Here is a 288358-nt window from a genome sequence, read left to right as displayed (position 1 = left end):
AGAGAGTGCCACCCCAGTGCCACACCTAGAAAGTCACATCAGACCTGATTCACAGGTAGTTTTGCTGGTAATCAAGTGACCCCTTTGTTGGACTTTCGAGGGCCCTCATCAGAAGTCAACAACAGGCCTCCCTGGTTATTGAGCCCTATGGATTTTCCCAAACCTCGTGCCAGGGAGCGTGTTAACACACAGTCCCTGAGAAGAGGCACCCTGGCATGTTCAGCATGCATGGGGCAACATGATAGTGCCTTGCGTCCCTCGCCAAGAGGTGCTGACCCACAGACTCTTAAAGACCCTAAGAACCTCAGGAAGATCAGCCTCACATGATCCATCACTTCCCAGATAAATTTGTCAAGCCACAGAACACGTGTGCTGTTGCTGTCCACAGACTGAGAATGATTTGGGGAAATATGGATGTAGATAGATTACCCATCACTGTCACGGCCACCACCTGGGGACCAGTACACGGCCCCTTGTAGAGACCTGTGCTGTCAGACCATCACCACCACCAACACCTTACCTGTCTGCAGCCGGTGGTGTGTCAGACACTGCTGAGCACCTGCAGAACCCTCAGGAGCCCTGGGGTGCACTGAGTGAACCCCCATGGAGCCCTGGGGTATCTGAGTGAACCCCCAAGAGCCCTAGGGTGTCCCACGAGAACCCCCAGAGACCCTGGGGTACCCCAAGGAAACCCACCACAGAGCCCTGGGGTGCCCCGAGTGAACTGGCTCATGGGGGCCTCAGCAATGGCCCATGGACTGGTCCTCTGACTCACTCGCTCTCCAGGATGAAATGGAGGCAGAGGCGGTGACCTTCCCCGGGTCACCCAGAGGGGCTCACGGTGGTCCTAACGGCAGAGCCTTGGGTCGGCTCTCTGAATCTATCTCCCGCACGGTGCTGCCCTGTCGGATCAACTGTCCCCACCAATGCTGCTACAGCAAAAAAAGCCACGTGCTCTTGTGTGCAAAGTCTGATGTTAGGTTTTTGTTTTTATTTTGCTTTACAATTATATGGCTAGACTTCTTAAAATAGAATAAGAAAACTAAGGAATGAAATCCAGACCAAAATATTTATTTTCCAGAAATCACGCCACCTGCTTGATTAAGGAGACTTCATAGGAACAGCCACAAGGGCTCCACCTACTGGTCAGAATGTGTCTGACCCCAGCCCTCCCGGCCGCCCCCTGAGGACGAGCTACCAGCCTGTGGGTTTCCCACAGTGGGGCTGAGCGCCGTGGCTTTCTGTGTTAAAAGGGGCCCAGCAGCTTCCTCTCAGGGAAATGTCCACTGAAGGGCCTGCCCCACCTCCTGATCTAAACGCCGGCCTTTGTTTTGGGATCTGGGCACTCCCTACTGCCCCTGCTTGCTGGCACTGGGCTGGCAGAGGTCAGTGTGGGGAAAGGGACTGCTGGCTGGGCCCTTCCACTGCTTGGCCACTTGGGGAGACAGCTGGTCTGTCACCAGGAGGCCACTCACTGCCCTGGACACCACCTTTCAGCCCACTAGGCACTCAGCGTCCACACGGAGATGCCACCGAGGAAGACGGCGACACCTGGGACTCTCCCGCGTGGTGACAACCACAGGCACATGAAGAGGTCAGGAAGCAACCCATCTTTATTAAGACTCCCAGAGAGTGCAAACCCCAGCCAGGTCCTGGAGGGCGGCGGCGAGTTGATGGTGCTGTTAGCACTGAGTGTCCTCTGGGAGGGAGACTATCGGCCAGTTTGCACCCCCAGAGAGCTGAGTTCTGTGAGAGGACATCCACATCACTATTTTTAAAAACAGAGATTCAAATGAGAGTGGAATTAAGTTACAAGGAGGCAAAGCAATCTCACAGAGCAGAAAACGAGTCCCCGAGGTCGGGGTTTCAGAGTCCAGGTGCTTCCACGGAGAACTTGGCGGCTCCAGGCGCGCTGAGGCCGACCACCGGAACCCCGCCCTGCGGCCCCCTGGCGTCACAGCCTCTCATACTCAGCCAGGAAACTCACAGGAAACTGCAGTTGAAACCTGCCCACAGGTGGCCCTTGTGAAGCCACCCAGGACAGGACAGGCACACCTGTGTGCCCACACCGCAGCAGCAGCCCAGAGCCCTTGGGGAAGTCCAGGGAAATGCACGCTGGGTTTTTAATGAAGAAGCTTAAACTTCAGATCACCTGCCTGACGGTTGCATGAGAAGCCACCTGGGCCTCTTGGGGGGCCACGCCACTCACCTGTCTGCTTGTTGGGAAACTGCACAACTTCCACACCGTTGGGGTAGGTCGTGTGTGTCGTCTGAGCTTCCGCGTAGTAATAGATCTGTAAGCACCAGAGAGACCTGCGTTGGGAGGAAGTGTGCACTCACTGCGCCCCTGGATTTCAGCGGGAGGGTGGCCGAGGTTGCCCCCCCCACAGTTGCAAGGCCCAGCACAATGCACAGATCCACACAGCCATGAGTAGAAAGAGGAGCTGTCACCAAGGCCCCAGAAATGGTGACAGTGCCACAGGTTATGGGATGGGGGTAGCTCTCACTCCTGCCCCTCAGAGCTGAAGCCTGTGGCCTCCAGGCCCCAGCACCTGTGGGTGACAGGAGCCACGAGCCACATGCCCCGCGTGGTGAGCTCCCCAGCTCAGGCCAGGGCTGACGCAGCTGGAGGGGCAGATTCGCCCCTGTGTGTTAGATGTCCCCACCCTGTGCCCTGAACTGCCACAGATGGCGAGGTTTCAACAGTCCCGATGCCTGGTGGTTCCAGAGGAGGAGATAGAGCAGAGGGAGCGGGAAGGGCCTCCCACCCCAAAGCAGGGGCCCTAAGCCTTGGTGACGTGGAGGGCCAGAGACAAACAGCAGCCAACTCAGTCACCAGCCTTCACAGCCAGGAGGCAGGAGGAGGACATTTCCCTGCTGGCCCGGGAGTGCAGCAGCCACCTCACCTTGGTCACCTGCGGTAGCAGAGGGGGCACAGGACAGGGCGTTGCCACCCGCTGGAAAATGCAGTGCTGAGACCCCAGGGTGGCTTTGCCCCTAACTTTGGTGGCGTTCTTCTCCTGCGGATGCTGCGTCCAAACGCCAGGCAGGGTCAGGGAACGCTCCTTTCTCCACACTGCTCTAAGTCTCCCCTGTTCCCTGGAAGACGTGGCTGGGGACATGGAGCCCAGAGGCTCCCTGGTGAGTGGAAGCCCAGGCGCCTCCTTCCCAGGCCTGCTCTGGGGTCCCGCTGTCTCCTGCAATCCTGTCCTCATCTCAGGGACCTTAGATTGGTCACCCTCTCTGCACGTCTCCACCCCAAGTCTGCTACCTGTTACTCTAGGGCAAGGGGAACCCGGGGCTGTGGTCGGTGAGGACAGGGACGCCACCTCCCGCTGCTCCTGGCCAGGACGTGACAGAAACCCCCCTCGGTGCCTCTCCAGGCCCACATTTCCCAGCACAAACAGGGGACATAGGCTCACAGCAGGACAATGCGGGGGCTGGCAGAAGACAGTCCACACCCAGGGGCTGACACCCCCCCAGGAAGAGCCAGAAGCCTCAACAGGGGCCAAATTCAAGCAGCACAAGCAACTTGCTTCTCATAAAAATGTGAAGCAGGGACAGTGGCCCAGAGGAGGCTGCGTCACTAGCCTGAAGCCTGGTGGAATGGGAGCTGGCCGTCCAGACCAGTTTAGCAACAATGGTCGCCTGTTCTCCGCCTGCAGACCCTCCCCTGGTCCCCAGCCTGACTCTCCAGGACAGAGCGCCAGCTTCCCGGGTTGCTCAGCCTGCTCCTCCTGGCGGTCTCCACCCTGGAGACCCTTCTCCACACCTGCCGGCCCGGCTTCCCCACCCAGGCTCCGCGGACAGAGCTGACCCAGGGTTTCAAGGCTCCCCAGCCCAGGCAGGGCCCAGGTCTGTGATCTCCTGCTTTCCTCCACATTCAGTCACGGCCGTCACCACTCAGAGCCATGGTGACCGGATGTCAGGGACGGAGCCCTGGAGAAGCACAAGAGCCGGCGGGGGTCTCCCCACCTCACCTCTGCCGACAGTGCGGCTGGGTGATTCTCCTGGGCTCTGGGGAGGTCCAGCAGCATCCCTGGCCCCCACCGCTAGATGCCAGCAGCATCCCTGCCACCCCCAGTATTGACAGCCAAAAGGTCCCCAGACACAGCACGTGTGGAGGGTCACCCCACTTGAGAACCGATGCAGAAAGGGAAAGCTGCCCAGAAGGCACGGCTGGTCTGACAGGGCTTCCTGCCCCCCAGTGGGGTGGCTGCAGCCCAGCACCTCTTCCTCAGCTGTGTGAGAGCTGGGCCAGGGGGAGGACCGAGCCAGCCCTCTGGCCACCTGACCTCTAGCCTGCACTGGCCCTGCTCCTGCCTACCTGAGGGTGTGCTGAGGTGACACTCCAGCTCCAACTCACTCACCAGCGTCTGTGCCCTTGTGTTTCCAGACAGTACCGTGGGGGCCGCTGAGGAACACTTTTGTCTATTTAATCTTCAAAACCATCTAAGTTAGGTCTTAATTAGAAGCCACGTTGACAGAGCCTTAAAAACACCGCTAAATGAGCACTGGGAACGGGGTGGGTGCTGGTGAGCAGCACCCAGGTGGAAATAAGAGGTCTCAGATCATGGGGGCTCTCACTGGTCAGGTGCCCACAGCTGCAGAGCAGCCCACAGCTGCGGAGCAGCGGGTCTGACTGCAGAGCCGTGGCCTGCCCTTTCCTTCTCTCGTCCCCCAACACCCAGGGAATAAAGGGCACCCATGTCCAAAACGCTTGCTAATAATCGGGCTGATTTGAGTTAAGAAAGCACAAGACACACACCACTGTCTGATCTGGCTTCACCTTCTTCACATCACCATTATAAAACCTGGTGGTGATGGTCTTCCTGTCTGCGCTGATCTCCTTCTTGGTGCCATTGGGGAAGGTGACGATTGTGCGGCCGTCACTGAGTGTCTGTTCCACCTTCACAGAAGCACAGCAGTTCCAGAATTAGAACCTGCAGTCACCATCAGGTGGCCCCATCACTTTTCCTTCCATTCAAAACCCCCACACATTCACTGCCCACTGGGCATTTCCCCAACACTCGCCCAAACCCCCTCCCTGAATCGGGCTGTGAATAATAAATACTAGGGCTTGCTCTGCGGCCTGCTCTCATGAGGTCACGTGCCTTGCCTTCCACCCACATGGTGTGACACTGTGCTTGGTGGGGCTCAGGGCCGTGCCAACTGCGGGATGGCCACGTAACACACTCTCCACACAAGTGAGTTTCCTTCCCATGCCATCCTGCCGACCCCCATGCTGATTCCAAAGAAGAATCGGTAAATCGGTAGTTTCCTAGGCATGGTACTAGGCTACTGTCTCTAAGTGTTGAAATTCAGGCACGAGTATCTTTGTCCTCAGATGGAAACTCCTACTCACTGGATGATCAGAATGAGGGAGAAGGCCACCCAATAGGGCCTGCAGACTTGACTCATGGCATTTCTGCTCATGCCGCTTGGTAACCCTCAGTATAGCTCAACTACCTCTGAAAGGCCTCCTGGGACCCCCAGGAAACCTGCTGCGGGGCTCCACCCCGTGGGAGGCGTGAACCAGGACCCTGGGTGCCCAGGGCAGCCCGGAGGGAGTGGAGCAGGAGGGCACGGTTCAGAACTAGAAGGCCAGCTCTCCACCAGCAGGGCAACCACAGCAACGTCAAAGGGCCAGCTGCCTCCAGGTACAGAGAAGCCTGTGTGATTCCGAGGTCTCCATGCGTCAGCGACAGGCACGGCAGCCCCTCAGCCCGCAGGGTTTCGGTCAGTGCTAGACACAGGCACAGCAGCCGAGAGGACTGATGGAGCTGGAGAAGGCCCCTGCCCTGGTGGCCTTGTGCTCATGACACTGCATGTGAGGACGGTGGCACTGGCCTGTGTGGTTGCTGTGCTGGACGTTGCCTCACTGTTGTCGAAGGGTCTCCTTGCACTTAGAGAAGAGCCCACTGTCACACACCTGCTGTCCCCAGGTCCTGACGGCATCAGGTGCTAGACGGAGCCCAGTGGGTGGGTGTGCGCTGCCATGAGCACCCTGAGGATAAGGACTGGCCAAGCGGCCCGGAGAAGACGTCACTGCCACCAAGTGATACGTGATTGTGTAGTTCTTTGTATTATACAAAAAATCAACTAAACAGAAGAATTGAGCACCTCCAGTGTAGGACGCACAGGACACAGTGGCAGAGATCAGAAGTAGCAAGCACGGGACAGCAGCAGGTGGTGGGGAGCCAGGGACCAGACAGCAGTCACCCAGTGTAGGGAGGAGTGGTGCGTGCTGGGCTGGAGGGGTGGCCCTGCCTCTTGCATGTCCGCCTTTATGTTTCCTAGTGCTGAGTCACGCACACCAGCCATGTCACCCTCTTGGGGCCTGAGCTACTGAGATGGGAGGACGAGGCACGCCAGTGGACTCTGGTCCCTGAGGCCCCCGAGCGAGCACGGTGCCAGAGAGGGGCTCTCAGTGACTCAGGCTCATGGCACCAGCACTCCCTGACCAGCCCACCAAACATTGTGTCCACTTGCAAGAACAAATTCCACGTTTCTTTAGGCCAGAAAACATTCAAAGAAGTCAGAAGGAGGAAGACCCTGCTCCTAACAGGACCAGGAGAGAGGCTCCTACCGCGTGGTACTGGGCTGACCAAGGAGCGGGTGGGCACCACTCCAAGGCTCTCTGCAGAGCCTACAGACTGCCATGCGGCCACACAGCTCTCTCCTCTTGTGGCCCTTCTGGGGTCAACAACAATGTCCCTGAAAATGAATCCTTCTGGAATACAGGCAGCCCCCAAGGTGAGGATGTGGGCGCAGGAGAGAAGTCTGCTCTCAAGCACATGTGGAGAGCCACTGGCTGTCAGCCTTGCCTGACGCTGCCTGGTGGCCCTCGGGTCAGCCACAGGCCACGGGGATCAGAGCACGGGGTGTGGTTGGGAGCCTGGTGCTGGGACACCCACCTTGCCGTCTGGGTACTGCTTCTCCTCCACTTCCTGCTCTCCTCTCGTGGTGTTCGTGAGGTGTGCTGCTTCTCCAAAAGGTGCAGAGCCAATGTCTCCAGAGCGGCCCAGAAAACCGCAGGGCACCAGCTCGGGGCTGGGACTACACCTGCCTTCAGGACGGGTGTCCCCTGGGGCTTCTCAGCTGAGGGCCAGGACCACCATGGTGGCAGCTGCCACATCCCACAGCCGATCCTGGAAGGCAGGTCGCCGAGGCCTGGAGCCCAGCCACCCGAACCCTGGACACTGAGACCCAGAGGAAAGCACCGCCCACTGGCTGGACCAAGGCCTCAGAAAGGGGGCTGGAGTGTGGGTTCCGGGCCCCACTCCCGTGCTTCCTCTCCAGGCTCCTACTTCAACCTCGCAAGCTCACAGTCTGGATTTGCTCCCTTGGAGAGACTGTTTCATTCTTTTGACATTTCTTATTAAATAAAGCGGAGTGGACCACTAGCTACAGCTCACTGGTAATTTCGCTCTATTTACCTTTGATTCCATTTATTTCCATTGAGAATAGTAGAAAATAATGTAATGAAACTTTGTGTTGGGGAACAACTAAGTCATAAGAACATGGCTCGGGTTCGGACTGTGCTCCCTCCCTTGGGGTCCCTTGTTGGCAAGGCAGGGCCAGCTGGCCTAGGAGGCGTTGGCACGCCGGGCTCCTGCACTCCTGGGGAAGCTGGGACAGCCTCTGGCCACCACCTTCAAGTCCCTGGGACCCAGCGGCTGACTTCAGAGCTGGACTCAACCCACCTACCTGCGGCCCCTGGATGAAAGGCCAAGGATGAGGGAGGCCGCCAGCGTGGCCCGCGATGGGGAGCCCAACTTCCGGAGTATCTGCAGTGAGCAAGGGCACTTCTGAAAGAGCAGAGAAGGTGGGTTTCCAGCCCAGGAGCAGCACTGACCCAGCCTGACTTCACATCCTGCTGAGCAGAGAGCGCTCTCTTCTCTCCAGAGTGCCACGGTCAGGTCAGGGAGGAGTGGCTGGTCCTGGGAGGTGTGCAGGCTGAGTGCGTTCAGAGCTCAGCCACTGGACACGTGCATCCAGTGCAGCACTGACCAGATAAACCCGAGAGAACCAGCATCTGCCCTGAAGCTGCCTGTGACCAACAAGGAGGTGGACACAGGAAAACTGGCCTGCTGGATACGTGGAAAGAGACCAGGCAGTGGGGAGGAGCTCTGCGGGCTTCCAGGAGAGCAGGGGGCTGTCCAGGAAGGCCCCATTGGCTGAGGCCAGCCTGCAGGTTGAGGGCAGCCTTCACAAGGGTGGAGGGATTCCACAGAAAGAGCAAAGGCACAAACAGTAAGTGGAAGTGGAAGGAGAGCCCCTCGGAGAGCCAGGAGGCCAGGCCTGCCTGGACCAGAAGGCAGGAGTCTGTGCTGCCACCCCGGGGGGCCGAGGTGTCAGCCTTGTTCCTGGAGGAACCTGTGGAGGACCAGCAGTGGGCTGTGTGGGGGGAGACGAGGAGGGGGCCAGAGGCATGCAAAGGACCCTGCACAGGGTCAGATGAGCCGTGGCCAGGAGTCAGGGAGCTCCAAGTGCCCTGCATGGCCACGGTGCTTACCCTGGTCCTCTCCGGCCACTGCCTTGGGGCCCTGGAACCCGACAGCAGAGGCGGGCGCTGGTAACTGCCTGCCCCTGGATTTTTGCAGAAGGTGGTGCATATCCTGGGCATGAAGACACAAAGCTGCGAGTCATTCCCCTAGTGCTGGCAGGAGCCCTGGTCCTGCACGCAGCCGTCTCCAGCTGCCAGGGCTCTCCAGCCACAGCCCAACACCCTAAGCATGGCACTGAGCACTGAGAGGGTTTTTTAAATATGGGAAGAAAATACCAGCTACAGAGAATGGTAGAGAATTTTTTTTTAACTCTATTGACTTAGTTCATCTTTCAAGCATGAAGACATGGTTGGAGAAATTCAAGGTTTTTTCTATGAAAAACATAATTATTTTAAATAAAATCACCAGGTCTATGAGTGACCCACAGGTGGAGAACTCCTTCCATCTACCTGGAGGCTCATCTACATCTGAGCTGTGAACACGGCCCCTGTAAAGCAGTGCGGGTTCTCAGGGTCACCTTCCCCACCTGCGGGGGTGCCTCTTCCAGGGGACCAGCGGCAGTCCTGTCTTGCAGACTCCCGTGAGGAGCTCTGGGTCTGTCTTCCTGTGTTGCTGTTTTCTCTGGGTTGGTTCTTCCTAGTTTTATGCTTATTGGCTAAAAGTAAAGGTGGGTATTTTGTGTTAATAGCAATCAGATCATCTGAAAATCTGAGTCAGTTCACGGTGCTGGCTCTCGCAGAATCCAGACGATGACAACCCTGTCTTCATGCCTGCACAGTGTACCTCCCCCTCCCACCTTACAGCTGCCCGTGTGACCCTGGAACTTGGGGCCACTGTGGTCCATAGTGTAGGGAAGGGTCGGCACCACAGTGAAAGAAAAGGCTTAGCACTGAGTTCACCAAGGACAAGGTCAGCGAGTGTCGGCCTCTGTGCTGTTCAAAGCTGCGGGCCGTGGGGAGTGTCAGGCACAGGGGTGTGCTGTTCCCACTCAGTGGCCGGTTACCTCCGACACATGCTTGCACACTCGTAGGTAGCCAGCTCAGTGCTCCCGTCTTCCATTCAGTGTGGAAGCACAAGAATCTACGACAGCAGAAGCCAGGAACCCCATGGGGCCCCTCCTCGGCCTCAGACACGCAAACCCCGCCAGGAACACGCCCTTCCCTGCTTCAACAGACACTTGAGAGGAGATTTCAGGCCCTTCTTCAAGGAGGGGTGTCTTCTGTTCCACGCTCACCCTGGGGGGCATCGCAGGAGCACAGGGTCCTGGCCAGCCCCCACAGCCCACAATCAGGGCCTGGATGGGGACACAGAGATGTGCCCCCGAGGGTGAGGATGGCCCTGGGAAAGGGGAGCGCACGTGCTGGCCACAGACGGTCCCAGGAGCTCTTCAGGTACTTGGATGGTGGTGACTCCGAGCACAGAACCTCGGTGCTGTGTGGGATGAGACGGGGCGGGAGGGATGGAGAGCAGGCCCAGGGTCAGCTCACTCTGGACAGCCGTTCCCTCAGCTCACGAAAGTCTCCTGAGGACAGAGCTCTTGACCAAGATCCCTGGGCTCCTTTCCCCCGCAGGGAGCAAATGCCTCCTGATGGAGGGTCTCCTGTTCCATTAACGGGTCCCCACAGGAGACCTGTGGCCATGGTCAGGATGTCCCCACCTAAATTAGTCCTAGGAGAAAACCATAAGGTCCTCAGCCGCCCAGGTTGGCAGGGCCCATGGCGACGGTGAGGCTCTCCAGCCCACGCCGGGCTTGGCCTCTGCACTCCCCTCTGGTTCTCACGCTGCTCTGCAGGCACCATGGCTGCCCACCCAGCCAGCCCGGGCCCTGCCCCGAGGGGACAGACAGCACAGCCAGCGGCCTCTGTGCTCCCCACCCTGAGACTCGACTTTTGTCTCTATTTCCTTGTGTTGTCCTTTTGTGTCCTAAAACCAGGGATGAACCATGATGTAGCAACCCCACCAAGCCGGGTGCTTTAGTGTCTTCAAACTGGTATTCCTTAAATCTTTGTCAAACTCACGTGTCTACCAATTTACTTGGACTAAGTACTTCTGGGTACATGCTGCCAAGTCCTTCCGTATTTTCTGTCATTGGCCACCTGTCCTGGGACACATGCCCTTTGCATAATGTTGTGCTGCAGTGACAGGCCCTGGAGATCAGACTTCCCAGCCTGTGCCTGTGTGTGAGGGGAGGGAAGCTATGCACGTGCCCTCAGGGATCCCCCAGGGCACAGGCGTCCATCCTTCCCCATCTCCTCGGCTGAGCAGAACAGGGCCCTGGGAATAGCATCAGGCCCCACCACAGACACACACCAAGAGCTGCCTCACCAATGCTGAGCTTAGTTCTTGGGGTCCAGCTTTGGGGGAGTCTCGGTGTCCGTAGACACTGCTCAGCTGTGGGTTGCAGAAGAGCTCAGAGATGAGGTGGACAGTGCCCATCCAGGTGGAGAAGCAGATCAGAACCTCCAGGGTGAGGGGAGTGCGGGTCTGAGCCCCCAGGCACGGCCAGCTGCAGCTGGGAGCCACAGGACTGCTGGCTGGAGCGTGAGACTCCTCACTTCCTTTGGAGGCTGAGGGCTGAGAAGGCCTGCAGAGGGGATTTCCTCCGGGGGAGCGTCTGCCCTCTGCCTGCTCGGTCCTCCTGCTCCTCCTTCACTGTGAAGGACCTGTGCAGGCAGCCTCTCGGCATCTGTACCCAGACCACCAAGCCATCTGGACCACCGGAGCAGACGGCGTGGAGGGCTCAAATCCTTAGAGAATTGACTAGAGATGGGCAACAGGCCTGACCGGTCAGTTCATGCAAATGGCCAACAGGCATACAAATGCTCCACACCACCAGTCGGGGAAACGCGAGTCAGAACCACCGTGAGCCCTCACCAGGCTCCAGTGAGAATGGCCATTGCCAAGAAGACTGAAGGTGACCGCTGGCGAGGAGGTGGAGGAAAGGGGCCCTTGCACTGTTGTGGGAGTGTAATCAGCACAGCCAGCGTGGAAAACCACACGGAGATTCCCTGAAACACCAGCAGTAGAACCAGCACGTGACCCAGCAATCCCACTGCCAGGCCCACGTCCAGAGGAGAGGATCAGTGTGCTGAGGGACACCGGCTCTCCCTGGGTCATCGCAGCTCTAGTCACAGAAGGTCTGAGTGTCCGTCAGCTGAGGGTGGACAGAGAAGGGGCGGGCCATGTGCACTATGGAGCACGCGAGTCGGCCACAGAAGGACGATCCTGTCGTGTACAAGAAGATGGACCTGGAGACACTGTGCCAGGAGAACTAAGCCCAGCTCAGAAGGACAGCCACCGCGAGATCGTAGTCCAAGTGTAAACTGATGAGGTTGATCTCTCGGAGCTGAGACCCCAGCTGGTCACCTCAGACGAGCTCTAGACATTGTTCAGCCAGACGTGGGGGTGAGTCGGGGGGGGCGGTCCTGCTGAATGACTGGCACTCTCCTTCCCGTGATCCGAGAGGCTCTGTGGGTCCCTTTTGTAGTTACCTGGATATTGCCCGGATCCTGGAAGTAGCAGAATATGTCCTCAGACATAGGCGCGCCGTCCTGCAGCCCCAGGGTCGAATCACTGTCACCTGTCCTTGTAACCCTGCCCCTCCTGGTCTTTTTTGATGGAACTTTCTAAGGACGAGGGTCCCCCCAATAAAAGCCCACTTCCAAACGTGCTCACTCACTCTTGCCAGCCTCTCGTGACTTTCCTCGCTCCCATTTGGGGAGCTTGAGGTCGAGAGCGGAGGAGCCGTCCTGGAGCTTGATTTAAAGGTAAAGTGTGTGTCTGTGTTTTATTTGGGGTCCCAGGAAATTCACACGAGTGACCTTAAGTTCAGCTGCCCGCACTGGTCGGGGGCAGCATGGGTGTGCCGGAGTTAACATGTGCTCTGTCCTCCCGCCAAAAGACAAACTTACAACACGGGGCCGCGTATCAGGGAGTGTCTGAGGACCCTTCACCCTAAAACAGGGTCCTGCCAGAGTGCACTTACCAGAGAAGCCATTGCTGCCTTTTGAAGTGAGATTCGGGGACTCTGTTCTGCATCTCCCCGCTCCTTCTAAGCTTCTGTTGACACCGCCTCCCGGGCCGGGTCTCTGCTCACCCTCATGCTTTCCCCAACACCGTCAGAGGCACGGAGAACGTGAGGTGAGTGTGATGACTTCAGCCCTCAAGAAGCCTAGAGTGGAAAGAGACCGTGGGTGGCAGCAGGAGGACGTGGGCAGGACCACTGGACAGGACACAGAGCAGCCGAGGGCACGCAGGAGGGAAAGGGGTCTCTGCGGGGCCTGCCCATGTAACCCAGGAGCCTGGGCTGGGGTCGCCTGGGCTGACCACAGGACACTGCTCTCCGTGACGACCGCATATCTTGCCCGAGAAACTTAGCTGCTTAAAGGCTGAAAGAGAAGATGCAGTTTCCGACCACTTCTGGAATCCAGAGGACGAGTCGATGAGCATTTTAAATGAACTCTGGGGAATTCTGTGGATGAGAAGCACCTGCTTCGGGGCCCATGACCCTGAAACACTTGGCCCCTGCCAGGAAAGGCCACGTCTGCATCGGCCAGGTCCACCCAGCTGCCGGCTTAGTGAGCTCCTCTGGCATCTTCCAGACCCTGTTCCTGGCACGGTCCCCACAGACTCCAGTGTGCGCACGGCTGGCGTCTGGACCCTTGCCTCCTCTTCACCTTTGCTCTGTTGCCTAGGTCTGTTGTTTGCCATGAGAAGACATCGATTGCTTGTTTTACCCACAACTGTCTCTAGATCTGGACTAACGACTCCTTCTGGCAAAGCTCGGACGGGAAAATCTCACAGGACTTGCCTCAAGCCCACCGTCAATGCCCTCCCTGGGCCTGTCCTCCTGGGCGAGAGCAATGCAGGATGGGGATCAGCTGACCCAACTGTGCTGTGTCAGGGAGGCGGGAATCTGGACCATGAAGCAGCTTCATTTGTCCTTTGGCCTGGGACAGGTCAGGGGGCAGAGCAGGATCAGGAGGGATGTAGGAGGGCGGGCAGTGGTGGGGTGGGCTCCCCGCTAGGTGAGCAGCCCCCTTAGTTCCAGTTCTCCAGTGGTCAGCACACCACACTTTAAAAGCTGAAGCATTGTGAGACTCGTGGTGGTGTTTGAGAGCTGAGTGGGCGTGCAGGAGGCCAGGGGACATTGGCTGGACCTCATGAGTGGATTGGCCTCCATGCCGCTGACCAAGCCTCCCTGAAGCAGGGGGTTCAGACAAAGGAGCCCTGGGGTCTACAGCTTGCCCCAGGCTCGTGCCCCAGGGTGAGCTGGCTGCGGGTCTCTGCTCCTGGTTGTGAATCCTTCCTTCTTCTCCACCTGGGCCACCGGGCCTGAGGGTAGGGCTGTGCAGCAGCTGATTTAAGCAAGACTCCCATGAAGCCACTTTGTCCCCAGGCACGATTCTCCCTCCAGGTTAGATGGGACTCCCTTCGCAGTGACCTGGGTGCTGTGAGACCTGCCCTGCACCCTGCTGCAGGATTCCTGCTGAGTATCTGTGGCTGCGGCCATCTGCCATGGGGCCGGGCTGTCCTCTGTTGGTTAATCCCGTGTGTGCTTCCCCAGGCTCATTTCAGAAAGTCCACCGAGAAGCCCCACGGCTGAGGTGTCCATAGTGGAGATTTACAATAACGACATTTTTGATCTCCTGACCAAAGAGGGTTCTGGAGCAGTGGTTGGGGTCAAGCGTGACGTCGTGACAACCCAGGAAGGATGCACAGAGGTCCCGGGTCTGATCTGCACGTGAGTTCAGGACAGAGGTCCCCTGGCCCCCGAGGGACAGTTACCGCCCAGGTGCTGACCGGCCATGGCCCAAGCAGAGCCAGCTGTGCAGAAGGATCAGGCTGGTGGTCAGCGGGACGGCCACATAGGGTTCAGGGTTCAGTGCATGTCGCCCAATTTTTAGTTTAAGAATGTTTCTTCCTTCCCTCCCTCCCTCCTCCTTTCCTCCCTCTCTCCCCCTTCCCTCCCTTCCCTCCTTCCTTTATCCCTCCCTCCCTCCCTCCCTCCTTCCTTCCTTCCTCCCTCCCTCTCTCCCTTCCTTCCTTCCCTCCTTCCTTCCTCCTTCCCTCCTTCCTCCCTCCCTCTCTTCCTTCCTCCCTCCCTCCCTCCTTCCTTCCTCCCTCCCTCCCTTCCCTCCTTCCTACCTCCCTCCCTCCCTCCCTCCTCCCTTCCTCCCTCCCTCCCTCCCTCCCTCCCTCCTTCCTTCCTTCCTTCTTTCTCTCTCATGGTGCTGGGGATCAAGCAGGCCCAGGGCCTTATGTGTGCCAGGCAAGCGCTCCACCACTGAGGTACACCCCCAGCCCAAAGTGGCCTTTTTTACTGGGAACTGTGCAGTGGTGACAGATACGTTAATCAGCTGGAATGCTGTGACTGTGTCACAGTGTGTGAGTCTGTCAAAACATCAAGGTGTTCAATAATTTTATATGTTGATAATATGTTAATAAAGCTGTTGAAAATAAAAAAGGGGTAGAGCCGGGTGGTGGAATGCCAGCCTGTGCATGTAGGGCCCTGGGTTCAGTCCTCAGCCCAAGAGAAAGAAATAGAAAAGGCTTTTTAAAAGGTATATAATAAATGTCTCTTTAAAAGTCTTCATCAGAGTCCATGGGAGGGTGTCATCCTGTCACCAAAGGGGTCAGGAGGGGACAGGGACCTAACTCAGCTTTTGTTGGCTCTTGACATTTGTTGCAGAAAAATAATTTGGGGACCTGTCGGGAAGAGGCATAGCAGAGATTCATTTAGGAAGGCAAGGGGCACTCAGCGGAGGGACAGAGCGCAGGCCATCTCAAGAATGAAACGGGCCTAGGGCTCTTCTCTTAAAGGAGACTGTAAACAGGGAGCCCAGGCTCCTTTAATCTCGGAGCTCAGGGCGGGGGCCTGGTTCTCTTCGGGATCTCCAGGCTGACATTGTTGGGCGTTTATGGATGACTTTTGCAACATTCCCCCCTCATAAGTCACTAGCAACATTTTTTCCCTTGGCTTTACTTAGTCTAAAGAAAATAGGTTGTGCAAGGTAGCAATGTGTTGGGGCGCCGGCTCACTGGGCCCGACACTCTGAGGCCCTGGGCTGCTTAAGACTCAGACCTGGGGGCACAGGCTGGGGAGTGCAGGGCTGCTCGTGGGGCATCTTGGGGTGAAGTCACAGCCCGATCCTGCTGTACTCCCCTGTCCACTGTGCTTGTGTCTTCCATCCTCCTCAGCCCCACCTTGAAGGAGAGGAAAAGCAGATGAAGGGACCTCACTGCCCACGGTCAGTCGAGGACAGTGAACTTCCTCACACTTGAACATCAGCATGTTGTAGAGCGCAGGGACGCAGCGTCTTGTGAAGGTGCACTCCTCACATGGCCTGGGTTCTCCAGTTATTGTGAAATCCCTGTGTGGGTCAGCACCTGCCCCACCACCAGGGAGTGACAGGAGGAATTCCCACCTGAGGCCACGGCGGGGCTGCCCAGCCGGGGAGGACTCAGACTCAGCAAGAGAAGGCTGTGCCGGCGGCTGGTCCTGTTTCCAGAAGCCTGAGGTGCCAGGCATTTGGTGGTGACATGTTTGCAGAAGTAACCCAGACTCTCAGCTGTTGGCTGACGGACTGTGATCCAAATGCAGCCTTCCCTGCGGAGCCTGAGCAACAGCCCCATCCACGGACATGGGCTCTTATCATCTCCTGAATTTAATTTGATAGAATATTCTAAAAGCGTGGGTCCGTGAGGGTGAAATGGATGGAGGAAGATGGGAACTGGGGGTTACTGACCTTGGATTTGGTGAAACCACTGGTTATTTGTAATTGCTTATGTTCTGTTTTGCCTAAATCAGCTTCAGTCTCCTCTGGAATTGCCGTACCCATGTCTGGGAGCGGTGTCTGTTAGCGGTGGTCCGCTGTGTTGGCCTGGGGACAGCTGGTGGTGTTTGCTACCTGCCATTGGGTGCCCTCTAACACCTCTCCCCTGCCAGGGCCGTCGCCAGCGCCGCAGAGCTGGTGGCACTTGTCCACGGAGGTCTGCAGCTCAGAGCGAGGCACCCCACCTTGGTGCACATGGCTTCTTCCAGATCTCACCTGGTGGTGACGGTGACTCTGACCGTGGTGTCCCCCTCAGACAGCACTGGAGAGCTGCTATTGGCGCCGGGTCAGTTCAAGTAACAGAAATCCACCAAGAGGAAAAATCCCGGGGTCACCCGGGGTCTGCAGCAGGAATTGCAGCCACACCCTCCAAGGACCTGGCATCTGGGACCTGAACACAGGAGGCCCTAGGGCACAGGCTGGGGAGAGAGAGGGAGGTGGGCGGGAGGAAGCATCTGCTAGGGACATGGGCAACAGGGCATGCGGCACCTGGGGGCGCGGGACAGTGTCCTGAGGGGACTGCACAGTGGGAGAGAGATCAACTCCCGGCTTGTCAGAAAGACCATGTCATGCCACAGAGGCCCACGGCGTCCAGAGCAGCAGCTCCTGGACTCCAGTCACAGAGGCCCACACGTGCCTGTGCACGGGTGCACGGCAGGGCGCCAGGGGGCAAGGAAAGGCTAGGCCCCGCATGGCGTGTGGAAGTCCATGGTGCAGAGGGTGTGTCCTGCAGAGCCCGCTCTGGCCCCGCCCCCCATGCAGCCCCAGGGAAGCCCTGCATCCTGCTCCAGCTCATTTCCTTCTTGCCTGGAAGGCCAGTATAGACAGATGTGGTGCATCCCGAAGGCCAGTGTAGACAGATGTGGTGCATCTTGTCACAAGGACACTCCACACTGTGGTCCCCGGACAAGGGAGGGCGGGGGGCAGCATACTCACTCCTCGAGCCACTCCACCAGCCAGCACACTACTGCCCGGCACAGGACTGGGCACAGGTAGGGCCCAGGTAGCGCCAGGCACTCTGCTGATCCTGTGAGTGCTGCCACAAGACACAGACACAGAGGTGGCCTCTGTGCAGGGGTTCTGGGCTCTCCTTCGAAAATCTCTGTGTTTTCTGTTTTGGGGGATGAGCATAAGCTCTTGAGGTCTCGTGGGTCTGTTCTGGAACTTCGCAGGGCGAGACTTCAGACCCATGGACACAGCACTTCTTCGGGCTTCTGTGAAGCTGATGGATGGATTTCCAGGAGGGCATGGGTTTTCCCAGGGTTCCAGTCACCGTCGTCACCCGGACTACTAGGAAGCATTATTTAGTTTTCTTGGGATGGACTGGGCGTTCGTTAGACTTCCCAATGTGAAGCATGCTACCCGCCTCCTTTTCTTGTTATAGTCCCCTACAGAACCCACCGACTGTCCCTCTGCCCAGTTTGTTTCTAAGAGGAAGAGAGAGGCAGAACCAGCTTCTCGCTGGTGGGTGAGGCCTGGAGGGTGGAGCTGCAAGAGGCCTCCGCACTGACTCCCTGCCCTCTGTCCTCTGTCCTCCCCTCCCACCAGGCCAGCAGCACCATCCAGCCCCCCTGCGGGGTCACGCTGGGGCAGGGAAGAGGTGGAGCACCTCTCCCCAGGCTCCGCCTCTCCAGCCCCTTCCTGTGGACCACACGGGTTCTGCGAGGCAAGCGCGGGCCAAGCTGCAGCTGGTGGACCTGGCCGGCAGTGAGTGTGCAGGTGAGCAGGAGCTGGCCCTCACCTGGGGGTGCCCACAGCCAGGCTTGACCGGCCACCAGGAAGCTCTGAGCCTGGCACCTCTGCTCAGGTGACTCGAAGCCCTGTCACATCGGGCCATCAGAGGTCTCCCCAGGGCAATCAGAGGTCACGTTCTTCCTCCTCGGTTTCCAGGAGCAGCTCTGGCCCCTGGAGGAGCCATGCTGGCGCGATGGCAGAGTCCACTGTAAGGACTCCCAGGAGGTGCCTCCCCACCAGCTGCCGAGAGGCCCTCCGCCCAGAGCCTCCTTACTCCTGGGCGCTTGGAAGTGCAGGGTGGCTGAGGGGGCTTCTGTGCCTTGCAGGTGCATCTGGGGTGACTGGCCTGGCACTAAGGGAGACCTCGTTCATCAACCGGAGCCTCGCAGCCCTGGCAGATGTCCTGGGTGCCCTGTCGGAGCGCCGTGGCCACGTGCCTTATCGGAACAGCAAGCTTACCCACCTGCTCCAGGACACCATCGGTTCGTCCCCCTCAGATGAACCCAGAATAGAGAACACTGTGAGCTCCGCCTGGGGGAGCTGTCCCTGGTCCAGATTGTCCTTGGGGCCTACCCAAGTCTGCTGGGCTTCTGGGAGGTCCCCTCTCCAACGTCCCTGGCACTTGGTGACAACTGCACTTGTGCCCTCCACAGTCTTGGGTAGGGCTGGCTGGTGTGTGCCTTCAGGGGTGCACCCCTGGCCATCCAGCTAGGCTCAGGGCTCCCTCCACCACGCTGGACTCAGCAGCAGCCAGGGTCACCTGCTCCATGGGTCCCCAAGCTGTGGGAGCTGCAGCTCTGCTGAGTGGGGTGAGGGCACTTGGTGCAGCCTCAGAGCCTGTATCACCCACCTTTTTGGGGACCACACTCTGCTCCAAGTGCCAGTGGACTTTGTGTAGGCAGCTGGACCCCGTCCAGTGCTTTGGGACATGTAGATGCCATTTGTCATGACTCCTACTCAGCTCACATCTTATTCCTTTTATTTAAGGGGGTGATGCGAAGCTCCTGGTGATCCTCTGTGTGTCCCCGGGGCAGAAGCACGTGGCAGAGACACTGCAGGGCCTGGGGTTTGGGGCCCGAGCTCGGCAGGCTGAGCGGGGACAGGCTGGGAAGAGGCCTTCCTGCGCCCAGGTGAGGAAGTCGTGCGTGGGCTCAGCATCTCGATGAGTCCTCTTCCCCGGAAGTGTGCTCTCTGTCCCTGTTTTCTAGGGTGGGTGCCTGAGGAATAAATGTGTTTGGATTTGATGAGCCTGTGGTGCCCCAGGGACCTGTGGCTGGCTGGCCGGGAGATCCCCACACAGCTCAGGCCAAATCACCCGGCACAGGAGGCCCAGAGAGAGGACGGCTCGTCCAAGGAGCCTCCTCCCGGAGCAGATGGGCAGCAGGTGCTCAGGTAGGTGAGGAGCTGTGCTGACTGTGCGGCAGGCCCGCGGCCCCCCAGGAGGCCCAGCTCTGCGTGCTGTGCCTCCTTAGACACAAACGAGGCCACAGACCCAGGAGCTCTGCGCACAGGCTTCGGAACTAGACAGACTTGGGCTCTGCCTCCTGCCGGCTTTGTGTCCCGGAGAGGGAAGGCCCCATTTCCTTGTCTGTGAGCTGGTGAAGATCAGGGTGGACAGTAGGGGCAGTGAGGCTTGGTGGAGCAGAACAGGTGCATTACTCACAGCACACTGCCCCGAGGTATCTGTACGTTGCTTCTCTGGCCAAGTGAGGGCCCAGGCTGGGCACAGTGGCAGGGGAGGTAACGAGACCTCCAGCTCTTGGCCAGGGGTCTATGAGTAGTCAGGGCTCTGGGCACCGAGGAGGAAACAGCCCATTTCATGTCCACCAGCCTCTGAACTCACGCAGCTCCATGTGTGGGAAACCAACCAGAGCATCTGGGGACTTGATGCCAGGGCAGTAGTAGGGCCTGGGGGGCTGGGGATCTGCCCGCTGCTGGTGTCCACGTGTGCTGGGAGCCACGTCGCAGGACCCAGTTGCAACCTGAGAGCTGCATTCCTTGTTTCTGACCTTCTGGGCAGAGCTCCGCTGTACCAGGCCGACAGAGAAGTGCAGGAGACCCTGCCCGCAGGCCTGTGGGGAATGGCTAGACCCGGAGGCCCATAGAGCAGTGGTCGGAAGAGCAGTTTGAAGTCACCTTGTGTTTTCCCCAACCCCTGGTGCTGGGGCTTAGGGCTCTGTGGGACAGGAGGGGGCAAGGGGGGCCCACCTGGTTCCTGATTGAACTTTCCACCCAAGTATGTGGAGAGTAGAGGCTAGCTGGGGCAGGAGGGTGGGCCACCATCTGGCCATCCATCGGGGGAGGCCCCTGCCCAGGAGGGACTCCTGCTGGGGAAGGCTGTGAGCAGGAACTGTATGCTCCACGGGGGAGGCTGCGGGGAGATTGGTAAAGGGGAGTGAGTCTCATAGTTCCCAGGACCCTCAAGTACCCCCCACACATGAAAGAACCAGGTCTGGTGGTGTCGGGAGTAGGCTGGCCCTCACTCAGCCAGGGTGGGAGGAGGTGTGACCTGAGACAGTGACAGCCCCCTGTGCCTCCCTTGACCCTGGACAGGCCTGACCTCAGGTGAGAAGCTCTCAGGACTGGTGCAAGGCTGAACTGGATCTGGGTCAGTGCAGACCCTGCTTAACACTGAATATGGAGTGTGGACAGGATGTGGGTGTCAGTCCTCGGACAGGGAGGCTCAGGCCTCTCTGGATCTGCTGCCCATAGGTGACTCAGTGCCCAGCAGTGACTCGGGCAGCCCAGGAAAGCGGGGGTACAGTGTGTATCCCCAGCTTCAGCCCCTGACGCCCAGCAGCGGGCAGCTGCAGTGTGTCCCCAAACATCTCCGGGAGGGCAAGGAGCCCCTATTCTGGGTGGCGACAGAGTGGCACACATCCCAAAGATAGCCTGCCCAGGGGAATGTAACATGGCCAGAGGCTGACCCCCAGCTCTGAAACCCTGTGGTCCCTCCGGGAGCTCCTTCATGCAAGGCCGGAGTTGCATCCCCCTCTCTTCAAACCTGTAGGAGGTCTAAGGTCCCTGGTTTTAAAGATGCTTTGTGCTGATTTGTTGGAAGAAAAGGATTCAGCAGCAGCTTAAGAAGCACGTAATGGCTGCGTTGAGGGATGGACCATGAGGGGAGGCAGAGACTTCCTGACCACTGAGTGACAGCGAGGACAGGACGTGGGTGTCAGGGCGTAGAGGGGTCCAGTGCCTCTGCTGGGGAGGTTCCCTGAGGACCTGGCTCCGAGCAGAGCGTGGAGGAGGTCAGCGACACTGGGGAGGACACGGGGGCTGAGTGGTGTGGGTGCTGTGCTGTCCCCTGGTGGTCACCCCATCCTATCTCATGCCCAAACCTGTGAGGGATGATTTCCCATACACAGAGTGTGTGGGCCACAGGCCTCAGAGCCAGAGGGAAACTGCTAACCTGGAGGGTGGACAGGGCTTTGTCAGCACAGGGTTGAAGCCAGGGGCCAGTGACCCTCAAAGGGGCCGTGTGCCTGTGTGTTCTGCGACTGGCAGGGTAAGACAGAGCCAGGCTCCAGCCCTGGTTTGTCAGCAGAAAGGGACGCGCTGCCTTGGGGAGAAAGAGGAAATGGATTCTGGCCCCCCCCCCCATGTCACTGGGGGTGCCAGCAAGCTGTCTGCTCAGGACGAGGCCCAGCTGACCACTGCCTCATTGTGTCCCCTTGCTCCAGGACACGTGGCGTCTGCTGCAGTATCCAGTGAGCTGGGTGAGACGGCCTTAGTGAGCGCGGCCCTGGGGGGAGCGAGAGTGGGCATGTGGTGGGGCGAGTTGGCGTTGGACTGCAGCTGTGCCTTGGCAGGGCTTTGTCCCACTGCCAGCCTCCAGCTCGGCCCCAGCTCTGGTGTGTAAAGAGCCACACGGTCAGCACACATCCATTTCCTGGATGCCTACTTCATGTCCAGCTGTGTTCTGGGCACTGGAGATGCCACAGAGGACACACGAAGCTCCTGCCCTGGGAGATTGCAGAACTGGGCGGGAGAGCCACGTTCCCCCAGGCGTGTCCTGCCCCCAAGTGTAAAAATAGTCGATTATTCCACAAGCTGCAGATAAAATGTGTCCCCAAAGCTCTTCTTGCCAAGGTGACGAGGGCTGGGAGGCTGGGGTTTGGCAGGTGATTGGTTAGGAGGTGGAGGGCCACGACAGGATTAATGATGTTATTAGAGATCCCAGGGGTCCTACCCCTTCTACTGTGTGAGGCCCTTGACCAGAGTCCAGTTGGCCTGGGCCTTGGGCCTGGGTGTCCAGTCCCCAGACGTGTCTCTGCCTGAACAATTTCTGTGCCCGTGATTTGCTGCAGGAGCCAAGCGAAGACTGCATGACAGCTGCCTCCCCAGAGACCAGGTGCCTGCAGGCCACCTCTCATGAGAAGCCATGTGCAAGGCAAGGCTGCAGCCGGGTGGCCACCGACCTCCAGGGCCCTGTCTCTGGGCCAGGGGCATCACTTCATGGACCTGTCACCACAATGGGGATTGGTCTGGTCACAACCCCATCACACCTCCCAGAGTGGTGCCCATCCTGAGTCCCTTGTGGGTGGCCGAGGTCCGCCTGGGAGTCAGCTGGCCCTGCATGCTGGGTGATGCCCCGCCCTGCTCCAGATGGCCTCTTCCTCCTGCTCCAGCACCACTCAGGCCTCGCGGCCTCTGGCACCCAGAAGACCAGGCCCCAGCACCAGGGAAATCATACCGTTCAGGACACTGCCCGTGGTCCCAGATGCTCTGTGATGGTGACTCCAGTTTCTACGGAGCCTGAACCCTTGGCTGCCTACTTCAGGTGCACATGGTGACAGCAGCAAAGGGCAGATGGGAGAAGCCACATGCTGCCAGCAGCCCCAGCAGGTCCACAGGAGTCGGGCACGTGCAGTGTTAGGTGCAGGCCAACACCCAGGCCAAGGGCTGCTGGGGGCGCTGGGGACACTGGGGAAGTGGCAAGCCATGGGGGCCATGGAGGCTTAGGCAGGTGAGGAGCCCAAAGGAGCTCCAGTCTGAGGCCTGTCCTGCAGCCAGGGGCCTCCATTCTCCAGCAGGAGGGCTGTGAGCTGAGAGCTGGGCATGACACATGTCCCTGGGAGTCAGCCCTGTGACCAGAGGGCCTGACATCAGCATCCCCAGCTTGAGCCTGACTCTGAGGCCGGAAACCTCCAGGTGGTCATGGGCACCCTCTGCCAGGAGGGTGGGATTAAGGCTGGGAAATCTGAAGTAGGTCTGAAGGAAGTTCAGAGAAAAATTAAAAACCATCAAATCCCAACTTTCAAAAGCTGGAAAATAACACTAATAATCCCAAGATTTCGAGGCAGCACTTTTATGAACTGGTTGCCTGAGTAACGAGCCACACACAACCTGGGGCCTTTGCAGACGGTCCTGTGAACCACTCTCTGAACCACGTGGCTCTCCTGGCTTGGCAGGCCAGCTCCCAGCAGTGAGCCTGAGGCATGTCCCCTGCGCCGGGTAACTGGTGACATGATGAGGACCCAGGGCTGAGAAAGGGGCTGCGGGATTGGGAGGTGTTTCTGCTGCCCCCTGGTACTCTGCTTTGGGGAGGACACGCCCACCCTGTGACATGGCCTCTGCCCTGTGCTGTCCAGTCCCAGAAGTTTACCACCCCTGCAACCTGGCCTGAGCCCTGGATGCCTCCGGCCAGGCCCGAGTTAGATGGTCTGCAGCTGTGGCCCCAGGGTTGCACGAGTCCCCTGCATGCCTCAGGCTCCATGTGGTCAGCCATGATGAGGAGGGCGGTGGTGCCCAGTGGAAAAGGATGGGGTCCCAGCCCCCTACAGCTGCAAAGTCGCCTGCACATTTATGAAGCTGTAACTGCATGCGCACATTGCTGAGCCCACAGCTTAACCTGCTTCTGGGGCTGCTGCACGGGCTGCTGCCTGAGCCCTGCTGCTTGGCGTGGAGGACCCTCTCTGGACCCTGGAAGGCACTGGAGGCCCAACTCCTCCTGTCTCCAGCCACAGAGCAGCCGTCCAGGCCGCATTGTCATGGAGCTGTGCAGGCTGTCCCAGAAGGCTGGACTCCAGCTGGCAGTCTCCATCCTCCAGTGGGGGTGCTGACCAGGGCACAGAGGACGGGAACACAAGAGCAGGCTCTGCTCCCCAAGAAGCAGCATTTACAAAGTGAGTGTGCTAGCTAGGAGTCAGAGTGTGGAGCGTCCATGCTGCATCTGGGTGAGGCAAGAAGTGAGACCCTGGCCTGGGGCTGACCCGTCGACCTCTAAGTGTCCTCTCCACCCACCTCGCAGACCAGAGATTGCAGCCGCAGCAGGGCTGCCTGGTGGTTGAGGTCACTTGGCTCAACTCTCCATGGGCCCCAGGCCCAGAGGAAGGACAGAAATAGAAGGCAGCCCCCTCTGCCTCCCATCGGGAAGGACCTAGGGTGCAGGTCCCAGCCTCCCTGTGACCTTCTGCTGCTGCCCACAGCTCTGCTGAGAAGCAGGACACACAGGGCAGGACCAAGGGGACTGGCAGGGGACGTCTTGAAGAGAGGCTGTGACCGGCTCTGGGAGGGCTGGCAGAGATCAGCTAGGGCTCCCGGCCCATCCCAGACATGAGAAGTAGCCAGAACAAAAAGGTAACCCCACCGTGGGTGGGCGCTGGACAGGTCACCCTGGCTACTCAGGGAGGACTCACTGTGTGAGGCCCTGGTCCTGGCCACTGTCCTCACAGCAGGCACTGGGTCCCCACCCTCAGCCATGGCCTCATGGCCCATGGTGCCTGCTCACCCTCAGCAGAGGACTCAGGGACCCATGGGAGCCCTGGTGGTGACGATGACACTGATGATGCTGAGAGACCCCGGCCTGACAGGTCAACCCTCGACCCCCAGCAGCCAGGGAAGAAGAGGAGACGCAGTGGCCGTGCCGTCCCTGTCGGTGAACGGGAACCCAAGCCCCGGCTGCCTCCACCTCGGCTGTGGGTGCTGTGCCGGGAGGGCCGGCCCCGGGCCCTTTCTCCAGGAACACTTGCAGTGCCGGGAAGTCGAGGCCGGTGGCTGGGAGCTCGCCTGACCCCATGAGAGCCTCGCTGGCCTCGTCCTCCGCATTCCTGCGCCTGCCGTGGGGTGTGACTGCATGTGGGGTGCGCAGGCACATGTGAGGACATCTCTGTGTGGGCAGGATCCTGTCCAGGCCCTCACCACGCCTGCTCCCTCAGTGGGCACGTTCCTGCCCTACGTGGGCTGGGCTTTTGCTCCTCGAGCTGAAGGGAGCTGGTCTGACCCTCCCCAGGCCAGGTGAACCCCTTCTCTACCCCTTCTTTCCCTGTCTTGGGGAAGGCAGCCTGTGCCAGCTGTGTGAGGCCTGGGGCAGGAGGGGCCTCAGCCTCAGGGCAGGGGTCTGTGCAGGGAGCCACCCTCTACCTGGTGGTGTGTCTGTGCAGGAGGTGACAGGGTCTCTGGGTGGGCCTGGGAGACAGCTGGGCCCAGAGTGCAGGAGAGGCCTGCATCTGCAGGACCCTGAACTTCTGAGCAGAATCACAAAAAGCAAGGTCCAGGAGAGGTCATGGCGCAGTGGTGCAGCGGTGAGCTGCAGCCTTGGGTTTAGGGCCCATGCGGGAGTGTAAGTGCAGGAGGCCAGGCTCCCCCAGGGCCTGAGGCTGGCCAGACACCCTTCACATAGGCTGCTGTGCTGCCCCAGGGTCAACACCACTGACTCCTGGCTCTCCTGGACGCTGGATGTCCAGGCCCTGACTTATCATTCGGGGAAGGAGCTTATGGGCCACAGACAGGCACAAGGAGGACCCCCGTCACCCTGGGCTGACGTCCGAGCTGGCTGCACACCTCCCACAGGGGGAGACCGTTGGAAGCTGGCCAGGAAGTGGGGGTTGGAAGATAGAAGAGGCAAGGGCCAAGACCGCCCTGCCCCGGGCTGGCCACGGGGCAGTGGTGTGGGGTGAGCCACCCTCAGGCTGGCAGGCACAGACGGAGGCACCTGTGGACAGTGTCTACACCACAAACTCCTGCAAGGACGCGCCCTCCCTGAGCAGGTCCAGGGAGAGACAGTTCATGGACCTCTTGCCACAGAGGGCAGCCCTGGCCTCCTGGGGCACCAGCAGCCCTGCCAGGGAGCAGCTGAAGGCACAGGTGTGAGAGGCAGGTGCAGGGCGAGGGGCTGGCTGGAGCTGATGCGTGTGGTCCAGGCTGTGGCTGTGCAGGGCCTCCCTGCCGCTGGGCTCCGCCTCCCGGACCTGCAGGGAGAAGCCACCCATGGCTCTTTACTCAGCAGCGGGCGCCAGGCCAGCTGCTGTCACAAGCCTGTGCTCCCTGCTGGGTGTGCTCTGCCTCTGGCAGGAGGACTGGACCCCTGCAGGGCTCCCACTGTCTGGCATGGCCTGAGGCCCACCTGCCCCCGCCCAGGGTGCTCTGCTCCAGGCGCTCGAGGCCCCTGACTCCAGCAGCAGCAGTTCTGCTTCAACCCTGCTGCGCCTCCCCACCCCACCACCCTCCGCCACCAGGTCCTCTGCTACCATCACACAGCCCCTGGCTGGCCTCTGCTGCGGCAATCAGGGGTGTGGGCCCAACCGACGGCTGTCCCACAGAGATCCCACTCGTGGCAGAGGGGGATGGAGGGAAGAATGGGGACAGTCACATTGATGCCCACCTGTGGGCCACACGTGGGTCACATGCAGGTCACACTGCCCAACCTGGACCTAGGGGGCCCTACCTTGTGTAGGACCTCGGTGCTCTGGCCTCTGGTCCTGGCCAGCGGGACCTGCACCACTGTGAAGGGCCCCGAGCAGGAGGCTGAGGAGGAGGAAGGGGCCTGAGCGGGGGTTGGCAGGGCCCGTCCTGCACCTGCAGCTGGGCTGCAGCTGCCCGCCCCAGTGCTGTGTCCTGGAGCCCCGACTCCTCGTGGCCCGCAGGCGAGGTGGTCTGTGACCTCACACAGTGTCCACTGCGAGGTGGTCCTGTGTGCCCCAGAGAGCCCAGGGCATCGGGTTCCACCTGACACAGGGCCCCTCTCCCTGCCCACCTGGCTCCATCAGGGGAGGAAGGTGAGCTGCCCCAGGAGGCCCAGGACCTCCCCACAGAGCTGGGGCCACAGCCTGCCCAGCGCACGTCTGTGTTGAGGCTGGGAGAAGCCAGGCCTGGGCCGTGGTGGCCACTTTTCCCCAGCAGCCCTCCCTGTCCTGTGGCCGAGACACCCTGTCTGCTCCAATGTCAGAACAGACTTCTCCAGGCCAGCGGGGTGCTGTGGTCATTTCTACTGGGTCTAGACCAAAACTTGTCCAGACATCAGAGGTGAAGGCCAGCAGTGGACACTGGTTAGTGACAGATCTGCCAACCCTGGGCAACCCCAGATGACTCTGGCTGGCCTTAGGTGACACCAGGTGGACCTGGGTGGTACATTCGGGCATGTTCCCAGAGAGGCACTGTGACACGCAGCCTGGCCTCTCCCAGCAGTCTGGCACTTGGGGCAGGCCAGGCTCTTTGCTACCTCATTCTTCTCCGCCCACCTTTGCTGCCCCCGCTGTCCCTGAAGCTGATGGACGGCATCTTCCTGCAGAGGCCCTCAGCCTCTACGGGCTCATCCACAGACACCTCCCCAGATTCTGCATGCTGAGAGTCGGCCTCTGTGCCCAGTGTGTGGGCACTGCCGTGGCTGTCAGCAGAGCTGAGCGAGAGGCGGTGGTGGTGGTGCGGGCCAGTGTCTCTCTTGTGCCTGCTGGCCAGCTCTGGGTCCAGCTCCAGCGGGTCGCTGATGTAGGCCTCCTGGTAGTGCTTCTTCTCTGCAGGGCGTGGGGGACAGATGCAGAGCTGGGTTTGGAGGCAGGCGGAGCCCAGGCGTGGAGGAAGGCCTGGCCCCAGGGACATGGCCCATAAGGCTATTCCTGGGGCTTCCTCGCTGTCTCAGGCTACAGGCTCATCCTGAGCATCCCTGATGTCACGGCCACCCAGGACAGGGCTGGGTGGGAGAGAACAGACTGTCAGCCTGTTCTGAGGGCAGGTGTTCCCTAGGGCTGCCTCGTTACACAGGGACAAACACATCTGTGCAAGCTCACCCCCCTATGCAGACACACATGTGCTCACACACGTGCTCACACACACGCCCACCCGTGCTCTGTGACTGCAGTGTGCACACGTGGCTGTCTCCAGGTGCTCTCTAAGGACACAGTGAGAACAGCCCCCAGGTGAAGACTGGGAGAGTGAGACCAGGCCTGGCACAGCACTGCAGCCAGGTCTTCACGTGGCCTTGATTCTGCACAAGCGACGATGTGAGGAGTCGGAAAGGGGGCTTCCGGAGCCCGGACAGAGCTGAGCAGCCCTCACCTTGACTGCACCCCGCCCCCATCTCTAGGCTTCTGCTCAGGTCACCACCACACTTCACCCGGAGCGCCTGGGGGACAGGAGCTGAAAGGCCACTGTCCATTACGGGAGAACCCTTTTGCTGAGCCCAGAGTGGGTGGCCCAGGTCCTGGGCAAGTTCTAGGGGCAATCTGCTTCATCGCCACCCCTCAGAGGGGGTGAGCAGCTATCTGCTAGGTGCCCAGACCCCGGCCGGGAGGTGCCTACCTTCAGCCTCATCCAGCAGCTGCAGCCGCTGCAGCAGGGGCTTCACACTGAGGTAGAACTGGTGGCTGGAGCGGAGCAGCCGGAGCAGGTGCCGGGAGCGCCAGGGAAAACCCGTGTAGAAAACCAGCTTCCGGGATGGGGGCAGCCCAGCGGGATGGATCTCCAGCTTCTTTCCCTGAGTAGACAGAAGGGACAATAGATGTGGCTTTATACATTGAAAAACCCTTCCAGCAATAGGAAACACATCACATGGCCCTCTAACTGGGCGATGGCCAAGGTCCCCTTTAAAGATTTGACTTCCGTGAGCAAACGGATCTCTTGGTCACTGTGATCAGGAGGCTGTCTGACCTTAGCCATGAGAAGGCAGCCCTCTATGCAGACCCCTGCCTTGGCTGGGTGAGGGTGCAAGTGTCCAGGGTGGGACCTAAAGGGCTGAGTCTCCCTGTCCATTCTACCCAGTGGCCCTCACTCTCAGTCACAGGGGGCCCAGGGTGACAGCTCTGGAGCCGGATGAGAGGGGCACAGATGTGCCTCTAGGACCCACTCGGGAGCCAGGAGTCACATGGAATGAGAAGGGCATCAGGACCTCCCTTCACATCTCGGCTACTCGCCCCGTCCCGGCAGGGCCTTGCCAGCACAGCTGCGAGGGTGAGCATGTCCAGAGCCTCCAGGGCTGTCGGGAGCCAGCAGGAAGGGAGCCTGCACGTGCCCCGAAGGACGGAGATGCATCTGCCCCGGGGCTCTAGAGTGTTGAGGGCCCTTGCAGACACCCACCAGAAAGGCCAGCTTCCTGATGCAGGGCCAGGGCAAGTCATGCAGCAGCTGCGGAGCGTGGCTCACCTCCTGCAAGACAGAGGCACTGTGTCCAGGAGGGCAGCCAGGGCGAGTCTCAGGGAGGGGCGAGTCCCTCTCTCACCTGATAGATATGCATTCCCTTGAGGGTGAGTCCCAGGAGGAAAGTGGGGTGCTCAGGCTTCTTATCCTGAAAGGTGCAAGAGGTGGAGGCCCTGGGCCTGGGGTGGCCAGAGACCACCATGCCCCACCCAGCTCTGTCCTGGACCCTCCCCTGGCCCTCTGTGTGCTGGAGCTGTCCCTGCCAATTGCCTCAGTCTCCATTCCCCAAACGTGCCTGAACCCCTTAACCTGCCCCAAGAAACCTCCACCCAGTCCTCTCCGCAAAGACTGAGCGCTGTGTCACCTGTGTGCCTGGCCGGGTGGACACAGAGTCCAGGCCCGAGGCCCCAGCACTAGACCCAAGTCAGAACAACCGTGGCTGAGCCAGCAGGCTCGGGTCCCCAGTCCCTCGGGGTTCGCTGGAACCCTGTGGAAGCGCTGCACACCACCTCTGGACAGCCACCAGGGAACACATTCCCTCCCTCACCACACCAGCCTGTCCTGAGGACCTCCGTCCCCAGGATGGTTGGTCACACCGTCACCTGTGGGGACTTGGTCCAGCTCTGCTCTGGGATCCAGGTTACAGTGTCCTCTGCAGGGGACTCTGCCTGCCCTGTCCTAGGGTCCCAGCACGCTGTCAGCACGGGGGCTCTGTCCCTCCCCTGTCCTGGGCCCCAGCGCTCTGGGCTCAACCTTGTACAGCCTGAAGAAGTGGACAGGCACGTCCTCGAGCTGACAGGCGTCCCTGAGGAACCTCAGCACAGCTGCCTGGGGGCTCAGCTCCTGCTGCTCGCGGTGCACGGTGGGCACATGCCGGAGGATATAGTCGACACCCCTCTTGGCAATGACCTGAGGACGGGCCCAGGTCAGCTCCACCCTCCTTCCCTCCCCTCCCCTGAGTTGGCCTCCTTCTTGGGAAGCCTCCCAGCCTCCTGCCATTGCAGGGGACCTCCCCAGCTGCAGCTGTCCAGCGGAAGGACTGGGCCTACTGTCCAAGCTGGGGACACAGAGATGAGTGTGTGGAGTTCCCCAAAGCACCCAAGGAAAGCCCCTCTCTTTCTGGGCCCCCCAGTGCCCACCACAGAGACCCAGAAACAAGCTGATTCCAGGTGGCAGTGTGCGCCCAACAAGCCACGACTCCCCGTACGGCTCCCAGCAGCCCAGGAGGAGGCTACGTCTGTGCATGGGGTGAAACCTGAGGGACGTGCATCTGAGGAGGGCCAGCCATGTCCAGAGGGACGGGGTACCTGGAGGACTGGACCCAGCCCTGGGCACAGTGACCAATGTGCAGAGCGGACAGTTTCCAGCTGCTTGGGGCAGACAAGGAACAAGGAGACGCCCACAGGGAGGGAAACTAGGACTCTGCCCAGGGCAGGGGCCACTGTCCCTGGAGGGACAACCCAGTGCTCAGTGCCCCCACGAAGCCAGGCACAGTGCCCGGGGCTGGGAACACAAGGTGGACTCCTCTGCTCCCTGACCCCCCCTCCCAGGGCACTGAAGGGCTGAAGCACGGACGTGAGTGGCCCCTAAAGGGCCCTGGGATACCTGGAGAGAAGGGGCAGGTGGGCTGTTCTTCACAGCTGGGCAGGTCCAGAGGCTCAGAGGAGGAGAGCCCCTGGCTCCAGGTCGCACAGCTGGCCAAGTGTGCGCAGGAGCACCGGAGTCGGCCCTGGGTACTGGTCCACGCGGCCACACGCCTGCCTTGGGCTCCCCCAGGTTCCCCCCCCTGCCCCTCCCAGCTCTGCAGCCTCCCCTCTGCATGGACCCCGTAGAGTCCTGTTGGGGACAGTGTCAGTGACCCCCCAGGAGGGTGCCAAGGGGTCCTTACCCACTGTGGGAAATAGGCCTGCGGCTCGAAGTACCGCCCGACGTGCGGCGGCTTGCGGTGGCTGCCCAGGTCGGCCTGCAGCGCGAGCGCGGCCAGCAGGAAGTAGGCCTCCTCCCTGTGTGCGCACTGGGACTGCAGCACCCGCTCCTTCAGGCTGCAGTAGTACAGGTGCCGGGCCACCTGGTCGCTGGAAGGCAGCAGAGCTGGGTGGGGTCCAGTGGCTGGACCTGGGTGGGGTCTGCACAGCCGCCCGCCCCAGCCTGGTCCAGGGCACCCAGCCTCCCCTGTTCACAGCCTGATCTGACCCAGGGCAGTGCCGGGCGCACCCTTCTCCGTGAGCAGAGAGCTGCTGCCCCCAGCGGGGCCCAGCCAGGCCTGGCTGCAGCCTTCAGCAGCCTGGACCCCGGAGGGAAGGGCCTGCCCAAGGGCTCAGGCACAGCGGCACTGAACCCGGTTCCCTGAGCCCACTGCCCAATGCCGTCAGCCACACACAGCTCCAGGACAAGGCGGGCTGCCCAGGGGGCCTCCCCTAGATCTTCTAATACAGTTGGGCACTGCCCTCAGCCCACCTCCCGGTTCCCCAAAACCTGCACCCTCCCCTCCCCCTCTGGGATCAGCGACCACCTGCCTTCTCAGGGTCCCCAGCCCTCTCTCTGTCTTGCTGAACATCAGGGTTCCTGGTTGTCCTGCCAGCTCCGAGGTGGCCATCTGAGGGAGGCCACCGCCCCTGTCCCGGGAACCCCTCCTGCCACGTCTGCACAGATGCTTCAGGTAAAGGCCCAGTCAGGCCCCACACTGCGCCAACATGGCTGTTCTGAGGCACAGGCAGATGGCTTGGCTCCTGGACTTGGGTGTCCTTCCAGGCAAGGTCCTGGACACCAGGAGCAGTTACCTCATGACCCTCCCGTGCTCCACGTAGTACTGCACTCTGAGGGAGGTGACGAAGGGCGCGCGGGGCCTCCAGCCTCCCTGTTGGGAGAGGGTGAGGAAGAGCGGGCCTGGGGCACCTCCCGGCGCCCGGCCTTCGCCAGGATCTTAGGAGCCGCGACACTCAGTATTTCATCCTACTTTTACGGGGAGAAGGGCCAAGTGGGGTGTGGCACCGAGGATGTGGGGACAGCAGTGTGCCTGCCAGACAAGCCCAGATGAGGCGGGGCCCCAGCAGGGAGCCGCAGGCCCACACGGGCTCAGCCTGGCCTGCAGCCCACTTACTTGAGTTCCTCTCTTCCAGTCCTCTGAGAAGTACTTGCTGAGCCTGAGCTCCAAGTCCATGAACACGTGCTCATTGTCTAGAAAGGACGGGCTTCGTCAGCAACTCACCTTCACTCCCGAGGGCCTCGAGCCAGGCAGCTTCTTCTCTAGCTGACCTGGTGCGGGCTGCTCCCTTGGGCTGGCTGCGGGGACAGCCCTGTCAACCGCTGCTGGTTACCTGCATGGCCTTCCCAGGGAGGGCTGGCGCACTCTCAGCCTTCTGGGAGGCATGAGGATGAGCAGCGGGGCCCGCAGACCTTCCCTGCACCCCAGGCTCCCTGGCCCAGCCACAGAACAAGAGGGACCCTATAGCCTGCCCACGCCAACAGACGCCGACCACCAAGTGCACCGTGGGCCCAGTGGCTGGGAGGGTGCTGGGGACGCTTTTGCTGAGGGAAGCCTTGCTGTGACACTGGGGCAGGACAGTGGTTTCCTGTGGAAGCTGGAGGGGAGAGGCTGGGGGCTCCCTCGGCAGTTCTGCTGCAAGGCCTCGACTTGGGCTGAGCCTGGCTGAGGGCCTCCCATGACTCATCCCCGCTCACCCCACTCGTCCACCTCACAGGTGTGTGCTCCATGGTACACACACATGCTGAAGACCTGTGAGCTGGTCCCTAAGGTGTGGGCAGCTCACGGTATGGACCTTGAGCCTCAATCAGAAGGACAAAGGTCCTGAGCTGCTGGCTGTGTTCACACTGCGGGCTCTGGCCCCCTGCAGGGGCGGCCTCCGGGGCCTAGCGCGGTATCACCAGGGCTTTGATTCACTCTTCGCTTTGAGGCCTGGGGAGTCCCTAACCAGCAGGAAGCCGAGCACCTCTGGGCCACCAGGGAGAAGCACCCCGTCCTACAGCATGTGCGGGTTCCCCTGCCCACTGTGACTGGCCACCTCCTTCCTGGGGGGCCGCCCCGGCACTCCAGGCCCTACCCTCAGGTCCTTGAAATCAGGCTGCATCTGCACAGGCACCCGCCTTGGCCCCGTAACTGTCACACTCCCCACATGACAGAGGCCAACAAGCTGAGCGGGCAGCTCTGTGTGTCATCTGAATGTGCGGGTGCACAGAAATGTACACCTCACACACGCATGTGAGCACCACCCACCTTAGACCACAGGCTCACACGTCACACATGCACATACCTCAGGCCACACACGACCACACCACACGAGCACACACCACAGGCCACGCATGGACACACCACATGTACACATGCCACACGCCACAGGCATCCCACAGGCACACCTCACACGGCACACTCAGCACACTGCACACTACTGACCACCCACTTTGCAGCACACGTGCACACACCACACACACTGACACACCCAACACCCTGTCTGTGGTTGTCCGCCCAGAGCCTGACCCCAGAAGCCCAGCAACAACGGGGTGGGGTGGAAGGAGCAGGGGGGCCTGAAGGTGGGACGGCAGCACTGCTCACCTCTGACCACGCTGAGGCCGGAGAAGCGGGCCTCCCGGAGGCCCAGCACGCTGCACACCTGCTGGAACAGCTCCCGCGCCCTGGCCCTCACCTGCAACAGGGGCGGTGCTCAGGGCGTCCAGGACTGCCCTGGACAGGCTCAGGGGACCCCGCTTCAGGACGTGAGCAGTGGCTTGTGCTCAGGGCCAGGGTCATTCCCAACCCCACAGAGCTGCTTGGGAGAGGGAGGTGGAGGGGTGCGCCTGGATTGGACAGAGCACCCTCCACCCTCCCCATAATGTGCACCCCCTGGGGGCCGCCTGCTAGATCCTCCTTACCCCAGAAAGCATGGCCCTGACCACCCGGGAATGGGCATCTGTAGGTGGGGAAGACACCTGATGTTCAGGGGAGGGGGCCGAGGAGGGGCTGACAACACTCAGGAACACACTGCCTGCCCAGCGCTCTGCAGATCTAACTAGCAGTCCCCGTGCACAGTCTGAGCCGGGCCCTGGGCCCCTGAGGACATGTTTCACTGTGCAGTCTGTGCCTCGGCCAGCTTATCCATTGGGCACACGACTCCTACAGCTGGCCCTGGGGGATCCTACACTGCACCCCCAGACACCACTGGGCAGGCCTCACGCCCAGGGCCAGTGTCCATGCTGCTGCCCAGGAGGGTGCTTTCCTCTGCGCGCAGGTGAGGCCTCTCTTTATGGCACGTCCTGCGGTCTGCTTCATGTGGTCCCAGCATGGCTCCCTGACGGACACTTCACAGCGATCTCCTCAAACCCCTGGTCCCGTGCCAACCCCTTATGCCTATTTATTGACTCCAAGCCTACAGAAGCTCCCGTGCTGGCCTGGGTGACGTCCCTGCTCCAATCCGACCTTGAGCTTCCTGCGTGGAATCCCCTCAGATGCCACCGTGTACGCGGGCGGACAACACCGTGGCACCTCAGCCACTGCTTCTGCTCAACTTCCTGACAGACTCGGCTCCAGGCTGGCAGTGCTGTCCTCACCCCTGCGCCTCTCGGCCAGGGGACAGCCACACATCTCCTGCTGGTGACTCAGAGACACCGTGTGTGCCAGCTGGCTATGGTAGAGGTGTGTGGCGGTGGCCCCGGGCCCCTGTGAGGCCCCTGACCTGGCCTCCACTAGAAACCCAGAGCCCCGTGGCCTGGCCGTCTGCTACCTGTGCCTCTGTGTCACCGGAGCGGCACGGCCTGTTCCTGCTTTTCGATGACAAGTTACCGAAAGGTTGGCTCATTAGCATCAGTTAACGTGGTGAGGGCCACCGGGACTGGGACGTGCACTGGGAAGGTCTTCTCAGCCCACGCTCTTCTGATGACTGCAGTGGAGCCACACACAGGGGGACATGGACGCCCACGATGGCTCCCATGGTCCACAGTGCCTGGCTCGCACCTGAGGGCTGGCCAGCTGTGTCCTTACCAAGCAGAGGGCCCGACTGGGGAGGTAGGAGCAGGAGACACCCCTCTGGGGCCAGAGGGTGGTAGGGAGGGGAGGTAGGAGCAGGAGACACCCCTCCGGGGCTCCATGAAGCCCCGAGCGTGACCTCACACTGTGTTCTGGGTGCAACCTCCGGCTGAATCTCACAGTACAGCTCAGGGAGGGAAACAGGTAGAAGACGCCCTGGTCACACAGGAGGAGGCCCCAGCACGTCCACTGCAGGCCTCAGAGGGCCCCAGGACCCTGACATCCCCTCCTCAGGTGGGAACTCCAGTGCTTGGGGCACTGCCACAAACCTAAGTGCCAGCACTTCCTACGGAAACGCAGCCCCAGGCAGACACCAGGTTCCCAGGGGACCCGAACCGTGATGTCACAGCCCGTCACTGCCTCAGAGAGCACCAAGCTGTCCACAAGGAGCCTCAACAAATTCCCCCTGGAGGGACCTGTCACTCTGTCAGACACCTGCATTTCAATCCCCATTTTCACCATTCACACTTACAAAGGTGGAAGGACTGCTCCTGGTCCAGCTAAAAGCTGGGAACTGACAGCTTCTTCCTGCTCAGACGGCCTGAGGAAGAGCCTCCCCTAGGCCGCCGCGGCTCGCCCAGAGGGCCCCAGAAGGAAGCCAACCGCAGGGACCCTGGACCTGGACCAGTGAGTGTCTGGATTAGTTCAGGGCCCGAGCCCGGACACTTCCCTTCCTCCCCAGGGCAGGGAGTGGGGAAGGGCCGGGTCTGCAGCAAACTGCATGACCCTGCTGTCCCTCAGGTCACAGTGACCTGAGGACCATGACCTGGCCACACTGCCCCGTGATGGGCCGCAGGGGGGAGCTGCAGGCGTCGAGACTGCATCCACCCAGGATGCCAAAGTCCTCACAGAAGGGTCACGCGCTGGCTGGAGGTCATCTGTGCCAAGGAGACGGCCTGCTTCTTAGTGTCCCTCTCAGACCCTAAATGCCGGGACGTGACCAGGTTGTGCAGAGCTACAGGGTCCCCAGTGACTTCTGGCAGCCTTCCGCTCCTCTGTGTGGTTTCACAACCTGAAGTTTGATCCAAAGCCGTCTGTGGAGGCTGTGTCCGGGGTCCCTGGACCACGCCGGCTCTGTCCTGCGGGCCAGGCCTCCTCTGGGGCCGGCAAGCGCTGCTCCTAGCTTAGTTCTCTCACCAGACGCTCTCTTGAGGGGAATCTGGTAACTCTGGTGACTTTGGGCACAGCCCTCGGCGCTGTCCTCAGATGGAAGGGGAGGGGCTTTCTATCAGCCAGTGAGGGCGTCCCCACTTCTGAGGGTGACAATGTGATCCATCATCCCCAGGGGGATGGTCCAGCCATGAGGGTCCTCACCAAGTGGAGGGGGAGGCCGAAGGGTGGGGCAGAGGTTGCAGAATGGGAAGAGAGGCAGGGGTCCCGGGGGAAGAGGCCCTGCCCGTGACAGTCACAGCCGGATGACGATGCAGGGATTTCAGAGGGGCCCTGGAGTGAAAACTCGGAGAAGCCAACATTTCACTAAAGCCCAGTGTGGAGGACAGGGCAGGACCGGAGGGCGGCAGGGCGGGGGGGCACGCAGAGCCACCCAGGGCCTCCAGAGGGAGGCCGCTTCCCGGGTGAACTGTGCCACCAGTTTCCTGCTCCCGAGGCACCGTTTCTTCATCAGCCTTTCCAGTCCAGCTTCTCCCACAGGAGGGACACCCAGGGATCAGACAGGTACCCTGGGACAAAGTCAACCCAGGGAGGCATGGACGCTGTGGGAGGGCCAGGCAGCCCAGGACTCTGGACGCTAAAGGGGACTGGGCAGCTCTCAGCCCCAGCATGCTACTTTGGCCCGCATCATAGTGAAGTGGTCATTTGATGTCTCCCCTAGTCCAGGTGCCCCCAGTGCATAGCTCCTTCTGTCCCCATATCACTCTCTGGACATGTGGTCCCCACTGTCCCCCAGTCACCCTCTGGACACACAACCCAACTGTTCTCCTGGCCACCCCCTGGGCACATGCCCTGCTCACCCCTACTGCCAGCCGCAGCTGCTTCTGGGCGGGCAGCAGCACGAGGACATCCCTGTGCTCTGAGGTCATCTTGCTGTCCCCAGGGTTGGCTCCACTGGGCTGCATACAAGCCTCTCTCAGGACCAGCCTCTGCCGGCCAAGCTCCTGTAGGGGAGAGGAGTCAGGGTTGTCCAGGGGGAGTGAGCGGCTGGAGCCCCGCCTCCTCTGGGTGGCATCTCCGCACCACCGTCTCTGGTCTCCCCTGGTCATCAGCTCAGGTGGACACTGGCCCTCCCACTCCCAGCTGTGCCTTCTGTGCTGGTGTCTCTGGCACTCGCCATAAAGGGCCAGGAACTTGGTGGCTGTGCAGGACAAGGGTCAGGCTGTGAGCTGGGCGTGTGGAGGATGACTGGATGCACGGTCCTGTGGCCACCTCACTGTACCTGGGCAGGGGCAGCTCCACTCCAGGCCATAGACAGGGACCACTGTGTGGCCCCTATAGGAAGGGCCAGGACCCCTGCACCACAAGATGTCTCCTGCAGCTCTCAGAGGACAGAGGGGCCACACAGACCCCTGGACATAGACTCCAGAACCAGGGTGGCCCCTGGTCACTGGAGCAGCAGGAGGGCCAGGAGGACAAGAGGCAATGGGAGAGGAACGTGCCCCAGTCCCAAGACAACACCTCCTGCTTGTACTGGCCCCAGAGCCAGGAACGTGCTGGAGTCACAGCTCCTGGAGGGACCTTGCCGCGGGGCCCTTTCTGTTCCGCTAGCTGGGAGCTGAGGACTCCTCCGGCCAGAGCCAGCTCATCGGCCCCCTGCAGCAGGCCGGGACAGCTAGAAGTGGGCCATGGCAGGCACATTGAGGGTGTGGACTCTCAGAAGCCAGCAGTGGGACCTCTGCCATCAGTCTGAGGCACCGTGGACTCTCCAGGCACTAGCAGAGGCCCCGGAGGCCACTGGCCGGGGCAGCCAACCCTGGGGGCATTTCAGGTCCAGGAGATTTTGGACCCATGGGCCTGGCTTGTGGACCTCTGTCCTCAGCCAGGGTTGGGGGGCCTCTTTCCCGTCCCTGAGTCTCAGGACCTCCTTGGAGAAGTCCCTCTTACTGATCCCGAGAGGCTGCTGGTGGAGGAACCCAGGAGGGTCCTAAGGGGCAGCTGGCTGGTCTCAGGAGGTCCACACTCCAGCACCCTCAGGGCTATCCAGGGCTTTGGAAGATTAGCAGGCCCAGGGACAGGGGGCTCCACCTCATGTCTGCCCACCGCCCCCTGCACTCAGGCTGAGCCCTCCCGCCCGGGCCTGCTTTCTCTGCAGGGTAATGCGAGGCTCCTTGTCACAGGAGAGCACGCGTCCCTTCAGCCAAGGCCAACTGCTCCGGAAGGTGGACACTGGGTTCTGATCCTCACTTCAGGCTAACTGCTGGCTGGATGCTGGTCAGGAGGTGGACGGACGCCTGCCGCAGCATCACAGAGGAAGCAGCTACTGTCTTCCTGCAGTGTCTGAGCACAGGAGGCCCCCGAGGCTGTGGGAACACAGGAGGTAGTGATGGGGAGAGAGCCAGGACGGCTGGGCGGGGGTGGTCGACGGCCACAGAGCCCTGTGGTGGGTGTGGGTGCCCATGTGTCATAGGTGGTGTCTTCTCCGAGCCAAAAGGAAGAGAAACGTGTGTCGTCACTGATAAACAATCCATGGACCCCAGCACAGTGGCATGTCTCAGGCCCAGAACCCAGAGCTGCACGGGCTACCCAGAATGCCCTACAGCCCAGCAACACCTCTGAGGGACAGTCAGGGGACACTTCATCAAGAAGACAACAGCTTTCTGTCCTTTGAGAAAACAGAAACATGGCAAGATACCCCAAATCCACAGCACTTGTAGGTACAGTTAGTTGGCCTTGCTATCTGCAGGAACGGGTTCCACACACTGCCCAGAGCCCCAAGTTGGTGACAGTCAAGCTCCTTGCTTAAAATGGCACTCATTTTGTGAATAACTAATCACTTTGAGGTGACTTATAAAGCCTGATGCAGAGTGACTGTGCCGATAGCTGGGACCGCAGGGCTAGGAAGAGAGGCCAGGAAGCCTCCACCTCCCGGCCAAACGCAGTGCTTCCCAAATATCCTTGATCCAAACTTGGCTGGTGCACAGATGTGGGGACACAGGAGCCCTGTGCTGACGGGGTGCACTGTCCCCTGGACTCTTGTTCAGTTACTGGCCACGGCTGGGATTTCAGGTGTGAGGGGCTCCACATGGAGATGCCAAGGCAGATGCCAGGCCTCTTTCCAGACGGGCACTCAGTCCTCCTCCACCCAGTTCTCCCTTCTTCTGGACAGTGGTGTCATCTTGTAGATGGGCTTGCTGAGAATGTTCTAGAACTCAAGCTTCTCAGTTCTTTACGCCCATGAGGGATAGGCTTTGAAAAAGCAACACGGGAATACCTTTCAGAAAGACAAAGGAAGGGGGTGCTCTGAACTCCCGTGGCGGACTGAGACTGCCATGCCAAGAGGGCAGCAGCCAACAGGACAGGTCACATGTGGGGACTGCACTAACCAGGTGCCCTAACCTGAGCTGGACAACCTCGCAGGTCCACAAGGCTCCATGGGGGCATCCGCGGGTGGGCTCCGACTCCCACGCGCCTCCCTTGGACCCTCCGGGCTGGGCAGGACCTTCCAGAAGGGTGCAGGAGCCCCGGGCTGGGGAGTCCTCAATCTTCAGTCCTGAGTCGCGGCTCACGTTTGGGGCTGGGGACGAGGTTGCCCGCAGGAAAGAGCCACCCAGGGACTGTGCCGGCGCCATGGGCAGGGCCCGGTGTTTGTCTCCTGCCTACACAGACCTGATCAGGCCCCTCGGCCCCAGTGACAACCCAAGGTCCCACGAGCAGGATGGGCCCCCCACAGCCCTGGCTGTCCTGCCCCTGGAGCTGCCTCTGCCTTTCTAACTGACCGCAGTGGCAGGGCTGGGAGAGGTCCCACAGGGGTCAGCCCTGCTGTGGACAGAGGTCAGCAGGTGTGACATTCACATCCCTGTTCACCTGGCTGGCCACCCTCCTTCCCTGCAGGTGGGAGTGCCGTGGGCAGGACCTGCCCCCACAGGACAGGGACTGCAGAGCCGCTGAGGGGCCAGTGTCGGGGACAGTTCCTGTGGCCTAGGGCTGTCCCCTGTCCAAGGAAAGATGGGGCTTGGTTTTGGGCCAAATCAGCCGCCTTTGGCGTAAACAAGTTTGTGCCTGTACCAGGAAGTCCACCCCATTGGCCGGTAGAAACCACAAGAGCTCGGGCCCAGTAAATGCTTCCTGTCTTTCCTATTATGTGTCCACAAGGTTGAGATGTGACCTCCTCTGTGATTGGCTCCTATGTCCTATATATACTACGCACTTTCTTGGTACCAGGTTCCTCTTGTTGCGCCTTCAATAAAACCTGACACAGTTCCATCGGGTCCTTGTCTTTCTTTTGTTCGACTCTGCTGGACGGAGTCGACAGGCCAGCTCCTCTCCTGGACCTACAGAAGACAGGGTCTGCCTCCAGGAACCATGCCAAGTGACAGAGAGCCCAGGTCACCTGCCCCTCGGGTGGCACTTAAGTGTCCAGGCATCTGGACCCATCACTAGGGGTGGAATGGGTGCCTGGTCAGAGGGCAGCATTTTCTAAGGGGTGGAGGAAGGCAGCAGCTGCCTGCTACAGGCACCAGGGCAGCCATGTCTGAGAGAGGCGGGCGGCTGTGAGGCTGAGCACATCGGAGTGTCCGAGAGGCCAAGGGAGGAGGACGAGAACCCCCGCTTGCTGCCATGTCCTTGCTTACAGAGACAGGGCACGGGGACTCTGGGACTGGCATTCAAGACCTGAGGACAGGGTGTGGGGTCCCTGGGCAGCATGGGGACCTGAGGACCAGGGTGGACTCTGGCCTGGACTGGCCCTCCTGACCCTCTCCCCTGGAGTCATGCTCAGGGCTGTGTCATCTACGCGGGTGGAGCAGGACCTGTCCCAGTCCCACAGGCTTTCGGGGGGGCACCCGGAGTGCAGGCTTTGGGAGGGATAGCGAAGGACTTACAGATGGGCCTTTAAACCCCGCTGTCATCCAGCTGTATTCCATTATCTCTAAGTTGGCACTGTCCCCAGCAATGGCTGCTGGCCGCATGTTGCTCTTGAACATTTGCAACTGGTCCAAGTTGAGATGCATGTAAATGGAACAGATTTTGAAGATTCAGTATGAAAACAGATCGTAGAATGTTGTTGTTTATGTTAAGATATTGCTACGTGTTGAATGGTAGTATACTGTATTTCTATTGAACTGTGTCCTAAAAGCAGAGAGACACTCAAACCAACCTGAACACTGGGGGCCAGGGCCATGTGGTGGCAGCAGAGACTGCAGTGACCTGTTTACAAGCCAAGGGCTTTCAGGAAGAGCCGGTGGCCATCCGAAGCCATGAAACAAGGAAGGGAGTCCACCTAGGGACAGACGGGTCCATCTCCCTCAGTATTTTAAAGGTTTATTGACCAGGCTTCTGGGTTTTAATAAAACAGGATTTCACAAACTCTTAATTTAGAATAGTAAGTGGAAAATAGTAAAAATAGATTTCTACTAGAGAAAACTTCTGAGTCTGCAAACAATGTTTTGAAAAGAGGGAGACACTGATGGGGGTTGTGGGGGGGTAGAGAGAAACAGAGGGAGAGGGAGGGAGGGAGAGAGAGAGAGAGAGAGAGGGAGAGAACGAGAACACTCTGCAAGGTCAGGTGGCCTCGATGGTCAAGACTAGTTCTCATGGACTGGGCGCCTGGGGTGGAGCAGTGGAGACTGTGGCCATTCTGACAGGTCTGAGGATGCAGGCCCAAGGTCCAGGTCCTCTGTGCGCAGTGCGGAAGTGGGCAGCTTGGCCAAGCTGCAGGGATGGTGAGGGCACTGCTCAAATTGGGAAGGGAGGTGGTCACCCTTCAGATTCTGGGAAACCAGCCACAGTTTCCGGTTCTTTAAGTTACTGTCCTGGGAGAAGCCTTGCTTTGACCTCACAGATGCAAACTATAATTGGTGGCACATGGCATTAGTCTCCTGTGGCTGCTGTGACAAAGGACCCCAAATCAGGTGGCTTAAAGCAGCGGGAGTACACACCCCTGTGTGCTGCAGGCAGGAGTGGGGTCAGGCTGTGGTGAGGCGCGCTCCCTGCCAGGTCCTCAGGAGGATGCTCCTCACCGCCTCGGGTGTCTTGATCGTAGTCTCCTCCCTCATCCCAGGACCAAGGCCTTCTGTGTCTCTTTCCCCCCGACAGGGATGCTGTCGCACTGGACAAAAGGCCACCCTGGGTCAGTGCCCTCACCCTAAGTGATCGCGTCCCGGAAGGGCCTGTTCTGAAGTCCTGGGATGGCTTGTTGGTACAGGGTCAAGAGTCGGCGGGGGGCAGGCTAGAGGGGAAAGGCCCATTTTTGATTTCCCTCATTTTCAGGCTCACAGCAGAAATTTGTCAGCAGTACCACAAGTCAGGTGCCCCCATATCTCCCAGGCCAAGTGGACGTTTGACAGGATTTTCTAGGAATGGACCTGGCTTCTGGCCAGCTGAGCTGAGCGGTCAGCTGTCAGAGGATTCCATGGCTAGTGGATGGCTCCGGAGCTGGCGGCTCCTTGGTTGTGATAGGGGTACCGCCTTCACCTCTTCAGTTGGCCCATAGGATAGGTGGCATAGGGTGACACTGCCAGCTGAGAATGACGTCATCAACACCATCAGATCCCAGCAAGTGCCCAGGTGCAAAGGCAAGGTTCCAAGTGAAACTCCAGTTCTGCGCTCAGGGGCCGAGGTGGGCTCCAGAGTGGCCGTGTGGGGAAGGCAGCCTCATTGTCCTGCCACAGAGAGGAGCGTCAGGCTGAGGCCGGGTCTGAGCTTCCGTGGGACTCAGAAACAAGCCAGATGGAGCTCACCTCCAGCCTCGTGTCCAGAGCAGAAAGCTTGTCTCAGGCGTCCCCAGGAGACTGACCGACTCCTCCACCAGGACACGGAGTCTCACAGGCTCAGGACTTAACCGCCACTGTCCGTGAGAGACGGCAGGAGTGGGCCCACAATCCCCCTGGCTGCAACCAGGGTCCAGGTTCCTTCCCGCAGGCCTCTGGCAGACACACACAGGTACTTGGTATCAACCCTTTCATTAATTGGGCTAATTTTCACAAGTTTGCTCCGAGGCCTTCAGAGGTTAGCAGGGTGTCTTGCACAGAACGTGCTCGCCCAAATGGCCCCAGGAGGCTCTTGCTTCTTAAAAATATTCTTTTTGCCCTAGCTGTCTTTCCCCCACTGTTAGCCTGTGGGTAATCAGCACCTCTCCTCTCCCCTCTTCACCTGCCCTTCTACTCTGCTGCCGCCTGGCAAATCAACCCAGGAAGGCCATCGAGCTGGACCTGAGGTGGGGTTTGGCTCTGAGCAAACGACCAGCTGCGTTTGGCTGTGTGAAATGAACACCCTTCATGTTAAAAAGGCTTCTGGACTATGTCTTATTCTCGGCTGAGTGCTGGGGGCTGCGCTTGCCCAAGGGCAGAGGGCATGATGTTGGCCGGCATTGGGCTCCCCCAGCCCATGCCAGCCCGTGCTCTTTCCAGGCCAGCAGCAATGTTTTCAGTGCGACCATTTGCTCTGCTGCACCCAGCAAAGGGGCACCGTCCCAATCCCAGGGGCTCGATCGTTTCAACACAAGAATCTTGGCAAGAAATAACGCAGTGCTGGGCTCTTGGTTCATTGTACTATCAGGGAGAAATCTGGAGGAAGCGAGATGGAAAGTAGCAGGGGAACCTACCTAGATTTGTCACAGAAAATGAAACTTGGCCCCTGGTCTGTAAATGAGTCCCCAGTCTTGTTCATCAATGTAGAAATCACACAGACAGCTGTTAGGGGCTGCAACAGGGTCCAGTTCCTTCCCGCAGGCCTCTGGCAGACACAAACAACCTGGGCGTTGGTCAGCTTCACGTGGCCACACAGGCACCTGAGACAATCACTTACTTTGGCTCAGCTCTGGAAGTTGCGGTCATGACCAGTGGGCCCCACGGCTCTGTCCCTGTGGCCAGGCAACCCTTCCCCCATAAGCTCAGGGCAGAGCAAAACTGCTGGCCTCACACAAAACAGCAGAGCAGGGGCAGGGCCCCAGATCCCCCAGGGACCTAAAGACCTGCCAACTGGCCCCCTAAATGTCCCCCACCTCCAGACACCATGCTGGGGACCAAGCCTTTAACACTAGATTTCTTGGGGGACACAGGATCCAGACAATGGCACCCAGAAAGGGCTCCTCACAGGACTCAGTCAGGGATAGTCACCGGGGCGCCTGGGCGGGGTGGAGGGGGCACATCGCCAGCTGGGTGGCTGCAGACCCTGGACATCCATCAGGATTTGAGCTGACCTCCCCAGGCCTTGCTTTCGGGCTCTGGCAAGACAGCTATGGACTTGTGTGGCGATGCACACATGCTCCTCTGGAGACTGAGGACAGGAGGCTGCAGGCTCCACATGGCCCAGATTACACCTCCACCCACCTTCAGCGTTTTCTGTTCAGCTCTAATCTGGCACGCTGCTTCCAATAGAACGAACATTATACAAAGTTCAGCAAGAAGCAGACTTCAACATCCACAGTGCCCTGAGAATCAAGGAAAGATTATGAAATTATTTTAAGAAAAGGAAAGGACTATGTTTAAAAATATTATTAATATTAATAACATTATTGCTATTATTATTATTTTGAGCAACTTGTAAAATGTCATATTGAAGCCAGTAAACCAAGAAGTGAATTTAAAGAACGCTAATGAAAGCAAGACATTTTTATAACATATTATAAAATATGACTTTGAGTTTATTACCGTGACTAAAATTAAAATTTTCTATTTTCCTAAGTTTAGTGATCTAGCCTGCATACTTCATGCAGAAAGACTTTGTATGTCGTAATAATGGGGCCAGCGGTCACCACCCTGAAATAGACAGCCTTCTAATCTGAAGCAGAATCATCAAAATAAATCGGCCAATAATCTAAGATAATCATAAAATATCAAATCAGCTAAAAAGACATTACGACTGCGAAATAAAAACAGGAAACCACAGGAGAGAGCCAGTTGTGGGGCATGAACTCTCAGGAGCGGAGGAGAAGAGCTGGGAGGCACGTGGTTGGAGGAGGAGTGAAAGCCCCCTCTGAGGCAGCAGGAAGGAGCAGAGACAGAAAGTCACCTGAGAAAACCAAGACCAAGGGCGGATGGGAGAGCTCACGGCGAGGGCCCCGCAGGGCCAGGTTCCAGGACTCCCCAGAAGAATGACTTAAAGAGTGACATAGGTGGACTATTTTGGAATCAAACATCTTGAGGCCTCTGGTTGACAGTAGGGGTGGGCCAGAGAGAGCAGTGAGGTCACACCGGCTGTCACCGTGGAACAAGAGCATGTCACAGGCCTGGGGAGGCCACAGCTTCCTGGAGGAGGTTTTCCTTCAGGGATAGCCCCGGCAGCTGTGGGGGCTCCCCCGTGGGTGTCCACCGCCTGTGGCAGCCTCCCAGGAGCCCAAGGAGGACGGGAGTCTGCGCTGGGGAGGTGCCTCATGGCCCGCGTCTGTCCAGCCTGCTGGCCTCCTTGTCCTGGCACCCCACCCCCCTGTGATGTGGCCTCAGAGTGACCTTGGCATGCAGGGTCTGGCTCAGGCTCAAGCCCCCAGTGCTACCTGGAGCGTGGCTGCCACGTGGCCAGGGGCAGGTGGAGAGTGGCCTGCGGGTTACAGCCTCTGCTCCCGTTATTCCACCAACATCAGCCTCACAGTCCCGGCTGGTTGCCGGGGCAGGATGTTGTGGTCCCCCATGTGCTCTGGGTGACAGCTGGGTGCCAGGGGCAGCATGAGGGACACCCACAAGAGGCCCCGTGTGTGCTGCCCTTGTCTGCACCACAGAGAGGGGCCCCACCTCAGTGGCCCTGACTCAGGGGTGCTCTTTGGAAAGCTGGACAATTCAGAGGGGTGGGATGGCATCCAAAGGACCAAGGTCCCCCTCACGTCCAACGTGTGGACGTGCCTGCTGACCCTGGGCCTGGCAAGAGAGGCTCCTAGACCAGTTGGACCTGCGGGGAGAGCGGTGGAAGACCCGGCCAGTGAGTCCGATGCTTTCCACGATGACACGGTCATCAGGCTCCGCGAACTCCGGAAGCACTGGGTCCCCCCTTGCATAGCCCACGTGGGCCCCTCTCCCCCCAGCGCTTGAGTGCAGCTCAGTGACCCAGAGAAATCCCTGCAGTTGGCTGAAGTCAAGTCAGAGCAATGTGATGAGGTCAAGGGCAGGGCAGGGCAGAACAGAGGCTCCACCACTCTGGAGGAGACCGTCCCTGACTGAGGACAGTGACATCCGTGCCCTCCCCCTCAGTGGCTGATTCCTGACTCCACAGGCTCTGCAGGGGGCTTTGGCCAAACAAACAAAAACCTCTCAGCCTTTGCTGGGAGTCCACCTGGGTCTGGGCGTGATGGGCCGGGAAGCTGTGGGTCTGGGAAGGACACCTGTGCTCGGCGCTTTGGTGTCCTGAGGTTCCTTTCAGGTGCCCTCGCCTGGCTGGGCTCCTGCTTGCGCCTCCTTGGCCCTTCTTACGTCTATCCTGCAGCCTGGTGGCTCGGGGATCATGGCCCTGCAGCCCCAGTTCCCAGGTGGAGGCTGGGGTCACTCTACCCCAGAGTGGGCTGCAAGGCCAGCAGAGGCTCGTCCTCCTCCAGTCTCCCCTCATGAAGTGAGAGGGGCAAGCAGAGCCTGAGGAGGCTGGACGTTGCTGCCGGGCCTCCACTCCCTGCCTCCACTCCCAGCCCAGGTGGTCTGCCCTCTGCCATGTGGGGACACACCACACCTCCTGGGAGTATCTGCCGCAGGATTCATATGGAAGTTTCTGGGGAGAAAGAATGGCACCTTTGTTACCCCAGGACTGTCCCCTGCCCAGGGGACCCCAACACTACCTGTATGACGCACAGACTCAGCACAGGGATGCTCCCAAGGGAACCGACGAGGGTGAGGGTAGGAACAGGGAAGCTTCTGGAAAGTGAGCTTCAGGCTCTCGGACTGGGCCCCAAGGAGGTGAGGAGAAGGCAGGTGTCTCGTTCCCAGACACAGGGGCCTGGGGCAGGTGCCTCGGGAGCTGCAGTTGCTGGGGCCCCACTGCCGAGGGCCCTTGCTCTGCGTGGGGTTGGTGGCCTTTCCCCAAATCTGGACTAAAAGGAAGGGGGCTGATGGGAAGGAACATTCTACTGTTTATTCTACTGCTGCATTGAACCCCCTAGCTCTGACCAGGCCCTGCAGAAGAGGTGCGTTGGTGGAAGTCAGAGGCGAGATGACCAGTGCGCAGTACTGGTCACATGCTGAATCCTGTCCCCGGATTCATGTGCTGAAGTCCCAGTCCAGAGCTCCTCGGAATGTAGCCTTGCAAGGCAAATTAGGCAAAAAGGGTCATTAGGTAAAATGAGGTCACTTGAGTGGCCTTGAACCAGCGGCTGGTGTCCTCATGGAAGGGTGACTTACGGTCGTCCACGGCCCAGAGGCCCTCAGAAGGAACCAGCCCTATTGGCACCTTGGTCTCCACTTCCAGCCTCCGGGACCTTGAGGAATGGTTTCTATGACTGGAAACACTGTCTGTTGGTGTTCTGTTAGGGACACCTAGTGGACCAGCACAGTCCTATTTGGGGACAAGCTGGCAATTGCAAAGAGCCATTAAAATGTCCACACTCTGACACACCAATCCACTTCTGGATATTTATCCTCAGCAAATAACATAACGAAACCTTTAAAAAATTACATACACAAAGATGCTCATGAAATTGAAGTTTCTAAGGCAGTAATAAACTTGCTAACAGTGGGAACATTATGTAGTTACAGTATAAAATAGCAATGGAACATCATGCAGTGTTTAGAATTAAAATATGAGGACAATGGCTCACGATGAAGGTTGAAAGTCATGCATAACAATTGCAAGGGAAAGGGGCACAGCTGGATTCTGCACACGCCTAGCTGTCGTTAAAGTTATGTGAAAATGTGTTCACAGAGAGTGAAGAGCTGACAGACCCAGGCCAAATAATGTTGGGAAAAAATGTGGTAGTTTTATTTCCCTAAAAACTTCTTATTTTATAGAAGTTTCTCATATACAAAACTGTTTTTATAAAGTGAAATAAAAACTGAGTCAAACCAGGTGCAGTGTCGACGCCTGTGATCCCAGCAGCCCGGGGGGCAGAGGCAGGAGGCTTGTGAATTCAAAGCCCTGTTGGCAAAAGCAAGTTGCTAAGCAACTCAGTGAGACCCTGTCTCTACATAAATACAAAAAAAAAAAAAAAAATAGGTTTGGCGGTGTGGCTCAGTGGTTGAGTGCCCCTGAGTTCAATCCCCAGTACCAAAAAAATAAAAATAAAAAACCTGAGTCAAGAGGATTCCAGAACTGTCTATGGAGCTGTGTCCTGTTGGCTTGTGTGCACATGTGCTTGCAGAATAGATAAGCCCCTGTGAACAGAGCACACACGAGCACATGCACACCCATCATGAGTATATGTGCATGCATTCTTGCACAGGGACACACACATGCACATGTAACACACTCACTCACATGCACATGACTGTATGTGCATGCACTCCCATGCATGCACCCACATGCACTTGATTCCTGCACAGGTGCATGCACATGCATGGACACATACACACATGTATGCCCTGTACACATGCCTGCTGTAGACTGTACATTTGTGTACAGTAATGTGCTTTTAAAACCCTTCAGTGTATTCAAAGAACAATCTACTATGACTCTGTCCAGATTATGAGTGCGGCTCATTGTGGGACAGTGCTTTAATCCAGTAACTTAGAGTAACAGGACAAGGCTTGACATTGTGTGGTTATTTGTCACCTGTTCTACGGCTACTTGTGAAGGTTTCAAATGTTTTCTGATACAAGCCTCTGGCAGAGTTGGAAGAGAAGGACACTCTCCTCAACAGAAGACTCTTTTAGCCAGGTGACATCATCTGGAGAGTGAGGTACCTGCTATGGACACTTTGAAGTTCAGGAGGAACTGTGTTTATGACCGTGACCGACCAGCCGTCACCCGGTCCTGGAGCTTCTAGAAAGGCCATCAAATGTGAGAAAGAAGTCCTGGCACCACCACTGGGAGGAAGAACCCAGACTGTAGACGGTTGCAGGCAACATGATCACTCCGTCACTCAGCTGGGCAGGGAGCTCCAGGGTCTACCTCTTCACACAAACAGCCTGGAGGTGCACAGAGTTTCTGATTTTAAAAATCAATTTTAAAAAATGTTGCAAGAAACAAGCAGATAAAAACAACCCTGGGAAGGCTGGAGGAGACAGGGACAGGGACGGGCCACGGTCGCTGTGGGAGGACCCTGCAGCTGCAGCCCGTGGAAGGCTGAAGAGGTCTCTGGCACGTGCTCCTGCCCCCTGTGGAGAAGCAGGTCCCAGATGCAGACCAGACTGACCCCTGAGGACACAGAACCTTTGGAGCATATGAAAGGTAGGTTCTTCCTTCACACTCTCCACCAGAACAAATGCCACAAAGTACAGAATGCAAAGCTGCATAGCAGTGGCCCAGTGGTTGACAGTGCTACCCACATCTCAAGTCTCAACACCTGCTTACCCAGATTATTACACAGAAGAATGCACGCTGCACTGTGATTTGAAGACTATGAGATTAAGAATTTGGAAAACCATTTATGGCTGACAATGTAGAATTGGTTTGAAAACGTTGCTTTGCATCAAGACAACAGACTATTTTTGAAGATCGTAAAAACTATTTTAGAATGTTTTTTTCCACATGTGAGTTTTTTTGTTATGTAAAAGTACAGGATACAAAACTATATAATATTGTCCAAACTTTATCTTTGGTAAGTGGAAAGAAATACATTAAGATGTTAACAATAAAAATTAGAACTAAAAATTCTGTTTTCTGCATTACATTTTTAATAAAAAGTTGTGACTGCCAAACAAGTTCTCTTTCCGGTGAATGGCTTGCTGTTTAGAAAATAATTAATTCCTTTGGGCTTAAACACGTGATGGCCTTCCATCTAAAATTCTCTGAGTTTGTTAGAGCAAGCAAGTTGCTCTCAAATGGAAATGTGGCGTGTTGACTCGAAGTCCTCCTGCTTGACTCCTGCAGACCCACAGCCACGGCCAGCGCATGGCAGCACACGCCTCATCACGCTTGAGGCTGGCAGCTCAGGTTGGAGAAATCCGCCGGGCACAGTCCCAGCCTGGCGCTCAAGGGGGCTGTCTCTGCAATGTGCCAGAATGTGCTCCTGCAAGTATTTGCTGGTGAGAAATGGATGGGGGATCATCAGGTCTTTCCTGCAATCCCAGGTTGGCAGAGGCGTGGTTGGTGTGATTTGTATTTACCAGGGCCGGATTTCCCACGTCTCAGAATTTTGTATTTATGCAGATACAAGCTTTGACACAAAATGCTGAATCTGCTTTGATTCTGTGACTGTTGGTGTTTCTTGGGTGTGATCTGAGGCCTGCAGACCTAAAAAGTGGGGTGGGGTGGGGGGCTGCAAGGGGCCCCTGCCCCAGCCCCAGCCTCTGGGGGTTGGCTGGCCTCCTGGGTGACCTTGGTCTCTAGAAGTGTCCCTCGAGCTCGGCGTCCACCTGCACATGGTGTGTGTGTGTCCATTCTTCCTTCCTCTTTCCATAAGGACACAGGCCAGGTTGGTTGGGACCCACACTCCGGAAGTGTGACCCCAGCTTAACTAGTTACATTTGCACTGAAGCTGTTTCCAAATAAGGTCACGTTCTGAGGTACTGGAGGTCAGAACCTCAACGTTTGAATGTTGGGAGGACCCAATTTCATCCAGAATAGTGGTTTTTCAAAAGTTTTTGGTAAAATTAGATTAAATAAATGAGAAATGAGTAAAAATGTTTACTTTAAAAGACTATCCTTCAGACTGAGATGATGTCTTTTCTTGCAATTTGTTCTAAGGAGATGGATGCTGTGGCACACACCTATAATCCCAGTGACTCAGGAGGCTGAGGCAGGAGGATCACAAGTTCAAAGCCAGCCTCAGCAATTTAGCAAGACCCTGTCTCAAAATTTAAAAGATAAAAAGTACTGGGGGTGTGGCTCAGTGGTAAAGTGTGCCTGGGTTCAATCCCCAGTATCTATAAATAAATAAATTTAATTTAACTTAATTTCAAAACTTTCTCTAAGGTGCTTACGTTGGCAGTAATACCTTCTAAAGCTCTAATGTCCCTCTTTGGTAAAGTGAAAGCTGCCAGGTTTATGCCCCCTCCCGAGGGGGACAAAGGACAGTCAGTGTAGGTGGTGAATGGTTGGGTCAGGAAGATGGGGGTGGGGATGAGTCAAGAGGACATAAAATGCTGAAACCAGCAGAGCTGCCCCCCCCCCCCTTTGCAAGGTGACTGCTCCAGGGAGTGGCCCTCCCCAGGAGCTGTTCAGGAAGCACCTCCTGTGGCCCCTGCCAGCCTCTGGGCAGATGAGCAGCACCTGGGAGGCTTTTCCCTTCTGACCTCCCAGGCAAGGAAAGGGGAGGAGGGGCTCAAGAAGAGAGGCTAAAGGGGCAGGAGGCCCACTCCCCAGCACCAGCCTGGTCCCCTCCTCTGCAGGGGGTCTCCGTCCCTCCCTGCTCTCTCCTGCTATCCTAACCCTCTGCTCTCGCCTCCGTGTTTCTCCAGTGTTCAATCTCCAACTGGGGGAACGGTCCGGACCCTGATTTATCCTCAACACTGTACCATCCCTGGTTTCACTCCCCTCTTCTTATTTTGTGGCCCTTGGTTTTACGTAGTCTGGGAGCCTGAGTTAGGGACTGAGGGCCTTGGGCAGCACAGCCACCAGAGCCAGGCAGGACGGCAAAGGTTTTGGTTCAGGGCTGTGCTGGGTAGGCGACCTGTCCCCTCCCCCAGAGTTCAGACCTTAATAGTTTGCAAACCTCCATTCCATTACCGCGGAAGCACACTGCAGCCCTGCACGCGCAGGCTGTCTGGTTTTGCCATCACATCCCACCCCCTGATTTTGAGACCCTTTTATACCCTTTTAAGGACGTCACTTTTGTCCATGTCCTCCTGGTTACACCACTGGTGACTCTGGAGGACCACGTGCAATTTCATGGCCTCTAAGCAGGAGACAAGTCAGGTCAGTATGTTAGCAAACAGGAGTGCCTGGGGGTACCCCAGGAAATAGACCAATATGGGGAGTAGGAGAAGCCCATTCATCGGGCTAGCAGTCAGACTTCTGCCCTCCATAGTCAGTGTCCAGAGTGACTGGAGGGCTCTTGTCCTGGGGCCTCTTGGGGTGCAGCTCCTCTATCTTGGGTGGTCAGTTCGCTGGGTGTTTCAGGAGTGCACTCCCAACCATCAGAGGCTGGTTTTACCCTGCCGTGATGAGCCCAGGGGCCGCCTGTCCCTCTTCATTGCTGCAGGGTGGACAGAAAGACAGTGAACGGACCCCTCCACAGAAGCTTCAGGAGTTGGACATTCTATTTTATTTTTTTACCTAATTAGCATCTCCTGGTTTAAAGGGGTGACATGATGTTTATTTTTGGATCTTTTTACTTCTTGTAAGGAGAGGAGCCCTCCCACAGAGGATCTCCCGGGGAGGGTCCTGTCTGATTATGCACAGAGCAACTGGCAACACTGGTCCAGGGCAGGTGGGTTACAGTCTGTTTAGTTGTAACTTCCTGGTGATCTCTAATGTCTTTGCCACCAATTGTGCCACCGGAGCTATGAACGCTGTCCCATGTACAGCTGTGCTTTGTAAACCTTCCGCCAGGTGTTCTAGACCAACTTGGTGAAAATTGCTAAGAATCAGCTGAAATTCCTTAGGGGGTCAGTCCTGGGAACTTGTGAGAAGCCTCTTACTTCCCTAGGGCCATCTGCTAGGATAGGTCAAGGTCTTTCTGACCACATGTGGCTTCCTTTGGAAGCGCTAGGGACATTCATTTCCCTTCCCAGTGACCCTTCTCTTTGCAGAATGTGTCTTGGTTGGCTCCCTATTCTCTAGGGTCTGACTCATTGACCCTCCTGATGAAGAGGTCATGTGGCCCAGACTTGTAAAGCCCTTAGAGAAGTCCCCATCGTTCCCTGGGTTCAAGCTGACCTCAGAGGACAAGCGCCAAATATTGGCTATGCTCCTTGACCCTTTTTATCTTTAATCTCTAAGTTTTGGCTTTAATTATCTAGCAGACCAGTTTTGCCAGTCCTAAGTAGAAGTACTGGGTTTTAACTTTAACGTCTATGATTTTACAGTTATTTAGTCTTCATTTTATTGGGGTCAGAATCACACTGGAAGTCAGTCTTATGTTTTGTCTAGCCTAGAGGTGATGGTGCATTATCTCAAATCATCTCAAGATATTGCATCAGAGGTTATAATTCTGTAAGCACTCACAGACAACAGTATCAAGTTGACAAGGAAAATACCAAATGACCTGAATTCCAGAGAGAGAGCAGCTCCCCGCCCTCTCTGCTGGCCTCGTCAGCTTTTCCCCGTGGCACACTCACCACCCGAAGCTGCCGTAGAGTGGTGCATCAGCTTCTGTGTCTGTCCCAGTAAATGTCCCTGAGGGGGCAGTTCCTGTGTCTACGGGTACAGAGCAGTGCTTGGCATGTTGAACGCTCTGGAGGAGATGGGTTGAGCGAGTGGGTGGGTGGGTGGGTGAGTAGGAGGATGAGTAGATGTGTGAGTGGGTAGGTGAGTAGCTGGATGTGTGGGTGGGTGAGTGGATAAGTGAGTGGATGGGTGGGTAGGTCAGTGGGTGAGTGGATGTGTGGATGTATGTGTAGATGAGTAGGTAAATGTGTGAGTGGGTGGGTGAGTGGGTGAATGGGTGAATGGATGGATGAGTAAATGGGTGGGTGGGTGGGTGGAAGTGTGAGTGGGTAGGTGAATGGGTGGGTGAGTGGATGAGTGAGTGAGTGGGTGAGTGGGTGGGTGGGTGAGTGGGTGGATGGGTGAGTGGGGGGTGGGTGAGTGGGGGGTGGGTGAGTGGGTGGGTGGGTGGTTGGATGACTAGATGGGTGGTGGATGGTTGGATGTGTGGATGGATGTGTAGGCGGATGTGTGAGTGGGTGGGTGAGTGGGTGGGTGGGTGAGTGGGGGTGGGTGAGTGGGTGGGTAAGTGGACGGATGGATGTGTAGGTGGATGTGTGAGTGGGTGGGTGATTGGGTGGGTGGATAAGTGGTGGGTGGGTGAGTGGTGGGTGGGTGAGTGGTGGGTGGGTAAGTGGATGGATGACTAGATGGGTGGGTGGATGGGTGGATGTGTGAGTGGGTAAGTGAGTGGGTGGGTGAGTGGATGTGTGAATGGGTAAGTGGATGAGTGAGTTGATGGGTGGGTGGGTGAGTGGATAGGTGAGTGAATGGGTGGATGGATGAGTGGATGGGTGGGTGGTTGGGTGGATGTGTGAGTGGGTAGGTGAGTTGGTGAATGAGTGGATGGGTGAATGAGTGGGTGAGTAGATGTGGGGATGGATGAGTAGATGGGTGGGTGAGTGAGTGGATATGTGAGTGGGTAGGTGAATGGATGGGTGAGTAGATGGGTGAATGGGTGGGTGAGTGGGTGGATGAGTGGGTGGGTGAATGGGTGGGTGAGTGGATATGGGGATGCATGACTAGATGGGTGGGTGGATGGGTGGAAGTGTGAGTGGGTGAATGGGTAAGTAGATGGATGACTAGATGGTTGGGTGGATGGTTGGATGTGTGGATGGATGTGTAGGTGGATGTGTGAGTGGGTGGGTGAGTGGGTGGGTGGATAAGTGGTGGGTGGGTGAGTGGTGGGTGGGTGAGTGGAAGAATGACTAGATGGGTGGGTGAATAGGTGGATATGTGAGTGGGGGTGGATGAGTGGGTGGATATGTGAGTGGGTGGATGGGTGAGTGGGGGGTGGGTGAGTGGATGAATGACTAGATGGGTGGGTGGATGGTTGGATGTGTGGATGGATGTGTAGGTGGATGTGTGAGTGGATGAGTGGGTGGATGTGTGAGTGGGGGGTGGGTGAGTGGTGGGTGGGTGAGTGGGTGGAGGACTAGATGGGGGGGTGGATGGGTGGATGTGTGAGTGGGTGGATGAGTGGTGGGTGGATGAGTGGTGGGTGGGTGAGTGGATGTGTGAATGGGTGAGTGGATGAGTGAGTCGATGGGTGGGTGGGTGAGTGGTGGGTGAGTGGGGGTGAGTGGGTGAGTGGGTGGATGACTAGATGGGTGGGTGGGGGGTGGATGTGTGAGTGGGTGGGTGGGTGAGTGGGGGTGGGTGGTGAACAGGCAAGTGAATGACCGACAACAGACACTTTCACGAGGAGGGAGGGCTGGCCAAGCAGCCCCACCTTTGTCCTCTGGGCTTCACCTTCAGTGAGGGGCTTTCTCTTTGTCCTGCTGTGGCCCCCTCCAGGTCTCGAGCCTGCGGCTTTCCTTTGAGACCTTCGCCTAAGGGTTGGCAAAGCTGTCGTGGACATCAGAGTCTTTCAGAAGGAGTTGCCGAGGTCCAGGTGAGGGGGGGCCAGGCTCAGCTGCTGGAGACCGTCTCTTCTCCTGGGCTTCACAGCACCAGGTCCCTCAGCCAGGCCAGCAGCTGCCCCTTTTCACAGGCCCTGGTGAGGTGGCCCCTCTCCCGCCCACTGGCCACACAGGTAGGAGGTGCTGCTGACCTGGGCAGCTGTCCTGGGCCAGGCACACAGGGACGACGCGCCTTCCCTGCGGCGGAAGCTGGAGCAGGGTCTCCTCTCCAAGGCCTCTGAGGGAGCTGAGCAGCGATTGTTCCTTTATTATGGAAAATGTTTCTAACTTTACTCCAATTTTTGGATCATCTAAACCTAATCAAGACTCGGATGGGCCTGAAAGGCCCCTGGAGAGGTGGGAGTCCTCAGGAGAGGAGTTTCAGCCCCCTGATGTTCATCGTCCCTCCCTTGGGGCTTTGGGTGCTCGCTCTCAAGGGTGCCGAGCCCGGACTCCACCCCAAGCATTCTGGTTTAACTCACCTGGGGTGGCTTAGGCCTATGGTGTTTTCCAAAACTCCCTGAATGATTCTATTTTTCTTTCTTTCTTTCTTTCTTTTTTTTTTTTATACTAGGGATTGAATCCAAGGGTGCTTAACCACTGAGCCGCGTCCTCAACCCCTTTTATTTTCTATGTAGAGACAGGGTCTCAGGAGGTTGCCTACAGGCTTGCTAAGTTGCTGAGGCTGGCTAGGATCCTGCTGTCCTCCTGCCTCAGCCCCCTGAGCCGCTGGGATTACAGGTGTGCACCACTGTGCCCAGCCTCCGTGAATTATTCTAATAGCTTCCAAGATTTCCAGGCACTGCTGCAGACCCAGGCTGGACGGTCACAGTGAAGACAGCACACAGCATGGCCAGGTGTGCGCTGATCTGAAGGTAGGTTGTTCAGAGAGGTGGTCGAGTTGGAGCTCACCACCTAGGCCGTAATCTCCATGACTAGTATTCTTATTAAAAGGAGAACCATGAACAGAGGTACAGAGGAAGATGGTGTGAAGAGACCCAGGGAGAACTAGAGAGAGAAGCCCAGGAGGAACCAGCCTTCCGGACATGTGATGGTGGACTTCCAGGCTGAATGAATTTTGCTGCTTAACCTCCAGGTCCCTGGTGTTTGTTACAGCATCGCCAGCAGACCCATACACACTTCCACTAGCGCAAAATCACGCATTCCAGGTCTGAGGGTCCATCAGAGGAACCTGTGGCCAAGAGAACACCTGGTCTTCCCCTTGCAGTGGGATGTCATTATTGTCCTCATTTTTGGGTGTTGAGACCCAGTACCCAGGTCACCTGGGAGTTAGTGTCAGGGTTGGACGTGAGCCCAGGCCTTCCCACTCCAAGTTCCGGGTGTCTTAGATGTGGAGGACAGAGGGCTCCAGAGATGGGAAGAGACACAGCAGCCAGCCCTCCTCTGCTCCCCTGCTGCTGTGTCCCTCCCCTCCCCTGTGTCCGTCCCCTCCCCTGCAGGTCTGCCAGCCCCCTGGTGGGCACTGCTAGATTTGGGGCCATGCACTGAGAAGCGGGGTCCTGCACCCATCTCTATGGGCTGCTTCCTGTCCTTCCTGGCTTAGTTCTTCATCTTTCCTTTGGTCCCATGGGCTCCTGTGTGGTGGGCAGGGTCTGCTGTCGTTGAGGTTGAAGAACCTCATGTGGTCCACGGCCTCAGTGCTTCCAACTGAGCTGGGGAAGGTGGTTCAGTTAAACAGCACCTTGCCCCCCAGTTTCCCATTTGCACGACGCAGAGTCAGGGTGGTCTCACGGGCACTTGCAGACAGGTGACATAAACACTCAGCACACAGATCAACACAGGAAAGCGCTTTGTGAGCTGGAAGTCACTCTGCAGTGGCAGCCCCTGGTATTTGCATTTTTACAATCCCCTTGACTTGGCTTCTTCTGCCTACACAGCAGTAAGGTGGCTCAGGCAGAGTGGGCCAACCTGGAGCCTGAATCAAGCATGGCTGCCCTCCAGGGGCTTTGAGGAGATTGCTTCCTGGCCTCTCGAGATCACCTGCAGGAAGGGTCTGCAGGAGGAAGTGGGTTCATGGGAGTCTCTGGGCCCCTGGGGTGCCCGGTGCACCCTGTGAAACAGGACGTTTTTGTAACTTCAGTCTCAGAGGCAAAGCCCCGGAGCATGCAGAGCACCCAAGGCTGTGCAGGTGGCCCACACCTGGGGCAGATCTGGGCAGGACTTCTGCACCAGGCTCTGGTGCAGAACTGGCAGCAGGTGCCGCCCCCTGGTGGCTGCTGCAGGCATGCCCAGCAGTAGGAGCTCACAGCTGACCAGGGCTCCCAGGGAATCCTGGAGATTTCATCTGGACTCAGTGGCCGGTGGGCAGGAAGCCAGCACTGACTGGAGATGTGGTGCCCTGTGGCCACAGTGCCAATGACCATGTCCCAGGGAAGCCTGGCACACAGATGCCAAGCCAGCAGTCATGTGGGGTCTCATGGAGCCCTCCCCCCAGCATCCTCATCTCCAGCCCTTTATTGCCAGAAGGTGCTCCCTGCCTCTGAAAGGGACCTTCACAGAAGGCTCTCCTCAAAGCAGCCCTGTGGGCCGGGGAGGGGCAGAAGTGCAGGGCCCTGCCTGGGTGGCTGAGCTCCCTCAGCAGGATCGCTGCCCTCCGCCTGTTCCTGCGACAGCCCTTCGCTTTCCCTGGCTCAATTGACAGTGGGACTCCACGCGGCCAGTGCACAAAGTCCTGCCGTGGCACAGACTCAAGTCCCAGGGACTTCAAGGCCCTAGGCATCCCCCCAACACTGAGGGCCCTGGGGAGCCACCTTGGACCCCAGGAGTGAAGCCTCCCGCAGGGAAGGGCCGTGCAGCTTCAGGAAAGAGCCTGTGGTGCGTCTGCCAGGGGCTGCCACCACTGAGACTCCCATGAGGCATGATGCCCTGCTGAGTCGCTCCTGGACCAGGACTGAGCAGGCAGCAGGAGTCCTGGTGTGGACTCTCCCACACTCGGGCAGAGCCGCCCCATCCCCTCCCCGCTGGGTCTCCCATTAGAAGCTGGGTGGTGTGTTTCTGAAGAACCCAAGAATTCCTGGATGCCCACGGCCTCCCTGGGGGAGGTTTCCTTACTGTCCTCCTGAAGACCGAAGGCTGGCCTTGTGATACACTCCAGGTGGACATGGGCTCCATCTGGGCTGCAGACACCATGTGGTGTCCCTGAAGAGCCCCGAGTGCTGGTGGTGGAGCCGAGCAGCATACATGACCCCCTCCATCCCAGGTCGGATGTGATCCTGCAGAGCCACGGGGGCGTGAGTCTGGCTGCACCACCTGCCCTGTGCCATGAGCAGCGCTGGGCCTTCTCTTACCTGCTCTTTTCTCCTGTGAATGTACACTGACATGCATGTGTGCATGTGTGTACATGTGTGCGCATACAGATGCTTTCACAGCTATGAGTGTGCATATTATGTGTACTGACATGAATGTGCATTGTGCAGATCCACCTCCTGGAGTATGTGTGTGCTTGTATACGTGCACAGCAACAAGTGTGTGCCTGTATATACATTAGGTCTGCCAGTCCGCTCTCACAGTCCCAACAAGAAGTGACAAGTTTGCATTCCTTGACTTCAGCGTGGAACCTGGCATCTGTAGACAATTGCCAAGTATCATTCACAGTAGGTCACATTATATGGGTTTGTCTCGATCCTCGACAACCTGCATCAGGGTTCAGCTCTTCAATTTCATGGCGTGTCTATCTGTTGAGATCAGCAAGGACCAACCAGCTGTGATCAAAGCAGGTGCCAGGTCTCCTTCAGCTCACAGCCTGTTGGGGGACACATCCCTCTGCCGCTTTCCCTTGGAGAGCTCCGCCCCTTTGCCTCACCCCACAGTGTCACCCTTTGGTCAGAAGCAGCAGAGACCAGGACACAGTGGAAAGAGGATATGGCGGACCTGCACCCACACAATTTCCCTTCAGTGCCAGGTGTGCTGGGGCCGTGGCAGCTTCCTGGGCCAGTGGGGCCTGCTGGGAGGACCTGGCAGCCACGGGGAACTGGCGGCCATGGGCTGGGGCTCACAGGATGCTTCCCTCCCAAGGCCAACGTAAGCAGTGTCTCCCCAGAGTGCCTGTCCCTCCTGCACCCTGGCTCTTGTCACCAACCACAGCGAGGAGGTAGGTTGCCCTGCCTCGTGGGGAGGCATTGAGAACACGGGAATGCCCGTGAGGTGCAGAGGCACTGCGTGACTGGACGCCTTACATGAGGAGGCACAGGACCGTCCTCAGTGAAGGAGCTCTGAGCCGCGTGTCCTCGCAGAGACTGCTCAGAGGGCGGTCCACAGGATGCAGGAAGCAGCACTCTGTGGTGGTTAGCCGGGGAAACTGGTGATGTGGTTGAGACCAAAGCCAGGAGCACCCAGAAGGCAGGCTGACACCTTCCATCTCAAGTGGTGAGAGGCACCGAGCCTCAAAAGCCGACAGAGGTCCAGCCATGCTGTGTGGCCTGGGGGAGGCACAAAAGTACCAGGCAGGCCTGGCCCAGTCCTGAGGATGGGAAGCTCAGCACCCCCCTTTACTAAGCCCAGCTGGTGCAGCTTCTGCCCAGGCTCCTGTGAGACGCTGGCCTTCACAGCCTTGCTCTGCCCTGACTCAGAGCCAGGAGAGGGTGGAAACTGGGTGCAGTGAGAGGCTGCTCTGTGCAGGGGGGAGACCAGGTGCTGAGCCAGGGCAGGGCGGCAAGGGCTGGGCAGAGCTCCGGAGGGTCCTGCAGGCTGGAGACACCTGGAGAAGAGCACCCTAGGAGAGGGCCTTCCCTGCAGGTGAATGCACACACTACCTTCCCCCAGGAAGGCGGGCGCTCCCGGAGCATGACTGACAGGCGGGGCGGGCTCTGCTCCCTGCTTAGCTGCACAAGGCCACTCCTACAAGAGGAATTGCAAGACCTTCTCTCAGTGTCTCTCGTCAAGAGACAGAGGGCCATGGAGTTGAAGAGCTGAACCTTACACAGATTGACAGGGATTGAGATAAACCTGTTAGCGATAGACTTGCTGCTGATGAAAGTTGGTGACTGTCTACAAATGCCAAGCTCCTCACAGTGATGTCAAGGAGCACAAGCTTGTCACTTCTGGTGGGACTTTGAGAGCAGATTGGCAGGCCTGAGAGGACCATCTGATCAGTGTGGCACTCAGGATGCCCTTGGTGTCCCCACCAGCTCATCTCCATCTACCCCTTGCCTGTGCTTGAGCCTTGATCCAGACGGGAACGCTTATTCACTCGGCAAACACGGCCGTGAGTGGTGGGAGCACCAGGGGCTGGAGAAGCTGTGGTCTGTCCTGAGTAGCTGGAGTGGGACGTGGCTGGAGGGACCACCATCCAGAAGACCAAGGGCACAAAAATGTAACTTCTTCTGTAGGCTACCTACAGAATTATTTCCCTTGCACCTCCAGGCCTTGCAAATCCGGGACAGGGCTTGTTTTCCAATCTGCTCTTTCCTGTCAAGGACAGCCTTGCATTCTGACCCAGAGACCATCTCCGGGAATGCAGCCACCAGGGTGGCATCCTGCCCCTATGTACCAAGTGGTGGTGCCCAACACAGGGAGGACCCCGCCAGCCCACGGTGAGCCAGAGGCTGACAGATACGACAGCTCAATTATTTTTATTTAAATTTCAGCAAATTATCAACCTTTGAAAGGAACCCAGTGAATGCTGAATGTTTTACCTCTTTGACATTTGTCTCCAGTTTGTACATATTATTATTTAGGTGTGCCCAAGTGTCCGCGTCGACATTTTCCCATTTACCTTGCGTAGGACTTGGTTTCTGAGTGTGTCTGCCGGCCTGTCAGTGTGAATGACTTTACTGCTGTGTCATGCAGAGCCGGCTGAGGCGCAGTGACTCGGGTTTTGAAATGAAGTCCATCATCATTCAGGAAGTGTTTGGAGGGGCCTGGGCGGCCCTGTGCTGGGGCCTTCCTGCATCTTTCTCTGCCATCAGCCACGCAGTCCTGTAGGACGGCCTCTGCACTGGGCTCTTTAACTTGTCTGTTTTCTTGCATCCAATCCATCTTTTGTGGTATCGTGTTTTCTCGTTGCCTAGGAAGCTAAAGGGGCATTGTTTCAGGGAACCGAGTAGATGTGGGCTGTTGTCCCCTCCGTGTCCCCTGCCAGGTGGAAGGGGGCTGCCTCTATCTGAGGAGACCCTCTGCAGCAGCGGGCGGGCTCATTAAGGGTTTTCCCAGGCCACACCACAAAAGATGGCTGGGGAGACAAAGGCGAGCTGCAGGCCTTTGTCCCAGGGAGCCCGGCTGGGCTGGGAGCCTCCTGGCTGCCTCAGCAGAGCCCCTGAAGTCTATTGTGCTGGGAGTCAGGGAAGGACAGCCCGGGAGGAGAGGGCTCCCAGGTTCAAGTTTGTCCAATTAGGAATGTCCAGTGGGCCCTCGTATTTACACAATGAGAGTTAAATTTTTCTTGGATTGGCAAGAAGGAGGGAAAGCAAAAGTTTAATCTTTGGGGAGAGGGCGTGAGAGGAAGTGGAGAGTGGCACCTTTGACAGTCCTTTGTCTGCAAAAGCAGGAGGGTGGCCAGGGGCTGGGCAGTGGCTCCTTGGAGCCCTTGTGGTGCAGGCTGGTTGGCCTCTCGACTCCCTGTGTCCAGGGCAATCTGGTCCTAATCCTGCGTTTGCCAGTCCAGGCTGGGGCTTGCTCATCAGGCAGCCCAGGGGCTGGCCCAGAGCCTCTTGGGCCTGCATGACTTGCGGACGCATAGACGGTGTCCCTGGGAGAGCATGGCCACCCAACAGTCCTGACGGATCCAACCCGCACACTTGGTACTTGTCACTTATTAGGTCCTCTGTGACCTCGTACAGCGGTGCCCTGGGCCTGCTGTGTACTTTTCAGGTCTTGCTCTTATTTTATTAAAATCTTTCTTAAGCATGTTTTTATGCCATTGTGAGGGTTTTCTTAACATTTCTTTTGCATTTCTGGCACTGCAGGGTACAGCGACACAACAGAGGTTTGCTATTTTGGCCTCATATCCTGCAGCTTTGCTCAGTGTTACTGACCTTGGGTTCTTGTGGAAAGAAGCCTTCAACCCAGCACCTTTACTGAGGGTCCAGCTCAGGGCAGAAGGGGTCAGCCTTGGGGGGCAGAGACCGCAGCCTGGCTCAGGCCGAGGGAGGTGTGCAGTTTGCGGCATCTAGGCAGACAGGAGCTCATCCCTGGAGGTCGTCACACTCCCGGGCTCCAGCTGCCCTGCCTCTTCCTGCTCCTGGGCCTCACCAGTCAGGGGTGCTGCTGTGTACTGCTGGGTGACGGTGCCACGCCCACGTTGGCCCCTTGCCACCTGGTGCTGCCCTCAGTCTGGGAATCCCTGACATTGCTGCCTTCAGAGCTGGCACTTCTGTGGACCACACGGTGGCAGAAGGATGAGTGACCTTCCCAGCCGCCCGTCTCCCAGGGCCTCACTCCAGGAGCCTCACTCCCAGAGGCCTGGGGGCCCGGAACCTTCCGACACCCCGTGCTCTGGTGTGGCTGGGAGCCGACTTGCTCTTTCTCTGCCCTGAGGTGTTCACCCCTCTGTCCCCAGGGGCCGTTTGTCATGGGGGTCCCCGAATGTGCTGAAGTTACCTGATAGCTCCAGGAGCTTTGGCCCTTCCTTAGGATGTTCTAACCTTCCTTCAAGACGTTTGCAAGGAGACAGCTGTCCTTCTGACCCGGGGCTTTCCTCGCTCCTCTTGTGGCTTGCGTGGCTGCCTGCAGGCGGTGAGGACAGCACCTGCTTGTCCAGGCTCCGGGAAAGCTGCTCCTGGAGACAGCTCTGTCTGCAAGCTGCTTACAGACGCCCCTTCCAGGCGCCTTTGATCCCTGGTGAGCTGAGAGGTGCCGTTGGCATACTCACCCACCGTGTCAGACGTGTTTTCCTGGATCTGCTGGGGGCGCACATTTTCTCTTACTCTCTTATTACGGAGAGGTGTATTATTTGCTCTTCATACATCAAACCAAATGTGGAATCAACACCACGGACCACTGCTCTGGTTTCCGGAGTCTTCTGTGATGAGGGTTAGGAATGGACCCAGCAGAAGCATGGTCTGGAGACAGGAATTTCAAGGTGCCGGGGTCCCCTCCCTGTGTCCTTGCTCCTGGCGGCTGCCAGCGGTCCTCGTCCTCGGCTTCCTTGTCTCCCAGACACAGGGCTGTGTCTCTACCTCTGCCCTGAGTGGCCCTCACAGGGGTCTCTGTCTTCCATGATGTCCTCTGCATCTCTCCGCCTCTTACAGGGACACCAGGTGTCCTGGATTTAGGTCCCACCTCCCTCCAGAGTGACCCAATCACATAGGTAAAAACCCACAGTCCCCAATCCTGGGGATTACAACGTATCTGTCTTGGGGACACAATACAGCCCACAACAGCCAAGACACAGTGCCTTTTTTGCATGGTTTGGGGTCCAGTTTTCAAACAGCTGGTTGACAATTTATGCATTTGTGTTCACAGGGATGTGGGTTTCTGATTTTGCTGTCTTGTAACGTGGATGGGGCTGGTCCAGACACATGGCCAGCTTCAATACTGCTCCGTTTATACCCAAAGAACTTCAGGGATGCAATCACATCAATGTTTACAGCAGCCCAATTCACAACAGCTAAACTATGGAACCAACCTAGGTGCCCTTCAGTGGATGAATGGATAAGGAAACTGTGGCATATATACACAATGGCATATTACTCAGTAATAAAAGAGAATAAAACCATGGCATTTGCAGGTAAATGGATGGAATTGGAGCATATAATGCTAAGTAAAGGAAGCCAGTCCCAAAAAACCAAATGCCAAATGTTTTCTCTGATATGTGGATGCTGATCCATAATGGGGACACGGTGAGGGTAGGGGGGAGCATGGGAGGAATGGAGGAACTCTAGATAGGGCCAAGGGGAGGGAGAGGAATGGAGGGGAAAGGGGGTAGGAAAGACGGTGGAGTGAGGTGGACATCATTGCCCTGGGTACATGTATGAAGACACGAACGGTGTGACTCTGTGTCCAACCAGAGACATGGACATTGTGCTCTGTGTGTGTACTATGAACTGAAATGCCTTCTGCTGTCATGTATAACAAATTAGAATAAATAAAATTTAAAAAAAGAAAGAAAGAAAAAAGGAACCACTGTGTGAGGCTCATGCCGTTCAGGGCATGTTTTGAAAACACTGAGAAGTGAAAAAGAATGGAATTTGCAGCTGGATTCCAATTCTATCTACATCTCTGGGAGTTTTATTTTTCATGTGGGTGGTAGATTTCATTGAGTAATCATTTTTGTTTTTGGAAAAAGTGCCTGGGCGGTAAGCTGTTTTTCTTTGCTCTCAATGTCAAACAATAATTTGGCTGAGTGTAAAATTCTCGTATTGCCATTCTTTCCCTCGAAATCTCTCTAATCACAGTTTCCGAATTGAGTGCTGCCCTTGGGACTTCTGATTCTCTCTCCTCTCCTGGTCACCCCTCCCTCACAGGAGGACCACAGCCTTACCTTCTACCTGGACTGAAGACGATTTTCCAGTTGGATCTGTGTGTGTGTCTCTCTGCAGTGCTCTGCCTCGGCCATCCACAGGAGGACCCAGCCTCTGCTGGCGTTAGGGACTCCCCAGCCATCCACAGGAGGACCCGGCCTCTGCTGGCGTTAGGGACCCCCCAGCCATCCACAGGAGGACCCAGTCTCTGCTGGCGTTAGGGACCCCCCAGCCATCCACAGGAGGACCCAGCCTCTGCTGGTGTTAGGGACCCCCAGCCATCCACAGGAGGACCCGGCCTCTGCTGGCATTAGGGACCCCCCAGCCATCCACAGGAGGACCCGGCCTCTGCTGGCATTAGGGACCCCCACCCCCAGCCGCAGGAGGACCCAGCCTCTGCTGGCCTTAGGGACCCCCCCAGCCATCCACAGGAGGACCCGGCCTCTGCTGGCATTAGGGACCCCCCAGCCATCCACAGGAGGACCCAGCCTCTGCTGGCATTAGGGACCCCCACCCCCAGCCACAGGAGGACCCGGCCTCTGCTGGCGTTAGGGACCCCCACCCCCATCCACACCTGGCCTGCCCTCTCCAAGCTCTGTCTGCTCTGCCTTGCCAAGTATGGCCACACTCGTGCTTTGTGACAAGCCACCCCAGCCTCTGGCATGACCAAAAGCATGAGCTGCCTGGTCCCCTCGGGCCATGGGCTTGGGTTGGTGACTCCCTGCTCCTCAGTGTCTCCAGCTGCTGCCGGCAGGGACGGTGGCCAGGTCCTCCTCGAGGCATTCAAAGCGGAGGAGAGACCAAGACATCCTTTAAGCCCAGTCTGGAGCACACTGGCCCCCACCCTGTCCACCCTTCTCACAGGGCCAAGATCAGCAAGGATGGGAGCAGGAATTACACTCTGGCTCCAGTTAGGGAGCCAAAGTCACCCGGCCCAGGGTGTGGGGCAGGGAGGGCCTGGAGCCAGATGTGTCTACCCATGCGCAAGATGGACAGTGGGCTTCCTGGTTGATCCCCCACTCTCTCCCATCATTGTATCTGGCCGTTTTCTAATTCACCAATTTGATTTTCACAGACAAGAATAAAAATAACCTTTAAACCGGGAACAACTGTTGAGCTCACTAATAATTAAAAATACAAATCACAACATGCAAAATCTGACTGTCGACCCCATGCAGAGCATGGGGAGGGGACCCGTCCTGACTGCTGGGGACGCTGAGCAGGTGCATCTTGGCAGGGTGCCGCTGAGTCAGCCTGAGGGTCACAGTGTCCCCATCCCTCCCACCAATGGGTGCCCACTGGCCCATGCCATGGCTCAGCACTGGAATTTTTCAGAGCAGCAGGCTGGCCTGACCCTCGGCTGGCAGGCTAGAGCTGAGCTGCCCGCAGGGAGACCCAGTCAGCCTCAGTGCCATGGGCACTCGACAGTGTCAAGCCCAGGTCAAGCATGAGGTACAACAGGTCCTGGCTCTGGAGGAATCCAGAAACGTAGGATGCAGCCTCTCGCTCATGTTTGCAACGAGTCGTATCAGGGTGGCAATAGTTGGATAAATTGGGCTACATAAAATGTGCCGTTGAGTTAACTTCTGCTGTTTCTTCTTGCTTTCCCCAAGGTGCCTTCTAGAAGAAGCCCGTGTGCAATCCCGTGTGCAAACATGGCTGGCGTGAGCTCTGCTGGCCACGGCTGACCTGAGCCGCAGCCCCTGCAGTGCTCCGGTGCAGACCAAGCCATTCCTGGGGTTTGGGTTCTAACCAACGAGGCCACCACATGGCACTTACTCGCCCGACCCCTTATCGTGTTTCTTGTTCATGTTTACAATGACGCGTGGACTTCCATCTGTTGTTGAGTGGAGAGAGAAGGTGACAGTGTGAGCACTCACTCCCTGGAGAGCTCCGAGCTCTCCTGCAAGGACTTCCTGCAGCACCTGCCGGGCAGGGACGCCCAAGGCCAGGAGGGCTCCCCTTCCTTCTCGGGTGCCAAGGGCTCCCAAAGCCAGTGCATCCCAGGAAGATCCAAGCCACATCCCAGACCCTCTGAGACCCCTTTATGACTGCAGTGTGTCTGACTCTCAGCCTCACTAACGTGAAGCCGTTTTCTGGGGCAGGGTCAGGTGGGGAAGACGCTGAGCCCCCTGGGCTTGGTGAGTCAGAGCAGGCTGCCCTGCTGCTCCCCAGGACAGAGCTGTGGCCAGCACTTGCCTCCTGCGCCTCCCCAGCTGGCTCGTCATCTCCAGAGTTCTCAGAGACTCACGTCCTGCTGAAACTGTCACATTCCCGCACTGATAGTGGGCATTCCAGTGACCAGCAATGGCAGCAGCCTCCAGACCACCCCATGTGGGCCAGCGTGGGGTGACCATTCTTGTTCATGGCATGGGCTGCCCCTGGACTCTACCCTCTGAGCACCTGCCCCTTGCATAGATGCCTGGGAGCGCCATGGCTGTGCTGCCCAGCCACTTGGTCTGGACATGGAGCGGGACAGGATGACATCAGCTTTGACTTCCAAAGGCCCAGGGCACCCATTCTGACCCTGCTGGTATTAGGGCACATTCTTCACGACCCAAACTCCCTCCTGGGACGTGACTGAAAGGAGGAAACCACTTACAGGATGCTGAGAGCCATGGCTCTCAGCAACAGGAACAGAAAAATCAAATGACTTATCCATAGAAATGGATGCTCGGTCTTGCCTGTAATTAAAAAAAATGTGAAGTAAGCAAGCGGCTACCTCTTTTCATGTAGTGGAGTGGCTGTCTTGAAGATGCTGCTGATGGGCGTCACCCAGCCCAGCCCCATTGACCTGGAGTAAGTCAGGGTGACCTTCAGAGGATGACTGGTCACTGGTCCAAGTCCAGTGTTGACACGAGCCTGCTCAGCAACCCATGCACTCCTGTGATTTCTTCTGTGGCACCTGCACACGTTTTCAAAACTGCTGTGGGGTGGTATATGCTCACATTTTGTTTAGATTTGCTGGAAACAATTCACCTGCTGATAAGAGAGGGCGGGGACCAGGTAAATTGCTACTGCCTTACAATGAGGTGAATCTGCCTGTAATCGTGTTGACAAGTGGCCAAGACTCTTATTTAATTCACACCATGAATACCAGGGGAAAACGTGTTGGGTAATTCCACTGGTGTCCGAGACTCTGCTTCTGAGTTAAGACAGACACAACCAGAGACAGAGGAAGGGCCAGGGATCGGGTCTTGGCACCCCCTCTGCTCAGGAACCAGCAGGGCTCAAGGTCTTCCCAGGCTTCCAGGGGCTTCTGTGACAAACCTGTCGTGAACCTGAAAGCGCTGTCATTCACCTGGACGGAGCACCTCGGCGTCCCTCCAAGTGTCAGGTCTTACTACTAACACCTGTTTAGTAGCTGTTCCACATGCCATGGAGTCCATCAGGGCAGGCACAGCCTGAGAGCTGCTGTTCTACACACCATGGAGTCACTAGGGCAGGCACAGCCTGAGAGCTGCTGTTCTACACACCATGGAGTCACTAGGGCAGGCACAGCCTGAGGACTGCTGTCCTACACACCATGGAGTCACCAGGGCAGGCACAGCCTGAGGACTGCTGTCCTACACACCATGGAGTCACTAGGGCAGGCACAGCCTGAGGACAGCTGTTCTACACCATGGAGTCCCCAGGGCAGGCACAGCCTGAGGACTGCTGTTCCACACACCATGGAGTCACCAGGGCAGGCACAGCCTGAGGACTGCTGTGCTACACACCATGGAGTCACTAGGGTAGGCGCAGCCTGAGGACTGCTGTTCTACACACCATGGAGTCACCAGGGCAGGCACAGCCTGAGGACTGCTGTGCTACACACCATGGAGTCACTAGGGTAGGCGCAGCCTGAGGACTGCTGTTCTACACACCATGGAGTCACCAGGGCAGGCACAGCCTGAGGACTGCTGTCCTGCACACCATGGAGTCCCTCAGGTTCGGGCACGGCCTGCTCTCCACACCCCTGCTTACCTCTCCAGTCCCCAATCTGTCTTCCTACCCCGACTCCCATCCCTGCCTTGCAACCTGCTGTGCTGACTGTGTCATGTGCTCTGGGAGCTGTGCCTCTCTGGCCCCTCTGCTGTCCCCTACCTTTCTCTGCTGGGGATACCCTCTCATTCCAGCCAGCATTCCTCAGCTTTATGCAGGTTTTTCTCCCAGGTGCTGCCCCCACATCTCCTCTCACATCCTTCTGGCCGACACAGTTGCACCTGTACACGCTCTGTCAAGGTGTCTGTGCCATGACACAAAACCCCGTTAACCATCCAAATCTCTCCGTCAACTGTGAGCCAAGAGGCCAGGACCATGCCTGTTCACAGCTTTGTCTCTGGTTCTGGTCACCTCCCAGCACCACGGGCACCTGATACCTAATTGCTCCAAGAACCAATAACAGCACTCAGGAAGCAGGTCCGAGGCCGCCAAGGTTCCCACAGAAAGGCCCAGGGGGTCCAGAGTCAGGGTCCACAGCAGTTCCTGTCCAGCGTCCCTGGGGGAAGCCCAGCAAGGACAGCACTGCCGTGTTCTGCCTCACCTCGAGCCCCGAGGAAGGGAGCCAGCCTTCTATGAACCGAGACCTCTGAAACGGTGAGCCCCCAAGTGAACTTTTCCTCCTGTGAGATTGTTTTTCTCAGGTCTTTCCGTCACAGCAGCAAAAACTGGCTAAAGCACCCTCCGTGCTGACCCACACCCCGCCTCCGCGGGCCGGTCCTGGGCTGGGCTGCTGACCTCGGTCAGCCCTCTGCGGTCCTTGGGCTCCCACTGCGCCTTCCCCCCAGCAGATGTGGGGTGCTCCTGGTTTAGAGAAAGGCTGGAGCAGCCCCCAGAGGAGAAACGGCTTCGCCCCAGCGGCACTGACGGGCGGAGGCTGCTGTCCTCCCCTGTGAAAGGAGACCGAGGCCTTGGTGGCCTCTCCCTGGGAGTCCTGCACAAGGGCAGAGGGGCCAGGAGACTTTGATGGGGACGGCCCTTGATGGGAGCATCCACTTTGCTTAAACCTCTCGGGTAGGGCTGGCGTGATTCAGAGGGTGATCTAGAGTCCAGGGGCGGGAAGGCCCAGGGCACCAGCTGTGAGGACGTGGTTTCCTCTGGTCCTGCCAGTTTCAGGAGGTCAAATGCTCTAGTCCCCACCAGCTGACCATGAGACAAGGGACGGGACCTGGAGGGCCTGGGTCTAGCCTCGACCCAAGGGGTCACCCGAGTGTCCACTGGGGGCAGGAGAGCCTCAGTGAGCAGCTTGGGGAGGCCGTTTCTTGGGGTGAGTCTTTCCTGGAACACAGAAGCGGGTGTGAGACTGGGAAATGAGTGGTGGGGGGATCTCACGATGGCCACGTTTCTTAGAGCAAGACGTCAACATGGCCGGCGAGCAGCAACGCAGGTCACGGTACACGTTCAGGGACGGGGGCTTGAGCGTTGGTTTTCTTGCTCCCCACATGTCAGCAGAAGTGGGCGCCACACATGAAAGTGGGGGGGTGAGGGGGCCAGGTGTGTTGGAGGCTTGCCAGGAGGGTACTGTGCCACAATCCCAGCCCTGAACTTCCCCCTCACTCCCGAGCACTGCCGGGCAGCTAGAGAGGGCCGCGGAACACGCCAGAATGGAGACGGGCCTGCACGCGTGTATGCCACACACACACACACGCACACACACACATACATACACACACACACACATACACATACACACATACACATACACACACACACATACACACGTGCACACACACACATACACACACACATACACACACGCACACACACATACACACACGCACACACACACATACACATACACACACATACACACACACGCACACACGCACACGCACACACACATACACACACGCACACACACACATACACACATACACATACACACACATGCACACACACGCACACACACACACACGCACACACACATACACACATACACACATGGACACACACACACATACACACGCACACACACATACACACATACACACACGGACACACACATACACACACACGCACACACACCTACACACCTACACACACACGCACGCACACACATGCACACACACACATACACACACGCACATACACACACGCACACACATACACACACACATACACACACACAGACATACACACACGCACACACATACACGCACACACACGCACACCCCTTGGTGTTCCTTCGTTGCTGGTGGGTTTGCAGGATCACAGAGTCTAGGTAACAGACCCCTCGTGATGCTCAAAGAGAAATGATACCCTCCCAGCTATCGAAAGAGGTTAGTCATGAGAAAGAACTTTCCAAAGCAAAATCCATAAAAGGTGCTGGAAGGACAGTCATTTAGAAAATTTTCAAAGATGAATTGACTCCTTGTCTCAGCAAATGATTTCACAGAATCTCACAGAATGTCAACTGCCCGGGGAACCAGAAGCTCGCAGATGCAGGCGTCTGTGCTTCCACTACCAGCAACGAGCAATTGCCGCATCCCAGCGAGTGCAGGCTCAGGGCAGCGCTGAGGTCCCAGGCGCCTGGCTGCCCGCCCTGGATCACACCCTCCCTGGCCTGCGGTCCTGCCGAGCAGCCCTCCAGGCTCCCCAGACCTGCAGACGGAGGGGGTTTCAAGAGAAGAGCAGGGACCGCCTCTGACTCTCACAGAGCTGCCCTGGAGGCACTCGGATGTGAACTGATGTTACGGAACAGGCCTTTCCATGGGCCATGAAGAGTCTCGAGCTCCCCAGAGACTGTACAGCAGTCAGTGACACACAGCAGGCTCTCAGTGAAGACCTGATGCGTCAACAAGTCCAGATGTCAGACCCACAAAATGAAAGTCAGCCTGAATGCAGGGGAAGGTTATTTGGAAACGACTTTAAAATGCCTTGCAGGATGGGGAGGGGCGCCTAAGGGGAGGAGTGCAGTGGGAAGGCTGGAGTGTCCACCTGCCCGCTGGGCCCTTGCTGCCCTTCTGTTTCACACAGCAGAGCTCAGTCTGCCCAGTCGAGGGGTCAGAAGCTCTTGGGCCTCAACACCATCTCAGCAACTGAACACAGTGGGCAGGAGGAACACGGGTCTGGGGATTGCACCCCAGCCACGCCCCCAGGCTGAGTGCTCGGTGCAGGTGGGCCCATGAGGTGCTGCCCAGCTCAGTGGGCGAGAACACCTGGGCCTGGCTACGCGGCTCTGGCCCTGTCTTGGCGAGCACAGCCTGGGCTGGCGTAACCCAGGACGAAGGCAAACACCACCCCCCTCACCTCCCGAGCACAGGACTCCCTTCCTCCTGGGAGTCACACTCCTGCCGGTTCTCAGGCACCGGTCAGCCTGATCTTCTCCACAGCTGACGGCCCCTTCCCTGGCCAGTGTGTGGGAAGGTCAGGTGTCGGGTTGCCTGTTCCTAAGAAGGGCAGCTGGTAGCAGCCTGGAAGCCCTGCAGGCTCAGGTTGAGGGCAGGGCCACAGCTTGCTCTTGTCACAGGCCACCAGTGTCTAGGGCACAGAGTTCCGGTCCTGTGCACCCTTGGTCTGCCCAGGTCTCTGCTGGGGCTTGTCCAGGGTCCCAGGACCTTCTTTCCAGCTTCTCAGAAACAGACCAGGTCAAACAGAGTTGCCCATCCAGAGGGGAAGCTGGCCTGAGCCCCAGTGAGTACTGACCAGTGTCGCGGCTGCAGAACCCCCTGCCCCAAAGGCACGGCTAACAAGGCCTGCGAGGGGGAGAGCGGGGTTGGGGGCCACCCACCCAGAGCACAGGCCAGTGCCCAAGCTGTAGGGCTGCTCTTCCCATTCCCATTTGCTGAGAAAGCCCAGGCAGAATCAGGGTAACCAGAAGTAAGTCGGTGTTTTTCTTTGAGTTTTAGAGTTCTACATAAGAGAATTTCTTTATAAAAGTTTCTTCTCAATTTTTGTTTCTTCTTAAGATTAGATGTTCTTCTTAGAAGTGTAGAAATCACATACAGGTGTAACAAATACAAAGTACACATGCCCCTTTCCTGTCATCCCGAGGAGGGCCTGGTGTGAGTCCACTGAGAGTCATGTGTGTAGGTGTCCACCCATTGTGTGCTCACTCACGTCCTCCCATGCACACTGTCTACAATTAGTGCATCACGTGTGTGCACGAATTGAATTACAGCACATCACTTTACATTATGCATATGATTCTTCATGAAAGTGGGAAGGTCCTACATTTTATTTAATAGAAGCCTTTCTAAAACTTCTGCCTAGGTTAGTTACATGAAGCCCTTTCCCAGACTACCTTTCTGCAACCTGCCCCAATCCCTCCCCAGGGAGAGTTCTGGGCTTCCAGTCCAAGGGCACCCCACAGAGCTGCACTCAACAAACAGGCCTGGCCGCTTGCTGACACAAGCAGGTCTCTGGCACAGTGTGGGAAGAGCCGGTCATTCCAGTAGTGCATCAGGCTCAAGCCTAGAAGACACCTCGCTGTCCTTCTCCAAGACTCAAGAGCTGAGCACCCCAAGAGTGACCCTGAGGAAGGAAGGTGGCAACTCAGCCAGGTAAGTAACACAGGGCACACCAACCCGTGTGCGTACAGAGCGCAAGGCCAATGGTATTTGGCTTTCCTCCTGCAAAGCACAAGATCATCTCTGGAGCTTTGACAACACCACTTAACCTCACTGCAGCTTGATGGGAAGCACCTGGAAGACTCCCTCCTGTGCCCTGTCCAGGCAGATCAGAAAGGTAGCAGCCCTTGGCTGAGCCTCAGCTCCAGCTTCTTGCTGGTGGACTGCACCTTATTCAAAACAGAGCCTCCCCTCCTGTTAGCAGCATGAGCTCTGCTGGTGCAGAACAGGCTTTCAGTTCCCGTTGGTGGAAAAGCAGTCCTCCTGCGTCCACCCTGGACAAGCTCTGCGTTGCAGAGCTGCTCTCCGTGGCTGGGTGGTGGTCTGCCCACTGTGTGGATGGAGAAGTGTCCATTGTGCCCACTGTGTGGATTGGGGAGTGTCCATTGTGCCCACTGTGTGGATGGGCGTGTGCACCCTGGTGGTGTTGCCTGTTTTGTTCTTGGTCTAGCACTTGCCGTCTTCTCAGTTTGTGTGGCTTCTGTTGCTCATTTGTTTACAGCCTGTTCTCTCCCCTAGAATTCAGCCACGTGAGACGGGGGCCCTGGCCATCCTGTGGGTGGGTCCACTACCATAGGTGGGCAGCAGTACCCGGCCCAGGCAGGCCCTGTGAATACGGCGGGCACTGCAGGAGTCAGTTCCACATCTAAGGCAGTGGGGGGCTCATTGGAAAGGGGAAAGGAGCCATGCACTGGGAGAGCAGAGTGTGTGTGTGTGTATGAGTGTGTGCGTGTGTAAGAGTCTGTGTGTATGAGTGTGTGTGTATGAGTGTGTGTATGAGTGTGTGCGTGTTTGTGTGTGCGTGTGCATGTGTTTGTGTGTGCGCGCGCACGCGTGTGTGTGTGTGTGTGTGAGTGTGTGTGTGGGTATGAGTGTGTGTGTGAATGAGTGTCCCAATCCAGGGCCCTCCGTCACCCCTGGAGTGAGAGTGAAGCAGTTACGGTTTCCTGAACTGTGGCTGCTGCGCTGGGGGAGAGGAGGCAGGGTTCAGACGCCCCCCACTCTGGAACCCAGAGGTGCCTCAGCAGGTGGGATGCTGTGCCGGGGGCTGGGCAGCCTGGCTGGTGGTTAGTGGGGACTCAAATGTCCCCAGAGGAGGTGTGTGCTAAGGACCCGTCAGAGAAAGGAAGCTCCAGAATCCCAGGACAAGAGAGCTCTGAGGTTGTGGGCCGGGAGCTGCCCCTAAGAGTGGAGAGGGTCAGCAGCTTCTGCTCTTGTCCTGAGCGGTCCCTGCCCTCTGCGGGATGTGGAATTAGGGGCTTCAGAGATCAACACAGCCTTCTTGTCCCAAACCCCTTCCCCAGTTGGAGGCTTTGCCTCACTGAGGACAAACGCTGGTCCCGTGAACCCTCCACCCACTCAGGAGGTATCTGAACAGTTGGGTGCCAGCTGTCACGGCCACACATGCCCATGGGGGTCCAGTCTGGCACCGACCTGTCCTGGGATCATGGGTGCTTTGGAATAACAGCTAAGAGAAAACCTTTCTGCTCACCATGGCTGTGCTAGTACCCGTGGCTCTTCCCAAGGTTGCCCAGGCCCTGAGTGCAGCCCTCTCCCAGTGCGACAGCTGCTCAGGACACAGCCATCGCCCCTCCCTGTGCTTGCAAGTGCCATCCTCTGCAGGTCAGAGTCAGATGAGGGCTAGGGGACTTCAGAGGTACATGTCAGGAACACTGAGGCTGATCGGCTTCTGTGCACGCTCTCCTGGGCAGAGCTGGTCACTCACGGCACTTCCCTGAAATTCAGAGCTCTCCCCAGCTTCTTGGCAGGAAGCCTGCTGAGTTAAGCAGAGATCTCTACCACTGGACTCCTGGGAGCAGCCGGCTACCAGTGGTGGCAAACAGTGGCACCTAGCCGTGAAGTTGGTACCAGTCTTGGAAACTGGGGTGGGTCCTCATTCCCCCCAGTGTTGAAGATAGACCCCCAAGAATCACAGGGGCGAGCATGGAAAGCCAGTTTTATTTAAGAAACAGACAAACCAGAGATAGAGAGCAGGAGAGAAGTGAGGGCCCAGCTGGCTGCCCCTGAGAGGAGTCTGACTTGCCCCTTTGTGGGTCCCAGATTTCCGGTCCACCCTCCTCCTCTTTCTGTCTGCCTGTGTGCCCAAGACAGGGGAAGAAGAGCCAGGGGGAATCATCAGCCACTCCTTGTGCTGGGAGGTGCGGCTGGATCTCCAGGGGGTCAGCAGCTGTTGGGGTGGGGGAGTGGATCCCGAGGTTAGTGGTTAGCAACCCATTTCCTTTCTTTGGGATGAGCTACCTGTCCTTTGATCTGTTATCCAACATTCAAGGCCTCGGAAGTCCTTTCTGTTCCATCCCAGGTACTGGAACTCCCCTGGATGCCAGTTTCCAGGAGTGGGGTGATTGTGGGTACCTTGGGTCATCTGTGTCAATCTCTTCGGTCTTGTGTAGGGTAGCCCTGGTGCAGGGTCCCAGCTCCTGGGCACACTCTGCCCATAATGCTGGAGTGGCATGGAAGCCAAGACAGCTTCTAGGTGCCCAGGTCTGCCATTCCCTTCCCTGTTCAAGCACATGTCTGTGGGGCTGCTGCTGCAGATGAGGGCCGTTGTCAGGGTCTGGGAAGACACGAGGAAGCCAGTGGGTGACCATGTCTAAACCTGCCTCGGGGATCTGGGGTGCTGGAGGCTTCTGTGGTAAGGAGCCTCCCAGAAGGTAAAGACGCTGCACACTCTTAAAATCCCCCCAAACCGAAAACACAGCCTCTTCAACAAATGGTGCTGGGAACAGTGGAAATCCATCTGCAACAAAACGAAATTAAACCCCTATCTCTCAGCATGCACAGAACTCAACTCAAAATGGATCAGGGACCTAGGAAAAAAACCAGAGACTCTTCGTCTATTAAAAGAAAAAGTAGTACTCATGTGGCATTAGGCCCCAACTTCCTTAATACGACTCCTTTGGCACAAGAATTAAAAATCAAGAGGCAATAAATGGGATGGACTCAAACTAAAAAGTTTCTTCTCAGCCAAAGAAACAATCTGTGAGGTGAATACAGAGCCTACATCTTGGGAGAAAAATCTTTACCCCTCACACATCAGATAGACCACTAAACTCTAGGGTATATAAAGAACTCAAAAAGCTAAACATCAAAAAAACAAATAACCCAATCAATAAATGGGCCAAGGACCTGAACAGACACTTCTTAGAAGATGATGTATAATCAAGCAATAAACATATGAAAAAATGTTTAACATCTCTAGCAATTAGAGAAATGCAAATCAAAACCACTCTAAGATACCATCTCCAGTCAGAATGGCAGCTATTATGAAGACAAACAACAATAAGTGTTGGCAAGGATGTGGGGAAAAGGCACACTCATACACTGCTGGTGGAACTGCAAATTGGTGCAGCCAATATGGACAGCAGTATGGAGGAGATTCCTTGGAAAACTGGGATTGGAACCACCATTTGACCCAGCTATCCCTCTCCTCAGTCTATACCCAAAGGACTTAAAAACAGCATAATACAGGGACACAGCCACATCAATGTTTATAGCAGCACAATTCACAATAGCTAAACTGTGGAACCAACCTAGATGCCCTTCAGTAGATGAATGGATAAAAAGTGACATATATACACAATGGAATGTTACTCAGCAATAAAAGAGAATAAAATCATGGCATTTGCAGGTCAATGGATGGATGGAGTTAGAGAAGATAATGCTAAATGGAGTTAGCCAATCCCCAAAAAACCAAACGCCGAATGCTTTCTCTGATATAAGGAGGCTGATGAATAGTGAGGTAGGAGAGGGAGCATGAGAGGAATAGACAAACTATAGATAGGGCAGAGGGTGGGAGGGGAAGGGACGGAGCATAGAGTTAGAAATGATGGTGGAATGAGATGGACATTATTATCCAAAGTACATGTATAAAGACATGAATTGGTGTGAATATACGTTGTATACAACCTGAGATATGAAAAATTGTGCTCTATATGTGCAGTAAGAATTGCAATGCACTCTGCTGTTACATATGAATAAAAAATAATCTTAAAAGTCTCTCCAAACCTCCATGAAGCAGGGCCTGGGGTGAGGTGGTGAAGAGGCTCATGTGACCAAAGTAGTGATGTCGGAAGTGAGTTCCCAGCTAGGGGACAGGACAGGGAGGGGGAAGGTTGCAAAGACCGAAACAGGAGGCCAAGGGGATTCTGCATGGCGTAAAATGCGTCAGGAGTCCCAGGTCCTCCGTGGGGAGCTGGGAAGCAGCTGCTGAAGATGCTCCCAGGGCTGGTGGCCCATCCAGAAGATGGTCGAGGTCAACCTGAGCAGCCAGGCCAGAGAGCAGCAGTAGCAGAAGACAAGGTCAGAAGTCGTCCAGTACCAAGGACAAGTGCCCTGTGCATAAGATACACAGGCCAGAGTCGAAGTCACTGAGGTGGCTTGCAAAACTGAAAAGAAGGTCAAAGTTCATTAACTGATTACAAGGCTGAGGTGGAAAGTCCATGTGATGCTGAGTATTGTTACTTTTTCCAGAACTAGGGCCTGAACCAAAGGTGCCTTACCACTGAACCACATCCCAGCTCTTTTTAATGTTTTTCTCTTTGAGACAAGTTCTCACTAATGGCTGAGGGCCTCGCTAAGTTGCTGAGTCTGGCTTTGACCTGGTGATCCTCCTGCCTCCGCTTCCCGAGCCGCTGGGATTGCAGGTGTGCCACGGCGCCCAGCTGCTGCGGGGACTTTCTGAATTTCTGCAGCCTCCCTTTTCAAGGGAGGTGGAGGTGCAGAGAGGACATGGCCACCTGAGAACGCCCACCAGGGGGAACGGTTGAGCCTTTCCAGGGTCAGGCCCTGTGCACCATGCTGCTCTCAGTTCTGCACGAGCAGCGTCACCCACATGTGCTCCACATACTTATTATCTCATCAAACTTTCATTGTCATCAGACTAAGCTTCCAGCACCTCATCCCCTTGACTGAGGGTCATAGTTTTCAGATGGTGGCTTCCCTCAACAGTTGCCACCACATGTCCCTGACCAACGCTGGAAGGCTCACTTCATAGATCCACACTAGGTAGAGGTGACCAGGGTCACAGAGCTTTGGGAACAGTCCGCAAGCATCTAGCTTTACTAACAAATGAGTAGCAAAGGGATTTTTCCAGCTTTGGCTCTGAGGTTTGGGGCAGACTTGCCCTCTCCAATTCAGTAACTGCTGTTTGAATTTTAATTAACTAAATAAAATGCAGCTCTGAGTTCCGTGTCACAGCTCCACCTGCTGCAGGTCAGGAGCTCAGCTGTTGCATGTGGCCAGTGACTGCTGACCCAACCAGCACTGCTCGAGAAGGGACATGTCCAACCCCTTGGCTGAAGCTGTGTCCTGTGTGTAACAGGTCTTAGATTTCTTAGATAGTTAGAAGAGTGCTGTGTGGATGAAATGGGCCCATTGGGGTGCTCTGCATGTTGTAAAGAGTCCTACTCATGGAATCTTCTTAAATGGCCTCAACAGTGTAAGATCATCGGGTCTTTGCAATGCCAAGGCTGGGCCTGGGGTGTCCTCATATTAGCTCCTTTTCAGAAGTTGAACTCGGTGCCTTGGGGTTGACATTTATGCTTTGCTTTTTAGGACAGAAGAACCTTCCACATTCAGCACTGTTGACAACTTCTTTCCAGGTAGAAGGTAGGTAACATGCACATGTAAAATAGGAAGTGTATCACTTTGCCATAAGATCACACCTATCCAAAGTAATGTGAAAGTGCCATCGTTTACTGGCTGAGAAGAGCCACCCGCACTGCCTCAGAGGAAGGGGTCGAGGTGAGATGCAGGAAGGTAAATGAGTAACACACCCTGGTGCTCCGGGGCCCAGTGTGACCAAGTTCATTAACTAGTAGCAGCCTTGACAGCTAGCACACTGTGACTCAGAGGGAGGACGGCACCCTGGCTCAGGTGGCTTCCCTGTGCCGACTTGCTTCTTGCAGGGAGCTCCACCTCTATGTGCCCACTGCCAGTGGACCCTGAGCTGGCACCATGGAGAGAAGCCTGAGGAACGTCCTCGTGGTCTCCTTTGGATTCCTCCTCCTCTTCACAGCCTACGGAGGTCTGCAGAACCTGCAGGTAGGTGTGGGCCTTGGAACATGACCTTGACCTCTAAGCTTGTCCTGCCTCCAGAGCCACAGGCAACAGATAGTGCAAGGCCGTTTCTTTTGTCAATGCACCCTAGACTCTCTTCGCCCCGTGCCTCTGAATTCTCCAGAACAGACTGTGTTTTAATACAAACCTGACAGCGTCAGTCCTACTTACATTTCCACGGGCTGTACACTGTGTGACCCTTGGACAAGCAGAGCCAGTGTCTCAAGAGAGTGCTTTAGAGGATGATTTGCCTTTGGTGGTCAGAAGGAGACACAAGAAAAATCCTGAATTCCATGGCTCCCTGCCCCTGGCTTTGTGCTCTGTGCAGAAATAACAATCTATCAAACCTTGCTAGACCTCATCGATCCCATGCTGCCTTTAAGCAAAAGTGTGAACCTGGGCAGAACAGTCTTCCTTCTGAACTACTGATGGACTGCTTCCTCCTGAGTCCGAGTCGTACAAAACCCCATGGTTTCCAGAAGGCTCTGGTGCTGGTGCCATGGACCTGGGTTGAGTCGACATGACTTCAAGTCTGATCTTTCACTGGCAGTTAGACCTTCAGAGAGTTCCATGGACTGGCAGGAGGCAGGCCATCGCTGTCCCTGAGAGCAGTTTGCTCAGTGTTGCACCTTGTGGCCAGGGCTGTCATACAATGACACCGTTTTGGAACTTCTGGTGATGACCACAGTCTCCCATGGTTTGTCAACCAGGTCAAGAAGTGGCCTCCTACTGCATGCCCAGTATTGAACCAGAGTTCAGTACTGCTCCAGCACTGCAGGAGGATCGGGAGAAGGGCCCTCTGCTTCCACGCAGAGGGAGGCCTTCCAGCAGCTTCTCTTGGTCCTCCTCCCAGGTGCTGAGGCCGGCGGGTGTCCCCACCTCCACACTTACAGGGAGCAGGGTGCCCGTCCCTGCTGTTGACAGGCTGCTGGCCTTATGCCACTTACCTGCAGTGTCCTTAGCACAAGAGGGCCTGTTGCTAGGTTGGGGACCTGAGGTGGCCTTGAGCCCACAGGTCCTCGCACCCACACCCCTCCCCTGCCTATTCCTCCCCCTCCTTGACAGGCCAGTCTTGTTTCCACAGAGCAGCCTCTACAGCGAGGACGGCATGGGGGTGGCGACGCTTGGCACGCTCTACGGCGCTGTCCTCCTGTCCTCCATGTTCCTTCCACCCATTCTCATCAAGAGATGTGGCTGCAAGTGGACCATTGTTGGCTCCACGTGCTGCTATGTGGCCTTCTCCCTGGGCAACTTCTACGCCAGCTGGTACCCGCCCTCCCGCCCCCCCCACCTTCTGGTTTGCAGGACTCTGGTGGCACCTGACTGCGCTCCTCTGTGCTGGTCCCTTCAGGTTCTGCGGAAGGCTGACTGGCAGCCCCCTCCCCACTTTCCCACCAGGACTTCCCTGCCTTCCCAATGGCTCCCTCTCTTCCTCCTGACCTCCAGTGCTGACCTCTTCCTGGGATCTGTCCACGGCCCTCAGCTTCCCTTGCACCCCACGGGCTCCATGGCCCCAGTAATGGCAGGAAGAACCTAATTCAGTTGAGGAGGGTGAGTCTGGGAGGCGTGGCCAGCATCAAGGGCAGGGATGCAGGGGCCACCCATTGCCCTTTCTGCAGGTTCACCTTGATCCCCACCTCCATCTTGCTGGGGCTGGGAGCGGCCCCCCTGTGGTCTGCTCAGTGCACCTACCTCACGGTCCTGGGGAACACGCATGCACAGGAAGTGGGCGAGCTCGGCGAGGACGTGGTGAACCAGTACTTCGGCATCTTCTTCCTCATCTTCCAGTCCTCTGGGGTGTGGGGCAACTTGATCTCCTCTCTGGTGTTTGGGCAGACTCCCACTCAAGGTAAGGGAAGAACAGGGTGTCCCTGGTGACCTCCAAGAGGGCGGACAGCACGTAGGCACTTGCCCTTGTTCCCAGAGGAGGCCCTCAGCTGGCCCCAGCTGCAGAGTCACATGCGGACCCTGCTCCTCCAAGGACAGTCAGGGTCTGAAGATCCATCTCCACACGTTGCCCCCTCCCAGGGAGCAAGGGTCCATGGAGTCATGGCTTCCTTGGGGGCAAAGAACAGGTTTGCCTGACTATTTCCTATGGAATTAATCCATGGGCAGCTTTTTAAAGTTCTGTGGCCAGTCCTTCCTGTAACAAGAGGTGCACTCATGGCGGAGCCCTGCGTCACCTGCCTTAAGTGTCCCTTGCCCAGCCGTGATGTGGAACGTGACTTGCACACCACCGTGTGGAGGATCTGAGTCTGGCCAGAGGAGTTGGGCAGGAGCCGGCCCTGGGGGAAAGGCTCTGGCCTCTTGCTGCTGTCGGGTTGACCCTGTCCTGCAGCCTGGCCCAGCTCCTGCTCTCCCAGGTAGAGCCCAGCTTTGGGAAGCTGTAGCCAAACCTCCTGCTCTTTCCAGAGCACCATCATCACTGGCTACTGGCATCCCCACAGGGAAACCACAGGGGCTTGGTTCTTGCTGTCCCCCAGCAGGGAGGGCTACGTCTGGGCCCTGGCGAGTGCAGCAGCAGGCTCACTGGACATTCAGGCCTGGGAGCTGAGGGCAGGAACCCAGGGCACACATCCTCAGGGCCAGCGGGGTTTCCGCACCCACTGCCTGGTGCCCTCAGCTCTCACGGCCTTCCGTCCCTGTGCTGCACGTCTCGCCAGACAGTGCTGCGAGGTCACTGTCACGAGGCTGTGCCATGCAGACCCTGGACACCGACTGCGGTGCGTTAGGAGAGGGCACGAAGTAGCCAGGCCCACGCTGCGTGTGCTCTTCCCTGTCTCGGCAGAAAGCGGATTTGACCCTCTCCCTCCCTGATGAGGGGTCTTGAGATCAGGGTGTGCCTAAGGGTGAACGTGCCCTGGTCCTTGTCAAACATCTGGGTCCTTCCACGTCCTGCCTCAGAGGCTCCACCACCCTGCGCCCTGTTCCCATTCCGACGCCCAGGACTCTCTATCACCAGGACTCTCATAGGCTGTTTGCTCCTTGCCGCAGTCCGGCTGCAGCAGAATAAGCGGGCGGGGGGGTGGGGGGGGGTGGTGGTGACGAATGACTTGTGTATGTTGATGCAGCAGGAATAGGAGCCGTTTATTGTAGGATAACAGAGGTATTTATACATTTTACACAGCTTATCTTAATTAGCATAAACTAGATACAGCAGTCAACCAATCAGGAATCTCCACACTTAATGGCTCGCTCTTGTTACTTTACAAACCACTCCCTCTGGCATTTGGCCAGGCGCCATCCAGACTTGTTTACAGACTTTAACATTTCTCTCGCAAAATAACAGGTGCCAATCTGACTTGTTTACAGACCTTAACACTCCTGACCCCACAGAGGCCACCCCAGAGGAGCACCCCGAGTCTTGTGGGGCCAACGACTGCCTGATGGCCACAGCACCCACCAACAGCACCCACCGCCCCTCCCAGGAGCTGATCTACACACTGCTGGGCATCTACATCGGTACGTGTCCTGAGCCCAAGAGAGTCCCACGAAGGCCAAGCCCAGCCTCTTCCTGGGTTGAAGAGCACCTTCCCAGCTCCTAAGTGGTCCGTCTCCGTTCAGCACCCCTGCCCTGTGTGGTCTGGAGGTCTTCAGGGGCTTCTCTTTGGAAAGCAGGCCTGTGGGCCAGCGCTACCCTACAGGGTGCCCGTGACATTTAAATCTCTTCTCATCCCCAGAGCCCCATGGACTGGCCATCAGCCACATTCCAACCAATTAAATCCCAAAGTCTGTTTCTAAGGCTCCCTAGCCACACTTGGCCAGCTCACTGGCCACAGCTAGCTCACTAGGCGAGCAGCTACCACAGACCCCATCCAGGGGACCAAGGCATTGAGGACCAACTCCATCCAGGTGACCCTGAAAGGCCAGGAAGGGTTGATGGAGGTGCGACTGGGGGGACACTGTGGGCTGTCTGAGACAGGTGGTCAGACTGGTCAAGGCTACTGTGAAAGACCCAAGGACAAGGGCAGATCTGTTTCCTGGGCAGATTTTCATATCCACCTGATGTGGGGATGCAGGAAAGCTGGGTGGTGACCAGCCAGCAGGGAGCCACAACCCAGAGGAGCAGCGAGGGGCACAGGCAGCATCTGGACAGTGAGGACAAGACCAGTGGGTGTGTGTGCAGACACAGGGAGAAGTGGCTGAGGCCAACCAGCCTGCAGGCATTTGGCTTGATGGGGCAGGTGACCCTTCAGAGTGTACAGGGGACCAGATACAGGAGAGGGTCTGGGGGCATCTAGGGGCCAAGTTTGAGATCTCAGGAGGAGATGAGTTTTTAGGGAGGAAGAAGCAGGAAGGGCTTCAGGGAGGACGGTCCATAGCCTGGGCGACTCAGTGCTCACAGGCTGGCCAGGGCATGGGAGCCCTGCAGAAGACGGAAGAGCAAACGGGGAGTCAGAGCACACAAGAGAGCAGAAGCAGCAGGGAGTGGGTGTGAGAGGGTCAGAGGGACCAAGAGCCTGGAGGTTCAGGAGCATGGCTGGACAGCAGAGACTGGTGACCCTCCAAGGTGTCTGAGGCCCGATGAGTGGCTGGGAAGGAGAGTGGAGGGTGTGGAGGGAGTCGGTGAGGAGCGGGCTGTGGCCTGTGCTTTCCCGTGGGTTCCCAGGTTCTGTGGGTCTGGTGCTGGGGACAGGGGTAGAGGTCAGCCAGGCCTGAGCTTTCCGCTTTCCCTGCATTTCCTTCCCTGTCCCCCACGGGAGCAGGTAGGCCCAGCTCACGGCAGTGTCCAGGCTGAGCTGAGATCACGTCCCTGCTCTGCACTCTCTAGTTGGACAACCAAGAGCAGAGACCATGGCTCCAGGACTCCAGACCTGGGGTGACCACCCTGAGAGATGGATCTGGGAGTGGACATTAGGCTCCTGGCATCCCCTGGTCTCAAGAAACTGCTCGTTCTGTCTTCACCCGGGGAAGGCCAGAGATGTGGGTCAGTCAACGGTAACGGCAGCAGGTGGTAGCAGGATGTGGTCACAGGCCGAGTGCTGACCCAGATCTAGAGGAGTGGCACAGACCACAGGAGAGCCCCTCGGCGCGTCCGTGGCTCGCGGGCCCTCCTTCCCTCCTGCCCTGCACGGGTGGCACCCTCAGGCCATCCTTCAAGTCCTCCTTTGCCTTAGCCCCAGGTGCTGCTCATTAGATACTTGGCACCTGCAGAGCACGGTGACTTAGTGACCTCAGGCTCCCTGACCTTGTACTCATGAAGAAGTTTCTGGCAGCCAGTTTCTTTAGGGCGAGAGCGTTACCTGCACAACATCCCCCACCGCCTTGAGGGAACTGGGTCACATGGTGTCTGCACACACCTGGCTCCTAGCAAAGGTGTGTGGCTTCTGCATGCTGACCTGCCTCTCCCAAGCTCCCTTCTCCGCAGAGGAGAGGAAACCATGATTTCCCCCTGATTCACACGCAGCCAGACTCCAGACTTCCTCTGGAGGGGCCTGTTCAGCTGGGGATGCCAGGGAGCTCCTGTGCCCCACACCCAGCTGTCGGTTGTGCGAGTGGTGAAGGCCCTGACGTGGCTGGTGAGGGCTGGTCAGCTGCAGAGCTCGGTGAGCCTCCCCAGTGCCCCTTGGTCATGAAAGGGGAGGGGTGGCGAGGTCAGAGAGACGGAGACGAATCCTTCACACCAACTTCAAGGAGGGCAGGTCTGAGATACTCGCCCTGGGAAGGAGTCCTTGCAAAGTGTTCTGAGGGCCAGTGGTGCCAGGAGGAAGGGAAAGACCAGACTCCCTCCGTCTAGCCTGTGTCACCCACACGGGGTCATCCCTGTTGCCAGAAAGCCGAGAACCGGCTGGGAGTGAAAGGGACTCTGTGGAGAGACACCACCTGCAGCAGCTTGGCCCCACCCAGAGCAGGGCTGAGGCACAGGAGGGCGTGCCAGGGGCAGGCGGGGAGGAGGGGACTCATTGGCTCCTGAGGCCTGGCACCTGGGGGTCCAGGATGCTCCCTCGGAGCGGATCCCATCACTGTTAGAAACAGCAGTTTACACAGCAGCCCGTTGACGTGGTTCAGATAAAAGGCTGTGCAGCCCCTCAGCACTGTCCCTCCGCCCCAGTCTGCTTCTCTCCAGTCCTTCAGGGCACATAGGAACTAAATCCCCATGTCCCCCTTGCTGAGCACGGGTGGCACATGGTCAGCACCTGGCTCAGCACTTGCTTTGTCTCTTCTTTACTGATCTTGGTGGCCTCTTCCACCTGGGTAATAGAGTTCTGTCCTTATCCCCTGCAGCGAACGTGACCCACTGTGATGGCATCCACTCCATTTAACCAGTTCCCACCAAAGTATTTTAGGTAAAAGATTCAAAATAAACACGAGTGTAGCACATGGTACCCTGATGGGACTTGTTTTCCTAAAAAGTCTGCTGTCGGTAGACATTGCTGCAGGAATTCAGACAGACGGTGGCCTGGGGTCTCTCCAGCTGTTGTGTCTCCTGTGCCCGTGAAGATAGTGTGGGTCCATGGCAGGTTCCCCGTGGAAGCCTGGAGGCCCCACGTTGACCACGAGCAACATGTGTGTCTGTGTGGCTAGGCACGTGGGGTCCCAGGCTTGGCTGAGGTCTGGTGTGTCTGACGGCACCTGCATCTGGACTGGGAGAGCCTGTGGGAAGGCAGGAAGCAGTTGGGTGAGTCCTGTCCACACTGAAGCTCCCTGCCCCTCTGCCCCTTTCAGCGATTGGCGTCCTGGCCATCCTGCTGACAGCCGTGTTTCTGGAAGCCACAGAGGACAGTGAATCCCAGAACGAGGCCGAGACGAAGCCACCACGCCTTGGGTCCACCTTACTGTCAACCTTCAAGCTCTTCAGGGACAAGCGCCTGTGCCTCCTGACCCTGCTGCCGATGTACAGTGGACTGCAGCAGGGGTTCCTCTCTGGAGAGTACACCAGGGTAGGCCCTGCAGCAGCTCATGCAGTCACCGCCCGACTGGTGCCCCTGCCCCATCTGCACCTGAAGGGACACAGGGTCCCAGGGCCACCTACCCAGGTCCAGGGTGGGAACAGCCCACAGAGGTCCTGGCCCTGGCAGGGCTGAGTGTGTGACTCAGCCCCAAGTACCTTCAGACCCACAGGCCCTCTCAGGTCCTGGGTGGGAGTTGACATCCCTGTCCCCACCACACTCTGGGCATTATGTAACCTTAAGAGGGCCACAATCAAGGCTGGACTGGCTAGTCTGGGTCACCTAGGCCTGCCCTCCAGGGCTTGGTCCTCCTGCCTCATTCCCACCACCCCGCCTCCCTGGTCGAGCTGCCTACCAGCACCATTGGGGCAGCTGCCCATTCAGACTGAATTTCAGATCAAGGACAAGCATCCTTGAGGGACGAGTGTGCCCCAGGACTGTCTGGTGTGGTGAATTGCGTGTGTCAGTGCTATACGGAGGGCAGTCTCCGGTGTGGAGGGAGGGTCTCGAAGGTTCCAAAGAGGCAAACAGGACAACCCAAAGTCCACTTGGCCTTTGGACACCCCAAAGCCATCAGGGCTGTCTGTGCCCCAGCCCAGGTGAGCAGTCTCCATGTGGGCTGCCGTCAGCCCGGCCCTTCTCCTGGGTGTCTGCCTTGGTCCTGCCCAGGATGGCAGTGTGTGCTGAGGGTGCCCAGGGACTTCCTGTGACTGGCAGGGCAGCATCTCAGCTCCTGGCCTCTCCTGCTAGACCCCCATTTTCAAACCATCTTCTTCTGTCTTTAGGGCCAGTAGGAAGTGATGGGGTTGGTGGACGATTGTCCCTCCCAGTGCCGTGGGTCGATGCCTAGACGGTGACACCGGGCACAGAACGGGGAGGACTCCACGTAGAAGTCTGTCCACTCGCTCTCTTTTCAGCTGTGACCCTGGGGGGGATGTCCCTACGGTCACGAGTGTCGTCCCCTGTGCTGGGCCTGCAGATAGGAGTGTGCCTGCTGTCCCAGGGCCAGTGGTTCTCAGCAGCACAGGGAGTTGGGGCTGGAGCCACAGAGGAGCGTGGGCCCTGCTGACGGCCCCCTGTGCTTCCTGCAGTCCTTCGTCACCTGCGTCCTGGGCATCCAGTTTGTGGGCTACGTGATGATCTGCTTCTCTGCGTCCACTGCGCTCTGCTCTCTGTTGTTTGGGAGGCTCTCCCACTACACGGGCAGGAGAGCCATCTACGTGCTGGGTAGGTGGCCCCCTCCCAGTTCGGCAGTGGAAGGGGGGGACTGCTCAGACAGGGGGTGGGGACTGATGGCACAGGTGCCACCCAGTAGCTCGGAGGCCCAGGAGCTCCGTAGAAACATTTGACCAGGGCCCTAGGCTCACCCTCATGAGAAGCCCCTCTGCAGTCACTGAGTCTAAGTCCCCTCAGCTTAGGAGCCACCTGAGGTCCAGAGAAGACAGCCTATAACCCCCCAGGCTGAGGCAGCTGCAGTCCACGGGACAGGTTCTCTGAGGCAGGTTTGGAGCCCAGAGGTCCACCCGGATCAGGTGGCACAATGCCCCAGCTTGCTCAAGAGACCTGCGGTCCCCTCACACTGTGGTGACGGCTAGGCAGGGGGCAGAGGAGGAAATGTGGCTCCTCTGCTGGGGTCTAAGCACTGCGTGTCCTGGCCCCTCCCTCTGTCCCAGGTACAGCCACCCACCTCTCCTGCATCGTGGCCCTCCTGCTGTGGCGTCCACGCTCCTCCCAGATGGCAGTGTTCTTCCTGCTCCCCGGCCTCTGGGGCATGGGGGACGCTGTCTGGCAGACGCAGAACAATGTTGAGTGAGCAGAGCCCAGCCCCTTGGCCCCCTTGCTCAGTCACTGGGCAGATGGCAGGGGAGTGGACAGCCGCTGGTGTGGCCGCCAGACCCCAGCCAGCCCAAGGCTCCGTCAGAGGCCAGGTGCTTGCGTGGGGGAAGGGAGAGGGAGCCCGGACTGTGAGGGCTTCTCACCGAGCTCTGGGTCTGCAGTATGTCTCTGAGTGTCTGTTCAGCTCCAGCTGTGCAGGGTGAGCCACCTGCATGGCCTGGTGGTCCCTGGGTGACCAGAAGCTGAGCAGAGGGGGAGGAGGAGAGAGGCCTGCAGGGTTCAGAGAGTGGGCCACATACAGGCACCAGATCACAGGATGGGTGACCTTGACGCCAGGCCATGGGAAATGGTGAGGCAGACACTGGTGGTCCCGCCCCCCACCCCAGCACAGATGTGGGACAGGACCAGAATGCCAAGGAGAGGTGACAGGGTCCAGGTGCAGCCCCACAGAGCTGTCCCCAGGGACCCCTGATGTACTTGGGGGACTGGTGACTGGGAGGAAGTAGAACACCCATGATGATGGCAGGAGTCACAGGCCTAAGTCCTCATCCAGTTCGGTGGCAGGACTGGGGTCGGGGGAAGCAGCGTGGAGAGTGGAAATTTAACTCGGTCCCCACCCCCATGGTTATGGAGAGAGCCCTGACCCAGACAGTGGTGTCCTGACCCAGATAGTGGAGCCCTGACCCAGACAGTGGTGTGCTGACCCAGACAGTGGAGCCCTGACCCAGACAGTGGTGTCCTGACCCAGACAGTGGTGTGCTGACCCAGACAGTGGAGCCCTGACCCAGACAGTGGTGTGCTGACCCAGACAGTGGAGCCCTGACCCAGACAGTGGAGCCCTGACCCAGACAGTGGAGCCCTGACCCAGACAGTGGTGTGCTGACCCAGGCAGTGGTGTGCTGACCCAGACAGTGGTGTGCTGACCCAGGCAGTGGTGCGCTGACCCAGACAGTGGTGTCCTGACCCAGACAGTGGTGTCCTGACCCAGACAGTGGAGCCCTGACCCAGACAGTGGAGCCCTGACCCAGACAGTGGTGTCCTGACTCAGACAGTGGAGCCCTGACGCAGACAGTGGTGTCCTGACCCAGACAGTGGAGCCCTGACGCAGACAGTGGTGTCCTGACCCAGACAGTGGTGTCCTGACCCAGACAGTGGAGCCCTGACGCAGACAGTGGTGTCCTGACCCAGACAGTGGAGCCCTGACCCAGACAGTGGAGCCCTGACCCAGACAGTGGTGTCCTGACCCAGACAGTGGTGTGCTGACCCAGACAGTGGTGTCCTGACCCAGACAGTGGTGTCCTGACCCAGACAGTGGTGTCCTGACCCAGACAGTGGTGTGCTGACCCAGACAGTGGAGCCCTGACCCAGACAGTGGTGTCCTGACCCAGACAGTGGTGTGCTGACCCAGACAGTGGTGTGCTGACCCAGACAGTGGAGCCCTGACGCAGACAGTGGTGTCCTGACCCAGACAGTGGTGTCCTGACCCAGACAGTGGAGCCCTGACGCAGACAGTGGTGTCCTGACCCAGACAGTGGAGCCCTGACCCAGACAGTGGAGCCCTGACCCAGACAGTGGTGTCCTGACCCAGACAGTGGAGCCCTGACGCAGACAGTGGTGTCCTGACCCAGACAGTGGAGCCCTGACGCAGACAGTGGTGTCCTGACCCAGACAGTGGAGCCCTGACCCAGACAGTGGTGTCCTGACCCAGGCAGTAGTGCTGGCGAGGCTCCCGGGGAAGTGGCAGCTGAGGTCAGGGGTGTGGGCCTCTGTGCAGTTGGATGACTCTGCTTCCTGCAGAGAGAGTGAGCAGGTTTGCAGGGAGGGCACTCGGGAGAGCAGGAAGCAGATGTTCTTGGGCGATAGGGGTGGGAGCAGGGGTGTATGTCTGGCTGGTGGTTGAAAAGGGCAGGGAGCCCTCTCGCCTGCATTTCCACCTCAGGGAAGGAGGGTGCCCCAAGCAGACAGCACTGTGTCTGGCAGATCTTGCAGTGACGGGATCACAGGGCCCCTTGGAGGGACATGGCTCAGAAAAGCCCTGTCAAGGGAAGACCTTGAGACGGCACTGTTCCACCCTTACCCAGGAGACACTGGGGCATTAGAAATTCAATAAAGAAAATCTGCAAACCAGCTACACCCCAGTGTGCCAGGTAGGGGACGGCTTTCCCCTGACACTTGGTATAAAAGTACACAGTCCCCTCAGATCCTGGACTGGACCCCAGGACAGGTCCTTTCCCATGACCCGAATGTTCTTCCTGTTCACGGAGCAGCTTCAATGCCAGCCCTGGGCTTCGGAGCTGGTCTCCTGACCCTCCCTACGACCTCAGTGGAGGCAGTGACTTTGGTGAAACCAGCACCACAGAGACAAATGTGATTTACTGAGTGACATAATCATGTCACATCTAAATTTTTAAATTTTTACTTTGAGACAGGGTCTCAGTAGGTTGCTCACAGCCTCTCTAAGTGGCCAAGGCTGGCTGTGAACCTACAATCCCCCTGTTTCAGCCTCCTGAGCCACTGGGATTACAGGCATGTGCCGCCACACCTGGCAGGAGCATCCTCTAAAATACTTCTGCACTCCAAGTCAAGGAAGGAACTGGCTAAACAGCTCCACAGCTTCCATACTGTCACTCCCTAGATGTTTAACAGGATTGTAGTGAGAATGTTTGCATTTTTCCTCCCTGAGGCACACAAACAATTGTGTTAATTCCTTTCTTTATATTGACATAGAACATACTTTCAGGCAAAAAAAAAAAAAAAAAGTCAAAATTGGGCAAAGTTACTAAGAGCCCAGGCATAACAAATGCTGACGTCCAGTGAATGACTAGAACAAGGGACCCTTGGATAAGGGGTAGTTTCAGGTGGAATGACTTCTGTATTTTGTAGTAGGGTACATTGTTTTCTTTTCCCAAGACGTAACTCCTAGGGGAGAACAGTTATTCTCATGTACTTGGTGATGTCTCCCGGAGTGTGTTTGCAGGTAGCCGTCATGGCCAGGAGAGGCATTTTAACTCTGGATCTCTGTTGCTGGCTCCCCTGAGCTCCCCTGAGCTCCCCAGACCTTGCCCTGCTCTAGAAGGCACAGCCCCCCATCCAAGGTGGTGCACAGCTATATTCCCAGCATCTCAGGAGGCTGAGGCAGGAGGATCACCAGCTCAAGGCAGCCTCAGCATCTCAGCAACACCCTGTCACAGGGCTTGGGAAGACCCAACTTCTCCATGCGGGTGGGGACTCCCATCTGCGTGGGAATATCAGGAGAGGGGGAGGAGCAGGGGGAGGGGGAGGGCTGGCAGAGAGACTAGAATGTGTCTAGGCAGGAGGAGGAGGGAGGTGTCGAGGCTGTCAGGATGGCCTCGTGCATACTGGGAAGGCTCTGCAGTGGCAGCTCAGGGGCTAAGGGTGGTCTTTGTGAAGAGGGTGGGAGAAGCATCAGGCTGGGCAGAGCTGGACAGTGACCTGGAGACACTGGGGCAGGTCCTCATGTCATCTTATAAGCTGGCCTCCCAGAGGCACCTGCTCCTCTGTCCTGTCCAGAGATGGGATTCTAGCAGACCTCATGTAGGTGTGTCCAAAATCACACCCAGAGGGACAGGAAGCTGAGTGGCTGACTTTCATCTGCAAGCTTTTATCAGACTGCGTGAGTTTGCAGCAGCTGCCAGTCCCACCGTAGCCAGGGGACTTGACAGCACTCACGTTTGTGGGGGCCTGAGTTGGACAGCCAGTGTGGTCAGGGCTGCTGCCCGCTGAGGCCCATCTCTGAGCTTGCAGATGGCCTCCCTCCCCATGTCCTCAAAGTGATACTTCTGGGAGTCTGTGGCCTGATTTCCTCTGCTGTAAGGACACTGCCCATGTCTGATTAGGGCCACCTAGGTGGTCTCATTGAACTTAGTAATCTCTGCCAAGACCCTGTCTCCAAATAGGAGCACACTCTGAGCTACTTGGGTTAGGACTTCAAAATAAGGATCCAGGGAGAGGTTAAGTGGTCCCAGCCTGGGAAGACAACGTAGTCTCCATCCACCTAGTCAGGCCCTTCTGATCTATACCAGCCCCGTGGGGCCCTTAATCAGCACCGGTCCTGTGAGGCCACTTTAATGAGGCTTTCCTGGATTCGTATTGATCAATCTACCCCCATCCTACCAGGACACCGTGACCTATCCCCATCCAGGGAGCCACGTTACCCCATCCCGATCCTCGGCAGCCTTTCTCATCAGCACCGTCCTGTGAGGACCTCCTATCCACACGAGCTCCTTCACCAGGCCAGGGGCCTTCCACCCCGGATCTGTTGGTGGAATTCTTCTGCTCTAAGTTCTCAGGATAACCCCCAAACATGTCTACTTCTGTGTGACCATTAAGAATGAGATCATGCCAGGCGGGGTGGCGCACCTCTGTGATCCCAGTGGCTTGAGAGGCTGAGGCAGGAGGATCGCAAGTTCAAAGCCAGCCTCAGCAGAAGTGAGGTGTTTAGCAACTCAGTGAGACCCTGTCTCTAAATAAGATCAAAATAGGGCTGGGAAGTGGCTCAGGGGTTGAGTGTCCGAGAGTTCAATCCCTGGTTACCTCCCTCCAAAAAAATAAAATAAAACTTTCATAGAATAAATTAAAAAAAACACTTAAGATGTTAAGAAAAAGAGTGACTTAAAGGGAAAAATCCTCCAAGGATTGGAATGAAAATCCCAGATGTAGGAGTCGCCTTACTGCTGCCCTCTGAAAACTCAGCGCTTCGGTCCTGGCTTGGCCAGCTCCTCAGCAGCTTCCCAGAAGGTCCCTGAGTGAAGCAGCCAGGCTGGGCCCGGCCTCGCTGGCTCCTGGCTGGGGAGGGTGCTGTCCCTGGCCAGGCCTGGCTGTGCAGCCCCCTCTGTCGGCTGGGGTTCCTGGTCTGTAGGGAGGGCTGGTCGGAAAGTCCAGTTCTGAGGGGACTGGGCAGCGGCAGAGCGCTCTGTCGCCGACGTCCTCCGGGCGCTGGGTCGGCGCAGGTTTTCACGCCGCCTCCCCTTGCAGCTCTCTTTGGCACCCTGTTCGAGAGGAACAAGGAAGCGGCTTTCGCCAGTTATCGCATGTGGGAGGCCCTGGGCTTCGTCGCCGCCTTCGGCTACAGCTCCTTTCTCTGTGTCAGTGTCAAGCTCTACATCCTGCTGGGCGTCCTGGCAGTGGCCATGGTCTCCTACGGGACTGTTGAGTACCTGGAATCCAGGAGCCCGGTCAAGACCCTCACGGCCACACAGACCAGCCAAGCAGTGGAGGAAGAGACGGGGACAGCGATGTGACAGCAGTGGGCCATGGTGAGGGACTTCCACCACCCGAGTTCCAAAGGGGTGCGGCGAGCCAGCTGAACGCAGGGAGGCAGCCTCCTGAGCCCACAGAGGGTCTCCACATTCACATGGCAGATTCAGCACTTGCTTCCTGTCCGATGCTTATCTCCCAGAGGCTCGCACACCATCAGGAACCGGGCCGCCCTGAACAGGGCCATGCACACACCTGGACCTCCTGGGTAAAGAGGTGCTGGACTGCATTGCACCTGCAGTGCAAGGGGTTTTGACCTCCGCCTGGATAGAAAGGTGCAGCTCTGGGGGTGGGCGTCACCCGATGGGGTTGAATCACACCCCCTGTGGGTTGTCAGCCTATCCTTTGCCCTTTTGTGGATAGAATGTTCCATGGGTTAGCCCCCCCATTAATAAAACCCGGGTTTGAGGCAGGCTCCCCCTCTGTCTTGCCTGTCTTGCCTCCTTGGTGGGAGCTGGGTCAGAGAGGCCATCGCTGAACCCAAAGAAAGAGATTTCTCTGTCATTGCGTCGTGCCAGCCCAGTTCACCTGCAGGACCCTGAATGTTTAGTCGTGTGTTGTGACAATCGGGGAAGTGACTGGGCGTGCTGCAGACCAGCGGAATCATCCAGAATGCCTCCAACTGGGCAGGGACAGAGGACCTTGCCATGCCTGAGCTGGGCACACAGGTGTCTGTCACTCCTTCCTGGGTGCACTGTCCCTTACGTGTCTCCTCCTTGCCGCGGGCAATGCTGTCCACACTCTCTCCACACTGTCCTTCTTGGTCCCAGTAGTCCTGTGTCCTTTCACCTTTGCCCAGGCCCCGCCCCCTGCCCCCTTGAATTTGTGCCCGGGCTCCAGGTGCCCTCTGTGCAGACGGCTCACCACGCCATCACACACGGTTGGCAGGAGCGTCTCCAGTGGAACTCGGCGTCCCAGCGTGTAGTGTGCCCTCCAGCAGCTGCCACGCCATGGCAAGTGGAGAGAAGGCCATCCCAAGAGCCCTGATGCGTTCCAGCCACGGGCTCCCTGCATCCATGGTCCCCTCCCCAGTGCTCCCTGAGCCCCGTGACAGATGGTGGCCTCTGTCTGCAGATGAAACAAGGGCAGATGCTGGGGTGGACCTTCCTTCTCCAGCCAGCACTGGCCAAGAGGGCACAGGCAAATAAATACATCCTGCACTGCCACACGGGACGTTCATGGCCCCTGGAGTGTCACTTTTCCCCAAGCTGAGCTTGGCACCCCCCCCTGCAGAATTCCCCGTGTCCCTCGTGTCCGGGAGGCAGAGCTCTTCCTGCTGTCTCCAGGCTCAGCCTGGCTGTGCCACCTGCCGTGAGCTGTGGTTCCCTCTCCTCCGGCCCGTGGGGTGGCCTCGGGCTCCCTGCTCCCTGCAGGGCCCCTCTGCTCACTTCCTGCCCGCCTGCCCTCTCACTGGTCTTACACCTACCATTTTCCCTGCAACCTGGGCTACTAAACAAGAGGATCGTGCTACAGCCCAAGCCCACAGAGGGCTCTCCTGTCCACCGCTCACCGTCTGGACTCCTGCCCAGGAAGCACCAGGTCTGAGTGATCAGATGCCCCCTTAGGCCAAACCCGGCCAAACCTCATCCTCAGAATTTCTCTTAGACGTTTCTTCCTTCCCTCCCAGCACCTCTGCTCTCCCCTTTCAGCCATCCCTTGCAGGCCCCCCCACGCACCCTCGTTTGTAAGGTCCCTGACTGACCGTGGCTCCTACACGTGGAGCTTGGTCGGGAGGAGCCGAATCTGGCAGCCTGACTTGTCAATCCTCGCCTAAGGGACGCTCGGGGAGCCCACAGACACGTCTGATGCTCTGGGCGGCCTGTCGTGAGCTGAGTGAGCCTCATGGGTGGACGGACATGGCCTGGAGGATGAAGCCGAGAGGGGTCAGTCCTGCTGCTGGAGGCCACCCCCTACTCTCCCTGAGCCTAGGATAGTGCTGGACAGTGCTCCCTCCCACACACTTCACTCAATGACCCAGAGTGGATATTGGAAAATCAGGAGGAGATATGCAGAGAAGCCCAGTCTCCAACAGCAACTTAAAATTATAAATAACATAGCTAACATATATAAAATTAACATCATAGCTCCTCTTGCCTTAGCCTCCCACATTGCTGGGATTACAGGCAAGCACCACCATGCCCAGAGAGGTAAGCAGCTTTTCTTTGCCATGTGTACCCCACCATGAAGTACAGCCTCACCACAGGTACAAAAGCAATTGAGCCAATCTTTACTCTGTATAAAGTTATTACCTCAGGTATTTAAATAACGACTGAGAACTAACATTACTGGCAATCAAAGTATGCGCTAACAGGATGAATGGCAGGAATAAAACAAAAATAAACAGACTTAGAGGTCATTTCTAGGTTTCTTTCCTGGAAAGTCCAAAGGTATAGAAACAAACTATGAAGGGAGAGAAGAAGAAAAACCAAAAAGTGAAAAATGATAATACTGTCATTTTGAACTATTTGAATGCTTCAATTTTGCATATATTGTAATCTACGGTAAGAGCATTTGTATCTTCTTTTTTAAAAATATTCTTTATATGCTTCAATGGTTTTCTTAGTGATAGGTAACTATGAGGCACACAATATTTGGTGAATAAATGAGCAATGTCAATTTTTCACTGACTTATCATTTTATTAATATCTCTTTTATTTAAAAATGTCTATAAATCTTGACACTTATAATATAACCTAACTCAATTAGCAAAAGTTGAGAAGACTAACAATATCAAATATTGGAGAGGAGAAGGATCAACTGCAATGCATACATGACAGAAAGAGTAAATCAAAATGACCACTTTGGAAAAGAGTATGGTCAACTGCAATGATAAGTTTTTGATGTGCATTATGTGGTATATGTTTTATATCTTAAATATATGTTACTCCTAGTCTTATGTAGCAATTATTATTTTTAGTGATTATAAAGCAAAAATGTTCAAAAAAATTTGTAGGCTGATTCTTAAGTGTGTTACAGCATGGGATTCAGATTTTTGCTTTTTATCCTATTATACAGCCTACAAATAACTTTTTAAGGGGAAAAAACACTGAGTTATACATAGACAAAATTTGTAGGTCCTACCCTAGAGAAATGGCAATGTTAATAACAACTAATAGCATCATATGACAGTGGGACATTCAAGATTATAACGACTTTGCTGGATTCATTTCTTGTTTTTACTTCATTAACTTTTTTTCCTCATCAAAGTACTCTGAACAATGACTTAGTTTGTCCAGCATATGGGAAGAATTAGACAAAAAATCTTTTATTTCACATTGTCATGCCCCAAACAATCTTTTTGTTTAGCCAGAATACTGGCTTTGTCCTCAAATTTACCAGGGACAAGCAGAGGGGGTGGTTTGTGACAAATATCAATTCAAGTGTTTTTGTTTAGTTTTTCTATGTAATTTTGCAGCATTTTTCTTTCTCTTTTTTTAGCAATTTCATTACAAAGAACTTTTCTAGAACTTTATGTGGTCTGCTTGTGACACAAAACATTTGCTCTTTGACTCAGTGTGATCAGCCGAAACTATTGACCTAGATATTGAGCCAATTATTTCTCATCTCCTTTTAAGAGGTTTTGTCACTAAGCTATAAGGTCCATCTAATTCACCTTCCTGGAGTGTCCTAGCCCATGAGCCATTATACCTGCCAAGCTTTCTTTGTATATCCATCTGTCTCCCTTAGGAAATCACTCAATGATAACATTTCACTATCATATCACATGAAAAGCAAAGCTGTTTTTAACAATGTAACACTTTTAGTGGCAATGATCGTCACATCCATGAACTTTAAATATCCATTTTTCTCTTATAAATGTAAGTTTTGTGTCCTCACATTCTTTGGGTGATATCTGAAGATTTTTATCTTCCTAAAATCAGTGAATAGCTGAGAAAAACATTTTCCAACAATACAAATCTGCCATAGTTACTTAGGAATTAAAAGAAATTCAGAGAAATTTCTACTTTATTAACATATCAAAAAAAATTTTTATTCACTGTAGGAAAGAAATCAATACAAGAATTGCAAAGAAATCTAGCAAGTAGAAGTTTACCTAGAAATGTAAATATTCTAAATGTCTTAGAGAGTCCTGTTTCTTATAATTTCTATGCCCTGCTCCCACCATCATCTCTCGCTTTGTCTCATTCAAATGACAGAAGTAAAGTGAAGATATTAATTCTACAAGTTAACAAATGAAAAGTCAATAAATGTTTCCTGAATAATATAGTAGAATAAAAAAAAAACAAAAATCTGAATCCCATGAAGGAACATGCTTAAGAATCATAATTTTCTTTAAGAAATCCTGCCATGAAGATTCCTATCTCTAGCATCTCTGTAACCAATGATCATTTAGCCTCCAAAAATAGAAAATGCATCACCACCAAGGGAGGCCTATTCCATCATTAGTCAGCTCTACTGGTTAGAAAATTATGTTAGAATTCAATTTACTACTTTGTAGCTTTCCTACATTTGCTCTGTGTCTATTAGAACAACAAGCCCATCCTTAGATTTACTTAAGGATTTTTATTGCCTGTTTAAAATATCCCCTTAGGGGATGGGGATACAGTTCAGTGGTAAAGCATTTGCTTAACATGTGCTAGGCCCTGAATACCATCTCCAGCACTGCAAAAAATTAAAATATCCCCTTTTACTTTTTTACTTCACTAAAACATTTCCCAGAAGATAATTTTCAGTTTTTTTTCTCCAAAGAGGTTTCCAAGTTTTCCTACAGCATAGCATTTTGTCAGTGTAACACTAAAAATATGATACTCAGAAGCAGATGTAATATTTTGGATGTTAGCCATTTTATATACCATAGACTTTAAATTTCTATTACTGCAACCAAACACAATTCTAACGCTTGTATAATTCAAGGATTGTTCATTTAGCAAATATTTATCACTGGGCATGGTGGTGCATGCCGGTAATCTCAGAAACTCAGGAGGCTGAGGTAGGAGGATCACAAGTTTGAGGGCAACCTCATCAACTTAGTGAAGCCCAAAGCAACTTAACAAGACTCCATCTCAAAATTAAAAGGGCTGTGGTATAGCTCCATAGTTATAAAACCCCTGGGTTCAATGCACAGTATAAAAAAATGATTCACCAAGTACCTACTAAATGCTAAGTTTTAGCTAGGCCTTGGGAATTTAAAATCAAAGAAGGCTTCCTTCCTTCCCTCCTACAGCTGCATTGCCCTATTAACTCATGAGAGTTTATGATTAGTACTTCTGCATATGTATTTCTGCAAGCTGATCACTACCTCTATACATTGCTATGCAGAGAAATTTACTCCCAAACTGTGAAGTTCACTGACTTTAATCACAATGTTCCTTTTTTAATGGGAAATTTATTCTCCTTTTCCAAACTATATAGTCTGCTTGTTATCCCTTTCAACTTGTATGAGGATGAGAAAAAAAGTTCTATTTTTTTTTTCTTGAATGGCCTTTGCAAATAGGACATTTGGGACAGACACCTCTCTGCTCTCCTTAAGTCATGGTGGGCACAATGGTTATTACCAGATCAGAACACATCACTGCTGTCACTCACCCAACATAGTATCAGTTGCTTCACAAATCATATCAAGGGCTTCACCAAGCATACCAAGAGCTTTACTCAGGATACACTGTGAGCATATTTTTCTGATTTACCACGTTAAAGATTCCATTATGAATGAATATAAGGTTTCTTACGTCTTGTTCTCAGTAAACTCATATTGTGATGTCAAGTTCTCCAAAGTTCTTCTAAATACTCACAAATGTTTTATTACTTCACTCTATAATTTTTCTAGGTATTGAGATTATGTTTTCAGGTCTATTGTTTCCAAGTTCCCTCTTTTTATCTTCTGGAAATTAAGCCATTGATTCACAGATTTCTGTCACTTTTCATCCCCCATCCTTCCCCTTTCTCCCAATTAGCAAGAAAATAATGATTCTTCCTATGGAACTAGGCACTTACTAATGCTAAAAATGAAGACAGGCTCACAGTGAGAACAGAAATGGCTGAAAGGAGATGCTTCTGCATGGTCACACCTGAGGTTTTCAGATTCCTTTCAGTTCCCTTATGATTCTTCAAATGAAAGACTACTTACTAGTACTTAATGGTAGTCCAATGACTGAAGAAGACAAGATTGAAGTGCCTCTGGTTGCATAAAAGGAATACATCACAGCATGGTGGTGAATGTCTGTAATCCCATACGTTTGGGAATCTGAGGCAGGGAGATCACAAGTTCAAAGTCAGCCTCTGCAACTTAATGAAGCCCTAAGCAACCTATCAAGACTTTGTCTCAAAATAAAAATAAAAAGGGCTAGGAATGTGACTCAGTGGGTAAATACACCTGGATTGAAAGAAAGAAAGAAAGAAAGAAAGAAAGAAAGAAAGAAAGAAAGAAAGAAGGAAAGAAAGAAGGAAGGAAGGAAGAGATTGATTTTCTACATACTTTTAATATGTGCATGAATCTCACCTGAGGATCCTGTTTAAACTGCAGATCCTAGATCAGTGGGTATGTGATAAGCCCAAGAATCTGCCTTTCTGATGATCTTGTAAGTTGATGCCCAGATTTTTACCCACAGACTACACAATGGAGTAGTTCTGGGATATGGACAGCCTCTCAAAGCTGGAAAACATGAGGACCGAGTATTTATTTATTTATTTATTTATTTATTTATTTATTTTGATACTGGGGATTAAACCCAAAGGTGCTTAACCACTGAACCACATCCACAGCCCTTATTTATATTTTATTTAGAGACAGGGTCTAGCTAAATTGCTAAGCTGGCTTGGAACCTGCAATCTTCCTTCTTCATCCTCCTGAGCTGCTGGGACTACAAGCAGAACCCAGTTTTCTTCCACAGCCTACACAAAGGAATGCAGTCCTACTTATATCTTCATTTTAGCTCAATGAGACTCATTTCATACTTCTACTGAATTGTAAAATAACATATTTGAGTTGTTTTAATCCAATATATGTGGTAATTTGTTATAGAAGCAATAGAAAACTAATAGATTCTCCATACCACATGTTTTTACTGAATAAAGAGCTAACTCAAATTGTCTACATAATATCATGAGTTTCTCTTTTTAAAAATTAGATAAGATTTGAGTGAAACTTTTGTCCTCTGAATTGCTACTTTATTTTCAAGCTTCAAAACTATAAGGAAACTCATTTTATGTAAGAGTCAGTCGTGCATGTGTATGACAATATAATATACTTTATTGCACTAACTGAGCATCTGGAATTTGTTTAAAAAGTACTCAAAATTAGTGATTTTCATTTTTATTTTAGAGTAAGATTTACTACTTAAACTAATTAAGTAGAGTCGACTTTTAAGTGTGAAATTTTGTTGGTTTTTTATGTGTTCAGAATGTGTCACCATTAGTGCTTTTAAAAAAAACTAATTGAAAACCTATAAAATGATTTTTTTTTGTTAAAATTTTTCTCCTTGTGGTATTTAAAGAAAGTTCTGCCACATTTACCACCAAAATAAGTTTAAATGTCAGCATAATAACTTTTTAATAAACTCTAAATTAGTTATAATCTTGGTTGGAAGGAATCAGTACAAATATTGCAATGAAAAACATCAGGAATTGGGCCCCATACATGCACAATCTTTAAACTCTCAGAGAAGGGGGAAGGGATGTCAATAAAAGTATTCTGAAATTTTATGTTTCTAAATAATGGAAGTTTCATTATGCAACAAAGTGAAAATTACCTAAAAATAAGTGCACATAATTTAATGACAAAATCTCTGCATCTCAAGTATGAAGTTGCTAAAGAATATAAAAATATGTTGATATAAAGATAAAGACTTATAAATGAGCTTAATCTATTCAGATATAGTGGCCTCTTCTTTCTACAACATTCAACAACCTCTGTTCTAGAAAGTTGACTCCAGGAAGCAACAGGACTAATTTCCAATGTAAAATGTTCAACAATAAAGAATATCACACTGTTTTCATCTTCCAGTGGGAGAGGAGATCAGAAAAAAAATGTGAGATCAGAATGAGAAGAGCCTCAGTAGATACCTAAATGGAAAGAAAATCAGGGAAGGGTTAAAGTATCACAATAAAACAATAGTTAAAGCAGCATGGAACTTTCATCATCAGAAGGTTTGAAGTTGCAAACAACAGAAACCAACACCGACTTTGCGAAAATGGGTATTATTTGAGAACTTACAATGTTGTTCACAATTCTTTGCATTGGAGAGCAGGAGGAAATGAGGGCAACAAAGCAAGGCCAACTTCCAGAACCAGTCCATAAAAGTCACCACTGCTTCTGTCACTAAAGGTTGGAGACAGGTCTGCCATAGCTTTTGGCACTGAACATCGAAAGCCATAGTAATACTGCTATAGTAATATTGTAGTAAAACCATAGTAACACTGCTAGAAACAGTATTACTGCCACTTCTGCTGACACTATTCATCTCCAAAATGGATTTTCTCCAAATCTTACTCCTTTGAATCAGTAACTTCTTATTCAAAGTCAAAAGAGGTTATCATTCCAACCAGACTGGCAGTCATCAAAAACACAAATAATAATTAATGTTGACAAGGATAGGGGGGGAAATGAACTCTTAAACATAGTTGGTAGGAATACAAATTAGAACAAGTATGGAGGTTCCTCAAAAAACTAAAAATAAAATTACCATGTGATCCAGTTATACCAATCCAGACATTTACACAAAAGAATCAAAGTTAGCATACTTTACAGATACATGCATACCTATGTTTATAGTGGTACAATTCAGAATAACCATGATATGAAATTAGTCTAGATATCTGTGAAGAAATGAATATATAAAGAAAATATGATGTATATATACATAATGGTGTTTAATTCAACTGTAAAGAAGAATTAAATCCTGTCATTTACAAGAAAATGGATGGATATGAAGACCATCGTGCTAAGCAAAATGTCAGATTCAAAAGTATTATATATTTTCTCCCATATGAGAAATTTAAAGGAAGAGGTGAAGGGGGACATCATGAATGTAAAAGGGAAACTAACTGTAGAGAAAGGGGAGGTATAAGAGAGAGTAAAAGGTGGTAGTAGGAAATTAATCTGAGCAAACCATGTTATAAGCATTATGAATATGCCACAATGAAATGCAATATTCTGAATAATTAATATGAAACATGAAAAAAGTTAGAAGAGGTTCTGTATTTGTCTAGGTTGTAGAATAAAGGTTATGTGCTCACATCATATATCTCTGGGGATACAAATATCAAGTATGAGAATATCTATTATACAAGACAGATTCTATCTGTCACCAGCACTATAGTTATCCCCTTGTTATCCACAGGGTTGGCTTCCAGGACACCTCTATACACACAATCCCACCTTCATGCCCCCTGCGGAGCCCAAAATTTGTAGATGCTCAAGGCCCTTATATAACATGGCATAATATTTGCATATAACCTATGCACATCCTCCTGGACATTTAAATCATCTTTAGATTATTCATAGTACTTAATGCAATGAAAATGCTATCAAAGTAGCTGTTATTCTGTGTTGTATGGGAAATAATAACAAGGAAAAATGTCATTATATATTTGGTATAGATACAATTTTCCTTTTTCCGAATATTTTCTATGTGTAGTTGATTGAATCCACCGATGTGAAAGGCCTACTGTAAGATATGGAGGGCCTACTGCAATTATGTGTGGAATCCCAGAAATATAAAGGGACTTAAAGTGTTGGTCAACCCTAGCCTCTCAAGAAAGGTATTATCCATTACAAGCAATCTGAATTAAATGAAAAGAAGCATGGGATTCAGTTAGTGTTGCTTTCCTTCAAATTAGCTACAAGTTTTTGGAGTAAGAGATGGTGAAAAGACTCCTTCTACTTTTCCACTGACTCATTCTTACACTCACTACCTGAAGTACAAGAACATCAGATTGTACCTATGTGTCAACCCCCGTGATGATTCTGAGTACAAGATTAAGTATAATAACAATTACGGATTTACTGAATATTAGTAGTTTTTTTTTTTATTTTTAAGAGCACAAATAAAAATTTTACTATCTATCTTTATGGTAAAAAATAACAAAAAAAGGGCTGGGGTTGTGGCTCAGTGGTAGAGCACTTGCCTAGCATGTGTGAGGCACTGGGTTCAATCCTCAGCACCACATAAAAATAAACAAATAAAATAAAGGCATTGTGTCCATCTACAACTCAAAAAAATTTTTTTCAAATAACAAAAATTTATAAATTAATTATGACAGTATCTTTAGCATACAATTTTGGTGCATTGTCTTCTCCATTTAATGGTTTATGAAAATATTGAAAAACACTGTTAGTTGCTTATAAAATTCTTTTATTCCATCTTCATAAACAACTTTATGAGGAAAATGGAACAGACTTGTTGCAGTTAGAGACTTGCTGAGGATTACACAAACATAGCAGAACTAAGGCCTCACCCAATTATATCTTAATTTCAAGTTCCAACTCCTAATTCCAACGTTCAGCACTGATTAAAACTCGCTATAGGGAAGCCCAGCAAAGTTTATCTTTCCCATTTTGTTTGATTCATTATTCTCTCCTAAGTATTAAAATTAATTATATCAAAACTTTAGGGGGAAAAAAGTCTGAAATTGCAACTGGAAGTACTTACATAATTGTAAACCCCTGTGAGCTTTTTGAGACCTTGGAAAATATTTTTGTAGAATTCCTATCTAAATAATTTGACTTCAAATAAATTATAGAGGGCTGGGGATGTGGTTTAGTTGTCAAGCGCTCCTGGGCTCAGTCTTCAGCATCAAATTAATTAATTAATTAATTGCAGATCTAATAGGTCACTGTAAAATTAGCAAGGTATTGATGAAGATTATAATAATGGGTAGAAAAGAAGTATTTGTGTGTTTATTATCTAGTCATGTGAAGTCTCACATTGTCCAGATGTCACCTCTTACTGTTCAGAGCTATGAACCATCCTCTTATGTTCTTTGTTCTCAACTGTGCTAATTTCACTATCTCCTACTGTGAGACTGTTATTATCCAATGTCATGGCTCATCAGAACCTGTTTGTGTTGAAACAATGCACATCTTACCTATGCAGCTCCCTAATACCATTTGCTGAATGCTGGTTACATCATTACTGATGATTCCGAAATATCCCTCATACTGCCCATGGATATTTTCATCCAGCTGCTGATTTTTCTTCTCAAAGAATAATGATGATTAACAAATATTGTCTTATACAGAGGAGGAAGGAAATCTGGACAATACTTCATTTATGGGCCACATTAAATTAATCTTTCAGAATCTTACAAAATATATGCAGAACAGCACATCGTCTAGTAACGTTGACTGCATGGTGCCCTCCTCATACCACCTCACCAAGAAAGACAAGGAAGGGACCCATGGGTGAAATGAGAAGAATGTTCATATTTAAACAGGAATATGAATCTATATCCCTCATGGCTTAAGACCAACCCAAGAGAGCATATTCTGGCAGCACTAACATTGCATAAAGATCTCAGAATCCCTGAAGATTGCACAATGCATAGTTATAAGCCTGAAAAGGAGTGGGGTTGGCCACCTGGGTGCCATTGATGGGGATGGGGAAGTTCGGGGAAGGAAGCCTGCAAACCCACCCTACTACTAGTTGTTTACTTTTGTACTTTTTTTGCCTTGTTGCTGCCTCATCTATGTCATTATACCTGACTTAAACTCTAAAGAGAATTTATATGTGTGAGGAGTCCTGAAAGTCACGAATTCTCTGTAAATCCATCTACTCTGGTCTTGGTAAATTTGAGGATATTATGTGACAATTTTTCCTAGTTCTTTTGACCCTCAGTTTAAATATCTGTTCCTCTGGTTGAATCACATCTAAAATTTAGCAACTGGTTAATATCTTGCAATGGTCAATGTTTTGACAAATGCCTGTATGATGCTGCCTCAAAAGCAAATTACTAGTTAAACAAAGTATTCGATAAAATACAAAAATAAAGAAACACAATCTACTAAGTATTTGCTGAGTAATCTTGCGGTAGGTAGCCGGGCCTGCCAGCCTAGCTGAGCGCCCCGCGGGGCTGGGTGGGGGGCGGGCCGAGAGCTACTGCGCCTGCGTGGAGGGCGGTCTCGGGAGCAACCGCCGCCTGCACCGCCTGCGCCGGGCACCGCCTCGGACCGGCACCGCCTCCTACCGGCACTGCCTCCGACCCGCACCGCCTCCGACCGGCACCGCCTCCGACCCGCACCGCCTGCGCCCGGCACCGCCTCCAACCGGCACCGCCTCCGACCGGCATCGCCTCCGACCGGCACCGCCTGCACCGGCACCGCCTCCAACCGCCACCGCCTGCACCGGTACCGCCTCCGACCGGCACCGCCTCCGACCCGCAACGCCTCCGACCCGCACCGCCTGCGCCCGGCACCGCCTCCAACCGGCACCGCCTCCGACCGGCACCGCCTGCGCCCGGCACCGCCTCCGACCGGCACCGCCTCCGACCGGCACCGCCTGCCCCGGCACCGCGCTGCGTTCTGCCTCCGGTTAACATGGAGGCAGAGCTGGAACGTGCGGCTTTCCTCAGCCAGCTGTGGAGGAAGCCCACAGCCAGGAGTTCATCACCTGGAGCCAGGTATGGTCGGGGCACCGCGGCCTCCGAACCGCCTCCCCCGCTCCCTCCCCCGGGGTTGTCTCTAGTGGCCTGCGGCGCTCGGCGGCTGTGAGGCACCGCGTGGCCTTGGCGCCACCTCTGGAGGAGCCTGGTGTCGCTCACGAGGGGCCTGGGCCCAGCCGCACTGTGCGCTCAGCGCGGGCCGCGGTGGGGGAGGGGCGGCCCGTAACGGTCCCGCCGGGTCGCGTTCGGAACCGGCCCCGCGCAGCCTAGGCAGAGGAGGTACCTAGGGCGCGGGGGCCACGTTATTGCCCACTCGTCCTCCATGGGCTCGGGGAGGGATGGGAACCGGAGATCCCGCCGGGCTCTGGGCGCGGGGTTGGCTGGGGCAATCTGAACCCTAGGACCTGACCCCGCACACACCCCGCGCTTTGCATCTGGGATCTTTATGAGGAGAGCTGTCGGGGGAGTAGGTAGATGGTCAAACGCAGGCTGTGGCTTATCAATGGCTTTTTCAAACATTAAATAGAAAATGGCAACGTGTTCTTTGGAATCGGGCCATTTGTGTAATGTAGATGGGTATCGAAGTGTGTTTCAGGTTTTTTATTTATTTATTTATTTATTTATTTATTTATTTGCCATGAATAGCAGATAATACATTTAAGAAGGGATGATTCTGGAGTTGTGTTGATAGTTGTCATTCCTGTATTATTGAACCAGCTTTCTGGTCTCATAAAAATACTTATCATACTGAAAACAAACACAGTTAAGTTCTCTAGGTTTGTGTTTTTTAATTCTCTAGTATTCTTAATTAAAGATACTGGGGTTTGGTTTTCTGACTAAATCTTTTTTATTTATTTTATTTTTTTTTAAATTATAGTAGTGAGAATGAGTCCCTTTGGAAGGAGGTGTCTGAATTAAGAGCAAAGCATGCAAAGCAGCAACAAGTTATTTGAAAGGTAAGAAGCTCTTTTCCTTGTGACTATCATTTGCATTTGTTTAATGAGTAATGTGTGTAACACAAAAAAACCTCTGTTGAGTAGTTAGTAATTGATCTTAGTTTTTTATGTATTAAGTACACAAAAGTAAAATTTTGAAGACAACCAAATTAAGCCAAGTGTTATATATCCTTTTTAACAACAGCAGAAACATTTCTCATAGATAATGATGGTTGTTCTATACTCTCATATAATATCTCATTAGCTTTTACCTGGCATAACAATTTTGAGATACTTTATTCTTGGGAGCTTAATTAATACACTAGCCAATTTCTTAGCTCTTTTTATTATTATTATTATAATTATTATTATTATTATTATAAAACAGTCTTACTGTGTTTTGTGGGAGATTTCCCCTTACTTTTTACTATAATATTCATAGTTAATTTTTAAATAATTTGACCCAATTAAGAATTCAAAAGGATTTTTCAGTGGATGCCATTATTAGTTTCTGCATAAAATCGTAATATAATGATTACCATAGTAAAATAAAATCATTAACATAATGCTGTAAAATGACTCTTAGATTTTATATTGAACCTAAAATGTGTTCTTCTGATTTAATGTTTGCATATCAACTTTCATTTGTTAATAAGAGATGAAATATAAAAATAATTAAGGCAGCTATTTTTTACTTATGAGTAAATGGACTCTAAGCTGCAGGTTTTTTAATGGGAAGATGGGGGAGAACTTCAGCTTGTTCCTACTTGGAAGGCCCTTGAACTAAAAATAGGTCTGTGACTGACAGGATCTGGGTCTAGTGGAGCAAACTTAGAGCAGAAATAAATAATAATTGCAGCCTTTGGTCTGTAGTCAAAATAGATTCTTCTTTTTTTTTTTTAATCAGTGTGCAAATGAAGGTTGAATATAGGAGAATTCAAATCTAAGTGTTTAGTTTAAATATGTGTTTTAAACATTTTTATTGGGGTCTCTAATGCATACCCCTTTTAAGAATATCTGATATAAAAGAAGACATGTATTTTAATATGTACTTTAATATTTTTCAGAAAACACAATTTTGATTAAATGTTAACTTAAAATACACCTTCATCTGTAGGGTTTTTTTTTTTTTTTAAACAAGAATTATTAGTATAATAGTTACATTGAATTTCAGTTTTTCATGAACACTAATATTTTTTCATCAAATTTATATTTAAATATATGTGTATTGGTGAGTGGATTTGCCTAATGACCTCCAGGCGATGAATTTCCCTCTTAAAACTGCTTTCATTGTGTCCCATAGATTCCGATAAGTTGTGTCTGTATTTTCATTTATCTCTAAGAATTTTTTGATTTCCTCCTTTATGTCTTCTGTAACCCCTTGATCATTCAGTAACATATTGTTCATTTTCCATGTGATATAGGATTTTCCCTTCCTTCTTTTATCATTGATTTCCAGTTTCATTCCATTATGATCAGATAAAATGCATGGTATTATCTCCACCCCTTTATATTTACTGAGGGTTGCCCTATGGCATAATATATGGTCTCTTTTTGAGAAGGATCCATGTGCTGCTGAGAAAAAAGTATATCCACTTGATGATGGTTGATATATTCTATATATGTCAGTTAAGTTTAGGTTATTGATTGTGATATTGAGATCTATAGTTTCTTTATTCAACTTTTGTTTGGAGGATCTGTCCAATGGTGAGAGAGGTGTGTTGAAGTCACCCATAATTATTGTGTTGTGGTCTATTTGATTCTTGAACTTGAGGAGAATTTGTTTTATGAACCTCACAGCACCATTATTTGGTGCATAAATATTGATAATTGTTACATCTTGTTGGTGAATGGTTCCTTTTAACAGTATATAATGTCCTTCCTTATCCCTTTGGATTAACTTAGTCTTGAAGTCGATTTTATTCTATATGAGGATGGTCACCCCTGCTTGCTTGCGAGGACCCTGTGCGTGGTATATTTTTTTCCCAGCCTTTCACCTTCAGCCTGTGTATGTCTTTTCCAGTCAGATGTGTCTCCTGGAGGCAGCATATTGTTGGATTTGTTTTTTTACTCCATGTTACCAGCCTACGTCACTTTATTGGAGAGTTTAAACCATTAATGTTCAGAGTTTCTATTGATATATGGTTTGTACTTCCAGTCATGTTTGATTATTTATCTCTCTCTCTCTCTTTTTTTTTTTTTAATTTAGTTTGTTTCTCCATGATTAGCTTTCCCCTCTCCGTCTGTCTTTACTGAGGTACTTCCCACTGTTGGCTTTGGTTATTGTTTTTCATTTCTTTCTCGTGTAGTGTTTTGCTCAAGATGCTTTGCAATGCTGGTTTTCTGGCTGCAAATTCTTTTAGCTTTTGTGTATCATGAAAGATTTTTCTTTCGTTGTCATACCTGAAGCTTAATTTTGCTGGATACAGAATACTTGGTTGGCAACCATTGTCTTTCAGTGTTTGAAATACGTTGTTCCAGGATCTTCTCGCTTTCAGCGTCTGTGATGAAGAATCCGTTCTTAACCTTATTGGTTTACCCCTGAATATAATCTGCCTCCTTTCTCTTGTAGCTTTTAATATTTTCTCTTTGTTCTGTATATTGGATATCTTCATAACAATGTGTCTTGGCGTTGGTCTACTGTGATTTTGTATGGTCGGTGTCCTGTATGCATCTACAATTTGTATATCTGTTTCCTTTTTTATTTCTGGAAAGTTTTCTGTAATTATTTCATGTAGCAGGTTACTCATTCCCTTGGTTTGAATTTCTATTCCTTCCTCTATCCCAATGACTCTTAAATTTGGTTTTTTTATGTTATCCCATATCTCTTGGATGTTTCTCTCGTGATTTTTAACCAGCCTATCTGAGTTGGCTAGACTCTTTTCAAGATGATATATTTTGTCTTCATTATCTGATGTTCTGGCTTCTACTTGCTTCACTCTATTAGTGATACTCTCATTTGAGTTTTTAATTTGGTTTATAATTTCCTTCATTTGTAAGATTATTGTTTGATTCTTTTTTATAATCTCTATCTTCTGATAAAGATGCTTAACTTCTTCTTTTATCTGTTTATGTAATTCATTCTCAATGTGTTCTTTCGCTGCTTGAATTTGCTGTCTCGTATCCTCGTTAAGGTTCCATTCCATCTGTCTAGGGTATTCCTTGAGTTCTTTATATGACCATTTTTTTCTGATGACTCTATATCCTCCTGAATATTTAGGCTGTCCTGCATTGTTTGTACTCCTTTTCTTCCTTGCTTTTTCATGCTGCTCATGTTGCTTCTTGTTCTGTTTGACTGCTGAGTTACTGTTTACTCCTATTAATTTATTTGATGTAATTCCCGGCAGGTCTCCTTTCAGCGAAATTTTGCCAGAAGTTTCTCAGCAGGTCACATGTAGGTGTATGAATGGGTTTCTCTGATCCCGTTACTGCGGAGGCATTGAAAGTGCTGCCTCCTTGCCGGCCGCCATGTTGGGTCCTCACATACCAATACTTATTTGTTTCATGTGATATTATGGACATTTTTATATTACTTATTCAATTCTTCTATGTGGACCAATCTCATTTTAATTGTGGTATAGAATTTCAAAATACAGGCAAACACTAATCTATGCTCTTCCTATTAATAGCTTTAAGTTTTTTTGCACTGAAAATAATGCTACAATGAATGTTTTTATAAACAGAACTTTCTGTATAAATAGTATGGCTTCCTAGAGATATTATTGTTAGATCAAAGAGTCTATGCTTTCATACTTTTTATTAATTATGTCAAATTTTCCTCCAAAGAACTTGTATCAGTTTGTCAACCCACCATCAATTAGTAAGTGCTACTTTCCACATTTGCACTTTCAGTGAATATTATTAGTTTTTTATAAAGTGATACATGAAAACATCACATTCTTTATATATTTTTATAAGTACATTATAGTTATACATAGTATTGTGGTTCATTTTTATAATTATACATGCATGGAATATAATTTGCTTCATTTAAGTCCCCAGTGCTTACCCCTCTCTTTTCTTTGTCCCACTATCCCCTTCCTCTACTCCACTGATCTCCCTTCTATTTTTATTGTATTCTTCATATCCACTTTTTTCCCCTTATTTTAACTTCCCCATATGAGAGAAAACATTCAACCCTTGACTTTTTGAGTCTGGTTTATTTCACTTAGTGTGTTGTTCTCCAGTTTTATCTATTTACCAGAGAATGCTACAATTTCATTCTTTTTTATGGCTAAATAGGACTTCATTGTATATAGATGCCACATTTTCTTCATCCATTCATCTGCAGACAGGCACCTGGGCCGGTTTCATAACTTGACTACTGTGAACTGCACTGTTGCAAATATTGAAGTTTGGCTTGAAACACTAGAGTATACTGATTTCAGTTCTTTAGAAATATTAAGGAGTAAGATAGCTGGGTCTTGTGGTGGTTCCATTGCTAGTTCTTTGAAAATCTCCATACTTCTTTCCGGAGTAGTTGTAGTTATTTGAAGTCCCACCAACAGTGCATAAGTGTACCTTTTCCCCACATTTTCACCAGCATTTATTATTATTTGTATTTATGATGACATTCTGACTGGAGTGAGATGAAATCTCAATGAAGTTTTGATTTGTATTTTTCTGATTTCTAGAGATGTTGAACATCTTTTTCATATATTTGTTAGCCATTTGTATTTCTTATTTTGTAAAGTACCTGTTTAGTTCTTTTGGCCATTTGTTAATTGATTGTTTTTTGGTGTTTTTTTTTTTTTGAGTTCTTCATATATTCAGATTATTAATCCCCTATTAGAGGAGCAGCTGGCAGAGATTTCCCATTCAGCAGGCTCTCTCTTCATGCTCTTAATTGTTTCCTTTGATGTGCAGAAGCTTTAGTTTGTATCTATTTGATTAATAGTTAAGTTGAAGGAGCTATAAAGAATTAATTTAGGAACAGTAAGGGGAAGGGGGCATGGGGCAACAGCAACATTCAGTTTTCAAAGTATAGTAGTTAAGGTAATGTTTAGCTGGAAAAGGCGACCCCCAAATACAAAAGCTTAAATAGTTTGTAAGCTCTCTGTCTCAGCCCCTCCCCCCTCCCTCCTTCAACCCTTCTCCCTCCCCTCCCTTCTTCAACCCCTCTCCTTTTTTTCTCTCCTTCCCTCTGTCCCCCCTCCCCTACTCCCTGCCCCCCCCCCCCCCCACATCTCTATCTCTATTTCTATCTCTTCTTTCATGAAACCTTGACCAGTCTGGACTGGTAGGCCAGCTGTATTCCAGTGGCTATGTAGGGACTCACATAGCATTTGTAACCTCTTGTGTATTACCCTTATCTGCAGGGTGGAAGATGGGTTTCTGCATAGCTATACAAGTTTGTCTGTAGGATAGACCTACCTAAAAGAGAAAATGATAAGTATGATTTCCAGCTAGATGTCTATAAATAGATTTTAGTGATGGAGTTTAGGATACACTACCCCAAAACACAGCTTTTGGCATTTGAGAAAACAGCAGAACCAGGCAAGCCAGTCTGGCTTCCTTCCACCTTTCCTTCTGAAGCAGTTTATAAAAGAATTCTCTGCTCTTCCTCTAAAATAGATCATAAGAACCTCAATCTAGAGTGGTCTTTCCTATGCCTAAAAGAGAGGAAGGTCATAGAAAAAAATCTCAACAAAAGTGCAGGCCTTCGTAAGGTTTCCCCCAAGTTGTCTTACCATTAGATCATACCATTTTTGCTTTCAATCGTATTTCTGTACAATTGTCCATAAAAATCACTTTTCCTTTATCTTTGGGTCTTAATTTCTGAAGGGGCTCATGAAAAATAAAACTATATTAAATAAATATTTAAGTTTTTCTCTTGTTAATCTTTTTTTTTTCAGGGGTCTTGGCAAAAAATTTTGCAATGAAAAAGGAAACAAATCTTTTCTCCATGCATTAACAACTTTCTATAGTGAAAACAATGCTCCAGAAATCTGCTTCTCAAACGGAGATGGTTTCTTGTCCCCAAATTCAATGGCTTCATATAGCATCTCCAGAGACTGAGAAAAAAACATTTTGTCATGTTAATAGTTTCTATGCTAGGAAACTGAGGCTATGATAATTTTCACCAGTCAATATATTCCAATATATTTGGAATAGTTGCTACAATTATTGAAAGTTTTGGGTAATTCATAATAATTCTGTAAGATCCATATAAACTTATTACTAGGGGCTGACTTGCATAGTCCTTCTTCAGGAAATTCCTAGGTCTGCAAACTTGAGTGGGAGGCTACAAATTGTGAACTCTCCCTTTGGTGATTCCAGTTATATTTCTGTTAACCTGACATATATTTTTTTCCAATTACACAGACCAAGTAATAGTTGTCAGCTGCCCATCTACTCTTATTCTGTAGAATTGTCATTAAACAACCAGATGTCTGCAGGTCAAAACATTGACTGCCATCCACCTCTATGGCTAATTATGGTAATTGCAACCACCTTTGCTTTGAAGGTTAAGCATTACCACATGGCCTTTCCCACTCCAAAATTATTCCCATTAAAATGAGAGATCCTAATAAAAAGTTAGCATCCCACTTTTATTTTCAATTCACTGAAGAAAGCTAACATAGATAGAGCTTTTCTAGGATAGTGTCTCCTATATTACCCTGAGAGATTGTCTGTTTTTTGGCAATTCCTGATGGACATGTTGTCTATAATAAATCTACCTGGAGGTTCTCAATTCTCTAAGCTACTGGATACCTTCTTTCACATAAGAACAAGGAAGTTTTAGCATCTTCACATCATGAAATATTGGTTTTCTTTGAATCCAGGATTGAGTAACCAACAAAGGAAAACACTAGAGATGCTTAAAACTGTTTGGGATGGTACACTAAATTCAGAATACTGGGTAAGTATATCTCCATGGAAAATTTGGCTCAGTTCTTCAATATGTTTTATCTATTCCAGTTTAACTCTTTTAGAAAACATTCCTACACAATTCATCAGGTTCCTGATGATGCAATTTTGAAAGATTTTTTCAATCCTAATAGGCATACTTTGTTTCCTCTGGAAATAGGCTTAGTAATTTTCCAACTGATGGATGCTGGGATCTAGCTTTCTTGAGAGCTGATGGAGATGTGTCTTCAGAAGATCTGGTATTTCTTTGTGAGTCAGAATACCAAATGAGGTCATTGAAGCATCTTTATGTATATAAAGGTTATTTTTTTATTTTAATTTTTTTTAGTTGTAAATGGATCTTTTATTTTATTTTATTTTATTTATGTATTTATAATGAGGTGCTGAGGATGGAACCCAGGGCCTCACACCAGGCAAGAGTTGTGGCTCTACCACTGAACCACAACTCCAGCCTCTAAGATTATTTTTCTTATACAGGGAAGAGAGGCTACTTCTTCTGCAAAATGATCTTGGGTTGATGTGGGAAATTAAAGTTCACATTTTCAAATCAACCCAGATATCTTCATCACAAGTCTCACAGTGCAACCTCTCAACCAATGCTCTGACTTTATTAAAAGGGCCTTGTTAGTGTTGTGTGTTTACCAAATGTAGCAATTCTACCACTGGCACAATTATATTTTTGGCAAATTCTCAGTCATGTCTGTCCTGTAGTTATTAATATAAATGGATTCTTTTGAGGTCATTATAGGAGTTTTATAGTTTTCTACTAAAGCTTTGGTTTTTAAAGTAAGTTCTTCCACTTATCCTTTTTGTTTTTTACTTCCTCTTTTTTAGGTTAAGGTCTCCAGAATAGTCATAAACAGTCACGCCTACAGTCTTTTTATTTAAAGTCAAAATTTTTTTATATTGTTTAAAAGTCAATGGATATTTATTTTATTTATTTATATGTGGTGCTGAGAATTAAAACCAGTACCTCACACATGCTAGGCAAGCATTCTACCCCTGAGCCATAATCCCAACACTACTCCTACAGTCTTTTAAATTCTTATATTGCCATAGAAACCAAATGCAAAATGTATGATATCTGGCCTTCTGTGCCATGTGGACACTGGTAATATCTGAGTAATTCTTACATCATGGCATAGCATTTTCTTTGAAGAAGAGCATGCATTTATCAAATAATTTAACAAACACAGTCTCAGAATACCAAATTGAGGATCTACTTTGTGTGGTTATTTTTGGTATTAAGTCCTTTATCAGTCAGAATCCCTATGGGAAACAGAATTTTACTCAGATGGTTTAAATGAAGAAGCTTTAATAATGGATTACTTATGAATATGTGTATAGGGTGTCAGGATAGTAAGTCATCCATAGACAAAGGTCAGTAGGAATGCATACCACTTACCAAAGAGTGACCTTTTGATCCAGAAGAGCCCAATGAGAACTATAATTATAAAGAGGAGGCTGCCTTGTGGAAGGCTTGGTTTTGAAAGGTTGGAGCTATTACTAATACACCTGCCAAGGCATGTACTCAACAGGGAACAAATACCCTGACCTCTCTCCTCACATATCCCAATCTTTTGTGAGTGATTCCTCAACTAAGCTGAAGTGAATGTTAACCAATAAGGGAAAACAGGAGATGTGCTCCCTGGGGGTCAGCCTTCTGTTGACAGAAAGAGGCAAGAGAAGGGAAAGATGGAGGGACATGGGGTGGGGAGAACTACAGTAAAATAGCTATCAACAAAGGTAGCTATCTCACATGTCATCTCATTTTATCCTTGTATGACTGGTATCAGTTTCCCCACATTTTATACAGAAAATTCATTAGTCAACTTCTTTTTACTATAACAAAATACCTGAAACAGCATACAGGATTTATTATGGCTCATGGTTCTGGAGGTTCATATCCAAAATTGATCAGTTCCTAATGTGAAAATTTTTAATTTCTGGAGAAAATGGCACATAATGATGTAAGCATATGCTGAAGTAAGTGTTAATATCTCAAGGTGAGAAGCAGAAGGAAAGATGACAGGTTGAGGTCAGAACAGTGACTCAAATGGCTCCCATGAAACATTACTTCTTGAAGATCCATATCCCCTCCCAACACTATCGCTCTGGAAACCAAGCTTTGACCCCTTGGGGACCTTCATCATCCAAACTATAGCAAAAAGTGAGGGTTAAACTGGCTAAGTTATTTAAGATCACATACCTAGTAAATGGTCAAGTCAAGAAGGAAACCAGATTTGTCTAGTACATAGTTATATATCTTTCTCTGCTTTACCATATCATGACTTCAATATTTGGTTTTGACCATGGAAATTAAGGATAATGGAAATTGATGAAGTTGGAGATAGAAAGGCAAAAACAAAACTTATACTTTTAACATTCTTGAAACAAATAATTTTAAATTTTTCTGTGTGTGTGGTGGTGCTGGGGATTGAACCCAGTACCTCAAGCATACTAGGTTAGCACTCTACTGCTGAGTTATATTCCCAGTCCAACACTTATTTTCTTAATAGAACTTATCACAACCTGAAATTGTTGACAAATTTATCATCTTTTTTCTTCACTAGAATGTAAGGTTCATGAAGGTTTTGTTTTTCTCCATTTTTGCTATAATAAAAAACGCTTGCTAAACTAAAAAGAAAATGAATAAGTAAATGAAAGGGTAAAAACATATGCATCTTTCTTTAGACACGTTAGAGCATAGAATTATATCCTAATATTTTAATTTGCAAATAAGCTTGAAAACCATCCAACTTTTCCTGAGTATTTCCTGGAAAAGAGATATCAAGTATATAGGTATCTATTCCCTTGTTAAACCATCAGTAATAATAGTTATACCTATACAAAAGACAGTTGATTCTGGTTTTGTTCCAACTTTTGGCCTCAATAATAGCAAAGATAATAACCGGACTGCAGTTATCTTTTAAAAACTTACTAAGAAACATCAAATAATCATTATCTCTATTATTTAAGATAGAAACCTTTTATTTTTTTTTCAATTTTTCTTCATATAAACAAGTTTCCAATTAAGTCATCTTTTTGAATGTCTTTTTTCTGTGTATAGTTCAAATTTTTAATAGTTTTCTTAAATTGTTAAAAGTTGAGGACATAACCTTAATGTAGTACTTCACACTGACTTATCAAGAACAAATTAGGATAATTGTTTCCTTTATTTGAGGAAACAGCTTTTTATTAATAAATGTTTCAGTAAAAATAATTATCTATTCATAGTCATATTCTGTTGTTGATTCAAATTGAAAAGAGAACTAAACAGGCCTGTAGGTCTTAAGAGGAATCATAGATTTGTGCTTGCTTTCATGAATTCCTCTAAGCCACCTTGAGAATGTGCTTTGTGTAGCTTCTGGATTTAGGAGTATGTGTATTCATACAGAGTCCACTTGAAACGATATAAGGCTGGGACCAAGCACAGCCCAACTTCAGCTTGCAGCAGTCACCCCAGACAAACCACAGACACAAGGAAGGAAAAGCAAATACTTTGGGCTACAATGCATTAAACTTCCGTATAGTTTGTTCTAGTCACTATAGCTGATTATGGAGTTACCTTGGATTTGGGGAACAAAATACATGCCAAAAGAAGAGATAAGAAAATACAAAGTTTAGAGTGATGTCAGGATAGATGCACAGGAAAAAACCTCTCTTTTTAAAAGTTGAGGGAGGATGAAAGTCATTAATAGAAACCAGTGTTCCCTTTGCCTTCAGTTCCTGGAAATCTCTCAAACACTGGATTAAATTCATAGTTATCTACCCATACTAAAATTTTAGTGTTTAGGGTGTCCATTAATGTGACTAGGAAATAAAAGCTATCTAGAGGCAGAGGAATAGTCTATTTTTCCTAAAGAACATTTGAGAGATGAAGGGTGGGAATGCATGGGCTGTGATTCAGTCCGCATGAATCACTACTTCTGGTGAAAGTCTGTGTGCCCCTCAATCAGGTTTCCATGTTAGAGATCCATTTACAGAGTATAGTGTATCTGGTTTTTATATTCCAATCACGTGCCATGGAAAAATAATATAAACTTGGAAAAGAAATAAAAGGAAAAGATCTTGTCTTGGGAAAAAAAAAAGTTTTCTGCACTGTACTGTGAGAAACCTTCACTGTGAGTTATCTATTTGTTCCCATCCTGACAGGAGAAGCTGAATGGAAGATCTAATCCACTATTTTTAAAACTGGGAAATTAGAAAGTTACTGGTCAATGCTTTCATGGATGTATAGCTAAGGAGAAATAAATTCAGTTATATTCTTTAACTCCTGCCTCCCCCCAAGAGTGATGGCTCTAATTTAGTGTGACCTGCTGTCAGCTCAGGAAATTTCCACCTTGAGATTTTCCTAGCAGAGTCAAAATCAGTCACAGTCAGAAAAAGAAAAAGATTGTTTTTATGAGAGTGCCTGAAACTGCATTTAAATTCTGTCTTAAAAAGTTGCAAAGTGCTTGGCTAATGATTTTCCATAGTGTCATTTTTAAACTATTTTGGCATGCTCTATGAATAGTACATACATTTACTGTTCAAAAACTAATAAAAAAGCATTATAATTCTTGGAATAGAGTGTCTTTGAGAAAGCAAAAATCTATCCCAGGATGCAGACATTATCCAGCTTATTAGGGTGACAGATAGGCCTGTATAGACCCTGGCAGGGCAATAGATTAGGAATAAAACAGGAAACAGGCTGGTCTCTCAGGCAAAATAATGATATGGGTTCCAGGTGGAAGGAACACTGGGTGGGTTTTAGAAATGTCTCCACACCTTTCCCCAGCTGAGTTAATAATACATTCTCCAAAGATGTTCTTTCTATACAATTCTGGGGCTAATATAAGAAGAGTCTCAGGATCCATCTATTCTCTTTTTATTTATTCCCCCTGGTTCTGGAAGACTGTCCAAGGAAGCCCTGTAAAGTAGCAAAGACAACCATTTTGGTGAAGGAGTTGTAAAGGAGATATGAATTCATTATTAATTACATGGTGGTATGATTTGGATCTGGAATGTCCCCCAAGGCTCACATGTTAAGGGCTTATTCCCCCACTGCAGCAATATTTGGGGTAGAGATTTGGGAAAGTGACTGGATCATAATGGTTTTGACCTCATCAGTGAATTAATCTAATGCAAGATTCACATTTGATGGCATTATTGGGAGGTGGTAGAAACTGTAGGAGGTAGGACCTAGTTGGAAGATGTAGGTCACTGAGGATATGCCCTGGAATGGTATATCTTGTTTCTGGCCCTTACTCTTTCTCTCTCTCTCAAATTTTTTTTTTTAATATATAAAGACAAGAGCTAATGGTCTTTGGTGGTAATGTGTGTGTTTGTGTGTGTGTGTGTGTGTGTGCGCATGAGGATCAAGAGTAGTGGTGGTGGAGAGATGTGGAATGTGCATTCAGTAGGTTACTTACTTTTTGAGTCATTATACATAATTAAACTTGCAGTTTTTGCAATTTATGCAGCTATATGCAACCTGAAACTCTCTCATTGTTGGGCATGGGCATTAAGATACAGCTCCCAGCTACTTGTATCATCACAAGGGCAAACAACCAATACTCTGTAGTGTATTGTGTTGCTAAGCTTGACTGTTGGTAGATGCATTGTATTAAATACTTTGTCTTATGATGAGAAGATTTTAAACTTATGATGGATTTCTCAGGAAGCGATTTCATTGTAAATCAGGGGGCCTTTGTACATGGAAAATTATATGAGGAATTGGGAAGTGTAAGGGAAGGTACCAAAATGATATATCCTGATGGTACTCTACAGTGTAAAGATTTCAGGAAGGAGCAACTGAAGGAAGGAGATCAACAAGGAATCTGATAAAGAAATTCAGTAAGAAAAAAAATGAGGATTTGAACCAAGTCAGTAGAAATGAACATTAAGATGTTGCCAATGAGATGAGATGACAATGAGATAGGAAGGACTCTTGGGCTTCTTGTTGGAATATCAAGGGAAACACAGAACACAGGAGGAAGAACAGACTGTGAGAATGAGGGTATTGGAGGAGCTCAAGAGATATCTTTGTACAGTGTAGTTTCATGTGTCTATGGCATAGCCAACTGGAATTATTTATAGGAAATGAAATGTATGACATTGGAATTTAGGGAAGTGATAGGATATGGCCAAAAAGAAATGCATGCCTCTTTGAATTGATCATCAGGTAATTAAGAAGGAAATGGCTTGTTAAGGATATTTACCTTCTTAGGAAATATAAAATAACTAATATTAGGGCCCAAGCATCATATATGGAATGAGCTAGTAAAGAGGAGACTGGGGAAAATGTCAGGGAAGGAGAATTTTAAGGTGAAGCCAATTTCAGAGAAGATGGGAAGACATCTGTTTTATATCAGGAAACAGGAGGTCATCCAAAAGATCTGCTAAGAACAATACAATTTTGTTTTTCTTTGATGAGCAAGGAGATCAAGTGTCGGTGTAAGATCTATGTCATGCTTTTATTCACTGAACTTCCCAGACTAGTAGTTATAATTCCAAACTTCCCATTTCAAATCTGTTCATTCCAAGAACATAAAATAAGAAGTGTGTCAAAAAAGAATGTAAGAGACTAGGGAAGCTTGGTGGCACACACCTGTAATCCCAGCAGCTCAGGAGGCTAAGGCAGGAGGATGGTGAGTTCAAAGCCAGACTCAGCAAAAGTAAAGTGCTAAGCAATTCAGTAAGACCCTCTCTCTAAATAAAATACAAAATAGGGCTGGGAATGTGACTCAGTGTTTGGGGGGGGGTATTATTGCCTTAAGATTAAATAAACAGCATTAAAGAGATTCCGTGTGTGTGTGTGTGTGTGTGTGTGTGTGTGTGTGTGTGTGTGAAGACAAAGAAAACATTTTATATTAGACAAAGATTATTCACAAATATCCTAAAGAAATTTACTAGCAGCTTGGAAAAAAAATTTTAACTCTTAACCTTATATATTATGTCCACATTAATTTAGATGATTAGAAACCTTAAATTTCTTTTAAAGTATAGAAATTAGAAAAAAGTATAAAGGTAAATAAATGATTGGCTAATTTTAGAATTTTTAAGTATATCCAAAGGTCAAAATCAGTGAAAGAAGCCAAATGAAAAAAAATACTTTTAAACAAATAACTTCATGAAATGTATATCAAAAGAGTTAGTTAACATTTTCAAACAAATTTTGAAAAAATAACATATTAGAAAAAAATCTAAGAAATAGTACAAATGGAGTTAAAACATCATCAATAGAAGAGGATTTGTAGAAGATGGTGGAATAAGACATCTGAATTATATCACCCTCTAAATTCATACACCGAAGCCCTAAGCCTCAGTGTGATACATTGGAGATATATTTGGATATATAGTTTAGAAGAGATCATTATGAGATTAGTATTCTTATTTACAAAAAAAAAAAAAAATAGACACTAGAGAGCTTGCTCTTTTCCTTCATCACATGAGAGAATAATCTGTAAGCCAGAAGGAGTCCTCAAGAGTGCTTGACTGTACTGGCACCCTTATCTCAAACTTCCAGTCTCCCGACTACATGAAAATTTGTTTATTAAGCCACACAGTTTAGGCATTTTAGTATAGCAGACCAAGCAGCTAATACAGAAGAAATTTAAAACAGCCCTCTGTGCTGTATTAGTGAAATCATGAATTTGTTTGTTACTGTGCAACATACGAATACATTTTAAAACAATTTATTGAACACTTTATTTTATATTTTCTTCAAAAAGCAAAGCAGAGTATGTCACCAGGGTATTCTGGAGACCATCCACTTTAAGGAGATTATTTCCATGTTATATTTATAAAGGCTTTAAAAACCACAAATTGTCATTTTGAAAGATTTTCACTCCTCAACTTTCTAAATTGTACCTGATGTGAAGATAAACAATCACTCCCAGGATTGCTTCAAAAAGAAAAATATTGGAAAGTAGTGAAACCAGTCACTATATTGGGGGTTTCTATTTCTTGATCATTTTAGCATGGTATATGTTAAAATAAAAATATTTCATTTATCTATAGAGCATGTTCAGTAGAAGGCCAAACTATTGTAATCTGAGATTCTGTGGTGATAGTCTGACTTGTAGTGTGTCACAAAGAATTACTTTAAAAAATTCTAATAGCTATATTACTTACTTATTTTTAGACATGACAAAATAGATACTTCAAACGAGACTTCATTTGTATGAAAATGTAAAATACATAAGATATTTACCATTAAATAAAGTCAAGCATATTGTGAGGAGGGAAATGAACATTCTTTTTTTTTTTTTTTTTAAGTTTGCAAAGTTGATTCAGAAGAAATTTTTGTCCTTCTAAGAGATGTTTTTGGTAAGAAAACTGGGTTATCACCAAACATTGAAATAATATTATGAAAAGGGTTGACAGCTCTGATAATTCAGAAAAAGATAAATTCCTTAAAAATATTCAGTACTCTGTTGAGATGCTGGTTCTTGTGGATGAGAATCCTAGGTTACTCAAGTGTGGCACCCTAGCCTATCAGTGCTAATTCATCTCTTCAATCAGTATGTATTTTTTGAATGATTAACAGGTGTTTTGGTACTACTAAGACAGAAGAAGTAGGCTGGGAAAAGTAAAAAAGCCCCAGATAGCTTAAAAGAAGGCGTTTAAATTGACAGAGGAGACTAGAATTTTATTCCCTACCCTGGTAGAAAACTATTATCTATTTGGGGACTGTGTGGTTTGAATGATCATTGTGTAATTGAATTCAAGTGTATTAACTGATTTCTTATTTCTAATACTGAAATCAAATAACTGTTTAAGAGATAAATATATTCAAAGTACACTGAAAATGCCATTTGCTGATTTTATTTTTTATTGACATTGTTACCTAAATATTCTGCACTTGGTCTACTTTATAAAATTTCTCCTCAAAAATTAAGGTAATCTCAGATTTACCTCTGAGTCACCCTACCTTTTACATAAAATTTATCCTAAATTTTGGTAGAAGAGGTCTTGAATTATGCATCCTACCCATAGAAAAAGGATCTCAAAGTCCTCTTTTACTTTTGTATTCTCCCAGATTCTTTTAGTCCAAGCTGGTGTGGTTCTTTTAGAAAACTTCAAAAGTTTTGTATGTCAGTTTGTAATAGAATCCTTTATTTAATTCACCCAGAAAACTCTTTAAAATAAATCCTTGTTTCTTGCAATCTTTGTAAGCCTGCAGAAGGAACATCACCTCTAAGATTCTCAGATATCCTACTGTGTAGTCACAGAGGTAGGATAGACATGACCTTAAGATCCTTACAGGGGCTTTTGCCTCTGAAAGGATCTGTGAGATGTCCTTTTTAGTTATTTGGGAGTCTTCATATGAACTTCATCTTTTTTTTCTGTTTGATTATTTATTTATTCTAATTTGTTATACATGATAGCAGAATGCAATTCATTTCATATTACACATACAGAGCACAATTTTTCAAGTCATTGATTGTACACAAAGTATTTTCACACCATTCGTGTCTTCATACATGTGCTTCAGGTAATGATGTCTAACTCATTCCACCATCATTCCTACTACCTTCTCCCCTCCATTTCCCTTCCTCCCCTTTGCCTTATGTAAAGTTCCTCCATTTCTCCCATGCTCCCCCCACATCGTCATTATGAGTTTCATATCAAAGAAATCATTAGGTCTTTGGTTTGGGGGATTGGCTTGCTTCACTTTGCATTATATTTTCCAACTTCATCCATTTATTGGCAAATGCCATTATTTTATATTCAATGTTGAGTAATGTTTATTGTGTGTAATAAACCAATGTTTCCTTATCCATTAATCTCCTGAAGGGCATCTAGGTTGATTCCAGAGCTATTGTGACTTGTGCTGCTATAAATATTGATGTGGCTGTGTCCCTGTAGTATTTTGTTTTTAAGTCCTTTGGGTATAAAGCAAGGAGTGAGATAGCTGGGTTGAATGGTGCACATAAACTTAATCTTTAAACTATGTTTTCCTTCACTATCTGAATTTGATCTTTGTCCAAAGCCATTTCTTAATTTTAGAATCATTTGCTCTCAGAGAAAAAAACCTGAAAAAATTAAAAGTTATTAATTTATTTTAAAACTTACAAGACTTGGCATCTTTAGGTTAAATGGTTTATTCCTTATCTTCTTTTTTTCTACAACATAATTATTGTAGACAGCAAGAAGTCAGATGATATTTTCGATACTCCTCCTGTTACTATGATATTCTCATTTATAATGTTAAATTGCATAAGCATGATTCATTTTTTATATTGATCTTTTTGAAAGCACAAAATTTTGATGTTGTTGAACAAGCCTACTTTGTTTTGATTTAATAACATTAATAACCATTTTACTTTTAATTTATCTTGAACTATATCTTATTGTCTTTTTTTCTGAGTTATCTCCCTCAGAGCATTTAGTTAAAAAATTTCAGTGGGAAACCATTTTGTCACACTACTTATTTATTTTAATAGTTTATAAATATAATTCTCCAATTTTGAGATTACCAAAAGAAATTTGTAACTTTTAATTTTTATTGCACTGTTGAGAATGTGATATTTATCAAATGTTTCTTACAAAGAAAACTTCTAGGTACATAAAATACATTTAATAAATTGAAAAACATGCAGATAAATTACACTGTATTATATTCTAGTCCATATCTTTTTTTAAAGCATTCAAATTTGGCAGCTCAGCCAATAATGTTTAATTCTCATTTGAACTTTTTAAAATTGATTTTTAATTAATATATAACAGCAGAATGAATTAGAATTTATATTATACATATAGAGCATAAATTTTTCATATCTATGGTTCTATGCAAAGTTTATTCACTCCAATTCATATTTTCATACATGTACTTTGAAAAATAATTACCATCACCTTAATTTCCGTAAAAAAATTACTTGTAAAACTTGTAAAAATATTAATAGTATTTCTTAGGTCAACAAATGTTGCATACAATACAGGATAGTAGTGCAAAGAAAAGGGAGGTCTTAGAAACAAACCGTCTAGTTTTGAATCTTAACTAAGTTATTATTCATAACTTGATCTTGGGTAGATTTCTTGATTTTCCTAATCTGAAGTTAATTCATCTGTAGAGCTCAGTGTCATTGTAAAAATTAACTATAGTGAATATAAAATGCCTGGCACTTTATAGCTTGTAGCTCTTATGCTTTTTCTAAGTTCTCACAATAGGTACAGCACTTTAAAATCATGTGTTATATTTACCTGGAATTTAAGCCTCTGGTTCTTTTGCTCTCGTAATGTAGACATAGAATGTGCAACTATATAGGGCCAATATTATTACCTTACTCCAAAAGTATACTTTTAACACTGACAACATTCTTGGTACTATCTTAGCAAAGGACATCGTGAGGAACAAACAGACATAAGTTCTGTCCAATTAGAAAACTAATTTAGAAGAAAGAAAAATAAGTGAATAACTAGATGAATAAGTACATATTATAAAATACACTCTACTCAAAATGTACAATTACTGCAAGAAAGCAGAACTGAAATGCCTGTGTTGCAATAGATTGTCCAAGAAGAGTCTGAGTCAATGAAATATAATCTGTTTCTTGAAGCATAAGTATGCTTAACACGTACATTAGAAATTATATTAGAATTAGAAATTATATTTTATGTCTGTCTTACTGTAAATCAAGTTCAAAGCAAGAAGTGTCACTTTGATATCCGTAAAACAAATTACTTGTAAAACTTGTAAAAATATTAATAGTATTTCTTAGATCAACAGATGTTGCATACAATACAGGATAGTAGTGCAAAGAAAAGGGAGGTCTTAGAAATAAAACGTCTAGTTTTGAATCTTGACTAAGTTATTATTCATAACTTGATCTTGGGTAGATTTCTTGACTTCCCTAATCTGGAGTTAATTCATCTGTAGAGCTCAGTGTCATTGTAAAAATTAACTATAGTAAATATAAAATGCCTGGCACTTTATAGCTTGTAGCTCTTATGCTTTTTCTAAGTTCTCACAATAGGTACAGTGCTTTAAAATCATGTGTTATATTTATCTGGAAAATAAGCCTCATAGTGTTCCTTTGCTCTTCTAAAGTATACATAGAATGTGCAACTATATCGGGCATCTGCTCTCTTATCTATTATGTAAATGCTTAGTATAGTGACATAAATGTTATCTGTTGTTGTTTAAACAGTATAAAGGATACATAAATATTGGATTCTATCTCAGAGCTGAGAGTGTTAATCTGTAATCCAAATAGAAAGGTGGACAAAAGACAGGTGAAGGGTAACTTGCAGTTGGTGGCCCAGGTGGCTCCACAGAAAGGTGAATTGGATCATGAGGTCAAACCTCATCAGTGGATCAATCCACTGATGGGTTTATAATTTGACAGGATTATTGGGAGTTGGTAAAAACTGTAGGCAGTAGGGCATACATTTGTTACCAACTCCCAATGGGAGGGTAGGTCATTGGATTTGATTCCCTAGAAGGGGACATCTCATTGCTCAGATCTTTCTTTCCCTCACTGTTTTTTTTTTTTTTTTTATCTCTATGAGGTAAGCAGCTCTGTTTTGAAGCCAGGCTCCCTGGCTTGTTGATGTTCATTTTCTCCTGGTGTCTTTAAATATTCTTTCCCTTATACACATCTATATTCAAATTTCACCTTATAAGATTTCCAATCCTAGCAAATTAGAAGTCATCCTAATAATCTCGTGTTAATTTAATCCTCTCTTTAAAATGTTCTCTCCAAATACAGATACCTTCAGAGGCACTGGGGATTAGAACCCCAACATATTAATTTGGGGCAGGGACACTCTTCAGCTTATCCCAGAAGAATTTTTCTGATTATCAAATCTCAAATGGGAAATGAAAAAAAAAAAGTACTCTAAAGGTAACTGATAAAACCATTATGTGCAATGTGTGGGGCTGGTTAGTTATTAAGTAACAAAGACATGCAAACACATGCATACAGTACACAATAGATACAACCATTTTCATTAGCCAAAAGCACATCGCCTTATTTAGAGAAAATGATAGAGCAAATGAACAAAATGTCCTGAGTAACTTTTATGTATAGACCATTGCTTTCAACTACTATCTCTCCGTCTTTCTCTTGCTTTCTCTTTTCTAGTCACGAATTTGAATTATCAAGAAAATATTTAAAATAGTTCAGAGAGTTAACCCTTCTGAACCACAGAGATCATTTCTTTTTTTTTTAATTTTTAAGGAAACATTAAGCATTTTACAATTTTGTCTCTGTCTACTCTATTTTAAGTCTCTTAAGAGCATCAAATATATTTTATGTGTCATGGACTCCAAGAGTCTTACACAGTGCTAGCTTAGTAAAGACACATGAGTGCTAGTAAATATTGGTTGGATAAAATGATGAATAATTTCAGATAAGTTAAGTGAGTCATTCAGGAGAATTATCAGGAGATTTCAAAACACAATTTTGATTGCTTTCAGGTGAGCATTTGATTCCCCTACACTGTTTACTTACATTGAATTTTTGAGTCAGTCGTTTTCTTTGTGTTATGAACTAAAAGTGAAAAGGAGAATAAAGAGAAGTCACTTGAACAATTAATCCTATATAAAGACATGTGCTTAGTCATCTTTTCTTACTTTCCGACTATGATTATTATGATATTATTATTATTATTATTATTATTATTATTATTATTATTATTATTATTACTGGTGCTGGGCATTGAACCCAGGGCCTTGTGCATGATAGGCAAGCACTGTACCAGCTGAGCTATATCCCCAGCCACTTTCTGATTATTATAACCATATTCATTACATGATATTATTCTATACAGATTTACCCAGAAAAAAAATTATAATCCTTTCCATTGTATTCTACTACAACTATAATCTTACCTATTATTTTAAAATTTGAAAAATGTTATGTAATTGTCTGTTTCACTTTGTTTGAGAAATTTACATTATTTGTATCTTTGGCAATTTGAAAGTGATTCTTAAATTTTACTCATAATCATTAACTATAGAATGGTATAAATACATTGTAATTTTATTCTATACACTTCCTAGGGTATCTTGCTAAAGGGTCCTCTGTAGGAAAACTAACATTTAATTTAAAAATGCTCTTACTACTTGAAGAAATCACTTGGTGCTTGGCAATAGCACTCGGTACCTATGAATATAGTTAAAATAAGAAGACATATAGTTTTTTTGAAGACGATATAAAGATGACTATAACGATCTGAAAAGATGTTGGAAATCATTAGCATTAGGGAGATGCAATCTGAGACCATCTTGAGGCATCATCACACTTCATAGGTTAAACAAAGAAAACCAAAGTGGTAATACCAGATACAGATGATACAGGACGCAGAGAAACTGGATCTCTCATACCTTGCTGGTGAATACTGAGAATGGTACAGCCACTCTGAAAACAGGTCACTAGTTTCTTAAACAAGTAAACCTACCCTTATCACAGGGCCCAGCTCTGACTCTGGTGGATGTTTATTCCAATAAAAAGGAATGAAATGTTCACCCATGCAGCAACTCAGGTGAATCCCAAGGATATCATGCTGCATGGAAAAAGGCCAATCTCAAAAAGTCATATAGTGCATGATTCCATTCATAAAACATTCTTGAGATGACAAAATTATGGAGAGGGAGAAAAAGTTAGTGGATAGTGATGGGGGTGGTGTTGGCAGTGATGTTGTAAAAGGGTAGCAAGAGGGAAGAGAACTGGAGGACATTATATTAAGCAAAACAAGTGAGGCACAGAAAGACAAATACTGCCTGTTCACACTTACATGTGGAAACTAAAGGTGATCTCAAAGAAGTACAAGAAAGAATAGTGGTAACAGAGCCTGGGAGAGGTGTGTGTGGGTGTGTAGGCAGAGAATGATTAATAGGTGCAGGGGTGCAGATGGATGGAATGACTCCTTATTTTGTGTAACATGTAGGATAACTATGGCTCGCAATAAGTAATATTTCAGAACAGCTAATAATGAGAATTTTGAATGTTCCCCACACAAAGAATTGGCATGTCCTCTGTGAGAGATATGCCCATGACATGATTATTATACATTGTATTTATATATTGAAATGCCACTGTATACATATATTACATGCTATGATTACCATATGTAAACTCTACACATACACACAGACATACACACAACAGAAAATAGAAAGTGGAAAGAGAAATTTTAGTGGTAATGGAATAGTTCTCTATCTGGTTTGTATTGGTCACTACACAGATGATACAATGTCATAGAACTACAACACATTGTTCTAACATTGGTTGGTCTTCCTAGTTTTGATATTGCACTACAGTTGTATAAGAAGAAACCATTGGGGAAACCGAGTGGAAGGTACATACTACTGTTCTATACTTCCTTGAACACTTTCTGTGACTCTATAATTTTTCAAAACAACAAAATCCCTTCACTTATTTCTTCCCATCTTGAATTGAGTTCTAAAAGAGGCAATACACTATTTTCTCTTTCTTTCCTCAATGCAATTTTCCATTATTTTATGTTACCATTGTTACCTTCTGGTGGGTTTCAAAACTCACTAGGATTGAGCTTTCTCAGCAATGTTTTCTGCTTTTGTAACAGTAAATACAATGTTATGAAGAAAAAGTTTTGCAATCTCTGTACTCAAGCATAAGGCTAATTAATACACAGAACATTGTATGTTTATTCAGGAAACAGATATGCTTACATAGAAGGAAAATTTATTTTTAAGATAAACATTCAAAATATTGTATCAAATAGCTGAAGTAGTGATAGCTATCTATTTTTAGAAATATATAAATCCTCGCTTTTGACAAGTTGGTTATACTCAAGACATTACCAAATTGTAACTTGCTTTCATATTCTATATCACATATTTAATGTGAACAGAAAAATAAACAGGAATAAATTTTCAATTTATTCCCCAATCAAATGAAACACTATACAATGAAATGCTTTGCATTTTCATTTGTTGCACAGATGTGTCTGGAAGAAACTTGACTTGAAATCTGGGATATCTAGCCATCAATTATTCTCAGTGTGATACAGAGGATATACTTTTTAACTACTATTTTTAGTGCTAAAGGATCCTTGAAAGCACTATTCAGGGATGATTGGGAAAATTTTTGAAATAAACAGATATTTATCCACTAGAGATACTTGGCTTAGGTCACAAGTTTAGAGAATAAACTGTCAACTGTATACCAAGAAATCTAATTAATTTATGATTTTTCCTTATAAAGCCTAAGGGATCACCTTATTTGTCAAAATTCTTTCAGTCTCTCACAAAATTAAAAAATCAACATCCCAAGGAGAATTCTGATAGAACACTTAAATTGTTAAACATTTCTGCATATGAACATTTGCTCTAAAAAGATTTTTATACTTCTCTCTCTGTATAGATTTGTTAAATGTCTTTATGAGATAAAATATAAAAAGTGTTCCTGTAAGAAACTTTTTAAAACTTATTAAGGCCCCTTTCTATATAATAAAGCAACATTTATAGTATTACTTTTATCATCTTCAATTCTTGGCTATTCTTATGTGCAGAAGTGTATATTTTAGCAAAACTATTTCAACAAATACTTTTCCTTTTAGCTTCAAGGTTATTATATACTTTACATGGAGCTTAAAGTGCTGTATTGTTCTTGGAACTGTTTTTCAGTCTTTCTTTTCATGATATGATATGCCCCTTAATAAATTCCATGAGAACAAAGCTCCAGAGTCCATAATCCTGAGGATGAAGTGGCCTGTATGGGGGATATTCAAGATGAAGTTGCTATTACTTCTGTACCCAAACCATCAAATTCCTTTAGAAGCATTAATCCTGAATATGAAAGGAGAAGAAATGTGTTGCCATGTGACAATACTATTCTTGTAGCCAAGGTGAGCTAAGGTCCTAGGCCAAAGACTACTGTGGTTTAGCCTTCCTTAGTGTGGCTCAGCCTTGCTCACTGTAAGTGCCACCTCCAGCTTCATATGCTCCCTGTGCTCAGCACTGGCCTACTCTTGTATAAAAAAATAAAAGCTGCATTTAGCCCTAAGCCTTACATAAAATAGAAAATGTATTTCTTAACTTAGTGACCCAGATTTCCTTCCAATGGGAAGGAGAATATCATCCCTTTCTTACTGGTTAATGGAAATTGCCAGGTAAAGCATGTATAATCACTCAAAAATCCTGAAGTAATTAAACTACTGAATGGACATTCCACATCTCTCCACCACCACTACTCTTAATCCTCATGCACACACACACATTACCGCCAAAGACCATTAGCTCATGTCTTTATGTAACCAGCCCTAGCTAAGAGCTGAGATTGGCACTGTGAAATAGATAGAAATATTGGTTTGAAGTCCTGTTGCTTTGGCATTTTCCAGAACATCTTAAAATGTCAGTGGTGAATATATGTTCAAATATTGTTGTCTGGCAAGTTGCCCAGAGCTCCAAAAATAAGATAGAATAAGTCCACATTTCATTAGTTACTGTGAAAGTTCCATCAAGCTTATCAGTTGGTTCTTAAGTCCCATTAGTTAAAGTCACCTGACTAGTTTTTCAGTTGTCAACTCTATCATTGTCCTTGCCTGAAGACCACAAGGTGTGTGTCAACACAGATGGACCCAAGGATTCAATGAAGCACTCCCTCTGCTTGTCAATGAGAGGAACTCTCTGTGGCTCCCACACACATCCTCAGGTGGATGGGCACTCCAGGATTCCATACCCTCATTTGCTTATTCATCTTGATCTGATTTTGTTCTGTATACACATAAATGACTTGGAAACTCTCAGCGTGGCTGCTAGAGAAGTAAATCAAAGGGCTTCCTAAGCCTGAATCCAACTTAGGTCTTTAGAAGCAACAATTGAACCTCTTTCTCTTGCTCTACCAGGATAGGAAGGATACAGCACTATTTCCAACCAGTTCCCTAATTAAAATACCTTCAGAGTTGTCATTGTTTTTTAAAGTAGTTACTAAGCTGACTAAATAAGATTACATAGACTCAGCATCTCTAGGAAACCATAACAGGTAGAATATGGAGTTAGAAATGTTATTTTTAGCCCATATATTACAGCAAGAGATTAGCACTTGTGAAATTAGATTGTTGAAAAACTGCCTTATGAGGTTACTGAATTTCTTTATAGACCCGAAGATACATGAATCTCTGCACATACACAGATGAAAGTCCACACATTTTTTGTCAGGACAGTCATTTTGCGTAAGATTCATTGGTATCTAAAACTCAAATTCAAATTCATTATGTGTTTGTGCCACTGGTGATTTGAATGACTTTGTGATCAATCTCAATTGCATAGGTTTAAAAAAAGATTGTTTATATGATTTTTGTTTGTTTGTTTAGGTATGGGATTAAACCCAGGGATGCTTAAACACTGAGCCACATTCCCAGTTGTATTTATTTTATTTTGTTACAGAGTGTCTGTAAATTGCTGAGGCTGGCTTGGAACCCCTGGAATTAAAGGAATCTGTCACCACACCCTGCTAAGTTTACAAGATTTTTTTTTTTTTTAAATCCATGTCCTCATAAGACTAAGCCTTGATAAACAGGTAAAAAGTCCTATAGATAGGCACAAACTATTTTTAAAATAGTTTTCCTAAAGATCAGATTATTTTGAAGTTATAGAAATCATATTATTCTTTTTGTTTCTTTTAGTAACATCATTGTTTGGTGCATTACAATTGTTCAAAATAACGGCCTTTGTTATTACACATTGGTACCTTCACATAACCTAATTTGGGTTATTAGATGTCCCAGTACCTTCTCTTACTCCTCCCTCTCCTCATGTCTGGAAATCACTTATTATCATCCCTGAGAAGGACATGAAAAAAGGAAATAAATTGCTGGATGACAGTTCCTCAGTGCCAAGGATCATTCAAAGTATCTCCTACAGTGCATTGCTCCAAAATTGGGGGCAGAGAAGAGGAAGCTACTCTGGTTAACTGTTGCAGGGTTTGATCAGTTCAATGGATTTTGGTCTTTGTTATATTTTGCCTGTCCCAGATAAAAGTTTTTCAAATGGACAAGCTAACCAGAAAAGCTGCTCCAGTCCCTTCTGTCCAGTCTAGTCTTTCTTACTCTAAGCAAATCATCCTAATGTTCCTCCCCAGCAACTGAGGAAACAAAGACTTATGATAGACATGAAAGGAAACTCCATTTTTTATATCATTTGATATTCACTCCATGTCCATAAACTACTAAAGTGTTAGGGTCTGTAAACAAGTCAGGATGGCGCCTGGCATTTTGCCAGAGGGAGTGGTTTGTGAAGGAACGCCAGGGAGCCTTTAAGTGTGGAGATTCCTTATTGGTTGACTGCTGTATCTAGTTTATGTTGATTAAGATAAGCTGTGTGGAATGTATATATACCCCTCCTGTCCTACAATAAACAGCTCCCACTCCTGCTGTATCAATGTACACAAGTTGCTCCTCACACCCCGGTTATTTTGCTGCAGCCGGACTGTGGCACTAAAGGTTTGCAATAAATCATCTCAAATACTATTTCATCTGTGCTCATAAAAAGTAGACACATTTTAATTGTTGGAACCTTTTACCTCTCTTGGGACCGAGGCCATTATTGGTTGGTGGCTGAGGTGGCCTCATGGGTTCTTCCAGAGCATTTCCGTATATATGACCTGGCTGGATTGGTGTTCGCAGGCTTTTAGCCTCTGCATGGGCTTTTGACCTTCGTGCTGCCTAATGGTTGAATCTGAAATCTTCCTAGGCCCCTTAGTGATAGTGACGTACCTGCCCCTTCTTTGTTCTTCCTACTGTCTCTTCCTACTCCCTCCTTCTATCACTATATAAACTTGTCCCTGACAAAATAAAGTTGAGACTGTTGCACCTTCTTGGTTGTCTCCTCTCCCGACTCAGTGTGATTGTGGGCCAGGTTGGGTGGCAGGCCAGGTTGAGATACTTACCCTCTAGCTCAGCCCAGGAGAAGCTAGTGTGCTTCACTACCTCTGTCAGAGGGTGGTTCCCACAGCTGGTGCCTTGGAGAGGACAGGCTGATCCTGCCTGCCTCCCGTGTACCCTTTGTCACAGGGAGCGACATTAATGTGAGACCAAATCAAATCCAGGGATAGACATTAATAGAATATCTCAAATAAGTATTTAATAAAAAGGCTAGCAAATTCAGGGTCTTTAATGAAACTTTAATAAAATTTATGAGACAAGGAAACTGAAAGCACAATATTTTCTTAGGAACTTTTCTGTTTGGTGTTATCTTCTTTACAACATAGAAGCTTTTCCTAAGAATGCAGGGAGTATGAAATTTCTAAGGCTCTCTTGCTGTTTTCTCCATTAAACCCCTGTCTTAAAAATCTTGAATCTATATTAATCTTTGTAATTTTCTGGCTACCTATATAACATGTTTTTCTCAAGCATGCAGTGAGGTCGCTGTTTCCAAGAGCTCTTCAATTCTGAAATATAAGAAGTGTGTTTCCAGGCATTGAAACCCAAAGGCTCACCTAGACACAATGGAGTGAGCAGAATACATAAAAATCTCTCCTGACAAATCTGAACTCTGCTTTTCCCAACCATGTGAAGTCTATTGGAAGAAGATTCCAAGTAATTTGGCACGTCGAAGCAAAATATATACTTTGATATTCTTCTCGGGAGTTAGCCATGTTATGTTGCAGGAAGGCAGATTTTAGTGCTGAATTTCTGATTGTATCCCCCCAAAAGTTGTTCCAGGCATATCATGCAAGAATGTAACCTCCAAAAAATAAATTATAAAGGGAGAAAATTGGACTTCAGAAGGCTGGATAATATTTGCATGTTCATGCATTTTACCACACATCAGACCTTCTTCCTTCTTCCTTGCTCTGATGTGAAGCATGTGCTTCCATTTTTCATTTTGGCTTAACATGTTATCATTTAATAATAATTCAGTAAATATACTTAGAACAAGAAAGTCACCTAATGACTCATGTCTTAGGGATGGTTTCAAAAAAAATTAATTGTGCATTTTGTACCATAGAGTATTCCCAGTGTTTTTTCTAGAATTGTTGCAACTGATGCTGGAAGCTTCGAAATAGAGCAGAAGGCATAAGGTCTGTGGCTTGTGACCCTTCCCAAAGTATGTAAGATCGGTAGACATTGAATGCAAACAAAAAACTATGCATCATTGAAGTTTTTCCTGTCACTAAAATGCTAGCAGAGCTCAAGGAATTGTGAGTCCCTTTTTCTATAGTACAGGAAAAATAAGAAATTTCAAGACTTGAGTTACCTACAATTTCTGAGAACGTACCTTGGTACTTAGAAGGTTCTCAACTTAAAAACACAAAAAAAAGAAATGTCATCATTTTCCATAGCATTTGGAAACTTTCCATAGGTTGGAAACTTTACTCTCAGAGGTCATCAGTTCTCAGATATTTATATGTTTTGAATACTTAGCCAATCTGACTTTGGGATGCATCTTCCAGTTGTTGTCTCAGTGATTTTGTTCATGCCTAACAACTGATGGCATCTTAATTTTGGTAAAATAATGTAAATGTTAAGGTGAAATTTAGAAATAAGAAAGGAAAAGCTGATATGGGTAGCTACTGGGTGTTTTGTCTTCCTTTTTTTTATTTTTGTAAAGTGAAACAAAAGATAAACCAAAAGTTTCTATCTTAAGTTAGGTAAAATCAAAGAGGAGAAAAAAGAAGATAATATAGCTAATACTTCACTGCCACCTGTAATTTCTAAAACAACTAAGAGCATTTTTATTAAAATTAACTTTGTTGACATGTATATTAAATTATAGAGTAAATATTAAATAATTCAATCTATATTATATTATTTAAATTTACTTTGTTAAATTGTATTAATTTAAATGAAATTTAATGAATTTTTAAATATAAATCATACTATAATTCAAGTTAATAAACAATATCAGTTAATAAAATAAATGTAAATCAAACAATAGTATTAATAAAAGAAATTTAAACAATACTAATTAATAAAGTAAATTTAAATTCGATTAATTTATATTAAATGATAATATAATTTATATTTAAAAATATATTAAATTTAATTTAAATTAATTTTAATAAAAATGTTCTGAGTGGTTTTAGAGACGACAGGTGTCAGAGAAGTATGTGCTATGCAATCTGCTTTTTCTCTTCTCTGATTTCACCTACTTAAGATAGAAACTTTTGATTCATCTTTTACCTTAATTTATCAAAAGTTTGTAACTACTACTATTTTAAGCTTTTCATCTTTCAAAAACTGTTGTTAGCTTCTTTCTCTCCCCAACTTGTTTTGATCTACTGTTGTATAAAATGTGTTTATAAGAATTATTGTAGAGCCCCCAATAGTATGTAGATAAACAGTCCAGATATTTAATGATGCATTCTTACTAATTAACTTTTGCATTGGCAATGGATCATGTGATCCCACTTTGGGGTTGACTCATAAAAATACTCTTCCTTCTGGACATATTTAACATCTGGAAAACTGGATTAATGTGAAGTGACTTTTCTGTAGAAGTGGAAATAAGCAAAATGGATAGGGGTCATAGAATTGGGATTCAAAGCATCTTAGAATTTATCCACTAAGCTTCATGTTTAGGTCCTCCCCGTTGGAATTTTCCCTTGGTAGTTGTACAATGTTATCTTGGATAAAATAAATATTCTCAACTTTTTGCAACATTATATTTGGTTTTCATGTACTCTAAATCTGAGACCTCCTTCTTATGGGTTGGATTGTTCTTGTTTCCTGTAATTACATGTATCATTTTTATCTTAATGCCATTAAATTTAAGAAATATTATTCTTTTTTTAAAAAAAGAGGTTGGAACTAATGGTTCAAGAATGCTGCTCTGTACAGTTGCTCACAAAATTACATCAGAATTGATGACTGGTGATGATTAACTGCTACATTGGAACAAAATTCTATAAACAAAAAGTGCTACAAAAAACAAAACAAATTTTTAAAAAAGTACTATGGCAAAAAATCACAACAACAAGAACTCAAAAAATAAAATAAAATGCCTAGTACCTATACACTTACATACACCCGCTTTTTTGCTTTCTCTTACTGACACCACCATGATCTTTATGCAACAACTGCTCCATTTTGTCCTTTGGAATGTCCAGAATGCTCCCCATCAACTGCAATACTTCAAGACGTTTGCCTTTTGGTGCCTTGAAATGACCGATCAAAAGGTTTCTCATGAGGACCTTGTCTAGTTTTCCTTCTGTGCTGTTGACCAAAGTGGACAATTTCTGTTGTGCATGGTCCAACATTTCTTTTCGGAGCTCGTTTTGTTTTTTCAGTTCTTCCATCTCTTCTTCCTTGAGATCTAAGTCTTCTCTCAGTTTGGAAGCAGAATCCAACATAGCATTTGCTTCATGCAAACGTTCCTGCAATGATGATACTTCTCCTTCTAGCTTTTCGGCCTTGTTCTTCCATTCAGCTACCAACTGTTTTTCTTTGGCTAGTTCAGCAGAATGCATAGCTTTCTCTTCTTCTTGGGAGTGCTCTAGGTTACTTGATGACAGGGCACACTGCCTTACTCGTTCCTGGCAGAGCGAAAGCTGCAGTGCATTCTCATCCCTCTGTTGAGAGACCAGACTCAACTGTTCCTGCAGGGACTCTATCTGCACCCTGGCTTGATGACTTGCCTTAGAAGATGTAGCTAGCTTCTCCTCCAAGAGTGTGACTTTCTGTCTCAGTTGAATCTCTTTGTCTTCCGCAGCCAATATTTCCTGGGCGTAAGACTCTTCTGATTCCAAGAGCTGGCTGCGTAGCCTTTCTAGCTCCCGGTTTAGGCGTAATTCTTGGTCCTGTAAGTGTTGAACCTCTTTTGTTCTTAGGATTTTTACTTTGGTCTCTTGAAAAATATCAGAATTCAATGTTTGAGCATCTCCTCTTTCTCCAGGCAACTGGGCTTTTATTTTTTCAATAGTTGTCTGCAAGTTCTTAATCTCCTCCTCTTTGTCTAAAAGTAACTGGCTATGCGCAGCATTCATCTGCTCATATTGGTACTTCAATTCATCCATTTCCTCCTTCTGCTCCTGTAAAGACTGAAGTAGTTGCATTTTACGCTGGTTTTGATTTTCAATTATATTCAGATGGTCTTCAATTTCATCTTCCAGATGATTTTTGACTATATTCAGTTGAGATACCTCCAATTCTAGTTCTGTGATAGCATCAAGAGCTTTAGGCTCAGCCACTGGTACAGCTTGATTTTGCTGTTCCCTAAGTGTTTCCAGTTCGAATTGCAGATAGTTGTTTTCTGCTTTCATGTAGGTAAGATTTCTGTCCTTTCTTTCAATGACTTGCCTTAAAGTTTCATTTTCTCTTAAGGCCTGAGAACACTTATCTAAATCCTTTTGTAGTTCTGAATTTTTTTCTTCGAGTTTTTCAATAAAAACTTCTTTCTCATTTAGGACTTGTTTCAATTGCTCCTCGTCTTCTATATAAGATGCCAAAATTTCCTCCATTTCTTTTTCATCAGCAGTCATTTGCTCAATATTCTTTTTGAGTCCTGCTATTTCAAAGTCCTTCTCTTGATTGAGTTGCACTACACACTCGTGTTTCAGCTGTAAGGCAGAGGTATTCAAATGATGTGCATTGGAGAGTTCCTGAATAGTCTGCCTGTGATTATTTGCTTCTTCCAACAGTCTTTTTTCTGCCTGGTGAAATTTGGCTTCTATCTCTTCTTTGTCTCTTTTTAGAGTCTCCATGATAGTGTCTTTTTCTTGAGAGATTTGATTGTTAGCAGCAATAGATTCTTCCAACTTACGCCTTACATCTTCACGTGCTAAAATCAACATTTCATTTTCTGTTTTGAGATCAATAGCAACTTTCTTTAAATTTTCATTGAGCTGTTCTACTTCAGAAAGATTTTGCCTTAAGTTGCCAATTTCAGCTTCCCGTTCTTTAAGCATGTCATCCTTACAATGACTGTTAGAGTCTTCATTCAGAGAACTTCGGTACTTACTCTTAAATCCAGACAGCTCATCTTCAATTTGTCTAATGGGATCCTTAAGCCCAAGGTTTTCCTGCTGGATGTTTAAACTATTTTTTTGTGACTGATTTAGCTGATCTACTAAATCTTCTACTTTACCTTCAAGCTTCTGCTTGGTTAAATGCAAATCACTGAGGCTCTGTGCATTCCCAGTCAACTTCTCCTTCTGCACATGCAACTCTTGGGATATGTTCATTTGATCATCCTCAAGTTGATGAACTCTCTTTTTTTCATCATCTAGTTCTTGTTCCAACTTCTTGATGACAAGGTCTCCTTCATTTTGTTGTTTGGATAGCTCATCTTTTATCAAAATCATGTGCTTTGTAGCTTCCTGATTCGGATGATCCAGTTCTTCTAACTCAGCTATCAGCATTTTCTCTTCATTGATAGTCTCATTCAGTTCTTCCTCCTTTGCCTTCAAGTGAACTTGTAAGTCTAGTAATCGTACATTCAAATTCATGTCTGTTGAAGCTCTGTTTTTCATGACTTGATGGTCACAGCTCAATTTTGACAGTGACATCTGAAGTTCCTCTTTTTCTTGACTCAATGATGACTTCTCTTTTTCTAAAGCTTCAACATGCATTTTAAGTTTCAGATTGTCTTCAGCAAGACGGTTATCCTGGTTTAAGCCATTTAGTCTCATGATTTCCTTCTCAGCATCAGCCAGGGCTTGTTTTAGCCTGAACACTTCTTCCACTGCTGAACTCTGAGGAAGGATTTTTCCCTTTTCTGCCACAGTAGAACTCTGCTCCAAAACTGACATTTCATGCTGATGATCATCTATGTCTGGACTTTGGTTTGGTTGAAGAGTCTTGATAGCATTTTGTACTTTGCAGATTTCACTTGTGTCAGAATGATATTTTCCCTGAGCCTCAGCAATCTGCCTCGAGTGACCAACTTCAGGTTCATATCTTGCAACTTTAATTGACAATCTGCTTGTTTCTTGTCGTGATAAAATTATGTCACTAAAATCCATGTCATCATCACGGAAGGCGGAAAAATGACTACTGATCCCGGAACCGAATGGAGCCAGAGCAGTTGTTGTTGGTACGCCACCAGCTCCTGAAGGTACCCATTGAGCAGCTGCCTGTAGTTGAAACACTTGATTTTGCAGTACAATCTGTCTTGCTTTAAGATGGCGGCTGATCTCTACCTCTTTCTGTTGCAGTTGATATTGGTAACTTACAGACTGATGGTTTATTTGCAGCTCTGATGCTTCATGCTTTTCTTCCAGATCAGTACAATCCTTTTTCAGTCTTTCATTCTCACATCTTAGTGTGGAATCAGTAGTTTCCATTTCCTCTTCCCAGCAATGATGTAATGCTGCTTCTGGGTCTCCTAAGTCATCCAGAAGTATTTCCCTGGTGAAGCTGGAGATATGGCCAGTGAGGGAAGCCAAGCTGCTCCCCACCTGACCCAAGAAGTGGCCCAAGCCTGAGACCAGGCCTCCAAACCAGGACGACATCGCCGCCACTTCAGTGATCCATCGGACCAGCTCCAAACACCGCGTCCATCACCGTCCACTTCTCTGCCCCGAACGTCCTCCAGCGTTGCTAGGGTCAATTATGACCCAAGCGCTCAGAATTCCTCACAGCGCGAGGTTCCTGGGGCTCCACCAATACCAACCATCCCTCCCTGCCTCTAAACTCAGAAGCCGGTCCTGGGCTTTGACCGGGGGCTGGCAGCCAGTAGCACACTCACCCCCTGCAGGGCCTCTGCTTCTTCCCTGCACTTGCCTGTCAGCTATTGGCTCACAGGATTGGGCAGGGTTGGCTGGGAGGAGCTAGAGATACAGGAAAGTGTCCTAGTTTGAGTCCAAAGGCACTCCCACGAAGAATCAATGTTGTAGTTGAAATCCAAAGGTAGTTCACTGGACAGTTCCCTCTTGTCTGGGAGAGGTGGATTTTTTGTTGCTTTCAGTTGCATTCAGTTGACAAGGTGAGGTCTCGCTCCATTACAGAACGCAATCTATTTAATTAAAAGTCCCCGATTCAAAAGTAAATCTCACCCCAAAACACCAGAGTAATTACCAGAGTAATATTTGGCCAAATATGTGAGCATCATAGCTCAGATGGTTAATTTTATTTAACATATAAAATTAACCATCACAAAGTCTTAATCATTCTCAGAATTCAGATTATAATATGGATTAAATGTCACTAAAGAACCATCTTTACCCTTTCCAAAAATAATTTTTTGCTCTTAATCTATAAATGTTTGAGTTCATTTTAACATTATATGGTCCTTGTAAGTTCTGATTGAAGTTCATTTAAGTGCTCAAAAATTCCACTTCAATTGCACTTAAGAAACTTTGTTTTTGAGCCAAAAGGTTGATGTTCACTTAACCTATTGTTGTTTATCAATGCCAAATATAATCCAGGTTTGAACAGTGCAGAGTGAAATAAAAAGTTGAGAAATTTTCTACTATGCAGGAACAATCCTAAATTTAAATCCCATACCTAAAATTAAGGATCAGAAGGAGTTAAGATAAGGCCCTGCTTTCCAAGGTGTTTAAATTCCAACAAGTTAATGAAGAGGCAGTTTTGTAGAGTTGGGGACAAAGCAAAGAGATGAAGCACATGGGATGTAACAGGCATACCAATTGGGACCAAAGCAATTTTGGAGCTAAACTGACAGAATGCATTTATAAAACCTCTCTCACTTGCAAGAGTTGAAGAGTAAATGAGAACATAGTGTGTAGTTCTCACCTGATGGCTGGTGCAGAGAAAGTGGCCAACAAATAGAGCCTGCTGCCATTTTGTTCATATTTGCTTTTTGTTTTGTTTAGGATCATTTTCCTTATTACCCTTTAGAAGGGGTTTGGGTTTGCTCCCATTACTCACTTCCCAGAGCCCATATTCAGGAGACTCTTTTCCTTGAGCTCTTCTTTCTATATGTGTATTCAGGGAGCAAATACTCAAGGTGGCAGAAATAAAATTTTAAGAATGAAGAATTTTAGGAAAATTAATGGTTAAATAGATTCTAAGGATTATATTAATCACCTCATAATGTCTCTTGCCTTCAAGATAGAGCAAGTAGACATAATTCCTCAGATTGCTATCAGAAACTAGTGACTGCATTTGTGTCTTGTGCTAGAAAAGGAAATCTTCTTTGTCTTTCTTATTCATCTCCAAATCTGAGAGAGAAATCAGGCCTGTATTAGTCAATCTTTCTTCATAAAAGACTAATATAAAAATTTAAGCCCCTTTCAGCATCTGCTGAAGTTGAGAATCCATGCTATATCCTAGCTGTGTCTACTGTTGAAGAAGCCATCAACAATACCAAGTATCCTTTTCTCCCTTTTGACCATTCCTCCTGTGTGTGTGTGTGTGTGGTGGGGGGGGGTTGTGTTTGGGTGTCGGTGTGTGTGTGTGCGTTTTAGAAGGCACTACATAAAAAAAAATAAAGATGTTGTGTCCAATAAAGGCTAAATAATAAATATTTTTTAAAAAAGAATTTAAAATGTCCATAAATGTTATACAAACTGTGAAATTAGATGCTTTCGCATCTAGTGACTTTTATAACTAGGACAAAGAATTAAATGTAGTTCTGCTGTGTATAAAATGATCAAAATAAATCACCAATATCATAAAGAAAGTTAAGTCTTGCCTATGTGGAAGCGATTGTTAAAGTCATGAGGATGGAGGATTTCACTGAGAAAAGAAGGCACATGGAGGAAAAGGAAGCTTCAGTTTTTCAATTGCTTATTATGTTTCAGCATTGGTTTGTTCTTTCCTAGACAGTATTTTATTTATTTAGTATAAAAATTTGGGTTGGAATATCTAGTAGAAGAACTGGAAGAAAAAAAAAAGAGGAGAAGGATTTGAAGAAGAAAGAACATGAGAGGAGAAATGGATAAAGAAAAATCATGATATTGTTTGTGATTAAGGCAAAAGGAAAGAGGGTGGGGGCAAAGGTTGGTGTACATGGTCAGATGCTGCATGAGGGGCACATTGAGGATGAAACCTGAGGAAGTTGGTTATTGATGATCTTTGTGGTTCATGGGGAGTGAAAGTGGGATTTCAAGGTAGTCAGGATGAGCTGCTCAAAGGTTCAAGTCAGCATTCAACAAAGATAGTGCCTTTTCCTTCATATCCCCTTCACGCTACAGAACAAGTCCTACTTCCCCTCATACTTTATCTCTTGTAACTTTCTCCTGTGGTCTTCTGTCTCATTTCCTTCCATGTTTCTCTCTCTGAAAAAGAGGACCCTTGGACCCTGATCCTCATTAAGCACATATTTATAGAATCCATTCATATACTGAATGCTGAAAAGGGAACAATGAAGTATTTTCCTTTCTAGTAGTTCTGAATATTTTCTTTATGTCAGAGACTCTTCCCTTTTATATATGTATAAATTGGTGATTTTGAAAAAAAAATGTCATTTAAATTTAATCTGTGAAAAATCACTAGTTCAAGACAAGTGTTAATTCTTACCTTGAGAGTTTTTGTTGATGTACATTAAGGTAGTCAGTAATTGATATATGGTTGGGTTATCTCCTGTTTTGCATTGATTTCATGGGTTTATCATGGAACTTTTCCTTAGGCAGATATACTTTATACTGATGCATTACATTTTCTTTGATTTTTCTTTCCTAATATTTATAATCTAGTGGGTGCTAGGTTTTTATATCATTTCTTTCTTGCTTCTATTGCCAAACTGCTTAATACAGGCTAAATGAAAATAATGTTATAATAAGAGTGGAATGAGTCTATTGTTTTTCTGAAAATCTTTCTAAGTTTTTCTCTTGGTTTCTGTTTCAATTTATAGCCACAGAAACTAAACAAACAACACCCCTCTAGGGAAGACAGGAATGTAACACACACAATGCTTATGGCCCTGTGAGACACATTTAGATTATTAGGCAGGTGAAGAAAGGTCTTAAAGGGAAAGGTTGATTTTTTTCCCATTTCTGTCTTACACAGTAAGACAATGACAGCTCTTTGTGTGATTTTATAGTGTACAAATGTTCCAGTAGAGTAGTCACCGATTTAATCAATCATCCAGATGTTTAATCAAACATTCAGATATTTTTGTCAACTCTATGTGAAATAATTTAATGCCCCAAAGTGACTTGTTATTATAATGTATAGAAGAATTGAACTATGGAAAGTATTGAATAGAACCCTTCCATACAACCTTAACAAAGAAATAGAAACTAACACACACCCATCAATTCTTATGGTCATGCTTATTTACAGTGATAATTTGAACTCAACAAAATTTGTTTTGTTCACAGAATCTAAGGCTTTAGTATAAGGTGATATTTTGAATATTTCTTCAGTTGTATAAATTGGAAAAATAATGTGAATTAGTAATTGTATTGTATGTCTGTCTTACTGTAAATCAAGTTCAAAGCATGAAATGTCACTTTAATTTTTATAAAACAAATTACTTGTAAAACTTGTAAAAATATTAATAGTATTTCTTAGGTCAACAGATGTTGCATACAATACAGGATAGTAGTGCAAAGAATATGGAGGTCTTAGAAACAAACCATCTAGTTTTGAATCTCAACTAAGTTATTATTCATAACTTGATCTTGGGTAGATTTCTTGACTTTCCTAATCTGAAGTTAATTCATCTGTAGAGCTCAGTGTCATTGTAAAAATTAACTATAGTGAATATAAAATGCCTGGCACTTTATAGCTTATAGCTCTTATGCTTTTTCTAAGTTCTCACAATAGGTACAGTGCTTTAAAATCATGAGTTCTATTTATCTGGAAAATAAGCCTCATAGTGTTCCTTTGCTCTCCTAAAGTATACATAGAATGTGCAACTCTGTAGGGCCAATATTATTACCTTACTCCAAAAGTATACTTTTAACACCGACAAGGTTCTTGGTACTATCTCAGCAAAGGAATTCGTGAGGAACAAACAGACATAAGTTCTGTCCAATTAGAAAACTAATTTAGAAGAAAGAATAAATAAGTGAATAACTAGATGAATAAGTACATATTATAAAATACACTCTACTCAAAATGTACAATTACTGCAAGGAAGCAGAACTGAAATGCCTGCTTTGCAATAGATAGTCCAAGAAGAGTCTGAGTCAATGAAATATCATCTGTTTCTTGCAGCATTAAGTATGCTTAGCAGGTAAATTATGAAGAAATTTACAGTTCTAGGCAAAGAAAACTGATGTGTGAACTGTATCAGGAAAGAGTTTTTTTCTGCATTGACAAACTGATACAAGACGGGTGGATTGGAACGTCAGAATAAGGGGAGGCAGATCTGAGATCCCAGTGGAGGCTGGGGGAGTGGAAAAGACAAGGCATCAAAGGCATTTAGAGTAGCTTAGGTTTAATGTTTTTTTTTTTTTTTTTTTTTTTTTCTGGTATATAGGATTGGACCTAGGGCCATTAAACACTGAGTCACATTCGCAACCCTTTTTTAACTTTTTCTTTTGAGACAGGGTCTTTCTAACTTGTATAAAGACTCACAAAATCGCTGGGGCTTTCTTTGAACTCCTGATGATCCTGTCTCTAAATAAAATACCAAACAGTGAGATCCTGTCTCTAAATAAAATACCAAACAGGGCTGGGGATGTGGGTCCAGAGTCCCTGATTCAATCCCTATTAGCCACTCCCCCCCCCAAAAAAAAAGACATCTGCTCTCTTATCTATTATGTAAATGCTTAGTATAGTGACATAAATGTTATCTGTTGTTGTTTAAACAGTATAAAGGATACATAAATTTTGGCTTCTATCTCAGAGCTGAGAGTGTTAATCTGTAATCCAAATAGAAAGGTGGACAAAAGACAGGTGAAGGGTAACTTGCAGTTGGTGGCCCAGGTGGCTCCACAGAAAGGTGAATTGGATCATGAGGTCAAATCTCATCAGTGGATCAATCCACTGATGGGTTTATAATTTGACAGGATTATTGGGAGTTGGTTAAAACTGTAGGCAGTAGGGCATACATTTGTTACCAACTCCCAATGGGAGGGTAGGTCATTGGAGTTGATTCCCTAGAAGGGGACATCTCATTCCTCAGATCTTTCTTTCCCTCACTGTTTTTTTGTTGTTGTTGTTGTTGTTTTTTTTTATCTCTATGAGATATGCAGCTCTGTTTTGAAGCCAGGCTCACTGCCTTGTTGATGTTCATTTTCTCCTGGTGTCTTTAAATATACTTTCCCTTATACACATCTATATTCAAATTTCACCTTATAAGATTTCCAATCCTAGCAAATTAGAAGTCATCCTAATAATCTTGTGTTAAATTAATCCTCTCTTTAAAATGTTCTCTCCAAATACAGATACCTTCAGAGGCACTGGGGATTAGAACCCCAACATATTAATTTGGGGCAGGGACACTCTTCAGCTTATTCCAGAAGAATTTTTCTGATTATCAAATCTCTAATGGGAAAGAAAAAAAAAAAAAGTACTCTAAAGGTAACTGATAAAACCATTATGTGCAATGTGTGGGGCTGGTTAGTTATTAAGTAACAAAGACATGCATATACATACATAGAGTACACAATAGATACAACCATTTTCATTAGCCAAAAGCACATCGCCTTATTTAGAGAAAATGATAGAGCAAATGAACAAAATGTCCCGAGTAACTTTTATGTATAGACCATTGCTTTCAACTACTATCTCTCCGTCTTTCTCTTGCTTTCTCTTTTCTAGTCATGAATTTGAATTATCAAGAAAATATTTAAAATAGTTCAGAGAGTTAACCCTTCTGAACCACAGAGATCATTTCTTTTTTTAAAAATTTTTAAGGAAACATTAAGCATTTTACAATTTTGTCTCTGTCTACTCTATTTTAAGTCTCTTAAGAGCATCAAATATATTTTATGTGTCATGGACTCCAAGAGTCTTACACAGTGCTAGCTTAGTAAAGACACATGAGTGCTAGTAAATATTGGTTGGATAAAATGATGAATAATTTCAGATAAGTTAAGTGAGTCATTCAGGAGAATTATCAGGAGATTTCAAAACACAATTTTGATTGCTTTCAGGTGAGCATTTGATTCCCCTACACTGTTTACTTACATTGAATTTTTGAGTCAGTAGTTTTCTTTGTGTTATGAACTAAAAGTGAAAAGGAGAATAAAGAGAAGTCACTTGAACAATTAATCCTATATAAAGACATGTGCTTAGTCATCTTTTCTTACTTTCCGACTATAATTATTATGATATTATTATTATTATTATTATTATTATTATTATTATTATGATTATTATGATTATTATTACTGGTGCTGGGCATTGAACCCAGGGCCTTGTGCATGATAGGCAAGCACTGTACCAGCTGAGCTATATCCCCAGCCACTTTCTGATTATTATAACCATATTCATTACATGATATTATTCTATACAGATTTACCCAGAAAAAAAAATTATAATCCTTTCCATTGTATTCTACTACAACTATAATCTTACCTAATATTTTAAAATTTGAAAAATGTTATGTAATTGTCTGTTTCACTTTGTTTGAGAAATTTATATTATTTGTATCTTTGGCAATTTGAAAGTGATTCTTAAATTTTACTCATAATCATTAACTATAGAATGGTATATATGCATTGTAATTTTATTCTATACACTTCCTAGGGTATCTTGCTAAAGGGTCCTCTGTAGGAAAACTAACATTTAATTTAAAAATGCTCTTACTACTTGAAGAAATCACTTGGTGCTTGGCAATAGCCTCGGTACCTATGAATATAGTTAAAATAAGAAGACATATAGTTTTTTTGAAGACGATATAAAGATGACTATAACGATCTGAAAAGATGTTGGAAATCATTAGCATTAGGGAGATGCAATCTGAGACCATCTTGAGGCATCATCACACTTCACAGGTTAAACAAAGAAAACCAAAGTGGTAATACCAGATACAGATGATACAGGACGCAGAGAAACTGGATCTCTCATACCTTGCTGGTGAATACTGAGAATGGTACAGCCACTCTGAAAACAGGTCACTAGTTTCTTAAACAAGTAAACCTACCCTTATCACAGGGCCCAGCTCTGACTCTGGTGGATGTTTATTCCAATAAAAAGGAATGAAATGTTCACCCATGCAGCAACTCAGGTGAATCCCAAGGATATCATGCTGCATGGAAAAAGGCCAATCTCAAAAAGTCATATAGTGCATGATTCCATTCATAAAACATTCTTGAGATGACAAAATTATGGAGAGGGAGAAAAAGTTAGTGGATAGTGATGGGGGTGGTGTTGGCAGTGATGTTGTAAAAGGGTAGCAAGAGGGAAGAGAACTGGAGGACATTATATTAAGCAAAACAAGTGAGGCACAGAAAGACAAATACTGCCTGTTCACACTTAGATAGAAATATTGGTTTGAAGTCCTGTTGCTTTGGCATTTTCCAGAACATCTTAAAATGTCAGTGGTGAATATATGTTCAAATATTATTGTCTGGCAAGTTGCCCAGAGCTCCAAAAATAAGATAGAATAAGTCCACATTTCATTAGTTACTGTGAAAGTTCCATCAAGCTTATCAGTTTGTTCTTAAGTCCCATTAGTTAAAGTCACCTGACTAGTTTTTCAGTTGTCAACTCTATCATTGTCCTTGCCTGAAGACCACAAGGTGTGTGTCAACACAGATGGACCCAAGGATTCAATGAAGCACTCCCTCTGCTTGTCAATGAGAGGAACTCTCTGTGGCTCCCACACACATCCTCAGGTGGATGGGCACTCCAGGATTCCATACCCTCATTTGCTTATTCATCTTGATCTGATTTTGTTCTGTATACACATAAATGACTTGGAAACTCTCAGCGTGGCTGCTAGAGAAGTAAATCAAAGGGCTTCCTAAGCCTGAATCCAACTTAGGTCTTTAGAAGCAACAATTGAACCTCTTTCTCTTGCTCTACCAGGATAGGAAGGATACAGCACTATTTCCAACCAGTTCCCTAATTAAAATACCTTCAGAGTTGTCATTGTTTTTTAAAGTAGTTACTAAGCTGACTAAATAAGATTACATAGACTCAGCATCTCTAGGAAACCATAACAGGTAGAATATGGAGTTAGAAATGTTATTTTTAGCCCATATATTACAGCAAGAGATTAGCACTTGTGAAATTAGATTGTTGAAAAACTGCCTCATGAGGTTACTGAATTTCTTTATAGACCCGAAGATACATGAATCTCTGCACATACACAGATGAAAGTCCACACATTTTTTGTTAGGACAGTCATTTTGCATAAGATTCATTGGTATCTAAAACTCAAATTCAAATTCATTATGTGTTTGTGCCACTGGTGATTTGAATGACTTTGTGATCAATCTCAATTGCATAGGTTTAAAAAAAGATTGTTTATATGATTTTTGTTTGTTTGTTTAGGTATGGGATTAAACCCAGGGATGCTTAACCACTGAGCCACATTCCCAGTTGTATTTATTTTATTTTGTTACAGAGTGTCTGTAAATTGCTGAGGCTGGCTTGGAACCCCTGGAATTAAAGGAATCTGTCACCACACCCTGCTAAGTTTACAAGATTTTTTTTTTTTTTTTTAATCCATGTCCTCATAAGACTAAGCCTTGATAAACAGGTAAAAAGTCCGATAGATAGGCACAAACTATTTTTAAAATAGTTTTCCTAAAGATCAGATTATTTTGAAGTTATAGAAATCATATTATTCTTTTTGTTTCTTTTAGTAACATCATTGTTTGGTGCATTACAATTGTTCAAAATAACGGCCTTTGTTATTACACATTGGTACCTTCACATAACCTAATTTGGGTTATTAGATTTCCCAGTACCTTCTCTTACTCCTCCCTCTCCTCATGTCTGGAAATCACTTATTATCATCCCTGAGAAGGACATGAAAAAAGGAAATAAATTGCTGGATGACAGTTCTTCAGTGCCAAGGATCATTCAAAGTATCACCTACAGTGCATTGCTCCAAAATTGGGGCCAGAGACGAGGAAGCTACTCTGGTTAACTGTTGCAGGGTTTGATCAGTTCAATGGATTTTGGTCTTTGTTATATTTTGCCTGTCCCAGATAAAAGTTTTTCAAATGGACAAGCTAACCAGAAAAGCTGCTCCAGTCCCTTCTGTCCAGTCTAGTCTTTCTAACTCTAAGCAAATCATGCTAATGTTCCTCCCCAGCAACTGAGGAAACAAAGACTTATGATAGACATGAAAGAAAACTCCATTTTTTATATCATTTGATACTCACTCCATGTCCATAAACTACTAAAGTGTTAGGGTCTGTAAACAAGTCAGGATGGCGCCTGGCATTTTGCCAGAGGGAGTGGTTTGTGAAGGAACGCCAGGGAGCCTTTAAGTGTGGAGATTCCTTATTGGTTGACTGCTGTATCTAGTTTATGTTGATTAAGATAAGCTGTGTGGAATGTATATATACCCCTCCTGTCCTACAATAAACAGCTCCCACTCCTGCTGTATCAATGTACACAAGTTGCTCCTCACACCCCGGTTATTTTGCTGCAGCCGGACTGTGGCACTAAAGGTTTGCAATAAATCATCTCAAATACTATTTCATCTGTGCTCATAAAAAGTAGACACATTTTAATTGTTGGAACCTTTTACCTCTCTTGGGACCGAGGCCATTATTGGTTGGTGGCTGAGGTGGCCTCATGGGTTCTTCCAGAGCATTTCCGTATACATGACCTGGCTGGATTGGTGTTCGCAGGCTTTTAGCCTCTGCATGGGCTTTTGACCTTCGTGCTGCCTAATGGTTGAATCTGAAATCTTCCTAGGCCCCTTAGTGATAGTGACGTACCTGCCCCTTCTTCGTTCTTCCTACTGTCTCTTCCTACTCCCTCCTTCTATCACTATATAAACTTGTCCCTGACAAAATAAAGTTGAGACTGTTGCACCTTCTTGGTTGTCTCCTCTCCCGACTCAGTGTGATTGTGGGCCAGGTTGGGTGGCAGGCCAGGTTGAGATACTTACCCTCTAGCTCAGCCCAGGAGAAGCTAGTGTGCTTCACTACCTCTGTCAGAGGGTGGTTCCCACAGCTGGTGCCTTGGAGAGGACAGGCTGATCCTGCCTGCCTCCCGTGTACCCTTTGTCACAGGGAGCGACATTAATGTGAGACCAAATCAAATCCAGGGATAGACATTAATAGAATATCTCAAATAAGTATTTAATAAAAAGGCTAGCAAATTCAGGGTCTTTAATGAAACTTTAATAAAATTTATGAGACAAGGAAACTGAAAGCACAATATTTTCTTAGGAACTTTTCTGTTTGGTGTTATCTTCTTTACAACATAGAAGCTTTTCCTAAGAATGCAGGGAGTATGAAATTTCTAAGGCTCTCTTGCTGTTTTCTCCATTAAACCCCTGTCTTAAAAATCTTGAATCTATATTAATCTTTGTAATTTTCTGGCTACCTATATAACATGTTTTTCTCAAGCATGCAGTGAGGTCGCTGTTTCCAAGAGCTCTTCAATTCTGAAATATAAGAAGTGTGTTTCCAGGCATTGAAACCCAAAGGCTCACCTAGACACAATGGAGTGAGCAGAATACATAAAAATCTCTCCTGACAAATCTGAACTCTGCTTTTCCCAACCATGTGAAGTCTATTGGAAGAAGATTCCAAGTAATTTGGCACGTCGAAGCAAAATATATACTTTGATATTCTTCTCAGGAGTTAGCCATGTTATGTTGCAGGAAGGCAGATTTTAGTGCTGAATTTCTGATTGTATCCCCCCAAAAGTTGTTCCAGGCATATCATGCAAGAATGTAACCTCCAAAAAATAAATTATAAAGGGAGAAAATTAGACTTCAGAAGGCTGGATAATATTTGCATGTTCATGCATTTTACCACACATCAGACCTTCTTCCTTCTTCCTTGCTCTGATGTGAAGCATGTGCTTTCATTTTTCATTTTGGCTTAACATGTTATCATTTAATAATAATTCAGTAAATATACTTAGAACAAGAAAGCCACCTAATGACTCATGTCTTAGGGATGGTTTCAAAAAAAATTAATTGTGCATTTTGTACCATAGAGTATTCCCAGTGTTTCCTAGAATTGTTGCAACTGATGCTGGAAGCTTCGAAATAGAGCAGAAGGCATAAGGTCTGTGGCTTGTGACCCTTCCCAAAGTATGTAAGATCGGTAGACATTGAATGCAAACAAAAAACTATGCATCATTGAAGTTTTTCCTGTCACTAAAATGCTAGCAGAGCTCAAGGAATTGTGAGTCCCTTTTTCTATAGTACAGGAAAAATAAGAAATTTCAAGACTTGAGTTACCTACAATTTCTGAGAACGTACCTTGGTACTTAGAAGGTTCTCAACTTAAAAACACAAAAAAAAGAAATGTCATCATTTTCCATAGCATTTGGAAACTTTCCATAGGTTGGAAACTTTACTCTCAGAGGTCATCAGTTCTCAGATATTTATATGTTTTGAATACTTAGCCAATCTGACTTTGGGATGCATCTTCCAGTTGTTGTCTCAGTGATTTTCTTCATGCCTAACAACTGATGGCATCTTAATTTTGGTAAAATAATGTAAATGTTAAGGTGAAATTTAGAAATAAGAAAGGAAAAGCTGATATGGGTAGCTACTGGGTGTTTTGTCTTCCTTTTTTTTATTTTTGTAAAGTGAAACAAAAGATAAACCAAAAGTTTCTATCTTAAGTTAGGTAAAATCAAAGAGGAGAAAAAAGAAGATAATATAGCTAATACTTCACTGCCACCTGTAATTTCTAAAACAACTAAGAGCATTTTTATTAAAATTAACTTTGTTGACATGTATATTAAATTATAGAGTAAATATTAAATAATTCAATCTATATTATATTATTTAAATTTACTTTGTTAAATTGTATTAATTTAAATGAAATTTAATGAATTTTTAAATATAAATCATACTATAATTCAAGTTAATAAACAATATCAGTTAATAAAATAAATGTAAATCAAACAATAGTATTAATAAAAGAAATTTAAACAATACTAATTAATAAAGTAAATTTAAATTCGATTAATTTATATTAAATGATAATATAATTTATATTTAAAAATATATTAAATTTAATTTAAATTAATTTTAATAAAAATGTTCTGAGTGGTTTTAGAGACGACAGGTGTCAGAGAAGTATGTGCTATGCAATCTGCTTTTTCTCTTCTCTGATTTCACCTACTTAAGATAGAAACTTTTGATTCATCTTTTACCTTAATTTATCAAAAGTTTGTAACTACTACTATTTTAAGCTTTTCATCTTTCAAAAACTGTTGTTAGCTTCTTTCTCTCCCCAACTTGTTTTGATCTACTGTTGTATAAAATGTGTTTATAAGAATTATTGTAGAGCCCCCAATAGTATGTAGATAAACAGTCCAGATATTTAATGATGCATTCTTACTAATTAACTTTTGCATTGGCAATGGATCATGTGATCCCACTTTGGGGTTGACTCATAAAAATACTCTTCCTTCTGGACATATTTAACATCTGGAAAACTGGATTAATGTGAAGTGACTTTTCTGTAGAAGTGGAAATAAGCAAAATGGATAGGGGTCATAGAATTGGGATTCAAAGCATCTTAGAATTTATCCACTAAGCTTCATGTTTAGGTCCTCCCCGTTGGAATTTTCCCTTGGTAGTTGTACAATGTTATCTTGGATAAAATAAATATTCTCAACTTTTTGCAACATTATATTTGGTTTTCATGTACTCTAAATCTGAGACCTCCTTCTTATGGGTTGGATTGTTCTTGTTTCCTGTAATTACATGTATCATTTTTATCTTAATGCCATTAAATTTAAGAAATATTATTCTTTTTTTAAAAAAAGAGGTTGGAACTAATGGTTCAAGAATGCTGCTCTGTACAGTTGCTCACAAAATTACATCAGAATTGATGACTGGTGATGATTAACTGCTACATTGGAACAAAATTCTATAAACAAAAAGTGCTACAAAAAACAAAACAAATTTTTAAAAAAGTACTATGGCAAAAAATCACAACAACAAGAACTCAAAAAATAAAATAAAATGCCTAGTACCTATACACTTACATACACCCGCTTTTTTGCTTTCTCTTACTGACACCACCATGATCTTTATGCAACAACTGCTCCATTTTGTCCTTTGGAATGTCCAGAATGCTCCCCATCAACTGCAATACTTCAAGACGTTTGCCTTTTGGTGCCTTGAAATGACCGATCAAAAGGTTTCTCATGAGGACCTTGTCTAGTTTTCCTTCTGTGCTGTTGACCAAAGTGGACAATTTCTGTTGTGCATGGTCCAACATTTCTTTTCGGAGCTCGTTTTGTTTTTTCAGTTCTTCCATCTCTTCTTCCTTGAGATCTAAGTCTTCTCTCAGTTTGGAAGCAGAATCCAACATAGCATTTGCTTCATGCAAACGTTCCTGCAATGATGATACTTCTCCTTCTAGCTTTTCGGCCTTGTTCTTCCATTCAGCTACCAACTGTTTTTCTTTGGCTAGTTCAGCAGAATGCATAGCTTTCTCTTCTTCTTGGGAGTGCTCTAGGTTACTTGATGACAGGGCACACTGCCTTACTCGTTCCTGGCAGAGCGAAAGCTGCAGTGCATTCTCATCCCTCTGTTGAGAGACCAGACTCAACTGTTCCTGCAGGGACTCTATCTGCACCCTGGCTTGATGACTTGCCTTAGAAGATGTAGCTAGCTTCTCCTCCAAGAGTGTGACTTTCTGTCTCAGTTGAATCTCTTTGTCTTCCGCAGCCAATATTTCCTGGGCGTAAGACTCTTCTGATTCCAAGAGCTGGCTGCGTAGCCTTTCTAGCTCCCGGTTTAGGCGTAATTCTTGGTCCTGTAAGTGTTGAACCTCTTTTGTTCTTAGGATTTTTACTTTGGTCTCTTGAAAAATATCAGAATTCAATGTTTGAGCATCTCCTCTTTCTCCAGGCAACTGGGCTTTTATTTTTTCAATAGTTGTCTGCAAGTTCTTAATCTCCTCCTCTTTGTCTAAAAGTAACTGGCTATGCGCAGCATTCATCTGCTCATATTGGTACTTCAATTCATCCATTTCCTCCTTCTGCTCCTGTAAAGACTGAAGTAGTTGCATTTTACGCTGGTTTTGATTTTCAATTATATTCAGATGGTCTTCAATTTCATCTTCCAGATGATTTTTGACTATATTCAGTTGAGATACCTCCAATTCTAGTTCTGTGATAGCATCAAGAGCTTTAGGCTCAGCCACTGGTACAGCTTGATTTTGCTGTTCCCTAAGTGTTTCCAGTTCGAATTGCAGATAGTTGTTTTCTGCTTTCATGTAGGTAAGATTTCTGTCCTTTCTTTCAATGACTTGCCTTAAAGTTTCATTTTCTCTTAAGGCCTGAGAACACTTATCTAAATCCTTTTGTAGTTCTGAATTTTTTTCTTCGAGTTTTTCAATAAAAACTTCTTTCTCATTTAGGACTTGTTTCAATTGCTCCTCGTCTTCTATATAAGATGCCAAAATTTCCTCCATTTCTTTTTCATCAGCAGTCATTTGCTCAATATTCTTTTTGAGTCCTGCTATTTCAAAGTCCTTCTCTTGATTGAGTTGCACTACACACTCGTGTTTCAGCTGTAAGGCAGAGGTATTCAAATGATGTGCATTGGAGAGTTCCTGAATAGTCTGCCTGTGATTATTTGCTTCTTCCAACAGTCTTTTTTCTGCCTGGTGAAATTTGGCTTCTATCTCTTCTTTGTCTCTTTTTAGAGTCTCCATGATAGTGTCTTTTTCTTGAGAGATTTGATTGTTAGCAGCAATAGATTCTTCCAACTTACGCCTTACATCTTCACGTGCTAAAATCAACATTTCATTTTCTGTTTTGAGATCAATAGCAACTTTCTTTAAATTTTCATTGAGCTGTTCTACTTCAGAAAGATTTTGCCTTAAGTTGCCAATTTCAGCTTCCCGTTCTTTAAGCATGTCATCCTTACAATGACTGTTAGAGTCTTCATTCAGAGAACTTCGGTACTTACTCTTAAATCCAGACAGCTCATCTTCAATTTGTCTAATGGGATCCTTAAGCCCAAGGTTTTCCTGCTGGATGTTTAAACTATTTTTTTGTGACTGATTTAGCTGATCTACTAAATCTTCTACTTTACCTTCAAGCTTCTGCTTGGTTAAATGCAAATCACTGAGGCTCTGTGCATTCCCAGTCAACTTCTCCTTCTGCACATGCAACTCTTGGGATATGTTCATTTGATCATCCTCAAGTTGATGAACTCTCTTTTTTTCATCATCTAGTTCTTGTTCCAACTTCTTGATGACAAGGTCTCCTTCATTTTTTTGTTTGGATAGCTCATCTTTTATCAAAATCATGTGCTTTGTAGCTTCCTGATTCGGATGATCCAGTTCTTCTAACTCAGCTATCAGCATTTTCTCTTCATTGATAGTCTCATTCAGTTCTTCCTCCTTTGCCTTCAAGTGAACTTGTAAGTCTAGTAATCGTACATTCAAATTCATGTCTGTTGAAGCTCTGTTTTTCATGACTTGATGGTCACAGCTCAATTTTGACAGTGACATCTGAAGTTCCTCTTTTTCTTGACTCAATGATGACTTCTCTTTTTCTAAAGCTTCAACATGCATTTTAAGTTTCAGATTGTCTTCAGCAAGACGGTTATCCTGGTTTAAGCCATTTAGTCTCATGATTTCCTTCTCAGCATCAGCCAGGGCTTGTTTTAGCCTGAACACTTCTTCCACTGCTGAACTCTGAGGAAGGATTTTTCCCTTTTCTGCCACAGTAGAACTCTGCTCCAAAACTGACATTTCATGCTGATGATCATCTATGTCTGGACTTTGGTTTGGTTGAAGAGTTTTGATAGCATTTTGTACTTTGCAGATTTCACTTGTGTCAGAATGATATTTTCCCTGAGCCTCAGCAATCTGCCTCGAGTGACCAACTTCAGGTTCATATCTTGCAACTTTAATTGACAATCTGCTTGTTTCTTGTCGTGATAAAATTATGTCACTAAAATCCATGTCATCATCACGGAAGGCGGAAAAATGACTACTGATCCCGGAACCGAATGGAGCCAGAGCAGTTGTTGTTGGTACGCCACCAGCTCCTGAAGGTACCCATTGAGCAGCTGCCTGTAGTTGAAACACTTGATTTTGCAGTACAATCTGTCTTGCTTTAAGATGGCGGCTGATCTCTACCTCTTTCTGTTGCAGTTGATATTGGTAACTTACAGACTGATGGTTTATTTGCAGCTCTGATGCTTCATGCTTTTCTTCCAGATCAGTACAATCCTTTTTCAGTCTTTCATTCTCACATCTTAGTGTGGAATCAGTAGTTTCCATTTCCTCTTCCCAGCAATGATGTAATGCTGCTTCTGGGTCTCCTAAGTCATCCAGAAGTATTTCCCTGGTGAAGCTGGAGATATGGCCAGTGAGGGAAGCCAAGCTGCTCCCCACCTGACCCAAGAAGTGGCCCAAGCCTGAGACCAGGCCTCCAAACCAGGACGACATCGCCGCCACTTCAGTGATCCATCGGACCAGCTCCAAACACCGCGTCCATCACCGTCCACTTCTCTGCCCCGAACGTCCTCCAGCGTTGCTAGGGTCAATTATGACCCAAGCGCTCAGAATTCCTCACAGCGCGAGGTTCCTGGGGCTCCACCAATACCAACCATCCCTCCCTGCCTCTAAACTCAGAAGCCGGTCCTGGGCTTTGACCGGGGGCTGGCAGCCAGTAGCACACTCACCCCCTGCAGGGCCTCTGCTTCTTCCCTGCACTTGCCTGTCAGCTATTGGCTCACAGGATTGGGCAGGGTTGGCTGGGAGGAGCTAGAGATACAGGAAAGTGTCCTAGTTTGAGTCCAAAGGCACTCCCACGAAGAATCAATGTTGTAGTTGAAATCCAAAGGTAGTTCACTGGACAGTTCCCTCTTGTCTGGGAGAGGTGGATTTTTTGTTGCTTTCAGTTGCATTCAGTTGACAAGGTGAGGTCTCGCTCCATTACAGAACGCAATCTATTTAATTAAAAGTCCCCGATTCAAAAGTAAATCTCACCCCAAAACACCAGAGTAATTACCAGAGTAATATTTGGCCAAATATGTGAGCATCATAGCTCAGATGGTTAATTTTATTTAACATATAAAATTAACCATCACAAAGTCTTAATCATTCTCAGAATTCAGATTATAATATGGATTAAATGTCACTAAAGAACCATCTTTACCCTTTCCAAAAATAATTTTTTGCTCTTAATCTATAAATGTTTGAGTTCATTTTAACATTATATGGTCCTTGTAAGTTCTGATTGAAGTTCATTTAAGTGCTCAAAAATTCCACTTCAATTGCACTTAAGAAACTTTGTTTTTGAGCCAAAAGGTTGATGTTCATTAACCTATTGTTGTTTATCAATGCCAAATATAATCCAGGTTTGAACAGTGCAGAGTGAAATAAAAAGTTGAGAAATTTTCTACTATGGAGGAACAATCCTAAATTTAAATCCCATACCTAAAGTTAAGGATCAGAAGGAGTTAAGATAAGGCCCTGCTTTCCAAGGTGTTTAAATTCCAACAAGTTAATGAAGAGGCAGTTTTGTAGAGTTGGGGACAAAGCAAAGAGATGAAGCACATGGGATGTAACAGGCATACCAATTGGGACCAAAGCAATTTTGGAGCTAAACTGACAGAATGCATTTATAAAACCTCTCTCACTTGCAAGAGTTGAAGAGTAAATGAGAACATAGTGTGTAGTTCTCACCTGATGGCTGGTGCAGAGAAAGTGGCCAACAAATAGAGCCTGCTGCCATTTTGTTCATATTTGCTTTTTGTTTTGTTTAGGATCATTTTCCTTATTACCCTTTAGAAGGGGTTTGGGTTTGCTCCCATTACTCACTTCCCAGAGCCCATATTCAGGAGACTCTTTTCCTTGAGCTCTTCTTTCTATATGTGTATTCAGGGAGCAAATACTCAAGGTGGCAGAAATAAAATTTTAAGAATGAAGAATTTTAGGAAAATTAATGGTTAAATAGATTCTAAGGATTATATTAATCACCTCATAATGTCTCTTGCCTTCAAGATAGAGCAAGTAGACATAATTCCTCAGATTGCTATCAGAAACTAGTGACTGCATTTGTGTCTTGTGCTAGAAAAGGAAATCTTCTTTGTCTTTCTTATTCATCTCCAAATCTGAGAGAGAAATCAGGCCTGTATTAGTCAATCTTTCTTCATAAAAGACTAATATAAAAATTTAAGCCCCTTTCAGCATCTGCTGAAGTTGAGAATCCATGCTATATCCTAGCTGTGTCTACTGTTGAAGAAGCCATCAACAATACCAAGTATCCTTTTCTCCCTTTTGACCATTCCTCCTGTGTGTGTGTGTGTGTGGTGGGGGGGGTTGTGTTTGGGTGTCGGTGTGTGTGTGTGCGTTTTAGAAGGCACTACATAAAAAAAAATAAAGATGTTGTGTCCAATAAAGGCTAAATAATAAATATTTTTTAAAAAAGAATTTAAAATGTCCATAAATGTTATACAAACTGTGAAATTAGATGCTTTCGCATCTAGTGACTTTTATAACTAGGACAAAGAATTAAATGTAGTTCTGCTGTGTATAAAATGATCAAAATAAATCACCAATATCATAAAGAAAGTTAAGTCTTGCCTATGTGGAAGCGATTGTTAAAGTCATGAGGATGGAGGATTTCACTGAGAAAAGAAGGCACATGGAGGAAAAGGAAGCTTCAGTTTTTCAATTGCTTATTATGTTTCAGCATTGGTTTGTTCTTTCCTAGACAGTATTTTATTTATTTAGTATAAAAATTGGGGTTGGAATATCTAGTAGAAGAACTGGAAGAAAAAAAAAAGAGGAGAAGGATTTGAAGAAGAAAGAACATGAGAGGAGAAATGGATAAAGAAAAATCATGATATTGTTTGTGATTAAGGCAAAAGGAAAGAGGGTGGGGGCAAAGGTTGGTGTACATGGTCAGATGCTGCATGAGGGGCACATTGAGGATGAAACCTGAGGAAGTTGGTTATTGATGATCTTTGTGGTTCATGGGGAGTGAAAGTGGGATTTCAAGGTAGTCAGGATGAGCTGCTCAAAGGTTCAAGTCAGCATTCAACAAAGATAGTGCCTTTTCCTTCATATCCCCTTCACGCTACAGAACAAGTCCTACTTCCCCTCATACTTTATCTCTTGTAACTTTCTCCTGTGGTCTTCTGTCTCATTTCCTTCCATGTTTCTCTCTCTGAAAAAGAGGACCCTTGGACCCTGATCCTCATTAAGCACATATTTATAGAATCCATTCATATACTGAATGCTGAAAAGGGAACAATGAAGTATTTTCCTTTCTAGTAGTTCTGAATATTTTCTTTATGTCAGAGACTCTTCCCTTTTATATATGTATAAATTGGTGATTTTGAAAAAAAAATGTCATTTAAATTTAATCTGTGAAAAATCACTAGTTCAAGACAAGTGTTAATTCTTACCTTGAGAGTTTTTGTTGATGTACATTAAGGTAGTCAGTAATTGATATATGGTTGGGTTATCTCCTGTTTTGCATTGATTTCATGGGTTTATCATGGAACTTTTTCTTAGGCAGATATACTTTATACTGATGCATTACATTTTCTTTGATTTTTCTTTCCTAATATTTATAATCTAGTGGGTGCTAGGTTTTTATATCATTTCTTTCTTGCTTCTATTGCCAAACTGCTTAATACAGGCTAAATGAAAATAATGTTATAATAAGAGTGGAATGAGTCTATTGTTTTTCTGAAAATCTTTCTAAGTTATTCTCTTGGTTTCTGTTTCAATTTACAGCCACAGAAACTAAACAAACAACACCCCTCTAGGGAAGACAGGAATGTAACACACACAATGCTTATGGCCCTGTGAGACACATTTAGATTATTAGGCAGGTGAAGAAAGGTCTTAAAGGGAAAGGTTGATTTTTTTTCCCATTTCTGTCTTGCACAGTAAGACAATGACAGCTCTTTGTGTGATTTTATAGTGTACAAATGTTCCAGTAGAGTAGTCACCGATTTAATCAATCATCCAGATGTTTAATCAAACATTCAGATATATTTGTCAACTCTATGTGAAATAATTTAATGCCCCAAAGTGACTTGTTATTATAATGTATAGAAGAATTGAACTATGGAAAGTATTGAATAGAACCCTTCCATACAACCTTAACAAAGAAATAGAAACTAACACACACCCATCAATTCTTATGGTCATGCTTATTTACAGTGATAATTTGAACTCAACAAAATTTGTTTTGTTCACAGAATCTAAGGCTTTAGTATAAGGTGATATTTTGAATATTTCTTCAGTTGTATAAATTGGAAAAATAATGTGAATTAGTAATTATATTGTATGTCTGTCTTACTGTAAATCAAGTTCAAAGCATGAAATGTCACTTTAATTTCCATAAAACAAATTACTTGTAAAATTTGTAAAAATATTAATAGTATTTCTTAGGTCAACAGATGTTGCATACAATACAGGATAGTAGTGCAAAGAATATGGAGGTCTTAGAAACAAACCATCTAGTTTTGAATCTCAACTAAGTTATTATTCATAACTTGATCTTGGGTAGATTTCTTGACTTTCCTAATCTGAAGTTAATTCATCTGTAGAGCTCAGTGTCATTGTAAAAATTAACTATAGTGAATATAAAATGCCTGGCACTTTATAGCTTATAGCTCTTATGCTTTTTCTAAGTTCTCACAATAGGTACAGTGCTTTAAAATCATGAGTTCTATTTATCTGGAAAATAAGCCTCATAGTGTTCCTTTGCTCTCCTAAAGTATACATAGAATGTGCAACTCTGTAGGGCCAATATTATTACCTTACTCCAAAAGTATACTTTTAACACCGACAAGGTTCTTGGTACTATCTCAGCAAAGGAATTCGTGAGGAACAAACAGACATAAGTTCTGTCCAATTAGAAAACTAATTTAGAAGAAAGAATAAATAAGTGAATAACTAGATGAATAAGTACATATTATAAAATACACTCTACTCAAAATGTACAATTACTGCAAGGAAGCAGAACTGAAATGCCTGCTTTGCAATAGATAGTCCAAGAAGAGTCTGAGTCAATGAAATATCATCTGTTTCTTGAAGCATAAGTATGCTTAACACGTACATTAGAAATTATATTATAATTAGAAATTATATTTTATGTCTGTCTTACTGTAAATCAAGTTCAAAGCAAGAAATGTCACTTTAATATCCATAAAACAAATTACTTGTAAAACTTGTAAAAATATTAATAGTATTTCTTAGATCAACAGATGTTGCATACAATACAGGATAGTAGTGCAAAGAAAAGGGAGGTCTTAGAAATAAAACGTCTAGTTTTGAATCTTGACTAAGTTATTATTCATAACTTGATCTTGGGTAGATTTCTTGACTTCCCTAATCTGGAGTTAATTCATCTGTAGAGCTCAGTGTCATTGTAAAAATTAACTATAGTGAATATAAAATGCCTGGCACTTTATAGCTTGTAGCTCTTATGCTTTTTCTAAGTTCTCACAATAGGAACAGTGCTTTAAAATCATGTGTTCTATTTATCTGGAAAATAAGCCTCATAGTGTTCCTTTGCTCTCCTAAAGTATACATAGAATGTGCAACTATATACGGCCAATATTATTACCTCACTCCAAAAGTATACTTTTAACACTGACAAGGTTCTTGGTACTATCTCAGCAAAGGAATTCATGAGGAACAAACAGACATAAGTTCTGTCCAATTAGAAAACTAATTTAGAAGAAAGAATAAATAAGTGAATAACTAGATGAATAAGTACATATTTTAAAATATACTCTACTCAAAATGTACAATTATTGCAAGAAAGCAGAACTGAAATGCTTGCTTTGCAATAGATTATCCAAAAAGAGTCTGAGTAAATGAAATATCATCTGTTTCTTGCAGCATTAAGTATGCTTAGCAGGAAAATTATGAAGAAATTTACAGTTCTAGGCAAAGAAAACTGATGTGTGAACTGTATCAGGAAAGAGTTTTTTTCTGCATTGACAAACTGATACAAGACGGGTGGATTGGAACGTCAGAATAAGGGGAGGCAGATCTGAGATCCCAGTGGAGGCTGGGGGAGTGGAAAAGACAAGGCATCAAAGGCATTTAGAGTAGCTTAGGTTTAATGTTTTTTTTTTTTTTTTTTCTGGTATATAGGATTGGACCTAGGGCCATTAAACACTGAGTCACATTCGCAACCCTTTTTTAACTTTTTCTTTTGAGACAGGGTCTTTCTAACTTGTATAAAGACTCACAAAATCGCTGGGGCTTTCTTTGAACTCCTGATGATCCTGTCTCTAAATAAAATACCAAACAGTGAGATCCTGTCTCTAAATAAAATACCAAACAGGGCTGGGGATGTGGGTCCAGAGTCCCTGATTCAATCCCTAATAGCCACTCCCCCCCCCCCAAAAAAAGACATCTGCTCTCTTATCTATTATGTAAATGCTTAGTATAGTGACATAAATGTTATCTGTTGTTGTTTAAACAGTATAAAGGATACATAAATTTTGGCTTCTATCTCAGAGCTGAGAGTGTTAATCTGTAATCCAAATAGAAAGGTGGACAGAAGACAGGTGAAGGGTAACTTGCAGTTGGTGGCCCAGGTGGCTCCACAGAAAGGTGAATTGGATCATGAGGTCAAATCTCATCAGTGGATCAATCCACTGATGGGTTTATAATTTGACAGGATTATTGGGAGTTGGTAAAAACTGTAGGCAGTAGGGCATACATTTGTTACCAACTCCCAATGGGAGGGTAGGTCATTGGAGTTGATTCCCTAGAAGGGGACATCTCATTCCTCAGATCTTTCTTTCCCTCACTGTTTTTTTTTTGTTGTTGTTGTTGTTTTTTTTATCTCTATGAGATATGCAGCTCTGTTTTGAAGCCAGGCTCACTGCCTTGTTGATGTTCATTTTCTCCTGGTGTCTTTAAATATACTTTCCCTTATACACATCTATATTCAAATTTCACCTTATAAGATTTCCAATCCTAGCAAATTAGAAGTCATCCTAATAATCTTGTGTTAATTTAATCCTCTCTTTAAAATGTTCTCTCCAAATACAGATACCTTCAGAGGCACTGGGGATTAGAACCCCAACATATTAATTTGGGGCAGGGACACTCTTCAGCTTATTCCAGAAGAATTTTTCTGATTATCAAATCTCAAATGGGAAAGAAAAAAAAAAAAGTACTCTAAAGGTAACTGATAAAACCATTATGTGCAATGTGTGGGGCTGGTTAGTTATTAAGTAACAAAGACATGCATATACATACATAGAGTACACAATAGATACAACCATTTTCATTAGCCAAAAGCACATTGCCTTATTTAGAGAAAATGATAGAGCAAATGAACAAAATGTCCTGAGTAACTTTTATGTATAGACCATTGCTTTCAACTACTATCTCTCCGTCTTTCTCTTGCTTTCTCTTTTCTAGTCATGAATTTGAATTATCAAGAAAATATTTAAAATAGTTCAGAGAGTTAACCCTTCTGAACCACAGAGATCATTTCTTTTTTTAAAAATTTTTAAGGAAACATTAAGCATTTTACAATTTTGTCTCTGTCTACTCTATTTTAAGTCTCTTAAGAGCATCAAATATATTTTATGTGTCATGGACTCCAAGAGTCTTACACAGTGCTAGCTTAGTAAAGACACATGAGTGCTAGTAAATATTGGTTGGATAAAATGATGAATAATTTCAGATAAGTTAAGTGAGTCATTCAGGAGAATTATCAGGAGATTTCAAAACACAATTTTGATTGCTTTCAGGTGAGCATTTGATTCCCCTACACTGTTTACTTACATTGAATTTTTGAGTCAGTAGTTTTCTTTGTGTTATGAACTAAAAGTGAAAAGGAGAATAAAGAGAAGTCACTTGAACAATTAATCCTATATAAAGACATGTGCTTAGTCATCTTTTCTTACTTTCCGACTATAATTATTATGATATTATTATTATTATTATTATTATTATTATTATTATGATTATTATTACTGGTGCTGGGCATTGAACCCAGGGCCTTGTGCATGATAGGCAAGCACTGTACCAGCTGAGCTATATCCCCAGCCACTTTCTGATTATTATAACCATATTCATTACATGATATTATTCTATACAGATTTACCCAGAAAAAAAATTATAATCCTTTCCATTGTATTCTACTACAACTATAATCTTACCTAATATTTTAAAATTTGAAAAATGTTATGTAATTGTCTGTTTCACTTTGTTTGAGAAATTTATATTATTTGTATCTTTGGCAATTTGAAAGTGATTCTTAAATTTTACTCATAATCATTAACTATAGAATGGTATATATGCATTGTAATTTTATTCTATACACTTCCTAGGGTATCTTGCTAAAGGGTCCTCTGTAGGAAAACTAACATTTAATTTAAAAATGCTCTTACTACTTGAAGAAATCACTTGGTGCTTGGCAATAGCCTCGGTACCTATGAATATAGTTAAAATAAGAAGACATATAGTTTTTTTGAAGACGATATAAAGATGACTATAACGATCTGAAAAGATGTTGGAAATCATTAGCATTAGGGAGATGCAATCTGAGACCATCTTGAGGCATCATCACACTTCACAGGTTAAACAAAGAAAACCAAAGTGGTAATACCAGATACAGATGATACAGGACGCAGAGAAACTGGATCTCTCATACCTTGCTGGTGAATACTGAGAATGGTACAGCCACTCTGAAAACAGGTCACTAGTTTCTTAAACAAGTAAACCTACCCTTATCACAGGGCCCAGCTCTGACTCTGGTGGATGTTTATTCCAATAAAAAGGAATGAAATGTTCACCCATGCAGCAACTCAGGTGAATCCCAAGGATATCATGCTGCATGGAAAAAGGCCAATCTCAAAAAGTCATATAGTGCATGATTCCATTCATAAAACATTCTTGAGATGACAAAATTATGGAGAGGGAGAAAAAGTTAGTGGATAGTGATGGGGGTGGTGTTGGCAGTGATGTTGTAAAAAGGTAGCAAGAGGGAGGAGAACTGGAGGACATTATATTAAGCAAAACAAGTGAGGCACAGAAAGACAAATACTGCCTGTTCACACTTACATGTGGAAACTAAAGGTGATCTCAAAGAAGTACAAGAAAGAATAGTGGTAACAGAGCCTGGGAGAGGTGTGTGTGGGTGTGTAGGCAGAGAATGATTAATAGGTGCAGGGGTGCAGATGGATGGAATGACTCCTTATTTTGTGTAACATGTAGGATAACTACGGCTCACAATAAGTAATATTTCAGAACAGCTAATAATGAGAATTTTGAATGTTCCCCACACAAAGAATTGGCATGTCCTCTGTGAGAGATATGCCCATGACATGATTATTATACATTGTATTTATATATTGAAATGCCACTGTATACATATATTACATGCTATGATTACCATATGTAAACTCTACACATACACACAGACATACACACAACAGAAAATAGAAAGTGGAAAGAGAAATTTTAGTGGTAATGGAATAGTTCTCTATCTGGTTTGTATTGGTCACTACACAGATGATACAGTGTCGTAGAACTACAACACATTGTTCTAACATTGGTTGGTCTTCCTAGTTTTGATATTGCACTACAGTTGTATAAGAAGAAACCATTGGGGAAACCGAGTGGAAGGTACATACTACTGTTCTATACTTCCTTGAACACTTTCTGTGACTCTATAATTTTTCAAAACAACAAAATCCCTTCACTTATTTCTTTCCATCTTGAATTGAGTTCTAAAAGAGGCAATACACTATTTTCTCTGTCTTTCCTCAATGCAATTTTCCATTATTTTATGTTACCATTGTTACGTTCTGGTGGGTTTCAAAACTCACTAGATTGAGCTTTCTCAGCAATGTTTTCTGCTTTTGTAACAGTAAATACGATGTTATGAAGAAAAAGTTTTGCAATCTCTGTACTCAAGCATAAGGCTAATTAATACACAGAACATAGTATGTTCATTCAGGAAACAGATACGCTTACATAGAAGGAAAATTTATTTTTAAGATAAACATTCAAAATATTGTATCAAATAGCTGAAGTAGTGATAGCTATCTATTTTTAGAAATATATAAATCTTCACTTTTGACAAGTTGGTTATACTCAAGACATTACAAAATTGTAACTTGCTTTCATATTCTATATCACATATTTAATGTGAACAGAAAAGTAAACAGGAATAAATTTTCAATTTATTCCCCAATCAAATGAAACACTATACAATGAAATGCTTTGCATTTTCATTTGTTGCACAGATGTGTCTGGAAGAAACTTGACTTGAAATCTGAGATATCTAGCCATCAATTATTCTCAGTGTGATACAGAGGATATACTTTTTAACTACTATTTTTAGTGCTAAAGTATCCTAGAAAGCACTATTCAGGGATGATTGGGAAAATTTTTGAAATAAACAGTGAGATATTTATCCACTAGAGATACTTGGCTTAGGTCACAAGTTTAGAGAATAAACTGTCAACTGTATACCAAGAAATCTAATTAATTTATGATTTTTCCTTATAAAGCCTAAGGGATCACCTTATTTGTCAATTCTTTCAGTCTCTCACAAAAACTAAAAAATCAACATCCCAAGGAGAATTCTGATAGAACACTTAAATTGTTATACATTTCTGCATATGAACATTTGCTCTAAAAAGATTTTTATACTTCTCTCTCTGTATATATTTGTTAAATGTCTTTATGAGATAAAATATAAAAAGTGTTCCTGTAAGAAACTTTTTAAAACTTATTAAGGCCCCTTTGTATATAATAAAGCAACGTTTATATTATTACTTTTATCATCTTCAATTCTTGGCTATTCTTATGTGCAGAAGTATATATTTTAGCAAAACTATTTCAACAAATACTTTTCCTTTTAGCTTCAAGTGTATTATGTACTTTACATGGAGCTTAAAGTGCTGTATTGTTCTTGGAGCTGTTTTTCAGTCTTTCTTTTCATGATATGATATGCCCCTTAATAAATTCCATGAGAACAAAGCTCCAGAGTCCATAATCCTGAGGATGAAGTGGCCTGTATGGGGGATATTCAAGATGAAGTTGCTATTACTTCTGTACCCAAACCATCAAATTCCTTTAGAAGCATTAATCCTGAATATGAAAGGAGAAGAAATGTGTTGCCATGTGACAATACTATTCTTGTAGCCAAGGTGAGCTAAGGTCCTAGGCCAAAGACTACTGTGGTTTAGCCTTCCTTAGTGTGGCTCAGCCTTGCTCACTGTAAGTGCCACCTCCAGCTTCATATGCTCCCTGTGCTCAGCACTGGCCTACTCTTGTATAAAAAAATAAAAGCTGCATTTAGCCCTAAGCCTTACATAAAATAGAAAATGTATTTCTTAACTTAGTGACCCAGATTTCCTTTCAATGGGAAGGAGAATATCATCCCTTTCTTACTGGTTAATGGAAATTGCCAGGTAAAGCATGTATAATCACTCAAAAATCCTGAAGTAATTAAACTACTGAATGGACATTCCACATCTCTCCACCACCACTACTCTTAATCCTCATGCACACACACACATTACCGCCAAAGACCATTAGCTCATGTCTTTATGTAACCAGCCCTAGCTAAGAGCTGAGATTGGCACTGTGAAATAGATAGAAATATTGGTTTGAAGTCCTGTTGCTTTGGCATTTTCCAGAACATCTTAAAATGTCAGTGGTGAATATATGTTCAAATATTGTTGTCTGGCAAGTTGCCCAGAGCTCCAAAAATAAGATAGAATAAGTCCACATTTCATTAGTTACTGTGAAAGTTCCATCAAGCTTATCAGTTTGTTCTTAAGTCCCATTAGTTAAAGTCACCTGACTAGTTTTTCAGTTGTCAACTCTATCATTGTCCTTGCCTGAAGACCACAAGGTGTGTGTCAACACAGATGGACCCAAGGATTCAATGAAGCACTCCCTCTGCTTGTCAATGAGAGGAACTCTCTGTGGCTCCCACACACATCCTCAGGTGGATGGGCACTCCAGGATTCCATACCCTCATTTGCTTATTCATCTTGATCTGATTTTGTTCTGTATACACATAAATGACTTGGAAACTCTCAGCGTGGCTGCTAGAGAAGTAAATCAAAGGGCTTCCTAAGCCTGAATCCAACTTAGGTCTTTAGAAGCAACAATTGAACCTCTTTCTCTTGCTCTACCAGGATAGGAAGGATACAGCACTATTTCCAACCAGTTCCCTAATTAAAATACCTTCAGAGTTGTCAGTGTTTTTTAAAGTAGTTACTAAGCTGACTAAATAAGATTACATAGACTCAGCATCTCTAGGAAACCATAACAGGTAGAATATGGAGTTAGAAATGTTATTTTTAGCCCATATATTACAGCAAGAGATTAGCACTTGTGAAATTAGATTGTTGAAAAACTGCCTCATGAGGTTACTGAATTTCTTTATAGACCCGAAGATACATGAATCTCTGCACATACACAGATGAAAGTCCACACATTTTTTGTTAGGACAGTCATTTTGCATAAGATTCATTGGTATCTAAAACTCAAATTCAAATTCATTATGTGTTTGTGCCACTGGTGATTTGAATGACTTTGTGATCAATCTCAATTGCATAGGTTTAAAAAAAGATTGTTTATATGATTTTTGTTTGTTTGTTTAGGTATGGGATTAAACCCAGGGATGCTTAACCACTGAGCCACATTCCCAGTTGTATTTATTTTATTTTGTTACAGAGTGTCTGTAAATTGCTGAGGCTGGCTTGGAACCCCTGGAATTAAAGGAATCTGTCACCACACCCTGCTAAGTTTACAAGATTTTTTTTTTTTTTTAATCCATGTCCTCATAAGACTAAGCCTTGATAAACAGGTAAAAAGTCCGATAGATAGGCACAAACTATTTTTAAAATAGTTTTCCTAAAGATCAGATTATTTTGAAGTTATAGAAATCATATTATTCTTTTTGTTTCTTTTAGTAACATCATTGTTTGGTGCATTACAATTGTTCAAAATAACGGCCTTTGTTATTACACATTGGTACCTTCACATAACCTAATTTGGGTTATTAGATTTCCCAGTACCTTCTCTTACTCCTCCCTCTCCTCATGTCTGGAAATCACTTATTATCATCCCTGAGAAGGACATGAAAAAAGGAAATAAATTGCTGGATGACAGTTCTTCAGTGCCAAGGATCATTCAAAGTATCACCTACAGTGCATTGCTCCAAAATTGGGGGCAGAGAAGAGGAAGCTACTCTGGTTAACTGTTGCAGGGTTTGATCAGTTCAATGGATTTTGGTCTTTGTTATATTTTGCCTGTCCCAGATAAAAGTTTTTCAAATGGACAAGCTAACCAGAAAAGCTGCTCCAGTCCCTTCTGTCCAGTCTAGTCTTTCTTACTCTAAGCAAATCATGCTAATGTTCCTCCCCAGCAACTGAGGAAACAAAGACTTATGATAGACATGAAAGAAAACTCCATTTTTTATATCATTTGATACTCACTCCATGTCCATAAACTACTAAAGTGTTAGGGTCTGTAAACAAGTCAGGATGGCGCCTGGCATTTTGCCAGAGGGAGTGGTTTGTGAAGGAACGCCAGGGAGCCTTTAAGTGTGGAGATTCCTTATTGGTTGACTGCTGTATCTAGTTTATGTTGATTAAGATAAGCTGTGTGGAATGTATATATACCCCTCCTGTCCTACAATAAACAGCTCCCACTCCTGCTGTATCAATGTACACAAGTTGCTCCTCACACCCCGGTTATTTTGCTGCAGCCGGACTGTGGCACTAAAGGTTTGCAATAAATCATCTCAAATACTATTTCATCTGTGCTCATAAAAAGTAGACACATTTTAATTGTTGGAACCTTTTACCTCTCTTGGGACCGAGGCCATTATTGGTTGGTGGCTGAGGTGGCCTCATGGGTTCTTCCAGAGCATTTCCGTATACATGACCTGGCTGGATTGGTGTTCGCAGGCTTTTAGCCTCTGCATGGGCTTTTGACCTTCGTGCTGCCTAATGGTTGAATCTGAAATCTTCCTAGGCCCCTTAGTGATAGTGACGTACCTGCCCCTTCTTTGTTCTTCCTACTGTCTCTTCCTACTCCCTCCTTCTATCACTATATAAACTTGTCCCTGACAAAATAAAGTTGAGACTGTTGCACCTTCTTGGTTGTCTCCTCTCCCGACTCAGTGTGATTGTGGGCCAGGTTGTGTGGCAGGCCAGGTTGAGATACTTACCCTCTAGCTCAGCCCAGGAGAAGCTAGTGTGCTTCACTACCTCTGTCAGAGGGTGGTTCCCACAGCTGGTGCCTTGGAGAGGACAGGCTGATCCTGCCTGCCTCCCGTGTACCCTTTGTCACAGGGAGCGACATTAATGTGAGACCAAATCAAATCCAGGGATAGACATTAATAGAATATCTCAAATAAGTATTTAATAAAAAGGCTAGCAAATTCAGGGTCTTTAATGAAACTTTAATAAAATTTATGAGACAAGGAAACTGAAAGCACAATATTTTCTTAGGAACTTTTCTGTTTGGTGTTATCTTCTTTACAACATAGAAGCTTTTCCTAAGAATGCAGGGAGTATGAAATTTCTAAGGCTCTCTTGCTGTTTTCTCCATTAAACCCCTGTCTTAAAAATCTTGAATCTATATTAATCTTTGTAATTTTCTGGCTACCTATATAACATGTTTTTCTCAAGCATGCAGTGAGGTCGCTGTTTCCAAGAGCTCTTCAATTCTGAAATATAAGAAGTGTGTTTCCAGGCATTGAAACCCAAAGGCTCACCTAGACACAATGGAGTGAGCAGAATACATAAAAATCTCTCCTGACAAATCTGAACTCTGCTTTTCCCAACCATGTGAAGTCTATTGGAAGAAGATTCCAAGTAATTTGGCACGTCGAAGCAAAATATATACTTTGATATTCTTCTCAGGAGTTAGCCATGTTATGTTGCAGGAAGGCAGATTTTAGTGCTGAATTTCTGATTGTATCCCCCCAAAAGTTGTTCCAGGCATATCATGCAAGAATGTAACCTCCAAAAAATAAATTATAAAGGGAGAAAATTAGACTTCAGAAGGCTGGATAATATTTGCATGTTCATGCATTTTACCACACATCAGACCTTCTTCCTTCTTCCTTGCTCTGATGTGAAGCATGTGCTTTCATTTTTCATTTTGGCTTAACATGTTATCATTTAATAATAATTCAGTAAATATACTTAGAACAAGAAAGCCACCTAATGACTCATGTCTTAGGGATGGTTTCAAAAAAAATTAATTGTGCATTTTGTACCATAGAGTATTCCCAGTGTTTCCTAGAATTGTTGCAACTGATGCTGGAAGCTTCGAAATAGAGCAGAAGGCATAAGGTCTGTGGCTTGTGACCCTTCCCAAAGTATGTAAGATCGGTAGACATTGAATGCAAACAAAAAACTATGCATCATTGAAGTTTTTCCTGTCACTAAAATGCTAGCAGAGCTCAAGGAATTGTGAGTCCCTTTTTCTATAGTACAGGAAAAATAAGAAATTTCAAGACTTGAGTTACCTACAATTTCTGAGAACGTACCTTGGTACTTAGAAGGTTCTCAACTTAAAAACACAAAAAAAAGAAATGTCATCATTTTCCATAGCATTTGGAAACTTTCCATAGGTTGGAAACTTTACTCTCAGAGGTCATCAGTTCTCAGATATTTATATGTTTTGAATACTTAGCCAATCTGACTTTGGGATGCATCTTCCAGTTGTTGTCTCAGTGATTTTCTTCATGCCTAACAACTGATGGCATCTTAATTTTGGTAAAATAATGTAAATGTTAAGGTGAAATTTAGAAATAAGAAAGGAAAAGCTGATATGGGTAGCTACTGGGTGTTTTGTCTTCCTTTTTTTTTATTTTTGTAAAGTGAAACAAAAGATAAACCAAAAGTTTCTATCTTAAGTTAGGTAAAATCAAAGAGGAGAAAAAAGAAGATAATATAGCTAATACTTCACTGCCACCTGTAATTTCTAAAACAACTAAGAGCATTTTTATTAAAATTAACTTTGTTGACATGTATATTAAATTATAGAGTAAATATTAAATAATTCAATCTATATTATATTATTTAAATTTACTTTGTTAAATTGTATTAATTTAAATGAAATTTAATGAATTTTTAAATATAAATCATACTATAATTCAAGTTAATAAACAATATCAGTTAATAAAATAAATGTAAATCAAACAATAGTATTAATAAAAGAAATTTAAACAATACTAATTAATAAAGTAAATTTAAATTCGATTAATTTATATTAAATGATAATATAATTTATATTTAAAAATATATTAAATTTAATTTAAATTAATTTTAATAAAAATGTTCTGAGTGGTTTTAGAGACGACAGGTGTCAGAGAAGTATGTGCTATGCAATCTGCTTTTTCTCTTCTCTGATTTCACCTACTTAAGATAGAAACTTTTGATTCATCTTTTACCTTAATTTATCAAAAGTTTGTAACTACTACTATTTTAAGCTTTTCATCTTTCAAAAACTGTTGTTAGCTTCTTTCTCTCCCCAACTTGTTTTGATCTACTGTTGTATAAAATGTGTTTATAAGAATTATTGTAGAGCCCCCAATAGTATGTAGATAAACAGTCCAGATATTTAATGATGCATTCTTACTAATTAACTTTTGCATTGGCAATGGATCATGTGATCCCACTTTGGGGTTGACTCATAAAAATACTCTTCCTTCTGGACATATTTAACATCTGGAAAACTGGATTAATGTGAAGTGACTTTTCTGTAGAAGTGGAAATAAGCAAAATGGATAGGGGTCATAGAATTGGGATTCAAAGCATCTTAGAATTTATCCACTAAGCTTCATGTTTAGGTCCTCCCCGTTGGAATTTTCCCTTGGTAGTTGTACAATGTTATCTTGGATAAAATAAATATTCTCAACTTTTTGCAACATTATATTTGGTTTTCATGTACTCTAAATCTGAGACCTCCTTCTTATGGGTTGGATTGTTCTTGTTTCCTGTAATTACATGTATCATTTTTATCTTAATGCCATTAAATTTAAGAAATATTATTCTTTTTTAAAAAAAAGAGGTTGGAACTAATGGTTCAAGAATGCTGCTCTGTACAGTTGCTCACAAAATTACATCAGAATTGATGACTGGTGATGATTAACTGCTACATTGGAACAAAATTCTATAAACAAAAAGTGCTACAAAAAACAAAACAAATTTTTAAAAAAGTACTATGGCAAAAAATCACAACAACAAGAACTCAAAAAATAAAATAAAATGCCTAGTACCTATACACTTACATACACCCGCTTTTTTGCTTTCTCTTACTGACACCACCATGATCTTTATGCAACAACTGCTCCATTTTGTCCTTTGGAATGTCCAGAATGCTCCCCATCAACTGCAATACTTCAAGACGTTTGCCTTTTGGTGCCTTGAAATGACCGATCAAAAGGTTTCTCATGAGGACCTTGTCTAGTTTTCCTTCTGTGCTGTTGACCAAAGTGGACAATTTCTGTTGTGCATGGTCCAACATTTCTTTTCGGAGCTCGTTTTGTTTTTTCAGTTCTTCCATCTCTTCTTCCTTGAGATCTAAGTCTTCTCTCAGTTTGGAAGCAGAATCCAACATAGCATTTGCTTCATGCAAACGTTCCTGCAATGATGATACTTCTCCTTCTAGCTTTTCGGCCTTGTTCTTCCATTCAGCTACCAACTGTTTTTCTTTGGCTAGTTCAGCAGAATGCATAGCTTTCTCTTCTTCTTGGGAGTGCTCTAGGTTACTTGATGACAGGGCACACTGCCTTACTCGTTCCTGGCAGAGCGAAAGCTGCAGTGCATTCTCATCCCTCTGTTGAGAGACCAGACTCAACTGTTCCTGCAGGGACTCTATCTGCACCCTGGCTTGATGACTTGCCTTAGAAGATGTAGCTAGCTTCTCCTCCAAGAGTGTGACTTTCTGTCTCAGTTGAATCTCTTTGTCTTCCGCAGCCAATATTTCCTGGGCGTAAGACTCTTCTGATTCCAAGAGCTGGCTGCGTAGCCTTTCTAGCTCCCGGTTTAGGCGTAATTCTTGGTCCTGTAAGTGTTGAACCTCTTTTGTTCTTAGGATTTTTACTTTGGTCTCTTGAAAAATATCAGAATTCAATGTTTGAGCATCTCCTCTTTCTCCAGGCAACTGGGCTTTTATTTTTTCAATAGTTGTCTGCAAGTTCTTAATCTCCTCCTCTTTGTCTAAAAGTAACTGGCTATGCGCAGCATTCATCTGCTCATATTGGTACTTCAATTCATCCATTTCCTCCTTCTGCTCCTGTAAAGACTGAAGTAGTTGCATTTTACGCTGGTTTTGATTTTCAATTATATTCAGATGGTCTTCAATTTCATCTTCCAGATGATTTTTGACTATATTCAGTTGAGATACCTCCAATTCTAGTTCTGTGATAGCATCAAGAGCTTTAGGCTCAGCCACTGGTACAGCTTGATTTTGCTGTTCCCTAAGTGTTTCCAGTTCGAATTGCAGATAGTTGTTTTCTGCTTTCATGTAGGTAAGATTTCTGTCCTTTCTTTCAATGACTTGCCTTAAAGTTTCATTTTCTCTTAAGGCCTGAGAACACTTATCTAAATCCTTTTGTAGTTCTGAATTTTTTTCTTCGAGTTTTTCAATAAAAACTTCTTTCTCATTTAGGACTTGTTTCAATTGCTCCTCGTCTTCTATATAAGATGCCAAAATTTCCTCCATTTCTTTTTCATCAGCAGTCATTTGCTCAATATTCTTTTTGAGTCCTGCTATTTCAAAGTCCTTCTCTTGATTGAGTTGCACTACACACTCGTGTTTCAGCTGTAAGGCAGAGGTATTCAAATGATGTGCATTGGAGAGTTCCTGAATAGTCTGCCTGTGATTATTTGCTTCTTCCAACAGTCTTTTTTCTGCCTGGTGAAATTTGGCTTCTATCTCTTCTTTGTCTCTTTTTAGAGTCTCCATGATAGTGTCTTTTTCTTGAGAGATTTGATTGTTAGCAGCAATAGATTCTTCCAACTTACGCCTTACATCTTCACGTGCTAAAATCAACATTTCATTTTCTGTTTTGAGATCAATAGCAACTTTCTTTAAATTTTCATTGAGCTGTTCTACTTCAGAAAGATTTTGCCTTAAGTTGCCAATTTCAGCTTCCCGTTCTTTAAGCATGTCATCCTTACAATGACTGTTAGAGTCTTCATTCAGAGAACTTCGGTACTTACTCTTAAATCCAGACAGCTCATCTTCAATTTGTCTAATGGGATCCTTAAGCCCAAGGTTTTCCTGCTGGATGTTTAAACTATTTTTTTGTGACTGATTTAGCTGATCTACTAAATCTTCTACTTTACCTTCAAGCTTCTGCTTGGTTAAATGCAAATCACTGAGGCTCTGTGCATTCCCAGTCAACTTCTCCTTCTGCACATGCAACTCTTGGGATATGTTCATTTGATCATCCTCAAGTTGATGAACTCTCTTTTTTTCATCATCTAGTTCTTGTTCCAACTTCTTGATGACAAGGTCTCCTTCATTTTGTTGTTTGGATAGCTCATCTTTTATCAAAATCATGTGCTTTGTAGCTTCCTGATTCGGATGATCCAGTTCTTCTAACTCAGCTATCAGCATTTTCTCTTCATTGATAGTCTCATTCAGTTCTTCCTCCTTTGCCTTCAAGTGAACTTGTAAGTCTAGTAATCGTACATTCAAATTCATGTCTGTTGAAGCTCTGTTTTTCATGACTTGATGGTCACAGCTCAATTTTGACAGTGACATCTGAAGTTCCTCTTTTTCTTGACTCAATGATGACTTCTCTTTTTCTAAAGCTTCAACATGCATTTTAAGTTTCAGATTGTCTTCAGCAAGACGGTTATCCTGGTTTAAGCCATTTAGTCTCATGATTTCCTTCTCAGCATCAGCCAGGGCTTGTTTTAGCCTGAACACTTCTTCCACTGCTGAACTCTGAGGAAGGATTTTTCCCTTTTCTGCCACAGTAGAACTCTGCTCCAAAACTGACATTTCATGCTGATGATCATCTATGTCTGGACTTTGGTTTGGTTGAAGAGTCTTGATAGCATTTTGTACTTTGCAGATTTCACTTGTGTCAGAATGATATTTTCCCTGAGCCTCAGCAATCTGCCTCGAGTGACCAACTTCAGGTTCATATCTTGCAACTTTAATTGACAATCTGCTTGTTTCTTGTCGTGATAAAATTATGTCACTAAAATCCATGTCATCATCACGGAAGGCGGAAAAATGACTACTGATCCCGGAACCGAATGGAGCCAGAGCAGTTGTTGTTGGTACGCCACCAGCTCCTGAAGGTACCCATTGAGCAGCTGCCTGTAGTTGAAACACTTGATTTTGCAGTACAATCTGTCTTGCTTTAAGATGGCGGCTGATCTCTACCTCTTTCTGTTGCAGTTGATATTGGTAACTTACAGACTGATGGTTTATTTGCAGCTCTGATGCTTCATGCTTTTCTTCCAGATCAGTACAATCCTTTTTCAGTCTTTCATTCTCACATCTTAGTGTGGAATCAGTAGTTTCCATTTCCTCTTCCCAGCAATGATGTAATGCTGCTTCTGGGTCTCCTAAGTCATCCAGAAGTATTTCCCTGGTGAAGCTGGAGATATGGCCAGTGAGGGAAGCCAAGCTGCTCCCCACCTGACCCAAGAAGTGGCCCAAGCCTGAGACCAGGCCTCCAAACCAGGACGACATCGCCGCCACTTCAGTGATCCATCGGACCAGCTCCAAACACCGCGTCCATCACCGTCCACTTCTCTGCCCCGAACGTCCTCCAGCGTTGCTAGGGTCAATTATGACCCAAGCGCTCAGAATTCCTCACAGCGCGAGGTTCCTGGGGCTCCACCAATACCAACCATCCCTCCCTGCCTCTAAACTCAGAAGCCGGTCCTGGGCTTTGACCGGGGGCTGGCAGCCAGTAGCACACTCACCCCCTGCAGGGCCTCTGCTTCTTCCCTGCACTTGCCTGTCAGCTATTGGCTCACAGGATTGGGCAGGGTTGGCTGGGAGGAGCTAGAGATACAGGAAAGTGTCCTAGTTTGAGTCCAAAGGCACTCCCACGAAGAATCAATGTTGTAGTTGAAATCCAAAGGTAGTTCACTGGACAGTTCCCTCTTGTCTGGGAGAGGTGGATTTTTTGTTGCTTTCAGTTGCATTCAGTTGACAAGGTGAGGTCTCGCTCCATTACAGAACGCAATCTATTTAATTAAAAGTCCCCGATTCAAAAGTAAATCTCACCCCAAAACACCAGAGTAATTACCAGAGTAATATTTGGCCAAATATGTGAGCATCATAGCTCAGATGGTTAATTTTATTTAACATATAAAATTAACCATCACAAAGTCTTAATCATTCTCAGAATTCAGATTATAATATGGATTAAATGTCACTAAAGAACCATCTTTACCCTTTCCAAAAATAATTTTTTGCTCTTAATCTATAAATGTTTGAGTTCATTTTAACATTATATGGTCCTTGTAAGTTCTGATTGAAGTTCATTTAAGTGCTCAAAAATTCCACTTCAATTGCACTTAAGAAACTTTGTTTTTGAGCCAAAAGGTTGATGTTCATTAACCTATTGTTGTTTATCAATGCCAAATATAATCCAGGTTTGAACAGTGCAGAGTGAAATAAAAAGTTGAGAAATTTTCTACTATGGAGGAACAATCCTAAATTTAAATCCCATACCTAAAGTTAAGGATCAGAAGGAGTTAAGATAAGGCCCTGCTTTCCAAGGTGTTTAAATTCCAACAAGTTAATGAAGAGGCAGTTTTGTAGAGTTGGGGACAAAGCAAAGAGATGAAGCACATGGGATGTAACAGGCATACCAATTGGGACCAAAGCAATTTTGGAGCTAAACTGACAGAATGCATTTATAAAACCTCTCTCACTTGCAAGAGTTGAAGAGTAAATGAGAACATAGTGTGTAGTTCTCACCTGATGGCTGGTGCAGAGAAAGTGGCCAACAAATAGAGCCTGCTGCCATTTTGTTCATATTTGCTTTTTGTTTTGTTTAGGATCATTTTCCTTATTACCCTTTAGAAGGGGTTTGGGTTTGCTCCCATTACTCACTTCCCAGAGCCCATATTCAGGAGACTCTTTTCCTTGAGCTCTTCTTTCTATATGTGTATTCAGGGAGCAAATACTCAAGGTGGCAGAAATAAAATTTTAAGAATGAAGAATTTTAGGAAAATTAATGGTTAAATAGATTCTAAGGATTATATTAATCACCTCATAATGTCTCTTGCCTTCAAGATAGAGCAAGTAGACATAATTCCTCAGATTGCTATCAGAAACTAGTGACTGCATTTGTGTCTTGTGCTAGAAAAGGAAATCTTCTTTGTCTTTCTTATTCATCTCCAAATCTGAGAGAGAAATCAGGCCTGTATTAGTCAATCTTTCTTCATAAAAGACTAATATAAAAATTTAAGCCCCTTTCAGCATCTGCTGAAGTTGAGAATCCATGCTATATCCTAGCTGTGTCTACTGTTGAAGAAGCCATCAACAATACCAAGTATCCTTTTCTCCCTTTTGACCATTCCTCCTGTGTGTGTGTGTGTGTGGTGGGGGGGGGTTGTGTTTGGGTGTCGGTGTGTGTGTGTGCGTTTTAGAAGGCACTACATAAAAAAAAATAAAGATGTTGTGTCCAATAAAGGCTAAATAATAAATATTTTTTAAAAAAGAATTTAAAATGTCCATAAATGTTATACAAACTGTGAAATTAGATGCTTTCGCATCTAGTGACTTTTATAACTAGGACAAAGAATTAAATGTAGTTCTGCTGTGTATAAAATGATCAAAATAAATCACCAATATCATAAAGAAAGTTAAGTCTTGCCTATGTGGAAGCGATTGTTAAAGTCATGAGGATGGAGGATTTCACTGAGAAAAGAAGGCACATGGAGGAAAAGGAAGCTTCAGTTTTTCAATTGCTTATTATGTTTCAGCATTGGTTTGTTCTTTCCTAGACAGTATTTTATTTATTTAGTATAAAAATTTGGGTTGGAATATCTAGTAGAAGAACTGGAAGAAAAAAAAAAGAGGAGAAGGATTTGAAGAAGAAAGAACATGAGAGGAGAAATGGATAAAGAAAAATCATGATATTGTTTGTGATTAAGGCAAAAGGAAGAGGGTGGGGGCAAAGGTTGGTGTACATGGTCAGATGCTGCATGAGGGGCACATTGAGGATGAAACCTGAGGAAGTTGGTTATTGATGATCTTTGTGGTTCATGGGGAGTGAAAGTGGGATTTCAAGGTAGTCAGGATGAGCTGCTCAAAGGTTCAAGTCAGCATTCAACAAAGATAGTGCCTTTTCCTTCATATCCCCTTCACGCTACAGAACAAGTCCTACTTCCCCTCATACTTTATCTCTTGTAACTTTCTCCTGTGGTCTTCTGTCTCATTTCCTTCCATGTTTCTCTCTCTGAAAAAGAGGACCCTTGGACCCTGATCCTCATTAAGCACATATTTATAGAATCCATTCATATACTGAATGCTGAAAAGGGAACAATGAAGTATTTTCCTTTCTAGTAGTTCTGAATATTTTCTTTATGTCAGAGACTCTTCCCTTTTATATATGTATAAATTGGTGATTTTGAAAAAAAAATGTCATTTAAATTTAATCTGTGAAAAATCACTAGTTCAAGACAAGTGTTAATTCTTACCTTGAGAGTTTTTGTTGATGTACATTAAGGTAGTCAGTAATTGATATATGGTTGGGTTATCTCCTGTTTTGCATTGATTTCATGGGTTTATCATGGAACTTTTTCTTAGGCAGATATACTTTATACTGATGCATTACATTTTCTTTGATTTTTCTTTCCTAATATTTATAATCTAGTGGGTGCTAGGTTTTTATATCATTTCTTTCTTGCTTCTATTGCCAAACTGCTTAATACAGGCTAAATGAAAATAATGTTATAATAAGAGTGGAATGAGTCTATTGTTTTTCTGAAAATCTTTCTAAGTTATTCTCTTGGTTTCTGTTTCAATTTACAGCCACAGAAACTAAACAAACAACACCCCTCTAGGGAAGACAGGAATGTAACACACACAATGCTTATGGCCCTGTGAGACACATTTAGATTATTAGGCAGGTGAAGAAAGGTCTTAAAGGGAAAGGTTGATTTTTTTCCCATTTCTGTCTTGCACAGTAAGACAATGACAGCTCTTTGTGTGATTTTATAGTGTACAAATGTTCCAGTAGAGTAGTCACCGATTTAATCAATCATCCAGATGTTTAATCAAACATTCAGATATTTTTGTCAACTCTATGTGAAATAATTTAATGCCCCAAAGTGACTTGTTATTATAATGTATAGAAGAATTGAACTATGGAAAGTATTGAATAGAACCCTTCCATACAACCTTAACAAAGAAATAGAAACTAACACACACCCATCAATTCTTATGGTCATGCTTATTTACAGTGATAATTTGAACTCAACAAAATTTGTTTTGTTCACAGAATCTAAGGTGATATTTTGAATATTTCTTCAGTTGTATAAATTGGAAAAATAATGTGAATTAGTAATTATATTGTATGTCTGTCTTACTGTAAATCAAGTTCAAAGCATGAAATGTCACTTTAATTTTTATAAAACAAATTACTTGTAAAACTTGTAAAAATATTAATAGTATTTCTTAGGTCAACAGATGTTGCATACAATACAGGATAGTAGTGCAAAGAATATGGAGGTCTTAGAAACAAACCATCTAGTTTTGAATCTCAACTAAGTTATTATTCATAACTTGATCTTGGGTAGATTTCTTGACTTTCCTAATCTGAAGTTAATTCATCTGTAGAGCTCAGTGTCATTGTAAAAATTAACTATAGTGAATATAAAATGCCTGGCACTTTATAGCTTATAGCTCTTATGCTTTTTCTAAGTTCTCACAATAGGTACAGTGCTTTAAAATCATGAGTTCTATTTATCTGGAAAATAAGCCTCATAGTGTTCCTTTGCTCTCCTAAAGTATACATAGAATGTGCAACTCTGTAGGGCCAATATTATTACCTTACTCCAAAAGTATACTTTTAACACCGACAAGGTTCTTGGTACTATCTCAGCAAAGGAATTCGTGAGGAACAAACAGACATAAGTTCTGTCCAATTAGAAAACTAATTTAGAAGAAAGAATAAATAAGTGAATAACTAGATGAATAAGTACATATTATAAAATACACTCTACTCAAAATGTACAATTACTGCAAGGAAGCAGAACTGAAATGCCTGCTTTGCAATAGATAGTCCAAGAAGAGTCTGAGTCAATGAAATATCATCTGTTTCTTGAAGCATAAGTATGCTTAACACGTACATTAGAAATTATATTATAATTAGAAATTATATTTTATGTCTGTCTTACTGTAAATCAAGTTCAAAGCAAGAAATGTCACTTTAATATCCATAAAACAAATTACTTGTAAAACTTGTAAAAATATTAATAGTATTTCTTAGATCAACAGATGTTGCATACAATACAGGATAGTAGTGCAAAGAAAAGGGAGGTCTTAGAAATAAAACGTCTAGTTTTGAATCTTGACTAAGTTATTATTCATAACTTGATCTTGGGTAGATTTCTTGACTTCCCTAATCTGGAGTTAATTCATCTGTAGAGCTCAGTGTCATTGTAAAAATTAACTATAGTGAATATAAAATGCCTGGCACTTTATAGCTTGTAGCTCTTATGCTTTTTCTAAGTTCTCACAATAGGAACAGTGCTTTAAAATCATGTGTTCTATTTATCTGGAAAATAAGCCTCATAGTGTTCCTTTGCTCTCCTAAAGTATACATAGAATGTGCAACTATATACGGCCAATATTATTACCTCACTCCAAAAGTATACTTTTAACACTGACAAGGTTCTTGGTACTATCTCAGCAAAGGAATTCATGAGGAACAAACAGACATAAGTTCTGTCCAATTAGAAAACTAATTTAGAAGAAAGAATAAATAAGTGAATAACTAGATGAATAAGTACATATTTTAAAATATACTCTACTCAAAATGTACAATTATTGCAAGAAAGCAGAACTGAAATGCTTGCTTTGCAATAGATTATCCAAAAAGAGTCTGAGTAAATGAAATATCATCTGTTTCTTGCAGCATTAAGTATGCTTAGCAGGAAAATTATGAAGAAATTTACAGTTCTAGGCAAAGAAAACTGATGTGTGAACTGTATCAGGAAAGAGTTTTTTTCTGCATTGACAAACTGATACAAGACGGGTGGATTGGAACGTCAGAATAAGGGGAGGCAGATCTGAGATCCCAGTGGAGGCTGGGGGAGTGGAAAAGACAAGGCATCAAAGGCATTTAGAGTAGCTTAGGTTTGATGTTTTTTTTTTTTTTTTTTCTGGTATATAGGATTGGACCTAGGGCCATTAAACACTGAGTCACATTCGCAACCCTTTTTTAACTTTTTCTTTTGAGACAGGGTCTTTCTAACTTGTATAAAGACTCACAAAATCGCTGGGGCTTTCTTTGAACTCCTGATGATCCTGTCTCTAAATAAAATACCAAACAGTGAGATCCTGTCTCTAAATAAAATACCAAACAGGGCTGGGGATGTGGGTCCAGAGTCCCTGATTCAATCCCTAATAGCCACTCCCCCCCCCAAAAAAAAAGACATCTGCTCTCTTATCTATTATGTAAATGCTTAGTATAGTGACATAAATGTTATCTGTTGTTGTTTAAACAGTATAAAGGATACATAAATTTTGGCTTCTATCTCAGAGCTGAGAGTGTTAATCTGTAATCCAAATAGAAAGGTGGACAGAAGACAGGTGAAGGGTAACTTGCAGTTGGTGGCCCAGGTGGCTCCACAGAAAGGTGAATTGGATCATGAGGTCAAATCTCATCAGTGGATCAATCCACTGATGGGTTTATAATTTGACAGGATTATTGGGAGTTGGTAAAAACTGTAGGCAGTAGGGCATACATTTGTTACCAACTCCCAATGGGAGGGTAGGTCATTGGAGTTGATTCCCTAGAAGGGGACATCTCATTCCTCAGATCTTTCTTTCCCTCACTGTTTTTTTTGTTGTTGTTGTTGTTGTTTTTTTTATCTCTATGAGATATGCAGCTCTGTTTTGAAGCCAGGCTCACTGCCTTGTTGATGTTCATTTTCTCCTGGTGTCTTTAAATATACTTTCCCTTATACACATCTATATTCAAATTTCACCTTATAAGATTTCCAATCCTAGCAAATTAGAAGTCATCCTAATAATCTTGTGTTAATTTAATCCTCTCTTTAAAATGTTCTCTCCAAATACAGATACCTTCAGAGGCACTGGGGATTAGAACCCCAACATATTAATTTGGGGCAGGGACACTCTTCAGCTTATTCCAGAAGAATTTTTCTGATTATCAAATCTCAAATGGGAAAGAAAAAAAAAAAAGTACTCTAAAGGTAACTGATAAAACCATTATGTGCAATGTGTGGGGCTGGTTAGTTATTAAGTAACAAAGACATGCATATACATACATAGAGTACACAATAGATACAACCATTTTCATTAGCCAAAAGCACATTGCCTTATTTAGAGAAAATGATAGAGCAAATGAACAAAATGTCCCGAGTAACTTTTATGTATAGACCATTGCTTTCAACTACTATCTCTCCATCTTTCTCTTGCTTTCTCTTTTCTAGTCATGAATTTGAATTATCAAGAAAATATTTAAAATAGTTAACCCTTCTGAACCACAGAGATCATTTCTTTTTTTAAAAATTTTTAAGGAAACATTAAGCATTTTACAATTTTGTCTCTGTCTACTCTATTTTAAGTCTCTTAAGAGCATCAAATATATTTTATGTGTCATGGACTCCAAGAGTCTTACACAGTGCTAGCTTAGTAAAGACACATGAGTGCTAGTAAATATTGGTTGGATAAAATGATGAATAATTTCAGATAAGTTAAGTGAGTCATTCAGGAGAATTATCAGGAGATTTCAAAACACAATTTTGATTGCTTTCAGGTGAGCATTTGATTCCCCTACACTGTTTACTTACATTGAATTTTTGAGTCAGTAGTTTTCTTTGTGTTATGAACTAAAAGTGAAAAGGAGAATAAAGAGAAGTCACTTGAACAATTAATCCTATATAAAGACATGTGCTTAGTCATCTTTTCTTACTTTCCGACTATAATTATTATGATATTATTATTATTATTATTATTATTATTATTATTATTACTGGTGCTGGGCATTGAACCCAGGGCCTTGTGCATGATAGGCAAGCACTGTACCAGCTGAGCTATATCCCCAGCCACTTTCTGATTATTATAACCATATTCATTACATGATATTATTCTATACAGATTTACCCAGAAAAAAAAATTATAATCCTTTCCATTGTATTCTACTACAACTATAATCTTACCTAATATTTTAAAATTTGAAAAATGTTATGTAATTGTCTGTTTCACTTTGTTTGAGAAATTTATATTATTTGTATCTTTGGCAATTTGAAAGTGATTCTTAAATTTTACTCATAATCATTAACTATAGAATGGTATATATGCATTGTAATTTTATTCTATACACTTCCTAGGGTATCTTGCTAAAGGGTCCTCTGTAGGAAAACTAACATTTAATTTAAAAATGCTCTTACTACTTGAAGAAATCACTTGGTGCTTGGCAATAGCCTCGGTACCTATGAATATAGTTAAAATAAGAAGACATATAGTTTTTTTGAAGACGATATAAAGATGACTATAACGATCTGAAAAGATGTTGGAAATCATTAGCATTAGGGAGATGCAATCTGAGACCATCTTGAGGCATCATCACACTTCACAGGTTAAACAAAGAAAACCAAAGTGGTAATACCAGATACAGATGATACAGGACGCAGAGAAACTGGATCTCTCATACCTTGCTGGTGAATACTGAGAATGGTACAGCCACTCTGAAAACAGGTCACTAGTTTCTTAAACAAGTAAACCTACCCTTATCACAGGGCCCAGCTCTGACTCTGGTGGATGTTTATTCCAATAAAAAGGAATGAAATGTTCACCCATGCAGCAACTCAGGTGAATCCCAAGGATATCATGCTGCATGGAAAAAGGCCAATCTCAAAAAGTCATATAGTGCATGATTCCATTCATAAAACATTCTTGAGATGACAAAATTATGGAGAGGGAGAAAAAGTTAGTGGATAGTGATGGGGGTGGTGTTGGCAGTGATGTTGTAAAAAGGTAGCAAGAGGGAGGAGAACTGGAGGACATTATATTAAGCAAAACAAGTGAGGCACAGAAAGACAAATACTGCCTGTTCACACTTACATGTGGAAACTAAAGGTGATCTCAAAGAAGTACAAGAAAGAATAGTGGTAACAGAGCCTGGGAGAGGTGTGTGTGGGTGTGTAGGCAGAGAATGATTAATAGGTGCAGGGGTGCAGATGGATGGAATGACTCCTTATTTTGTGTAACATGTAGGATAACTACGGCTCACAATAAGTAATATTTCAGAACAGCTAATAATGAGAATTTTGAATGTTCCCCACACAAAGAATTGGCATGTCCTCTGTGAGAGATATGCCCATGACATGATTATTATACATTGTATTTATATATTGAAATGCCACTGTATACATATATTACATGCTATGATTACCATATGTAAACTCTACACATACACACAGACATACACACAACAGAAAATAGAAAGTGGAAAGAGAAATTTTAGTGGTAATGGAATAGTTCTCTATCTGGTTTGTATTGGTCACTACACAGATGATACAGTGTCGTAGAACTACAACACATTGTTCTAACATTGGTTGGTCTTCCTAGTTTTGATATTGCACTACAGTTGTATAAGAAGAAACCATTGATGAAACCGAGTGGAAGGTACATACTACTGTTCTATACTTCCTTGAACACTTTCTGTGACTCTATAATTTTTCAAAACAACAAAATCCCTTCACTTATTTCTTTCCATCTTGAATTGAGTTCTAAAAGAGGCAATACACTATTTTCTCTGTCTTTCCTCAATGCAATTTTCCATTATTTTATGTTACCATTGTTACGTTCTGGTGGGTTTCAAAACTCACTAGATTGAGCTTTCTCAGCAATGTTTTCTGCTTTTGTAACAGTAAATACGATGTTATGAAGAAAAAGTTTTGCAATCTCTGTACTCAAGCATAAGGCTAATTAATACACAGAACATAGTATGTTCATTCAGGAAACAGATATGCTTACATAGAAGGAAAATTTATTTTTAAGATAAACATTCAAAATATTGTATCAAATAGCTGAAGTAGTGATAGCTATCTATTTTTAGAAATATATAAATCTTCGCTTTTGACAAGTTGGTTATACTCAAGACATTACAAAATTGTAACTTGCTTTCATATTCTATATCACATATTTAATGTGAACAGAAAAGTAAACAGGAATAAATTTTCAATTTATTCCCCAATCAAATGAAACACTATACAATGAAATGCTTTGCATTTTCATTGTTGCACAGATGTGTCTGGAAGAAACTTGACTTGAAATCTGAGATATCTAGCCATCAATTATTCTCAGTGTGATACAGAGGATATACTTTTTAACTACTATTTTTAGTGCTAAAGTATCCTAGAAAGCACTATTCAGGGATGATTGGGAAAATTTTTGAAATAAACAGTGAGATATTTATCCACTAGAGATACTTGGCTTAGGTCACAAGTTTAGAGAATAAACTGTCAACTGTATACCAAGAAATCTAATTAATTTATGATTTTTCCTTATAAAGCCTAAGGGATCACCTTATTTGTCAATTCTTTCAGTCTCTCACAAAAACTAAAAAATCAACATCCCAAGGAGAATTCTGATAGAACACTTAAATTGTTATACATTTCTGCATATGAACATTTGCTCTAAAAAGATTTTTATACTTCTCTCTCTGTATATATTTGTTAAATGTCTTTATGAGATAAAATATAAAAAGTGTTCCTGTAAGAAACTTTTTAAAACTTATTAAGGCCCCTTTGTATATAATAAAGCAATGTTTATATTATTACTTTTATCATCTTCAATTCTTGGCTATTCTTATGTGCAGAAGTATATATTTTAGCAAAACTATTTCAACAAATACTTTTCCTTTTAGCTTCAAGTGTATTATGTACTTTACATGGAGCTTAAAGTGCTGTATTGTTCTTGGAGCTGTTTTTCAGTCTTTCTTTTCATGATATGATATGCCCCTTAATAAATTCCATGAGAACAAAGCTCCAGAGTCCATAATCCTGAGGATGAAGTGGCCTGTATGGGGGATATTCAAGATGAAGTTGCTATTACTTCTGTACCCAAACCATCAAATTCCTTTAGAAGCATTAATCCTGAATATGAAAGGAGAAGAAATGTGTTGCCATGTGACAATACTATTCTTGTAGCCAAGGTGAGCTAAGGTCCTAGGCCAAAGACTACTGTGGTTTAGCCTTCCTTAGTGTGGCTCAGCCTTGCTCACTGTAAGTGCCACCTCCAGCTTCATATGCTCCCTGTGCTCAGCACTGGCCTACTCTTGTATAAAAAAATAAAAGCTGCATTTAGCCCTAAGCCTTACATAAAATAGAAAATGTATTTCTTAACTTAGTGACCCAGATTTCCTTTCAATGGGAAGGAGAATATCATCCCTTTCTTACTGGTTAATGGAAATTGCCAGGTAAAGCATGTATAATCACTCAAAAATCCTGAAGTAATTAAACTACTGAATGGACATTCCACATCTCTCCACCACCACTACTCTTAATCCTCATGCACACACACACATTACCGCCAAAGACCATTAGCTCATGTCTTTATGTAACCAGCCCTAGCTAAGAGCTGAGATTGGCACTGTGAAATAGATAGAAATATTGGTTTGAAGTCCTGTTGCTTTGGCATTTTCCAGAACATCTTAAAATGTCAGTGGTGAATATATGTTCAAATATTGTTGTCTGGCAAGTTGCCCAGAGCTCCAAAAATAAGATAGAATAAGTCCACATTTCATTAGTTACTGTGAAAGTTCCATCAAGCTTATCAGTTTGTTCTTAAGTCCCATTAGTTAAAGTCACCTGACTAGTTTTTCAGTTGTCAACTCTATCATTGTCCTTGCCTGAAGACCACAAGGTGTGTGTCAACACAGATGGACCCAAGGATTCAATGAAGCACTCCCTCTGCTTGTCAATGAGAGGAACTCTCTGTGGCTCCCACACACATCCTCAGGTGGATGGGCACTCCAGGATTCCATACCCTCATTTGCTTATTCATCTTGATCTGATTTTGTTCTGTATACACATAAATGACTTGGAAACTCTCAGCGTGGCTGCTAGAGAAGTAAATCAAAGGGCTTCCTAAGCCTGAATCCAACTTAGGTCTTTAGAAGCAACAATTGAACCTCTTTCTCTTGCTCTACCAGGATAGGAAGGATACAGCACTATTTCCAACCAGTTCCCTAATTAAAATACCTTCAGAGTTGTCAGTGTTTTTTAAAGTAGTTACTAAGCTGACTAAATAAGATTACATAGACTCAGCATCTCTAGGAAACCATAACAGGTAGAATATGGAGTTAGAAATGTTATTTTTAGCCCATATATTACAGCAAGAGATTAGCACTTGTGAAATTAGATTGTTGAAAAACTGCCTCATGAGGTTACTGAATTTCTTTATAGACCCGAAGATACATGAATCTCTGCACATACACAGATGAAAGTCCACACATTTTTTGTTAGGACAGTCATTTTGCATAAGATTCATTGGTATCTAAAACTCAAATTCAAATTCATTATGTGTTTGTGCCACTGGTGATTTGAATGACTTTGTGATCAATCTCAATTGCATAGGTTTAAAAAAAGATTGTTTATATGATTTTTGTTTGTTTGTTTAGGTATGGGATTAAACCCAGGGATGCTTAACCACTGAGCCACATTCCCAGTTGTATTTATTTTATTTTGTTACAGAGTGTCTGTAAATTGCTGAGGCTGGCTTGGAACCCCTGGAATTAAAGGAATCTGTCACCACACCCTGCTAAGTTTACAAGATTTTTTTTTTTTTTTAATCCATGTCCTCATAAGACTAAGCCTTGATAAACAGGTAAAAAGTCCGATAGATAGGCACAAACTATTTTTAAAATAGTTTTCCTAAAGATCAGATTATTTTGAAGTTATAGAAATCATATTATTCTTTTTGTTTCTTTTAGTAACATCATTGTTTGGTGCATTACAATTGTTCAAAATAACGGCCTTTGTTATTACACATTGGTACCTTCACATAACCTAATTTGGGTTATTAGATTTCCCAGTACCTTCTCTTACTCCTCCCTCTCCTCATGTCTGGAAATCACTTATTATCATCCCTGAGAAGGACATGAAAAAAGGAAATAAATTGCTGGATGACAGTTCTTCAGTGCCAAGGATCATTCAAAGTATCACCTACAGTGCATTGCTCCAAAATTGGGGCCAGAGACGAGGAAGCTACTCTGGTTAACTGTTGCAGGGTTTGATCAGTTCAATGGATTTTGGTCTTTGTTATATTTTGCCTGTCCCAGATAAAAGTTTTTCAAATGGACAAGCTAACCAGAAAAGCTGCTCCAGTCCCTTCTGTCCAGTCTAGTCTTTCTTACTCTAAGCAAATCATGCTAATGTTCCTCCCCAGCAACTGAGGAAACAAAGACTTATGATAGACATGAAAGAAAACTCCATTTTTTATATCATTTGATACTCACTCCATGTCCATAAACTACTAAAGTGTTAGGGTCTGTAAACAAGTCAGGATGGCGCCTGGCATTTTGCCAGAGGGAGTGGTTTGTGAAGGAACGCCAGGGAGCCTTTAAGTGTGGAGATTCCTTATTGGTTGACTGCTGTATCTAGTTTATGTTGATTAAGATAAGCTGTGTGGAATGTATATATACCCCTCCTGTCCTACAATAAACAGCTCCCACTCCTGCTGTATCAATGTACACAAGTTGCTCCTCACACCCCGGTTATTTTGCTGCAGCCGGACTGTGGCACTAAAGGTTTGCAATAAATCATCTCAAATACTATTTCATCTGTGCTCATAAAAAGTAGACACATTTTAATTGTTGGAACCTTTTACCTCTCTTGGGACCGAGGCCATTATTGGTTGGTGGCTGAGGTGGCCTCATGGGTTCTTCCAGAGCATTTCCGTATACATGACCTGGCTGGATTGGTGTTCGCAGGCTTTTAGCCTCTGCATGGGCTTTTGACCTTCGTGCTGCCTAATGGTTGAATCTGAAATCTTCCTAGGCCCCTTAGTGATAGTGACGTACCTGCCCCTTCTTTGTTCTTCCTACTGTCTCTTCCTACTCCCTCCTTCTATCACTATATAAACTTGTCCCTGACAAAATAAAGTTGAGACTGTTGCACCTTCTTGGTTGTCTCCTCTCCCGACTCAGTGTGATTGTGGGCCAGGTTGGGTGGCAGGCCAGGTTGAGATACTTACCCTCTAGCTCAGCCCAGGAGAAGCTAGTGTGCTTCACTACCTCTGTCAGAGGGTGGTTCCCACAGCTGGTGCCTTGGAGAGGACAGGCTGATCCTGCCTGCCTCCCGTGTACCCTTTGTCACAGGGAGCGACATTAATGTGAGACCAAATCAAATCCAGGGATAGACATTAATAGAATATCTCAAATAAGTATTTAATAAAAAGGCTAGCAAATTCAGGGTCTTTAATGAAACTTTAATAAAATTTATGAGACAAGGAAACTGAAAGCACAATATTTTCTTAGGAACTTTTCTGTTTGGTGTTATCTTCTTTACAACATAGAAGCTTTTCCTAAGAATGCAGGGAGTATGAAATTTCTAAGGCTCTCTTGCTGTTTTCTCCATTAAACCCCTGTCTTAAAAATCTTGAATCTATATTAATCTTTGTAATTTTCTGGCTACCTATATAACATGTTTTTCTCAAGCATGCAGTGAGGTCGCTGTTTCCAAGAGCTCTTCAATTCTGAAATATAAGAAGTGTGTTTCCAGGCATTGAAACCCAAAGGCTCACCTAGACACAATGGAGTGAGCAGAATACATAAAAATCTCTCCTGACAAATCTGAACTCTGCTTTTCCCAACCATGTGAAGTCTATTGGAAGAAGATTCCAAGTAATTTGGCACGTCGAAGCAAAATATATACTTTGATATTCTTCTCAGGAGTTAGCCATGTTATGTTGCAGGAAGGCAGATTTTAGTGCTGAATTTCTGATTGTATCCCCCCAAAAGTTGTTCCAGGCATATCATGCAAGAATGTAACCTCCAAAAAATAAATTATAAAGGGAGAAAATTAGACTTCAGAAGGCTGGATAATATTTGCATGTTCATGCATTTTACCACACATCAGACCTTCTTCCTTCTTCCTTGCTCTGATGTGAAGCATGTGCTTTCATTTTTCATTTTGGCTTAACATGTTATCATTTAATAATAATTCAGTAAATATACTTAGAACAAGAAAGCCACCTAATGACTCATGTCTTAGGGATGGTTTCAAAAAAAATTAATTGTGCATTTTGTACCATAGAGTATTCCCAGTGTTTCCTAGAATTGTTGCAACTGATGCTGGAAGCTTCGAAATAGAGCAGAAGGCATAAGGTCTGTGGCTTGTGACCCTTCCCAAAGTATGTAAGATCGGTAGACATTGAATGCAAACAAAAAACTATGCATCATTGAAGTTTTTCCTGTCACTAAAATGCTAGCAGAGCTCAAGGAATTGTGAGTCCCTTTTTCTATAGTACAGGAAAAATAAGAAATTTCAAGACTTGAGTTACCTACAATTTCTGAGAACGTACCTTGGTACTTAGAAGGTTCTCAACTTAAAAACACAAAAAAAAGAAATGTCATCATTTTCCATAGCATTTGGAAACTTTCCATAGGTTGGAAACTTTACTCTCAGAGGTCATCAGTTCTCAGATATTTATATGTTTTGAATACTTAGCCAATCTGACTTTGGGATGCATCTTCCAGTTGTTGTCTCAGTGATTTTCTTCATGCCTAACAACTGATGGCATCTTAATTTTGGTAAAATAATGTAAATGTTAAGGTGAAATTTAGAAATAAGAAAGGAAAAGCTGATATGGGTAGCTACTGGGTGTTTTGTCTTCCTTTTTTTTTATTTTTGTAAAGTGAAACAAAAGATAAACCAAAAGTTTCTATCTTAAGTTAGGTAAAATCAAAGAGGAGAAAAAAGAAGATAATATAGCTAATACTTCACTGCCACCTGTAATTTCTAAAACAACTAAGAGCATTTTTATTAAAATTAACTTTGTTGACATGTATATTAAATTATAGAGTAAATATTAAATAATTCAATCTATATTATATTATTTAAATTTACTTTGTTAAATTGTATTAATTTAAATGAAATTTAATGAATTTTTAAATATAAATCATACTATAATTCAAGTTAATAAACAATATCAGTTAATAAAATAAATGTAAATCAAACAATAGTATTAATAAAAGAAATTTAAACAATACTAATTAATAAAGTAAATTTAAATTCGATTAATTTATATTAAATGATAATATAATTTATATTTAAAAATATATTAAATTTAATTTAAATTAATTTTAATAAAAATGTTCTGAGTGGTTTTAGAGACGACAGGTGTCAGAGAAGTATGTGCTATGCAATCTGCTTTTTCTCTTCTCTGATTTCACCTACTTAAGATAGAAACTTTTGATTCATCTTTTACCTTAATTTATCAAAAGTTTGTAACTACTACTATTTTAAGCTTTTCATCTTTCAAAAACTGTTGTTAGCTTCTTTCTCTCCCCAACTTGTTTTGATCTACTGTTGTATAAAATGTGTTTATAAGAATTATTGTAGAGCCCCCAATAGTATGTAGATAAACAGTCCAGATATTTAATGATGCATTCTTACTAATTAACTTTTGCATTGGCAATGGATCATGTGATCCCACTTTGGGGTTGACTCATAAAAATACTCTTCCTTCTGGACATATTTAACATCTGGAAAACTGGATTAATGTGAAGTGACTTTTCTGTAGAAGTGGAAATAAGCAAAATGGATAGGGGTCATAGAATTGGGATTCAAAGCATCTTAGAATTTATCCACTAAGCTTCATGTTTAGGTCCTCCCCGTTGGAATTTTCCCTTGGTAGTTGTACAATGTTATCTTGGATAAAATAAATATTCTCAACTTTTTGCAACATTATATTTGGTTTTCATGTACTCTAAATCTGAGACCTCCTTCTTATGGGTTGGATTGTTCTTGTTTCCTGTAATTACATGTATCATTTTTATCTTAATGCCATTAAATTTAAGAAATATTATTCTTTTTTTAAAAAAAGAGGTTGGAACTAATGGTTCAAGAATGCTGCTCTGTACAGTTGCTCACAAAATTACATCAGAATTGATGACTGGTGATGATTAACTGCTACATTGGAACAAAATTCTATAAACAAAAAGTGCTACAAAAAACAAAACAAATTTTTAAAAAAGTACTATGGCAAAAAATCACAACAACAAGAACTCAAAAAATAAAATAAAATGCCTAGTACCTATACACTTACATACACCCGCTTTTTTGCTTTCTCTTACTGACACCACCATGATCTTTATGCAACAACTGCTCCATTTTGTCCTTTGGAATGTCCAGAATGCTCCCCATCAACTGCAATACTTCAAGACGTTTGCCTTTTGGTGCCTTGAAATGACCGATCAAAAGGTTTCTCATGAGGACCTTGTCTAGTTTTCCTTCTGTGCTGTTGACCAAAGTGGACAATTTCTGTTGTGCATGGTCCAACATTTCTTTTCGGAGCTCGTTTTGTTTTTTCAGTTCTTCCATCTCTTCTTCCTTGAGATCTAAGTCTTCTCTCAGTTTGGAAGCAGAATCCAACATAGCATTTGCTTCATGCAAACGTTCCTGCAATGATGATACTTCTCCTTCTAGCTTTTCGGCCTTGTTCTTCCATTCAGCTACCAACTGTTTTTCTTTGGCTAGTTCAGCAGAATGCATAGCTTTCTCTTCTTCTTGGGAGTGCTCTAGGTTACTTGATGACAGGGCACACTGCCTTACTCGTTCCTGGCAGAGCGAAAGCTGCAGTGCATTCTCATCCCTCTGTTGAGAGACCAGACTCAACTGTTCCTGCAGGGACTCTATCTGCACCCTGGCTTGATGACTTGCCTTAGAAGATGTAGCTAGCTTCTCCTCCAAGAGTGTGACTTTCTGTCTCAGTTGAATCTCTTTGTCTTCCGCAGCCAATATTTCCTGGGCGTAAGACTCTTCTGATTCCAAGAGCTGGCTGCGTAGCCTTTCTAGCTCCCGGTTTAGGCGTAATTCTTGGTCCTGTAAGTGTTGAACCTCTTTTGTTCTTAGGATTTTTACTTTGGTCTCTTGAAAAATATCAGAATTCAATGTTTGAGCATCTCCTCTTTCTCCAGGCAACTGGGCTTTTATTTTTTCAATAGTTGTCTGCAAGTTCTTAATCTCCTCCTCTTTGTCTAAAAGTAACTGGCTATGCGCAGCATTCATCTGCTCATATTGGTACTTCAATTCATCCATTTCCTCCTTCTGCTCCTGTAAAGACTGAAGTAGTTGCATTTTACGCTGGTTTTGATTTTCAATTATATTCAGATGGTCTTCAATTTCATCTTCCAGATGATTTTTGACTATATTCAGTTGAGATACCTCCAATTCTAGTTCTGTGATAGCATCAAGAGCTTTAGGCTCAGCCACTGGTACAGCTTGATTTTGCTGTTCCCTAAGTGTTTCCAGTTCAAATTGCAGATAGTTGTTTTCTGCTTTCATGTAGGTAAGATTTCTGTCCTTTCTTTCAATGACTTGCCTTAAAGTTTCATTTTCTCTTAAGGCCTGAGAACACTTATCTAAATCCTTTTGTAGTTCTGAATTTTTTTCTTCGAGTTTTTCAATAAAAACTTCTTTCTCATTTAGGACTTGTTTCAATTGCTCCTCGTCTTCTATATAAGATGCCAAAATTTCCTCCATTTCTTTTTCATCAGCAGTCATTTGCTCAATATTCTTTTTGAGTCCTGCTATTTCAAAGTCCTTCTCTTGATTGAGTTGCACTACACACTCGTGTTTCAGCTGTAAGGCAGAGGTATTCAAATGATGTGCATTGGAGAGTTCCTGAATAGTCTGCCTGTGATTATTTGCTTCTTCCAACAGTCTTTTTTCTGCCTGGTGAAGTTTGGCTTCTATCTCTTCTTTGTCTCTTTTTAGAGTCTCCATGATAGTGTCTTTTTCTTGAGAGATTTGATTGTTAGCAGCAATAGATTCTTCCAACTTACGCCTTACATCTTCACGTGCTAAAATCAACATTTCATTTTCTGTTTTGAGATCAATAGCAACTTTCTTTAAATTTTCATTGAGCTGTTCTACTTCAGAAAGATTTTGCCTTAAGTTGCCAATTTCAGCTTCCCGTTCTTTAAGCATGTCATCCTTACAATGACTGTTAGAGTCTTCATTCAGAGAACTTCGGTACTTACTCTTAAATCCAGACAGCTCATCTTCAATTTGTCTAATGGGATCCTTAAGCCCAAGGTTTTCCTGCTGGATGTTTAAACTATTTTTTTGTGACTGATTTAGCTGATCTACTAAATCTTCTACTTTACCTTCAAGCTTCTGCTTGGTTAAATGCAAATCACTGAGGCTCTGTGCATTCCCAGTCAACTTCTCCTTCTGCACATGCAACTCTTGGGATATGTTCATTTGATCATCCTCAAGTTGATGAACTCTCTTTTTTTCATCATCTAGTTCTTGTTCCAACTTCTTGATGACAAGGTCTCCTTCATTTTGTTGTTTGGATAGCTCATCTTTTATCAAAATCATGTGCTTTGTAGCTTCCTGATTCGGATGATCCAGTTCTTCTAACTCAGCTATCAGCATTTTCTCTTCATTGATAGTCTCATTCAGTTCTTCCTCCTTTGCCTTCAAGTGAACTTGTAAGTCTAGTAATCGTACATTCAAATTCATGTCTGTTGAAGCTCTGTTTTTCATGACTTGATGGTCACAGCTCAATTTTGACAGTGACATCTGAAGTTCCTCTTTTTCTTGACTCAATGATGACTTCTCTTTTTCTAAAGCTTCAACATGCATTTTAAGTTTCAGATTGTCTTCAGCAAGACGGTTATCCTGGTTTAAGCCATTTAGTCTCATGATTTCCTTCTCAGCATCAGCCAGGGCTTGTTTTAGCCTGAACACTTCTTCCACTGCTGAACTCTGAGGAAGGATTTTTCCCTTTTCTGCCACAGTAGAACTCTGCTCCAAAACTGACATTTCATGCTGATGATCATCTATGTCTGGACTTTGGTTTGGTTGAAGAGTCTTGATAGCATTTTGTACTTTGCAGATTTCACTTGTGTCAGAATGATATTTTCCCTGAGCCTCAGCAATCTGCCTCGAGTGACCAACTTCAGGTTCATATCTTGCAACTTTAATTGACAATCTGCTTGTTTCTTGTCGTGATAAAATTATGTCACTAAAATCCATGTCATCATCACGGAAGGCGGAAAAATGACTACTGATCCCGGAACCGAATGGAGCCAGAGCAGTTGTTGTTGGTACGCCACCAGCTCCTGAAGGTACCCATTGAGCAGCTGCCTGTAGTTGAAACACTTGATTTTGCAGTACAATCTGTCTTGCTTTAAGATGGCGGCTGATCTCTACCTCTTTCTGTTGCAGTTGATATTGGTAACTTACAGACTGATGGTTTATTTGCAGCTCTGATGCTTCATGCTTTTCTTCCAGATCAGTACAATCCTTTTTCAGTCTTTCATTCTCACATCTTAGTGTGGAATCAGTAGTTTCCATTTCCTCTTCCCAGCAATGATGTAATGCTGCTTCTGGGTCTCCTAAGTCATCCAGAAGTATTTCCCTGGTGAAGCTGGAGATATGGCCAGTGAGGGAAGCCAAGCTGCTCCCCACCTGACCCAAGAAGTGGCCCAAGCCTGAGACCAGGCCTCCAAACCAGGACGACATCGCCGCCACTTCAGTGATCCATCGGACCAGCTCCAAACACCGCGTCCATCACCGTCCACTTCTCTGCCCCGAACGTCCTCCAGCGTTGCTAGGGTCAATTATGACCCAAGCGCTCAGAATTCCTCACAGCGCGAGGTTCCTGGGGCTCCACCAATACCAACCATCCCTCCCTGCCTCTAAACTCAGAAGCCGGTCCTGGGCTTTGACCGGGGGCTGGCAGCCAGTAGCACACTCACCCCCTGCAGGGCCTCTGCTTCTTCCCTGCACTTGCCTGTCAGCTATTGGCTCACAGGATTGGGCAGGGTTGGCTGGGAGGAGCTAGAGATACAGGAAAGTGTCCTAGTTTGAGTCCAAAGGCACTCCCACGAAGAATCAATGTTGTAGTTGAAATCCAAAGGTAGTTCACTGGACAGTTCCCTCTTGTCTGGGAGAGGTGGATTTTTTGTTGCTTTCAGTTGCATTCAGTTGACAAGGTGAGGTCTCGCTCCATTACAGAATGCAATCTATTTAATTAAAAGTCCCCGATTCAAAAGTAAATCTCACCCCAAAACACCAGAGTAATTACCAGAGTAATATTTGGCCAAATATGTGAGCATCATAGCTCAGATGGTTAATTTTATTTAACATATAAAATTAACCATCACAAAGTCTTAATCATTCTCAGAATTCAGATTATAATATGGATTAAATGTCACTAAAGAACCATCTTTACCCTTTCCAAAAATAATTTTTTGCTCTTAATCTATAAATGTTTGAGTTCATTTTAACATTATATGGTCCTTGTAAGTTCTGATTGAAGTTCATTTAAGTGCTCAAAAATTCCACTTCAATTGCACTTAAGAAACTTTGTTTTTGAGCCAAAAGGTTGATGTTCACTTAACCTATTGTTGTTTATCAATGCCAAATATAATCCAGGTTTGAACAGTGCAGAGTGAAATAAAAAGTTGAGAAATTTTCTACTATGGAGGAACAATCCTAAATTTAAATCCCATACCTAAAGTTAAGGATCAGAAGGAGTTAAGATAAGGCCCTGCTTTCCAAGGTGTTTAAATTCCAACAAGTTAATGAAGAGGCAGTTTTGTAGAGTTGGGGACAAAGCAAAGAGATGAAGCACATGGGATGTAACAGGCATACCAATTGGGACCAAAGCAATTTTGGAGCTAAACTGACAGAATGCATTTATAAAACCTCTCTCACTTGCAAGAGTTGAAGAGTAAATGAGAACATAGTGTGTAGTTCTCACCTGATGGCTGGTGCAGAGAAAGTGGCCAACAAATAGAGCCTGCTGCCATTTTGTTCATATTTGCTTTTTGTTTTGTTTAGGATCATTTTCCTTATTACCCTTTAGAAGGGGTTTGGGTTTGCTCCCATTACTCACTTCCCAGAGCCCATATTCAGGAGACTCTTTTCCTTGAGCTCTTCTTTCTATATGTGTATTCAGGGAGCAAATACTCAAGGTGGCAGAAATAAAATTTTAAGAATGAAGAATTTTAGGAAAATTAATGGTTAAATAGATTCTAAGGATTATATTAATCACCTCATAATGTCTCTTGCCTTCAAGATAGAGCAAGTAGACATAATTCCTCAGATTGCTATCAGAAACTAGTGACTGCATTTGTGTCTTGTGCTAGAAAAGGAAATCTTCTTTGTCTTTCTTATTCATCTCCAAATCTGAGAGAGAAATCAGGCCTGTATTAGTCAATCTTTCTTCATAAAGGACTAATATAAAAATTTAAGCCCCTTTCAGCATCTGCTGAAGTTGAGAATCCATGCTATATCCTAGCTGTGTCTACTGTTGAAGAAGCCATCAACAATACCAAGTATCCTTTTCTCCCTTTTGACCATTCCTCCTGTGTGTGTGTGTGTGTGGTGGGGGGGGGTTGTGTTTGGGTGTCGGTGTGTGTGTGTGCGTTTTAGAAGGCACTACATAAAAAAAAATAAAGATGTTGTGTCCAATAAAGGCTAAATAATAAATATTTTTTAAAAAAGAATTTAAAATGTCCATAAATGTTATACAAACTGTGAAATTAGATGCTTTCGCATCTAGTGACTTTTATAACTAGGACAAAGAATTAAATGTAGTTCTGCTGTGTATAAAATGATCAAAATAAATCACCAATATCATAAAGAAAGTTAAGTCTTGCCTATGTGGAAGCGATTGTTAAAGTCATGAGGATGGAGGATTTCACTGAGAAAAGAAGGCACATGGAGGAAAAGGAAGCTTCAGTTTTTCAATTGCTTATTATGTTTCAGCATTGGTTTGTTCTTTCCTAGACAGTATTTTATTTATTTAGTATAAAAATTTGGGTTGGAATATCTAGTAGAAGAACTGGAAGAAAAAAAAAAGAGGAGAAGGATTTGAAGAAGAAAGAACATGAGAGGAGAAATGGATAAAGAAAAATCATGATATTGTTTGTGATTAAGGCAAAAGGAAAGAGGGTGGGGGCAAAGGTTGGTGTACATGGTCAGATGCTGCATGAGGGGCACATTGAGGATGAAACCTGAGGAAGTTGGTTATTGATGATCTTTGTGGTTCATGGGGAGTGAAAGTGGGATTTCAAGGTAGTCAGGATGAGCTGCTCAAAGGTTCAAGTCAGCATTCAACAAAGATAGTGCCTTTTCCTTCATATCCCCTTCACGCTACAGAACAAGTCCTACTTCCCCTCATACTTTATCTCTTGTAACTTTCTCCTGTGGTCTTCTGTCTCATTTCCTTCCATGTTTCTCTCTCTGAAAAAGAGGACCCTTGGACCCTGATCCTCATTAAGTACATATTTATAGAATCCATTCATATACTGAATGCTGAAAAGGGAACAATGAAGTATTTTCCTTTCTAGTAGTTCTGAATATTTTCTTTATGTCAGAGACTCTTCCCTTTTATATATGTATAAATTGGTGATTTTGAAAAAAAAATGTCATTTAAATTTAATCTGTGAAAAATCACTAGTTCAAGACAAGTGTTAATTCTTACCTTGAGAGTTTTTGTTGATGTACATTAAGGTAGTCAGTAATTGATATATGGTTGGGTTATCTCCTGTTTTGCATTGATTTCATGGGTTTATCATGGAACTTTTTCTTAGGCAGATATACTTTATACTGATGCATTACATTTTCTTTGATTTTTCTTTCCTAATATTTATAATCTAGTGGGTGCTAGGTTTTTATATCATTTCTTTCTTGCTTCTATTGCCAAACTGCTTAATACAGGCTAAATGAAAATAATGTTATAATAAGAGTGGAATGAGTCTATTGTTTTTCTGAAAATCTTTCTAAGTTATTCTCTTGGTTTCTGTTTCAATTTACAGCCACAGAAACTAAACAAACAACACCCCTCTAGGGAAGACAGGAATGTAACACACACAATGCTTATGGCCCTGTGAGACACATTTAGATTATTAGGCAGGTGAAGAAAGGTCTTAAAGGGAAAGGTTGATTTTTTTTCCCATTTCTGTCTTGCACAGTAAGACAATGACAGCTCTTTGTGTGATTTTATAGTGTACAAATGTTCCAGTAGAGTAGTCACCGATTTAATCAATCATCCAGATGTTTAATCAAACATTCAGATATTTTTGTCAACTCTATGTGAAATAATTTAATGCCCCAAAGTGACTTGTTATTATAATGTATAGAAGAATTGAACTATGGAAAGTATTGAATAGAACCCTTCCATACAACCTTAACAAAGAAATAGAAACTAACACACACCCATCAATTCTTATGGTCATGCTTATTTACAGTGATAATTTGAACTCAACAAAATTTGTTTTGTTCACAGAATCTAAGGCTTTAGTATAAGGTGATATTTTGAATATTTCTTCAGTTGTATAAATTGGAAAAATAATGTGAATTAGTAATTATATTGTATGTCTGTCTTACTGTAAATCAAGTTCAAAGCATGAAATGTCACTTTAATTTTTATAAAACAAATTACTTGTAAAATTTGTAAAAATATTAATAGTATTTCTTAGGTCAACAGATGTTGCATACAATACAGGATAGTAGTGCAAAGAATATGGAGGTCTTAGAAACAAACCATCTAGTTTTGAATCTCAACTAAGTTATTATTCATAACTTGATCTTGGGTAGATTTCTTGACTTTCCTAATCTGAAGTTAATTCATCTGTAGAGCTCAGTGTCATTGTAAAAATTAACTATAGTGAATATAAAATGCCTGGCACTTTATAGCTTATAGCTCTTATGCTTTTTCTAAGTTCTCACAATAGGTACAGTGCTTTAAAATCATGAGTTCTATTTATCTGGAAAATAAGCCTCATAGTGTTCCTTTGCTCTCCTAAAGTATACATAGAATGTGCAACTCTGTAGGGCCAATATTATTACCTTACTCCAAAAGTATACTTTTAACACCGACAAGGTTCTTGGTACTATCTCAGCAAAGGAATTCGTGAGGAACAAACAGACATAAGTTCTGTCCAATTAGAAAACTAATTTAGAAGAAAGAATAAATAAGTGAATAACTAGATGAATAAGTACATATTATAAAATACACTCTACTCAAAATGTACAATTACTGCAAGGAAGCAGAACTGAAATGCCTGCTTTGCAATAGATAGTCCAAGAAGAGTCTGAGTCAATGAAATATCATCTGTTTCTTGAAGCATAAGTATGCTTAACACGTACATTAGAAATTATATTATAATTAGAAATTATATTTTATGTCTGTCTTACTGTAAATCAAGTTCAAAGCAAGAAATGTCACTTTAATATCCATAAAACAAATTACTTGTAAAACTTGTAAAAATATTAATAGTATTTCTTAGATCAACAGATGTTGCATACAATACAGGATAGTAGTGCAAAGAAAAGGGAGGTCTTAGAAATAAAACGTCTAGTTTTGAATCTTGACTAAGTTATTATTCATAACTTGATCTTGGGTAGATTTCTTGACTTCCCTAATCTGGAGTTAATTCATCTGTAGAGCTCAGTGTCATTGTAAAAATTAACTATAGTGAATATAAAATGCCTGGCACTTTATAGCTTGTAGCTCTTATGCTTTTTCTAAGTTCTCACAATAGGAACAGTGCTTTAAAATCATGTGTTCTATTTATCTGGAAAATAAGCCTCATAGTGTTCCTTTGCTCTCCTAAAGTATACATAGAATGTGCAACTATATACGGCCAATATTATTACCTCACTCTAAAAGTATACTTTTAACACTGACAAGGTTCTTGGTACTATCTCAGCAAAGGAATTCGTGAGGAACAAACAGACATAAGTTCTGTCCAATTAGAAAACTAATTTAGAAGAAAGAATAAATAAGTGAATAACTAGATGAATAAGTACATATTTTAAAATATACTCTACTCAAAATGTACAATTATTGCAAGAAAGCAGAACTGAAATGCTTGCTTTGCAATAGACTGTCCAAAAAGAGTCTGAGTAAATGAAATATCATCTGTTTCTTGCAGCATTAAGTATGCTTAGCAGGTAAATTATGAAGAAATTTATAGTTCTAGGCAAAGAAAACTGATGTGTGAACTGTATCAGGAAAGAGTTTTTTCTGCATTGACAAACTGAAACAAGACGGGTGGATTGGAACGTCAGAATAAAGGGAGGCAGATCTGAGATCCCAGTGGAGGCTGGGGGAGTGGAAAAGACAAGGCATCAAAGGCATTTAGAGTAGCTCAGGTTGAATTTTTTTTTTTTTCTGGTATATAGGATTGAACCTAGGGGCATTAAACACTGAGTCACATTCCCAACCCTTTTTTAACTTTTTCTTTTGAGACAGGGTCTTTCTAACTTGTATAAAGACTCACAAAATCGCTGAGGCTTTCTTTGAACTCCTGATGATCCTGTCTCTAAATAAAATACCAAACAGTGAGATCCTGTCTCTAAATAAAATACCAAACAGGGCTGGGGATGTGGGTCCAGAGTCCCTGATTCAATCCCTAATAGCCACTCCCCCCCAAAAAAAAGACATCTGCTCTCTTATCTATTATGTAAATGCTTAGTATATTATAGTGACATAAATATTATCTGTTGTTGTTTAAACAGTATAACGGATACATAAATTTTGGCTTCTATCTCAGAGCTGAGAGTGTTAATCTGTAATCCAAATAGAAAGGTGGACAAAAGACAGGTGAAGTGTAACTTGCAGTTGGTGGCCCAGGTGGCTCCACAGAAAGATGAATTGGATCATGAGGTCTAACCTCATCAGTGGATCAATCCACTGATGGGTTTATAATTTGACAGGATTATTGGGAGTTGGTAAAAACTGTAGGCAGTAGGGCATACATTTGTTACCAACTCCCAATGGGAGGGTAGGTCATTGGAGTTGATTCCCTAGAAGGGGACATCTCATTCCTCAGATCTTTCTTTCCCTGTTTTTTTTTTTTTTTTTTTTTTTATCTCTATGATATCTTTATGAGATAAGCAGCTCTGTTTTGAAGCCAGGCTCCCTGGCTTGTTGATGTTCATTTTCTCCTGGTGTCTTTAAATATTCTTTCCCTTATACACATCTATATTCAAATTTCACCTTATAAGATTTCCAATCCTAGCAAATTAGAAGTCATCCTAATAATCTTGTGTTAATTTAATCCTCTCTTTAAAATGTTCTCTCCAAATACAGATACCTTCAGAGGCACTGGGGATTAGAACCCCAACATATTAATTTGGGGCAGGGACACTCTTCAGCTTATCCCAGAAGAATTTTTCTGATTATCAAATCTCAAATGGGAAATGAAAAAAGAAAAGTACTATAAAGGTAACTGATAAAACCATTATGTGCAATGTGTGGGGCTGGTTAGTTATTAAGTAACAAAGACATGCAAATACATACATACAGTACACAATAGATACAACCATTTTCATTAGCCAAAAGCACATCGCCTTATTTAGAGAAAATGATAGAGCAAATGAACAAAATGTCCTGAGTAACTTTTATGTATAGACCATTGCTTTCAACTACTATCTCTCCGTCTTTCTCTTGCTTTCTCTTTTCTAGTCATGAATTTGAATTATCAAGAAAATATTTAAAATAGTTCAGAGAGTTAACCCTTCTGAACCACAGAGATCATTTCTTTTTTTAAAAATTTTTAAGGAAACATTAAGCATTTTACAATTTTGTCTCTGTCTACTCTATTTTAAGTCTCTTAAGAGCATCAAATATATTTTATGTGTCATGGACTCCGAGAGTCTTACACAGTGCTAGCTTAGTAAAGACACATGAGTGCTAGTAAATATTGGTTGGATAAAATGATGAATAATTTCAGATAAGTTAAGTCAGTCATTCAGGAGAATTATCAGGAGATTTCAAAACACAATTTTGATTGCTTTCAGGTGAGCATTTGATTACCCTACACTGTTTACTTACATTGAATTTTTGAGTCATTAGTTTTCTTTGTGTTATGAACTAAAAGTGAAAAGGAGAATAAAGAGAAGTCACTTGAACAATTAATCCTATATAAAGACATGTGCTTAGTCATCTTTTGTTACTTTCTGACTCTAATTATTATGATATTATTATTATTATTATTATTATTATTATTATTACTGGTGCTGGGCATTGAACCCAGGGCCTTGTGCATGATAGGCAAGCACTGTACCAGCTGAGCTATATCCCCAGCCACTTTCTGATTATTATAATTATAATTACCTCCACCCCACTGATCCCCGCACCCCCACAAAGACCCCCGCTTCACCATACTTGAGAGAGACGCTACATGCTTGTAAAGCAAGAGACTAGTGAGTGGCATCTTAACTTCTTTTATAGCATTCGGTGTCAGAAGTGACTTGCCCAGCGTAGACCGTCTGTGGAATACGTGCATTGGTAGAATCAACATTATCATGATGGCATTATTATTAAAAAGTAGTACGATTATTATATAACATGAGCAATAAAATGTTAATGAGTCCCAAACAAAGCCACTAGGCTCTTAATTGTAATGCTGTTCTTTTGCCCTTGAAGCAACAGCGACACCTTCTGGAAACATCAGGGAACTACTACATAGCCAAGAGCTATAGGTTGTAGGAAGGGAGAGGTAAGGGCAGGCCCAGGAATCCTAGCATGGGCCTGAGGAAGTGTTGGAAGTATCTGTTCCTGACCTTAAAAGCTAGTGCCTAGAAGGGGAGAAGGGTCACATTCAAGCGACGATGCTGGCATCTTGGAGAGAGCAAGGGCATATTGAGGCTGGTAATGGGAAATAGGGAACTGAAGTGGCGGAGGGAACATGTCAAAATTAGTTTGGAACCCCAGGTCAAGGTGTAACATGTTCCCCTCCAGGTACTGGAAGTGCTACTGCCACTCAGCCCAGCTGCCACCCCTACTGGGTCTTGCCTAACTGAAGACCTGGGGGATTTGTCCACATCATGTCCCCTTCCTGGGGCAGCCTGAAGCCAGCTATAGGTCACCAAAGAGATGAAAAGGCCCAGACCTGAGCCCAGATCTGGACAGCTCCGCAGGGTCACCCAACTTCAGATCTCCCTGTAAGGGGGCTGGAGCATCTTCTGCCCAGTTCTGCTTTCCCTTCCCTTCACTTGCTGACCCCAGCAGCTCAACCTGGTCAAGGCCTGTGCCCTAGGACAGTCCTCCTCCCGTGGAGCTGACACCTTAGTGAAGAGCCAGAGGGAAACAAGGCAGTCAGCATGGTCATCCCTCGATTTCCATGGGTTCCGCATCCCGGGGCCAGCCAACAATGGACTGAAAACATTCAGGGAATAAACCTACCCGTACTGAATTGGTACAGACCTTATTATTTTCATTATCCACTAAACAATATTGCAGAACCATTAAGGCTTAGCCTTTGTATTGTATTAGGTATTGTAAATAATCTAGAGATGATTGAAGTATATGGGAGGATGCGCCCAGGCTCTGTGTAAATTCCACACCATTCTACACGGGGGGCTCGAGGGCCCTCAAATCCAAGCATCTGGGAGGGGGATCCTGGAACCAATTCTTCAGGGATGCTGAGGGACAACTTATACTAGGAGGAACATAAACTAAGGTAAATTATTGAGCTCTAACAAGAATTGGATCAAGTGGTCAGGAAGGCCTCTCTGAGAAGACCTTGGGACTAATCACTGAGTGACAGGAGGCTGCCCACTGCAGGAGAGAAAGCCAAGCTGAGTGTGGCATAAGGTGAAGTTAGACGGGGGCCTGTTAGGTTCTGGATGTGAGGTGTCCCCCAAAAGCTCATGTTAGGCAGTGCAGGGATGTTCAGAGGGTGAAATGATTAGATTTTGAGAGCTGTAACTTAATCAGTGGATTAATTCATCCTCTCTCTCTCTCTCTCTCTCTCTCTCTCTCTCTCTCTCTCTCTCTCTCTCCTTCTATGAGCTGAACAGATACACCCTTCCACTAGGTTATTCTTACCTCGGGCCCCAGAGTGAAGTTGGCCAACCATGAACTGAGACCTCAGACACTGTGAGCCAAAATAAACTTCTCCTCTAAATTGTTATTTTCAAATATTTTGGTCACAGGAACAAAAACGGGACTAACAGTATCTTTCCATGAATGAGCTTTCAGGCCATGGTCAAGAGTTTGAGCTTTACTCTAAGTGGGCTAGAAGGCTTTAAGTGCTGAGAGACCTGATCTAATTTAGGTTGTGAAGATCGCCCTTGCCATTGAGCAGAAAGTGACTGGAGAGAAGTTAAGAGGAGATGTAAGATCTCTGCCTTAATCCCCAACACTGCTTCTCTGAGTGTAAGCTGCAGCCTCTTATAGGCAGTAAATCAAATTTTATTTTTTATCATTTGTAAGTTGTAAGTCCGGCTGCAGCAAAATAACCCGGGGGTGACGAGCAACTTGTGTACTTTGATACAGCAGGAGTGGGAGCCGTTTATTGTAGGACAGGAGGGGTATATATACTTTCCACACAGCTTATCTTAATTAACATAAACTAGATACAGCAGTCAACCAGTAAGGAATCTCCACACTTAATGGCTCACTGGCGTTACTTCACAAACCACTCCCTCTGGCAAAATGCCAGGCACCATCTTGACTTATTTACAGACCCTAACATTTCCCCCTTTTGTTTAATTTAAATAACGACCATAATGGTTTTTACACAAACAATCTGCTACAAGCAGAAGGGGAGGATATAAAATGCCACAATACCAAGCCAATTGATGGCTCCATGCAAGAAGCCCTTGGAAAAATTATACCAGCAATGACACCGTTAGCAAAGATACCGAGTTACAATTTGTTGTGGATTACAGTTTGTTGTCTCAGTCCAGGTAAATCACAGTCCAGGTAAGTTCTGCAGGCAGCTAGCTTAAATCACAGTCCAGGTAAGTTCTGTAGGCAGCTAGCTTGATCCGAACTCTCGTCCGGTTCTCAGCAACACTGGAAATTCTTCCACCCTCATCCTCATGGGCACTGGGACAAAGACAGGAACTCCGGCAATGCTGGCTAAAGAAAATCCTGTAGCATTCCACTAAGAAAACAACCTTCTGAACAATTTAGTACATTATCTCAAGGTTTTTTTACATTTGAAATAAGCCTTAATGGTGCTCATTATTCATCAGCCTCCAGGTGTGGGAGAACCATTGTAGCTTAGTTATTGGCATTGAAAATGACCAAACATCAGGGACACCGGTAGCGTCTTCTGCCAGCTGTAGTAAGTGAAATAGCCAGATGAGAATAGAATAAAATAGAAAAAAAAATTTTGTACCTGGCACTCTGTAAGAATAAATACTGTTTCATGCCACTTAATGTAGCTTAAACTATTTTTGTATATATTCCAGATTAAAAGCAGACTTCTTCCTATAATTTTTTCTCACCAAAGTTTGAAAGCCACTGGTCTTGTGGTGATTGGTTAGGTGTCAGGACCAGAAAAAGGTGTCTCAAGAAGGAGCTAAGAGCAGCACAGAACAGAGGGAGTGTAATGCCCCAGAGTGTTCAGTGGGTCAGAGACACCCCTAGTTGCAGGACAGAACAGGCTAGACTTTGAGAGACCAGTATGGAGGTTGGAGCATGCTCAGAAGGACAGAGAGCAACTAGAGTCAAGAGCTACCTCAGATAGTTTGGGCTTTGATGCAACATCAACCTCAGCAGAGGTAACATGCTCTGTTTTGCTTTAAAACAACAAACAAAAAGAAAAATCCAGACCCTACCACAAGATGGCAGACTCACATCTAGAGAGGATCCCAGGAGTTGGCAAGCTCAGCAGGAGCATTTCCATGCTTGGCAAGTGCCATGGTTCCCCAGGAAGTTGAAATGCACCATAATAATGTCAGAGCCTTGGAGACCTGGAGGCAGCGTTGGTGCTAACATTCTGGGGAAATCTGAGCCTGCATGGCAGCGGCCATGCAGTCCACGGGGCAGGAGTGCCGCCGCATTCTTTTAAAAAATCTTTTCTTAGTTGTAGATGGACACAACACCTTCATTTTAGTTGTTTATTTGTTTGTTTGTTTGTTTAATGTGATGCCATGGATGGAACCCAGTGCCTCTTGCATGCTAGGCAAGCCCTCTACCACTGAGCCACAACCCTGAGCCCTGCATTTTCTTTGAACTGAAAGTTCTCTGGACACCAGGTGGGGTGACACAGGCCTCTAATCCCAGATTGGGAGGCTGAGGCACAGGAATTACAAATTCAAAGCCAGACTCAGCATCTTAGCAAAGCTCTAAGCAACTCAGTGAGGCCCTGTCTCCAAATAAAATATAAAAAAGGGCTGGGGATATGGCTCAGTGGTTAAGCACCCCTGAATTCAAAAAAATAAAAAAAAAAAAAAAAAAAAGAAAGAAGGAAAGAAAAAGAAAGTTCTCTGGACATACTGGACATATAAGTCCAGGAAACTTTGGATTCTGTAATCTCTTTTATTATGATTTAAACTCTGTTCCTTAAAAAGGTATGCTGAAGTCCGAGCCCCCAATACCTCAGAATATGCCTTTATGTTGAAACAGGGCCATTGAAGATGTAATTAGATTAAGATTACGCTGTAATCTTAACCAGCAGTGGTGGTTCCAACCCATCGGGCTCTCCCACCTGTCCCAATATGCCAATCAAAGTGAGGAGCCGTGGGAAAGTGCAGGAGAGGAGATGGAGTCAGCCTGGCCACGTTGGAAACAATGGACAAATGGGTCCAGTGACCTGCCTGAAAGGGGCTGAGAGAAACTTTGAAGTTTTATGAAAAGAGGGACATGCCCGGACAAGACCTGGGGGCTTGCATACCTGGGGATTTGCATGGTTGGAAGAGCAAGTCATTGTTATCTCAGGTGGCTCTGGACAAGTCCTTGTCATGTGAGGGACAATCTGGTTCCCAGGAGACCACTGCTCCTGCTTAGGGGGGCAGCTCAGTTCCTGCCGTGGGGTCGGTGCTTCCCTTTAGTGGAGTGAGCGCATCATGGGGTAATCTGTCTGCTCCTGAAATCCAAAATGAAGACAGATGCCAAGCTCTAGCCTGCTTTCAGTTACCCACTGGGCATGTGCACGCCTCAATGATGAGTCAGCGCCTTAGCAAAAGCAGTTTCTAGTTCTCTGTCCTAGGGTCATGTGAGGGCAGAGGCAGAGATTACGGTGGTACAGATAGAAGCCAAGGACCACCCAAAGATTGCCAGTTGTCACCAAAACTGGACAAGGCAAGGTTCTCCTTTACAAGTTTTAGAGGGAACATGGCCCTGTCGATGTCTCGATTTTAGACTTCCAGCTTCCAGAAATGTGAGACAATAATTTTTTTTTTTCATTTTAAGCCACCCAACTTGTGGTACTTTGTTATAGTAGCCCCAAGAAATAAATATACATCTCAAGAGTCACTCTGAAGGTCAGAGGTCAGAGTCAAATGTTTCCTCTTCTATGCAGAAGCTAGAGAGAAATGAGGAATTTAAAAAAAAAAAAAAGATATGTGTAATATGAATTGTAGTGCATTCTGCTGTCACATATAACAAATTAAAATTTTTAAAAAAAGAAAAAAAATGGGCCTGGAGGAATCTCATGACCACAGAAGGGAGATCAAATGGAGTAGAGGTAGAAGCAGGTGGCAGAGGGAGAGAGATGACAAAGGGAAGAGGAGCAGAGTAAGATTCACCAAGCTGTATCATGTGCATGTCTGAACATATCACAAGGGATTCCACTTTTATGTATAAATATAATACACCAATTAAAAATCATATCATAAAAAATTAATATCCTGTTTGCAAAATGTTATCAATTGTGGGAAGTGGGTAAAGGGTAGATGGGATTTCTCTCTATTATTTCAAATAACTGTATATGAATCTATAATTATCTCAAAATTAATACAACTTTTTTTTAAAGGCTAAAATTAAGATTTCAAAGGCTAAAAGAAAAAAAAAAAACAAAAGAATAACAATTTCCCTAAAGTGTCCCAAAGGCCTATGAAATCAATGGTTGGAGACTCACTGACCTAGAATATTACTTAGAAGAAGTGATCCTAACAAAAATATGTGCTGGTCCCTTTTCTACCCTATTCTTTTGTGTCTACTTATTCCAGTCTACATTCAGGTATCCCTGAAGAAAGGAAGAAGTTGAACACTCAGATCATATTTCAGAGAAAAACCTCTGTAGGGCTCAGACGAAATTAAAATTCCCAAATTGTTTGTTTGTTTGTTTGTTCGTTTGCTTCTCTTTTCCTAATTGCCTGTTTTTCTAGATCCCGATTCCTCCTGCTGAGAATAGAAACTAAGAAACTGCATGGGCAGGCACCAGCTGGGGTAGAAAACCAGAATTCGTGCGTGATTCTCTATCCCAGCCTGGCTGGATCTCCATAGGCATGTTTCCTGCCTTTTGTCCCTCTGTGCCCTCTTTCCTCTCACAAAAGTTGTTCACACCCCAAAGAGCCCCTGAAGTAGAGATTTGGGGCATAAGTCTCCTGTCTTCCTCGGCTGGCTTGAGTACACCTGTTTTCTTCCACCAACTTCCCTCTCCTGAGTGTTGGTTGGAGGGTGAGCAGTGGAACCTTTGATTCTGGCTGGGTACCATCTAAGGTTTAGTTGTCTGTGACGACTTCTTCCTCTCTCTCTCGTCACCTGCCCGTCAGTCAGGCTGACCACCCATTTGTCTGGCAACAGAGAACTCCTCAGACCCTCACCTCACCACCTAATCTGCGTGGAACAAAGGGCCCGAGGGCAGTCTTCTCTCTTTTCTGGAGAGTGTACCCTTGTGAATGGCAGCAGAGAATCCAGAGCTGTCATCCCTTGGATTCCAGCAGAATGAAATTAAGTGGGAGGGCAGCAGCGGGTTCCAACACACCTGACAGAACTGAACTGTCTTTCAACTAAAATGCCTCTGGCTCATCCTTCTGTCAGCTGAATAGGGCATTAACACCAATTGCCACCAGTAAAACTAGGAAGAACAGCGGATGCTAAAAGCATAGTAGTCCCAGGAGAAGAGGAGGGTGTTGCTGAGGACAGGTGGCACTCAGGACTCCAGGGAATGGAGGATGGTGGCTGCCTCACCCAAACAAATCCATTTCTTCACCCAGGTTTGATAAACAGCTTAGATGCTGAGAGTGTATTTCTTTCTTTCTTTGTCCCTTCTTGGTGGATGGGTGGGTTACCATGAAAATTCAGTAATTCAGGAAGCTGAATCTCATTACTGATGGGGAACAGGTCCATTTGTAGGATCAGAAATTTTGCCAGGAAGGTTACCAAAAGAAATGTGGAGGTGGCTTCAGGTGGTGACGTGAAGTCCAAAGTATCTACAACACCCAGTGTTCAGCCTTTGGAACACCAGCTCTTTGCCCACACTCTGAAATGAATCGCAGGTAAAGCTCGCAGTTCCGTAAGACATAAGGAGATCCCCATCGTCTTGTAATTAGGAACCTTGCCAACAGCCCAGAACAAAGCCAGAGCTTAATTTTGGATTTAAGCAGCACAAATTGCTTAAGGAGGTTTGGGAATACTGAGGGACTTTGATAATTCCCTTATATTGTACTTATGTCTGTAGTTACAGGAAAGAAATGAAAGCTCACTGGAAATTACTAACCTGTAGTCCTAATTCCCATACCTTGAGACATTGGGAGGTGGTGATGGACAGACACACATCCCACCATCAGAGAGCAGCACAGAACTTCAGGGACCTCTCAGGGAAGCCAACTTCCTACTTCCAGTTGACAAGTGGACTTCACCAGCTGCCCAGGCAGATCTAAAACACTGACCATGTCTCTGGACCCCAAGTCAGTGTTCTTCAACTAAATTTCTGTTAGCCACCTTCAGGCTGCATGACCTTGGGCAAATCACGGAACCTCTCCAATCTTTGTTTTCTTATTCAAAAATGAAGATGAGGACAGAAGCTCAGCGTGAGATCCCTCTCCGTAGACAGGACTTCCTTTCTGTGAGTGGGACCCCCTCTGCAGAGAATAAAGACATGATGTAGGCCCCAGCATTCCTGAGTTCCTGATAGAAAGACAGTAGCCAAAATACTCAAACTTTGGGTCTTTTTTTAAAAGACCTTACCTTGCCGAGTGTGACATGGTTAGGAATGCCAGGCTGCTGGGCAGCAGATACATCAGAATTGATTCCATCAGTTTTGCTATCAAACTTCCTGAGAAGAAACTTGGCACCACTTCCCTTTCCCCACCTCCAGGAAGCTCCACCCGCCACTAGCACCTGCCTAAAGGCAAAAGAGAAAGCATGGCGGACACAAGGCACCCCCCCCACCACTGTTCCCATTGCTCATCTTCTAGCCAGACTTGCACCTTAACCTAAAATGTAGGAGCAAGGAGAGTTACTTGCTCCTCCTCAGTTCATTTCCCTCTGTAAAATAATCCCAATAGTAGCTTCCATTTAAAACACTTAACAATAAAGAAGCATTATTGCTGGGTCATCTTTTATCCCAAAGCCAGACTGAGAGTGGATTCCCCTTAAACAGAGGAGCTGGGAGTCCCCTGGCGTAGTGCCTGCCACAATAGGCATCAGCAAGTGTTTATCGACAGAATAAATGAATGAATAGGGAGCATTCATGATTCAAATTATTTAGCAATGTAATCATTTATTTAAAAAAATCTTACTTGAAGCCCAAATGAATTACATAGCCAATCTGGTATCTCTCATTTTACTAGAGATTCTTGAGGTCCCTCTTTGGAGCCTAAGAACAGATAGAAAAACCACAGATATAGAACTATATAGAAGTATGAATTAAATCCAGGGGCACTTTACTGCTGAGTTACATCCCCAATCATTTTCTTTTCTTTTCTCTCTTTTTTTTTTTTTTTTTTTTTTTTGAGACAGGGTCTTACCAAATTGCCAAAGATGACCTCCAACTTGCAATCCTCCTGCCTCAGCCTCCAGAGTGCTGTGAGTACATGAATGTGCCACTGTACTGGCAATATTTTTATTCTTATATTTTGCCTTCTATTCTATATGAAAACATCTATTTTTTTTTTTTTAGGCAGGGAAAAAAGGTCAATTGAGTTTGCTCAAAGAATATTATCTTGTTTATACCTCATACATTTACATCAAATTGGAATGTCATTTCCAGAAATTACCATGCAATCACACACATTTGTATATTTTATCATTCCTTGAAGCTATTCCACCTACTTGCTTGTTAGTGGAAGTAGTTGCAAAAACAAGCCTGAAGGCAAAAGGATCCTATAATGGATCCTGACTGTACCAAGATGGTATAATACTGTATCAATCTAAACCGGGAACAACCTTATGGATCCCATAGATTCCAGGTGCAGCCAGGACTCTCAAGTAGTTTCTTAGTTGGATAAAAATAATTATGTATTTTTGTGTGTATGAGTAGGAAGGTAAAAATATATTCTTGTGCTACTTACTGCATTAGGAAAGGGGTTTCTACAACCAATGAATTTTAGTGTTGGAAGGTGTATGAGTCTGTCAGAGCTGCTATAACAAAATACCACTGCCTGGATATTGCAGAAATTTATTTCACAGTCCTAGAAGCTTGAAATCCAAGACTGAGGTACCAGCAGGGTTTGTTCTGAGGTTTCTCTCCTTGGCTCTTAGAAGGTCATCTTCTCATCATCTCCTCACAGGGTCCTCCCTCTGGGTATGCACATGTCTGCCCAAAATTCCCCTTCCTACAAGGACACAGGGTGTATTGGTCACCCTAATGGCCCTGCTTCAACTTAGAGACATCTTTAAAGGCCCTATCTCTAAATAGTCACATTTTGGAGTGCTGAGGGTTAGAGCTTGACTATATGAATTTGGAGGGACACAATTCAGAAATTAAAGATACTTAGTACTAAGAGAAGGGAACTTAGAGACCCTCAACTGTGTCTCATTCAATGGCACAACAGGAGATCCCTGATGTTTATGTATTTCTAAGTAACAAATTCAGTTTACAGACTATGATTTCCTTTGTAAAATGTGGTAAATTTTTATTTTATTTATTTATTTATTTTGCAGTGCTGGGGATCAAACCCAGGGCCCCATGCATGTGAGGCAAGTTGTCTACCACTGAGCTATACCCCCAGCCCTAGAATGGTAAGTTTAATAAGAAAAAGTGATCTTGTTGGATCCTTATGAATGGTTCTTTCAAGTGAGACAACGGAGGAGATCTGGGCTGGGGATATAGCTCAGTTGGGATAGTGAAGTCCAGTTGCTCCTGCACACCAGTGTCAAAGCAGACTCAGTGTGGCCACAGCCCAGTCTATATGTTGATCTGTAGCCTAATTTTTGATGTCACTTGCAAATAACTTAAATCTCTGGAGGTTATATCTGAGATGAAGGTCCATATATTTTAAATCACTTAGAATCCCACCCAAGGAGAGTCAGTCCAACCATCTCTTTATAAGACACCTTCCATCAGTCAGTGAGTAACTGAGCCACTGCAACCTCACTGTTGCTACCCCCAGAGCAAGTGACATGTTCCTCCCAGAATGATGTTCCAAGGTTCCATGCCTCTTTAAAGGGCAGTGGAGCAAAACTCTGTTCCTGATGCCATGAATGTTTCTCAGCATTTTCCATTACCACGGTGCCTGTCAGTATTCTATTTTAACTGGAGAATTTGAATATGGTATAATTAAATAATTATCAAAAATAAAACATATACCATATACCATCATTACAGTAGAACTAAGAAATGAGAAAGAGCGAGAATCCCCTACTTCTTTAGAAAGATATGGAGCAGACTTTGATTCGGATGAGAATACATTTATATTTCTGGTGATGATAGAGAATGTTTTAGAAAGTTTAAATAAGATTTTATTTATTTAGTTTTTTTTCCAGTCTCTACAAAAGAATTTAAAATAGCTTACCAACAATTTAGGTACAAAGAAATAGTAAAGTCTTAAATACAGGAGGTTGCCCTGTGGTCCCCCAAATAAGGCAGCTTGGTGGCCCTTGGTGAAAACACCAGGTTCTAAGTTATTTTCTGCCAAAACAAATAAAATACCTTACCCAAAGTGTATGAATCCATCTCTACTAGTGCTAGACTTTTTTACAGTTTGCACATTTTTGAAAACAAGTAAGAGATACATGTGACTAAAATTCAAAGGACCAAGAGCCAAGAAATGTATCTACCTTGTCACATGTCCCCTCCCCAAAGGCAAGAATAGCCAACCTCCTGCCTACCCTCTGGAGCTACTCCATGGTCTATGCTCAAATAGCACAGAGGAGGAAGCTGCCTCTCCACCTCCTTTCCTGCATATTATTTTGGTTGCATTTGTAGGAACCAAATTCCAGTTAGTTTGGAGATTTCAAGCATACACACCCTGTCTCCCCTGGGCCTGAGCCTAGAGTCCACAAACACAGAGACTGTCTGGCTTGGCCATCACTCTTGCCTTGCAGAGGACTTGGCATTCACATAAATGCTGAACAGAATGACTGAACGGATGAATGTGCTACGCTCTCTTTTCTCCTCAGTTCTCTGCTCTGCTCTGTCTGTGAGCCCATCTGATTTAGCTTTCACATCTGTCATCTATCAATGAGATAATTTTTTCTGCTGCATAATAAAATAACCTTCTCCTTTACCCGTCTTTAAGTTTCCCATCTTAGTTCTTGTAGGTGGCTGCACTCGGGGGTGCTATTTGCTACATTTTGATAGACCCTACAGTCAACCCACCCCTTTCAGATGATTTCCTTCCTTCTTTCTACTAAGGCTTTGTTTTACGTATGAATTATGCATTCCCACCTAGAATCTTGGCTGCTTTTTGACCTCACTTTGGGCTGAAGTCTTAGGGTCATGGGAATTGGAAATCTGAACTGCATGGAATTTCCAGCTGAAGGAAACCAACCTTAGTGTGGAGTCTTGCAGACCACGTGGCTCGACTCCATGAATGGGCTGCTTTGTTTAGTGACTGGCAGGTCTGTGAGGCCCACTAGTGTAATTAACCAGCTCACTCACCCCGTTGATGAGCACCTTGTCAAAGTGGCCGCCACCTGCCAGAGGGTTCTTCAGTCCTCCTACTAGATACCATCAGCCCTCTTCAGGGACCAAACTCACATCACAGAGCTAGCACTGGGGAGACCTTGGGCTAGCTTCTGGAAGAGGTGTAAGGCCAAGCCTAAGTGTCCATAGCCTCAGAATGTCTATTGAAGAGAATTGGATGCAGCTATTTGGTTGGAAGACAGGACCTGAGGCTGAATTTGGGGAGAAAATATCAAATGTCGACATCCTAGAATGGAGACAGGCTGACACTCTGCAGGGCAAGCGAGGTCTCCCCGTGCCCCAGCTCCTGGCCTCCACTGCTGACGCCTCCACGTAACCACCTCAAACAAACCACTGAGTTTTTTGGTTTCACCCCCTCCTGGAATAGTGGTAACTCTTAATGATGACATTGTTATTTTAAGCTTTCAGAATCAACACAATCTTCATAATTCACTTTATTTTAAATAAAGTACATAATAAACATATTTTTATCAGGTGAATATATAGTATTCTAAAGTAGTTAAAAAGTGGGATCTCTATATACATTCCTTCCCTATATATTGGGATGATATATTTTACTTTTTGTGCTGTTTCAGATTTAGCACTTTCAGAAATATTTCTGAGGGTTTTTTTGGTGTTGTTTTTTAATGCTTGTGTTTTATTAGGTTTAATTCCCCCCATCTCTCCCCTTTCCTCCTCGACCCTCTCTGGTTAGTTTGGTCCACCAAAACATGGTTGGAAAACATGAAGGAAACCCTGCTCCTTAGACATCAGTTCACTGAAATCTAAGTCCGAATGTATTCATTTTCACAATTTCAACCAAGATCGGCAGAATGCCAGGGATAGGTTGTCTGTGTTCCAAAGTGAGGAAGATGTCCCATTCAACAGTGAGTAGATAGTCCTCTAGGGCATTTGCTAACCTATCAAAATACATTAAGATTTGCAGACTCTTTTAGGAGGGCCTCTGCTGGAGAACTGATTCTGCAGTTCAAACAAATGGCCACCAGGTGGGGCAAGTGGTACAATCAGGACCAAATCAGGCTGTAACAAAGTTTCTGTGCAACCCTGAAATGTACATTTTATTTTTCCACTGTAGGATTCCCTGTTAGACAATTGACCCTAAATGGTCTTAGTACAGGCTCTCTAAGTAACCTCATTTACCAAAGCTTTGAATAAGGGAAAATAAACGTGAACTTGGAAGTGTGATTATTTGTGCACCTATCTTCCCCATCACATAGGACACCCCTGGAACATCCTTGTGTTCTGAATGGATTGGTGGCACTTAGGAGAGTGCTCACCCTGAAAGGAGCTCAACAAGTACTTGTTGGATTGAGATTTTTGAAACCAAGAATAACCATCTTGCGGCAATCAGATCCTGACTTGATGACACCCTCCCTGATTGAACTCTTTTCTGGGTCCTTCCTTTTGGGGTGTGTCTTCCTGGTCTGGCAGGAGCTGGCATGCCTCCAGGCCTTGTGCTCTGAGAACCTGCCAGCCCAGAGGAGTGGAAAGAATGTGGAGCTGGCAGGGAGAAGTCCTGCTCTGTGGGCCTAGAGCTAGCCATGTGGGCACTAGTCAAAGACAGAGGTTACACTGTGCCCCTTTGGCTTTCAGCATGAAGCCCACCTGTCCAACCAGTGCACAGAAAAAAAAAAAAAGAAAAGAAATCAATAATAAATAGCAGGCCCAACTGACTGACGTTGGAGGGGTTTGGATGAATTACAAGCAAGTTGAACTCCCAGCTGGGTGAAGGGGCCACAGTTTCAGTGAGGGCCTTGATTAAGAAGGAAGAGGACATTTCCAGTTGGGATGGGAATGTATGGGAAGACCCTGATGACGCTGGGGATCTCAAGCCCCTAAATTCTGATGAGTCTTTGCTGGTGGAATTATTTGCCCCGCTTCCAGCAGAAGCAGCTTCCCCAACCCCTGGGACAGGACCTTCCCACCCCAAGTGGGTCAACCTTGCCAGTTCCTCTGAGAGAGCATGGTAATGACCTCTTCAGGTGCCCACCTGTAAGACCCTAGGGATTCTCCTCAGGACCACTGCCATCTCTCTTGGCTTCTAGGCTTGTAACTAGTTCTGGTTCCTCAAGTCCCCAGAGAAAGGTACCAAGCGTGATCCATGATGAGGTGTGCTATTCTGCAAAAGAATGACTTCCTTTTTTTTCAGAGATGGAAACCAGGGAATGAATGTGGGAATGGGCATACTTAGGGGAGGAACGTGAACTTGGATTGGCCAAGTTTACTCCTGTGGGCCCCCAAGAAGGGATTCTGGATTTAGCATCACGGCTTAGAGAGTGGGCAGAGTGCTGACGGTGTGCTTGGTTGGTTGGCTGGAACACGAATCAAAAAGGCCCACTGTGAACTGAAAACACTCATCTCCTTGGGTTTCCTGTAGATGAAGGGATTTCAATGCTTTGGAAGATGGGAAGGTGTGATACCACGGAATGTATATTTAGTCTTTCTCTTGTTTCCTGGCCTGAAACTCTGAACATACTTAGACTCTCCAAAGTGATAGACTCTTTCCAAGTTAACGAGTCAATGAATGGCGGGAAGTCCCTTGGCAACTTCAGGATCATGAATGGCCAAGGATTCAATCAATCGCGCATACGAAATGAGTTCTCCATAGACGCGCAGAGAGCTTTGGATACCTGGAGTCCCTGGAGAGTGGTGAGCCAGAGTGGGTGTGGAAGCTCGGCCCCTCTTCTCCACACCTTGCCCTGTGCGGCTCTCCATCTACATCCTTTATAATAAACTGGTAAACGTGCTTTGCTGCGTTCTGTGAGTCATTCGGGCAAATTAACTGAAATTGAGGTGAGGTTGTGGGAACTTGATTGGCAGCTGTGGGTCAGAAACACATCAAAAGCAACCTGGAGCCTGGGAGCAGCAAATGAAGTGTGTATTGTGGGTGGGTGTGGGGGGGACACAGCCCTCAGCCTGTGGGATCTGATTCTATCACCAGGTAGAAGGTGTCAGAACGGGTGTCCACTGCTGCAGAACGGCTGGCTGGCTGGCGGGTGGGAGAAGGCGCCACACCAGTCAAGGTCACAGAAGTCTCCTGTGGTGATTGAGCTGGGAGAGCTGAGGAAACACGGCATGGGAGTGGATTTGTCATGTGAGACCTACTCGCCCACACTGGGAGTGTCCAGAAGGTGTACCTTGGAGAAATGAGTTGTGAGGGGAGCCCCGGCATGCAGGGAGAGCTCTGTAATAACTCTTTTCTGGAGACCAGACCTTCCAGGGGGAGCCACAACCACTCAACTGACAGTTCTAAATGTAATGGAAGTAGTAGATCCGGGTGGCAGGGACAGCACTCAGTAGCCAACAGTGAGGTGGACCTCGATGGACAGCACTCTGGAGAGTCTGACGCACCCACACTCGTGGCACTCGCTAGATGGTGGTGGTGCTGCCAGAGACGAGGTAGATCGGAAGCCTACTAAATCCTTCCTTGATCTCTACAAGCAGAAAGGTTTCAGGTCAAGGGAACCAAAACACAAATGGCACATGTGCAGTTACGACCCATTTAAATGTGTATTTATGTTTAGCAGACATCTGTGTTTTCCTTCCTTTCTTACTTCCTCATCATACAACATAGGATAAAATGACTTTATATCAAAATTTCAGTACTGTTACTTTCACATAAATGACTTGGAAACTCTCAGCGTGGCTGCTAGAGAAGTAAATCAAAGGGCTTCCTAAGCCTGAATCCAACTTAGGTCTTTAGAAGCAACAATTGAACCTCTTTCTCTTGCTCTACCAGGATAGGAAGGATACAGCACTATTTCCAACCAGTTCCCTAATTAAAATACCTTCAGAGTTGTCATTGTTTTTTAAAGTAGTTACTAAGCTGACTAAATAAGATTACATAGACTCAGCATCTCTAGGAAACCATAACAGGTAGAATATGGAGTTAGAAATGTTATTTTTAGCCCATATATTACAGCAAGAGATTAGCACTTGTGAAATTAGATTGTTGAAAAACTGCCTCATGAGGTTACTGAATTTCTTTATAGACCCGAAGATACATGAATCTCTGCACATACACAGATGAAAGTCCACACATTTTTTGTTAGGACAGTCATTTTGCATAAGATTCATTGGTATCTAAAACTCAAATTCAAATTCATTATGTGTTTGTGCCACTGGTGATTTGAATGACTTTGTGATCAATCTCAATTGCATAGGTTTAAAAAAAGATTGTTTATATGATTTTTGTTTGTTTGTTTAGGTATGGGATTAAACCCAGGGATGCTTAACCACTGAGCCACATTCCCAGTTGTATTTATTTTATTTTGTTACAGAGTGTCTGTAAATTGCTGAGGCTGGCTTGGAACCCCTGGAATTAAAGGAATCTGTCACCACACCCTGCTAAGTTTACAAGATTTTTTTTTTTTTAATCCATGTCCTCATAAGACTAAGCCTTGATAAACAGGTAAAAAGTCCGATAGATAGGCACAAACTATTTTTAAAATAGTTTTCCTAAAGATCAGATTATTTTGAAGTTATAGAAATCATATTATTCTTTTTGTTTCTTTTAGTAACATCATTGTTTGGTGCATTACAATTGTTCAAAAAAATGGCCTTTGTTATTACACATTGGTACATTCACATAACCTAATTTGGGTTATTAGATTTCCCAGTACCTTCTCTTACTCCTCCCTCTCCTCATGTCTGGAAATCACTTATTATCATCCCTGAGAAGGACATGAAAAAAGGAAATAAATTGCTGGATGACAGTTCCTCAGTGCCAAGGATCATTCAAAGTATCACCTACAGTGCATTGCTCCAAAATTGGGGGCAGAGAAGAGGAAGCTACTCTGGTTAACTGTTGCAGGGTTTGATCAGTTCAATGGATTTTGGTCTTTGTTATATTTTGCCTGTCCCAGATAAAAGTTTTTCAAATGGACAAGCTAACCAGAAAAGCTGCTCCAGTCCCTTCTGTCCAGTCTAGTCTTTCTTACTCTAAGCAAATCATCCTAATGTTCCTCCCCAGCAACTGAGGAAACAAAGACTTATGATAGACATGAAAGAAAACTCCATTTTTTTATATCATTTGATACTCACTCCATGTCCATAAACTACTAAAGTGTTAGGGTCTGTAAACAAGTCAGGATGGCGCCTGGCATTTTGCCAGAGGGAGTAGTTTGTGAAGGAACGCCAGGGAGCCTTTAAGTGTGGAGATTCCTTATTGGTTGACTGCTGTATCTAGTTTATGTTAATTAAGATAAGCTGTGTGGAATGTATATATACCCCTCCTGTCCTACAATAAACAGCTCCCACTCCTGCTGTATCAATGTACACAAGTTGCTCCTCACACCCCGGTTATTTTGCTGCAGCCGGACTGTGGCACTAAAGGTTTGCAATAAATCATCTCAAATACTATTTCATCTGTGCTCATAAAAAGTAGACACATTTTAATTGTTGGAACCTTTTACCTCTCTTGGGACCGAGGCCATTATTGGTTGGTGGCTGAGGTGGCCTCATGGGTTCTTCCAGAGCATTTCCGTATACATGACCTGGCTGGATTGGTGTTCGCAGGCTTTTAGCCTCTGCATGGGCTTTTGACCTTCGTGCTGCCTAATGGTTGAATCTGAAATCTTCCTAGGCCCCTTAGTGATAGCGACGTACCTGCCCCTTCTTTGTTCTTCCTACTGTCTCTTCCTACTCCCTCCTTCTATCACTATATAAACTTGTCCCTGACAAAATAAAGTTGAGACTGTTGCACCTTCTTGGTTGTCTCCTCTCCCGACTCAGTGTGATTGTGGGCCAGGTTGGGTGGCAGGCCAGGTTGAGATACTTACCCTCTAGCTCAGCCCAGGAGAAGCTAGTGTGCTTCACTACCTCTGTCAGAGGGTGGTTCCCACAGCTGGTGCCTTGGAGAGGACAGGCTGATCCTGCCTGCCTCCCGTGTACCCTTTGTCACAGGGAGCGACATTAATGTGAGACCAAATCAAATCCAGGGATAGACATTAATAGAATATCTCAAATAAGTATTTAATAAAAAGGCTAGCAAATTCAGGGTCTTTAATGAAACTTTAATAAAATTTATGAGACAAGGAAACTGAAAGCACAATATTTTCTTAGGAACTTTTCTGTTTGGTGTTATCTTCTTTACAACATAGAAGCTTTTCCTAAGAATGCAGGGAGTATGAAATTTCTAAGGCTCTCTTGCTGTTTTCTCCATTAAACCCCTGTCTTAAAAATCTTGAATCTATATTAATCTTTGTAATTTTCTGGCTACCTATATAACATGTTTTTCTCAAGCATGCAGTGAGGTCGCTGTTTCCAAGAGCTCTTCAATTCTGAAATATAAGAAGTGTGTTTCCAGGCATTGAAACCCAAAGGCTCACCTAGACACAATGGAGTGAGCAGAATACATAAAAATCTCTCCTGACAAATCTGAACTCTGCTTTTCCCAACCATGTGAAGTCTATTGGAAGAAGATTCCAAGTAATTTGGCACGTCGAAGCAAAATATATACTTTGATATTCTTCTCAGGAGTTAGCCATGTTATGTTGCAGGAAGGCAGATTTTAGTGCTGAATTTCTGATTGTATCCCCCCAAAAGTTGTTCCAGGCATATCATGCAAGAATGTAACCTCCAAAAAATAAATTATAAAGCGAGAAAATTAGACTTCAGAAGGCTGGATAATATTTGCATGTTCATGCATTTTACCACACATCAGACCTTCTTCCTTCTTCCTTGCTCTGATGTGAAGCATGTGCTTCCATTTTTCATTTTGGCTTAACATGTTATCATTTAATAATAATTCAGTAAATATACTTAGAACAAGAAAGCCACCTAATGACTCATGTCTTAGGGATGGTTTCAAAAAAAATTAATTGTGCATTTTGTACCATAGAGTATTCCCAGTGTTTCCTAGAATTGTTGCAACTGATGCTGGAAGCTTCGAAATAGAGCAGAAGGCATAAGGTCTGTGGCTTGTGACCCTTCCCAAAGTATGTAAGATCGGTAGACATTGAATGCAAACAAAAAACTATGCATCATTGAAGTTTTTCCTGTCACTAAAATGCTAGCAGAGCTCAAGGAATTGTGAGTCCCTTTTTCTATAGTACAGGAAAAATAAGAAATTTCAAGACTTGAGTTACCTAGAATTTCTGAGAACGTACCTTGGTACTTAGAAGGTTCTCAACTTAAAAACACAAAAAAAAGAAATGTCATCATTTTCCATAGCATTTGGAAACTTTCCATAGGTTGGAAACTTTACTCTCAGAGGTCATCAGTTCTCAGATATTTATATGTTTTGAATACTTAGCCAATCTGACTTTGGGATGCATCTTCCAGTTGTTGTCTCAGTGATTTTCTTCATGCCTAACAACTGATGGCATCTTAATTTTGGTAAAATAATGTAAATGTTAAGGTGAAATTTAGAAATAAGAAAGGAAAAGCTGATATGGGTAGCTACTGGGTGTTTTGTCTTCCTTTTTTTTATTTTTGTAAAGTGAAACAAAAGATAAACCAAAAGTTTCTATCTTAAGTTAGGTAAAATCAAAGAGGAGAAAAAAGAAGATAATATAGCTAATACTTCACTGCCACCTGTAATTTCTAAAACAACTAAGAGCATTTTTATTAAAATTAACTTTGTTGACATGTATATTAAATTATAGAGTAAATATTAAATAATTCAATCTATATTATATTATTTAAATTTACTTTGTTAAATTGTATTAATTTAAATGAAATTTAATGAATTTTTAAATATAAATCATACTATAATTCAAGTTAATCAACAATATCAGTTAATAAAATAAATGTAAATCAAACAATAGTATTAATAAAAGAAATTTAAACAATACTAATTAATAAAGTAAATTTAAATTCGATTAATTTATATTAAATGATAATATAATTTATATTTAAAAATATATTAAATTTAATTTAAATTAATTTTAATAAAAATGTTCTGAGTGGTTTTAGAGACGACAGGTGTCAGAGAAGTATGTGCTATGCAATCTGCTTTTTCTCTTCTCTGATTTCACCTACTTAAGATAGAAACTTTTGATTCATCTTTTACCTTAATTTATCAAAAGTTTGTAACTACTACTATTTTAAGCTTTTCATCTTTCAAAAACTGTTGTTAGCTTCTTTCTCTCCCCAACTTGTTTTGATCTACTGTTGTATAAAATGTGTTTATAAGAATTATTGTAGAGCCCCCAATAGTATGTAGATAAACAGTCCAGATATTTAATGATGCATTCTTACTAATTAACTTTTGCATTGGCAATGGATCATGTGATCCCACTTTGGGGTTGACTCATAAAAATACTCTTCCTTCTGGACATATTTAACATCTGGAAAACTGGATTAATGTGAAGTGACTTTTCTGTAGAAGTGGAAATAAGCAAAATGGATAGGGGTCATAGAATTGGGATTCAAAGCATCTTAGAATTTATCCACTAAGCTTCATGTTTAGGTCCTCCCCGTTGGAATTTTCCCTTGGCAGTTGTACAATGTTATCTTGGATAAAATAAATATTCTCAACTTTTTGCAACATTATATTTGGTTTTCATGTACTCTAAATCTGAGACCTCCTTCTTATGGGTTGGATTGTTCTTGTTTCCTGTAATTACATGTATCATTTTTATCTTAATGCCATTAAATTTAAGAAATATTATTCTTTTTTTAAAAAAAGAGGTTGGAACTAATGGTTCAAGAATGCTGCTCTGTACAGTTGCTCACAAAATTACATCAGAATTGATGACTGGTGATGATTAACTGCTACATTGGAACAAAATTCTATAAACAAAAAGTGCTACAAAAAACAAAACAAATTTTTAAAAAAGTACTATGGCAAAAAATCACAACAACAAGAACTCAAAAAATAAAATAAAATGCCTAGTACCTATACACTTACATACACCCGCTTTTTTGCTTTCTCTTACTGACACCACCATGATCTTTATGCAACAACTGCTCCATTTTGTCCTTTGGAATGTCCAGAATGCTCCCCATCAACTGCAATACTTCAAGACGTTTGCCTTTTGGTGCCTTGAAATGACCGATCAAAAGGTTTCTCATGAGGACCTTGTCTAGTTTTCCTTCTGTGCTGTTGACCAAAGTGGACAATTTCTGTTGTGCATGGTCCAACATTTCTTTTCGGAGCTCGTTTTGTTTTTTCAGTTCTTCCATCTCTTCTTCCTTGAGATCTAAGTCTTCTCTCAGTTTGGAAGCAGAATCCAACATAGCATTTGCTTCATGCAAACGTTCCTGCAATGATGATACTTCTCCTTCTAGCTTTTCGGCCTTGTTCTTCCATTCAGCTACCAACTGTTTTTCTTTGGCTAGTTCAGCAGAATGCATAGCTTTCTCTTCTTCTTGGGCGTGCTCTAGGTTACTTGATGACAGGGCACACTGCCTTACTCGTTCCTGGCAGAGCGAAAGCTGCAGTGCATTCTCATCCCTCTGTTGAGAGACCAGACTCAACTGTTCCTGCAGGGACTCTATCTGCACACTGGCTTGATGACTTGCCTTAGAAGATGTAGCTAGCTTCTCCTCCAAGAGTGTGACTTTCTGTCTCAGTTGAATCTCTTTGTCTTCCGCAGCCAATATTTCCTGGGCGTAAGACTCTTCTGATTCCAAGAGCTGGCTGCGTAGCCTTTCTAGCTCCCGGTTTAGGCGTAATTCTTGGTCCTGTAAGTGTTGAACCTCTTTTGTTCTTAGGATTTTTACTTTGGTCTCTTGAAAAATATCAGAATTCAATGTTTGAGCATCTCCTCTTTCTCCAGGCAACTGGGCTTTTATTTTTTCAATAGTTGTCTGCAAGTTCTTAATCTCCTCCTCTTTGTCTAAAAGTAACTGGCTATGCGCAGCATTCATCTGCTCATATTGGTACTTCAATTCATCCATTTCCTCCTTCTGCTCCTGTAAAGACTGAAGTAGTTGCATTTTACGCTGGTTTTGATTTTCAATTATATTCAGATGGTCTTCAATTTCATCTTCCAGATGATTTTTGACTATATTCAGTTGAGATACCTCCAATTTTAGTTCTGTGATAGCATCAAGAGCTTTAGGCTCAGCCACTGGTACAGCTTGATTTTGCTGTTCCCTAAGTGTTTCCAGTTCGAATTGCAGATAGTTGTTTTCTGCTTTCATGTAGGTAAGATTTCTGTCCTTTCTTTCAATGACTTGCCTTAAAGTTTCATTTTCTCTTAAGGCCTGAGAACACTTATCTAAATCCTTTTGTAGTTCTGAATTTTTTTCTTCGAGTTTTTCAATAAAAACTTCTTTTTCATTTAGGACTTGTTTCAATTGCTCCTCGTCTTCTATATAAGATGCCAAAATTTCCTCCATTTCTTTTTCATCAGCAGTCATTTGCTCAATATTCTTTTTGAGTCCTGCTATTTCAAAGTCCTTCTCTTGATTGAGTTGCACTACACACTCGTGTTTCAGCTGTAAGGCAGAGGTATTCAAATGATGTGCATTGGAGAGTTCCTGAATAGTCTGCCTGTGATTATTTGCTTCTTCCAACAGTCTTTTTTCTGCCTGGTGAAGTTTGGCTTCTATCTCTTCTTTGTCTCTTTTTAGAGTCTCCATGATAGTGTCTTTTTCTTGAGAGATTTGATTGTTAGCAGCAATAGATTCTTCCAACTTACGCCTTACATCTTCACGTGCTAAAATCAACATTTCATTTTCTGTTTTGAGATCAATAGCAACTTTCTTTAAATTTTCATTGAGCTGTTCTACTTCAGAAAGATTTTGCCTTAAGTTGCCAATTTCTGCTTCCCGTTCTTTAAGCATGTCATCCTTACAATGACTGTTAGAGTCTTCATTCAGAGAACTTCGGTACTTACTCTTCAATCCAGACAGCTCATCTTCAATTTGTCTAATGGGATCCTTAAGCCCAAGGTTTTCCTGCTGGATGTTTAAACTATTTTTTTGTGACTGATTTAGCTGATCTACTAAATCTTCTACTTTACCTTCAAGCTTCTGCTTGGTTAAATGCAAATCACTGAGGCTCTGTGCATTCCCAGTCAACTTCTCCTTCTGCACATGCAACTCTTGGGATATGTTCATTTGATCATCCTCAAGTTGATGAACTCTCTTTTTTTCATCATCTAGTTCTTGTTCCAACTTCTTGATGACAAGGTCTCCTTCATTTTGTTGTTTGGATAGCTCATCTTTTATCAAAATCATGTGCTTTGTAGCTTCCTGATTCGGATGATCCAGTTCTTCTAACTCAGCTATCAGCATTTTCTTTTCATTGATAGTCTCATTCAGTTCTTCCTCCTTTGCCTTCAAGTGAACTTGTAAGTCTAGTAATCGTACATTCAAATTCATGTCTGTTGAAGCTCTGTTTTTCATGACTTGATGGTCACAGCTCAATTTTGACAGTGACATCTGAAGTTCCTCTTTTTCTTGACTCAATGATGACTTCTCTTTTTCTAAAGCTTCAACATGCATTTTAAGTTTCAGATTGTCTTCAGCAAGACGGTTATCCTGGTTTAAGCCATTTAGTCTCATGATTTCCTTCTCAGCATCAGCCAGGGCTTGTTTTAGCCTGAACACTTCTTCCACTGCTGAACTCTGAGGAAGGATTTTTCCCTTTTCTGCCACAGTAGAACTCTGCTCCAAAACTGACATTTCATGCTGATGATCATCTATGTCTGGACTTTGGTTTGGTTGAAGAGTCTTGATAGCATTTTGTACTTTGCAGATTTCACTTGTGTCAGAATGATATTTTCCCTGAGCCTCAGCAATCTGCCTCGAGTGACCAACTTCAGGTTCATATCTTGCAACTTTAATTGACAATCTGCTTGTTTCTTGTCGTGATAAAATTATGTCACTAAAATCCATGTCATCATCACGGAAGGCGGAAAAATGACTACTGATCCCGGAACCGAATGGAGCCAGAGCAGTTGTTGTTGGTACGCCACCAGCTCCTGAAGGTACCCATTGAGCAGCTGCCTGTAGTTGAAACACTTGATTTTGCAGTACAATCTGTCTTGCTTTAAGATGGCGGCTGATCTCTACCTCTTTCTGTTGCAGTTGATATTGGTAACTTACAGACTGATGGTTTATTTGCAGCTCTGATGCTTCATGCTTTTCTTCCAGATCAGTACAATCCTTTTTCAGTCTTTCATTCTCACATCTTAGTGTGGAATCAGTAGTTTCCATTTCCTCTTCCCAGCAATGATGTAATGCTGCTTCTGGGTCTCCTAAGTCATCCAGAAGTATTTCCCTGGTGAAGCTGGAGATATGGCCAGTGAGGGAAGCCAAGCTGCTCCCCACCTGACCCAAGAAGTGGCCCAAGCCTGAGACCAGGCCTCCAAACCAGGACGACATCGCCGCCACTTCAGTGATCCATCGGACCAGCTCCAAACACCGCGTCCATCACCGTCCACTTCTCTGCCCCGAACGTCCTCCAGGGTTGCTAGGGTCAATTATGACCCAAGCGCTCAGAATTCCTCACAGCGCGAGGTTCCTGGGGCTCCACCAATACCAACCATCCCTCCCTGCCTCTAAACTCAGAAGCCGGTCCTGGGCTTTGACCCGGGGCTGGCAGCCAGTAGCACACTCACCCCCTGCAGGGCCTCTGCTTCTTCCCTGCACTTGCCTGTCAGCTATTGGCTCACAGGATTGGGCAGGGTTGGCTGGGAGGAGCTAGAGATACAGGAAAGTGTCCTAGTTTGAGTCCAAAGGCACTCCCACGAAGAATCAATGTTGTAGTTGAAATCCAAAGGTAGTTCACTGGACAGTTCCCTCTTGTCTGGGAGAGGTGGATTTTTTGTTGCTTTCAGTTGCATTCAGTTGACAAGGTGAGGTCTCGCTCCATTACAGAACGCAATCTATTTAATTAAAAGTCCCCGATTCAAAAGTAAATCTCACCCCAAAACACCAGAGTAATTACCAGAGTAATATTTGGCCAATATGTGAGCCTCATAGCTAACATATACAATTAATTTTAAAATCGGAGATGGCAGAGGCATCCCACACGTTCTATAGTCTCATGTCCAACTCAGGAACAAGAGATTCCTTTCTTCCACATCATTTTCCAGGCCTGAATCGAAATGACTCTCATCGTGGGGACTGACTCCAGCCACTCCAGAACATTCTCTCTTAGAGCCCTGAGCAGCTTTTCCCAGGCCTGGTGTAGACCACGCAGAACTCCTGAATCGGGGGCTGGGGGCGGCACTGAAAAACCAGCCTCTATCTCAGAGCCAAGCCTGTCCAAGGAAGGAACATGGCCTTTGTCCTTGGAAAAACCCACAGAGCACTCCTAAGCACATCCCCACCCTGCTAAGTTGTTTATCTACAAATAACAGGAGATATCTGCTGCCCCAGGTGTCCCTGACTCAGTCAGGCTAGGAGGGACCCATAGCAACCCCCTAGCAGCCACCAATCAGCGTGAGACAGGGAAATACCTGGGATGCCAGATGACCCTCCCAGTAGTTTATGGTGGTTGATAACATGTTGGGAATCCATGTAGTTCAGCACGTACACCCCTCATGGCTTAAACCAATCAGTTCAAATGAATACCCCTTTTGTACTGACCAATCACCCGACCCAACTTGTTCCCGCCAGTGAATGTGCTAATCATGTTTTAGAGTTGTTATTTGATTTTCCCGCGGTGTGTGATGATTTGCTATGATGTATGTGAAGTCCCTGTCCTCTCCAAAGAATGTATAAAACTACTGCAAACCTGGGCTCGGGGCCTCTCAGCGTCACCAGTTGCTGTGTGTGCGCGCAGAGGACCGAGCTAGCTCGCAATAAACACCTCTTTGCTGCTTACATCGATCTTGGGTCTCTGGTGGTCTTTGGGGGTCCCGAATTTGAGCATAACAGCACCTCTCCTGTTGGACTTCCTTCCCCTGGTTTAGACCCTGAGAGGGGCAGGGAATCCAGAAAGCTGCATGTCTGCTGGAAGGTGAGCCTGAAAGGAGGCCAGTCCTGAGGCCCGGGAGGACTCCACCCTGTCAGGTCCTGAGAGCCCAGACTCATTATGGTGCCCCCTGGTGGGCAGGGAGTGAACCACGGTTAACAGAAGTCTCTCAGAGAACCAGGACCTGCTGGCCCCACCCGGTGGGTTAGTTTAGTCTTGTGTGGGGGTGTTTGAGAACTGGGATAGAACCCCGGTGCACTGAACCACTGAGCTCCGTCCCAGCCCTTTTTACTTATTTATAGTTTAAATCATGAGACGGGGTCTCACCAAGTTGCCTTGGGCCTTGCTAAGTTGCCTATGCAGTCGCACAATGGCCTAGGACCAGAATGAGGGCTGAAATGCACTGTTTGCTCTGAGGTCCTGAGGTCACGTTGGCAGAGTTGGTGACCCACCTCTGAGTCCCATCCCATTTTTTATACTTTGACTAGAGCTTTAGAGAATCCCAAGGGCCTGCTTGGATCTGTTCTTCCCAAAGCATCCACCCAGTTGCCCACTGGCTGAGCCCTTGAAGTCTCCCTGCTCTCATGTGTGCGCCCTCCCCAGCAGCTGGATGGTGACATCTGAGGGACCCTGAGCAGTCTTCCACGTGCCAGCAGAGGTGGCTTGGCTGACGTCAGGTGCTCAGAGGGCCTGCCTCCCAGCGGTAGGCCAGGGCGGTAGGGAGCACATCTGAGACACCCTGGGCCTCTCCTCCAAGCCCACTGCCCCACGGAGTCACTGCAAAGCCCAGAGCCACCTGATCTGGGAACCTCTGTCTGTCCTCCAACATCCCTTTGTCACTGCTGTCCTCTCTGGGGTCGGGGGACCAGGTGGCACAGACAGTGCCTCATCTTCCCAGTGTTCCTGAAGCTCCTGCCCAGGCCAACCTACTTCAAAAGCCCTCTAATCTGACGCTTTTCAGACGGACCCTCCTCTCCACCTCCAGGCAGAGGGAGCGCGTCCTGCCCCAGCCTTCCAGCCCCTCTGATCTGACGTGGGTAGGGCGTCACGGAGTCCTTAGAGCGTCATCACAGCGAGCAGAAGCTGCTCGAGACTGGAGCCCCTTGGCGACGGGCCAGACGCAGGTCTTCCATGGCCACATGGATGTGGGAAAGTGCATGCAGTTGTGAGGGACTTCACGTGTGGTGGCAGGGCTGTGTGTGACTTCACGTGTGGTGGCAGGGCTGAGGGACTTTATGTGTGGGTCAGGGCTGAGGGACTTCACGTGTGGGGGCAGGGCTGAGGGACTTCACGTGTGGTGGCAGGGCTGCTTGTGACTTTACATGTGGTGGCAGGGCTGAGGGACTTCACGTGTGGGGGCAGGGCTGTGTGTGACTTTACATGTGGTGGCAGGGCTGAGGGACTTCACGTGTGGGGGCAGGGCTGAGGGACTTCACGTGTGGGGGCAGGGCTGTGTGTGACTCTTGCACAGGGACATTTGCCATTTGGACCCTTTCCCCATGACAGCACTGGACACTGTACTTCATGACTGTGTAGAGGACAGTGAGTCCAGGCTGGACCACGTTCCTGTTTTCTCTTTGATCTTAGAAGTTATTAAAGCATTGTCCTGGGTCCCTGTGGCATATGGACCCCGAGTGCTGGGCTTCTTGTGCCTAATGGGAAAGTCTGTCCTGGGGTTCAACCCGGATCTTCAGGGAGTAGCTCTGGGGGTTTTTACAGTGATGGTCCCGTGTAGCCAAGACTGACGGAGTATGAGGGACGTGTCAGCATGCACACAGGGTCCCCCGATCCCCATCAGTCCTCCCCGCGCTCCTCAGTGTTGCCTGTCGGAGACTTTCTAAGTGTGTGCGGGTTCGTCTGGCTCCTGTGGCTCAGCACGACACCGAGAGACTTGCCCATAGCACACGTAGCACAAGCTCTTGTTGAAAACCCTTCTGGGCCACGTTCCATTGTGTGGACACAGAGAACTTTGTGCATCCCTCCTGCTGTCAGCAGACATTTGAGTTGAGTCGGAGGGTTCTGTCAAAAAGTCTGGTGAGCGCATCCTTGTACGTGTATCTTAGTGGGCAGACATGCTCATTGCTCTTGGGCTTATACATAGAAAACACATGAAGTAGGTATTTTCGATATGTATTTTCAGAATTGGAGTTAAGATTGTTTCCAAAGCGAGGTTGAAGATATTTACTCTCCCTTTTCCTGAGATTTGATTTTTTAGGATTGTTGTGACAGGGGTAGTAATGGTCACTGAACCAGGCTCTGCAGTCTCAGAGTGTGGCCCTAGGACCAGTGGTGCCATGGAAATTCGAGAAATCATGGCACTGGAAAGAGACAAGCAGATTGGGAGGCGTGGAAATGCGAGATCTATCCAGCCAGGGCAGGCTCAGGGGCGTCTTTTCCAAAGACAGAGCACTGCTCTCTGTCCTCGGGACTCTCACAGTGCGAACTCCTGGGTTTCCAGACTTTCTCGGGGGAGTCTCCTTGCCGTCCCTCCTTTTCCAGCAGCTCTGCTTCCCGCCGTAGCGGCTGAGCTGCCTGATGACAGACCACAGCCCAGGAGCTCTCAGCTATCAACACAGGTAGAGCGGGCACCTTGGGAAGGAGTTGTGCTTCCTTTCCCACCTCTTGATGCTCAGGGAACACCTGCAGCCTGCAGCGGCACCGTCCTTACCACGTTGGTCTCCTCTCCTGAGTAACACGCGAGAGGCTGTCTTTTTGTTAACCACTGTTTTTAGGAAACTCCTTAGGAAGAGCAAGGAATAAGCAAGCACCTAGCAAACAGCCGCAGTCACGCCAAGTATCATCTTAATTCCTCTTACCCAGGAGAACCACCCTCCAAAAAGGGTTTCTGGATCCCATTTTTCCAAGTCTGCACAGGCACATGGGCAATGCTTACCACATGACCTCTGTGACCTTTTCTATAATCTTCCTGTATCCTCGGTTTGTAAACAATAGTTACTCAAGTTCCATGTCGTTTTCTGGTTTGATCCAGTTACTGGATACATGGGTCACACAGAGGGAGGTTTGGTCTCCTTCACCATGTGCCATCTGCCAGGAGGGGCCAGGTCTTGTTGGCCACCTGTGGCTTCCCTTGGAAGTGTTAGGGGCATCTTTCATTTTATTTACCAACTGATAAAAATGCAGATAATACTCAAATACTACCCCACAATCTCATCTATGTTTAATCCAATTTACTCGATTTTAATTGTTAATTTTAGGTTATCCATAAACCAAGACATTGGACAATTGTAGGTAACAGTTCTAGCCTCTGTTCTTCCAGAGAAAGACCTAGAAGCAGTGGATAGTACACGTCAAACATTTTATAGAAATCAACACTCTACTGACTGACCACTTAGAAAAATGTGTGGGTTAGTAATTCTAAAGACATTTTTATTCTTATCTGTTTAACCAATTTAAACTGAACCTTTTAAAAAAATGTTTAAGACATATGGACTAAAAACTATTTGGATTCATTTATCAAATTTAAGAGTGCTCATTTATCTATAAGCCAACTTTGATACTACACGTGATATATATATATAAACACAACATACACACAGATGTACACAAATATTTAAAAATGATCAGGAAACAGATTTTATAGCTTTTCTTGAATGATTGACCTCTGCACAAAGACAATAGGAAAAACAGGATTAAAAACTTCAGTTGGGCAAAACAAGACTAATTGGAACAAAATGTACTAATTTAGGCTCACAGGACCAAATGTGAGTTTACCGTAGAAACCTTGAGACTCAACAAGACAGAGGTTTTGAATAAAAAATGACATGGACATAATTATTCCCAAGTGGTTATTGCTGTCCTTCAAATCATTCCTTATTTTTCCCCCAAAATCAAATCTGAATACTCTTTGGCATTGCCCCAGTTCCTTCCGTCAGTGGCAGTGAAGGATCTGGGCGGGCGCAGGAGCGGGAGCCTTGGCACCGGCTCTGATTCCTCTCTCACCCTCCTTGTTGGCATCAGCTGGAGTCGGAAGTCCAGGAGTGTTGGCCTTCAGGCCGCCTGAAGTTTGAGTCAGAATACTTGGACCCAAATAAACAACGGTATTTTGTCATCTTTTGAGTTTTTATTTTTTTAATGCTTGTTTTAGAACAATACATGAAAGTAGAATTTTGACCCTTAATCATTTTGCTTTTAGTGAAGACCCAGAAACAAAGCAATCTTAATCTGTCTTTCCATTGACCAACAATTTAAAAAACACATTTATAAAGTATATCCCATTTATGTTAAATCTGATTTACCCATTTTTAACTTAAGTTTCCCATGAAAACCAAATTTAGTTAACATTGTAAGCCATTCTTTTCTGTTCAAGAAAAATCCTAGAAGCAATGGACATTGTACTTAAACATTTTTATAGAAAACAATACCCTTCTCTGGCTAATCCCCTGGGAAAAAATGTGTGGGTTAGTCACTTCAAAGACTTTTTATAAAATTTTTGTCTCTTTAACCACTTTAAGTCACATGAGCTAAAATGTATTTGGATCCATATTTTTAATTTTATGAGCACTCTTTAATGCCAATTTTTGGTACCAGGTGCATGATATGTAGACACAAGCACACATGTAGACACAACTTAGAATACACAAGTGTGCACACATGTACCTGAAATTAGCAGAAAACAAAGATTTTATAGTTTTGTGGGGTTTTTTGGCTAGGTATGACTTCCACAGGTAGGATACAAAAAAGCTATATGGGTTTATTATACAGACTGTCAGATTCAGTGCTTTCGAGATTAAAATAGAGCTGTGAAGTTGAACCCTGGGAATAAAGTCTTGACAGTCATGGTGGATGCCAAGGTTCAGCTGGCTTCCTGAGGCCGATTCACTGGCCCATTACCACTCTTTATTTTCCTGCTTGGGACCCTTCCTCTAGTGAAAGTTAACCCTTGAACAACTGGCTTCTGAGTAGACACAGCGTAAAGAAAAACAGAGGGCAATAAACTTCAGTTACACAAAACAAGGCTAATTGGTTCAGGAGAAAAGGTGAATTTACCATAAAAAATAAACTTGGGCTCAGAAAAATATGACGACTACAGAAAGGGCACACACACAGAACAGCTGTATCAGACCAGAGGGCACCTTCAGGTCAGATCACGGTCAGCCCAGGTATTTAAAGAACGTGGGAGTCTGTGAAGTCCCAAGAAAAAGAAAACTTGCCCATTTGGGCATCTCTCCATTTTCCTTCCCTGGGCGGTATGGAGAGAGAGGAGGAGATCATTTAGGGAGGAACTTGCTGAGAGACAGAACCCTAGAGGACAAGAAAGGAGAAAACAGGCTTGAATGTCCCCTAGCAGCTTGGACTTCAGGTGACACCTTGTTTTTCTTCTTCTGTTCCCCCCACTTCATTGTCCCAAGGCACACAGAAGAGGAGGTCACACAAAACGCCCCCTGGCCGTGTCCCTGAGGGAAGCTTAGGAACTAAGAGGCCGAAGGCGCACCCATGTAAACCTCGGCCCAGTTAGAGGTGCCATCCCAGGGGTGAATTGCCATTTCGCTATACAAAGTCACCGGGAACTGCAGGTGAGGGCTCATTTGGACTCCAGCACACGCCGTGAAGCCGCAATAGTTTCACACTCACACACACACTCAGGACTTCTAAACACTGTCTTCCACTGGGTTCCCCATACTGATAGCTCCCTCGTGGGAGCCCCTGATACTGATGGCTCCCCAGCAGGTGGCACGGAGGTGACCAAGCTCCCCTTCCGTCCTACGGACAGGCCTGACTGAGGCCTCAGGTCCCAGGACTTATCTGTATCCTGACCACTGTGGGTGCTGGTCCAACTCTCCAGGGAGTCCCCCAGGCGAAGGAGACCCCAAAGCTATCGGGTGCCGTCATCTCATTTGATTTGAGGGGCACTGCACACTCCAGCATAAGCAGCCAGCAACACCAGTGGTGCAAGGGGCCAGGGTGATTGTCACTTCCGGTCAGGGAACCAAAACATTGCAGGAAACAGACGGCAGAGAAACACCAGCAGCGCTGGGAGAGGAGAATCCAGACTCTGTTTCCCTCCAGCAGGCCCGGAGGGGAGCAGACTCCAGCTCTGAGCCCTGACCAGGCTCTCACAACATTTATAGGTCATTTGGCGTCATCTTGGACCCGTCCTGTCACTGGGGCTTTTGTCTTTTTAAAAAGTTCCCAGTCTGTGTGGCTGAAGGCCTTGTGGGGCCCCCAACATAGAGCACTCCCAGAGACAGCAGAAGGGCCCTTCCACAGGCTCCTTAGACCTGGAGGCCTGGCCCAGGGCTGTTTGCATATCAAGAGGGAGAAGGCAGACTCCAGGGGCAGTCATTTAGGCCCCTGGAGGAAGGCTGGGCGGAGGAGAGCTGACCCTTGCCGGCCCTGGTTTCTTAGGGTGTCTGCAGTTTCCTCTCACAGCCAGGTCTGGTTTCGCCGTCACTTCACCTTGACCTGTCTCAGAGCTGGGGTGGCACAGGGGGCACAGATTGTGTGAAAGGGGAGAGACCTTCACCCGGGAGGGTGCCTGAGCTCTCCTGGGATCAGTGAGGTGCAGGGACACTGGGTGCTGCACACAGACGTGTCTCTGCTCAGACTTCAGAGCCTGTAATGCAGCGGGAAGACTCCAGGCAGCTCTGGACCCCGACCTTCCAGGGGGTGAAGTAAAGATCTCCACTGAGCTGGGTGTGGTGCCGCAGGTCTGTCATCCCAGTGACTCTGAAGGCTGAGGCAGGAGGGTCACAAATTCGAGGCCATCCCCAGAACTTAGCAAGACTCAGTCCCATGGAAACGGGAAAGGGTCTGGGAGTCCGCCCCACAGCAGTCTCCGGTGCATGGCTCTTGGCTTAGAGGTGGTTGATCCCAGAGATGGTGACAGACCTCCGGGGTGGGAAGCAGGCCAGATGGGGGTCTGTGAAACTGGGCTTGGCAGGCAAGCAGAGGCATTTTCCACTTAAATTCCTTTGCTACCTTGTGTTTGTCAACAGATTTTCAAGATAAGTATTTCTCTTTTAAAACCTTTGCATTCATACAAATGTGCTCAAAATAGAAACATGACTCAAAAACCAAGAATATTCCAAAATATTCTAACACAATTATTCACAGACAACACGAGCCACCCCCCAAGCCCCTCAAATGTGCTCAGTACCAGTGGGAACGGATGTCCTGTGGATCCTTCCAGATCTGTGTTCCTTTGCACATATGCCAGTGTGCCACAGCCGTGTGTGTGTGTGTGTGTGTGTGTGTGTCTCATGACTCCACAGCTGCTTGTCACTGGGCAGCACGACGACACCCATACCATGAGCAAGCACAAGTTATCAACTCTGCCGCTAGACGTGTGGTGGTGGCTGGTACCTTGTCCCCTACCCCTGTCACCAGCACTTTGCATTCCACACTTCCTATGCTGTGCTGCTGGTTCTTGGGCTACAGTCTCAGAAACAGAAGCCCAGGTCAGAGTTCTGCCCGTCTTTGCATCATTCATGCATATTTCTGGACCACCCTCCCCAGACGTGACAACCTGTACCCCACCTTCTCAGCAGCACTGAGCAAGGTGATCCTAAACCCTGGGGCAAGATAGGAGGCCAGGCCGAGGGCAGACTCCTGTTTTGGCTTGTTCCCCTCTAAGGGGGAGACTCAGACACTTCCACTGTTACTCATCTTTCTTCTTTGGAAATCTGCTCCTCCACTGTCTCATTTTCTCTTGTAGTGTTGACAATCTCAGGCCTGGCAGCCCCAGCTAGGCCCCTGACTCCTGGGCATACACATGTCCATGCACAGCGGTGCTTGCTGGACCTGAGAATCATGGTGGGGGTCCTCAGGCTGCCCCCTCCCAGAGTCCCCTTGGCTGTCATGAGAGAACGCACCCCGATGTGAGCAACACTCATGCTTGAAGAGGACCTTTCTATGGCTCTGCCGAGGGTCCCAGCCCGTGAGCACGCCCTCTGTAGAAGTCAGATGCTTAACAAAAATTCAGTGTCTTTCCATCCTGCTTCCTCCCAGCAGGCCTGGGTGTGGTGTGGTGTGAGCCGTGGTGTGAGGTCTGGTCATGTGAGGTACAGGGGCCAAATCCTGGGAGCAAGGGATATTGCATGGTGAACCCCAGTAAAGCTCAGCAACCCCCAGGGGCACAGGGAGACCTGAATGTTCCTGGTGAAGGTTTGTAGTGTGAATTAGGAACAGTCTCCAGGGACATCTCTGACGTCTCAGGAAATGTTCTGGGTTAGAAAATGGATCCTTCAACCCACCCCTTCAACTCCTGCAATGGAAACTGCCCAGTGGAGAATGCTCCTGCCCACTCTTCCTCTACGGGGGGGGGGGGGTCGAGGGCACAAGGGTCGAGGTCAGTAAGTGGACTTGGTGGCCATCGTTCCTTGCCACATCTGTCCTGGGAGGGCTGAGGCTTCTTGCTCACTTGTCATCACAGGGTGGCCACAGGACATGCCTGAGATAGGGCCACAGCAGCACCTGGCGTCACAGTGCCTGCCCCAGAGTTGGGGCTCATCTTCACCCTAGACCAGTGGCCACTTCAATCCACAGGAGATGGAGGGAACCAGGAGGGTCCCTTGGGTCTGCCCCTCCACTGGCCTGGCAGCCCAGGACCAGATGGATCCTCAGCTGTGCCTACTAGAACTTTGAAGAAGAACTAACGCCAGTCCTCAAATTATTCCACGAAACAGAAAGGGAGGGAACACTCCCGATTTCATCCTATTGTGGGAACTATAAAGTGCAGGGTCCACCTTCAGAATACAGTATTTAGGCGTAAACACAAAGGGATGCAAGAAAAGGAGGAGAAGTAGAGTGGAAAGTCACAAGCAGTCACCCTGGAGGGCAGGAGAGCCCAGCCCTGGAGGGCAGGAGGGGAGGGGGAAGGACGGCCGCCAACAAAGATAGACCCAGCAGTCAGGAAGACGCACGTCCCATGGCACTGACCCATGGGGAACCAGGGAGGGACCGGGCACTCAGGGAATGAAATCGATTGTTCCTGCTGTGGGTGTGCCTGCTCCCCAGACGCCCAGTCTCGCAAGATTGGCAGTAAAAAGCCTTGATTTGTGACCCTTGTGTCTCTCAGTTCATCCTTTGGGTTTGGGCAGGTGAGTGTGTCTAACATTATGAGGCCAATATCCTCCTGATACCCAAACCAGGCGAGGCACCTCAAGGAAAGATATCCCCAGGAAGGCATTTCAGACCATGTTCAGAAACACACTAAGAAGATCATACTCTTTGATCAAGTTGGTTTCATCCCAGGGATGCAAGGTTGTTTCAACATGCATCAGTAAAGATCATTCACCACATAAATAGAATTGAGGAAAATCAAATGGTCATTTCCATCGGTTCAGAAGAAGCCTTCAACAACATCCAGCACCCACTCATGTTAAAAATGCTGAGAAACTGGGGATAGAAGAAACTTAGGTCAACATTATAATGGTCTGTACGTCAAAGCCAAAGCCAACATATACTGAACAGAGAAAACTGAAAGCATTTCCTCTAGGATCAGGAGCAAGGCAAGGATGCCCACTCTCACCTCTTCCATTCAACAAAGTTCTGTAAACTCTAACCACAGCAATCAGGCAAGAGAGGGCGATAAAAGTGAAATAATAGAAAAAGAAGTCAAATCATCTCTGATGACATGATCCTGTATCTAGAAGACCCAAAAATATCTCACTGGAAGTCTTTCAGAGCTGATAGATGAGTCCAGCAGTGTAGCAAGATACAAGGTCAACACCCCTGAATCAATACATTTTCTATACTCCCACAGTAATTCTGCTGAGAACGAAATCAGGAAAATCATCCCATTCATTATAACCCCCCAAAGCAACCACAATAGCAAAGTAATAAATCTAACCAAGGAGGTGAAGTAGTCTATCCTTAAAATAAGAGAACCCTGAAAAAGAAATTGAAAAAGTTGGAAAGACCTCCCCTCCTGTGCAGGATGAGTGTCAGTGTGCCATACTACCAAAACCAACACGCAGTTCCCATCAAAGCGCCCACGACCGTCTGCACAGAACTTGATAAACAGTCCTAAAGTTGACAAGGAAGACTGAAAAGACCCAGAACAGCGGAGCCATCCTGAGGTGGGTGGCGAGGCAGGAGGCGTCTCAACACCCGATCTCAGACTGTGACCGAGAGCACAGTGACAGAACCAGCATGGCCCGACACCAAAACAGACATGAGTCAGTGGAATGGAGTAGAAGACAGAGCACACTCACACCGGTCCAGCCCTTGACATTCAACAAAGGGCCAAAAACATACGCTGGAGAAAAGACACCCTTTTAACAAACAGTGCTGGGAAAGCTGGGCATCCACATGCAGGAAAATGAGGGGATCCCAACTTCTCACCTGCAAAAAGCCAACTCAAAGTGGACCAAAGACTTAGGATCAGACCAGAAACACTGCGAGTGCTAAAAGAAAGTGATGGGCCCAGGAACCAACTTATTCATAAGACCCCTGAAGCTCAAGGAAAAAACCCCCAAGAATCAATAAGTAGGACAGCATCAAATAAAAACCTCCTGCACAGCCAAGGGACCAAGAGCACAAGAAAGCCCAGAATAGAGAAGCTCTTTGCCCACTGCCCTTCCAGACTACATGGGTGGCTCAAAAAGCAACACACAAAACCAACAATCCAACCAATAAATGGGCAAGAGGACTAAACAGCGCTTCTCACATACAAGAAGACGTACAAATGGGCAAGAGACATACAAATAAATAAATAAATAAATAAATAAATAAATAAATGGGAAATTCAGCATCCCTAGCAATTAGGAAAATGCAAATCAAAACTACACTGAGATTTTTATCTCACTCTAGCCAGAATGGCAGTCATAAAGAATACAAATGACAATAAATGATGATGGAGAAATGGGGAAGAAGGTACCCACCTACGTTGTTGGTGGCACCAAGCTATTCCACACCTCAGTACTTACCCAAAAGAACTAAAATCGGCATACTATAGAGATAACAGCCACTATAATGTCTGTATCAGAACAATCCACAATAACAGATTATGGAGCAAGCCCAGGTATCCATAGACAAACGTATAGAAACACAAATGGATAAAGAAATGGGATATATGTACACACAGTGGAGCTTTCCTCAGCCATCAAATAGAAATCACAGCATTTGCTGATAAATGGATGGAACTGGAGAAGAGCATGCTACCTGAAATGAGTCAGGCTGAGAAAGTCAAAGGTCAGACATTTTCTCTCATTGTATGGAAGCTAGAGAGACAGGGAGAGAGAGAGAGAGAGACAGAGAGAGAGAGACAGAGAGAGAGAGAGAGACAGAGAGAGAGAGAGAAATTGAAAAGGGGGATCTCATGAAAACAGAAGGGAGACTGATAAGAGTAGATCTCAAGGGGACTGGGGGAGGGAGGGGAGGACCTGGAGTGCCGGGGAACCAACGGTCCCACATTCAGCCTGGGTGACTGTGCCCCAGTGGACCCGTTGTGTGCAACGTTACATCGTACTGTTTTAAACATAATGATACAGAGGGAGATCAGTAGAGAAGGCTCAGGGGAGGGCAGGGGAGGAAAAGGGCGGATTGGGAGGGAGACTGACGGGACTAGGTTGTGTGCGTGCACACTGCTTTGCCTCCTGTGAGCAGCGTTCAAGGGCTGCAGTCTGCCTGGAAGAATCAGAACGGAAAGCTGCTAGCACTTCACGCTCATCCCCCGCGTTCACATAGATGGAGGGGCAGCCCAGGTGTGCACCTGCAGGTGAAGGATAAGAAACACCTGGGAGCCCGCATCAAGACGCCCTGGATCCGACCCCAGTGCAGCAGGGACGCCCAGCAGGCGTCACCTCAGTGAGGATGAGTGCTCAGGGAGTCTCAGGAGTCCTTCAGGCTGATCCAAGAGCTGAGGCTGGCTCCTGGCCTGGCGGGGACACTGCGACCTGCAGCCTGGGCTTCAGAGAGGCAGGGAGAGTAGGCTCTGGAGATCTAGCGGTGGGGCCTGCTCTTGCAGCACTGCAGCCCGTAAAACCATGCAGTGCGGGTACCAGGCACAGGAGGTGCTCTCACGCCAACAAGGAACCGGAGCAGAATGAGACAAAACCCCAAAGGCTGTGGGGTCCCTGTTTGTGCCACAGGGACTGCCTCCTCAGGGCCCGCCTGGTTTTGTTCTGCTTCGGCTTGTTTTGTCCAGCGTCCAGCAGGGGGCAGCCCCGGCCTGCACACGTGCCCTGGCCTGAGCTGCAGGTCTGAGGAGGCTCCTCCTGGGGGCTGCTGTGGGCACAGGCTCTCTGCCAGGTCCCTGAGGGTCTCGGCCCGCGTCCTGCTCTAGTGAGCACCATTGCCCGGGATGCTACATGGAGCACTTTCTTGCACAGAGGACAGCACGGCTCCCGGGCCGCCTCAGTGAGTTACAGGGGAAATCCACAGGAAGTCTGCTGAAGTTATGGTCGCCTCTCCTCTTTGGCCGACGAACGTAGAGTATTCACACGGAGATATTTCTTCCAAATTATTCTGAAATAACAGTAAAAGTGTAGAAACCTCAAGGCAGGTGGGCTACTCCTTCTCTGGAGCCAGTGAAATGTCCCAGTGCTAATCTAATAAGCCTTCGTCCTACCCAGAAGTTAGGGCAGGGAAGCCACGCTCGCCCCGCCTGCCCGGCCATTGGGCAGGGTCCTGGCCTCCACCCAGGATGTGATGACCAACACAGAGGACTCTCAGAGACACGGAGGCTGCCAGCTGCCGGCCAGAGGCCCCCCCACTGTTGCCTTGGGAGCTGTTGGGTCTGGTCTCTTGGGACGGAGTTCCATCACTCGTAGGTCCCTGGAGCTTTCCAGTAGATCCCTGAAAAGCAGCACACCCTGCTATGAGAAAGGCCCCTCTGCAGCTCACAGCAGGCCCCAGAGGCTTCGCCCAGCACCCCCCCCCGCCTTCCCTCAGGGACTGAGCCACCCCCTGCACCTCCCTCCAGAGTGGGTGCTTCCTCTACTTGCCGCGTTCCCACCACGAGTGGTGAATTCTCCTACCTGTGGAAACTGGCTGTGTGGTTAGGGCCTGAGCCGTCTGGGAGAAGCTCCTGTTGATGCAGCAGGTAACGTGACTAGACGGTGAGAGCTGTGACCTGTCCTCCATCCCGGCTTGAGCCGGGTGGTGCTGAAGGCAGGTGGACTGGCTGGAGGTGGTGGCCCCGGGCTGTGCCCTGGAAGGGTGCGTCTTTCTTGTGCCCTTCCCCTGGGCCCCTCTGCTTCATGGCTTCCATGTCCTGAGCTGCTTTCCGCCATGATGTTCCACCTCACCTCCAGCCCAGAGCAGTGGAGTCGCCCATCCGTGGACTGAAACTCTGAAACCATGAGCCAAAATGAACTGTTCCTTTAATACTTGCTCTTGTCAGGTCCTTGGGTCGCAGTGACAAAGAGCTGACTAACACCTCTTGGGACAGTGATCACTGGGCTTTGAGCACGGCTTTCCCAGGACAGTGGCACAGTGAAGGTCCCTGGAGTGGACTCAGGTCAGCTCACGCTCCTAAGTACCCGGGGGATCTGGAGAGCCTGGTGTGAAGGAAGCGTGGCTTAGCTCAGACCACGGCACTGTGTCCCGTGTAGGAGTGCCACCATCAGGACCCAGGTCCCTGCTGTGTGGAGGAGCCAGTCACTCCTCACGGTCTCTTTCCTCTTAGCCAAGGTAAGTGACAGGACTCTGGGGGACTTTGGTCACCCTACATGCAGCCCATGCCTCCTGAAGTCCCGGCAGTGGCTCTCAGTACCTACTGTTCCACAGCTCAGGGACGTGCATCACTGGAGCCCTGGGCTTGAGTGGCTGCCCAACCACGTGGAGGGGGGACAGAGGAGGAGGCCAAAGGACACTCCGTGGAGGGTGTGCAAGCGGGTGGGAGACAGGACAGGGAGCACAGGGATCCTGTTGGGATGGGAAGGTTTGGGTACAGCTCAGGCTGGGGGGAGAACTAGGGGAGCCCACGCACAAGTGGTGACATGAGAACTGGAAATGAGTGGGGGCTTCTCAGGGTGAGAGGGGTGGGGTTGTGCCAGGCAGAGGAGGAGCAAAGCTGATGCACAGTGTGGGCCCAGGAGTCTCCTGTGGCCACTGGAGCTACCGTGGGGAAGGGCAGCTCAGATAAGGCGGTGGGCAGCTGTAGCCACATGGCGACCACTGGTGCTCTGCCCCCTGGACAGCCCCCGTCTAGCTATTCCAGGTTGTCTCACAGAGAGCCTTTGAGTTACAAGGACACGCGCCCCTGTCAGTGTTATGGAAATTCTTGGGGATTAACGGCTGCCCTCAGAGCCAGGGGACGGTGCATCAGCCTTACTGATTGCCAGAGGGAGTTTGCATGAGATGAAGTCAAGAGTCTCCGTCTAGAGTCCTTAGATGTGAGGTGTCCCCCAAACTCACATGTGAGACGATGGAAGCTTAGGCATGGGTTCTGAGAGACTTGAGCATCTGTGGTTTGTTTGGTCTTCAAGGGGTCCTGGGCCCATCCCCTGTGGGTCTGAATGAGTTGGTTGGATTTTCATCACTATGGTAAACCCTGAGGCCTATCGAGAGGAAAGGCCTATTCTGCTCACAGTTCACAGGCGTTGGCCTGCGGTCTGCCGGCTCCGTGCTTTGGGGCCTGTGACCAGGCAGCCCCAGCATGTAGCAGCACTTGGCAGACCCCTCGCCACCTCTCAGGAGGTGAAAGAGGAAGAGCACACGGGGACCAGGCCCTCCTGGAGGCCCTCTCCCAGGGTTCTACCCCCCACCCAGGGCGTCACCCCATCTTCAACACAAGCACCAAGAGACAACTGAGTGATCAGAGTGCACATCCTGTGTGTGCAGAGTTCAAAGGTAGACCTGGCTTTTTGCAAACCAGTAGGAAATGTTGTTTTCATAAGCTAATTTCTAAGGGCCCAGCATGGCTACCCCACATGGAGCGCACTGACTCCAGAACTTACCACCTGTCAAACAGCTGGAAGGCACTTTGTTATGCGGAGCAGGGTTTTGTCTTGTTGGCTTTAATGGTAATTCCTAGTATAAGCTGATTAAAAAAAAAGTCCAGTTTTTTCAGCCAAACCTAAAGTGGGTTTCCAACCATGGGTCTGTTTGGACAGTTGTGTGACAAATGTCCTCGTCTTGGCTTGACATTTATTTGAAAAGAACAGGCAGGCCTCCATCCAGGGAAATTGCAGTAGAATTTTTTTCCCCTTGAAAACTCAAGATAGCACATTATTTTTGAGTTATTTTAAATGGCATTACCAAAGTTCTGAAGATTATAATCCTGTATGCACCATGTATTTTAAGGTCAAAATAATTGCTGGCACCAAAACATTATATTTCATGTCCTCCTTCACATAAAAACATGTGTATGTACTGAAAAAAATGAATAAGCATATATCTTATGATGAGATTTTCAAGAAATTATTTCTTTCTTGTTTTGGGGTGGGATTCTACATGTTAGGGTAAAAATTGGTTGAATAGCAATTGCTTTTGTGTCTTCCGGGCATCCTGCAAAACAATAGAAAAGGTGACTGGACTTTGTTCTTAAACCAGGACGAAGAGTGGAGAGTCTCAAGAGGTGGCCCACTTCCCAGGCAGCCTGGGGCCAGGATGACAGCACTGCTCCAGCCCTGAGCAGCCTCCCAGGGGCCCCCTGGCTGTGGCCATGTGGCCTGACAAGGGCACAGAACTGAGGGGAACGGGTCAGGCTGAGTGCGGTGGTTCTGGGGCATAAGCAAGGCTGGAGTTGGTAGCAGAGCTGGAGGGACTGGGCAGGAAGCTGCCTGGCCTGCCATCTCTACCTGCCACCCAGGTACATGGTGGAACTGCTTCCTGGTGGCAGAGGGTGCCATGGGGGGGGTGCCTGGAAGTGGTTTGTGAGCCCCATCTGACTAGCGCAGTTCTGACCACTGTCCCTAAGCAGAGACTAGAATGTCTTTCCCTTTACAAGTTCTAGGGTACTCCTAAAGTCCTGGGGCTCTCCGGGGTCATCTGGGGCAGCTAACATGACATTAGCTTCTGTCTCTGTTTTAGCCAACACTGTCACCGGGTTTCACGCACAGCGGTGGGTCTGTGGGTGGCTCCACTTCCCATCCAGGATGACGCTCCCAGTCTCATCCTTGACCTTGACCCTCCCCGTGGCGTACTTGGTCTCCTGGCAGCCATTGCAGTACACAGTCTTGACGGTGCCATCGGGGAACTCCCTCCTCTTGAACTGGGCTGTGTGGATTTATTTCTGTCCGTTGCTGAACAGGATGGTTTTTTCGCCATTCCTGGTAGAGGAGAAACACCCCGGTAAGCTGGGCAGTGCCCTAGCCAAGGCCACAAGTGTGGTACCCGCAGGAGAGTGGTGGCAGACAGGGTCTGGACTCCTGGCTTCCTCCTCCAGGCCCTGGAGGCCAGGACACAGAGGCACAGGAAGATGCCAGGGGCCTGGGGCACTGACAGGAAGGTGGGGAGTGACGGGATGGGCCACGATGCAGGGGGGCAGATCTGTGGGCAGAGAGCCTGAGACCTGGGCTGACAGCCTGGGAGGGAGGTGAGAGGTGTTCACCCAGGGAGTATGGTGAGCACCAAGAAAAGTGCCCCAGGTGATGGGAGATGTCCACTGCAGCAGACCAAGAGAACCAACAGGAGAACAGCGGGACTCCTGCAGCCTTGTGGACGCTAGGTGGAGGACAGGGAAGAGTTAGGCCACTGGGTGGACAGGCCTCGTCTCTGCTCTCCGCATACACCAGCACCCAGAGAGCAGACCCCAGCTGCACGGCCTCGGTACCCAAACTGCTCATTTCCACGTGCTCTACACTAGACCTGGACTGATGGACACTTGCACCTGGGACTGGAACTGTCCTGTGATCACAATTCAAGCATGGCAGCTTCCGGGAATTAAATACAGTCCTGTGTCACTAACAATGGAGACATGTTCTGAGCAGTGTGTCGCTAGGAGGTTTAGACACCAACACACAAAGCTAGGGCATCCCTGGGCGCTGCAGTCCCATGAGACCATTGCAGACAGCATCATTATGTGGCACGGGACTGACCCTGAAAATTCCAGTTCAACATTTATTCTCTATGAAGGGATTTGATCAAGGTCACAGGCAATTTCTAGGGCCAAGGACTTGATTTTTCTACTGTTGCATTTAAATAAGCACTTAAATTTTGCCAAAACCCTAAACTAACATGAAGACACTGTTGAATACACAAATCAAAGACTGGGGGTGCTTTGGATTCACATGGCCTGACATGATCCTGACCTTTTCACGATGACCACTGTCTCATCTGGAAACACGATCTCCTCACGCCCACCCTTGAGCTGCGTCACTGTCCCATCAGGAAACACAGTTTCTTTGGAGCCATCAGGGTGGGATTTTTCTGCAGAATACATTTTTTAAAAATGCATGTTACATTGAATGTATTTAGAAACCATGTTGCATGTAAATGATCTTTATACAAGGTATTGTTGAGGTTCATAGAAAAGATACTATTTCCTAATTATAGGTGTTGATAACTAGGGTCGGCAGATATACTACAAAATGCCCATTAAACTTGAATTTTAGATAACTGAATAACTTTTAGCATAAGTAGAACGGCTTGAGCTATCTTTTTTGATTTTATGGCGATGTGGAAGTGATCCTCCTTCACATACGAGCTGCGTGTGAATTCTGAGTCTTGCTCTTTCTGCAGGCCAGCTGTGCACAGCATGACCCTCTCCCTGTGCCCGGCAGAGGCAGGGGCTGCAGCTGCCAGTCAGCCTGGCCCCGGGGCTACATCTGGTGCCCCTACTCATGAAAACAGTTCAAGGACTTAAATATCATATGGGAATAATCAAGACTCTTCCCCTGACACCCCCGTGGTGGGAGCATGCTTGTCAAGTTCTCCGTTGTAGCCGGGGCGTGAACAATGGGCACACGTATGCTGGCCCTTCAGCACAGTATCTTCCTAAACCAGGACCTTCCCGGGTCACTCGGCGGCTCAAATCTATTTGACAGTGACTCATTTGCTATGGTCTGGATGTTTGGGTCTCCTCAAAATTCATGTGTTGAAACCCTCCCCCTCAGTGACAGTGTAGGAGGTGGGGTCTTTGGGGAGGATTTGATTTTGAGGAGTCCTCAGGAAGGATTAATGCCCTTAGAAGAGTGACCACAGAATGACCTCCCCTCCACGGGAAGCACAGACACCAGCCCTTGAACCTGTGGGCTGTGGTCACACACTCGCAGCCTCCAGAGCTGTGAGCAATGCGTTTCCTGGTCGTCAGCCCCTGGGTGAGGGTTGCAACCACCCAAGGGCACCAAGACACCTCCATGCAGGACTAGGACCAGCTTCCAGACCGGCTCTGCGGACCACTCCAGCACTTTCTATGCATGTTGGAGCATCGTGCTCCAGGCAGAGTGATCGCCCCAGTCTCACCCCAACACAAAATTCAGATTCTCCCAACTGTGCTCAGATAAGCCTCCTTTACACACACGCACCAGGGGAAAGAAAGACCAAGGAACGCGACAAAATGTTAGAACCAGTGACTCCCAGCACGGGACACGCAGGAGACCTCCGTGCCTTCCTGGAAACTTTCTGTAACTTTGAAATTACATTAAAGTGAACAGATAAAAAGAGTAAAAAAAAATCTAAAGTAAGCCTAAAGCAAAGAAGTGGAACCACAGAGAGTTGGATCTTGTACTAGAGTGTTGGAGGCCACGCCCCTCTCAGCACGCCTGCGTTTGAAATAGTGCAATCCAGAGGAAATGGTATTGTGTGACCATGCTTCCGAATACAGCATATGCACTAATTACCAATAGGAAAAAATTAAATTAACAAAATTAAAATATTATGGGCGATTACATAAAGATCATCTTCCAGTATCACATATATTTGGTATCCTTCTGACCCACACTCTCTGAAATGTTGAGCCCCAGAGGTTTCTCTGCCCACCCACTCAGTATTTCTACAGAACACTAGCTGGGCTCTACAGACCCAATCTGGTTTGGTTATCCATGTTTCCTAGACAGAAAAAAGCAACATCAATTGTAAGGAAACTAGCCCAGGAATGAGCTGGAGCCCAGTGCAGGCTATTTTTTTAACCAAATGTAAAATGCTTTTGTGGCTTAAAGTCATGCAAACAGAACAACATGCCTTCTCTTTTTTTTTTTTCCAATTTTTTATGAGCTCTAAACAGTTATACATGACAGTAGGAAGTTCTTCGATTCACTGTACACAAATAAAGCAGAAAACAACCCAATCAATAAATGGGCCAAGGAGCTGAACAGACTCTTCTCAGAAGAGGATCTACAATCAATCAACAAATATATAAAAAAAAAATGTTCAACTTCTCTAGTAATAGAGAAATGCAAATCAAAACTTATCTAAGAGTTCATCTCACTCCAGACAGAATGGCAATCATCAAGAATACAAGCACCAATAAGTGTTGGTGAGGATGTGGGGAAAGGGCACATTCACACACTGCTGGTGGGGCTGCAGATTGGTGCAGCCAATATGGACAGCAGGATGGAGAGTCCTTAGAAAACTTGGAATGGAACAATGCGCCTTCTTAAACAAACACACTGGTGCACGGTCACCTGGTGGGCTGCTGCTGAGGACCTGTCTCCACAGCCCCTTCCCTGGGGACTGGAAACTGGCTCTGAAAGCAGTTTCAGGGCCGTCTGCAGAGCCTGGGAGGGTATTTGGTGGGACTGGGTAGGCAGGATCATGCACCCACAGATGAGCGCAGTGCGGGACGATTTTCAAACCAACCTTGAAGCAGGAAGTTTTGCTTTTCCTGAGCCAAGAGGCCTGTTCAGCCATTCCTGTTACTGCAAATCAGGAAGAAAAGTACACACATACAGAATCCAGAGGGCATTTGTCACAAAGAATGCTGGCAGCTGGGCAGAGAACGTCAGAGGGAGGCTGCAGAGAGAGTGGCATTCACCCAAGTTCACTACCAAGTTCATATGGCATTAGCTGCAAAGCATTTTCCCCCCACGTGTTGGGCTGCAAGCTTCCTGGGCTTCCTTGGCATTACAAGTGACAAAACTCACTGAAAATGCAAACCCCAGCCACTGCAGAGGGTGGGAAAGAAGGCAGCGCTCACAGTGAGGGTCTGGCAGGCAGGAAGCCGGCCTTGCCGCCCCAGACCTGGGAGGAGAACACGGGACCCCCAGTGCTCAGGATCAGCTTGGACGTGGACAGTAAGAATGACCCAAAGAGAGTGCCACCCCAGTGCCACACCTAGAAAGTCACATCAGACCTGATTCACAGGTAGTTTTGCTGGTAATCAAGTGACCCCTTTGTTGGACTTTCGAGGGCCCTCATCAGAAGTCAACAACAGGCCTCCCTGGTTATTGAGCCCTATGGATTTTCCCAAACCTCGTGCCAGGGAGCGTGTTAACACACAGTCCCTGAGAAGAGGCACCCTGGCATGTTCAGCATGCATGGGGCAACATGATAGTGCCTTGCGTCCCTCGCCAAGAGGTGCTGACCCACAGACTCTTAAAGACCCTAAGAACCTCAGGAAGATCAGCCTCACATGATCCATCACTTCCCAGATAAATTTGTCAAGCCACAGAACACGTGTGCTGTTGCTGTCCACAGACTGAGAATGATTTGGGGAAATATGGATGTAGATAGATTACCCATCACTGTCACGGCCACCACCTGGGGACCAGTACACGGCCCCTTGTAGAGACCTGTGCTGTCAGACCATCACCACCACCAACACCTTACCTGTCTGCAGCCGGTGGTGTGTCAGACACTGCTGAGCACCTGCAGAACCCTCAGGAGCCCTGGGGTGCACTGAGTGAACCCCCATGGAGCCCTGGGGTATCTGAGTGAACCCCCAAGAGCCCTAGGGTGTCCCACGAGAACCCCCAGAGACCCTGGGGTACCCCAAGGAAACCCACCACAGAGCCCTGGGGTGCCCCGAGTGAACTGGCTCATGGGGGCCTCAGCAATGGCCCATGGACTGGTCCTCTGACTCACTCGCTCTCCAGGATGAAATGGAGGCAGAGGCGGTGACCTTCCCCGGGTCACCCAGAGGGGCTCACGGTGGTCCTAACGGCAGAGCCTTGGGTCGGCTCTCTGAATCTATCTCCCGCACGGTGCTGCCCTGTCGGATCAACTGTCCCCACCAATGCTGCTACAGCAAAAAAAGCCACGTGCTCTTGTGTGCAAAGTCTGATGTTAGGTTTTTGTTTTTATTTTGCTTTACAATTATATGGCTAGACTTCTTAAAATAGAATAAGAAAACTAAGGAATGAAATCCAGACCAAAATATTTATTTTCCAGAAATCACGCCACCTGCTTGATTAAGGAGACTTCATAGGAACAGCCACAAGGGCTCCACCTACTGGTCAGAATGTGTCTGACCCCAGCCCTCCCGGCCGCCCCCTGAGGACGAGCTACCAGCCTGTGGGTTTCCCACAGTGGGGCTGAGCGCCGTGGCTTTCTGTGTTAAAAGGGGCCCAGCAGCTTCCTCTCAGGGAAATGTCCACTGAAGGGCCTGCCCCACCTCCTGATCTAAACGCCGGCCTTTGTTTTGGGATCTGGGCACTCCCTACTGCCCCTGCTTGCTGGCACTGGGCTGGCAGAGGTCAGTGTGGGGAAAGGGACTGCTGGCTGGGCCCTTCCACTGCTTGGCCACTTGGGGAGACAGCTGGTCTGTCACCAGGAGGCCACTCACTGCCCTGGACACCACCTTTCAGCCCACTAGGCACTCAGCGTCCACACGGAGATGCCACCGAGGAAGACGGCGACACCTGGGACTCTCCCGCGTGGTGACAACCACAGGCACATGAAGAGGTCAGGAAGCAACCCATCTTTATTAAGACTCCCAGAGAGTGCAAACCCCAGCCAGGTCCTGGAGGGCGGCGGCGAGTTGATGGTGCTGTTAGCACTGAGTGTCCTCTGGGAGGGAGACTATCGGCCAGTTTGCACCCCCAGAGAGCTGAGTTCTGTGAGAGGACATCCACATCACTATTTTTAAAAACAGAGATTCAAATGAGAGTGGAATTAAGTTACAAGGAGGCAAAGCAATCTCACAGAGCAGAAAACGAGTCCCCGAGGTCGGGGTTTCAGAGTCCAGGTGCTTCCACGGAGAACTTGGCGGCTCCAGGCGCGCTGAGGCCGACCACCGGAACCCCGCCCTGCGGCCCCCTGGCGTCACAGCCTCTCATACTCAGCCAGGAAACTCACAGGAAACTGCAGTTGAAACCTGCCCACAGGTGGCCCTTGTGAAGCCACCCAGGACAGGACAGGCACACCTGTGTGCCCACACCGCAGCAGCAGCCCAGAGCCCTTGGGGAAGTCCAGGGAAATGCACGCTGGGTTTTTAATGAAGAAGCTTAAACTTCAGATCACCTGCCTGACGGTTGCATGAGAAGCCACCTGGGCCTCTTGGGGGGCCACGCCACTCACCTGTCTGCTTGTTGGGAAACTGCACAACTTCCACACCGTTGGGGTAGGTCGTGTGTGTCGTCTGAGCTTCCGCGTAGTAATAGATCTGTAAGCACCAGAGAGACCTGCGTTGGGAGGAAGTGTGCACTCACTGCGCCCCTGGATTTCAGCGGGAGGGTGGCCGAGGTTGCCCCCCCCACAGTTGCAAGGCCCAGCACAATGCACAGATCCACACAGCCATGAGTAGAAAGAGGAGCTGTCACCAAGGCCCCAGAAATGGTGACAGTGCCACAGGTTATGGGATGGGGGTAGCTCTCACTCCTGCCCCTCAGAGCTGAAGCCTGTGGCCTCCAGGCCCCAGCACCTGTGGGTGACAGGAGCCACGAGCCACATGCCCCGCGTGGTGAGCTCCCCAGCTCAGGCCAGGGCTGACGCAGCTGGAGGGGCAGATTCGCCCCTGTGTGTTAGATGTCCCCACCCTGTGCCCTGAACTGCCACAGATGGCGAGGTTTCAACAGTCCCGATGCCTGGTGGTTCCAGAGGAGGAGATAGAGCAGAGGGAGCGGGAAGGGCCTCCCACCCCAAAGCAGGGGCCCTAAGCCTTGGTGACGTGGAGGGCCAGAGACAAACAGCAGCCAACTCAGTCACCAGCCTTCACAGCCAGGAGGCAGGAGGAGGACATTTCCCTGCTGGCCCGGGAGTGCAGCAGCCACCTCACCTTGGTCACCTGCGGTAGCAGAGGGGGCACAGGACAGGGCGTTGCCACCCGCTGGAAAATGCAGTGCTGAGACCCCAGGGTGGCTTTGCCCCTAACTTTGGTGGCGTTCTTCTCCTGCGGATGCTGCGTCCAAACGCCAGGCAGGGTCAGGGAACGCTCCTTTCTCCACACTGCTCTAAGTCTCCCCTGTTCCCTGGAAGACGTGGCTGGGGACATGGAGCCCAGAGGCTCCCTGGTGAGTGGAAGCCCAGGCGCCTCCTTCCCAGGCCTGCTCTGGGGTCCCGCTGTCTCCTGCAATCCTGTCCTCATCTCAGGGACCTTAGATTGGTCACCCTCTCTGCACGTCTCCACCCCAAGTCTGCTACCTGTTACTCTAGGGCAAGGGGAACCCGGGGCTGTGGTCGGTGAGGACAGGGACGCCACCTCCCGCTGCTCCTGGCCAGGACGTGACAGAAACCCCCCTCGGTGCCTCTCCAGGCCCACATTTCCCAGCACAAACAGGGGACATAGGCTCACAGCAGGACAATGCGGGGGCTGGCAGAAGACAGTCCACACCCAGGGGCTGACACCCCCCCAGGAAGAGCCAGAAGCCTCAACAGGGGCCAAATTCAAGCAGCACAAGCAACTTGCTTCTCATAAAAATGTGAAGCAGGGACAGTGGCCCAGAGGAGGCTGCGTCACTAGCCTGAAGCCTGGTGGAATGGGAGCTGGCCGTCCAGACCAGTTTAGCAACAATGGTCGCCTGTTCTCCGCCTGCAGACCCTCCCCTGGTCCCCAGCCTGACTCTCCAGGACAGAGCGCCAGCTTCCCGGGTTGCTCAGCCTGCTCCTCCTGGCGGTCTCCACCCTGGAGACCCTTCTCCACACCTGCCGGCCCGGCTTCCCCACCCAGGCTCCGCGGACAGAGCTGACCCAGGGTTTCAAGGCTCCCCAGCCCAGGCAGGGCCCAGGTCTGTGATCTCCTGCTTTCCTCCACATTCAGTCACGGCCGTCACCACTCAGAGCCATGGTGACCGGATGTCAGGGACGGAGCCCTGGAGAAGCACAAGAGCCGGCGGGGGTCTCCCCACCTCACCTCTGCCGACAGTGCGGCTGGGTGATTCTCCTGGGCTCTGGGGAGGTCCAGCAGCATCCCTGGCCCCCACCGCTAGATGCCAGCAGCATCCCTGCCACCCCCAGTATTGACAGCCAAAAGGTCCCCAGACACAGCACGTGTGGAGGGTCACCCCACTTGAGAACCGATGCAGAAAGGGAAAGCTGCCCAGAAGGCACGGCTGGTCTGACAGGGCTTCCTGCCCCCCAGTGGGGTGGCTGCAGCCCAGCACCTCTTCCTCAGCTGTGTGAGAGCTGGGCCAGGGGGAGGACCGAGCCAGCCCTCTGGCCACCTGACCTCTAGCCTGCACTGGCCCTGCTCCTGCCTACCTGAGGGTGTGCTGAGGTGACACTCCAGCTCCAACTCACTCACCAGCGTCTGTGCCCTTGTGTTTCCAGACAGTACCGTGGGGGCCGCTGAGGAACACTTTTGTCTATTTAATCTTCAAAACCATCTAAGTTAGGTCTTAATTAGAAGCCACGTTGACAGAGCCTTAAAAACACCGCTAAATGAGCACTGGGAACGGGGTGGGTGCTGGTGAGCAGCACCCAGGTGGAAATAAGAGGTCTCAGATCATGGGGGCTCTCACTGGTCAGGTGCCCACAGCTGCAGAGCAGCCCACAGCTGCGGAGCAGCGGGTCTGACTGCAGAGCCGTGGCCTGCCCTTTCCTTCTCTCGTCCCCCAACACCCAGGGAATAAAGGGCACCCATGTCCAAAACGCTTGCTAATAATCGGGCTGATTTGAGTTAAGAAAGCACAAGACACACACCACTGTCTGATCTGGCTTCACCTTCTTCACATCACCATTATAAAACCTGGTGGTGATGGTCTTCCTGTCTGCGCTGATCTCCTTCTTGGTGCCATTGGGGAAGGTGACGATTGTGCGGCCGTCACTGAGTGTCTGTTCCACCTTCACAGAAGCACAGCAGTTCCAGAATTAGAACCTGCAGTCACCATCAGGTGGCCCCATCACTTTTCCTTCCATTCAAAACCCCCACACATTCACTGCCCACTGGGCATTTCCCCAACACTCGCCCAAACCCCCTCCCTGAATCGGGATGTGAATAATAAATACTAGGGCTTGCTCTGCGGCCTGCTCTCATGAGGTCACGTGCCTTGCCTTCCACCCACATGGTGTGACACTGTGCTTGGTGGGGCTCAGGGCCGTGCCAACTGCGGGATGGCCACGTAACACACTCTCCACACAAGTGAGTTTCCTTCCCATGCCATCCTGCCGACCCCCATGCTGATTCCAAAGAAGAATCGGTAAATCGGTAGTTTCCTAGGCATGGTACTAGGCTACTGTCTCTAAGTGTTGAAATTCAGGCACGAGTATCTTTGTCCTCAGATGGAAACTCCTACTCACTGGATGATCAGAATGAGGGAGAAGGCCACCCAATAGGGCCTGCAGACTTGACTCATGGCATTTCTGCTCATGCCGCTTGGTAACCCTCAGTATAGCTCAACTACCTCTGAAAGGCCTCCTGGGACCCCCAGGAAACCTGCTGCGGGGCTCCACCCCGTGGGAGGCGTGAACCAGGACCCTGGGTGCCCAGGGCAGCCCGGAGGGAGTGGAGCAGGAGGGCACGGTTCAGAACTAGAAGGCCAGCTCTCCACCAGCAGGGCAACCACAGCAACGTCAAAGGGCCAGCTGCCTCCAGGTACAGAGAAGCCTGTGTGATTCCGAGGTCTCCATGCGTCAGCGACAGGCACGGCAGCCCCTCAGCCCGCAGGGTTTCGGTCAGTGCTAGACACAGGCACAGCAGCCGAGAGGACTGATGGAGCTGGAGAAGGCCCCTGCCCTGGTGGCCTTGTGCTCATGACACTGCATGTGAGGACGGTGGCACTGGCCTGTGTGGTTGCTGTGCTGGACGTTGCCTCACTGTTGTCGAAGGGTCTCCTTGCACTTAGAGAAGAGCCCACTGTCACACACCTGCTGTCCCCAGGTCCTGACGGCATCAGGTGCTAGACGGAGCCCAGTGGGTGGGTGTGCGCTGCCATGAGCACCCTGAGGATAAGGACTGGCCAAGCGGCCCGGAGAAGACGTCACTGCCACCAAGTGATACGTGATTGTGTAGTTCTTTGTATTATACAAAAAATCAACTAAACAGAAGAATTGAGCACCTCCAGTGTAGGACGCACAGGACACAGTGGCAGAGATCAGAAGTAGCAAGCACGGGACAGCAGCAGGTGGTGGGGAGCCAGGGACCAGACAGCAGTCACCCAGTGTAGGGAGGAGTGGTGCGTGCTGGGCTGGAGGGGTGGCCCTGCCTCTTGCATGTCCGCCTTTATGTTTCCTAGTGCTGAGTCACGCACACCAGCCATGTCACCCTCTTGGGGCCTGAGCTACTGAGATGGGAGGACGAGGCACGCCAGTGGACTCTGGTCCCTGAGGCCCCCGAGCGAGCACGGTGCCAGAGAGGGGCTCTCAGTGACTCAGGCTCATGGCACCAGCACTCCCTGACCAGCCCACCAAACATTGTGTCCACTTGCAAGAACAAATTCCACGTTTCTTTAGGCCAGAAAACATTCAAAGAAGTCAGAAGGAGGAAGACCCTGCTCCTAACAGGACCAGGAGAGAGGCTCCTACCGCGTGGTACTGGGCTGACCAAGGAGCGGGTGGGCACCACTCCAAGGCTCTCTGCAGAGCCTACAGACTGCCATGCGGCCACACAGCTCTCTCCTCTTGTGGCCCTTCTGGGGTCAACAACAATGTCCCTGAAAATGAATCCTTCTGGAATACAGGCAGCCCCCAAGGTGAGGATGTGGGCGCAGGAGAGAAGTCTGCTCTCAAGCACATGTGGAGAGCCACTGGCTGTCAGCCTTGCCTGACGCTGCCTGGTGGCCCTCGGGTCAGCCACAGGCCACGGGGATCAGAGCACGGGGTGTGGTTGGGAGCCTGGTGCTGGGACACCCACCTTGCCGTCTGGGTACTGCTTCTCCTCCACTTCCTGCTCTCCTCTCGTGGTGTTCGTGAGGTGTGCTGCTTCTCCAAAAGGTGCAGAGCCAATGTCTCCAGAGCGGCCCAGAAAACCGCAGGGCACCAGCTCGGGGCTGGGACTACACCTGCCTTCAGGACGGGTGTCCCCTGGGGCTTCTCAGCTGAGGGCCAGGACCACCATGGTGGCAGCTGCCACATCCCACAGCCGATCCTGGAAGGCAGGTCGCCGAGGCCTGGAGCCCAGCCACCCGAACCCTGGACACTGAGACCCAGAGGAAAGCACCGCCCACTGGCTGGACCAAGGCCTCAGAAAGGGGGCTGGAGTGTGGGTTCCGGGCCCCACTCCCGTGCTTCCTCTCCAGGCTCCTACTTCAACCTCGCAAGCTCACAGTCTGGATTTGCTCCCTTGGAGAGACTGTTTCATTCTTTTGACATTTCTTATTAAATAAAGCGGAGTGGACCACTAGCTACAGCTCACTGGTAATTTCGCTCTATTTACCTTTGATTCCATTTATTTCCATTGAGAATAGTAGAAAATAATGTAATGAAACTTTGTGTTGGGGAACAACTAAGTCATAAGAACATGGCTCGGGTTCGGACTGTGCTCCCTCCCTTGGGGTCCCTTGTTGGCAAGGCAGGGCCAGCTGGCCTAGGAGGCGTTGGCACGCCGGGCTCCTGCACTCCTGGGGAAGCTGGGACAGCCTCTGGCCACCACCTTCAAGTCCCTGGGACCCAGCGGCTGACTTCAGAGCTGGACTCAACCCACCTACCTGCGGCCCCTGGATGAAAGGCCAAGGATGAGGGAGGCCGCCAGCGTGGCCCGCGATGGGGAGCCCAACTTCCGGAGTATCTGCAGTGAGCAAGGGCACTTCTGAAAGAGCAGAGAAGGTGGGTTTCCAGCCCAGGAGCAGCACTGACCCAGCCTGACTTCACATCCTGCTGAGCAGAGAGCGCTCTCTTCTCTCCAGAGTGCCACGGTCAGGTCAGGGAGGAGTGGCTGGTCCTGGGAGGTGTGCAGGCTGAGTGCGTTCAGAGCTCAGCCACTGGACACGTGCATCCAGTGCAGCACTGACCAGATAAACCCGAGAGAACCAGCATCTGCCCTGAAGCTGCCTGTGACCAACAAGGAGGTGGACACAGGAAAACTGGCCTGCTGGATACGTGGAAAGAGACCAGGCAGTGGGGAGGAGCTCTGCGGGCTTCCAGGAGAGCAGGGGGCTGTCCAGGAAGGCCCCATTGGCTGAGGCCAGCCTGCAGGTTGAGGGCAGCCTTCACAAGGGTGGAGGGATTCCACAGAAAGAGCAAAGGCACAAACAGTAAGTGGAAGTGGAAGGAGAGCCCCTCGGAGAGCCAGGAGGCCAGGCCTGCCTGGACCAGAAGGCAGGAGTCTGTGCTGCCACCCCGGGGGGCCGAGGTGTCAGCCTTGTTCCTGGAGGAACCTGTGGAGGACCAGCAGTGGGCTGTGTGGGGGGAGACGAGGAGGGGGCCAGAGGCATGCAAAGGACCCTGCACAGGGTCAGATGAGCCGTGGCCAGGAGTCAGGGAGCTCCAAGTGCCCTGCATGGCCACGGTGCTTACCCTGGTCCTCTCCGGCCACTGCCTTGGGGCCCTGGAACCCGACAGCAGAGGCGGGCGCTGGTAACTGCCTGCCCCTGGATTTTTGCAGAAGGTGGTGCATATCCTGGGCATGAAGACACAAAGCTGCGAGTCATTCCCCTAGTGCTGGCAGGAGCCCTGGTCCTGCACGCAGCCGTCTCCAGCTGCCAGGGCTCTCCAGCCACAGCCCAACACCCTAAGCATGGCACTGAGCACTGAGAGGGTTTTTTAAATATGGGAAGAAAATACCAGCTACAGAGAATGGTAGAGAATTTTTTTTTAACTCTATTGACTTAGTTCATCTTTCAAGCATGAAGACATGGTTGGAGAAATTCAAGGTTTTTTCTATGAAAAACATAATTATTTTAAATAAAATCACCAGGTCTATGAGTGACCCACAGGTGGAGAACTCCTTCCATCTACCTGGAGGCTCATCTACATCTGAGCTGTGAACACGGCCCCTGTAAAGCAGTGCGGGTTCTCAGGGTCACCTTCCCCACCTGCGGGGGTGCCTCTTCCAGGGGACCAGCGGCAGTCCTGTCTTGCAGACTCCCGTGAGGAGCTCTGGGTCTGTCTTCCTGTGTTGCTGTTTTCTCTGGGTTGGTTCTTCCTAGTTTTATGCTTATTGGCTAAAAGTAAAGGTGGGTATTTTGTGTTAATAGCAATCAGATCATCTGAAAATCTGAGTCAGTTCACGGTGCTGGCTCTCACAGAATCCAGACGATGACAACCCTGTCTTCATGCCTGCACAGTGTACCTCCCCCTCCCACCTTACAGCTGCCCGTGTGACCCTGGAACTTGGGGCCACTGTGGTCCATAGTGTAGGGAAGGGTCGGCACCACAGTGAAAGAAAAGGCTTAGCACTGAGTTCACCAAGGACAAGGTCAGCGAGTGTCGGCCTCTGTGCTGTTCAAAGCTGCGGGCCGTGGGGAGTGTCAGGCACAGGGGTGTGCTGTTCCCACTCAGTGGCCGGTTACCTCCGACACATGCTTGCACACTCGTAGGTAGCCAGCTCAGTGCTCCCGTCTTCCATTCAGTGTGGAAGCACAAGAATCTACGACAGCAGAAGCCAGGAACCCCATGGGGCCCCTCCTCGGCCTCAGACACGCAAACCCCGCCAGGAACACGCCCTTCCCTGCTTCAACAGACACTTGAGAGGAGATTTCAGGCCCTTCTTCAAGGAGGGGTGTCTTCTGTTCCACGCTCACCCTGGGGGGCATCGCAGGAGCACAGGGTCCTGGCCAGCCCCCACAGCCCACAATCAGGGCCTGGATGGGGACACAGAGATGTGCCCCCGAGGGTGAGGATGGCCCTGGGAAAGGGGAGCGCACGTGCTGGCCACAGACGGTCCCAGGAGCTCTTCAGGTACTTGGATGGTGGTGACTCCGAGCACAGAACCTCGGTGCTGTGTGGGATGAGACGGGGCGGGAGGGATGGAGAGCAGGCCCAGGGTCAGCTCACTCTGGACAGCCGTTCCCTCAGCTCACGAAAGTCTCCTGAGGACAGAGCTCTTGACCAAGATCCCTGGGCTCCTTTCCCCCGCAGGGAGCAAATGCCTCCTGATGGAGGGTCTCCTGTTCCATTAACGGGTCCCCACAGGAGACCTGTGGCCATGGTCAGGATGTCCCCACCTAAATTAGTCCTAGGAGAAAACCATAAGGTCCTCAGCCGCCCAGGTTGGCAGGGCCCATGGCGACGGTGAGGCTCTCCAGCCCACGCCGGGCTTGGCCTCTGCACTCCCCTCTGGTTCTCACGCTGCTCTGCAGGCACCATGGCTGCCCACCCAGCCAGCCCGGGCCCTGCCCCGAGGGGACAGACAGCACAGCCAGCGGCCTCTGTGCTCCCCACCCTGAGACTCGACTTTTGTCTCTATTTCCTTGTGTTGTCCTTTTGTGTCCTAAAACCAGGGATGAACCATGATGTAGCAACCCCACCAAGCCGGGTGCTTTAGTGTCTTCAAACTGGTATTCCTTAAATCTTTGTCAAACTCACGTGTCTACCAATTTACTTGGACTAAGTACTTCTGGGTACATGCTGCCAAGTCCTTCCGTATTTTCTGTCATTGGCCACCTGTCCTGGGACACATGCCCTTTGCATAATGTTGTGCTGCAGTGACAGGCCCTGGAGATCAGACTTCCCAGCCTGTGCCTGTGTGTGAGGGGAGGGAAGCTATGCACGTGCCCTCAGGGATCCCCCAGGGCACAGGCGTCCATCCTTCCCCATCTCCTCGGCTGAGCAGAACAGGGCCCTGGGAATAGCATCAGGCCCCACCACAGACACACACCAAGAGCTGCCTCACCAATGCTGAGCTTAGTTCTTGGGGTCCAGCTTTGGGGGAGTCTCGGTGTCCGTAGACACTGCTCAGCTGTGGGTTGCAGAAGAGCTCAGAGATGAGGTGGACAGTGCCCATCCAGGTGGAGAAGCAGATCAGAACCTCCAGGGTGAGGGGAGTGCGGGTCTGAGCCCCCAGGCACGGCCAGCTGCAGCTGGGAGCCACAGGACTGCTGGCTGGAGCGTGAGACTCCTCACTTCCTTTGGAGGCTGAGGGCTGAGAAGGCCTGCAGAGGGGATTTCCTCCGGGGGAGCGTCTGCCCTCTGCCTGCTCGGTCCTCCTGCTCCTCCTTCACTGTGAAGGACCTGTGCAGGCAGCCTCTCGGCATCTGTACCCAGACCACCAAGCCATCTGGACCACCGGAGCAGACGGCGTGGAGGGCTCAAATCCTTAGAGAATTGACTAGAGATGGGCAACAGGCCTGACCGGTCAGTTCATGCAAATGGCCAACAGGCATACAAATGCTCCACACCACCAGTCGGGGAAACGCGAGTCAGAACCACCGTGAGCCCTCACCAGGCTCCAGTGAGAATGGCCATTGCCAAGAAGACTGAAGGTGACCGCTGGCGAGGAGGTGGAGGAAAGGGGCCCTTGCACTGTTGTGGGAGTGTAATCAGCACAGCCAGCGTGGAAAACCACACGGAGATTCCCTGAAACACCAGCAGTAGAACCAGCACGTGACCCAGCAATCCCACTGCCAGGCCCACGTCCAGAGGAGAGGATCAGTGTGCTGAGGGACACCGGCTCTCCCTGGGTCATCGCAGCTCTAGTCACAGAAGGTCTGAGTGTCCGTCAGCTGAGGGTGGACAGAGAAGGGGCGGGCCATGTGCACTATGGAGCACGCGAGTCGGCCACAGAAGGACGATCCTGTCGTGTACAAGAAGATGGACCTGGAGACACTGTGCCAGGAGAACTAAGCCCAGCTCAGAAGGACAGCCACCGCGAGATCGTAGTCCAAGTGTAAACTGATGAGGTTGATCTCTCGGAGCTGAGACCCCAGCTGGTCACCTCAGACGAGCTCTAGACATTGTTCAGCCAGACGTGGGGGTGAGTCGGGGGGGGCGGTCCTGCTGAATGACTGGCACTCTCCTTCCCGTGATCCGAGAGGCTCTGTGGGTCCCTTTTGTAGTTACCTGGATATTGCCCGGATCCTGGAAGTAGCAGAATATGTCCTCAGACATAGGCGCGCCGTCCTGCAGCCCCAGGGTCGAATCACTGTCACCTGTCCTTGTAACCCTGCCCCTCCTGGTCTTTTTTGATGGAACTTTCTAAGGACGAGGGTCCCCCCAATAAAAGCCCACTTCCAAACGTGCTCACTCACTCTTGCCAGCCTCTCGTGACTTTCCTCGCTCCCATTTGGGGAGCTTGAGGTCGAGAGCGGAGGAGCCGTCCTGGAGCTTGATTTAAAGGTAAAGTGTGTGTCTGTGTTTTATTTGGGGTCCCAGGAAATTCACACGAGTGACCTTAAGTTCAGCTGCCCGCACTGGTCGGGGGCAGCATGGGTGTGCCGGAGTTAACATGTGCTCTGTCCTCCCGCCAAAAGACAAACTTACAACACGGGGCCGCGTATCAGGGAGTGTCTGAGGACCCTTCACCCTAAAACAGGGTCCTGCCAGAGTGCACTTACCAGAGAAGCCATTGCTGCCTTTTGAAGTGAGATTCGGGGACTCTGTTCTGCATCTCCCCGCTCCTTCTAAGCTTCTGTTGACACCGCCTCCCGGGCCGGGTCTCTGCTCACCCTCATGCTTTCCCCAACACCGTCAGAGGCACGGAGAACGTGAGGTGAGTGTGATGACTTCAGCCCTCAAGAAGCCTAGAGTGGAAAGAGACCGTGGGTGGCAGCAGGAGGACGTGGGCAGGACCACTGGACAGGACACAGAGCAGCCGAGGGCACGCAGGAGGGAAAGGGGTCTCTGCGGGGCCTGCCCATGTAACCCAGGAGCCTGGGCTGGGGTCGCCTGGGCTGACCACAGGACACTGCTCTCCGTGACGACCGCATATCTTGCCCGAGAAACTTAGCTGCTTAAAGGCTGAAAGAGAAGATGCAGTTTCCGACCACTTCTGGAATCCAGAGGACGAGTCGATGAGCATTTTAAATGAACTCTGGGGAATTCTGTGGATGAGAAGCACCTGCTTCGGGGCCCATGACCCTGAAACACTTGGCCCCTGCCAGGAAAGGCCACGTCTGCATCGGCCAGGTCCACCCAGCTGCCGGCTTAGTGAGCTCCTCTGGCATCTTCCAGACCCTGTTCCTGGCACGGTCCCCACAGACTCCAGTGTGCGCACGGCTGGCGTCTGGACCCTTGCCTCCTCTTCACCTTTGCTCTGTTGCCTAGGTCTGTTGTTTGCCATGAGAAGACATCGATTGCTTGTTTTACCCACAACTGTCTCTAGATCTGGACTAACGACTCCTTCTGGCAAAGCTCGGACGGGAAAATCTCACAGGACTTGCCTCAAGCCCACCGTCAATGCCCTCCCTGGGCCTGTCCTCCTGGGCGAGAGCAATGCAGGATGGGGATCAGCTGACCCAACTGTGCTGTGTCAGGGAGGCGGGAATCTGGACCATGAAGCAGCTTCATTTGTCCTTTGGCCTGGGACAGGTCAGGGGGCAGAGCAGGATCAGGAGGGATGTAGGAGGGCGGGCAGTGGTGGGGTGGGCTCCCCGCTAGGTGAGCAGCCCCCTTAGTTCCAGTTCTCCAGTGGTCAGCACACCACACTTTAAAAGCTGAAGCATTGTGAGACTCGTGGTGGTGTTTGAGAGCTGAGTGGGCGTGCAGGAGGCCAGGGGACATTGGCTGGACCTCATGAGTGGATTGGCCTCCATGCCGCTGACCAAGCCTCCCTGAAGCAGGGGGTTCAGACAAAGGAGCCCTGGGGTCTACAGCTTGCCCCAGGCTCGTGCCCCAGGGTGAGCTGGCTGCGGGTCTCTGCTCCTGGTTGTGAATCCTTCCTTCTTCTCCACCTGGGCCACCGGGCCTGAGGGTAGGGCTGTGCAGCAGCTGATTTAAGCAAGACTCCCATGAAGCCACTTTGTCCCCAGGCACGATTCTCCCTCCAGGTTAGATGGGACTCCCTTCGCAGTGACCTGGGTGCTGTGAGACCTGCCCTGCACCCTGCTGCAGGATTCCTGCTGAGTATCTGTGGCTGCGGCCATCTGCCATGGGGCCGGGCTGTCCTCTGTTGGTTAATCCCGTGTGTGCTTCCCCAGGCTCATTTCAGAAAGTCCACCGAGAAGCCCCACGGCTGAGGTGTCCATAGTGGAGATTTACAATAACGACATTTTTGATCTCCTGACCAAAGAGGGTTCTGGAGCAGTGGTTGGGGTCAAGCGTGACGTCGTGACAACCCAGGAAGGATGCACAGAGGTCCCGGGTCTGATCTGCACGTGAGTTCAGGACAGAGGTCCCCTGGCCCCCGAGGGACAGTTACCGCCCAGGTGCTGACCGGCCATGGCCCAAGCAGAGCCAGCTGTGCAGAAGGATCAGGCTGGTGGTCAGCGGGACGGCCACATAGGGTTCAGGGTTCAGTGCATGTCGCCCAATTTTTAGTTTAAGAATGTTTCTTCCTTCCCTCCCTCCCTCCTCCTTTCCTCCCTCTCTCCCCCTTCCCTCCCTTCCCTCCTTCCTTTATCCCTCCCTCCCTCCCTCCCTCCTTCCTTCCTTCCTCCCTCCCTCTCTCCCTTCCTTCCTTCCCTCCTTCCTTCCTCCTTCCCTCCTTCCTCCCTCCCTCTCTTCCTTCCTCCCTCCCTCCCTCCTTCCTTCCTCCCTCCCTCCCTTCCCTCCTTCCTACCTCCCTCCCTCCCTCCCTCCTCCCTTCCTCCCTCCCTCCCTCCCTCCCTCCCTCCTTCCTTCCTTCCTTCTTTCTCTCTCATGGTGCTGGGGATCAAGCAGGCCCAGGGCCTTATGTGTGCCAGGCAAGCGCTCCACCACTGAGGTACACCCCCAGCCCAAAGTGGCCTTTTTTACTGGGAACTGTGCAGTGGTGACAGATACGTTAATCAGCTGGAATGCTGTGACTGTGTCACAGTGTGTGAGTCTGTCAAAACATCAAGGTGTTCAATAATTTTATATGTTGATAATATGTTAATAAAGCTGTTGAAAATAAAAAAGGGGTAGAGCCGGGTGGTGGAATGCCAGCCTGTGCATGTAGGGCCCTGGGTTCAGTCCTCAGCCCAAGAGAAAGAAATAGAAAAGGCTTTTTAAAAGGTATATAATAAATGTCTCTTTAAAAGTCTTCATCAGAGTCCATGGGAGGGTGTCATCCTGTCACCAAAGGGGTCAGGAGGGGACAGGGACCTAACTCAGCTTTTGTTGGCTCTTGACATTTGTTGCAGAAAAATAATTTGGGGACCTGTCGGGAAGAGGCATAGCAGAGATTCATTTAGGAAGGCAAGGGGCACTCAGCGGAGGGACAGAGCGCAGGCCATCTCAAGAATGAAACGGGCCTAGGGCTCTTCTCTTAAAGGAGACTGTAAACAGGGAGCCCAGGCTCCTTTAATCTCGGAGCTCAGGGCGGGGGCCTGGTTCTCTTCGGGATCTCCAGGCTGACATTGTTGGGCGTTTATGGATGACTTTTGCAACATTCCCCCCTCATAAGTCACTAGCAACATTTTTTCCCTTGGCTTTACTTAGTCTAAAGAAAATAGGTTGTGCAAGGTAGCAATGTGTTGGGGCGCCGGCTCACTGGGCCCGACACTCTGAGGCCCTGGGCTGCTTAAGACTCAGACCTGGGGGCACAGGCTGGGGAGTGCAGGGCTGCTCGTGGGGCATCTTGGGGTGAAGTCACAGCCCGATCCTGCTGTACTCCCCTGTCCACTGTGCTTGTGTCTTCCATCCTCCTCAGCCCCACCTTGAAGGAGAGGAAAAGCAGATGAAGGGACCTCACTGCCCACGGTCAGTCGAGGACAGTGAACTTCCTCACACTTGAACATCAGCATGTTGTAGAGCGCAGGGACGCAGCGTCTTGTGAAGGTGCACTCCTCACATGGCCTGGGTTCTCCAGTTATTGTGAAATCCCTGTGTGGGTCAGCACCTGCCCCACCACCAGGGAGTGACAGGAGGAATTCCCACCTGAGGCCACGGCGGGGCTGCCCAGCCGGGGAGGACTCAGACTCAGCAAGAGAAGGCTGTGCCGGCGGCTGGTCCTGTTTCCAGAAGCCTGAGGTGCCAGGCATTTGGTGGTGACATGTTTGCAGAAGTAACCCAGACTCTCAGCTGTTGGCTGACGGACTGTGATCCAAATGCAGCCTTCCCTGCGGAGCCTGAGCAACAGCCCCATCCACGGACATGGGCTCTTATCATCTCCTGAATTTAATTTGATAGAATATTCTAAAAGCGTGGGTCCGTGAGGGTGAAATGGATGGAGGAAGATGGGAACTGGGGGTTACTGACCTTGGATTTGGTGAAACCACTGGTTATTTGTAATTGCTTATGTTCTGTTTTGCCTAAATCAGCTTCAGTCTCCTCTGGAATTGCCGTACCCATGTCTGGGAGCGGTGTCTGTTAGCGGTGGTCCGCTGTGTTGGCCTGGGGACAGCTGGTGGTGTTTGCTACCTGCCATTGGGTGCCCTCTAACACCTCTCCCCTGCCAGGGCCGTCGCCAGCGCCGCAGAGCTGGTGGCACTTGTCCACGGAGGTCTGCAGCTCAGAGCGAGGCACCCCACCTTGGTGCACATGGCTTCTTCCAGATCTCACCTGGTGGTGACGGTGACTCTGACCGTGGTGTCCCCCTCAGACAGCACTGGAGAGCTGCTATTGGCGCCGGGTCAGTTCAAGTAACAGAAATCCACCAAGAGGAAAAATCCCGGGGTCACCCGGGGTCTGCAGCAGGAATTGCAGCCACACCCTCCAAGGACCTGGCATCTGGGACCTGAACACAGGAGGCCCTAGGGCACAGGCTGGGGAGAGAGAGGGAGGTGGGCGGGAGGAAGCATCTGCTAGGGACATGGGCAACAGGGCATGCGGCACCTGGGGGCGCGGGACAGTGTCCTGAGGGGACTGCACAGTGGGAGAGAGATCAACTCCCGGCTTGTCAGAAAGACCATGTCATGCCACAGAGGCCCACGGCGTCCAGAGCAGCAGCTCCTGGACTCCAGTCACAGAGGCCCACACGTGCCTGTGCACGGGTGCACGGCAGGGCGCCAGGGGGCAAGGAAAGGCTAGGCCCCGCATGGCGTGTGGAAGTCCATGGTGCAGAGGGTGTGTCCTGCAGAGCCCGCTCTGGCCCCGCCCCCCATGCAGCCCCAGGGAAGCCCTGCATCCTGCTCCAGCTCATTTCCTTCTTGCCTGGAAGGCCAGTATAGACAGATGTGGTGCATCCCGAAGGCCAGTGTAGACAGATGTGGTGCATCTTGTCACAAGGACACTCCACACTGTGGTCCCCGGACAAGGGAGGGCGGGGGGCAGCATACTCACTCCTCGAGCCACTCCACCAGCCAGCACACTACTGCCCGGCACAGGACTGGGCACAGGTAGGGCCCAGGTAGCGCCAGGCACTCTGCTGATCCTGTGAGTGCTGCCACAAGACACAGACACAGAGGTGGCCTCTGTGCAGGGGTTCTGGGCTCTCCTTCGAAAATCTCTGTGTTTTCTGTTTTGGGGGATGAGCATAAGCTCTTGAGGTCTCGTGGGTCTGTTCTGGAACTTCGCAGGGCGAGACTTCAGACCCATGGACACAGCACTTCTTCGGGCTTCTGTGAAGCTGATGGATGGATTTCCAGGAGGGCATGGGTTTTCCCAGGGTTCCAGTCACCGTCGTCACCCGGACTACTAGGAAGCATTATTTAGTTTTCTTGGGATGGACTGGGCGTTCGTTAGACTTCCCAATGTGAAGCATGCTACCCGCCTCCTTTTCTTGTTATAGTCCCCTACAGAACCCACCGACTGTCCCTCTGCCCAGTTTGTTTCTAAGAGGAAGAGAGAGGCAGAACCAGCTTCTCGCTGGTGGGTGAGGCCTGGAGGGTGGAGCTGCAAGAGGCCTCCGCACTGACTCCCTGCCCTCTGTCCTCTGTCCTCCCCTCCCACCAGGCCAGCAGCACCATCCAGCCCCCCTGCGGGGTCACGCTGGGGCAGGGAAGAGGTGGAGCACCTCTCCCCAGGCTCCGCCTCTCCAGCCCCTTCCTGTGGACCACACGGGTTCTGCGAGGCAAGCGCGGGCCAAGCTGCAGCTGGTGGACCTGGCCGGCAGTGAGTGTGCAGGTGAGCAGGAGCTGGCCCTCACCTGGGGGTGCCCACAGCCAGGCTTGACCGGCCACCAGGAAGCTCTGAGCCTGGCACCTCTGCTCAGGTGACTCGAAGCCCTGTCACATCGGGCCATCAGAGGTCTCCCCAGGGCAATCAGAGGTCACGTTCTTCCTCCTCGGTTTCCAGGAGCAGCTCTGGCCCCTGGAGGAGCCATGCTGGCGCGATGGCAGAGTCCACTGTAAGGACTCCCAGGAGGTGCCTCCCCACCAGCTGCCGAGAGGCCCTCCGCCCAGAGCCTCCTTACTCCTGGGCGCTTGGAAGTGCAGGGTGGCTGAGGGGGCTTCTGTGCCTTGCAGGTGCATCTGGGGTGACTGGCCTGGCACTAAGGGAGACCTCGTTCATCAACCGGAGCCTCGCAGCCCTGGCAGATGTCCTGGGTGCCCTGTCGGAGCGCCGTGGCCACATGCCTTATCGGAACAGCAAGCTTACCCACCTGCTCCAGGACACCATCGGTTCGTCCCCCTCAGATGAACCCAGAATAGAGAACACTGTGAGCTCCGCCTGGGGGAGCTGTCCCTGGTCCAGATTGTCCTTGGGGCCTACCCAAGTCTGCTGGGCTTCTGGGAGGTCCCCTCTCCAACGTCCCTGGCACTTGGTGACAACTGCACTTGTGCCCTCCACAGTCTTGGGTAGGGCTGGCTGGTGTGTGCCTTCAGGGGTGCACCCCTGGCCATCCAGCTAGGCTCAGGGCTCCCTCCACCACGCTGGACTCAGCAGCAGCCAGGGTCACCTGCTCCATGGGTCCCCAAGCTGTGGGAGCTGCAGCTCTGCTGAGTGGGGTGAGGGCACTTGGTGCAGCCTCAGAGCCTGTATCACCCACCTTTTTGGGGACCACACTCTGCTCCAAGTGCCAGTGGACTTTGTGTAGGCAGCTGGACCCCGTCCAGTGCTTTGGGACATGTAGATGCCATTTGTCATGACTCCTACTCAGCTCACATCTTGTTCCTTTTATTTAAGGGGGTGATGCGAAGCTCCTGGTGATCCTCTGTGTGTCCCCGGGGCAGAAGCACGTGGCAGAGACACTGCAGGGCCTGGGGTTTGGGGCCCGAGCTCGGCAGGCTGAGCGGGGACAGGCTGGGAAGAGGCCTTCCTGCGCCCAGGTGAGGAAGTCGTGCGTGGGCTCAGCATCTCGATGAGTCCTCTTCCCCGGAAGTGTGCTCTCTGTCCCTGTTTTCTAGGGTGGGTGCCTGAGGAATAAATGTGTTTGGATTTGATGAGCCTGTGGTGCCCCAGGGACCTGTGGCTGGCTGGCCGGGAGATCCCCACACAGCTCAGGCCAAATCACCCGGCACAGGAGGCCCAGAGAGAGGACGGCTCGTCCAAGGAGCCTCCTCCCGGAGCAGATGGGCAGCAGGTGCTCAGGTAGGTGAGGAGCTGTGCTGACTGTGCGGCAGGCCCGCGGCCCCCCAGGAGGCCCAGCTCTGCGTGCTGTGCCTCCTTAGACACAAACGAGGCCACAGACCCAGGAGCTCTGCGCACAGGCTTCGGAACTAGACAGACTTGGGCTCTGCCTCCTGCCGGCTTTGTGTCCCGGAGAGGGAAGGCCCCATTTCCTTGTCTGTGAGCTGGTGAAGATCAGGGTGGACAGTAGGGGCAGTGAGGCTTGGTGGAGCAGAACAGGTGCATTACTCACAGCACACTGCCCCGAGGTATCTGTACGTTGCTTCTCTGGCCAAGTGAGGGCCCAGGCTGGGCACAGTGGCAGGGGAGGTAACGAGACCTCCAGCTCTTGGCCAGGGGTCTATGAGTAGTCAGGGCTCTGGGCACCGAGGAGGAAACAGCCCATTTCATGTCCACCAGCCTCTGAACTCACGCAGCTCCATGTGTGGGAAACCAACCAGAGCATCTGGGGACTTGATGCCAGGGCAGTAGTAGGGCCTGGGGGGCTGGGGATCTGCCCGCTGCTGGTGTCCACGTGTGCTGGGAGCCACGTCGCAGGACCCAGTTGCAACCTGAGAGCTGCATTCCTTGTTTCTGACCTTCTGGGCAGAGCTCCGCTGTACCAGGCCGACAGAGAAGTGCAGGAGACCCTGCCCGCAGGCCTGTGGGGAATGGCTAGACCCGGAGGCCCATAGAGCAGTGGTCGGAAGAGCAGTTTGAAGTCACCTTGTGTTTTCCCCAACCCCTGGTGCTGGGGCTTAGGGCTCTGTGGGACAGGAGGGGGCAAGGGGGGCCCACCTGGTTCCTGATTGAACTTTCCACCCAAGTATGTGGAGAGTAGAGGCTAGCTGGGGCAGGAGGGTGGGCCACCATCTGGCCATCCATCGGGGGAGGCCCCTGCCCAGGAGGGACTCCTGCTGGGGAAGGCTGTGAGCAGGAACTGTATGCTCCACGGGGGAGGCTGCGGGGAGATTGGTAAAGGGGAGTGAGTCTCATAGTTCCCAGGACCCTCAAGTACCCCCCACACATGAAAGAACCAGGTCTGGTGGTGTCGGGAGTAGGCTGGCCCTCACTCAGCCAGGGTGGGAGGAGGTGTGACCTGAGACAGTGACAGCCCCCTGTGCCTCCCTTGACCCTGGACAGGCCTGACCTCAGGTGAGAAGCTCTCAGGACTGGTGCAAGGCTGAACTGGATCTGGGTCAGTGCAGACCCTGCTTAACACTGAATATGGAGTGTGGACAGGATGTGGGTGTCAGTCCTCGGACAGGGAGGCTCAGGCCTCTCTGGATCTGCTGCCCATAGGTGACTCAGTGCCCAGCAGTGACTCGGGCAGCCCAGGAAAGCGGGGGTACAGTGTGTATCCCCAGCTTCAGCCCCTGACGCCCAGCAGCGGGCAGCTGCAGTGTGTCCCCAAACATCTCCGGGAGGGCAAGGAGCCCCTGTTCTGGGTGGCGACAGAGTGGCACACATCCCAAAGATAGCCTGCCCAGGGGAATGTAACATGGCCAGAGGCTGACCCCCAGCTCTGAAACCCTGTGGTCCCTCCGGGAGCTCCTTCATGCAAGGCCGGAGTTGCATCCCCCTCTCTTCAAACCTGTAGGAGGTCTAAGGTCCCTGGTTTTAAAGATGCTTTGTGCTGATTTGTTGGAAGAAAAGGATTCAGCAGCAGCTTAAGAAGCACGTAATGGCTGCGTTGAGGGATGGACCATGAGGGGAGGCAGAGACTTCCTGACCACTGAGTGACAGCGAGGACAGGACGTGGGTGTCAGGGCGTAGAGGGGTCCAGTGCCTCTGCTGGGGAGGTTCCCTGAGGACCTGGCTCCGAGCAGAGCGTGGAGGAGGTCAGCGACACTGGGGAGGACACGGGGGCTGAGTGGTGTGGGTGCTGTGCTGTCCCCTGGTGGTCACCCCATCCTATCTCATGCCCAAACCTGTGAGGGATGATTTCCCATACACAGAGTGTGTGGGCCACAGGCCTCAGAGCCAGAGGGAAACTGCTAACCTGGAGGGTGGACAGGGCTTTGTCAGCACAGGGTTGAAGCCAGGGGCCAGTGACCCTCAAAGGGGCCGTGTGCCTGTGTGTTCTGCGACTGGCAGGGTAAGACAGAGCCAGGCTCCAGCCCTGGTTTGTCAGCAGAAAGGGACGCGCTGCCTTGGGGAGAAAGAGGAAATGGATTCTGGCCCCCCCCCCCATGTCACTGGGGGTGCCAGCAAGCTGTCTGCTCAGGACGAGGCCCAGCTGACCACTGCCTCATTGTGTCCCCTTGCTCCAGGACACGTGGCGTCTGCTGCAGTATCCAGTGAGCTGGGTGAGACGGCCTTAGTGAGCGCGGCCCTGGGGGGAGCGAGAGTGGGCATGTGGTGGGGCGAGTTGGCGTTGGACTGCAGCTGTGCCTTGGCAGGGCTTTGTCCCACTGCCAGCCTCCAGCTCGGCCCCAGCTCTGGTGTGTAAAGAGCCACACGGTCAGCACACATCCATTTCCTGGATGCCTACTTCATGTCCAGCTGTGTTCTGGGCACTGGAGATGCCACAGAGGACACACGAAGCTCCTGCCCTGGGAGATTGCAGAACTGGGCGGGAGAGCCACGTTCCCCCAGGCGTGTCCTGCCCCCAAGTGTAAAAATAGTCGATTATTCCACAAGCTGCAGATAAAATGTGTCCCCAAAGCTCTTCTTGCCAAGGTGACGAGGGCTGGGAGGCTGGGGTTTGGCAGGTGATTGGTTAGGAGGTGGAGGGCCACGACAGGATTAATGATGTTATTAGAGATCCCAGGGGTCCTACCCCTTCTACTGTGTGAGGCCCTTGACCAGAGTCCAGTTGGCCTGGGCCTTGGGCCTGGGTGTCCAGTCCCCAGACGTGTCTCTGCCTGAACAATTTCTGTGCCCGTGATTTGCTGCAGGAGCCAAGCGAAGACTGCATGACAGCTGCCTCCCCAGAGACCAGGTGCCTGCAGGCCACCTCTCATGAGAAGCCATGTGCAAGGCAAGGCTGCAGCCGGGTGGCCACCGACCTCCAGGGCCCTGTCTCTGGGCCAGGGGCATCACTTCATGGACCTGTCACCACAATGGGGATTGGTCTGGTCACAACCCCATCACACCTCCCAGAGTGGTGCCCATCCTGAGTCCCTTGTGGGTGGCCGAGGTCCGCCTGGGAGTCAGCTGGCCCTGCATGCTGGGTGATGCCCCGCCCTGCTCCAGATGGCCTCTTCCTCCTGCTCCAGCACCACTCAGGCCTCGCGGCCTCTGGCACCCAGAAGACCAGGCCCCAGCACCAGGGAAATCATACCGTTCAGGACACTGCCCGTGGTCCCAGATGCTCTGTGATGGTGACTCCAGTTTCTACGGAGCCTGAACCCTTGGCTGCCTACTTCAGGTGCACATGGTGACAGCAGCAAAGGGCAGATGGGAGAAGCCACATGCTGCCAGCAGCCCCAGCAGGTCCACAGGAGTCGGGCACGTGCAGTGTTAGGTGCAGGCCAACACCCAGGCCAAGGGCTGCTGGGGGCGCTGGGGACACTGGGGAAGTGGCAAGCCATGGGGGCCATGGAGGCTTAGGCAGGTGAGGAGCCCAAAGGAGCTCCAGTCTGAGGCCTGTCCTGCAGCCAGGGGCCTCCATTCTCCAGCAGGAGGGCTGTGAGCTGAGAGCTGGGCATGACACATGTCCCTGGGAGTCAGCCCTGTGACCAGAGGGCCTGACATCAGCATCCCCAGCTTGAGCCTGACTCTGAGGCCGGAAACCTCCAGGTGGTCATGGGCACCCTCTGCCAGGAGGGTGGGATTAAGGCTGGGAAATCTGAAGTAGGTCTGAAGGAAGTTCAGAGAAAAATTAAAAACCATCAAATCCCAACTTTCAAAAGCTGGAAAATAACACTAATAATCCCAAGATTTCGAGGCAGCACTTTTATGAACTGGTTGCCTGAGTAACGAGCCACACACAACCTGGGGCCTTTGCAGACGGTCCTGTGAACCACTCTCTGAACCACGTGGCTCTCCTGGCTTGGCAGGCCAGCTCCCAGCAGTGAGCCTGAGGCATGTCCCCTGCGCCGGGTAACTGGTGACATGATGAGGACCCAGGGCTGAGAAAGGGGCTGCGGGATTGGGAGGTGTTTCTGCTGCCCCCTGGTACTCTGCTTTGGGGAGGACACGCCCACCCTGTGACATGGCCTCTGCCCTGTGCTGTCCAGTCCCAGAAGTTTACCACCCCTGCAACCTGGCCTGAGCCCTGGATGCCTCCGGCCAGGCCCGAGTTAGATGGTCTGCAGCTGTGGCCCCAGGGTTGCACGAGTCCCCTGCATGCCTCAGGCTCCATGTGGTCAGCCATGATGAGGAGGGCGGTGGTGCCCAGTGGAAAAGGATGGGGTCCCAGCCCCCTACAGCTGCAAAGTCGCCTGCACATTTATGAAGCTGTAACTGCATGCGCACATTGCTGAGCCCACAGCTTAACCTGCTTCTGGGGCTGCTGCACGGGCTGCTGCCTGAGCCCTGCTGCTTGGCGTGGAGGACCCTCTCTGGACCCTGGAAGGCACTGGAGGCCCAACTCCTCCTGTCTCCAGCCACAGAGCAGCCGTCCAGGCCGCATTGTCATGGAGCTGTGCAGGCTGTCCCAGAAGGCTGGACTCCAGCTGGCAGTCTCCATCCTCCAGTGGGGGTGCTGACCAGGGCACAGAGGACGGGAACACAAGAGCAGGCTCTGCTCCCCAAGAAGCAGCATTTACAAAGTGAGTGTGCTAGCTAGGAGTCAGAGTGTGGAGCGTCCATGCTGCATCTGGGTGAGGCAAGAAGTGAGACCCTGGCCTGGGGCTGACCCGTCGACCTCTAAGTGTCCTCTCCACCCACCTCGCAGACCAGAGATTGCAGCCGCAGCAGGGCTGCCTGGTGGTTGAGGTCACTTGGCTCAACTCTCCATGGGCCCCAGGCCCAGAGGAAGGACAGAAATAGAAGGCAGCCCCCTCTGCCTCCCATCGGGAAGGACCTAGGGTGCAGGTCCCAGCCTCCCTGTGACCTTCTGCTGCTGCCCACAGCTCTGCTGAGAAGCAGGACACACAGGGCAGGACCAAGGGGACTGGCAGGGGACGTCTTGAAGAGAGGCTGTGACCGGCTCTGGGAGGGCTGGCAGAGATCAGCTAGGGCTCCCGGCCCATCCCAGACATGAGAAGTAGCCAGAACAAAAAGGTAACCCCACCGTGGGTGGGCGCTGGACAGGTCACCCTGGCTACTCAGGGAGGACTCACTGTGTGAGGCCCTGGTCCTGGCCACTGTCCTCACAGCAGGCACTGGGTCCCCACCCTCAGCCATGGCCTCATGGCCCATGGTGCCTGCTCACCCTCAGCAGAGGACTCAGGGACCCATGGGAGCCCTGGTGGTGACGATGACACTGATGATGCTGAGAGACCCCGGCCTGACAGGTCAACCCTCGACCCCCAGCAGCCAGGGAAGAAGAGGAGACGCAGTGGCCGTGCCGTCCCTGTCGGTGAACGGGAACCCAAGCCCCGGCTGCCTCCACCTCGGCTGTGGGTGCTGTGCCGGGAGGGCCGGCCCCGGGCCCTTTCTCCAGGAACACTTGCAGTGCCGGGAAGTCGAGGCCGGTGGCTGGGAGCGCGCCTGACCCCATGAGAGCCTCGCTGGCCTCGTCCTCCGCATTCCTGCGCCTGCCGTGGGGTGTGACTGCGTGTGGGGTGCGCAGGCACATGTGAGGACATCTCTGTGTGGGCAGGATCCTGTCCAGGCCCTCACCACGCCTGCTCCCTCAGTGGGCACGTTCCTGCCCTACGTGGGCTGGGCTTTTGCTCCTCGAGCTGAAGGGAGCTGGTCTGACCCTCCCCAGGCCAGGTGAACCCCTTCTCTACCCCTTCTTTCCCTGTCTTGGGGAAGGCAGCCTGTGCCAGCTGTGTGAGGCCTGGGGCAGGAGGGGCCTCAGCCTCAGGGCAGGGGTCTGTGCAGGGAGCCACCCTCTACCTGGTGGTGTGTCTGTGCAGGAGGTGACAGGGTCTCTGGGTGGGCCTGGGAGACAGCTGGGCCCAGAGTGCAGGAGAGGCCTGCATCTGCAGGACCCTGAACTTCTGAGCAGAATCACAAAAAGCAAGGTCCAGGAGAGGTCATGGCGCAGTGGTGCAGCGGTGAGCTGCAGCCTTGGGTTTAGGGCCCATGCGGGAGTGTAAGTGCAGGAGGCCAGGCTCCCCCAGGGCCTGAGGCTGGCCAGACACCCTTCACATAGGCTGCTGTGCTGCCCCAGGGTCAACACCACTGACTCCTGGCTCTCCTGGACGCTGGATGTCCAGGCCCTGACTTATCATTCGGGGAAGGAGCTTATGGGCCACAGACAGGCACAAGGAGGACCCCCGTCACCCTGGGCTGACGTCCGAGCTGGCTGCACACCTCCCACAGGGGGAGACCGTTGGAAGCTGGCCAGGAAGTGGGGGTTGGAAGATAGAAGAGGCAAGGGCCAAGACCGCCCTGCCCCGGGCTGGCCACGGGGCAGTGGTGTGGGGTGAGCCACCCTCAGGCTGGCAGGCACAGACGGAGGCGCCTGTGGACAGTGTCTACACCACAAACTCCTGCAAGGACGCGCCCTCCCTGAGCAGGTCCAGGGAGAGACAGTTCATGGACCTCTTGCCACAGAGGGCAGCCCTGGCCTCCTGGGGCACCAGCAGCCCTGCCAGGGAGCAGCTGAAGGCACAGGTGTGAGAGGCAGGTGCAGGGCAAGGGGCTGGCTGGAGCTGATGCGTGTGGTCCAGGCTGTGGCTGTGCAGGGCCTCCCTGCCGCTGGGCTCCGCCTCCCGGACCTGCAGGGAGAAGCCACCCATGGCTCTTTACTCAGCAGCGGGCGCCAGGCCAGCTGCTGTCACAAGCCTGTGCTCCCTGCTGGGTGTGCTCTGCCTCTGGCAGGAGGACTGGACCCCTGCAGGGCTCCCACTGTCTGGCATGGCCTGAGGCCCACCTGCCCCCGCCCAGGGTGCTCTGCTCCAGGCGCTCGAGGCCCCTGACTCCAGCAGCAGCAGTTCTGCTTCAACCCTGCTGCGCCTCCCCACCCCACCACCCTCCGCCACCAGGTCCTCTGCTACCATCACACAGCCCCTGGCTGGCCTCTGCTGCGGCAATCAGGGGTGTGGGCCCAACCGACGGCTGTCCCACAGAGATCCCACTCGTGGCAGAGGGGGATGGAGGGAAGAATGGGGACAGTCACATTGATGCCCACCTGTGGGCCACACGTGGGTCACATGCAGGTCACACTGCCCAACCTGGACCTAGGGGGCCCTACCTTGTGTAGGACCTCGGTGCTCTGGCCTCTGGTCCTGGCCAGCGGGACCTGCACCACTGTGAAGGGCCCCGAGCAGGAGGCTGAGGAGGAGGAAGGGGCCTGAGCGGGGGTTGGCAGGGCCCGTCCTGCACCTGCAGCTGGGCTGCAGCTGCCCGCCCCAGTGCTGTGTCCTGGAGCCCCGACTCCTCGTGGCCCGCAGGCGAGGTGGTCTGTGACCTCACACAGTGTCCACTGCGAGGTGGTCCTGTGTGCCCCAGAGAGCCCAGGGCATCGGGTTCCACCTGACACAGGGCCCCTCTCCCTGCCCACCTGGCTCCATCAGGGGAGGAAGGTGAGCTGCCCCAGGAGGCCCAGGACCTCCCCACAGAGCTGGGGCCACAGCCTGCCCAGCGCACGTCTGTGTTGAGGCTGGGAGAAGCCAGGCCTGGGCCGTGGTGGCCACTTTTCCCCAGCAGCCCTCCCTGTCCTGTGGCCGAGACACCCTGTCTGCTCCAATGTCAGAACAGACTTCTCCAGGCCAGCGGGGTGCTGTGGTCATTTCTACTGGGTCTAGACCAAAACTTGTCCAGACATCAGAGGTGAAGGCCAGCAGTGGACACTGGTTAGTGACAGATCTGCCAACCCTGGGCAACCCCAGATGACTCTGGCTGGCCTTAGGTGACACCAGGTGGACCTGGGTGGTACATTCGGGCATGTTCCCAGAGAGGCACTGTGACACGCAGCCTGGCCTCTCCCAGCAGTCTGGCACTTGGGGCAGGCCAGGCTCTTTGCTGCCTCATTCTTCTCCGCCCACCTTTGCTGCCCCCGCTGTCCCTGAAGCTGATGGACGGCATCTTCCTGCAGAGGCCCTCAGCCTCTACGGGCTCATCCACAGACACCTCCCCAGATTCTGCATGCTGAGAGTCGGCCTCTGTGCCCAGTGTGTGGGCACTGCCGTGGCTGTCAGCAGAGCTGAGCGAGAGGCGGTGGTGGTGGTGCGGGCCAGTGTCTCTCTTGTGCCTGCTGGCCAGCTCTGGGTCCAGCTCCAGCGGGTCGCTGATGTAGGCCTCCTGGTAGTGCTTCTTCTCTGCAGGGCGTGGGGGACAGATGCAGAGCTGGGTTTGGAGGCAGGCGGAGCCCAGGCGTGGAGGAAGGCCTGGCCCCAGGGACATGGCCCATAAGGCTATTCCTGGGGCTTCCTCGCTGTCTCAGGCTACAGGCTCATCCTGAGCATCCCTGATGTCACGGCCACCCAGGACAGGGCTGGGTGGGAGAGAACAGACTGTCAGCCTGTTCTGAGGGCAGGTGTTCCCTAGGGCTGCCTCGTTACACAGGGACAAACACATCTGTGCAAGCTCACCCCCCTATGCAGACACACATGTGCTCACACACGTGCTCACACACACGCCCACCCGTGCTCTGTGACTGCAGTGTGCACACGTGGCTGTCTCCAGGTGCTCTCTAAGGACACAGTGAGAACAGCCCCCAGGTGAAGACTGGGAGAGTGAGACCAGGCCTGGCACAGCACTGCAGCAGGTCTTCACGTGGCCTAAATTCTGCACAAGGGACGATGTGAGGAGTCGGAAAGGGGGCTTCCGGAGCCCGGACAGAGCTGAGCAGCCCTCACCTTGACTGCACCCCGCCCCCATCTCTAGGCTTCTGCTCAGGTCACCACCACACTTCACCCGGAGCGCCTGGGGGACAGGAGCTGAAAGGCCACTGTCCATTACGGGAGAACCCTTTTGCTGAGCCCAGAGTGGGTGGCCCAGGTCCTGGGCAAGTTCTAGGGGCAATCTGCTTCATCGCCACCCCTCAGAGGGGGTGAGCAGCTATCTGCTAGGTGCCCAGACCCCGGCCGGGAGGTGCCTACCTTCAGCCTCATCCAGCAGCTGCAGCCGCTGCAGCAGGGGCTTCACACTGAGGTAGAACTGGTGGCTGGAGCGGAGCAGCCGGAGCAGGTGCCGGGAGCGCCAGGGAAAACCCGTGTAGAAAACCAGCTTCCGGGATGGGGGCAGCCCAGCGGGATGGATCTCCAGCTTCTTTCCCTGAGTAGACAGAAGGGACAATAGATGTGGCTTTATACATTGAAAAACCCTTCCAGCAATAGGAAAGACATCACATGGCCCTCTAACTGGGCGATGGCCAAGGTCCCCTTTAAAGATTTGACTTCCGTGAGCAAACGGATCTCTTGGTCACTGTGATCAGGAGGCTGTCTGACCTTAGCCATGAGAAGGCAGCCCTCTATGCAGACCCCTGCCTTGGCTGGGTGAGGGTGCAAGTGTCCAGGGTGGGACCTAAAGGGCTGAGTCTCCCTGTCCATTCTACCCAGTGGCCCTCACTCTCAGTCACAGGGGGCCCAGGGTGACAGCTCTGGAGCCGGATGAGAGGGGCACAGATGTGCCTCTAGGACCCACTCGGGAGCCAGGAGTCACATGGAATGAGAAGGGCATCAGGACCTCCCTTCACATCTCGGCTACTCGCCCCGTCCCGGCAGGGCCTTGCCAGCACAGCTGCGAGGGTGAGCATGTCCAGAGCCTCCAGGGCTGTCGGGAGCCAGCAGGAAGGGAGCCTGCACGTGCCCCGAAGGACGGAGATGCATCTGCCCCGGGGCTCTAGAGTGTTGAGGGCCCTTGCAGACACCCACCAGAAAGGCCAGCTTCCTGATGCAGGGCCAGGGCAAGTCATGCAGCAGCTGCGGAGCGTGGCTCACCTCCTGCAAGACAGAGGCACTGTGTCCAGGAGGGCAGCCAGGGCGAGTCTCAGGGAGGGGCGAGTCCCTCTCTCACCTGATAGATATGCATTCCCTTGAGGGTGAGTCCCAGGAGGAAAGTGGGGTGCTCAGGCTTCTTATCCTGAAAGGTGCAAGAGGTGGAGGCCCTGGGCCTGGGGTGGCCAGAGACCACCATGCCCCACCCAGCTCTGTCCTGGACCCTCCCCTGGCCCTCTGTGTGCTGGAGCTGTCCCTGCCAATTGCCTCAGTCTCCATTCCCCAAACGTGCCTGAACCCCTTAACCTGCCCCAAGAAACCTCCACCCAGTCCTCTCCGCAAAGACTGAGCGCTGTGTCACCTGTGTGCCTGGCCGGGTGGACACAGAGTCCAGGCCCGAGGCCCCAGCACTAGACCCAAGTCAGAACAACCGTGGCTGAGCCAGCAGGCTCGGGTCCCCAGTCCCTCGGGGTTCGCTGGAACCCTGTGGAAGCGCTGCACACCACCTCTGGACAGCCACCAGGGAACACATTCCCTCCCTCACCACACCAGCCTGTCCTGAGGACCTCCGTCCCCAGGATGGTTGGTCACACCGTCACCTGTGGGGACTTGGTCCAGCTCTGCTCTGGGATCCAGGTTACAGTGTCCTCTGCAGGGGACTCTGCCTGCCCTGTCCTAGGGTCCCAGCACGCTGTCAGCACGGGGGCTCTGTCCCTCCCCTGTCCTGGGCCCCAGCGCTCTGGGCTCAACCTTGTACAGCCTGAAGAAGTGGACAGGCACGTCCTCGAGCTGACAGGCGTCCCTGATGAACCTCAGCACAGCTGCCTGGGGGCTCAGCTCCTGCTGCTCGCGGTGCACGGTGGGCACGTGCCGGAGGATATAGTCGACACCCCTCTTGGCAATGACCTGAGGACGGGCCCAGGTCAGCTCCACCCTCCTTCCCTCCCCTCCCCTGAGTTGGCCTCCTTCTTGGGAAGCCTCCCAGCCTCCTGCCATTGCAGGGGACCTCCCCAGCTGCAGCTGTCCAGCGGGAGGACTGGGCCTGCTGTCCAAGCTGGGGACACAGAGATGAGTGTGTGGAGTTCCCCAAAGCACCCAAGGAAAGCCCCTCTCTTTCTGGGCCCCCCAGTGCCCACCACAGAGACCCAGAAACAAGCTGATTCCAGGTGGCAGTGTGCGCCCAACAAGCCACGACTCCCCGTAGGGCTCCCAGCAGCCCAGGAGGAGGCTACGTCTGTGCATGGGGTGAAACCTGAGGGACGTGCATCTGAGGAGGGCCAGCCATGTCCAGAGGGACGGGGTACCTGGAGGACTGGACCCAGCCCTGGGCACAGTGACCAATGTGCAGAGCGGACAGTTTCCAGCTGCTTGGGGCAGACAAGGAACAAGGAGACGCCCACAGGGAGGGAAACTAGGACTCTGCCCAGGGCAGGGGCCACTGTCCCTGGAGGGACAACCCAGTGCTCAGTGCCCCCACGAAGCCAGGCACAGTGCCCGGGGCTGGGAACACAAGGTGGACTCCTCTGCTCCCTGACCCCCCCTCCCAGGGCACTGAAGGGCTGAAGCACGGACGTGAGTGGCCCCTAAAGGGCCCTGGGATACCTGGAGAGAAGGGGCAGGTGGGCTGTTCTTCACAGCTGGGCAGGTCCAGAGGCTCAGAGGAGGAGAGCCCCTGGCTCCAGGTCGCACAGCTGGCCAAGTGTGTGCAGGAGCACCGGAGTCGGCCCTGGGTACTGGTCCACGCGGCCACACGCCTGCCTTGGGCTCCCCCAGGTTCCCCCCCCTGCCCCTCCCAGCTCTGCAGCCTCCCCTCTGCATGGACCCCGTAGAGTCCTGTTGGGGACAGTGTCAGTGACCCCCCAGGAGGGTGCCAAGGGGTCCTTACCCACTGTGGGAAATAGGCCTGCGGCTCGAAGTACCGCCCGACGTGCGGCGGCTTGCGGTGGCTGCCCAGGTCGGCCTGCAGCGCGAGGGCGGCCAGCAGGAAGTAGGCCTCCTCCCTGTGTGCGCACTGGGACTGCAGCACCCGCTCCTTCAGGCTGCAGTAGTACAGGTGCCGGGCCACCTGGTCGCTGGAAGGCAGCAGAGCTGGGTGGGGTCCAGTGGCTGGACCTGGATGGGGTCTGCACAGCCGCCCGCCCCAGCCTGGTCCAGGGCACCCAGCCTCCCCTGTTCACAGCCTGATCTGACCCAGGGCAGTGCCGGGCGCACCCTTCTCCGTGAGCAGAGAGCTGCTGCCCCCAGCGGGGCCCAGCCAGGCCTGGCTGCAGCCTTCAGCAGCCTGGACCCCGGAGGGAAGGGCCTGCCCAAGGGCTCAGGCACAGCGGCACTGAACCCGGTTCCCTGAGCCCACTGCCCAATGCCGTCAGCCACACACAGCTCCAGGACAAGGCGGGCTGCCCAGGGGGCCTCCCCTAGGTCTTCTAATACAGTTGGGCACTGCCCTCAGCCCACCTCCCGGTTCCCCAAAACCTGCACCCTCCCCTCCCCCTCTGGGATCAGCGACCACCTGCCTTCTCAGGGTCCCCAGCCCTCTCTCTGTCTTGCTGAACATCAGGGTTCCTGGTTGTCCTGCCAGCTCCGAGGTGGCCATCTGAGGGAGGCCACCGCCCCTGTCCCGGGAGCCCCTCCTGCCACGTCTGCACAGATGCTTCAGGTAAAGGCCCAGTCAGGCCCCACACTGCGCCAACATGGCTGTTCTGAGGCACAGGCAGATGGCTTGGCTCCTGGACTTGGGTGTCCTTCCAGGCAAGGTCCTGGACACCAGGAGCAGTTACCTCATGACCCTCCCGTGCTCCACGTAGTACTGCACTCTGAGGGAGGTGACGAAGGGCGCGCGGGGCCTCCAGCCTCCCTGTTGGGAGAGGGTGAGGAAGAGCGGGCCTGGGGCACCTCCCGGCGCCCGGCCTTCGCCAGGATCTTAGGAGCCGCGACACTCAGTATTTCATCCTACTTTTACGGGGAGAAGGGCCAAGTGGGGTGTGGCACCGAGGACGTGGGGACAGCAGTGTGCCTGCCAGACAAGCCCAGATGAGGCGGGGCCCCAGCAGGGAGCCGCAGGCCCACACGGGCTCAGCCTGGCCTGCAGCCCACTTACTTGAGTTCCTCTCTTCCAGTCCTCTGAGAAGTACTTGCTGAGCCTGAGCTCCAAGTCCATGAACACGTGCTCATTGTCTAGAAAGGACGGGCTTCGTCAGCAACTCACCTTCACTCCCGAGGGCCTCGAGCCAGGCAGCTTCTTCTCTAGCTGACCTGGTGCGGGCTGCTCCCTTGGGCTGGCTGCGGGGACAGCCCTGTCAACCGCTGCTGGTTACCTGCATGGCCTTCCCAGGGAGGGCTGGCGCACTCTCAGCCTTCTGGGAGGCATGAGGATGAGCAGCGGGGCCCGCAGACCTTCCCTGCACCCCAGGCTCCCTGGCCCAGCCACAGAACAAGAGGGACCCTATAGCCTGCCCACGCCAACAGACGCCGACCACCAAGTGCACCGTGGGCCCAGTGGCTGGGAGGGTGCTGGGGACGCTTTTGCTGAGGGAAGCCTTGCTGTGACACTGGGGCAGGACAGTGGTTTCCTGTGGAAGCTGGAGGGGAGAGGCTGGGGGCTCCCTCGGCAGTTCTGCTGCAAGGCCTCGACTTGGGCTGAGCCTGGCTGAGGGCCTCCCATGACTCATCCCCGCTCACCCCACTCGTCCACCTCACAGGTGTGTGCTCCATGGTACACACACATGCTGAAGACCTGTGAGCTGGTCCCTAAGGTGTGGGCAGCTCACGGTATGGACCTTGAGCCTCAATCAGAAGGACAAAGGTCCTGAGCTGCTGGCTGTGTTCACACTGCGGGCTCTGGCCCCCTGCAGGGGCGGCCTCCGGGGCCTAGCGCGGTATCACCAGGGCTTTGATTCACTCTTCGCTTTGAGGCCTGGGGAGTCCCTAACCAGCAGGAAGCCGAGCACCTCTGGGCCACCAGGGAGAAGCACCCCGTCCTACAGCATGTGCGGGTTCCCCTGCCCACTGTGACTGGCCACCTCCTTCCTGGGGGGCCGCCCCGGCACTCCAGGCCCTACCCTCAGGTCCTTGAAATCAGGCTGCATCTGCACAGGCACCCGCCTTGGCCCCGTAACTGTCACACTCCCCACATGACAGAGGCCAACAAGCTGAGCGGGCAGCTCTGTGTGTCATCTGAATGTGCGGGTGCACAGAAATGTACACCTCACACACGCATGTGAGCACCACCCACCTTAGACCACAGGCTCACACGTCACACATGCACATACCTCAGGCCACACACGACCACACCACACGAGCACACACCACAGGCCACGCATGGACACACCACATGTACACATGCCACACGCCACAGGCATCCCACAGGCACACCTCACACGGCACACTCAGCACACTGCACACTACTGACCACCCACTTTGCAGCACACGTGCACACACCACACACACTGACACACCCAACACCCTGTCTGTGGTTGTCCGCCCAGAGCCTGACCCCAGAAGCCCAGCAACAACGGGGTGGGGTGGAAGGAGCAGGGGGGCCTGAAGGTGGGACGGCAGCACTGCTCACCTCTGACCACGCTGAGGCCGGAGAAGCGGGCCTCCCGGAGGCCCAGCACGCTGCACACCTGCTGGAACAGCTCCCGCGCCCTGGCCCTCACCTGCAACAGGGGCGGTGCTCAGGGCGTCCAGGACTGCCCTGGACAGGCTCAGGGGACCCCGCTTCAGGACGTGAGCAGTGGCTTGTGCTCAGGGCCAGGGTCATTCCCAACCCCACAGAGCTGCTTGGGAGAGGGAGGTGGAGGGGTGCGCCTGGATTGGACAGAGCACCCTCCACCCTCCCCATAATGTGCACCCCCTGGGGGCCGCCTGCTAGATCCTCCTTACCCCAGAAAGCATGGCCCTGACCACCCGGGAATGGGCATCTGTAGGTGGGGAAGACACCTGATGTTCAGGGGAGGGGGCCGAGGAGGGGCTGACAACACTCAGGAACACACTGCCTGCCCAGCGCTCTGCAGATCTAACTAGCAGTCCCCGTGCACAGTCTGAGCCGGGCCCTGGGCCCCTGAGGACATGTTTCACTGTGCAGTCTGTGCCTCGGCCAGCTTATCCATTGGGCACACGACTCCTACAGCTGGCCCTGGGGGATCCTACACTGCACCCCCAGACACCACTGGGCAGGCCTCACGCCCAGGGCCAGTGTCCATGCTGCTGCCCAGGAGGGTGCTTTCCTCTGCGCGCAGGTGAGGCCTCTCTTTATGGCACGTCCTGCGGTCTGCTTCATGTGGTCCCAGCATGGCTCCCTGACGGACACTTCACAGCGATCTCCTCAAACCCCTGGTCCCGTGCCAACCCCTTATGCCTATTTATTGACTCCAAGCCTACAGAAGCTCCCGTGCTGGCCTGGGTGACGTCCCTGCTCCAATCCAACCTTGAGCTTCCTGCGTGGAATCCCCTCAGATGCCACCGTGTACGCGGGCGGACAACACCGTGGCACCTCAGCCACTGCTTCTGCTCAACTTCCTGACAGACTCGGCTCCAGGCTGGCAGTGCTGTCCTCACCCCTGCGCCTCTCGGCCAGGGGACAGCCACACATCTCCTGCTGGTGACTCAGAGACACCGTGTGTGCCAGCTGGCTATGGTAGAGGTGTGTGGCGGTGGCCCCGGGCCCCTGTGAGGCCCCTGACCTGGCCTCCACTAGAAACCCAGAGCCCCGTGGCCTGGCCGTCTGCTACCTGTGCCTCTGTGTCACCGGAGCGGCACGGCCTGTTCCTGCTTTTCGATGACAAGTTACCGAAAGGTTGGCTCATTAGCATCAGTTAACGTGGTGAGGGCCACCGGGACTGGGACGTGCACTGGGAAGGTCTTCTCAGCCCACGCTCTTCTGATGACTGCAGTGGAGCCACACACAGGGGGACATGGACGCCCACGATGGCTCCCATGGTCCACAGTGCCTGGCTCGCACCTGAGGGCTGGCCAGCTGTGTCCTTACCAAGCAGAGGGCCCGACTGGGGAGGTAGGAGCAGGAGACACCCCTCTGGGGCCAGAGGGTGGTAGGGAGGGGAGGTAGGAGCAGGAGACACCCCTCCGGGGCTCCATGAAGCCCCGAGCGTGACCTCACACTGTGTTCTGGGTGCAACCTCCGGCTGAATCTCACAGTACAGCTCAGGGAGGGAAACAGGTAGAAGACGTCCTGGTCACACAGGAGGAGGCCCCAGCACGTCCACTGCAGGCCTCAGAGGGCCCCAGGACCCTGACATCCCCTCCTCAGGTGGGAACTCCAGTGCTTGGGGCACTGCCACAAACCTAAGTGCCAGCACTTCCTACGGAAACGCAGCCCCAGGCAGACACCAGGTTCCCAGGGGACCCGAACCGTGATGTCACAGCCCGTCACTGCCTCAGAGAGCACCAAGCTGTCCACAAGGAGCCTCAACAAATTCCCCCTGGAGGGACCTGTCACTCTGTCAGACACCTGCATTTCAATCCCCATTTTCACCATTCACACTTACAAAGGTGGAAGGACTGCTCCTGGTCCAGCTAAAAGCTGGGAACTGACAGCTTCTTCCTGCTCAGACGGCCTGAGGAAGAGCCTCCCCTAGGCCGCCGCGGCTCGCCCAGAGGGCCCCAGAAGGAAGCCAACCGCAGGGACCCTGGACCTGGACCAGTGAGTGTCTGGATTAGTTCAGGGCCCGAGCCCGGACACTTCCCTTCCTCCCCAGGGCAGGGAGTGGGGAAGGGCCGGGTCTGCAGCAAACTGCATGACCCTGCTGTCCCTCAGGTCACAGTGACCTGAGGACCATGACCTGGCCACACTGCCCCGTGATGGGCCGCAGGGGGGAGCTGCAGGCGTCGAGACTGCATCCACCCAGGATGCCAAAGTCCTCACAGAAGGGTCACGCGCTGGCTGGAGGTCATCTGTGCCAAGGAGACGGCCTGCTTCTTAGTGTCCCTCTCAGACCCTAAATGCCGGGACGTGACCAGGTTGTGCAGAGCTACAGGGTCCCCAGTGACTTCTGGCAGCCTTCCGCTCCTCTGTGTGGTTTCACAACCTGAAGTTTGATCCAAAGCCGTCTGTGGAGGCTGTGTCCGGGGTCCCTGGACCACGCCGGCTCTGTCCTGCGGGCCAGGCCTCCTCTGGGGCCGGCAAGCGCTGCTCCTAGCTTAGTTCTCTCACCAGACGCTCTCTTGAGGGGAATCTGGTAACTCTGGTGACTTTGGGCACAGCCCTCGGCGCTGTCCTCAGATGGAAGGGGAGGGGCTTTCTATCAGCCAGTGAGGGCGTCCCCACTTCTGAGGGTGACAATGTGATCCATCATCCCCAGGGGGATGGTCCAGCCATGAGGGTCCTCACCAAGTGGAGGGGGAGGCCGAAGGGTGGGGCAGAGGTTGCAGAGTGGGAAGAGAGGCAGGGGTCCCGGGGGAAGAGGCCCTGCCCGTGACAGTCACAGCCGGATGACGATGCAGGGATTTCAGAGGGGCCCTGGAGTGAAAACTCGGAGAAGCCAACATTTCACTAAAGCCCAGTGTGGAGGACAGGGCAGGACCGGAGGGCGGCAGGGCGGGGGGGCACGCAGAGCCACCCAGGGCCTCCAGAGGGAGGCCGCTTCCCGGGTGAACTGTGCCACCAGTTTCCTGCTCCCGAGGCACCGTTTCTTCATCAGCCTTTCCAGTCCAGCTTCTCCCACAGGAGGGACACCCAGGG

General features: G+C 47.8%; 3 protein-coding genes and 1 long non-coding RNA gene across 4 annotated transcripts in view; 2 read left to right on the top strand and 2 right to left on the bottom strand.

Moving 5' to 3' along the window:
- Nucleotides 1-26028: 26028 nt before the first annotated feature.
- Nucleotides 26029-40210, bottom strand: LOC143640359 (FERM domain-containing protein 1-like). Its single transcript, XM_077108203.1, has 13 exons — nucleotides 39978-40210; nucleotides 38100-38253; nucleotides 37439-37582; nucleotides 34002-34092; nucleotides 32532-32608; nucleotides 32212-32288; nucleotides 31320-31506; nucleotides 30185-30340; nucleotides 29514-29579; nucleotides 28598-28772; nucleotides 27541-27813; nucleotides 26748-26827; nucleotides 26029-26271 (listed from the first exon to the last, which is right to left on the bottom strand). Exons 1-13 carry the CDS (start codon nucleotides 40208-40210, stop codon nucleotides 26029-26031), a joined length of 1956 nt encoding a protein of 651 aa, XP_076964318.1.
- Nucleotides 40211-79802: 39592 nt separating this feature from the next.
- Nucleotides 79803-93891, top strand: LOC143640358 (protein unc-93 homolog A-like). The gene is made up of 9 exons (XM_077108202.1): nucleotides 79803-79889; nucleotides 80989-81170; nucleotides 81524-81753; nucleotides 83241-83366; nucleotides 86571-86785; nucleotides 87886-88021; nucleotides 88468-88598; nucleotide 88829; nucleotides 93626-93891. Exons 1-9 carry the CDS (start codon nucleotides 79803-79805, stop codon nucleotides 93889-93891), a joined length of 1374 nt encoding a protein of 457 aa, XP_076964317.1.
- A 12481-nt stretch (nucleotides 93892-106372) lies between these two features.
- Nucleotides 106373-219932, top strand: LOC143401099 (uncharacterized). The gene is made up of 5 exons (XR_013154916.1): nucleotides 106373-106483; nucleotides 107343-107421; nucleotides 214185-214250; nucleotides 215328-215405; nucleotides 218529-219932. It is a non-coding gene; the product is annotated as an uncharacterized LOC143401099 (long non-coding RNA).
- A 57322-nt stretch (nucleotides 219933-277254) lies between these two features.
- LOC143640357 (FERM domain-containing protein 1-like) overlaps nucleotides 277255-288358 on the bottom strand; it is a 14181-nt gene continuing 3077 nt past the window's right edge. The window contains exons 4-13 of the mRNA XM_077108201.1: nucleotides 285227-285317; nucleotides 283757-283833; nucleotides 283437-283513; nucleotides 282545-282731; nucleotides 281410-281565; nucleotides 280739-280804; nucleotides 279823-279997; nucleotides 278767-279039; nucleotides 277974-278053; nucleotides 277255-277497 (exon numbers count right to left, since the gene is read on the bottom strand). Of these exons, the coding sequence (XP_076964316.1) occupies nucleotides 277255-277497; nucleotides 277974-278053; nucleotides 278767-279039; nucleotides 279823-279997; nucleotides 280739-280804; nucleotides 281410-281565; nucleotides 282545-282731; nucleotides 283437-283513; nucleotides 283757-283833; nucleotides 285227-285317 (1425 nt within the window). The remainder of the gene's footprint in view (nucleotides 277498-277973; nucleotides 278054-278766; nucleotides 279040-279822; nucleotides 279998-280738; nucleotides 280805-281409; nucleotides 281566-282544; nucleotides 282732-283436; nucleotides 283514-283756; nucleotides 283834-285226; nucleotides 285318-288358) is intronic.

This window comes from Callospermophilus lateralis, unplaced genomic scaffold, assembly GCF_048772815.1.
Source record: "Callospermophilus lateralis isolate mCalLat2 unplaced genomic scaffold, mCalLat2.hap1 Scaffold_1954, whole genome shotgun sequence".
NCBI lineage: Eukaryota > Metazoa > Chordata > Mammalia > Rodentia > Sciuridae > Callospermophilus > Callospermophilus lateralis.
This window is presented reverse-complemented; position numbering and strand designations above follow the sequence as displayed.

Coding starts and splice junctions, on each gene's coding strand:
- LOC143640359 (XM_077108203.1), bottom strand. CDS start 40,210: ATGGCGCCGGCACAGTCCCTGGGTGGCTCTTTCCTGCGGGCAACCTCG. Junction 32,609..34,001: donor CGGCCTCAGCGTGGTCAGAG/GTGAGCAGTGCT, acceptor CGTCCTTTCTAG/ACAATGAGCACGTGTTCATG. Junction 27,814..28,597: donor GCTGCTGGATGAGGCTGAAG/GTAGGCACCTCC, acceptor CACGCCCTGCAG/AGAAGAAGCACTACCAGGAG.
- LOC143640358 (XM_077108202.1), top strand. CDS start 79,803: ATGGAGAGAAGCCTGAGGAACGTCCTCGTGGTCTCCTTTGGATTCCTC. Junction 79,890..80,988: donor GAGGTCTGCAGAACCTGCAG/GTAGGTGTGGGC, acceptor TTGTTTCCACAG/AGCAGCCTCTACAGCGAGGA. Junction 88,022..88,467: donor GAGAGCCATCTACGTGCTGG/GTAGGTGGCCCC, acceptor CCTCTGTCCCAG/GTACAGCCACCCACCTCTCC.